Source organism: Boleophthalmus pectinirostris, unplaced genomic scaffold (genome assembly GCF_026225935.1).
Source record: "Boleophthalmus pectinirostris isolate CB_2022bp ecotype Guang Dong unplaced genomic scaffold, ASM2622593v1 HiC_scaffold_9, whole genome shotgun sequence".
NCBI lineage: Eukaryota > Metazoa > Chordata > Actinopteri > Gobiiformes > Gobiidae > Boleophthalmus > Boleophthalmus pectinirostris.
The window spans coordinates 20,059,123-20,347,480 of record NW_026571541.1 but is presented as its reverse complement, the minus strand read 5'-3'; the positions used below and the strand labels follow the sequence as shown (position 1 = coordinate 20,347,480).

The 288,358-nt window shown below is 37.8% G+C and overlaps 16 protein-coding genes and 1 pseudogene across 21 annotated transcripts in view; 3 read left to right on the top strand and 14 right to left on the bottom strand.

Moving 5' to 3' along the window:
• tenm4 (teneurin transmembrane protein 4) overlaps positions 1–3,056 on the bottom strand; it is a 113,531-nt gene extending 110,475 nt beyond the window's left edge. Inside the window, exon 1 of the mRNA XM_020928547.2 lies at positions 3,045–3,056. The gene's annotated coding sequence lies outside the window, so the exon portion shown is untranslated. The remainder of the gene's footprint in view (positions 1–3,044) is intronic.
• A 79,835-nt stretch (positions 3,057–82,891) lies between these two features.
• Positions 82,892–84,507, bottom strand: LOC110163759 (protein FAM181B). The gene is given in 4 exon segments (XM_020928770.2): positions 82,892–83,862; positions 83,865–83,959; positions 83,961–84,033; positions 84,036–84,507. Coding segments are annotated over 4 exon segments (1,188 nt in total). The 5' UTR covers positions 84,085–84,507.
• Positions 84,508–87,720: 3,213 nt separating this feature from the next.
• On the bottom strand, positions 87,721–98,305 carry prcp (prolylcarboxypeptidase (angiotensinase C)). The gene is made up of 9 exons (XM_020928596.2): positions 97,858–98,305; positions 95,027–95,167; positions 94,852–94,953; positions 93,937–94,118; positions 93,530–93,687; positions 92,677–92,849; positions 89,499–89,666; positions 88,788–88,975; positions 87,721–88,510 (listed from the first exon to the last, which is right to left on the bottom strand). The coding sequence occupies exons 1-9, from the start codon at positions 98,032–98,034 to the stop codon at positions 88,240–88,242; spliced, it is 1,560 nt and encodes a 519-aa protein (XP_020784255.1). The 5' UTR covers positions 98,035–98,305; the 3' UTR covers positions 87,721–88,239.
• A 346-nt stretch (positions 98,306–98,651) lies between these two features.
• rab30 (RAB30, member RAS oncogene family) lies at positions 98,652–102,304 on the bottom strand. The gene is made up of 6 exons (XM_020928464.2): positions 102,248–102,304; positions 101,346–101,471; positions 100,641–100,739; positions 100,483–100,566; positions 100,208–100,391; positions 98,652–100,124 (listed from the first exon to the last, which is right to left on the bottom strand). Exons 3-6 carry the CDS (start codon positions 100,731–100,733, stop codon positions 99,874–99,876), a joined length of 612 nt encoding a protein of 203 aa, XP_020784123.1. The 5' UTR covers positions 100,734–100,739; positions 101,346–101,471; positions 102,248–102,304; the 3' UTR covers positions 98,652–99,873.
• Positions 101,875–103,387, top strand: ndufc2 (NADH:ubiquinone oxidoreductase subunit C2). Its single transcript, XM_020928466.2, has 3 exons — positions 101,875–102,101; positions 102,299–102,442; positions 103,237–103,387. Exons 1-3 carry the CDS (start codon positions 101,960–101,962, stop codon positions 103,284–103,286), a joined length of 336 nt encoding a protein of 111 aa, XP_020784125.1. The 5' UTR covers positions 101,875–101,959; the 3' UTR covers positions 103,287–103,387.
• Positions 103,388–114,825: 11,438 nt separating this feature from the next.
• LOC129412609 (uncharacterized) lies at positions 114,826–124,709 on the bottom strand (annotated as a pseudogene).
• Positions 124,710–126,820: 2,111 nt separating this feature from the next.
• LOC110162027 (clathrin heavy chain 1) lies at positions 126,821–142,683 on the bottom strand. Of its 2 annotated transcripts, XM_020926890.2 has the most exons (33): positions 142,334–142,683; positions 141,412–141,619; positions 139,326–139,594; positions 139,095–139,256; positions 138,903–139,016; positions 138,647–138,820; positions 138,145–138,342; positions 137,849–138,049; positions 137,593–137,745; positions 137,382–137,504; positions 137,166–137,303; positions 136,637–136,801; positions 136,348–136,528; positions 136,104–136,267; positions 135,894–136,019; positions 135,669–135,811; positions 135,329–135,563; positions 135,131–135,253; positions 134,904–135,049; positions 134,611–134,794; positions 134,309–134,501; positions 134,046–134,203; positions 133,383–133,547; positions 133,196–133,303; positions 132,936–133,103; positions 132,377–132,526; positions 132,148–132,279; positions 131,942–132,052; positions 131,681–131,851; positions 131,376–131,597; positions 130,726–130,746; positions 128,656–128,731; positions 126,821–128,305 (listed from the first exon to the last, which is right to left on the bottom strand). In XM_020926890.2, exons 1-33 carry the CDS (start codon positions 142,373–142,375, stop codon positions 128,175–128,177), a joined length of 5,055 nt encoding a protein of 1,684 aa, XP_020782549.1. In that variant the 5' UTR covers positions 142,376–142,683; the 3' UTR covers positions 126,821–128,174. The 2 variants fall into 2 exon arrangements, with proteins under 2 accessions (XP_020782549.1, XP_020782551.1); XM_020926892.2 differs by lacking the exon at positions 130,726–130,746.
• A 543-nt stretch (positions 142,684–143,226) lies between these two features.
• vaspb (vasodilator stimulated phosphoprotein b) lies at positions 143,227–163,695 on the bottom strand. Its single transcript, XM_055147931.1, is given in 15 exon segments — positions 143,227–144,504; positions 144,574–144,631; positions 144,709–144,778; positions 145,480–145,527; positions 145,647–145,689; positions 145,774–145,801; positions 145,879–145,933; positions 146,022–146,143; positions 146,306–146,508; positions 146,511–146,588; positions 147,031–147,164; positions 148,670–148,736; positions 149,104–149,284; positions 151,221–151,392; positions 163,593–163,695. Coding segments are annotated over 14 exon segments (1,260 nt in total). The 5' UTR covers positions 151,359–151,392; positions 163,593–163,695; the 3' UTR covers positions 143,227–144,469.
• A 1,037-nt stretch (positions 163,696–164,732) lies between these two features.
• On the bottom strand, positions 164,733–166,334 carry snrpd2 (small nuclear ribonucleoprotein D2 polypeptide). The gene is made up of 3 exons (XM_020926879.2): positions 166,179–166,334; positions 165,285–165,464; positions 164,733–165,129 (listed from the first exon to the last, which is right to left on the bottom strand). Coding segments are annotated over exons 1-3 (357 nt in total). The 5' UTR covers positions 166,181–166,334; the 3' UTR covers positions 164,733–164,954.
• A 1,425-nt stretch (positions 166,335–167,759) lies between these two features.
• Positions 167,760–170,796, bottom strand: foxg1c (forkhead box G1c). The gene is made up of 2 exons (XM_055148062.1): positions 169,775–170,796; positions 167,760–169,655 (listed from the first exon to the last, which is right to left on the bottom strand). The coding sequence occupies exon 2, from the start codon at positions 169,542–169,544 to the stop codon at positions 168,360–168,362; it is 1,185 nt and encodes a 394-aa protein (XP_055004037.1). The 5' UTR covers positions 169,545–169,655; positions 169,775–170,796; the 3' UTR covers positions 167,760–168,359.
• Positions 170,797–170,858: 62 nt separating this feature from the next.
• Positions 170,859–172,132, bottom strand: pglyrp5 (peptidoglycan recognition protein 5). The gene is made up of 4 exons (XM_020926894.2): positions 171,923–172,132; positions 171,638–171,833; positions 171,416–171,534; positions 170,859–171,345 (listed from the first exon to the last, which is right to left on the bottom strand). The coding sequence occupies exons 1-4, from the start codon at positions 171,927–171,929 to the stop codon at positions 171,170–171,172; spliced, it is 498 nt and encodes a 165-aa protein (XP_020782553.1). The 5' UTR covers positions 171,930–172,132; the 3' UTR covers positions 170,859–171,169.
• Positions 172,133–172,240: 108 nt separating this feature from the next.
• Positions 172,241–173,799, bottom strand: polr2i (RNA polymerase II subunit I). Its single transcript, XM_020926896.2, has 6 exons — positions 173,629–173,799; positions 173,437–173,491; positions 173,286–173,359; positions 173,114–173,188; positions 172,985–173,036; positions 172,241–172,431 (listed from the first exon to the last, which is right to left on the bottom strand). Exons 1-6 carry the CDS (start codon positions 173,688–173,690, stop codon positions 172,369–172,371), a joined length of 381 nt encoding a protein of 126 aa, XP_020782555.1. The 5' UTR covers positions 173,691–173,799; the 3' UTR covers positions 172,241–172,368.
• Positions 173,800–175,852: 2,053 nt separating this feature from the next.
• Positions 175,853–176,513, bottom strand: LOC129412608 (complement C1q and tumor necrosis factor-related protein 9-like; the record flags this gene model as incomplete). The annotated part of the gene is made up of 2 exons (XM_055166687.1): positions 175,853–176,335; positions 176,417–176,513. Coding segments are annotated over 2 exons (495 nt in total), but the record flags the coding sequence as incomplete, so codon positions are not given.
• Positions 176,514–180,718: 4,205 nt separating this feature from the next.
• lbhl (LBH regulator of WNT signaling pathway, like) lies at positions 180,719–181,647 on the top strand. The gene is made up of 3 exons (XM_055148078.1): positions 180,719–180,956; positions 181,116–181,416; positions 181,544–181,647. The coding sequence occupies exons 1-3, from the start codon at positions 180,885–180,887 to the stop codon at positions 181,612–181,614; spliced, it is 444 nt and encodes a 147-aa protein (XP_055004053.1). The 5' UTR covers positions 180,719–180,884; the 3' UTR covers positions 181,615–181,647.
• Positions 181,648–182,636: 989 nt separating this feature from the next.
• On the top strand, positions 182,637–184,454 carry c5ar1 (complement C5a receptor 1). The gene is made up of 2 exons (XM_020926881.2): positions 182,637–182,711; positions 182,794–184,454. Exon 2 carries the CDS (start codon positions 182,799–182,801, stop codon positions 183,828–183,830), a length of 1,032 nt encoding a protein of 343 aa, XP_020782540.1. The 5' UTR covers positions 182,637–182,711; positions 182,794–182,798; the 3' UTR covers positions 183,831–184,454.
• Positions 184,455–185,548: 1,094 nt separating this feature from the next.
• On the bottom strand, positions 185,549–196,169 carry LOC110161966 (dapper homolog 1). Its single transcript, XM_020926807.2, has 4 exons — positions 195,930–196,169; positions 187,982–188,096; positions 187,187–187,294; positions 185,549–187,041 (listed from the first exon to the last, which is right to left on the bottom strand). The coding sequence occupies exons 1-4, from the start codon at positions 196,167–196,169 to the stop codon at positions 185,549–185,551; spliced, it is 1,956 nt and encodes a 651-aa protein (XP_020782466.2).
• Positions 196,170–197,171: 1,002 nt separating this feature from the next.
• On the bottom strand, positions 197,172–272,070 carry gramd1bb (GRAM domain containing 1Bb). Of its 5 annotated transcripts, XM_055147781.1 has the most exons (22): positions 271,983–272,070; positions 271,754–271,875; positions 244,534–245,510; positions 240,939–241,028; positions 238,210–238,236; positions 214,696–214,906; positions 212,179–212,199; positions 206,137–206,221; positions 205,302–205,405; positions 205,122–205,217; positions 204,582–204,662; positions 204,400–204,515; positions 203,918–204,080; positions 203,659–203,848; positions 202,858–203,001; positions 202,654–202,772; positions 202,387–202,529; positions 202,189–202,292; positions 201,620–201,920; positions 200,910–201,017; positions 200,708–200,828; positions 197,172–199,886 (listed from the first exon to the last, which is right to left on the bottom strand). In XM_055147781.1, exons 3-22 carry the CDS (start codon positions 245,019–245,021, stop codon positions 199,800–199,802), a joined length of 2,799 nt encoding a protein of 932 aa, XP_055003756.1. In that variant the 5' UTR covers positions 245,022–245,510; positions 271,754–271,875; positions 271,983–272,070; the 3' UTR covers positions 197,172–199,799. The 5 variants fall into 5 exon arrangements, with proteins under 5 accessions (XP_055003756.1, XP_055003757.1, XP_055003758.1 ...); XM_055147783.1 differs by lacking the exons at positions 244,534–245,510; positions 271,754–271,875; positions 271,983–272,070 and adding an exon at positions 251,291–251,459 and having other exon boundaries at positions 197,173–199,886; XM_055147785.1 differs by lacking the exons at positions 244,534–245,510; positions 271,754–271,875; positions 271,983–272,070 and adding an exon at positions 251,291–251,314 and having other exon boundaries at positions 197,173–199,886; positions 240,939–241,025.
• Positions 272,071–288,358: the final 16,288 nt, after the last annotated feature.

Genomic DNA, 288,358 nt, shown 5'->3' with positions numbered 1-288,358 from the left:
GTCATTAGCCTCTGCAGCATTAAGAGTCATCTTTAAAATTGCTACATGCAGCACACTCTGAAACATGGGACACAAAGAGCAGTCTGTCTGTGTGCTCGCCAGAAGAAACATTATCCCATGTCCAGCCATTCAAGTGCACACCACTAACCATGAACTCACTACGCTGCTTAGTCTGGGACATTTGGATGTTCAGTGGGCCAAATAGGTGTATAATTTCAAATTCTTTGGCAAATTAAACCTAACTACCTTAGTGAAAATGATGGTGAAGGCTTTAATGGGTAAATTGCATTATCCAATACTTCCTGTCTGATCAAATACAATACTTGAACATTTTCAGTCTTTTAAGACATATTTCATCTAATTTGATCTGAGTGATCTGAATGTTCAATAGCTTAATAAGAGTAGTGAACATTTTCTGAAAATTACAAAGCTTATGAATTTTCATTACCCAAATGAGTGATAGCTGATACTTTCTCCTCTTTCTTATAACCAATATTACTTACAAAAGCAGTCAATTTAGACATTTCTGTTCTTTTTGAAAAAGCTCAGAAGAATTTACCTTAATTTTTGTGTTTTCCGATTCAGTGTTTTTTTTCTGCTAATTGTATAAAACTGTTAAATTGCAATAGACCACCGCAGACTTCCAAAGTAAAAAGTTGGACTGTCAGTTTGAAATTAGCTCTAAATGTTTAATAATAACAACACTCTGGAACTCATTATACTTGCAGGAGCATCATTACTGTCTTTGCTGTAATGATGTGTGTGGTTGCAATTTCTGCAGTTTCAGCACCTATTTCAAGCACTATTTCAAATGTAGAGTAGTCCATCAATATCATCTACCTCATTTATATAAAATAATTGGGTATTACAAATAGTGCACTTTACTGAAGCAAAAAATATAAACTTCAGCTTGGTTCTAACTTGTAAGAGGAAACTGTTAAAATGATTTTTTTCTCAATGGTGAAACAGCTCCACAGTCACATGCATGCTGAATATTGCAGTGACATTACGTAACATTCCCAACTGCATATTTATTCATAAGCCCCATTCAAGTTTGATCAACATTGCATAAATAAGGTATGCTACATGTTCTAGCTCAGTCAGAATGCACAAATCCTGTATTATACACAATTTTCAACTAGTCTTCCTATTGATGACAGCACAGATCTCTAAACAATTACTTGAAAAACACACATCCCTGAGGATAGTCTTTGGGGAATGCATTCTTTTGATTGTTTGTCATTGTGCCCTCATACTCCAGCACTAGTTCAAATACAACAATCATTTACACACCAAAACAAGGTCCATGACAACTTTTAAGTCTTTCTCTCCTCACCGTCACATCAGTTCAGAATTAAGCTGCAACAAAGACATAAAAACGCTGGACAGATTTTTCATGTGTGACCACAAAGGGCGAGTTGTTTTGCCTCTTATCATGCGTTAGAATAGCGCTCAGGCGGATTCTCATCATCACGACAAAGACAACAGGGAGAATGCAGCCAGGCTCAACAAAGGTTAACCTCTGAGGAACCTAACAAGTCCAGACTTCTCATTTTGATGCCTTCCCCAAACCCTGGGTGTGTAGGCTGGAGGGCCCCTGGATTCTCTAGGATTTAACCCCTAATAAAAGAGGTCACCCACCCCACCATAGACAATAATGCCACTTGTGGCTCTGATGCACAAAAAGGCAAATCGGTTTACGGTCAGTAAATTGAAAGCTTGTCCATAACAGAATATAGTTTCAGTTTTAATTATAAGCCACAAGAAGTGTCATACATGACTTCTCAAGTGAACAACAAGAAATTCAGTTAAAGGTTATAGCTACAGGTTATATTTCATTCTACTTCTCATACATAACTTTTATATATGTAAAATCAAAATGAAACAAATCCTACAAGTGCTACGGTGCAGATAAAACTAGTGCTATAGTTATATAGCTTAACTGTTTATAAACATGGTTTATAGTAGGCTAACTGAGCCCTAATATTACTATATTACTATATTACTATCCTACTTAAAGTCCACTACTAACTAGTCGTTTGCTTTAGCACAGTATTCAGATCTGTTTTTCAGATCGCCCAATCAGAGGGCAGAGTCAGAATAAGCTGTGTGTTGGGCCCCAACAATGACTCCCAGGGGTCCTACTCATAGTCCTCGGGTCTTAACCGTTTTTTTCAACTGCAGCAAATTCAAATGAGGTTTGTCAATTGAAATAGCTTCATTCGACAGGTGTGATCTGCCCTTATTCACAGAAGAATATTAAAATGTGACATAACTAGTATGACTAGTATTGATACTATAGGTTTCAGCAATAATTTGTCATATTACTGTGACAGGTTAAGCTACTTTTCACTTCGCAAGTGCAATGTGCTGAAACTTTTATTTTCGTTTTTCAGGGTCTATCATTGGCACACGTAAGGCAGTAAATTCTCCAAACTTCTTGAAGTCCTCTCTATGCCAATCTACCATTCCTGTCGTTATCAAGAACAGGTTACATCTAATTTCATCCGAACTATCAACCAACAGCAGATTCTGTTCCACTGTATCCGCATCCACCCGTGTATGCCCAGGTCCACAGCCTCCTTCAGCAGAGCACTTTAACCTACCTACAAATTCAGCGTCGTGCGTGTGCGTTATTTATGAGATGTGATATTGGGACGCGTCGCAGCCCTTCCCATTTCTCATCCAGTCGCACACTACAGGCGGCTATGGACTTATGGTTATAAGCCCTAATAGAAATCGAATTTACCCAGAGCCGCGATAAGAGCTTTACGCTGTTAATAGCTATACCGAGGTGGGTAGGTTTGGCTTCCTCGGTGCACGGCTCTCAAAGCGGCGTTAATCTCTCCACCTATGTGACAATAATGCGCTGAGAGTAGGACGGTGTCGGTGAAGACATCACAAACAAGCGTCGCTAATGTTTAAAATCCCGTGCAAAGGCGCTGCTTCTGCTCGCGGATTCCCTGCGTTTAGCTCTCCCCGCTGCATCACGCTTGCCTTGTTTTTCTGCAACCCGAGCAAAATCACACTTAGATGAACCTTACCATGCTGGAGATACGTGCGATGTTGCAGGCCTGTCCCGTTGACAATTCATCAATACAGAGAGGGGTGCTCCAAAAAAGCCCTCGTGCCTCTACCTTGTCTTTCGCTCTTCACTGTTTGATAGTAGTAGGAGCGTATTTCCACTGTGCACGACACGGTACGGCAAAATCCTCCGCCTCCTACTTGTGCTCCTAGGTGCTGCTTCTTGCTGCTGCTGCCTCTGCCGCTCACAATCTCTAAAGCACACACACATGGATTAGGAGCCAGTCGTCCAAGATGCCCATTAACTCACAAACACCTAATTGAACGTCTCGGGAAGGATCCGGTGGGAGAAATTTGTGAAATAGTCCCTGGACACAGCGATAGTGGGAGACAGATAAGGTGACACGCCAGCCTCCGTATCTGCTGCTTCTGCTGCTGGGGAATGACAAGCCGAGCTGCGGACTCCCTCACCGTTTACTATTACGAGCTTGGAGCACAGATGACTATACGGCGCGGCTGCCTGTTCGTGGTCGCCCCCTTTGGTTTAGACGGCCTATGATGGCATTGTACTACGAGGCTTCTAAAAAGTCTGCATTTACGCTCATTAACATGTTAACGCGCCAATTGCGCACCACGTGAACGGAAATTTATTTTCAACCAAATTAACGGCTGGTTAAGTTATAAATAATTTGCCTAATTGTAAAAATGTTATAAACAATAAGTTGTCTATACATCTTTTTATTCTTTCAATCTATTGCGCTCAAGGACTAAGAAGTACAAACTAGTGGCAAATGTTTAATTTAGACCACTTCCTTCTAACTTATATTCATACTGACAGAAATAGGCTTTTAGAGAAAATGGTAGGCTAGTTGTCCCACATTCAGGACCTATAGTGCATTTGGACGACAAGACAACAAAACGGTTTATAATGTTAAAGACTATAAACACTCCTACTTGGTGCAACAATTGTGACTGACCTGTTGAGTTATCTTTGTACTACCTCTTATGTTTTTCTCTACAAACCCAAAAATAGCCTAACCTCAATTTCAGGTATGAAATGTGAAAATATGTAAATGATATAGACAAGCAGCCTGTAATTCTAAGGTAGGCACCATGTGTTGTAACACAGTATAGGTAGTTCCAAATAAATAAGTGACTTTAGCTTCAATGGCTTGGTACTCAATTGAACAATTCTGTTCCTATTTTATGGTAACACTGAGCTCAACCTTTGCCAAACCTCTGACACCAGAGTTTAATAGGTTAGAAAGAAATCACCATCTGCCTTGTTCCATGTGAGGGACTTTTGTTTGGCCTGGTTCTGATCCTGAGTCTATTGCCATACACTTATCTCAGAGACCTAGCTTCTCCTTTTGGGCTAAAAAGCCTGGTCAAGAGTTCCTGGCCCTGGAAGTGTGTTTGGTCACCAGGAGAACAAGCGAGGGGCCATGTGTGGCCTTTAATTCATGCCATTGTCTGCCAGAAGCTAATCTTGGCTGGGCTCGGCGTCTTACCGCTCGCAGGCAGTGAATGGATGAGTGAAAAGTTAAATATGCTTTCAAATGTAAAACCAAAGTCTGGCCCGGTATTGTGGCAGTGTCATTGTGGGAATGTGAGATTTGCTGTTGACCCGGGCAACAGGAGGAGAGGGGCCAGTCTGAGTTTAAGGTGCATTCAGGCTTATGTTTGCAGGTGGTAGTCTGTAATTCACTGGTTATGCACTGATTTCCATGTGGCCCCATGTGTGAAAAATAAATTACGCCAAGTTGCATCTCATCGCTCAGAGAGAAACTGGGAGAGAAAATACAAAGTAAATAAGAAGCTATTTGGCTTACATATTTATAACCTGAACTCCATAAAGTGATGGTGGAAAGTGATGAAATAATAAAAAAAAAAATACTCTTTACATTTTAGGCATCTTCATTCTACTGATATTTTAAACTGATTTAACATTTTACAGTAAGTATTCAACTCAATTACATTTTGAAATGGATTAAAGTAAAAAAGTATGTCAAGTTTTTTTTTGTCTTTTTTTTTTTTTTTAAGCATTTACATTTGGTGTGCCCTCACTACCTGGAGGGGTGGAATCTAAGATGCAGCTCAGTAGTTTTAATCAAAAACATCAGTATGATGGCAGAGTAAAGTTACATTTTAGTCTGTGCATTTGGTGGGAAATAAATGCTCTGTGAAATATGCTCAAAACGATGCAAAAAAGAAAACAGAGCTAAGTATAAATTATCCTACATAAACATAAGCCAGATGTTCTTGTGAAAACTCCAGATGGAGGCACAAAACCTGCATCAGCTCATACAGTATAGAGAAGGCTTGTTCATATGTTGAAAGAATATGTCTAAAATACATTTATGTCAAAGCTTCCCATTTTCATTGTTAGTATACTTATTAGCTGTTACAGTAACTGAAGACTTTGGCAAGAATCTGATAAACACTTCAGAAAATAATTTATCCATAGCAACTTTCCCTGTTGCTATGAACTTGCAGCATTACTGTCCGCACTGAGCTCCGTGTTCCTGTACTATTAAAAGAAAAAAAACATGTTTGCTTTTAATCAGGCCTTGGTGGCTGTGACTCAAATTATATGGTCCATAAAACTCCTAATTGGCCAACGCTCAGTGAAGCTATCCATACAAACTGTACTATTTGTTCATAAGCAACTTAAAGATTAAATTAAGTGGAAAATATCTTGCACACATTTAGTTTTTCATTGTATGAGTGAATATGAGATCATTATTGCTCATAGCCATTGGCAGGAAAAGTATATAGATAGCTATAACCAAAAGGTTGGTATAGCAACAAATTTTACAATAATGTTTTTCTTACAAACTTGGAAATACTGTTGATAAATCCTGCCAAGTCTAAAATGAACATTTCAAATTGCTTTTTCCCCTCAAGCTGAATGTACCATTTGTTGCAGTTCATCCTGTTGCCTCTAGGGAGAGAGTCAGCTTCTGCAGATGCTCAAAACTCTGTTACCAGAGGAAGTTTTAATATACAAACAATGGACGATTCTGAGAAAATAATGGAAATAAAGTTTGAACAAATTATGCCCCAGTTCCAACATATAGTTCTGCTCATAAATTACTCTGTTAGCAACATTGCAGCAAAATGCACAAGCTCTAGCTACTAGTGTTTAAAACATAACACTGGGAAAACAGATGGGAATATTATATGCTACTAAAATATTAATGTAGAGTTGAGGAACAACCTGTTTTTGTTTTGTTTATCCTTTTTTCCAAAATAATTTAAGGTGGTGCTGAATGAATGCCTGTGAAAGCAACATAGACATTATAAATAAGTGGACTAAGTGAATGTGACATCACTCATAGCATTTGGCTCCAGTCAAATTAAGCTCACGAAGCTAGATGGCAAAATAGTGAAATAAAAACACCAGGATCACGCAGAGCCGTTTAATACAAACATTTTAAGACCAAAATGATGAGACTCACTGCAGCTGTTACAGAGAGAGGGGTGACCATTCAATGTAAAATCAACTGGAGCCAGAAGCGCCCCCCTGCTCACTTCCTATTTGGTATGACTAGTGGTTTACCTATGCCAATGTCTATATAAAGTCTATGGCCAGCACCAAAAGTCAGTAATCAGCAATTATCCATAATGTACAGTATTACAAATTATTATTATTATCATTTTAAAAATACTTTAACAATACATTCACCTTCCTTAATCTCAGGTAAACTCATGTCTTTGGACAATGGAAAAAGTCAGATGACCCATAGAGAAAACATAGGAATGTGAATAGTCTACACAAAATTAAAAACACACTTCATAAAAGTATTAACATTTTTACAAATGTAATGAAAAATTACATTCTTCTATTTTAATAACAAATAAACTTCACTTGACTTTACTGAAACTTGACATTTAATGTATCATTTAATGTATCAAATTTCTATCAACTTTAAACTGTTGACATTTTGTTTAAGTTACCAACTGAAACCGCATATATTTGTTTGTTTCTCTACTTTGAAGATTTTTTTTCCTTTAAAATGTCTGAACCGCATATATATATATATAAACTTTCAACTCTTCTGCTCCAAACTTCAGTGCACATCTCACGGTTGTCAATTCAAAGCTATTCTCCTCAAACTGTAATAGGATCGGGACTAGGAGCTGCTTCTCCGTGATTGATGAGAGATTAAAAGGATTGTTGAGATTGAAGGCACATTTAACTCCCCGCTGAGGTCCAATTTCTTGTCCTCATGTTGGCAGTAGATCCACTCCCATGCAGATGAGAAGATCGCTGTGGTAAAAGATGGGACATGGATGGGAGAACATAGAGAAAACGAGGTTACAGACACGCACAAAGTCATTTTTATTGAGACTATTCTTTACTGTTATTGTCGGTAATAATTCGGGAGTGAGAGGAAAAAAATCAAATGACAAGGCAAGAGGACAATGAATCTTTCGTTCCAGCGTTGGTTGCCATAGTACATCATCTGAATCCTTGTGTGCAGAGATTTTTGTATTGATTGGGTGCTGTGTTGCTCTTTATACATATCCTTGCTCCTTTGAACTGGCCAAAAGAATGCACAGCCTAAAGGCACTCACACATAATAGCAACATTTTGATCAAAACATAAATATAGTTCAGAATATCTACCCACACACATAAGAATTCAAAGATAATGCTAGCAATTACTTTACACCCATCGAGTCCAGAAACCTTTTTTTTCCCCAGTCACTAGCATTATAGCACTAACCCTAACCATAATGCTTCATAACTCTTGATAGTGTTTCCAAAGGGTACTGTTTACCAAGGGCCCAGTGCTGAGAGGGCCCCTGTACAACATGTAGTGATATGTACCCAGTGCCCAAAATCTGGTGCTACACCCCTGCATACAAGTACTGTATCTATTTTGTTTAATATGTTGGCCAGAGGAAGAAAGTATACATGTTAGATGTTTAGATGAGTTTATTTACATGTTATTCTTTATGTTATTATGACTTACAGTTGTTAAGTAAGTGGTTTCAGTCCTAATTGTTTTGTATGCTGTACTGAGGAATCCCATATAATACAGTAACTATATGAAATAATCAATGCAATGAATAAAGCTGAACTGATTGTGTGCAATCACGAATCCAAAGTACTGGTGTTAAGGGAGGAAGAAAAAACATTTTGGCACACAAAAAGTGTTTTTGATTTCTGAAAATTTTAGTTTCTCTGGTTATTTTTTTCTTATTAGCATCAAATTCCAGGCTGAAAGTAATGGATTTCAGGCAAATTACATCAAAATTCCATGATTTTCTACATTTTCCAGTTGATTTTTAAAGTAATCTCCTTCAACTAATCCAGTTATGTGCTCTGCATATTGAACAGGTGATAAAAACCAAAAGTTTCTTTTTTATATTTACAAACAAAATAATTCCCTGTAGTAATACAAAGTGTTAGTGTATGAGATTATAGATAGGACACTGCTAATGGGTTTTATTATGCACATGATTTTACACCACAGGACCAAACAAGTAAATATAAGGAGGAAAAGGAGGCTTTTCACCACTTCATAATCACTTGCCAAATGTATTTCACTGCACTTTATAAATGGTTTTATTGACTTTATAAAGCCACCTCATATTGCACAGTCTGCCGACGCGCCCACACTGTGCTCTGTGTGAATTCACTGACTCCCCTATTCATCTCAAACTGAAAGGTTAGGACAGTTTTGCCCTTGAAAATGTGTCATTCCTGTGACCCAAGCCATTACTCTGTGCAAGTATATGATTAGTGGCAACCAGCAGAGATAACGACCGCATGCCCATCAAAATCAAGTCATGGCTTAGGGAGTCCGCAGCCTGTTGTCTTAATACAAGCTGAAAGGCTGTGTCAGGGTCCTGGGGTCAAGTCACCATTTCAGCAGTGCATTAAGTCAGCATCTCGGCTAGTTCACTGCTTTGACATTTAATAGTAAGTGAGTGAAGAAAAGGGTCCCAGCCTGCCAAATCCAGCACTCAAAACCCCCTTGGTGTTTATAGATCAACTGGGCGCAAGAGAAAGAGTGGCGCCATAAGCTAATAAGATCATGTGCATTGAGGAATTAGCATTGGTTACCATTTTGCACACATCAAAACATAAAAAATGGATTGCTGTTTAGTAAATTGCTTTTATTTTCTATTGTTTCTTTGGTTTTAAACAGGAAATGGGCAGTGTGAAATAGGACCTAAGAACATGTAGAGATATTCAGAAAATCATCGCCTGCTAGAACTACTAGTATTAAGTTGCACTCTCTGGACTATAGTGCATTTTTGTGCAATTTCTCCCAAAAGTATAACCAGGACACATGGCTAATTTTCAAGTCATTGTCAAGTGCGAGCCGCAAACCCCTTTTTTTCTCTTAATTCGAACGAATCGTGACAGTTCAAATAGACCATCAAATAAAGTGGGTCCTCACTCGGCTGGAGAGTAAAAGTCCAGTGCATGGTCTGAATTTGAATGTAATCAGGATTTTCTGCTTGTATCTCTCTCAGAGGACCACTCAAAGCCATCAGCTATTATCAGGCGTCGAGCAGCGCCTGTGGTCCATGTGACCCCATCCGTATGCCGCTGTCCCTCTTAAAATGGCAGAGTTTTGACTGGCAGAGAAAAGGAGAGAGAGGGAGAGGGAGCGAAGGCAGCGGTTTGAAAATGAGTTTGCTGCATAACAGACTCCCCATGCGTGTCACGAACCAACCATCATTACTTTTAAAGGGGTCGATTTTGAGTCACGGCCTAACATATGGGTCTGCAAGCCTTCTGACTGGGGACTATGTATGTGTATATGTAAGAGCAAAGGGACTCCCGACCGCACAACTGTTTACTGAGCAAGGGTTGGCACAGTTTCCTGGTTGAAAACAATGAACAACAATGATAGCAGATTTTGAAAATTGATGTTGCCAGATAATAGTTTGACAAAAAATGTCATAATTGTCAAAACTGAAATGGTTGACAACTTCAGATTTGTAACACTGAATTCAGTTCAGCTACAGGTAATAAGTGACTCAAGGTATTAGTGCAGTGCAGAATTTGTTCAATGGGTTTAGGTAAAACAGTTTCATTTTTTGTCACTGAAGGAATAGCAAATATCTAACCTTTGGCCCAGAATAAAAGATGTCTTTATCATGATTTTGCCTAAACCAGGCAAATCTCTTAAGTAATTAGTTTGTGGCTTGCCTGTGTTTTAACATCAATATTGATAAGGTGTCAGGAGGCCTTTGTTTGGCTTGAGTCATTGCTCCGGGTGAAGCCACAGATTTACAATAGGCTGTATAGGAGCAGGCTCTAACTGAATTTGGACTTGCCCTCTCTGGTCCCTGCAGCAGTCACTGTGTGAGTGATTACTCTGTTTTATAAATGGTCCGGCCAGGAGACTCCGCTACACTCAGGCAGTTAGATAGAGTGCTCGCTAAAGCGGGGTGATGTCTCTCATAAATGTAAATGTGATTAAATGAAATGTGGAAGTAATTTTTCAAATAAATTACTATTTTAAGATAAGAAACTGGAATGGAGCATGGCTAGATTATAGTAATGTCCATAAACTTTCACACACTACTGAGGAGATATTTTGGGGTTTGAAATGTTAGGGAAAATACTTGTATTGACAATTTCAAGAACACAAACATTTTTTCAATATAAGCACATTGGGGTAATAAACTTTTATGAGAAAAAAATTTATTTTCAAACATAACTACACCTTGAAAATAAACACTATTTTATCCTTGACTTTACACCCAAAAAAGGCCATGAGTTATAAAACAAACAAACAAACAAACAAACAAACAAACCCTTTTGGCTCCAGTTTAAAGTAAATATTGAAGTAAAGTAAGCTGTCCAAAGTTGTAGACAAGAGCTTGAACTACACAACCACTAACCTATTAACTGAAGCAGCAGCGATGCAGAAGAGCTCCATCCGTTGTATTCAGCTGTATTGACTATGGCCTGTAGTGAGCTCACACCCACTTACTTATTGCCTGCAGCCCCCGATCGTGTGAGCTGACCCGTCCTGCCGCGTGACCCCATCCAGGGCAGCACCTGTGAGCTTCCTCCGAGAGTCGTGTTGCTGATAAATGAGCCCACGGTGATGAGCAACTGATGGAGTGGCTGGCAAAGGTCAGGATGCTAGGGGAAGCTTCATTCTGCTCACTCATTTCAGTCCAAACCAGCGGCCCCTCTCTTGCAAATGCTTGATAACCCCGGCCAAAGGGCATCTGGCTAGAACCAAAATCCATCACCAGGTTCACAGTGTAACATTTCTATTAGTGAGGATTGCCCAGGTTCCGCATGTAGAAGCACCGTTGACTTAAAAAAAAAGGAAAGCTACAACAGAGAGCAACTTGTGCCAAATTAGACTGCATGCTGATTGTGTTTAGGTGTAGCTATCGGCTAACAAGGCCCACAGGGGGACGGGTGTCAATAGGATGGTAGAAGCACGCAGAGCAATTGTTTATTGTTTTTTTTATGTATATTGCTTTCCTGCTTTTATTCTCCCATCAAATTGTATAGCCAGTTGAGAAACAGGTGTTATGCAGGCATGCTTTTAGTAAGACAAAGCTTCACATGTTTGGAGACTGAAAGCTGTTTGTCATGGAACAAGGGCACTTTAAAAGCACTACATGAACAAAAGGCAATTACTACTTTGATCGCTCAAAAAGTAACAAGCATCACACCATGTTATTTGTAAAATGGAAGTTAATTTTCAGCTTTGGAGGTTTTGGTTGGTTGCTGCCTTAGAGAGATTTTGATGATTTCCCATCATTGCAGGCTACCCAAGTGGCTTGAGTCGACACAAGGACAAAACAGAGCTTAATTAGAACCATATTAAGAAGGTGACTAATATTTGACATTAATTTAGGCTGCATGGAAAACTGAAGATTTTTGCCAGGTAAATGACAGCCTTTTTGTAATCTAACTTGTGATATGGATATGTTTAATATTTGCAGTCTTGCAATAACAGTTTAGCACGGTTTTGTGCAGCCCTCCAAGTCTGAAATCTCTCACCTAACAGTGCTAAATACTTTCCCACTATGTTCTTGATACTGATTAAAAATATAATACAATATAAAATATGAAATGGTATTTTGAGTGAGAATATTCACGCTGATACAGCGAAAGGGATGCCCAGGATGTGACCGGGTGAAAGTAGTGAGGGTGTGCTGCCTCCATAGCAGAAACCTTGCAGCACATATGGACACAAGGGACAATCACCCTGAACACTGTCCGCACTCACCCATACTCACATCTGAAGATAATCCTGATAAAATGTCATCTTTCAAACGTTCTTGTGGTGAGCTATAGCCCTGTAGCCAGCCAGCGCCCCAGAACGGAGGAGGCAGGTGTGAACACTTTGAAAATAATGCCCTTTACCAGCTCCTGCCGTTCAAATTTGCATCACAGAGAACAAGTGCTAAATGTCAGTGGTCAATCAATTCAAAATAATCTAGTCTGCAGAATATAAAGCATAGCATATCCACAGTGTTGATAGAAATTGTAATGAAATGACCTCTTGTCCTATAGAAAAGGAGGCTAAATTCATTTGCTTCACTGAGTCAGTTTAGTAATAGAAAATGTGACGGCCAATTCATCTATGGAAATTAAACATATCCCTCGGGTAACATTATCTAAATATGCAAAATTTTTTGTTTTATTGTTTTCCAACATCGCAAGTGGAACAAGTGGAACAACATGTAGTTAAGGGACCCACTCTGTTTCAGTTGTTTGCATTTAAAAATAAAATCCGACTTGGGGCATTTGGACATTATTCACTTGATTTACAAAAGCACCAGAAGCTATACATGATAACAGCACAGAGCTGTTGAACAAAGGCGTTTGACAACAGCTTATTGAATTCTGCCCAAGTTCAGATCCTCAGGTCAATAGGGAGCCCCGTGTGTGGCTGGCCATGCATTCCAAAGCTTTCTGAATACAATTGTTTGGCTCTGTTCTTTACTTCATTAATGCACATGAACTGCTCCCAGGCACCCTTGTCAATGCTAATGAGCATATTAGTTTGCTCCGGCAGCAGCCACTGTCTTTTGATCAAGTTAATATTGGTCGAAGATGCAGGGAACCCAACACCAAAAGGACAGAGGGGAGAGAAGATGGTGCATCTGTGGCTTCTTGGAGTCAAAGGGTTAGATTCCTCCCTTCTCCTTTTTCATGGCGCCTTCCTAACTGGAACAGGTGATTAAAAACAGACCTCCTGTGGTTTCTTTTGCTCTCAGGCTTGATTTTGAGTAATTTCTCCTTCAAGTAGGTTTTGCAAAAATGCCTTTTCTATATGCCCTTTGGTAAAGAAGTAGTCACTCTGTTCCTGCTGCTTGCTGCCTAATGGTGCCTCTGTTCATTAGCAACACATTCAAAGTCAAAACTTTGTGCATAACATGATTTTAAATCAGCACTTTTTTGCTATATTATGATACAGTACTTTATGTACCGACCTCTACAGAAACGTATTTAGATACAGTTTTGTTTTTGTTTTTTGGAATGCCATGTCTTTACATGACCTAAAGCATATTACCAAACATGTCCCTATAATCTATCAAATGAAAAATAAGTTTGCACATAAAAAATGTGGTGCAACTAGTAATCATGTTGGAGCTTGTTCTTTTTTAGGATGAAAAATCTCCCAATTTCTCTGGTAAGGGTTCAATGAAAAACTTTATGAAGATGAAATGTGTGCTCTGGCCTTTAGTCAGACACAGCAAAGGATATAGAAAGTGAGACATTTGGTTCAATATATCTGAGTTACTTTGTTAAAAAGGGTAAATTAAGTCAGTTAGTCATAATAGCCAATAATTCATTAATGGACATAAAGACAAATACATAGAAAACTGCAGCACTAACCACAGATTCATACCATAGGGAGAAGCTTTACAGCCTGGAGGGACAGTGGCGAAGCATCCCAAATTGCAACTACAGACATGAGCAGCACCAGGACCAATAGGGCCTGCAGTCAATGGAGACCAGAAATAACCTATTTGCACACACACTATTAGATTAAACAGTCACTACACCACTTCCCTGGCAATAAGTAAATTTAACTCCTCTATCATGTTTTTAATTAATTAATTAATTAATTTTATTTTAATATTTTTCAAGTAGACCTTCAAGCAGGAGTCTTGTACTGACTTATTTTACAATGGATGGACAGAATCAGTGGAAATATGGACTTAAACTAATCAAGGACAGAAACTTTATCTTAACAAAAAACAGTGTGTAGTATAAGTGTTATGATGGATTTTTGAAAGTGTGAAAACTCAAGTCTTGCAAAGAATAAATCTCGCCAACAGCACAAGACAATATGTAATAAATAATTTAGGTTTATAGTTGTTCTATAAAACTTTTAGGCCACATGAGTTGGTATTCATGGAACAGATCCTGCCTTAAAGCAGGCCTATTATGCACAATCTTTTTAGAGCTCTTAACCGTGTTACAACTTGTTAACCATTGATTCTTTTCACCATTTTCTCAGCCAAAGTTGTATTTAGAGTGATTCAAGGATGTGAGCAATCCTTTAACCGCTTATTTTCAGGATGCCATATTGCCAATCAATCCCTGTTTTCACTGCCACGGGCATGTACCCACTGTTCTGTACTTACTTCATTCTACAATTTTATTTTCTTAATAGGTGATACACATAGGATTTGGCAGCATTGCATAGTCATTTGGTACAAAAAAATAATAATAATCTGCTGCCTGCTACCGTGATCTGTTACTATCCATCAGAGATGCCGTCTCTCAATATTGTTTATAATATAATAATCCACAGTTGTCATAGATTATAGCTGTATAGCAGATACAAGCACAATAGGTCTTCTTTAAACATTAATGACATTTTTTTCTTTTTTTTTTGCTCATCTTGACATCTTCACCAAACATTAAGGATTTTCCATCTAAAATCCAGGCCCATGACAGATGATGTAGTACCTTTCATTTGACTCATCATACACCTACTAACACTTTGTACTCCCACGAGTGAATACTCTGTAAGCTTTTAGTGATGACCACAAAGCCAGAGCATGGTATATGGTTTATACTGAGCCAGTTCTTAGAAAATCTGTCTCCCACTCAACATCAGCATAGAAAGCACTAGGTGTGAAGCATGTGCAATTATGTTCTGAGAAACTGCAGGGACAGACACTTTTAATAAAAGTTTTTGAGGCTATATTCTTAGTAAAATGTAAGCAGGTGTAAGAATAAAAGTACAGTGTCAACATAAAAAAAATGTATTAGTAGATATTCAATTTAAAGCTTTCTTATAATCTTTTTTTAAAATAATGGTTAGCTGATATTACCCCTGCTTCTGAGGACTGCTGACCAAAAACCAAAGTGTAATTGTGGTGGTGGTGTTTATTTGTAATTTTGTAGGAAAAAAATAAAATAAAATCTATGTCTGCAATTACAACCACTGCTGGCATTGACAAAATACTACTATATGTGCTTTAATACTCATGTATTTACCTCTGAGTAAAACAATGTAGATAATTATTCTTTAAAACACTTTTTAGGCCTGTAATTTTTATTGAACAGGACAGACTAAAGCGAAGAGCCTGGCAAGACATTCAGCAGTAGTGAGAATAGAGCCAGGTATAGAGTCTAAACCTCTGTTATTGTACACGCATTACTTTATAACGTATAACTACTGGTATTGATTGATGTGAAAGTAAACAGAAACATGTAAATGTAATTTTACCGAAGCTCCACAAAGCCAACGCAGTGACGACCTGCTGGCAGTGAAGAGTAAACAGCCTGTAACAAAGTGAGCCCCGAGGAGAGCTGGAGCTGTGGGTGATGATAGATGAGGGTGAAAAAGAGTATGAATCTGGCCAAGATCACACACATCCATCCCCACCTGTCAGACAGTGACTAATTTCCGAGTAGGAGCTGGGCACTGGCAGGCTGAGCGCCGCAGGTCAAAAGAGCCACTGGGGTGACTGCAAGGTCCTCTGTACTGGCTGCGAGATAATGGCCGCGAGCTTACATGACAGGCCTTAGCACAGAGCCCTGAACAACACGTCTGATCAATCACAAGCACAAGCGTCAGAGATGTGTACTGTGCGAAGATTATGAGAGAAGTGACAGGCATGAACACATGAAAGAAGCTTCTACTTATGAAGTTTACTCTAAGCAAGTTCAAAGTATTTTTCAGGTTGACCAGTACTTCAAAGCCCTCCTTATGATGTTTTTGGAAGTGATTCTCAGACTTAAAGTTCCAGTAGCCAGAAGATATAATATGAAGTTTATGCTTACAATTAAATTTTAGTGCACAGTAAAGCTAATGACTGAAGTAAGTAAATCCTTTATCTAAATAATTAAAATATACCAAAAATGCAAGTTCAGATGTGTATTGTGTTGAACTAATTAACCTTGATAGCGGTTTAATGCTTGGGGAAAACATATTCTTTGCAACAACTTTAGTGAAAGAAAAAAAATCTTCAAAGCTAATTAAATACTAAAACCTTCCTTTCCTTTTGCCACAGTTTGAGACAATTTTGGTAGAAATATTTTAAGAATTTGATAAGAAATAAAAGGCACAGCTAAATTTGTGCAAACTCTTTTGAAGAAACTGCATTAACACTTTCCAACTTTACACATGGGAACACAGCACTGTCTTTTTCAGTAGTGGATTTATGCTGCTGCTTTGTTGTCCCATTCATTACTACTGGGACAGCTGTGCCATTAGTTCCACAGAAAATAACACCTAAAAAAAAAAAAAAAAAACCTTCAAAAGACACGGTAACAATCTATTGCTGTGTCACACTGTTTACACCGGTATCAAATTAGTAACAGATGCCAACCACAAAATCAAAATGTGGAAAAGTTTGGTTTTGAACAACTAAAGTGGACAAAACTTCTAACACACTGTACTTAACCAGCGTGTAACTTTAGTCTTTTCTACTGGTATTATGAAAACTAATATGAGCCCCATCTGTTCTATTAGCAATTTCTGTGAATAAATATAGCCTTAAATGTAAAGTCTTATTCTAACTATAGGCTATTTGCTACAGGGACATTATGGAAATACTCCAATTACAATTTTATTCAGTCCAGATATTATAAAACGAGCAAAGGTCACATTTTACTGTTTAATAAAAATATTGTTGCCAGTCTAGAGTGCCCTGAAACAAAGCAGGTTTCACAGTGCTACCCAAATTACACCGACTAACGATCCCTAAATGCAAGGTACTGTGACCGCCATAGTAATAAACTTGAGCAGTTAATTGTAGGTTAGGTCTGGCACTACATCACAGCTTCCCTATTGGCCCTCTAATCTCTAATACCCTCCTCCATGTGTAACTTATATTTAAAACAAAAAACCAAATGCCTCTGACCTGTGATCCCATTTAGACTGGCTGCATGTCATAAGCCTAGTCAAGGGAATAAAATAGATTTTACCGTAATGTTAGAAAATAAATTTGATCCTCTGCGTATTGATTATAAAACACATTAGCGACTGTAAATCTTGATTATATTAGATGAAAGCATTTGTTGTATTTCTTTTCATTGAATGTTCCAGATATCTGTGAAGCCTACATTGATCTTACAGCAATGGATGAGGCTGCATCTATTGAAAAAGCAATATAAATGTCTGCATGAGAAAGGTGAATACTAAAGGTCGTGCCCCGTAGTCAGCAAGAAGAACACAAGGCACAAATATGACAAAAAATATAGCAGTCAATCTCACAAGATGGTTAGCATGGAAATTAACCTAGCGTAAAGGAATACTGGTATAAAACAGACATCCCAAATCAACTAGTGCCTGCATCTAACTGAAATATTATACCATACAGGCCAAACATTTGAGCAATTTGTTTTCCTTCAGTTTCTTACCTTTACTTTGTTCATTCTTTCAGTTCAATGCCAAACCACAAGAAATATAGCTTTCCAATTAAACCATGTCAGGGCCATGTGCTGTAATTGTTAGTTTGAGAAAGAAAGATCCAACCATCCCCAAGGAGCATGGAAACCATTAAAAAGAAAAACCTTTTTAAACCAACATAAACCCTCGGTTTACTGCAGCTCTGGTGACAAACTGACAATTTGGGAGTCCAAGCAATAAAGAGATGAAAACAGCTAAATATAATACAAAGTATAATTAAGATGCACCAACAGAAATAATAAATGCAGAAGACAGATGTAGTTGCTAGAAACCATTTTACTTTTTTGACGTATGCCTTCTGGAATTCTCACTTACAACTGAAACACCTTAAAAGTGTTAACAGAAGTTGAAGTTCAAAATTCAGAAGAAATCATATAACATGAGAATAGGGTATGAATTTCCTGTTTGGTTGGGAGCAAATAATGTACTTGCATTAATGCTCAATATTATAGTGATCATTTGCTGAACACATGCATGTTTAGAAAATGTCTCTTCTCGATCTTCTCAAGTCTGTTTCTGAATACTTGAGTGATTATATTATAGCTGTCCCCAAGGTGTCCCTTTGTCAACATTATTGGTCTCCAGGAAATTGTTTTCCTTCCGTTCCTGTATAAACTTTGTGTGATATTGCTAAAGGCATCAGAGCCATTAGAAAGGCGCTCACGTTTTTCTCAAAGGTGTAAATTACTCCTGCATAAAATGAGCTGGAATTATTGCTTTCAAAAATGTACGCAAGCTGTAACCAATTAAAGTGCCACAAAACCTTCATATGATAAGGACTCGTCGGTTTGAAAAGGCTGATAAGCTGGGAGAAGGAATGCGCATGCTGCTATAAATTACTTCACAACAGAAATAGCAAAAAGGATATTACCACACATATATAATATTTTCTCACACTAACCTAACTCTAAGATAAACTTTGATAATAAGAAATGCAGCTGACTATGGGCGCATGACTAATCGCACAAACAAAACAAAAAAACAACTCAACAGCGAAATGCAAAAGTAGCAGTTATCTAAGGAATTCAATGCCCTCTGCCGAGACTTCAGCAGGATCTTCTCTCAAATGTAAATAATCAGTGGTTAAAATGAATCTAGATTTGACTATTTAAATCATTAATCTAATTGCAACAAGTGTCAGACAAATCACAGTTAGATATTTCTTCCCAAACTGTTCAGCCCTGCATCTTAACAATAAACAACTAACATGTCAGCCCACTAAAGAGCAAATATCACTCCATTTTCTGATCTATGTTATAATGTTGTTTCCTCATCAAAAACTCATATTTGGGTGGAGTTCTTCTCTCTAATAGAAAATACTGTGTTCCACCTTGTGAGGTTATATGATAATACAGGAAGTGCTCCATTTAAAAAAAAAACTCCATACACCTAGATTATTCACTAGAATAATTTGGATAATTTCAGCCCTGGAATTGCCCATCTCTACTAAAGTAAAAGTAAAAGGTAGCTGTTAACTTGAAAACTACATCACAAGGTGGAGAGAGCATTTTGAGTTTTGGAGATGTAGACAGACTAATAATGGATTACTCACACATGTGAATCAAACAAAACACAACCCCAGGTAGGTTTCTGATGAAGTAACAACATTCTAACATGGCTTAAAGCTCACACGAGTCAATCGTGTATAATATAGGCCCTTTAAACATCATTACAATTGGTCTTGTTCTGGTTAGATGTATTCTAAGATACTCTTGGGGAAAATATAATGTTAACAAATCCTTATACCTATAAAACGTTCTTCCATGTTTTAACCTTCTCCTCTCTGTAGCCTCACAGCTGACCTCAGAGCAGTCCAAATGACAGAATCTGACACAGCAATGGAGTAACATGACTCCCTGAAGTGTATTTTAGCCTCAGACACAAAATACCACATTCTTAAGCCAGAGTTTAATAAGCTGTCTCCGTCTGACCAAGCGGCTCCCGGGGGTGTGAAGGTGGAGGGCTCGTCCTGACACCGGGGCCTGGGTCCTGCTTCTTGTCCAGTGCCTCCGGAGGTGATGGTAATACAGGGAGAGCAGCTGAGAAAACATTTTAGTCTCCACCGTGGCCCCATCAACAACAGCTGGAATAATAAGGGCTCTGATTTAAGGTGGTTTAAATCTAAGTTCGACGAAGACAAATAATCACAGGCTGCAGGGAAATCTACACCGCACTGTGCCTGTGAGTGCGAATCAGATATTTTATTCACGCTGGGTTACAGGTGCTCACAAATTTAAACTGCACTTGGAGTCCAACCAGGAAATGTAGCTGAGGTGACTAACATGGAGCTTTTGATGGAATTTATATTTTAGTACAGCAACTGCACATTTACAAGGGGAGATTTTTGGTATTAATTAATAATAATTAGACCCCAAAATGTCTTATATTTGATTTCATGCACGGTATTTGGGTCACATGTCCTGCTATAGGTGCAGCTATTCATGGGTTTCAGTTGCCTGTTATGTGAATATAATAATTTAAGGACTTTTTTACACATGATAAGTACTCCTCATTCTGAAACCCATGGATAGAATTTAGGTTGTAGGTACGTGATATTTTCTTTTTTAACTGACTAACTTACACAACATCTTAAAAAAATAGATCTACTTCTATACAATATTTAATTTGGAGTCTGTGCCAGTTGAGGTTTCTAAAAATAATAAGGTAATCTAATCATCCACTTTATGAAACAAAGTGCTAAATTTGAGTAGAACATTTGAGCCCCAAACGAAAGAATTAAACAGCAAGTAAAATGAGCAAAAGCTACATCAGTTTTAATTATTTTTCAAACAAACTTCATCTTTGGGATTATTTTCAAAGCCCTTGTGCTTGTAGGTCACAAAGAGTCCATGCTTAATTAAACTGACCAAACAGAAATTCACATGGCAAAGATGAAGATGGGAACCAAGTGCAAACTAAATTAAAGGGTCTGAAAATGTATTTTTAGAGGTGTCCTGGTAAGTAATGGTTTGCACACATTTAAGGCTTAGTTAAACCTATACTACATATGTTGCAATGCCAATTCATGTTTCAAATATTGAGAAAAGATTTGACGAATGCTCACAAATTTTTAATTGACTTTCGTTCAAATACCAAAATAAAAATAATTGCTATATCTTTGTAGGATGAGACTAAAGATATACACTTGCCTCTAGGCTGAAGGTGAGTGCTTTGTAGTGTTTTTTTGTTTTCAACTGACTGAGTGTAAGTTACACCTGAACTGTCTTGCGATTACTCACTGCATACTGTATTACTACTGTAGTTGCAGGTCTGTGCTCGGTTAGTGCTTTCAGGTAGATTTAAGGCTAAACAAAGCAGTATAGTCATCTTCATAATTTTGTTGCAAGAGTCAAATTGTTCCTGTTTTAGCCTTGGCCCATTAAAGACTAATGTTATGTAAAACCAAAAATCGTTGCAACATTTTCTGCTCACAGTGATTTGGGATTAGAAGCACCAGCGGCACCAGTTTGTTGTAAACACATTAATGACTTTCACTGCCTAAATAGACGAGATAGCGAGATGTGCGAAGCTATCTACAGGAGGCTAATCCAAAGAAATAGAGAAAACTGGCAGACAGGAAAGGCTACTGTGGCTATATTGACAGGGCCTGCCGAAAGCATGGCAGGTAAAACCCTCCAGCTTCCAGTAAAACCGCAGATGTTGAGTGGGGAAATTGCTTGAGAAAAGTTGGAGACAGACTCGACTAACAACAGAGCCACTTCGTCTCTTGAGTTTGGTTCAATCTCGATAAAGTCATTGTGTGCTCGCGGAGAGGAGAGCCAGGAGAAAGTGACAGCGAAAGTAAGTCAGGCAAGTCATATATTGCACTTGAGTCAGAAAAATGTCTGGACGTCCCTGTAAATAAGCTTCACGCCACATTTCCAATGCTATTCGCAATGATGCATCCCAATTATGTACGTATAAACAGACAGTTAAATCTCTCAGTGTCAACATTTGAGCGAAGGGTTTGGTTGCTTTTCCATTACAAACCTCCATAATAGAGAAGTCTTAGCTGTCGTCTTTAAAATTCAGAGAGTGAAGCCTTGAGTATATCTTGTTTTGCATGAATAGTCAAAGTTATTTAGTGTCTCTGGCTTGTAGCATATTTTGAATCAATAACTAAGTGCATTGTATTGAGCCTAAAGAAACCATCATAATACACTTCATTCTTGCTGCTACTCCCACAAGATTAATTTGCAAGTAATTGGATATTTAAAATATATGCACACATTACCTTCTGTTCATAAGAACTGGCCGTCTATCAAATGGGAAACCACTAGCTTCCTCCTGAAGCAGAAGGTTAAAACCTGTCATAGTTTCTGCCAAGCCAACTGTCCCCCTTCTGTATTATCTGGCAGTGATCTGTCCTTGTTTGACCTGTTTACGTGGACTTTTATGAGAACTATCTCGTCAGAAATCTTCAGTAAGATTTTACAACTCTACCAAAACAGGCATAAATCAGATCGCAAAGCAAGTTCTATTTTGATCATATGTTAATCAAAGAAACACATTACTTTTTCTTTTGTGTGAATCAGGAATGCTTAATAGGATATAAATGATGATATATGTGCATCTCAATAATAATCATAATGATCTGCAATTGGTGGTTTTCAGATTCTATAAAATAATGATGTCATACTGCCAGATGGGGGGCAAGAGCCAGGTGTCCCTGTTAACATGATAACATTGTTCTTTATCATGAAATATCCAAAAGGAAAGTGTGTTACAAGTGTTACAATACAAATAATAATTAACCGGCTAACATTATTTTTAGTTATATCTTTGACCAGCTCAATTTTATACATAGAGGCTAAACTAGACAACTTGAAATTTTGTTTTCTGCATAGAGCATTAAACAGTCTTTGTGATTTGCTAACTGTGACCAAAATGCAATTCTGATTTGATAGCAATATATAGTTGAAGATTAATTAAATGCTGTGGATTCCACAGAAAAAAAAACTGTGATCTTTAAACAGATCCCTCCACATCCCCAGTTTTCTTAGAAACCACTCCTCAAACATTCAGCATATTCAACTAAAATATTCCATCCTTAGCATGATTTGCCCCAAACAAAAAATAATAGACATGTTAATTAGTTTTCACCTCCAGCTGAACAAATTCAAATATAGATACAGTGCTGACAGTTGCAGCCTGGAGCTCTTGAGCCGTTTAAGAAGATGTGCCACTGGTTTGGCGCGAGTGTGAATGACAGATTGGTGTAGTGGTGTTAATGGAGCCCCTCTGTGCTGACCTTGGTCTTATCTCAGCGACCTCATGCATGATTGATAAATAAAAATGAAACTCAAGATGTCTTCCAAAGCTGGGGTATCTGATCTCATTATGAGTTAGTTTCTTAGCGGAAAAACGGTAATTGAGCTGGTTGGTTGAATGGGTGTTTAATTTTGCAGCACCTCTGTTGTTTACCTATTATAATAGAAGATGAAAATTTAACACATTTAAATGTGCAATATGTAACTTTTTTGATGGAATGTCTGTCACCTGCTTGTCTCCATGAAGATGTTACTGCAGTGTTTTGAAATTGAATCGAAATGTATTATATTTATTATATGCTATGATGACTATGCCTACTTTGTGGATGGACATGCTGTGTTTTATCTATATTTGTGGTAATGTCTGCAAATAAAGTTGCTAATGGTTACATAAAGTGATTTTGATTTGTATGGCATTAACTGCATCCGTCTCCATAGAGACAAACAGTTGATGCCAATAGGCCAATTTACAGGTCAGAACTGTGGACAGGTGACCCACAAAGATGCATGCTTGCCAAGTTTTTAGGGTTTTTTTCTACAAATAACTAGGGTTTAAGGCATGAATTATACAACTATTACAAAAGCATTTGATATAAAAGCCCATAAACTGCCTTAAAATAAGTGTAGCATTTACTCAGGCACTTATCTGTACATATAATGGTATTTTTGTTTTGTCGTCTACTTAATGTAATGTGACTCTTACATCTCAGCAGAACACGCAGCATTACAGTGTTGGTTTTAGAAAGGGCTATTCCCTTGAACGCTTCATCAATAACGCTCACAGCCAATGAGACTCTCTGGAAATGTTTATTCATATAGACTCATATTCATTTCAAAGCTAACTGGGATTGCTGATAACTTCTGGATGAATTACAGTGAAGCAGTGTGTGTGCCTATTAGCGGTGTGTTCATATGACCTAGTGGAGCCTTGTACCGGGCAGAGTGAAACATAAAACCAGAGGAATTGTTTTCATGTCTCTGCCCATGCTCTGCCTGTGAGTGATGATTACCCATGTAATTACTTCCATGAACATAGCCATGAACACAGAACCATGTGTTAGATATCATTTCAGCAGGATATGCCGAGGTATAGCAAATCTAGACATGTTCTTAGGAAGGTTGACCTACAAATAATGTTTGCTATATAATAAAGGCAGAGAGATAATTTGGAGGTAAATTGCTTTGGCCATACCACCTTGAGAATGCCCTATCTCACCTCATTTTGAAAGTTAAGGAGGGTTGGGTATTTGGAATTGTATTTGCATGCAATGTTGGGAAGTAACTAATTACATGCACTGAGAATACATATTCAGAAAAAAATGTTCAAAGTATTCACTGACTTACTTTTTCATTTAGTACTATTCAGAATACAGTTACTTTTCTAAAATCAAATAAATACATTAAGGTATTTGATTATGTAATTTAGGATTCAAACTGCACTTAATCAGTGAGAAAAATAGACAACTCTGCTCTTGTTGAGAATGTTGTGCATGTGTGATTTTACCATCTCTGACTAGTGATAGGAAATGCTTTAAAAACGGTGAAACATATATCAAGCTGTTTTTAATACTATGTTGGATAAACTATAATTTTAAAAGGAACTCAATGTAAAAATATTCTAAGTATTGAGAATACAGTACTCTGATAGGACCATGTATCGTAATTTCAAAGTATTCTTCCCATCACTGTTTGTATGATTTAAAAGAGAGTAAAAGAGCAAGAGAGCAATTTTTAATATTTACAAACAAAGTGTATTAAATCTAATGTGGAATCACATCTCCTCAATCAATCAGAGCCTAAAATGCAGTTTTACATTTACATTTGATGACATAAACCCGAGCTGTAAATCTATTGTATATTTCTGGTGAGTCTGGTATGGCAATAATCCCTGAAAGCCTACAGAAATAATACAAAAATACTGATAAAATACATAGTCTGAAAATCAATACATAAATAAAAATATAATTGAAATTATATGTACAACATTTTCTTCGGAGAATGATAATGGTGTACAAACTGGAAAGTTTCACTAGAGCGCCCTGAAGCTTTGATGGATGACATCATAGTCCCCTTCAGTTACAGTGACTGTGACCTTGCTGTTGCTAATGTTACATGTAGTCTACACAAAAAAGAGGCTAAAGTCATCACACTTGTCTTCTTTTCCAACAGCCTGTCAAATAGTATTTTAAGAGTGTTAAGAGTCATTAGAGTAATAAATGGTCAAATTTTTCTATAGCGCATTTCCACCTGCAAGGCACTCAAAGCGCTTTACAACAAGGAACCACTCACCCATTCCCACAACATTCATACACCAGTGTACACAGACAATGTGGGCAAGGTGGGTTAAGTGTCTTGCCCAAGGACACAACAACAGCATTCATCTGTGGGAGCTGGAATCACACCAGCCAACCTGTGGGTCAGTGGATCTGACCACTGATGTTTTTTTGTTTTTTTTATGTCAAGAGCTGGAATCAAACTGCCAACCTTCAGATCAGTGGGCAAATGCTCTACCAACTGAGCTACTGCTACAATAATGGGGATTATGGATGGACTGAAGACCCAGAGCCAGTGAACCATTTGTGTCCAGTATAGTTAATGAAATGCAAGATCTATTAGGAAAATTGAGGTGGGGGATATAGAAATGAATACCTCAATATTCAGTTTTGAAAATCCTAAGAACAGTTATATAAATACAAAAGAAATGCTCAACAATAACAATATAAATATTTTGATAATCTCTGGTATAATCATAAAAAAATCCTCCAACGCAGCCAAAAGAAATAAGTTTGTGCCAGTCCCATGCATATATAATTATGAGAGTATCAAAATCATCTAAGATATATTGTAAACCCAGAAGGGGAAAGTCAGTTATTACCAATCTTCAATTCCAGTTTAAGCAGATAAGGATATTTTACATCTGGAAATGTTTTCTAGGCAAAAACATATCAAAGTGAATATAGGAGTACACTGAGCGAGCACAAGGTTAAACATAAAGAGGAGTATGAAGCCCCATTATCAGGCTCAGACTTGTTGCAGGAAAGAGGAGATGTGTGGGAGGACTGGAGTCCCGCGGGGCTGCAGATGATGTAGCGACAGATTGAGCAACATTTCATTAGCAACATGTAACATTTAGAAACTGTAAATGGACATTTTTTACTTTCAAGCTGTATATAATGATTGTTCCTCTCATCATCTTAGCAGGTGAATCTCAAATCACAATCAGATTTTTAACAAATACAGATTTGTTAAAAAATTCATAAAATTGGTGTAGAAAATAACTGTGGTCTTAGTAACCAGTGCCACAGTGCATTTTTGCATTTTGGTGTAAATCACTATAGTATTGATAACACAGCACAGAGTTAAGATGATATTGAAAATATGCTGTGATTGATACAATCATGATGTTACAAACAATCTGTACTGTGTACTACGCAAACTTGACTTTTATGAGTTTTAAGTCGTTTTATCTATCTTATGTATAGAACAACTGAACAAAAATCACATCCACAATCTCAAGGTACAGATGATATTTTCAGTAACGCTTTGATTATTTGAGTGGAGCAAAGCTCATGTGATGAAGCTTGTCGTTCAGACTCGGAGCGGTGCATGTAGGTGTGACCTGAGGTTCAGTGAACACTCTGCAGGTCTCAGCCTGCAATAACCTGTAATCACTGAGACTGACTTCAGCTGCAGCTCTCCTGACATCTCAATCTTTCCTCCATCGACTCTCGGATCCAGAGCTCATCCTTTAGGTGTCTGCTTCAGTCTTCTATTTGTATACACACAATTATTTGAAACTGTTTTTTGTTTTTTTTTGTTTTTTTGGTCACATTTTTATTTAACGCTTTTCTACCTTCAAGGCCTTCACAGCGTTTTGTGCTTCTCTACTCCCATTTTTAAAAAAATATATCGGTTTAAAAGAGTTCTGGGGTTCAAAACTTAAAAATATTTTTGAACACTCTCACTTGAAAAATAAACATTAACATTGTTTTTACTTGCAAAAAGATTGTATATCTAGTACAAATGTGAGGACATTACAAACAGTGTGATCAATCAGTATGACTATATCATTAAAAATGCACAAATAAAAAGTGATGACTCAGGCACATTTCACAAGCTGGGGCCACTGTTGCCTATTAGGCACTTGCTTTCCAGTCCCCACAATGATGTAAGTATGTGCCATAGCCAATTAAAGTGTGGGCTCTGCACACATCACACCACAACTGTCACAACAAGGCACATATCCTTAGCTTGAAAAAAACATTCATAACTACAAAAAAAAAGAATTCATAAACTGGCTGAGGTGAACATTTTTGTGCCTTCCAACCAATCGTGTTTAGAATGTTAATGATGCTGTGATATTGCTTTATATACACATTTTTATTAGCCAACTATACAACAGTAGTGTTGAAATGTAAAAATGAACAAAATTAAATGTTATTTTTATAATAATTTATTTTAGTTATTCAGTTAAAGAACATACATGAAACATGAATGTAGCCATTCCATGTGTAGCTTAGGGCCAAGTTCCATCCATCGTGTTCACTTACACTCACAAACAGATGCACACAGCAGCGTACAGAGACACTAGAGGCAAAGGGGGTGAGGTGTCCTCCCCAAGGACACAAGATCACAATGCACTAGTGGGAACGAGACTGAACTGCCAACCACTAGTCATGTTACCATGCAAATGCTCTACCTCCTGAGCCACTCCTGCTCTGGATGTTTGTATGCTAGACTAAAACAACATGTCAATAACATGTGCATGGCAGGTCAGGATGGTTAAGATTCACACTGCCTTTGACCTTTGTTGCCATGTGTCTGAATATTGATCTTGGGTTCTCAACGACAACCAGAAGGCAGCTGAAATTGATCCAAATCAATCAGAGCCTAAAGTTTGCAGATAGCCACCATGAAAGTCCCCAGTAAAAGCCTATAGTGTGTGAGAATGCACTCATTTAGATCTGGCACATGTGTCACAGAGCCCGCACTGATAAATTATCCATTAAGTGGGATCACTGCTGTGCAGCAGGGGTAAACGCTGGGGCATGTCATTTTGTTTCTCTTGGATTTTCTGACACCACAAAAAGAAGCTAACAACAAGCATCAATTACTATAATATGCTAATGTGTTTCAAAACACCTTGACTATATGAGCCCCCGTTTCATTATTCTCAACAATATCAAAATATTTCTTGAAGACATACCACAAAAATGTGCCAAAAATCTTTTCTTTTTTTTTTTTTGTCTTTAATCTGGCAAGATTTGATTTTTTCAAGATTATAAACTATGTTGCTTTATTCTATTAAAGAGTTATTGTCAATTTACTTTGACAGTAGACTTTAAAAGTAGTCAAAACAATTATTAAAAGCACAAAAAAAAAACATTTTAAGCATCTGCTGCCAAAACAGACATACTGTGCTCATCATTGCCAAGGATAGGAACTGCTTTTTCACACAGGATCATTTTACCCATATGTTAAAGAGGTCTGCTTATAAAACATTCCTCACTTGTTTCCATACACCAGTTAAATAGCTTTGAAAATTAGGAAACAAATTACCACTACAACTTTTTTATATCATTAGACCATATAAGAACAAACAACCGCTCACCATAGCAGACATAAACTATTAGAATACCGCAAAGTGTTGGAGAGACAGACCACTACAGTCTGTCCATTATCATTGTTGTTCCCTGGTTTCACACGTCTTCAGGCGCAAAATATGTTTACAGGGTCAATCACCTGCCACCTACTCAAACTGAGTAATTGGAAATGACATCTGCTACATATTGCATTTCCAGCAGAGACTAAATTTGGTTAGTGTTTCTGTGCTTCACTGAATATGTATTGGATCAGCAGGGTCTTGTGTGCTTTACATAAACAACGAACTCATATGACCCTGCTATCCAGTTGCAATTATTTTATATACATATTTTACATTAAGTACATTAACATTATATACTGTATATAAGTGAAATGAATCACTGTGGTAAAAGTTTGCTTAAGTTGTGTTTGTTTTACTCTACAGAAGACATCTTAAAAAGTATACACAAGTCAATTACGGCTAAAATAAAAACATTAACTTACACAAGGTATCTGCAAAGCTAAAACTCAATAACAACAAGAGTTGGAGCAATTTTAAGTATTATAAGAAAGAGAAAACAAAGTGACTGACTGCTGGAGTTGTAAGTATTTCAGTATTTGTATAGCCATAATAGAATATATCCTTCCACAGCTACACAATGCTCTGTGCCTTTGAGCCAGCCAGGGTCCCCTCCGCGACTGGCATATATTTGTAGCAGCATCCCAGAGAGTTGCTTTTCAACCCAAAAACAGTGGTATGCTCTGTGCTGTCGAGATCTGCCACTCTGCCAAATCATACCTGGGTTACTCATCTACCTGCAGTATATCTAGGGATGGACAAACATAGGTCACACCACCCACTTTCTTCTTAAAGTATTCAGAGATAAAGAAAGACTTTCAATACAGTATATGAAAAGGGGTTTTGAATAAAGCTGTTGGTGCCAATTTACAGTGGCTGCATAGCACTAGTGTGAATATAGTTTTCCAACAGTGAGTGACTGCACCTACATGAAGTCTGTTCTCTCCAAACAGCATGTGCTTCTTTCTTATATAAGAAACCTCTGTACTTTGGTTTCTCATTCTTTTTCAATTTTTAAAGCCATTCTTGTGTATCTAATGTTATGTTGTTCATTGTTTCAAGAGCAAGAACAAAAACATTTCAATTTCTTTATTTGGTCAGGAAGAGGAGTGTTCAAAAATAGAAATAAAATAAATCAATACCCATTAACAAGTATCAGTACAATCACCTAAATAAGAAAAAAAACGATTATGTGATGAAAATATAACATTTGTTTTTAAAAATAATATTTTTATTATGATTGCAGTATCGAAATCAAGTTTGAAATTTTAATATTGTGAACACTGTTGGTAATGCATTTCCCCTTAGACATAAATAAAAGTGATTACATCCAGTGTACTAATGCAACAGAGTATTTTCTATTTGATCTTAATGAATTATTTATTATTTTTAGTTGGTGTAACCTCTAGGAATTTAGAAATGCCAGGATGCACAATTGATGTGCCTTTTGACCACATTTGCAAGATGACTTTGAAAGTCAACAAGGCTTGTGTGGTAGTGCTTTTAGAATAATGAATACTAATCACAAAGATTGTGTGTCCTTCACTTTAGTGCCCTGAAATAACATTACCATCCACCACCTAAGAAAATAACAATACAACTTATTTTAATTAGTGCTTCCATGCTATTAACAAACATAATAAAAAGCACTCTCTTCAATTGGGCTCCATATGTACTGTGTGGGTACTGTGAGCCTCGGTGGCTTTATTAATGACATTTAATTTGGTGGATAAATTATCTGTGGAAACTGAAACATAAAAACACAGTCAAGATGCATGTTCATGCTTATTGTAAACAGAAAGTGTCATGGTTAAACTCCTTACTGCATATGCATTTTCATTACTTAAAGGCATGTCGCACATTACTTAGAAGCTCCTGCCAGCACCAGTGGGCGGGTTAGGGAGGCAGCATGGATTATATTGTGTCAATCATTTGATGCACTTTATGTAGGCAAAAATAGTATTGAAAAGCACATGGTGACAGAAGTGCAGTAAATGCGCCATGATATGAAGCTACAGACTTCATGATCAGATTTAAATATTTTACATATTTAAAAGTAATTAATGTTGGGCTTTGCAGGTACAGTAATGGTATCTTGGGTGCTAAAAAAAAATTAAAATAAAAATGGAAAATTTAGATCAGTCAATAAAAAAGAAATGTAAACCATATTGCCTAGCCCTAATTAAGCTCATCCTCAAGAATAAATTGAATGTTTCTGAGCTTTAAAGTCAGACTTGAGCAAAATCAGCCATACTGAATAGAAAACTGTGCAAAGATGGTAATAGTAAAAAATATAATCAAACACAGAAAATTTCTAAACACAATGGAGAACTCAATCACATTATAGAGCATCTAAACATATAAACTCAAACACAAACAATAAATAATTTTCTTTAAAAAAAAAACAAAAAACAAAAAAAAAACACTGATTACTTATTTTAATTAACATCTTTCATCTGTACAACATATTGTGTAAGCCACAAGGGAAGTGAAATAAGACTTTGTTTACCAAGTGGGGACCAAAGCATGAAAAGAGTGGAGTTCGTGTTGCTAAAGCTGTAGAGCAATGGTCCAGAATATTTAATGTAAATAAAGCTGCCAACCACTTAATCCCAAAGGAAAATGAAGACTGACTTAGCCGCTGTGGGGGAGGCAGAGCAGCGCTGCAAGTTGTGACTATGCATGATTATCAAGTACTGAAATAATGTTGTAAACGCCTGGGGATAGCTGCTGATCATTTTGTGAATTGCATCCTCGTTTCCTAAAGCAAACATTGACCAGTTATTGAGGTTATGCACAAATATTAAAGAATAGGATGATTTTTAGATGCATATGAGTATGTAAATACTGAACATTTTATTGTGTTGATAGCGAAGTATACACATTTGTATGTGTTTGTCTTTTTAGCGCCATTGCAAATAACAAAAGAAATTATGTTTAAGATATCTGGTCGTAAGGTGCAACAATTGGGAGCAAATCAGGCATGCTATAGTGACCTTCATTCCAGCCCCCTAAGCTCCATGAGTAATTGAGGTCTATGTGCACTGACCATCTTAAACTGTTCAAAAATTATTTGCATGACAGCAGCAAGTATGGCCCTGCATACGACTGTTTAGCATAATGCATCAAGAACATCTGCGATTATTTCGACGTGTGGCCATCTTGTGAAGTGATCTAGCCAGAGATCATTCTTAGTCAAGAGTTACAGCCTTGTTGCATTGCATTGTTGGAAAGGTAAAATAATTATGGATTGGCATCTAATCATTTTAAGAAAATAGTTTTTCAAACAACTATTTTTACCATTTTATGTAAGAAATGTGTAAATTACAATATTTCATAAAATAATAACGCTTAATTTCGTCTTCAGGAGAGTTTGGGTTCTGTTCAGAGATGACCTTTTGCTATAAAAAGCCATTCATCTGAAGGACAGTTCACTGACACAGCAGAAGAATAATATAATCATTTGATGCTGTCAAGCAGAAATTCTTTATAAGAAATATGCTTTGTGATGAAATAACATAGATGGTATTTCAAATATATGTTTTCTAAGATGTATCAGCCTAAATTATAGTTATACAGAAATAAAACATATGTTTATATTTTAAAAAGACAAACGTTATGCTGTGGCGTATAACTTGATAAAGTGTGGCTCACAAAGTCAAATCTTGTGCCTTATGAAAACTGGCCTTAATAAGGACACAGAAGGTGCCATTATTGCTCAGTCTGATGGATGAGTTGTTGGCGGGAATGTGAGACTGCCCCAGCCTCCGCTCTGGTTCAAGAAAGTGCTATTCCTTGAGGGGTGACGTGGTGTGATTGAAGTATTTACGACAAGGCAGAAATGTGATGGCACTGAGAATGTGGATGACAGTGACGCATGACTGAACAGATTACTGTGTACAGACTGTCGAGCAGCCCTTTGAATTGTGAGGCCTCACTTTATTGTGTTAAGGTTAAAAGGCTCACCTCTGAGGGGCAGCAGACCCTACCTCCAGCTCTTTAAATACAGAGGGCCACAGGACATAGACAATGTCACAAAAGCCACCTCACCTGACAGTTGTGTAAAACTGAAAATCCTCCAACAGTAAGGCTGACACATAAATGGCTAGGTAAAATATGACTTACTGAAAGCATTTGTTATTTTGTAAAACCAGAGAAGTCATTTAATGAAGCCAATGGAGAGTAGACCCTTCTCTTTACAAGAACCTGCTCTAAAAGCATGAGATTCTGCTTAATGCAAGACCGTGCTTTTAGCTATGCAGATGACAATCTGAATAAGTGCAGGCTCTCAACATCCATGTTCAATATAAATCATTGATAATGAAGTGCCACAATCCTTGGTACGACAAACAATACAGTACGAAACAGTATATTTGTTCTAGCAACTGCATGATTATGTAATGTGTTTCAGCATTCATTTACTTAATTAAAAAAGGTAGAATATTGTTGAACATATTAGAATGATTTTTTTTAATTATTATACTTGAATATGTGGATGGCAAATAAATGTTTAGAAACTTTAATTATGAAATAAACATCTCCCTCTGGGTTTGAGAATGTGGTGCAAAGCTTTATGTCATGAGCGTGTTGCAGTTTGAAGCTGAAAAATGAGGGCCATCATAAAATGGTCCATGAGTTACATTTTGGCCTCAGAGCAGCAGTATTTGATGCTTTCTTGTAGATGGTCACAAAAAGAAAATGGTCTGCACTGACTTTTTACTTCTCTTTCCAGACTGTATTGGACTGTGCTGTTTTGCTTGATTTAATGTGTCATAAATATAGGCAAGAGCAATTAATAAAATTCAAATCAAGCTTGAGATTAAGTCATTTTTAAATCTTGGATATTTTAAAGATAGGTTTACTGCTAATCATTTATCTGTAAAAGCATGTAGTTTGGAATAGAGTTTGGACTTTGGTGGAAGAAATTTGATTATTTTTGAGTTAAATAGCAATGATTAAAAGTATGATTTTTTTATGTTCAGGAAATTAATATTGAAACTCATTTTTATATGTTGATTCATTGTTGTCTTATCGCCCACCCCTACATAAACTATGCTTCCTGAAACCTGCTCTTTCTAAGAATATAGACGAATGTGAATATAGACGAATGTCTATATTCACAGCTGCAATCACACTCATTGTTTGCCAGTATCTTTTGAAGGGTATGCTCATGCAGAATGATGTACGTATCAATGTCAGGCTATAAATCGCACTGTCAGTTCCAGCTGCCGCCATGGTGTCCCGTGAAAATGAAATGGTTACCTGAGCACATCATCTTCTTGCGTCGAGTGCACACACTGTTGAGCAGCAGCTGTGGAGCCATCTCGATTTCCTGTACTTCGGGGCACCTCTTAAACACATCGCCGGTAACAAAAGTACGCCTGTGGGAGTAGAAAGCATCCATGGTATTTAACAAGGCCTCACTGAAGTTACAAATGTCTTACAACTTGTACTGCACCTGTTACTGATATTGTTCTTGTTATGATATACATACATAATATATATTCCTCCACAAAATAAGCTTATGGAATAAGTAATTACTGACTTACAACATGCTCACTTACTATGAAATCCACCACTTGTTTCATGTTCTGTTAGTCTTTCTATGCAAAACTATGTTCAGTGTATCATGCCCATTCATCTTTAAAACCTAGCGTTTTGGGACAATATTTAAAACTACGCCACGTAACTTTCTGGAGGTGGCATGTCAAAAAAATTATGCATTGGGGCTTTAAGTCAAAATCTTATTATTTACTCTACTCAACTCTATGTTCCCACAGCTTTATCAGCTTGAGTCTGAGTCTGTACAATTCCCAGACTACTGATGACCTCCACTGAACTTGTAGCTCCCAGTGGACTGTGTGTAGGTGAAAGAAGTAGCAACAGCAGCAGTGCTAGAGCAAGAGATCAAAATTTCTTGTGTGGAGAAAGAGTCATATCCCTTACTCAAACTGCACCACGTCTGTATGTAGCATTAGGGTCCACCAAAGCCACTGTCAGCAAAGAAATTGGTATCACTGCCTCCTTTGCTATGGATTTTCTTTCCTCATGATAGTTTCACACTAGCAACAAATAGGTATTTCTGTTTGGCTTCACCTCATATAGCCTCTTTTCTTTACTTTTAAAAGTCATTTCATAATATCACACTTTCAAAGGCCACAGCAAGTCAAATGTAATACAAAGACTGAATCAATGCTAAGTTTTAAACTAGATCTAGTTTAAAAGTTATACATGAAGCAATACAGTTGTGGCTTTGTTGATTATAATAACAATTTCATATAAACAAACCAGATGTAATAAGCTAGTATTAACTGAGATATCCACCTTATTCAAGTTGAGTGATTTTTCATACACATAGGAGCACACATAGGACATAGGAGCAGCCAGAAGTAAAAGTGGGCAGGGCAAAATAGGTGAATAGGAGAGCTTAACATACAATCTGCAAAATGTTTCAACATGTTTTTGCAATTTTAAAATAGTTGGGGAGATTTGTAGCTTTTTTCTTCTAGTCCTGTGTATTACCTTGATCCAATTGCAGTGCCATTGAGTTGCAGTTATCTCCAAACAATATGACAGCCAAATATCTAGAGAACAAAAATAGCACTATATTCAACATTACTATTGTGATAAAAATATAATTGTGGAACTTATGTAGTCTTTAAACTTTGTAAACAAGTGAATAATCCATAAACATTGCCTATAGGCTGATTAATGATAGAAGTGTAAAAACAATGTTTATCCTGAGTTGTAGTGACAGTGCTGTGTGCATCCCTAACTGTCACATCTGATAGAAAAGGAAAGAAACTAAAGCATAACACAATCTGTCATGTTACCGTGAGATTTTTTTTTTTTTTCACATTTTTCGCATCGTGACAAGCTGACAATGACATTTTTGGCCCCAAGACATATCTCCAGGTAATTGGTTCCTCACCTCTCACGTAATGGAAGGTGTGAGCTGTTCTGCCACTGCTTGCTCACACATTTAGGCAAGGTGCTGCGTGTCAGGTGCACAAAATGACCTGAAATTTAAAGCAAAAACATCTGCAGGTTTTTAGGTAAACGTGATTTACAGCTACATAAGTATGTGTCAACCACGGTAGCGTCTGTCACACAATAGCAACCATTGCTGTCTCATAATCTCACATACAATAGTCAGCATCATATTGTTCTAAACTGGCAACTTCCCAATCTATATTTTACAGTTTATATATTTATATTTATATATTTATAGAACTTTTAGGGTATGGAGGGTCTTGCATTAATGTTACATGGATTTGCATTGCTAAATAGGCTACACCATGAAATACAGTGAGTGAAGTCATCTCTCCACAGAACAGAGCTCGTGGTGGCACCTGTAGAACTGTCTAAGCAATGCATCTCTATGGAGACAAGCAGGTGGTGAACCCCTTCAACAAGTAAAGCTGCATAGTGCACCTTTACAATCAAACAACTCAAAGATAACTCAATGTAATAAAGGTATTATTCAGTTTTAGTGGTGACTGCACTTCGTACAGTATACTGTTGTTGCAGTGTAAAGAAGACATTGTGCTCATGTCTTCTATATAATTCTAATCTATGACATCTGTGGATCATTATGTTATAACTTGGAATTTTAAAATTGCAATATTCATCTAAAATGACTAATAAAAGAAATGGGAACTGATTTCTGCCCCTCTGTGAATAGATTAAGTCCTTCTGTGTGAGTACTGAAGGTCAAAGGTCAGGTGACGTTGTAGGTTGCAGGAGAATACTTGGGCCTAGTCGGGGTACTCCTGTAGAACCTGTTTGCCACACTCAGAGTCTGGAGCTCACATCTCCCCACAGCCCTCAAAGCCACGCCAGACCTGACCGGCTCATCATCAGGGAGCTTAAGTCCCCATCAGGCTGCCTCGCTCTGAAACATACACGGAAACATTACAACATGTGTACTAAAAGCATTTCAAGTGATACTTAACAGTGACATTTCTGTTCTGCGTGTTTGTGTATGCATTTTAACTTTGTAACTGTGTAGCGCTTTCATAAAAAATACATTAAAATTATACATATCACCATAAAAAAGTCTATGGAGTAATGTTCAGCAGTTACCATGGTGACACAGTACACAGAAGCAAACACAACCCCTTTAACAAAAGAGGGAGAGTGACAAACTGAAACTGTAGGCTAATGCTAGACTACTTGTGACTGTAATGTTCTTTGAGAGGGACTTTAATTTTAATAGTACATAGCTCTCATGTTGCAGTTTCAGCCAAGTCAGCTCTTTATCAGGCCAATACTACACTATTCTCTGATCTCTGTTATAATGTTTTTTTCCTCATCACAAACACCCCTGCAGTTGTGTTTTGTTTCATTCACACGTTTAACACACAGACCCTGCATATTTAGGCTATGTTCTTCTCTCAAACAAAAAACACTCTGTTCACTATGAATTGCTCCACTGTGTTTTTAAATATACCTTCATTCCATACACTTTCACTAGTCATTTGGATAATATCAGCTCTGGAACTGCCAATTTCAGCTGAACTACAGGTAAAAGGTAGGTGCTGACTACCACTTCATAACATCTTGAGGTGGAACAGAACATTTCGAGCTTTGGAGATGTAGACAGTGCAATAATAAACTGCACTGTCTACATCTCCAAAGCTCAAAATGATCTGTTGTGATATGTTCAGATGTGAAACAAAACACCTCCAGGAATGTTTGGTTTGTGATGTAGTAACAACATTCTAACATGTCTTAAATCTGACAAGAGTCCATTTTGCATAGTATAGGACTTAAAGTCTAATTTGAGTAACAGAGCTTCAAACAAGACAGGGCTGCCACAGTTAGCTTCACCTCTCCAGAGAATGTTAATGATATCTGCTGCAAAGTATCAATAATGCACAAAGTGTTTGTGGTGGAAGGACAGACCGAGCAGTTTGAGCGGCTGGTTTCTTCCTCCCAGCACCTCCATGATCCCCGAGCAGAGCAGGTGGAAATCCCTCACAGACTCCCCACGCAGTACACGGCTCTCCCTGGACAGACAGGAGCCGGGCCTAAAGTGAAGGAACAGGCTCCGCAGGACATCACGGCTACAGCCGGCGAGCAGAGGCATCCCCAGGATTTACCGCAACAAGTGCGCATGGATGTCTGGAAGAGCTCAAGAACATTTAGAGATCATGGTAAACACATGGAGAGTACTCAGTTACATTTACTTAAACTTAGACACTCGAGCTACATTAGCAACCTGATGCATCAGACTGTCTGCTGATGTGTGCCTACTGGTCTGTCGTTTCCACTAGAGCCCAACCGATATATCGGTTGGCCGATATTATCGGCTGATATGGGCAACTTTAGGCATATCGGCTATTGGCCGATATGCTTGCTGATAGGGGCCGATATTTCACGTGGGCATGTTATACCTTGTTATAAAGCTTAGACTCTCTACATTCTGTTCATTTAATCCAATTTACAGACAGATAAATGTCCTAATATGTGGCTCCACATCAGTATTTATCTACGGAGTCATTTGTCTGTGTGTGTCTGTACTGTCCCTGAACACACCACAGAGTCGCGTCACTCACGTGTGTTTGTTTACACCTGCAGACACAGATCCAAACACTGAGATTATATTCTTTTTACGGACAATCGGTTTGAGTCTGGATTAAAAGGACATTTATTAGTGCAGAATTGTGATGTGAGGAGGAGCCTGTATGAGCGGTGAGTGTTGGAAATATGTCGACTCTGAAGCTAGTTTTTGTCATTTGTTATGGTTTAGCTGCTGTAGCTCCCGCACATAAACAGACTGTTTTCTATTGGTCTGTTCTAAAGTGACTATATTGGTCGTATATTTGCTACTGGACCTGCACTGATATGTAAATGAGCTGTGAACAGACGTGTGAATTATGACATTTGCGCATATAATTAATTACCGTGGCGCGCATGTATATTTACGGCTAAAGGCTAATAGCGCTACTTTCTTTACTAGTTATGGGTCCGTCGCGAACGAAATGACTCTTAGAACCGGCTCTTTGAAGGGAACGACGGGAGCCTGATCCTTATTGGGAGCCGTGTTTTCTCTTTCTCTCACTTTTTTTCTCTTCACGCCGCGTGATTCGTGGTTTGACAGCGGCAGCGGCTAAAAACGAAACTTTGAGAAATTTGCGTGTACTAGGATAAAAAAAATAAAAAAAACGAGCATATTTGACTGTAGTTTAGCATAAAATAAATAAGTCCCGGTTTAGTCCTTTTTCAGTCCTGGTTTAGACCTGGTTCAGTCCTGATTCAGTCCTGCTTGCAACAAAACAATCTGAAGAGCCACTTGGGAGCCAAAAGAACCAGCAGCTTTTAGTGAGCCGAGCCAAAAGAGCCGGTTCTCTAAAAAGAACTGGAATACCCATCACTAGTGTCTAGAATGTGATGCAAAAATGCCATTAAGCCAACCTACTGTCTGTAAATATGATGTAAAGAGGCAGAATAACAATAAATGTTGCCTAAATAAACCCAATTTAAAATCCACCAGAGCCAAACCTAAGTTTTTTAAACAATTCAACATTTACAGTGAATTTTTACATCACTAAATATATCGGTGATTATATCGGCAGCGCCAACTCCCATTATATCGGTTTCATATCGGCCACAGCAAAATCCATATCGGTCGGGCTCTAGTTTCCACACTGTCCTGCGGCCCTGGTCTCTGATGTTGCAGTGTGTCCCATGGTCGTGTGCTCACCCTGGCACCTAGGGCTCCTTCTTGGGCTGGGCCGGCTGGCTGCCCCCAGTACCTTGTACTGACTTTGGTTGGGCTCATGGGTTGTACTGTTTACAGTGTTTGTTATTTGACATTGTACGGTTTCGGCGTTCCGGCATGCCGTGTTTTTATATCTGAAATGAGCACATTTCATTTCGTGAGGGGGGAAGACCATAAGCCACATTCTGACAGGCTGTTTTTTATATAAATAAATGAAAATTGGTCTGTTTGTGTGGTCCTCTTATAGAGTTCGGTCAGGACACCATTTTGGCAATAAAATGACCAGCGCCACAGCTGAAGCTTTCAAGCCATCGAAGTACTTATCTTTAATTTGCATGACATTGAACTTCATATTGAAAAATTAAATAGGTCAACTATTACCAACCCGTATAATGCCCCTGGGGTGCTTTTCAAAAGTATCTCCACTGATGATGTCTGCAGATCTGCAGTATCCGCACATATATAACTACCTGATAAACTTCCCTTCATCCTACTTGGGGACTCTCTAAAAGCCTACAAAAGCCATGGGGTCAGCTCGATGTTCCCCGGTACCGCTGTTCCCCGTCAACACCGCAGGCCGTCCTCATCCCAAGTTATCATCATGACTTCATAAAACAGCAGCATGTAGAACTTTGTGCACAACTCACTGGAGCAACTGGAGCAGAAGCACATGGGAGCATTTACTGTAGCGGCAGCCCCTGTGGTCTGGGCGGGTTATAATCTAAACTGGTTTTCATGGCACTAGAACCGGCCCTAGACACAACATGGGCTTTGTTGCTGTGGCAAATGTAGTGGCCACCTTGTGAGTGGAACAAGAGAAATAGTCTCATAGAAAATAATGTAAAACAGGGCTAGAAAAATCACTGATTAAACGGTATAAATGGAAGTATAATGTATTTGTGTTACTAATAATGCAGAACTCACTTGTCTCTGACAGGACATTTTATTCTGAATTATGAAAATGCATATTCACCCTAAAAACATTGCAAACTATGTTAGGGTGACCAAACGTCCGGTTTTCCCGGACATGTCCGTGTTTTGCGTCCTGTCCTGAGCGTCCGGGTTTTTTTTTTGTGTTTTTTTAAGTGATGCAAATGTCCGGGTTTTCATTGCCGTTCACTGGGGGGATTAAACTGAGCATCTCTCGTAGCATCTGTGACTCAGAAGGAGCAAGCAGACACAAACAGTCGGTCAGTCTGCAACACTGCCAAAACGCAAATGCACATTTAACAATGACTTGTACAAGAAATTCTCTGTTTTCCATCCCGGTCGGGACAATTGGGGGGCCATGTGCACATGTTGCAAGTGAGAGTACAGTGGTCCCTCGTTGATCACGGGGTTACGTTCAAAAAATAACCCGCGATAGGCGAAATCCACGAAGTAGTCAACTTTATAACTATTATATCTGTTTTAAGTCTGTAAAACCCCTTGCCACAAACTTTATACACTTTTTTTCAGACAGGAGAGGTGCAACCCTTTTTGCATCTTTCTTAAAACTTATTGCTGCTGTCGTCCTTTTGTTATTTTCCTCCTTCTTTATATAACGAACAGAAGATTCATTTATTCCGTAATGAAGCCTACAGCGCAGAGTCCTGCACGGCTCCATTTTTGGAGACCCCCAGTACAGCACCGCACCCGCACAGTACAGCACCGCATCTGCCCGTTAACCGAAATTATATCAAATTTCTGCGCTGCCTACACCATGGACTGAACTAAGACTAAACCAAAACTAACCCAGGACTAACCTAGGACTGATTACAAGACTGAAAAGGAGGACTAATCCAGGACTGAACTAGGACTAAACCAGGACTAAACCAGCAATGAAACAGGACTCACTGTGGGGACGGGCTTGGAGGTGACCGCAGGAGAAAGGATCGGCTCAGAGCTCCGCACCTCTGTGAAACGCGGCAATTGCCCGATCGCGCTTTGCGGACAAACTGCTCAGCGTTCTCTCTCGTAAATCCAAGATTAGTCCCGGTTTAGACCTGGTTTAGTCCTGACCCACCCGTGTGTAAAAAAAAAAAAAAAAAGAATCCGCGAAACTGCGACACCGCGAAAGATGAACCGAGATATAGTGAGTGACGACTGTAGCTCAATGTCGAGGCCCCACTTCCCACCCCCGGTAAGGTGTCCGGGTTTTCACAAATGGAAATGTGGTCACCCTAAACTATGTGTGATAAAACACCATATGGGCACAATTTGTCATTATTATTCTATTTACGTCATGCCTGTTACTAACCTGGCTAGCTAACTGCTAGCTACCAAGCTAAAGATTTCCTTATTCTTCTGAATCAAGTTTAGTGCTTGAAGCTAACATTTCCACCTATTTTAAAATATCATAGCCCATTGAAGATGAAGAGCTTATGCAAATTAACATTTTACACATGCAAGTTGCACCTTCTAATTCAGTTACAAGTGCAACCTGGTCTGTACCAATATCTGAGATTGGTTTTGACACTGGATGGAATTTAGTATGCTCTCTTTTTCTTTTCATTGATCACTTTTCCACAGGCACACATGCAGCCAGCGAGACAAGGGAAGCATCACCTGCTCTACAAGAGTATCCAGTAGTCCTATGTTTCTACCAGGCATTCAGCAACCCAGCCTGAAGAATGTAAGGTTGGTGGTTGTGTACCATGTTTTTGTATAGTGTGTGTATTAACAAATAGACTTGCCATCAAAGAGCATTGCAGAATAATCAGTTCATTTTCTGCAGTAAACAAAGATGTGCATTGTGCAACATACTTGTTCTCCATCCATATGATAAATAGAACCAAAAGTGTTTAATACTGTACTGTAAACTGTAAAATGTTTAGTACTGTCTTTAAAGACTTCCATTGACCTGCACAGACTGGCTCGTTTTAAGGTTTACACTGACATTTTCACTCAGAATAGATTAAGTAATATTGTTATGACTACACCCCAGCAGTAGTCAATATCGATCATAAGTGCACAGTAGTTGTTTGAAATTGTACCTATTATTTATTTGGATTTTTAAAATACATTCTTTATGTGAATGTATTTCAAGTTCAACATGTTTCATTTGAGAATGAGAAAGCTTTCTTAGAAGAATGGCTGTCCAACATTAAGCATTAAACTCACAGCTGTTACGCAGTGGTATGGCATACTACTAAATACTAAAATATTGCATTACTACTATATGTGTGCACTTTTTGACTAATTATACCGAGCAGAATATACAATTATTACAAAAAATCAGGAATTTTAACTAGCTGTTGTCTAGCTGTGATAAGAGATAAAAAAAACTCTGGCTGAAGGCATTTTGTCTTCCCAGCATCCTGCCAGTTTTGTTCCACTGCCCATTTGTCAACAGTGATGTCCAATCGCTCAGTTCCAGGCGGGCAAATCAGCACCTTGTCACTTGTGAAATGACAATTTCAGTCTCAGTCAAGTCTGCAACCAGTTTTTGCCTTGCAGCCGCTTAGTAGCTTCAAAACAAGTGCTAAAAATAATGCTCCCCCAATCTCAAAAAGCAGGGCTGCATGCAATCTGCAAGACGCTCTATATATATTACAACTTAGAGGTGACTTTTAGATTTGTTTTTTCTCATTTACTAAAGAGAGTAGCGCAAACATGAAGATTGAAACCAAGTGGTTGCTTATTGGACTTGAGACACAATGCCAGCTTCGTCTGATACCAAATAATCTCAAAGCCAGAGCATCAGTTATGGTCCATCAGCCATGTAATATAAGCAATCTAAGATTAATGTAACGCCCCAGTCGTATTAAAGCTCAAATTGAAGATATACATTATGTTTTATTTGATGCAACCCCAGTCACACAGCCGATCTGATTGTAGCAATTAAGGCCAAAGCTTTCCACTGATTACTAAATCTGTTATTCAAGAAACTCATTACATTTCCTTTAGCCCACCATGCCTACTCCTTAAATTATCAGCAAAATTAAGTGTATTCAAGTACGGTCAGTAAAGTCCAAGGGAGAACAGGAGGGATATTGTTGATTTGTTGACAGCATGCCTTTCCCCAGTTGTTGATTATCTGACAGGGAGCTCATTAAAAGCATCTGGATGTGTTGTACACAAGAATTGCAATTTTATTTTATATCAACAAACAAATAATTAGGCATGTGCAATAAAACTATAAAATATTTACTAAATTCCATACTCATGTTTGGATTTCACATAATTAACAGGACTACAATTAATAGGATTACAAATAAATAGAAAATACAATATACATTGAATTAAGGTTTTGATAACTGTCAACAACTGGAATATCAACTTAAAACCCCACTGTGTAATTTTATTTTCAAAGAATTAAATTAGACTAAAATAAAAGCATATACAAAACTCGCCTTTATAAAAGAGGCATACTGGTAGGCTGAAGAATTTGAGGCACACTGATGATGCATTATAAGTCCTTTATAAGGGCAAAAGTGATAAAGCAGTGTTGTTGCTGAGGTAAATACAGATGATAAATGATAATATTGAAACTATGTTATTCCACTGACACACAAACCCTACAGGTTTAACCCACAAAAAATATTCTACAACTGCAATATTGTTAAAAAATCATAAGGTCCTCATTGAATCCAAAATGGTTCAATTTTTTGAGAGCATTCTGACCTGTCACCGCCTCTGATATTGTGGGAGACTTCTATAGCCATCACTTTTAATAGACCAGTTAGTGTGATCTGGGGATTGAAAATGTTGGTGGGCTAATTTGGATTTTTTGGTTTGATGGTGTATTTGTGAGGAACTCCACCTGTTTGCCTCCATGGAAATGTTGTTTCTTTGGCTATAATATTCTACAGTATGGCAAAAAACTCATCTATGTCCTTGGAGAATATACTGAAGTATGGCTTTAATTTTCTATTTTGTGGGATCATGCCACCTGTTACAGATATATAATGGTAATTTTTATACAGTCCTTAAATACAGCTTGCATTTTATTTTTCATATGTGACTAAATCTGTACTATATCCAGTTAGACTAATGCTTTATGTGCTCTTCCTTTGACTGCGTTTTTAAAATCTATAGAATCCCCCGCAGATGCAAAGTACTAAATGTAATTTTTCTGTAGCAGCTTGTATCCAATGCCTGTACAGCTCAAAATGAAGGCACATTACCTCCCACTACAGGCATGTACTCTCTTGCTAGAGTGGTCTAATTTTGAACCGCTTCTCGTGCAGGTCGGACTCACTCTTGACCGCTTTCCATTGTTAGCTTTTTACTTCCAGCTGAAAAAGTTACATTTATGAAATTACTGAGAACACTGCAGACTAAAAAAATTTACTCTTCACAGTAGTTTACAGATGTTAAACCACTAAACACCTTTCTTTGAATACATTTTTTAAAAAGTTGTCCTCAATTTGATTAAAAATAAGACTTACTGACTTACTGTTGTATTTGCATTATGCTATTATAAAATTACAGATTTGGTTGTCACTTACGGATTTATGGACTAAACCAGAATTAAAACATCCAAAATAGACCTAAACCCAGACTGTTCAGTCAAGGAACCACAATTTAACAATTAATGGACTGTTTTTGTCTCCTTCAGTAAAAATGCTTAGTCAGTATTTTAATTTTACAGTACACTAGTTTAGGAAAAAATACACTGAATAATAGAGACTGTTTAGTCACTTGGCACAACAACTAGAGAAAGTGGATGTAATAACAACATAAGCTCAGAGCTGTCTTTGGCTGAGAGAGAGATTCCACTATTTCACCTGAAATTCGATTTATGAAAATGCAAAGTGTCTGCCAAACCGTCTGCACGGAGGTTTGTTTATCAGGTGCAAATGAATGATAGCTCAGGCACCATGATTGATAACCTCTGTGGTATTTTATTGATTACTGTCGACACTGAGAGATATTTGACGTGAGAAAATCTTTCATTTAGATTTTTAAATGTTCAAATTATATAATTAAATTTCAGGCTTACATTGTACTCATTAATAATGAATTTGTTTTAGAGGTCCTATTTTTGGCTGAATTGGAGACTGTAAAGTAGCTTGGAGTATCTTAGTGTATCTACACAGCTAATTGCAGCTCAGGTGCGTAGTTGTCAATAACTCCCATCATCAACTTCAAAAAGAACAGCAAAAAGGTCACTAAAGCAAGGTAGTATAAGATATTGCAGAGTTGATCATGTGTTTCTCATTCTCATTCATTTCTCAGTCAAAATATAGCAACTTATATTGTAAAAGTAATAGTAGCAAAATCTACCGCAAGAGCTAGCGAAGTAAAATTGTCACAAGATTGTGTGGCAAATGATGACATTTTTGCTAAGTTAATTTCTTATAAATAGTATCTAAACCTTGTCTTACCTAATTTCTGTGATCCAATCTTGTGTCTCACTTTAAAATTAACATTTCTGCCTGTGCTTTTGCTGGTCCACTTGACGGTCATTGGTTTTCGTGCTGTGTACAGAACCAGTGGTGCTACTGATGTGTAGTACTTGAATCTGTTTACCCAGTTCAAGCATATGGTGTGTTAACAGCTGCCAATGGGAGACTTAAGTTTATCGACCCCTCGCTGGTGTTTACCATAAGGCACGGTGCATCATCCTCTGGCTCTCTCCTCCTCACTGTTTTTCATTACACTGATGCCAACTGGAATTTAGTTCAACATAGAGAAGAAAGGAGGAGAACAAAGGCGCACATTGTTAGGTCAGACAGGACCTCTGTTTTGTACTACATGGGACTACAGCCTATAGCCCCTCAGAAACACTTGAGGAGGAAATTAAAAGACTTTTAACTCAGACACTGATATGAGGAAGTTTGTATGGGACCTGATTATCATGGTCTTCTTTGGAATGCAGTAATAATCTTAAATCTCCACCCATGTTATGTTATGAATATTCACTGTCAAAATCTAAAAATTGTTTTGAAACACATTTTGATCTGGATAGTGAGAGCACCACACTTGAGCACTACTAGCATATTAAATATTCAATAACATATTATTGTTAATATGTACTTAGTGAAGATTTTAGATGACTAACTGATGACATTAGATATTCATGAGGTTAAGCTTTGTTTATATCCAGCAGTGAGGACTTTGAACCATTCAAAACATATAACATTTTGTTTTAAATTGATCATTGCTACAGCAGCACTACTAGTTTTGCATCTTTCTGAAATCCATGGATAAACTTTATAGACATGTATCGCTAAATGCTTTATTAATACAACTATATATTGGTTCTGTAATAATAATTATGATGCAGAAGAGGTTTCATGCATCAAATATAAAGAATGTTTATAAGCCAGAGAGAGATGTCTTAATCTGAAAACATCCTCCCTATGTAACCTTGATGTTTACTGTGTCTCTTAGCCCCAGCAAATGTGATTCACAGCATGTTTCACAGAGTCTTTGTGGCACAGATGAAGTCTTTAAACTCAAAGTTTCTGGTTTAATGAGGCCCGTCTCACTATGGACATCCTTGATCTGTGAGCACATGACACTTCAGAGGATGCAGCCACAGCGCCTGCTCGTCGGCCGGTTATGAGGGAGTGGAGAGTTCTCATGTACTTGCCCCCAAAAAAAACAAAAAAAATCAAAACACTTGTATGAAAAAGTAATAATAAATAGTACAATAAATGTCTAAGTAAACAAAAGGTGTTGCATCTGCGGGTGCATTATACAGTACCTAATGGGCAGATGTTTTACTCGTGCAACAGAAATGAAAAAGGAGAGAGAGTAAATAATTACTTATGAGGCTGAGGCAAATGGGTCATAAAACACTGAAGTGATTATCTAATTAATACCATGTTGATATTCTGTCTATGCTAGGGTGTTGTTCTGTAAACTTGTTTTGATTTAACTTTACATTTCATTTGAGGACAGAGGCGCTGTAAAACCATGTAAAAAACATGTAAAACCTGGACAACAGGTGACAACACTGAAATAAACATAGGAGACATTATTTTACCACCAACATTTTTTATTTATCACTTGAAATAGCTCATAAATATCTCATAAATAGCTCATAACTGTCCTAAATCATCATGTTACATACACTGAGTGTAGGGCAAGTCTGTCACTAACTGTAGCATCCAGTCGAACTGAGAAGGCCAGAACTGATGGTTAAATGACTTTTAATCTTTCCTTGCCGTGTCATAGAACCAACGTAAGAGCTAGACAAGAACAAAATAACAGCAATTACCATACGATTACAGCATCACTAGCCCATTACATTGCTTAACCGTTATCCATATTTAACATTAATTTGATACAAGTGACAAGAAGTTCAAATATACATTAACAAGTCAAACAAACCTTGTTCCCCTGTCGACTGTAGCTATCTTTACTTTGTTTTATAGAACTTTTCTCCGTTGTTTTGATTTTCACTATTAACGTTGCCGTGTTTTACTGTGCGTCGTTTCTTTATAACAAGCTAACGTTTTTTCCTTCACTTCCGTTCACACCGGAAGTCATCAAAATAAAAGCACAACCTTACAATTAAATGCCATAAACTGCGTGTTAATGTATATAAGAGCTAACTTGACCTTTACACTAACATTACAATGACCTAATATATTATGACTTAATACATTTATTTGAGTCACTATTTACAGATGTTGTACTTTCTTCCCACTCTGAAAATACCAGACATGAGTACTATTTCATGTTTCATCCTCGCAACTGCATTAACTTTAAATGACAAATCAGATGTTTCGTCCAGTTACTTTTAAGTTACTTGAGGAGTAGTTTCCCCGAATACTTTTACTCTTAGCTACTTAACACATTTCTTGGACTTCTACTTTTTTACCCACTTTTCGTGGACATCAGTGACAGCAACACTGACTGTGCAGAGGGAGAATGGCAGGCAATCCCATTGTTAGGGTTGATATATGCAACTGCTGGCAACAATGGAATGTCTGTGCATTGCCACAACAGGTAGACAGTAATTATTAGAGCCCGACCGATATATCGGTTGGCCGATATTATCGGCTGATATGGGCAACTTTAGGCATATCGGCTATCAGCCGATATGCTTGCTGATAGGGGCCGATATTTCACGTGGGCATGTTATACCTCGTTATAAAGCTTAGACTCTCTACATTCTGTTCATTTAATCCAATTTACAGAAAGATAAATGTCCTAATATGTGGCTCCACATCAGTATTTATCTACGGAGTCATTTGTCTGTGTCCGTACTGTCCCTGAACACACCACAGAGTCGCGTCACTCACGTGTGTTTGTTTACACCTGCAGACACAGATCCAAACACTGAGATTATATTCTTTTTACGGACAATCGGTTTGAGTCTGGATTAAAAGGACATTTATTAGTGCAGAATTGTGATGTGAGGAGGAGCCTGTATGAGCGGTGAGTGTTGGAAATATGTCAACTCTGAAGCTAGTTTTTGTCATTTGTTATGGGTTAGCTGCTGTAGCTCCCGCACATAAACAGACTGTTTTCTATTGGTCTGTTCTAAAGTGACTATATTGGTCGTATATTTGCTACTGGACCTGCACTGATATGTAAATGAGCTGTGAACAGACGTGTGAATTATGACATTTGCGCATATAATTAATTACCGTGGCGCGCGTGTATATTTACGGCTAAAGGCTAATAGCGCTACTTTCTTTACTAGTTATGGGTCCGTCGCGAACGAAATGACTCTTAGAACCGGCTCTTTGAAGGGAACGACGGGAGCCTGATCCTTATTGGGAGCCGTGTTTTCTCTTTCTCTCACTTTTTTTCTCTTCACGCCGCGTGATTCGTGGTTTGACAGCGGCAGCGGCTAAAAACGAAACTTTGAGAAATTTGCGTGTACGTAGGATAAAAAAAAAAAAAAAAAAACCGAACATATTTGACTGTAGTTTAGCATAAAATAAATAAGTCCCGGTTTAGTCCTTTTTCAGTCCTGGTTTAGACCTGGTTCAGTCCTGATTCAGTCCTGCTTTAGACGTGCTTTAGTCCTGCTTGCAACAAAACAATCTGAAGAGCCACTTGGGAGCCAAAAGAACCAGCAGCTTTTAGTGAGCCGAGCCAAAAGAGCCGGTTTTCTAAAAAGAACTGGAATACCCATCACTAGTGTCTAGAATGTGATGCAAAAATGCCATTAAGCCAACCTACTGTCTGTAAATATGATGTAAAGAGGCAGAATAACAATAAATGTTGCCTAAATAAACCCAATTTAAAATCCACCAGAGCCAAACCTAAGTTTTTTAAACAATTCAACATTTACAGTGAATTTTTACATCACTAAATATATCGGCGATTATATCGGCTATCGGCAGCGCCAACTCCCATTATATCGGTTTCATATCGGCCACAGCAAAATCCATATCGGTCGGGCTCTAGTAATTATTACGGTTTTATTCACAAGCAGGTGTAGATTATTTTTTAGATAAGTTGCTCGTTAAGACATAATTTTGTCAAACTGGACATTCTAATGTCCAAAACAATGGTGTTAGTTGTTTGTGAATGCCGATAGCTTTCAATAAATAACTGAATTGGAAATGTCTCAAAGTTCCATCTCCACCGCACAGAGCCTCCACCCACAGAGGACTGATAGGGCATTTACCTTTGAAGACTCTTCAAATTGCAGACAGTCTGGTAGCTCACTCACTTTTAATCCATTTATTACAGATATATAAATTAGCTGTGTATATTTCTTATTCTGATAACAAGCATTTATCACAAGGGCAAAAAGTGCTGGCATCAGTTTGAATGGCACCTTATATTTGTAGCACAATACAAGCACCTGGTGCTCATCAAACAAGACATATTGCCACAGGACATGATAATCATTTGTCTTCTTGTACGTTGTTAACCATGAGACACATTGTCTAACTGCTGCAATTAGTACATCCTATTAAAACATTACATTTTCTTTTGACAGGTGAATATTCCATCCTAATTGACCACAGTGAAGGCTCTGAATCCCTGAAGAAGAAGAATGGCTCAGAGTGAATGGTGAGTGGAACCCCAGTCTGCTGTCAGTCAGCCCGACAGCGCAACACTGCCATCTGTGGTGATGGACAAACGGCTGCTCACCCATGACTCAGTACAGCTTGATTGGACAGTTCCTTAATCATGACTTTGCCTGTGAAGAATGGTTTGTCCATATTAGTAAAATGTGTGTTTCTATGCTTGACGAAACCTAATGACTTACAGAGGTATATGTAATGTGCTGGAACTCTATAATGTCTTGGCAACACATCTTAATAATGATTGGGCATTGCCCCTGTCTTCACAGGAAGGACGTTCACCCTCAGCAGCCTTTATAAAGACGGCTATTAACCCCCAGATTACAGTGGGCATGACTTCTCTTTATATCTTATATAGGGGCAAATGAATGCTGGGAAAGACGCTTTTACAAGTACTAATGAAGCATACCGTTTAGCCATTTGCCGACTGTGTTAGGTACAGAGACAAGAGTGTCAATGCCTTTTACTCATTTTCAAGGTCATGGAGTGCTCCCCGAGACAGCCATTTGTGACATCTGAATAGTAAAGCGCACGCATGGCCATATCCTGCTTGAGCTCTCTTGCATGAGGACGTTATTCAAACTGTGGCCCCATTGGGAGAGGGTGTTTTAATTAAAACAAAGTTACACAGTTATGTAATTAAAGCCATAATCATAAAACATTCTTTAATTATGAAGTTCACTCACTGAGGTCTCACTGATTAGATGTCCAAATAAGGGTGAGATTAACAAGATGTGACATTGGGAAAATAGGCAGAGGAGGTGCAGGGCTTGATCAGGAAATATTCCTTCTACGGGTTTACAGGCTTACAAGGATTTGAGGGGTATTAGTCATTCAATTATAGAAGAGCATGAAATCCCTCTTCATGTAAATGAAATAATCAATATCAAATTAATAAACACTTTAATAGGCATAGTCTAATAATTTCCTAAAATTTAAGAGAAAGAACAGAATTTAAAATCCATTTAGATGTATTGCATTAAAGCCACTTTTCTCTCTTCAAATCAAACTTTTAAAATCCAATTTAATGTTTAATCAGAAATTGCCATGCTTCCATAACTTGCTAATCATCAGTGAAGAACAAAAGGCAGTTATCAGCCTTTCAAATGCATTGGCTTTTTATAATCATTTAACATTGATTGCATAAGAAAATGAATAAGGCAATTCTCCATTTGTTGATGGCTAAAAACTCCAGGTAACTTTATTGTTAGATTAGTTCTTACAGAAACAAGAGGGGAATGTGTATGCTCACACTGACCCACTATATGCGCTGATAATGAAGACCCCAATACAGTTATCCAGGCTTCAGTTCTATTTTTGTACTGATAGAAAAACACAGTTCTATGCCAAGAAATGGTTCACTTTTGTCATCCATGACTTCTTGCTTGAAAAAAGAAGTCCATTAGGCCGCAGTAGTCTGAAACTCTACCATCTTTATACAGCAGGCATTTTGCAGTGCATGCTTTCTGCTAAATGACCTTCCATTCACACAAGTTCATACTGAGTAACAGTTTTTACAATCATATTCATAAGGGTGGCTTTATGGGATTCATTAGGCCACCTTCATCCAGGAGCCTAATATGTTTGTGTGAGGGGTATGAAGCACATAATGTCTAATAAAATATGTCCTTTAATGCACTTTAGTGAGAGATTGAAGTGTCCACTGACAGAGCACAGGCCCCATAAAAGATGCCTAATGACAACTTCATGTACAGCTGCTATTAGGCAAAGTGATTCTTGTGGTTTTCACCTCTGCTCTGCTCCCTCCATCTGAAAGATTGGTTTTCACACACAAGTCATGTCAAGGATCACGGCATTTTCATTGGACTCTTTATTGTCAGCTTTTTGGCCTTCAGTGCTAGCCTGGTGTGCCTAGTAGATGCTTTTCCTAATCTTTTCAAAGACTTAGGGGCTGGTTCGTTATGTTCCTTCCATGCAATGTTATGTTTGGCCTCAGTAATAATTTTCCCTGTAAATTTTGTCACTGTGTAAGGCCTTACTTTTGAAGGGGAGTTATCATTTGAAAGCGTCTAAAATGTGCTCTCTGTTATGAATTGGGCTGCTAAATGATGGATGATGGCGAAGAAGACGCTGAGAGGAGCACTGGACAGGGCAGACCTTACACCTGAGCAGCCAGGGATGGCCCGGCCACATGCTGTTCGCATCATTACACTGCTCTGCCCAGACCTGTGCTGGCCTGATTGATGGGCTCCACCAGGCCAAGCGGGCCTATGGAGGCGGCCCATCCCCACACAGCCCAGCCCATCCATCTTCAGTCCCCAGCAGAGCGGCGCTACTGTACACTACGTCTGTGCACAGCATGCCCACCTGAAGCCTGCCCTCTTAATAAAACAACTGCATTTAATATTGTACGAAAAGATGTAAAGGATACCTCAAAATTAGCAACAATGTGAAAAATGAATGTGTGAATGTGTTATGGTTGATTTTGAGTAAGGCCAGTTGGTAGATTTGGCAGCTATTTTCACAATTTACAATAATTAATGTAATCATTTCTAATTATTAATTATTCATTTGCATAATGTGGGGTGGGACCAGTTAATTGAGAAAGCTAATGAAAATGGATGGGAATACAATGTCCTTTGGGAGAGAAAGGGATGGGAGTGGTAGTGTTTTCAACAATGTTTGAAAAATACATATTTTCAGCTGATTCTGGACAACCAAACAGTGTTTTAAAATGGTAATTTATTTAAATAAGGTAAAATCAAACAAGACAAGCAATGAGAGGATAGCTAATGCACCTGTCACTATAAAACTGCCATTTTCTTTTTATACTGTGTCTGTACCATGCTACTGTAAATAGCTGCCTGTTCCCTAGTAACAGATCCATGACTTCTACTATCTAAATATGGACACTGTTATAATGCCTAGTCTTAAATGCTCAGTTTCAAACCAGACACCTGTAGAATGTGTGATGGCCTGGTGAGCCCAATGGCAGCGACTTTATTTTGCCAACCTAAAATAAGACGCGCAGAATTGAGTGCCATTACAAATTGATATCATCTATCTTGAGCTCATCTCTTAACACACAGGAGGGATATAAATTGCCTTCTGAAAGCCGTCCCTTCGATTTACTCTTAACGGACAGCTCCAACATTTTTGTCAGTGCATTTAGGACGGCCACAGCAGTAAATTCATCACTATGCAGCCTGTGAAATCATCTGAGTACATGACAATTACTGACATCCCATTTCTCCATCCACAGGGAAGAAATGCTTATAACAAATGCTCCGTCTTTGCGCCTGCCCTCTTCGAATGCTTTGCCACTACAGCCAGATGCGCCAACCAGATGCACACAGCTTGTCTGCTTCGTCGCCGCTTCAATAACTCTCATTAAGGTAATTGTTGCTTAATGTTTTCATAATCTGTTGCTTACGCCAAACAGTTTTCCTTTTTCTAGTATCACACTGGACTCCCCATGGTACTGTTTGCTATGCCATTTTTAAATATTGTCAGTTTTTTTTCTTTATGTTTTCACGGTCCAATAATGAATCTGAAACAGCTGGCTGCTTTTCCCGAGTTAAATAATGGTGAGTTGAAGAGGTGCTAGTTTGAATGAGTGCTTGGGCCATCACAGAAAGGCCAATAGATTCCACTGGTCTGATTTAATGTCTCTGTCTCACAGGCGTGTTGGCACCAGCGCCCAGCATCTGGCTCTTGGGTGGTCATGCTCATTCACACAGTTTACTTACATTTCACCTTTGCCGTTACTCACAATGAGTGATCGCCCACTTAGCCTTACTCTGTGGGGCGTTTTCCATCCCAAACATACATATACTACATCCATAGGGCTCATTTGCCGCAGACCGAAGCCCTCCTTCTAATATGAAGGCTCTGAATTAAACTTTATAAATATAAATAATTATTGTATTATGCAGGATTGCCATTTCCATAAAAACAAGCATTTGACAGTTACAGGCTAGATCTGTGGAGAAATTACCCCACTCAAAGTAAGAATGCAGGTATTTCCTTTTTTTTTTAGCAATAAAAACAACTTTAAGTGAATGAATGCAACATGGATATGTTTAATGGTGTACTGTGGAGTATTCCACACAAAGCAATAATCATCAATAATCACAGAGGCTGGTGGCGGACTCTTCTGTGAAGTTACACAGTGCACCTTTAATTCACTTTCTATACTTAGTGGTGGAAAATGACTGCTATACACATTATTTTCACACGTATGTAAGGCGGGTGAAGTGTCTTGGCCAAGGATAAACAAAACTTACTAGTGAAAATTGAGATAAAGTTTTTGGGAAGTTTGAGTATTAATACAAAATTCACAAATTATTAATCAGATCTGTATTTATGCTACTAATCAGATCAAAATGAAACCAGTTACATTCTTTGTGGTCACTCATGTCTGCATCAAGTCTTAATGGGCCACTTGGAGGTCAGTGTTAATGTCATTTGTGATTCAAATAGTAGCCAAACTCCATTACAGTGTGCATTAAAGACCCAGGGATGGCTTTATTTTTATGCTGAAGACGTTTCACTCTGGAGGGCTAATTAGTTGAAAATCACTTTTAAAATCTTGGAGAAGTAACAATTACCTACTTATCACCTCTGTAATCTGTAATTTTGATCTGGAAAAATTAACATAAGTGCCTTGTGTTAAGTAACAGATGGTTCTACTTACCCCTTATACTGTATATTAAAAATGCACACTTTAAATACACATAATTATACTGATTTCTGGGTGCAGTTCATGTGGCTCATGTTTTTTCTAAAATCAATTGCACTTACACTTTTCAGTAAAAATAAAATTACTGTGATATTAAACATCTGCTCTAACTGATTTGTTTTTTAATGACTTACTCATGAAAACAATTTTAATAGAAAGTTATTGCCAAGTCAAGCTCTTTTATAACATTTTTTGTGAATCTTCCAAGTTAATTATGCATATTTTATTCCTGTGGTAAATATTAAAATTGAATTAACTATAATAGTGGTCAATTTTGGTTATTAAAAACATTTACTCTACAGGATAAATCACATAGCTTCTTTAAAATCATGCCGTATATTTAACTGAGTCATCTACTTTAAGAATATTTCCATCTATTCTACATTTGTTCGCTGGCTGCTTCCCCCTGCTCACTGAGTTGCATGTCTATTATTCATAACAGTATGGCATATGGAATAGTGCAAAGGCAGTCAAAAGGTTATTTCAACAAAATGTCAACAAACCATGATACTTTTCTGCCATCATACTAGCAGAAATATGAATTTACTTCCATGGCATTTACAGATACACAAGTAAATGCTAACAGAATAAACATAAAACTTTCTGCAAACTATTAGAATAACATTAAGATTATAGCAACAAAAACAACTTTGTACTTTAGACTCAAACATACTGGTGCTGGCTTTTATTTTGACTGTGAGACATGATACCAATAAAACAGAAATTAAACTGATCAAAGGTAAGCATATTGCTTAAAGCTATCTTACATAATGTTTACCTTGTAAATCAGTACATTTTATTTTCCTCCTCGTAAAGTGTATTGTAAGCTTTACAAAATCAAACAGCTGCTGTGAGCTGTCCGCAATTAGAAATTATTTTACCAATCGCAAACTCGTAGAAAAGAGCCATATGCGTTGATAGCTATTTGACACTTTTGGATGAGAGCAGATTGGCTGGCTGTGCACCCTGCTTCACTTTGCTATCTGAAAAAGCTGCCATAAATCAGCTTGTGATTTAAATACTTCCTCCTTTCACAGTTTTAAAATCAGGTATCTCAGCTTTAAAATATTTCCATAAGTCATTTAAGATTTAACATAAATCATTTGCACTTGCAGTTTAGTTCAGTCTACAGTCTCTTACCTTTTGCAAGTTCAGGCACCAACTTGTACTACATTTTCCACTTTGACTAATGGGGATTATATTAGAAGCCTGTTTTTCAGGATTTCATTATTGGCAAAGTGATGGCTCATGTGTGGTTTGTTGATTCGTCCCTAATTATCTCACATGTGCATTGTGGCGAAGTGTGACATTTAGCTGCAGCTTATTCACTAAGTCACAGGGCAGGTCCAGATGCCATTAGCCGATAACGCTCATTTATTGTGGGCTTCTCATCAGCACATTTTCCTGCCTTAAGCCATAAAATACAATCCTCAGTGATTAGCATCAGGAGAAACATAATAGGCCCACTCTGAAGGTGAACCTTAGGGACATCTTTAGTCAACGCAGACAATTTGCCGCCAATTCTTTTCAGTTGGGGGTAGCCTCTGAGGCCGCTGTCCCCACAATAGTGCCTGCCAGGTTGTTTTGTATTCACATAATGTCAATGCAAAATCCTATAATTAAATCATTAGGTAACGCCATGTCCTTCATACTTATAGTTCGTACCTTGATGTAATATTGCTGTCAAGGTTTATTAATTGATATAAAGACAAATTAGAATTGAGTTTTCTTTTCTGCAGACCCGGTAATTGAAATGACCCTGTCCAGTGTGTGCCCTTCTGGAAAATTGACTTAAAATTGTGGTGAGTTGGAATTTACTTGCCTGTACACTGATACTGAAGTGTATAAGGTATTTATTAAGTCATCCTTTTCTTTTACAGATGGATAAAACCTACAGCTGCTATGGGCCTTAGGTGGGGTGCACCCTGAGGATCATTTCTGACTAAAAGACAACAGATTATCGTTCACTCTTAACATTGTTCAATGGAAATTTATAGTATCAAAAATTCACCTCCAATGTTTCTTTGAACCAGTGGTTTTCAAACCATTCACACTGGGTATTGCTTAAGTAAATATTTAATTTTATCCAAGTACCACCTGATCTAAGCTAGGGCTAAAACAAGACTATACCAACTCTACATAAAGACAAGCCAGGTCTTGGATTGGATTAAACAATGAGTTTCTTCCATGGATAACTTAGTTCTAAACTAGTTATCCATGGAAATAAACAGTGGTACACATACCACAGACTAGGCTAACGTATCTTTCTTGCAAAGAACTGAAAACTAGCTCACTACTCTAGTGTAAATAATATTGTATATACAAATGAATCATTTGTATACCAAATATTGAAAAGGAAATAGTCTACTTAAATTCTAATTAAAATTACATATACCGGTATTCTAAAGGCTACCACACACTACAGGATCAGTCAAAGTCAAAACTGTGTCATTATTTGTGAAATGTGGTACAATACTTCAGATACATGATTTTTAAAACATAAAAGATTGATGATAAAATACACAGGAAGTAGAGTCACTATCACTAATCTGCAGCTTCACCTCGATCCGTGCACTGTGTGGATGTAAACAGACACATGTGGAGCTACTCTCTCCTTTTTACTTTTAAAGAATGCTTCAAACTGGATTAATAGCGCAGTTTTGTGGACTGGATGTCATTATTTGCGGGGGACAATTTCTATGAATAATGTGTATGAGATGCTGCACTTTAAATTTATGACTTTAGGAGAGGTGAGTAATAAAGTATTCTCATGACCACTATTTTTGCTATATCCCGAATTTGTATCTTGCGCCTCTGTGTCTGTCATTCCATGTGCCCCTGATGCTCTGTTTTATTGGCCATTGCTGATGTTTGGTGGTTACAGTATGATAGTGCAGCTCAGAGTGACACCACGCACATGAGGAGCACAGCGACTTCAAAATCGCACACGAAGACACAAAGTTGGCTCACGCCTCCCCGAACTTGGGGAGAGCAAATCGCAGCCTAAATTTGGCAAATTCTACTGTAGTATGTGGTGGCCTTAAAAAGATACAATAATAATATTTGAAGAAAACCAAAACAATGGCATTTTCCAAAACTCTAACCTGTGTGTTAAAATCAGATAAACTGAATTTTGGGTCTTCCTAAAAGTGCACAGAGCAACTGTCAAAGCCCAGGGCTCATGGGGCTGTTTAGACTGTCTGTCTGTTCTCTGTATTCTGAATCCCCCCAGAAGCCCCTGAGGGATCTTTGACCAAAACTTCTCCCTCCTCTGTCTCAGCCTCGAGGGGCACACCGTGTTCCTGGACACACCTGCTGCTACAGACAACAACACACTCTAATTATGGTCAGCAACAGGCTAAGAATAAAAAGTAGAGGAAATAAAAGATGCTGTTATCTTTGTTTAGTTTTACATATTTACATTATTGCAAAAGGAAAAATGCAACAAATGTAGGAAAGTGATTTTAACACAATCCAACAAACAATTACTACAGTACTCTTATGCGTTTAAACTTTATAATTTTTACTTCAGCTTGCATTTAATAGATAGGGTTGCATCAGAATGAACCCCTCTTAAGGTTGTGTCCAATCAAAATGCAAATCTTCAATGTGTCTTCCCAACAGGATCTGTGACGACGAATTGAAGCAGGTAATTTGCATCTCAAAAGAAGTGTGCCAGAAGGAAAGAAGATTGAAAAGTATGTATTGATTACAGTGAAACATTGTAATACTACTAGTAATTTTGCTTTAAGTAGGGGTTTCCTTTTTGTTTCAAGTACCCATCACGTGTGCTAGTGAAGCAGGAAATGAAAACATGGATTAATACATTTTCTTCTTAATTACAGTTTATGAATGTCATTTAAATGCTATTTAATTTCATATTTTTTTAATGTCAAACAATAATAGTTCACTACCCCTGGTTTGCAAAAAGTGGTGTAGAACACTGGAAATTATGAGAATTATCTTTTAAAATTCAAAATAATAGCCTAATAATACATTTACATCTCACACTAAGATGCAGATAAAATTGCTTTGGCTGGTCTGTGCGTCTAATCTTTAGTTACACTTTTAGAGACACTCTTTGATTGTAACACACACAGACCATTTCAAAGGCTGACACGTGATCTGACAGGTGCTAATTAGCCCAATATCTTATGGAGTTAATTGTACACATTATGGCAAGTTCACTTATCATTAGCATGTCTGATGAAACTGCATTTGTGCTCACTGCTCAGCCCTATCACCCATTAAACAAGTTGATTATGTAAGACATTGCACCTCCGGCAGTTGTTTGTGGAGGTAATGATGACGACAGCTAATTAGATAGGATGGTTGTCTTTGATTTATATATCCTTCCCTTATCACTCTTTAATCTGCTATAAGCATTGATCCAGACCATGCAACAAGGACCCTTCATTACAATGGCCGTCACAGAAATGCCAAGCCTGTGGCAGTGTATCATGCAGTTGAATTCATATCCCATTTTCTGCAGATTGATCATTGAAATTAGGCATTAGGCATTTATATTTTCAGCAAGGATCACCTCTAATCTAAGTGAATCCAAATACAGATGTGTTGGCTTCAAATTGTGTGAAATGAAATAAAATTGTGATAATTGCAGCTACAGTTTTAAATGTCTTGCATATGCATATAGAGTTTATAGAGATGCTAAAGGTTAATTGATTGATAAAAAGGAGACTTGAAGCATCAGAAAATATATTGTATTGTAGTGTTAGTTTAAAAAGTGTAAGCCTCCAAGAGGTGTGAACTTGTGATGTATAAATGCATGTAGTTCTGAATGTTCTTACATTTATTGACATTCAATTCAAATCAAAAAGTTTGTCAAATTTCCATATGAACATATGAAAAAATTAAATTTGTATTGAAAAAAATTTAAATGTTCTCACGGTTCTTCTTCTAAACTAAATAATAATAAAATAAAAGTCCAAAGTTCTTCTTTAGGGAGACGCCAGTTCCTAGCTTCCTGGCCGCCTGGTAGTTAGAGATCGGAGAAAGTTCAGCATCCTAATAGGTTGGTGGATGAAGCTGTTAGTGAGTCTGGTGGTCCAGGAGCGGAGGCTCCTGTACTTCCTCCCAGAGGGCAGGAGGCTGAACAGATTGTGCGCGGGGTGGCTTGCATCACTCACAATTGTGATGACTTTGCAGGTGAGGCAGTATATATGTCTTGCAGGGAGAGGAGTGGTGCACCAATGATCTTTGTGGCCGTGTTCACTTTGCACTGCAGGGCTCTCCTGTTGTAGTCAGTGCAGCTTCCGCCCCACACAGTGATACAGCTGGAAAGGATGCTCTCAGGGGTTCCTCTGTAGAACGTGGTCATGATGGGCAGTGAGGCACTTGCCAACTTGAGTTTCCACAGAAAGTAAAGGCGCTTCTGGGCTTCACCAGTGTTTGTGGTCTTCTCTGGAAGTCGACGACAATCTCCTTAGTCTTGCTGACATTCAGCTGGAGGTTGTCTCTGCACCACATGGTTAGAAGGTCTACTTCTTTCTGTGGTGAGTGAGTGTAGTCGCCCTTGGTGATGACACCCACCAGAGTTGTGTCGTCCGCGAACTTCACAAGGCGGTTGGTGCTGTAGGTTGTTGTGCAGTCATATGTCAGCGGGGTGAAGAGCAGAAGACTGAACGCAGCTTTAGGTACCCCCCATGCTCAGAGTGATGGTGTTTGAGGTATTGTTGCCAGCACATACTGCTTGTGATCTCTGGCTGAGAAAGTCCAGTTGCAGAGGGAGATGCTGAGACCCAGCTTGTTAAGATTGCTGATGAGTTTTTGTGGTACTATGGTGTTGAATGCTGAATTGAAGCATTCTCACATATGAGTCTTTATTGTCCAGATGGGTGAGGGCTGGGTGGAGGGCAGAGCAGATCGCATCCTCTGTGGAACGTTTGGCTCAGTATGCGAACTGGAAGGGGTCCAGGATGGGGGGGTGGTGGATTTAATGTGAGTCATAACTAGCCGTTCAAAGCACTTCATGATGATGGACATAGTGGATACTTAAAAAAAAAAAACTAAAAAAACATTGTAATTGGCTCAATGCAATGTGAGTTACCACATTGCTTTAATAGTAATAATGCTTTTGGTTGGCAGAGTTTTAGTATTAGTAACCCAATCTCAGTGTTCCCAAAGACACTGGCCTGTAGTTGTCTGGCAACTCCTCTATGGACTTCTTTTTCATATTTTTCCAAAACATATAGAATATAAAGGCACCATTGTAGTAGCTAGAGCAAATACGCAGAGCTGAACACCATCCTTTTTAGGTGAGGTGTATCTCACTTTTTTGAAGGAGAAAAATTTAATACACCATTATAATTTTAGACAAAGCCTATCACATCAAATAGCCCTGTGTTAATACTATACTGCTCATACATGTAATATTTTGCCTGACTACCAAGAAACTTCCAAACTGACAGAGTTGCATGGGAAGACTTCAAGGACACCTCCAGTAGAAGTCAGTAGTAACTTCAGCTCGATCACCGGCAGAGTGTAGACAAGAGCTGAACATGAAGCAGGCGAGATATGTGGAAGAAATCAATAAGCAAAATAGGTGCTATGAACAGGTTATGACAGCTAGCCCTGCACATGGACAGCCTCTTGTTTGAAGGGTTCTCACATTTAGTAGAACTAAATTTTAGTTTTAGAATAGAAGTAGACAAAAATGGCTTTTTAATGTCATTGCATTACAAATGAAAATCATTTAATTGCATGACTTTTCCAATATAATATAATCAATATCCATACATGTCTAATCTGATTTGAAATGGATTTGCTCCTCAGTGTCCAAAGGGTCATGACAAATCACAGATATGGTATTCTGGTCCTGACCTTCCCTGAGTACATGCTATCAGTGTGTCCCGGGGCAAGACACTTAACCCTTATGGCTCCTTTAATCACCGCATATATATGTGTAGTTAAAAGGAAGGGCATCCAGCTTTAAAACTTTACTGATAAGACAGTATTTTGATTAAAAACACAAATGAGTTGTTTTGTATAGCATGTTTTCATTTGACTGTCCTGATGGGAATGAATATCATTTTTAAACTGTCAGTTAGAGTGAACAAAATAATCATTGCCATCACTGCCTGGATACCTCTGGCAAGCAATTTAAAAAATGCCTCAGAAATCCATTATCTCTCCACGAGAGTGCTAAATGTTTATTCAAAAAATATTTTTTAAAGATGTTTCTACATACCTCACTGTGCCTCTTAGCCCAAGGACATCTAAATAACACTCAGAATCAAATATTGGTTTGAGGAAGTTGTAGCTGCTAAGTAAAATTTACCAAACGATGAAGTTACTGTATTGTTTTTGATGATATCACCTCAACAGTTATTGATGCTGCAAATATATATGATATATGATACTGCAAATCATCTGTTGTTATGAATTGATTTAAATAGATACATTCATATATTTAAACTCACCTATAAAAATTGTTATTTGTTATGGCATACTGTTAAAATACAACACAACTAAACTTTTTTTTTTTTTTTTAAAGACAATAAATTAGTGTGTGTAATAATCTTCTTGACATGTTTGGCTGCAAGCTGCAACAGACGTTTTGTTAGTTTTGGTGATGTGACACATATCAACTGTTCCTTCCTTTTTGAGACAGACCACACCTTCTGTTGCCCAGTGGTCTTTGTAGTAACCTGTCCCAGTTGTGTCTCCAGCATTTGAACTTGTTGTTTTCCGATGCAATAGCTCATGCCCCATTCCAATTCATCTTTATTTATTGTTTTTAAAAAGAACTAAAGTCTGTGGATAATAAGACTTTTAATTTATATTATTGGATTTAATTAGAGCAGAACTGAATGCACACTGGAAAAGCTTTGATTATAATTGTGATCTTACCATAGTATCTTGCCTTTTTATCATTGTTTGCCTGTTTGATGAGGCATTATGTGTACATGCTATTATTAGTTCACACATTGAGTCTCATCAGTGACTCCATGAGACCCTTTCTCTCCATAATCTCCGAGATGACATTGAGATGATATTGCACACAGTGAGCGGCGTAGCCTACAGAGAGGCAGTGCCAATGCATTACATGGAGCAACTAATGTACCCTGCACAGCGTGGGCCTTCCTGAGATCACATTCAGAAACATGAGGCTCATTAAGTTGTAATGTCATATGTATTTGCAGGGGTTTTCTCTATTGGAGCTGTCCACCTTTGATATTGTGTTCTACTCCTGGAGCGGAGCTTTGAGAGGACGCTAATGGTCCATTACTTTGATTTAAATCTGTGTGACAAAAGCACCTTTGCTATTATTACCTTTTCGGGGAAGATGCAGTGCGAATGTCCTCAGTCTACTATAACTGTATAATTTCTATCAATCATAATAGAGGAGGCGTCGAGAGGGAGAAGAGTATGGGAGGAATGGATGAGCGAAAGAGAAGAAATTACATGTTTCTCACTTTTCTTATTTGTAAATGTCATGTGTTAAAATTGGTCTCATTTTAGTATTTTTACAGTTTTAACATAACAGGAGCTTGAATGTTAAACGGAGTAGACCTAGGTAATTATGCAATTGATTATTTTAACATTTGAAAATTGTGGTGGCACTATAATGAAAGGACAGAAGACAAGGTGACTGAGCTAAAAATGGATAGGATACGGCAGTGGCATCTACTAGTACATACAAACTCATAGGTTAATAGATTTATTCCAGCTCAGACCACCGCATGCTGTTGTTGTGTCCTTGGGCAACACCCACCATGCCTATGTAAGAATGTATATGCATCAGTGATTAAGGCTAACGGGGCATATATGCAATCTTGCTTCTTCAAGTGTGGAATGAATAATATGCTTCAGTCCAAACTGGTTCTGTTTTATTAGTGATAACAAATGTGATGGAAGCATAGACTAAAGATATATGTATACAGTTGATGTTGGAAGTTAAAGCTACTTACTGGATTCATTAAAAAATGGTGAGATTATAGCAATTTGAGACCTGAAGAGATTTAAATATGAAGCAAAAGAGTGAATATTGTGCGTGTGTGGGTGCGCGTGTGTGTGTGTGTGTTTGTGTGGATGTCACAATAAGTAGTATGAAGTATCATGCTATCATGCTGTCATGCTGTCGTCAAAAGTTTATCGTGGGCTGTCACAATATATCGAATAAGCTTCTTTGCTTAAATGCTTTTTTTTTTCATTTTTACTGAAACAGTTATACAGTCCCTGACAAAAGTCTTGTCGCTTATCCATTTTGTAGAAACAAAAGCTTATAACCTGACTTTAAATTAATCGATTGGTTTTAGAAATGTCTCATATAAAAGCTAAAACCCTCCCAAATTATGCTCAATATACTAAAATAAATTTGCTTCACTGAAGAAAGATTGATAATTTAATGAACACAGAAAGGTCAGATTTTGGCAAGACAAAAGTTTTGTTGCCTACAGAAAATTGAACAAATAATTTACTTCAAATACAAAAATATGTTGCATAACGTCAGTGAATTAAGTCGTGGTGCTGTGAGATCCATATTTAATATCTTGTATGACTTCCATGAGCTTGAAGGACTGCATCCATGCGGTTTGACAATGATTCATACAATTTGTTGATGAAGTCATCAGGAATAGCAAAGAAAGCGTCTTACATGCCTCCCAGAGTTCAAGATTCTTTGGTTTTGCCTTCCATGCTTCCTCTTTCATTCTACCCCAGACATGCTCAATGATGTTCATGTCTGGTGACTGGGCTGGCCAGTCCTGGAGCACCTTGATCTTCTTCGCCTTGAGAAACTTTGATGTAGAGATAGAAGTATGCGATGGAGCACCATCCTGCTGCAAAATCTGACCCCTTTTATGGTTGGGAATGTAAGAGGTAGCTAATACTTCTTGATATTTTAGGCTATTGATATTGCCTTCCACCCTGCAAATGTCTCGCACACCCCCATACTAGATGGAACCCCAGACCAGGATTTTTCTGCCACCAAACTTAACTGTTTTCTGGGTGAATCTTGGATCCATGCGGGCTCCAGTAGGTCTCCTGCAATATTTGTGGTGGCTGTGATGTAATTCGATCGAGGATTCATCTGAGAAATCCACCTTCTGCCACTTTTCCAGTGTCCATCCTTTTAGCAGGCTGTGGGCCTTGGCAAATGCCACACGGTTTTTTAATTGCCTTTTGTTTAGTGCTGGTTTCTGTGCACTGATTCAACCATGGAGGCCATTTCGAGACAGAATTCTACAAACTGTTCTGGTTGACACAGGGACTTGAGGTGACCAGGCCTGGTGGAGCTCTGCTGCAGTGGAAAAGGGGCTGGCCTTGGATTTTTGAATCAACAAACGGTCCTCCCGAGCAGTTGTCTTGTGGGGTTTGCCGGATCTGGGCTTGTCAAAAACATCTCCAGTCATTTCAGATCTTTTTCTTATTCTTTGTACTTGACGCTGAGACACATTGAAGGTGTCACCACCTCAGCAGTGGATCTAGCCTCTTGATAACTAACGCTTTGGTCTCAGGGTGGATCTTAGGCATGTTGTCAGAGGTCAAGTTGCAGTTGATGTGAAGGTCTGGTGTGCTGGGGTTCTTTTTATACACACCCACTAATTGATTGATCAGTAACTGATCACAGGTGAGGCTGTAATCTAGGATTGGGTGCATCATATGACAAGGCGACAAGACTTTTGTCTTGCCAAAATCTGACCTTTCTGTGTTCATTAAATGATCAATCTTTCTTCAGTGAAGCAAATTTATTTTAGTATATTGAGCATAATTTGGGAGAGTTTTAGCTTTCATATGAGACATTTCTAAAACCAATCGATTAATTTAAAGTCAGGTTATAAGCTTTTGTTTCTACAAAATTGATAAGCGACAAGACTTTTGTCAGGGACTGTAAAAACAGAATGACGTGATCTTTTGCTCTATTTCAATGCAGACAATTTGATCAAAATTACTTGTAAAAATTTTTGTCTCTCTTAATTTGTTGGAATATGACAATAATATAGCATCAAAGGCTTGTCAGTTCTTTTTAAGAGGAAAAAGTTACATTTGTTCAACTCTATTAGTATCTCCATAATATCACAATAAATATCGTATCGTGAAATGAATATCGTGACAGTATTGTACCTTGAGATTTGCATAACATAACATCCCTAGTGAGGGAAGAAGATACAGAAAGCAGGTTTAGATCAAAGCTGATAATTTGCTTTGACTACAGATTTTTATTAAAGCACCAGGCCATGCCCTCGTCGTAATCAAACTCTGATATCATCATAACACAGTTTAATTAAGATCTACTTAAGATGCATGTATGTTAATTTCCAAATGAAGCAGGTAGTACTATGTGGTACAAAATGTTTCACGAGCTATTGTGTTGCCATTACCGTTTACTGTAAGCCCTAAATGTCACGATCACACCTACACAATGTGAGAACAGTCAATGTGCAAATACCACATTATCACATTTAGAAGCACAGGACAAGCCATAACAAAGAAGCCACTGCTGTTATCGTTAGGAAAATGCTCCCTTTATGACTTTGACATTTTGCCAATATTAACGCATTTATCTTCAACTTTCCTCTAGAATAACAATGCGGAGTTGAAACAGGAGCAATAAAAGTCTGATGTTTGGCCTCATAAACATCTGTAGTTGTTGAAAGTGCCAGAGTGCTTTATGGCCCAGTCTCAGCAAAGGATATGGTTCTAACCCAATTACATATCAGGGAGTCTGCATGTTCTTATTGCATTACTGTTTGTGTATTTTAGAAGTAATTTATATTATGTGTTTTTGTTTTGATCATTTCATTTTTACAAACAGTTTATCTAAGCTAAAACCTTTCTTCTTGAAAGTGCCCATATTACACAGTTTTCTAATCTAGGTTCAAATGTTGTTTTCTCATCAGAAACATACCTTATTTAGTCACCATATAACTCTACCAGTAGAGTTCTTATAGAGTTCTTATCTCAAACTAAAAGCACTTTGTTCCACCTTGCAATGACATGTAGTGATACAGGAAGTGTTTCACTGTGTTTTTAAACTCCATATTAACATGATTTTCCAATCTGAACTAAAGGTATTTAGTATTTTGAGTTTGAGCTGTGAATAAATAATTATCCAGGATTAGTCAAACATGTGTGAATGAAACAAAATGCATACTCCAGGTGTGTTTTTGAGGAGGTAACAACATTGCAATTCTGGTTTACTTCTGAATTGATTCTCATTTGGTTATCTTATTTTGTAATGAGTACTTCTTGAAGTGGTTTGACCATTTCTGTGTTAATAGATAACTGGTTGGTATAAATTGCCCATTGTGATATGCCCATACCATTTGCAGTTCAACTTAGACAAAGAGAATATGTCATTGAAATGTCTTCAACTTAAACAAAGACGCTGATAAACTGTATTGATCCGTAATTACTTTCACATAATGAAAAATTATGTTACTGGCTGTGTGAATGTCGCTATTGGACACATGTGTTCAAATCTACCATAGGGTTGAGCATTGTAAAAGCCAGCACCCAAGGTATAAGTAAACATTTAGGGTCATGTAAAGCTGGCCCCGAGACTGGTAAGCAGCTCCTATTGGACAAACAGATGGCATCTCACTGCAGACGTCGCCATAATCACAGTGATCTATGGCTGTATTTTAGTTTAATGTTAACTGTGTAATTGCTTTTCTTGGCTGACTAACAAAGGCCATTAAGCACAAATTTAAATATAATATCTTTCTATGAGAATATGAATCTAATTTCTCTATCCAATTACAGAGCACATATGATTTATTTCTAGATGTATTTAGATGCAGTAAGAAAGACGGTGGCTAAGAGTAAAGACAATAAAATGAACAGACATCTTAAAACAACATTGAACTTTCTGAATTTGTTCCTGTTTTCATCTAATCCTGGCCAAATGTCCCAATCTGTTCAGTTTTTGTTTTTTAAGTTATTTACATTCAGGCTACAGTAAGTTGAATAATTTCTGAAGCAAAAATGTGCATTTTAAATGTTTAGTTAATTAGTACTAATTAGTAGATACATATGATTACTTAAAAATACAACTTTTATCAATGTTTAGTCACTATTTCAATTTAATATGTGATATATTACATATTGTTTAAGTGTTTTGTAAGTATTTTTGTATTTACCTTAAAAGACATTTTAAGGTAAATATGCATCTCTCTAAGTTAATTATTACCTAAATACATAAGGGTATATTGCAATGTACTGTTTGTATGCTCAGAATCAGCCCACATCAAAAACCTTAACAAACAAAAAGGGACTATCATAATTATTATTTTCCTACAATTATCTTCAACAGTCTTTGACTATGGCATCTATATATACAGACAAAGACATGCCCTTCTTCTGATCTTAGCTATGTTTTGTTTTTCATATTTTGTTCTGTCACCCCCAGACAGAACTTATATTTTCAGTACGCCTACTTGGCACCTTATAATCAAACTCCTGGAGTCTGCATCACCTCCACACGAGCACATTGAAATTCTTTTCAAGACACCAGTCTTTTCTTCCCACATTTGAATTATATTTACTCATCATGCATGAGCAACTTATTCAGCCCCTGTTTAGTAATCAATAGAAAGTCCCGGCGAAATTAATTAATGAGGTCAAAGCAGGGGTTGTTTTCACATCAGCTTCACCTGACCAGAATAAAGCGGCTCTCTGTGTGACTGAAGGACTGCAGGCAGAGATAAGTGTTTATTCAAATGATACGGACGAGACTTCAAGCTTCTGCTCAGGGAAAAGCAGAAAATCTCTAATAACCCAGGGTGACTGAACTGCCACTGCATGTTTTATAAAACAGTCAAATGAATAGGAATGGCAGAACAGTGTAGTTGCCCTCAAAGCCACCAGGGACTGTCCACCCCACTGGAGAGAGGAATCTCAGAAGTCCTTTACTATAAAGGCTTTGAGAAAAAAGACACTAGTAAAATACACTGTATATAATGACGAACAGTAGGAGAGTTTTTCATAAAACTAGGTCGGACTATATACAGCTAAAAGGTACACTATGTAACTTTTCTGAAGGACAATACGCCACCTGTTTGTCTCCAAGAAGATGGCATTACTTTGCCTGGAATGGTTTACAATAAGGCATTAAACTTTTATTGCTCAAAAATACCTTGAAAAATGTCCATTCTCACTGTGAATGGGGTCACCTCTCCAATGATCTGGCCTGTAACTTGACGTTTAATGCTGTACCATGGAACATTCCAAGCAAAGAAAGAGCATCTTTACATGTAGGTGGTGTACCCTCCACTTGAAAAGTTACATAGTTCTTTAAACAATAGTGGCACGACATTTAGAAACCATGGCTGTTTAGATCTAGACACAGCTGCTTTATTTAGGTGACATTATTATTTTCATATATGCACCCTCTTGTATTTCTTGTAGTAAGAGAATCAGCCTCACTCACACTGTGCCACGGCTCATCTTTTTGTTAAGAGGACACTCAGCGACCTTTAAGTGTGCCTGCTATCATAATGTGATCTGAAAAGGTCATGGAGGACGAGCCCCATACTAATGATATTTGTTCTGATTGATAGAACCGGAGATGTAGTTACACATAGAGCTAAAACCTTACCAAGTTAATATTTAATGGGAAACTATTAGCCTAAGCTTTAAGAGGACTTCAGTTATGTGTGCCTGGAGCAAGGGTCATGCACAGTTAGCATAGCCGCATTTGTATGTTTGTGCATTTCATAGGATCATCTTAGATTTGTTTAGTTAAAGGAAATATACTTAGCTGTAGCTGAACTGAACTGTATTTCTCTCTCCATCCATAGCTCAAATTACACTGATTTTGAATGTTTTGTTCTGCATGACCTGTATACAACAAGAGCGTATTTGTGAATTTTCATTTGCTTTTCTGTATTGGCTATCTCACTCAAAATGTCCATGGATTTGTGAGGTTTACAAGTTCTATATCTAAGCAGCAAGATTTAATGGATTTTTTTTTTTAAAGTAACAGAGAAACAAAAATGTACCACTAGAGGTCAGCAAAGGTGTAAATTAAGTGGATTCTTGAACTTGGTCATACCACCACTTCAGTGTCCCATCTCATCTGATCTCAAAAGCAGGGTTGGGCTTGTATGTAGTTTGATAGGAGACTGCTGAGAATAACAGGTACCACAGTGAGGCAGCAGTGGCTCTAGTGCATACTGTTATTGTGTCTTTAGGCAATACACCTAGTATGAATGTGTGTGCGTGTGATTGAGTGAGTGATTGGTGGTCAGAGGGGCCCATGACACAGATTGGCAGCCTCACTTCCATCAGTATATCCTAGTTCAGCTGTGGCTACAATAGCAACTGACTACTCCCAAGTATGGAATTAATGAATAATGCACTAATTGTAAAATGCAATTTAAAATTATTTAAAATTATTACTAATCCAGAAGATCCCTAGGCCAAGTCAGGTCTTCTTAGCCATTGCAAGATAGAGCCATTATGATCCAGAGCCTCAAATACTAATTACAAACACATCTTTTCTGTTAACTTTGAATACTGAATGTTGAGTACAATAACTTTAACTTTTAAAATATATCTCAAGGCTAGACTCTATGTCAAACGTTTCTCTTAATTACGGCGAGCTTTAACTCAACAGTGACGGTCACTCGTGTGAACTTAGTGGTTGGCAGGTTCGAAGCAATTTGGGCTCAGCTGACAGATTAAAAAGGCCTATTGCAGTTTAAATCAGGCCACAGTGTCGACAACAGCAGTGAAGTGTGTCGGACAGAGGGGGCGACGTGAGCGCTAAATGTAAAGCAGCGCATGTGGACAGCTGCAAAACAGGCAAGTTAATGAAAGTGATTTTTGTGCCTTTTCGTAAAATAAAGTGGAAGTTTTGTTCCTTCATGTTTTTATATCAAGACTATAGAAGCGGGGAGTACTTGAAGTTGAGTATAAATAAATGAATACATAAATAAAATTAAGATGAATAAAAATCCTTCTTAACAAACACATTGTAGAGTAAAACTGATTAAAGCTGTACTTTCTGTCTGTGGAGGGTGGGTTCTCTATAATTGCTTTACATTAACATTCCACAGTATGGCATTTAACGTGTCTATCTTCATGGAGAAAAGCCAGATCTGTGAAGAAGTATACACAGCTCACAGTAAGAATGGATGTTTTTCAGTGTGTTTTCTTAGTAATAAAAACATAATGCAATAAATGCCATAAAGATTCTAGGCAAAGCAATAACATCTCCATGGAGAAAAACAGGTGGCAGAACCCCTCACCAGAAAACAAAAGATGATGTTACATTTCAGTGCCATTTAGGGACTTTTAATCTAATGTTACCCCAAGCTCCAATGCTTCTGTGATAAGCCATATGTTATCAGCCACTATTTCCCAACAGAGCAATATTTATACATCATGCTATTCTTGTGCTCTCTATATTCATTATATGGTTCTTGTTAAAGCCTGTTGTGTTATTAATGGTTCTCCTATTTGCATATATTAACATAGCACAAAAGGACAAGTGGATTTGTGAAGGAGGTGTCCTAATTATGGAAACTCAATACTGCATGGACCTGTAGCATACAAAGCAATGTCATAATATTATTTTTTGCTAAGGGTGCTCCAACAAGAAATCTACCTTTCCACCTAACAATATATAATTAACTGTATTTTGCATGTATTTTAAGCATTTTTTATAAAGCTATATTTGATCATTTATGTTGTCAAAAACTACCCACATCTCTTAAAGGTGCATTTTGTAACTTTTCCGGGGTCCACTTGTCTCCACGAAGATGTTACTGCTTTGCCTGTATTGTTCTACAGAATGGCATTAAATTAATTATCTTAGATTTATTCTATTTTCTGTTGGTAAAAAAATAAATAAATAAAAAAGTTAAATGCTCTTCTGTCGGACATCACAGACAAAGCAATAACATCTCCATGGAGACAAGAGGTGATTCTCTACTAGAATAATTACATTTAACTAATCAATTATAAAACAGTCAATCATCCATTTATTGTTTAAATTTGTAGCTTTTCATTGTCCGTTGGCTTCTGAAAAACAAAGCTATCAGGACAGCTGTATTTATCTTGCAGTAAATCTCATCCCTCCTCTGTATGTTTGCGTATATATGTGTGCGTGTTTACTTAGACTTACAGAATTCCTATAAATAACAGACAATCTCTTTTATCTCTGCTCACAGCAATTACATTTATATATGAGATGACTGCAAATGTCACAGGGAGGAGTTCCTATTTAGAGAGATTTTTTCAGCTAACATCAAAGGTTCCCATGCAGGCACCAGACAGAAGATAAACAGTTTGTTAGAAATTGGGGCATGCCATCATTCATAAAATCACTTTGTTCAACTTGCCACAAAACACAGAGGCCCAGCGCAAAGCATCTGTCTCCACCTGGACAGGAGAGTGTCTGGTAGCATTCATCAAATAATCTTAACTAACCTAGATCATACACTGTACAGAGTTTTTGGGAGAATTCATATGGCTAAATGATTCATGAGAAAACATGCATAAATTACAAGGAAATGTGTGCATAAACTGGTACAAAAATGTTATTGTTTTGTGATAAAAACTGCAGCATAACAGATGAAAACAAACATGTAATTTATGATGCTACAATTAGCTGTGTTGATGATGAAGGGACAATAATAGCTTATATAATGTCGCAGGCCTGGCCTATTCTCAAGGTCCTCAGTAGACTTGAGCAAAACTGTTCCCATTCACACTTACATACTGTTAACTTGGCATGCTTCTGTTAAAATGTGGCCAATTTTTGTGGTTGTATTTTCATGTAGAGGAGGCAAAAGTGGGCGACAGAAAACTCCAGGTATTATGAGAATGCAAGAGGAGAAGATTTAGAAGAACAAACAAGGCTTGAGGGAGTAGAAATAACACCTGTCACAGCTGTGTGATCTACAATGACACAAATACAGCATCAAGGCGGCCATATTGGTAAGGTTACATCGTCAATGCTAGATTAAACACAGTGGTTAATCAGTAGCTTCAGAGATCACACAAACTATCTGCTGTTATGTTTATGGGGGGAGTACTGATAATAGAAATGCAAACTAGTGCACTATAAAGACAGGAAATTAGCCATGCACTTACAAAATTCCTGAATAAAGTTTGAGGATTTAACAAATGGAATAATATGACTGGGATGTAGATTTCTGTTTTCTCTTACATAAATTGTTAACATATCTGATAATAACTGAAAGTTAAAGATGTGTGCTTGCTCCAATTAAAACAGTTTTTTAGTTTTTTAACATATTTTTCACATTTTGTAAATTTCACATCATTAATTAACAGTATCATTAGTCTTAAATGAAAAACAGCAAACTGGTGTGTGGATTTATTTAGCTTTATCGTACTGCACAGAAAATTGTTAAATTAATTATGAGCATAATTATCAGCCATAGGTCTTTTTTATGAACTTTTGTATTAATTAAAATTGTAATAACATTCAAAATACTTTAAAACTATTATAAATTATTAGCCCACTCGTGTACTTTTCACTTTTGGTGCTCATTTTCTTAAACATTTCAGTAAAAATGATTAGACTCTGCGTAAACAAATCAGTGCTGAGTCAACTTGTTTTAAAATGCATGTTTTGCCTTTGAGGTAATTTTCAACACAGAGGAGCTCCTGAAAAGTCAGTTTGTCCTTCTGCATTATTAAAGCAGCAAAAAATGAATAAAAACACTTCTTGTAAGACTTGCATATGCAAAATGAGCAGTGTAACATTCAATTTCAAGTGTGCAACACAGTTTATTTTTGTAGTCTTTTTTATACATAATATTGGATATTGTTAAAAAGAAAAATCCACATCAATTGGACAAAGGTTTTATAGTGAAAACGTTTTGCACTCATCAAAGCAGCTGGAACGTCTTCAGTCTAAAAACCTTTGTCCAGTTGACAGATTAAATTTTTTTCTTTTGCTATGGCTCATGTCTGGCTGACTGAGGGATTACACAGACATCTAGCATTTATATGACCATATCTTACATATTTTAACTGATGTCATTAATTCACAACGACACAATAGTCTATAATAATTTTTTTTTTACTATGCAAGAATAACAAAATAAATTAAAAAAAATGAAATTATTAACCTGCTCTGTCTTTGTCAGGTGTCTTCAATTGTAAGTTATTAAATTATAAGTTATTCATTTTTATGTCAGCTGCCCTTCCGGGAAAAATCGGCCACAGGAAAGTGACTTGAGTGGGGATTTGGAGGGTACTTTATTACCAAGGGATGCCACAGAACTAATTCTTGAGTTTTGTCATGCTTCTTATATTATACATTACTAGAAAATACTGTACACCACACACAATAAACACTCTGCATACATACAAAATATTTAGTGTCAGTTTGTACATGGTATAAGAAATTTATAGAATTAATTTTTACCAGTACAATTACCTTCTGTACAAAATGGGTTAGCATCATACTGGCTGTTGCTGCAGGACTGAGAAAGCCCGGGCTGGGAATAGTAATGCCGAGATGGAAATAGATGACCCCTAGATATTTCCTGGAGATAGTCTGATAGCAGCGTGTCCGCCGTCCTTCACCCCTCCCTCCCTATGGCCGTACCAGGATAATTACCAGGGAGGAAATCTGTGACAAGTAATGGGATTTTGTCTGTGTTTTAAGATGATTATGCTCCCCGAGGGACGTGCAGGTGCTGTAATAGGTATAATACAACTTCTATGTGGGTGATAGGCACATCAGTTATATCTTTAGACCTGTCTTCCTCTACACTTAATGCCCTTGAACATTTATACCACATAGCATCCTGGGAGGGATTTTGCATTACTTTCTGAAGACGTTTAATTCAGACATAATTGCAGCAAGCAACAGGCAGCATGCTAGGACTTCATAAGTGAGCAGCGCCGTAGACCGTTTTGACAGCCAATCTTGATGGCTTTCACAAAGTAACATCTATTTTGAGGTGAGAATGTTGCTCACGTTCCCACTTTGCAGAATACAAGCAGAATTCACAAAGAGTAAGTGTTATCATGCAGTGTGCAGTGGCAGACGGGGGACGCGTTCAATTACCACAAGGCAGTTACACACAGACATTGGCTGAGGTGTGAAGTAGTAGAAGTATGCCTCTGAAACTCTTAATGAAATTAGATACTCAAATATTTCTTCCTTGTGTCTGGATCTGGGCAGTAAACAAATGATTGATTGTCCTTGTCAACTAAGAAACTCTCATAGTGGAGTCTTCATTTGCATACGTACTTTCTAATCTGCCAATATGATAACATTTAATATGTATACATCTATCAGGCATAACATTATGACCATCTGGCACCCAATACATAGCAAACTGCATTGCACCATATAGAGATTATTTTCACCAATTTGAACTTCTCTGTTGATGTTTGGACATGTTTTTGCCCATTTGTAGTCCTGACATGATAGCGCATTTTGAAGCATGATATATACTGTGATTAATGATAATACTCAAACTACTTAATGCCACTGACACAATAACAATAAAGCAGGTTAATCTTGGTGAACCATTTTTTAAATATACTGTATCCATTAAAGGCATGAGCTGCAACAAATAAACAGCAGAATGAACTAATAATTAGCCATAGAAGTTATTTATTCAACAGTCTAAAACTCAGATCTTACCTTAATACACAAAAATGGCACAAATCTCCTCACTATTGCAAAGAAATTGTACACACGATGCATATTGAAAAAATAAATACATAAAAGACAATACTGTTGAAAATAGGTAGATAGTTGTTTTTGAATTTACCTGGTCATCGTGTAACATTATAAGCCTGCTAAAGCTTTAATCAGGTATAACTACACACACATCGACTATAGCGCCATCCACTGTCTGAAATATAGACTGAATCAAAGCTCCTCCAATAATTGTAATCATTAACATTCAGTGTGGTGGTCCTGTGTCAATGCTGCAAGGACCGCACTATCAGGTAATGCTCCTAATTATCAAAGCACTCTGCTGCAGGCCATTAAAAATTAATAACCAATAACCTTTTATGAACTACTTTTACTATTCAGAAATGACTGATGTTTTCGTGACTGTATCTCAGAAGACAGCACAGATTATAAATTACTAATGAAATGTTTCTTTAAGATGAATATTTTAACAGTGTTCTCTATGTAACAGGTAATGCTGTGTTTAAAAGGAAGCCTGTCACCAAAGTCAGAGTTTGGTTGAGTGAACATGAATTGCGTTGCCCACTTTCATTTCCATGCAGTGGCAGAAACTGGAGTGGAGCGGCCAATCCGAACAAACAGACAGTAAATAAATAAGCGCTTCTGATTTGTTTTATCTGTCAGCAGTCAGGCGAGGCGAGGGCTTGCATTTGAAACCACTGTATTACTGCAGTAGAGAGAGACTGGGCTAATTGTGTGTTGTGGAAGTCTCTGTGAGCTGGCTGGCACCTGACACAAGCTTCCCTCCTCTCCTAGTCGAAATCACTACTCTTTAAAAAACCAATACATATTTGTAACATGGCACATCACAGAGCTTGCAAACATGTCCGCCCTGGTTAATGTGAATCCTGCAGAAAGCCTCCTGCCACATTCATGTTGGTTTTACACGCATGAAGATAATCTGTGGTTATGGGAATATGCTAATCCTGTCTACATGTGTTTGGGGGATTTGGAAGAGGGTAATGACCATGCTCCCCTGTGGTTGTTGTGCCTACAGGGGGCAGAGTATGTTGGATCAGTAGTGACTAGAATGTTTTTGTCCCATCTTCTATTTGTTATATGTTAAAGACACACTGTGTAACTTTTCTGGTAGAGCATCTGCCACTTGATTGTCTCCATGAAAAACTTATTGCTTTGTCTGGACTGTTTAACAATATGGCATTAAATGTATAATATGCATAATATTGAGAATTCATGTGTTTGAAGGTATTTACTTACGGATAAAAATTCTGTGAAACATTATAGGAAAAGCCACAATATCTCCGTGGAGATAAGCAAGACCTCCCATCAAAAGTTATATAGTGCACCTTTAAGGAAAATGCACTAACTCTCCATTGTATGCAGCTACTCGGGTAGATTTAAGTATGTGGCTAGCTGTGACAGAAAGGGCATCTGGCATAAAAATCTGTCAAATCACTGTGCGACTAGTTCATTGTGGAAATTCTTGGCAAAAGAGAGCATCAAAATATGAGTCATGTGTTGAGGAAATTGAAAGAAATCTGGGATGATGACAGATTTGTGATGCAATGAACAAAGAAAACTTGCACAACAACAAAACGGACAATTTTAGGTATAAAAATCTACCAGTTTAAAGAATGACATTTCCCCATTAAACCTCAAAATTTGCATGATTTTAATAAATTTTAAAAATTCTAATTACAAACAATAATTTATTGTAATCATGACATTAGAAAAGACTTTAGTACTTGTATTGTATTTCAAATAATCTGTCTTGCATTTTTCACATCTATAGCATTCACAAAACTGTATAATCAAAGTAAGACATATGTTTTATGAGACACACGCTGACAAAATTAGTAAACCATTATTCTGATGATGTCACCCTTTTATGTAAATCATCAGGGCTAATGAGAGCTGAAGTGTTTGGGTTTCCAGTTAGGGACGCCAGCTTCGGTCTGAGCTGCAGCAAAAAACAAAGAGATAAAGCAATACTATGCAATACTGTGTCACCTTCAACTGGGAGTGCATGTTTTGATAGTAGGAGCAGCTAGTGTCTGGAAAATAAACTATGAAAATGTCCTTGTAACCTATGATATGAAGTCACTGTTAGGATAAAATGGAAATGTGTGTATATTTTCTATCCTGTATGGTTTTCAGATAAGATATAGTTGGTCATAAGTCCAGCTTATTTTCCCACTATCTTTCGGTTATGTATTTTATTCATAAGTGACTAGAAATGTACCAGTGTATGCTTTGCACTGAGAAAGTAGAAAATAGTATCTTGGAGGGAAAAAAAAACCTGTAAGGACCAAAATGAATTCAAATAAGTAAATTTGTTACTTGTTATTATCAGGTTGTCACCAGCCAGACAGCTCACACAGAGAAAAAGTTGATAGGCAAGTTTTCATTTTAGCTTTTCCTTCAAAAACATTACAAAAACAGTGATTTAGTTAAAAAAAAAATTATCCCCTTGGTATAATAGAGCAGCTAACATTATATCATCTGCCTACATTAATAACTTGAAATGACTGTGATGGATATATTACTCATTTACATAAATATTAAGATGTGATAAAATGGAAAGTTTTAAAATACGTCCAAACCAATACATCATTTCTAAATTTAAGAAAGGCATATTGGAGTTTTCACCAGAGCACTAGTCCCTTGTCCACTGGCTCATTTTGTGTGCAACTTTCTTGGTCATAAAGCCTCAAAGTTGTGGCTGCTGCTCTGATGGAGCATGACCAGAGATAAGAGGAGCAACCTGGGGAAGTTACATGTAAAAGCATTAGTGCACCGGGCGTGACTTCAGGGAGATAGGGCGCTTGAAAATAGCTGCATGGTCAGATAGGATGAGACTTCTCTGTAGTGAGGTTCATAAAGTGTAAATATTCTGGTACAAAAACATGATTATTCTTATGTTAAAGGTGCACTGTGCAACATAGTGGAGGGTTTTCCATCTTCTTGTCTCCATGGAAATATCATTGCTTTTTCTATAATGTTTCACAGAACAGACTAACCCTGTCTATCGGAAGGGGGGGTACCTCAGATCTGTGGAGATTTGCCCTTATTCACAGAAGAAATTATTGTATTTTTGAGCAATAAAAACACCCATAACGAATAAATGCTAGATGGAAATGTTTTAAATCATAGCATGGATCATTCCAGGCAAAGCATTAACATCTCCATGGAGACCATGGGTAGCGGACGCTCCACCAGAAAATGTCAGTGTACCTCAATATGTATTGTTTTGCCTTTACAAGCCAATGAAAGCAAACATACTGGTAAAGTTAAGACAACATGCCAAATTTTTAAACTCGGAACAAAGTATGAGTGCTGTACTCGAGCAAAGTATAAATGCTTACTGTTTAAATTTATGCAAGATAATATTTTTTCCAATACCATATTTTTTCTGATGAAAACAATACATTTCTGAAACCATATGCCACTACACTACACGCTGATTGTTTTTTTGATTGATCTCATAATCCCCATATTCACACATTCCCAAAATGTTGCCATAAACCTAAAGTAATATTTAAAATGGGTCCTCTTATCCGCCTTTGTGCATGATGTAATGTGAGTGCATGATCTAATGTTTATTAATCTGAAGGATCAGATTATGTGTGTCAATATTGTTAACATCTGCTTTGGTTTTCTATTCAGTTTTGCCTTTAATGTAGCTTGGACTTGTGTCACAGTGTGCTATTGTTATCACACTGTCAAAAACACACAGATGTAAGCAAGCGTCCCCACAACACCCTGAGGAGCAAAACAGAGTGTCTACTGAAAACGAATGCAGTCTTAAATGGAAAGCATTGAGACATGAAATACATGCAGGGAAATATTCAGCGCTTAAAGCAAATTGTCTTTTTGGGGGGAATCTCACTTTCCATAGACATGAAAGGAAGAGGCACAAATGCATTATTGATGTAACATTAATGCTGCCTGATACTTACTGCTTTCGCTGTGAAGGGGCTCGCAGCTCAGCACTGGGAAACAGCGAGGCTCATATCTCTTTGGTCGACCTTGTTTACAGTGAGCAAATCCCATTGTATGTGAGGCCTTGAAGATGGCAGAACATACAACATTTTTATGATGAGGAAAAGGTACCTATAGACGTATCGCTGACAAAGCAGCCAAACGCTTGTACTGAAAATCTTAAAGATAGATGTTACCAAGTCATCACTAAAGTTAATTATATTATAGTTCAGGTTACACATTTCTACTCACCTACACTAGACTGAAGAACAATTTTAGCAAGGAGATAATCTATTCTATTTAAGCAAGATGTTATTTTACAATATTATTCTATTTTTATTTTTTAGCATGGAAATAGGCTATATGATATTTTTCAGAGTTTCAGAATATGTCTAGATAATTATAAAATTAGGATTATGGGATCCAATACTGTACTTGCTTGCCATTCCCATACATCTCATAGTGATGTAGCCTGCCAATCAAAGTACATTTAATTAACTTTTACCATATATGAGCATGATTACATAAATGCAATGTTTCTTCTTTACCATGCTGTGTGACCTGTATCCATGGCTTTCCAAATGGCAAAAAATGGCAATCACTGTCATAGCAATTGACCATTTAAAACAAAATATTCTGATCCTCAAAATGGTGCATATAACAAGAAACTGAAACCAGTGAATAGTGATAACATTACGTTGATATAAATCCGCTAACTTGAACATACTTGATTGAATAACATTTAATAACTTATATTGTTTTGTCTGCAAAATAGGATCCAGAAAAGACACGCAGCTTGTGTCTACAGAGTTCACTGGTGTGCTGCTGAGGAGGCCTGGACAGAGCTGTGAATCTGCTGTGTGCCTGCTGGTGTTAACAAGACACAAAGATGAAGGCTGTGAAAGGTCAGTACTGGGCCAAGTATGGATAGATACTCCATTTCCAGCCCGCAACCAAGAAAACAACTCTAAAATGCATAGGTTTTTCTTGGTTCATTCCACACTGCAGCAATATCCCGGTGTGCCTTATGTTTATATATACACCACGTCCAATCTCTCACATACACGTATTTGCATTGGAGGGACCATATGCCGTACCACACATTATCTAAGTTTACCTAGATATCTGGCACTTGTTATTCAAGTCGGTGCCAGCTTGGATCTTGCTAATCGCTTTGACAAACATTACATCTCCTCTGTGCCTTAAATCAAAGCTGGATACTGTGGCTCCATGGAAGTTAATCTGGATATATCAACCACTAGCTACTCATGGACAGGAAATCCATATGGTCTCTGTGCGTGCTGATTGCGTATAGGGGTTGTGTGTCCCATGCTAACATTAACCTAGGAACAATGCCAAATATCCATGGGTTTCAGAAGCATGAAAAATCCAGACTGTTACCATAGGGATTAGTAATTTAAAACAACATATTATACCTTTTGAATGGAAAAAACGCCTCAAAATGTTGCACATACCAGAAACAAACCCATGGATAGGAAACGACAAGAGTCAGTGTTGGTATAAACAACTTTCAGTGCAGGGTGTTCACTGCAGTGTTATCATTTTAGCATTTTTATAAATATACAAACTTAATTCTCTTATTGCTTGTTTGTATAACTCTGTGGAATGTTTTTACCCCTACTATAGGTTTATTATATTGTATTATAAGTACCACTGAGGCTCAAAGCACTATACTCCTTTAGATATAATCTCTCTCATGACATGGGGATGACTTTCATTATGCATGGGAGTGGTAGCAGTGGCTGTCCTGTAGAGAGACACTGCCATCTAGTGGGGGCTTGGAGGACTGTGATGTTTTGTCTGCACTCTGAAAACTAAGTAATGTAGGTCAATTGGAGATAGTTGCCGCACACCCACACGATACATTGGACAGGACTGAAGAAAAAGTAGATTATAGAGAACAAAACTTAAAACCAAATTACTGATCCCAGTTGGGCTTTTTTGCTCTTCCCAATCTTTCCTAAATTGTGAACTAATAATTTATTATATTAATGAGTTGTAGCATGTTAATTAATTTGATTGTTTATTTATTTATTTATGTGTGAGGACACTTTCCGAAATTCCATTAGCCTAAATGGAGCAGGGATGAACAGACTGATGTGTATGTGGGCATGTAGGTGACTGACCTGAGGGGTGAGGCAGAGGGCTTGGAGGTCCACAGGTTGGGACTACAGCACAGAAGGGTCAGCTAAAGTCCAGTCATCATAGAGCTATCAGACCAGGCATTTGAAGCAGTAGCCTTAGGCTTGTACGATTTATACTGCTACTGAGGCTGCTAATAGCAGAACAGGTACAGGAGAATTTGGGTAGAAAGTATAATGATTATTGGATGAATGCTCTAATGCTGTACTTGTGGTCTTGCATTTTTATTTATACTGCCTATTTTCCTGATTCTGAGAGAAAGTTTACAATTTATAAAAACAAGTAAGAATTACTTACTGCTGTGTTTTAGAACAAATTAATAAATAAACAAATAGAAGCAAATTAACAAATAAACAGTCAACGACTTGAAGAGGACTATTACTGCTACTTCTGCTGTTAATGAATGGAAAATAGAAAGAAAACTAGAGCACATGCATGTGTGGGAAATGCTTTATGCTATATCTAAATCAAATAACTGATAAAAAACATTCAGTTTATTCTTCTTTTAATTTATTGGATTTTAAGTATTTCTTTAAGTCTTTTTATGTGTTGCTTGTCTATTACATGTATAGTCTATGAAATCATTGCTAATAAAGACCAGCTTTATTCATCTTGTATTTTACAGTACATTCAATTCTTTACAAAAAGATACATACATTTATCTGTCTAACATTGACAAACCTCTCTCTTCATTTTAAGACAAATCACAAAGCAGCAATATCATCAGTGAAAACAAAATGACACTACAAGGCTCTTTCATGTCAAGTACATTATAGGCTATAAGAGGAACATTTTATAGCAGTAACTAAAGAACGCCAACTGTCATGTCATTGTTTTTGTTTTTTTTCTGCTTAGGTAGGAAGTTAAGGCGATATGTAGAAATCCAGCTCCATTCAGCTCCATTATGCTGTCATACGACAGCATAATCTCCATTGTCTCATAGAGAAGAGTAATTGGGCCTGCTGAATGCACCACTTATATCATAAGTGACCTGAGGTATAGAGCAGTCAGTGAAGAAATTAGGGAAGGCCAAAGTGCACAGTGAACCATCCTCTGTGGGCCCAGAGGTGGCGTCCGAGTGACAGAATCCAGGTGCCTGTGTGTTTGTGAGTTTGGGCTCAGTAGAGTACAGCAGACCTCCAACTAAATGCTGAGAATCATAGGACGCATTCTCCAATCCTCCCATCTCTGGGTGCCCCCGAACTGGCAAAGTTTGATAAAGGTCCTGCTCACTCACCATGCTGCTATAATCCGGGCCTAACAGCTCAAAGAAGTCCACTGGCTCTGTGTTTCCTCTTTCTAACTCCTTTAGCATTGTCCCGGCTGTGGGGCTGACTCTGGAGCAGTTGGCAGGCTCTGTGAAGAAAGATGGGGGCAGGTTGCGGTGCCGGAGGGGTGGTTTTTTGGCTTTGTCGCCCCCTCTAACATCCTGCACAGGGCTGAACAGAGCTGCCAGGCTTTTGCTCTGTAAGTTGGCGTGGACCCCATCGCGTTTAGGCAGGTTTTTAGTGTGCAAGGCACTGCTGGTTTGGGCCATGGGGGGAGACCCGTGCCTTTTAACCGGCGGTGGTGGTTCTGCGGCGTTGCTCGGTGAAATGATCCCCGTACACCTTTTGATCTGTTTTTGGAGATACTTCCTGTGGTTGACTTTTCTCTTTGACTTGACTGGCTTGTCCAATGCCAGTTTGATGTTACTGGAGGCAGAGTCTATAAAGCTGAGCAGATCCCTGGTGGTTTCTTTGTAGTCTTCCTCGGTCTCTGCTTCACCCAAAATACTGCCATCATCCAGACTTTTCTCCACATCATACTCCATCACTGAACCAGGAAAGCAGAAATTCAAAAACTGCGGGTTCATGATTGCAGTCTGTACAGCCATAACTCTATCAGGCCCAGAAGTGACACTTGACGTACACCTTTGTTATCCACACACCAAAAAGTTTGCCCTTCAAAGCATATCTCTATCTCCACCTGGTCCTGATGTAGCTCATGTGTTTCCTGTAAACAGAGTAGAACTGGCCTGGCGTGAGGGAGATCTTTCAGGGGGAGGGGATAGTGATGTCAGAACATCAAAGGGGAGGGACTAATGGAGCCGCGGAACTTAACTCTTTGCTTGGGCCAGACCACCTGCATCCAAGAGGGATCTGTCAGGCTCCCTGCTGAGATGAGCACAATAACTTCTGTCAAAACGTCCCTGTATACTTAAGTGTACACATAGCACTACAAACCCTTGAATGTAATCAGAGAAAATTACTGTAACAACTATGAAGACTACACAGGATTTTAAACCAATAAATTTGAGTTCAAACTGAAAAATGTAATCTCTTTAAATTTGTATTATATGACAAATACAGATGTTTTGGTTTTTTTCAGCCCAAATTTTAACCATCTTTTTACTTTTTATGTAAGTACTCGTTACATAAGCTCTCAAGACTACAGTAATGTTGATAAATTGTCTTTCTGTGGGAAAATGACTGTGCCCAAACAGATGCCACTGTTTAGGAGGATCTCCCCAACAGTTTACTTGTGTCTTAATCTGCTCATGGCAAAAGTTGATTTCTAGTGCATTCCCAGGCCAGTGGGAATTTCTGCCCCGGCCTGACAACTATTATGGGCTGCCTTTGACATAAAGCCCTACAGGGTCTAAATAGCCCCTATTCTTCGGGCCGGCAGTGAAAGGGAGCTTTGTGCCAGAGATTCATTAAATTGCACCTCACAGCCCCTTCGTAAAATGGGTCTCAATAATGAACAGTCGATTTAACTAGAAAAGCTGCCGGAGCTGTTAAATTAAAGGGGAATAAAAAAGTGCAGTTTGGGCTTAGTGTGCCAGAAGAAATGTCGAACTTAAGAAATCCCGGCTATGAAGCTGCTGTCGTAAACAATAACTCGTACTCTGTCTAAGCTTGTTCATAATATATAACGTCTCCAGTAGTCTTATTGTGGTATTGTCAGTTCAAATGTTATGTGCTGTGAAACAGATCGGGTGAAATGTAACAGGTGTTATAAGAGGCATTTTTGAAGTTAACACGTATATTTTGCAATTTAATTTTCTCAATTATTTTGCTCACTGATGGCTTGTCATTAGGGTTTTTGTAGGTCTAACACTGGTTTGTGGTCAAGAACAAGAGCAAGACACGTCTTGAAAAAAGTTATAGGAAGTTACTCAACAGTTTGTAAGTCATTAAACTGTAATAACAGTAAACATGACATTTACCTGATTATGAAAAAACAGATTCCTGTTTATAAGTCACAAGTTGGAGCCAAAGTTATGTCTCTTTAAATCCTCCATACTGTTATAGTGTAAGAGAAGCGAGAAAATCTTTGTGTTAAGTGTTGTGTACATCTCAAAGCAACTTCTTAACGCCTGCTTAAAGTGATTTTGTCTGCTTCTCTTTTCTTGGCGTTTGGGCAAAGTGACATCACCACTGTCATGGCACCCATATCCCCTTCTTTTTGCAGTGGATGACGGGCTCTGGCTTTTGTGCTGGTGGGTCATTCACATCACAGAGGCTGACGCACAGAGCCCGGAAACAACTTTCTATTGTTGCTTAAAGGGCTGAGAGGGCACAAGGGGTTGGGGCTGCGACGGGCAAGTTTAAAAATTTTAAGAGAAGAAAAGTACTATTTTGAGGTTATTTGAGTTTATTTATTTAATTTTCTTGCCTTTAGCGGTGCCCTCAGCAAATCACCTGCCACGTGATGCTCTATGCATAATGATTTGGAATGATATGTCTGTCAGAGAACAATATGTATTTAGCTATTTATGTAGTTTCAGCTTTCTGTTAACCAGTGACATTATGAGGACTTTAGGACCATTCCAGATAGAATATAGTATATTGAATTTTTTGTGGTTAGGACAATTGATACTTTGCAGCTGATGTCATCAACATTCCCTGGGTATTTCATGCCAACTATAAGCACTTGTCTGTCTGAGGCTTGTTAGACTTTAATCTGAGCTTTGTTTTAACACAATCTGACCATTAAAGAACTGACTTGGTTGGAGCTACAAAATGTGAGCTGATTTGTGAACTGTTAAACAAATCTTTCAAACAAATTACAGTCACAGGCGCACTAGTATTAGTCAACAGTTTTTTCAGTTAGTAACTTTCACCTTTTTGATGAAAACCAAACACTTCAACAGAACGATGGACTCTTGTATTGATCTCAGGCTCCTGAAAATGAATTGTTTCAGAATGTATCAGGCTGTGTTTGCTAAAGTGTGCATTGTAGCATCATGGTAACTGCTGAACATTCCGCCATAGAAATATATGTAGAAAACCCCAGTATGACGTCACTTCAAAGTATCAGTTGTGCCATTTTTTTACTCTAAAATCTTTTACTCTAAAAATGGAAAGTGCAGTCTTGTTGATTTGTTTTTCTTTGCCCTGCTTAAATAACCCTATAATTTATTTTGGCTTGGGACTAGTACAAAACATATACTGGCATGTTAACCCTTTGACTAGTACTTTTTAAAAATGCTTTGTCTTCTCTTCTTCACCTACATTTTTAGCTCAGATGCCCTTTCAAAACTCAATCCTGTAAAAGAGACAATCATTACCAATGTTCTCACCCCTAATTAGTAAAGACCTTAGTCCCATATTGTTTACATATTGTTAAACATTACCACTCACCCCTCTGTCTCAGAGAATCCACTTATTCAGCAGCACCAACTGCAGCTGGGGGATGAGGGGCGGAGTTTGGGTAATCTCTTCCTTTACTAGTGTGTGGTCCCCTTCAGTGTCCCGGGACGTACTAGAGCTAGGGGTTGAGGGAATACCAATAACAGCATTGATTGATAGCTGGTGTCAAAGACTTAGAAAAGGCTGGTAAAATTAATTGCCTCTCAAAGTCCTGAGAAAAGTCAAAGCAGCGCCAACTTCAACAGCACGTCCTCCCCCATGTTTAGCTACATTTCCACTGGGTCATCAGGGAATCACTCAGGCCTGGAGCAATGTGTAGAGTCCGGTTTTGCGTCTTTATTAGGGAATCAACACATTCCAGTGTAAGACATGCAGTCTATTGTGCACCATTGTATCATGGTTACATAAAAGAAAGATGATTTGAGTAAACTAAAGGTTAAAGGTTTCATCTTTGAAAGTGTGTACCAGCCCCAACCAAGGATAAATTCAGAGAGTTGCAGGTATCGAGAATTCGTTGTGGTCACATGTGGTCAGAAGATGTTAACATAATTTTTTTATTTTATTTTTGTGGTTTCACATTATTTCCCTGGATGAAGCTTTAAAAGTACTTATAAGTTGAAAAAGATTTTCAGGTCTTGTAAAAGATGCCAACATTTGTAGCTGAAAAAACAGGACTCAATTTTAGGCTTCCATTTTCTTGTAAAAAAAAAAAAAAAAAAAGAAAAAAAAGTGACTTCTCTGTGAACTACAAAAGACTTTTTCTCACTTTTAACCTCCCATCCACCTTTGCTCTCCCCGGGAGCTGTATTAATAATATTACTGGCAGGGGGCAACAGACTGGGGTCTATGGACTGCCCTGCTGCTCTAATTCAGAGTGTTTTAATGGTGTCGAGTTAAATGAATACGAGCCAAGGGGAATCCCACAGGTTGGTCCACAGGGGTAAGGTCAGCCAGTGAAGATGCAATAACCTCCTACCACTTACTTTATTGGCCTCCTCCGATTGGCTTTTTATTAAATCTCAAACACGCAATTGTTCCTGCCAGACGTCTATGGCTGAACAAATCAGCTTTAGTCTGTGCAGAAGTGGCACAGACTGACCTGAGTCTATGATTAAAACAGAAAACTAAATGGATAATTTAATAAACTTTATTGGAAAAGGTAACAAATGACGTCACATTGTGAGAAAGACCAATTTTCCTCTGTAGTAGCAAAAACAAGTATGAGTTGAGAGCAGTAATTTGAGGTAGAGATGCATTTTGCATAATTTTGTCTGAACTAATCTATATTTCAAACACATAGGAACAATATTTTACACTCCTCTATTTTCTAACTACTTCCTCTTTGGTTCACAAAAAATGATTTGGTTTGGTGGATTTAGATGGTTTTAGATAACATAAAAAGCTAGAGTTGCAGTTGCCAATGTAGTCTTGCTGATTTTAAGCATTAATAATAAGTTGTAAACATCCAATATAAAACCAAGGCAGATTGAATGGCAAAGTAATACCTGATTCTGAAGTATTTGAATAATGGCAATGAGAGAATATATTTCTAAGCAAGGTATAAAAATTTCTAGAATTTTAAAAAAGAAATACATCTTTGGCTAAAGCAGAACACAGTGCACAGTGTCATTGTCAAAAGTATAAAAACTTAATTGGCATCATCAGTTATTTCCCATGATGCTTTGTATTGTTTGAGTCTAGAGTTTAAGTAGGATCGGTGAACCTTTTTCGCCTGCCTGATCCACTCTTTAAAGTACTTGATCTCTAAAGCCCGTGCCGCTCTCACTGTGGGGGGGTCGAGATCATTGCTATAGCGCAGGTCCAAGTGGTGCGCTCCATCAGGAATCAAAATGGACACCAGAGACTCTGAGATGTTGTGGGTCACTCCTCCAGCTGACCACGGATCCAGAACTCCATTACTGTGACACAAGAAAACACTTGCAAATTGGACTAATGGGGCCAAGAATTGAATCAGTAGATAAAGATTTGTGGTTTGAAATTGTATGGTATTCCAATGTAACATATCAATTTGCACTATTAGTGGTAATTACACTCAGGAACAGTCAAATATTGTAATTTCATTCACAAAGTAGTATGTGAGTTTTTTGTTTTTTTCCCCACACTTTTTAGATGATCGATTGACCAAATAATCTTAACATTTCTAGTGCAATTTTGATCTAGTGGTTGTTTGCTCACCTGAAAATGATGTTGCTATGGGCGCCGATGTCTTTGCCTCCATAGACTACTTCTGCCCAATCTGCTCGAGGCCTCACACCAAACATTGATTTACATTCATCCGAAAAGGCCTGGAAGTTCCATTCTTCTGGTTCAAACATGTCATTCACTCCATCAGTGCACATGGGCATTACCATCTCCGTACAGGCCTACAGAGGTGACAGGAGGTCAGTCATGAGGGAGTCTTAACATCTTCCAAACCTTAAAGGGTCAGTATTACACTTTTTTTCATAATATTGTTTCAAGAGTCAGTTATGCATTAACTAACTGAGAGTCCACTACCTGCTTGCATTCATGGAGATGATATTTGAACATGTGTTAAACATGTGTTCTTACTGTAAATGGGCTTGCATCTCTACAAACCTATATCATGGCCTGGTGGCAAGTAGGAAGATAGGTTTAATAATATTGTACTGTGGAACATTTTAGCCAATGCAATAGCATCTCCATGGAGAATAGAAATTGGCAGACCCTACTCCTAAAAAATTACACAGTGAAACTTTAACCAAACTTAATTTATTGCTTGACCACATCTCAAAAATACAGTAGAAGTCAATCTTACTCATCTACAATAATAAAAGGCAAATCAAATATTAATAAAACATAATAACATAATTAAAATATATCAAAACAGTAATAGAATAATACCAAATCTGGATTATCAGTACTTACCTGATAGAACCAGCCCAAAATACCGAGGTTGCCTGTTGCTGTCTGGGAGATGTTGAGACAGGAGGAACTCCCAGTGTAGTTATAGTAAACCTTTGCTGCTTGAGACACACCTCTCAGCAGAAGTTTGTCTGAAGCTGTGGAGTCCATAGTGAGGTACTTGCACACAACCTACGAGGTCAAATGGGACAAACAAACAAAAAGGAGATTTTAAATTATAGATTACAGTCATTAAATTAAATCTACCAGCCTGTATTGATGTTTAACATCTTGAGACTTATTTCTTTTTTATTACAATTTTGGCATTTAATAATTTTCTAAAAGCAACTGTTGCCACAATACAAAAATATCATACCTGATACAATATGATAACTTCTTTATGCTTCCATGTGATCTTATATTAGTATTGATAATGTTCAAAATCATTATAAAACTATTCAAATTAGTATCTAGATACTAGTTTAAGTATCAGGTAGTATCTGTTTTTTATACTAACAACCCTACATCACACTACTACTACAATAATGCTTAAATTGTGTGCCAATGTTATACAAGTCAATTCCTTACTCTTACTGTTGGCAACATGCTTCCTAGAGGCCCAGAAAGTGTTTTTCACATAAACTGTGCTGGCGCCTAATTTGCATACGCAATTGAATGAGCCTGAATTTATTGCTCTGATCTTGGCAATTCACACACCCACTCTGATGTATTTGCTTAGAATTCTTTTACTTTTTTTAGTTTAATGAATATTTTCCTTGGTACTACATTGATTAACCATAGATGATTTCTCCAGACATCAGCTAATATTTGAGTTTGAGCTTTGTGCGATTCTGGTGCATGTTGTTATGGTGGCAGTGGCAGAGTTGGCCGTTGTATGCTTTTTGTGAGGGTAGAAAAAGTGGGCCCTCTTGTTTGGAGGTTGAACCCTGGAGTCTGTTACCAGGGCTTTTGTGTGTCAGCCCGGGGAGGAGTTGGTGGTCGATGGATGAGGAGGGCCACAGACATGTCCGATCTAAGATTTGCAGTGCGGAAAAAAACAACAGCATCTCCAAAGCATCTTCTCTGTACTTTTCAGATAGGATTAGCCATATACATTCATCTCTGCCAACAGATTTCCCTGCTTTAAGCCTTCAATAGCCCGTTCTCACACTCACTCAGATAATCACATTAGCTTTGTCATTAAAAAAAAGCTTCTCTTTGCACCCATGGCCTAAACCGCTTAAACCACCCATAGGGGTCGCATACATTACAGACAGGTTGCCAAAAATCTTTAAATGGCCTTTTCTGTTTGTTTCAGCTAATACAAAGCACCTGGAGCTATTCAGAGGCTAAACAAAAATATATGAAGTTAGAAGGAGGTATGCTCAATGTGGGGACTAGTGATGTATTCAAAGAGTTGGGATCAAGGTCAATAGGACAATGTAGTTTGTGCACGTGATGCACTGAGGGCTATACACTAGTCAGCCCCCACAGAAATGGTTGCACTGAGACAAAATCAAAGTAAAAGATTTAATGAAAATATCTTACTTTAACAGTAATTATGTTGAACTTATGTATTCATATGCTTCCTTTAAAGTGTTGTACACTACAATGTAGTATGCAGCAGGTTGTTTTATTTGAGTGAAATGATTTTGCCTTTTGCCACTAGGAAGGGGGCAATGTACTAGTATATATTATATAGCACTTTTTTTTTAAGCTGTTCTATTCTGTATGTGCCATTCTGTGTCATTCTATTGTTATTATTATGGTGTACTACTACACAAATGAATTAGTGAACTTTACTATAACTTTGCAATAGATTAAAAATATCAGCAAATGTTAATTAGAACCGCAACAGCAAAATAAATCTTCAGTATCAACTTAAAAAACAAAACAAAATAAAAAAAACAGACCTATGTAACCCCTGGTTGGGCTTCACTTGTTTTGCCAGTTGTATAGCAATGAATTATTGTACGAAGTTACTATTTTAAACCTATGTGCAGTGAAGGTCTGTGGACTATTGCCTTGCCCATATATATCATATGTACCAGCAGTGTAGTAGTTCAGTATTTGTTACAGTGCTTTTGAAGAAGAAGCATTGACCCTTTGTATAATGGCCCAAGAGCCACCCTGGGCAAACGTCCCTTTACCACGTCCCATAGGAGAAGACCTCTGAGATGTACTGGAGTGTGCAAATGAAAGGGCTTTTGGTACAAGAAGAGAAAAGAAAGCAGGATTACTTGTAGCTGCTCATCTAAAGAATACTTCAAACCAAACTAATAGAACCAGATCCTTATGAATATTGATGAAGCTAATTGACAGCTGTGGAAAACTAAAGCTCCACAGACCACAACAAACACTTGTAACACAATTGGCTGGATCATTCATTCAGACCAATTAAGGAGAGACAGTCAGGCCAAATCGGATGCTTTTAAGCACTGAAAAACACTATTCAAAAATAAAAGTGCTCTGAATCTAGTTTAATGTCTAAATATGTTCAAAGTGCAACAGGCCCTCTACACCAGGACACAAAGATAAATGTCATATGGCTTTACACTTTGACCTGTCACGATAATTACTATATTGTTCAATACATGAAATCTGGAACAATATATTTTGAGGGTCAGTATTTATCGTGTGTACAATTTCTTTGTAAATGTGTTGAGAGTTTTGTTATTTCAGTGTAATACGTTAAGGTCTGAGCTGGAAAGGGATAAATAAATAACTTCCCTGGCTAATTATTACTTCATTCTCATTAATTTGTTGCAGCTCATGTCTTTTTAATGATACTGCCCATAAAAAAAAGATATCCTGCTTCACTGTTTTTGTGTCAGTGACATAAAGTAGTATCAGTATTATAGTTTATCACAGTATATGCCCTTTTCACCATTCAAAACATAGACAATTTTGTTTTTGAATTGTTAAGTTTGTATAATTTAAAACTCAGATGCATATACTGCTAGGACTAAACTACTTTGCCACATTTCTTTTTATGCATTTATGTGTGTCTGTGTATGTATATATATATATATATATATTATATATATATATATATATATATATATATATATATATATATATATATATATATATATATATATATATTATATATATATATATATATATATATTTAATAACAACATTCCACTGAAAAGAATTGTGTGTTGTAGTTTTGTCTCTTAAACCTTTTCTGGTGCAGTACCTGGATTGGCCACCGTGGGAGTGGCTGGAGGAAGTTGGCTTCATACGGATAGTCCACCATGGCCAGGTTCACCCATGTTTCCTGGAGCCAGTTTTTGAAATTCATCACATCATTCTTGTTTTTGAGAGAATCACAGAGACTAAACTCTGCTGACAGCCACTCAAGACCAGATGCTTAAAAACATGTACAAGAAATATATAAATTAAATCAGTTAGGGACTAGGTCTGGCTCACCATGTATCTAATAAGTTGGGACAAAAGCCACTAGAAAAAGACATTTAATAAACATTTACATACATTTAAATCATCTTTTGGAACAGTGACAAAATGCTGTCGCTTGCACAATTACAAATCCAATACAAGCTTCTAATAGTGAAATAGTTATTATTAATGTTATTACAGTAAATGTATCTCTGGATTTGCAGAGACTGCATAATTTCAAAAATTACACAATCAGGCATGCAAATCTGGGATAGAAAATTACATTTGTTTCATTAGTATTTTACTTTGCAATTGTGGTAAAAGCAGCCCCTTTTTCTATGCTTGGTAGTATAAGAAACAGGTAGAACATGATGTATGGGGCTCTCAGTAGAGAATTAAGTGTAGCGCCTCTCTTCGAACCTGAGCAGAATACCAAATCTCTGAAATGCTGTGAGTTATGCAGGTTGTAAATTTTAAGGATCCTACACATTCAGTTTCTCAAACTGTCCTCTCTAGCCCTCAGACTCAGTACTGCCTGTTCAGCAAACTGCTAAAACCTACAACTAGTAATCATTTTTATAAAGTCAATTGATCCTCTTTAACTCACTAAAAGACTGAAAATTAGGATAGTTTGATTATTGAAAAATACATACCAGTAGAGGAAATATTATTTATGGCCGACCACGATTTTCTGATGTTCACTTCACAGTTATAGCCACTTTTGGCAAAGTCCTGAGTTACTGTTTTGAGGAAGGCTCCACATGGCACCATACCAGGGAACTGCCATATTGGAGCTGAGGCTGCCAGAGCTCTGAAACACAAAGCCAGTTCACATTTATTTTTCAAACTCGGTGCATATGCATTACCTTGGGTACAGGCATAGCAATTATGAATCTGAAAAAACACCCTGCATTTTAATATGAATACTGGCAGACAATGCTTTTGAAAACTATCCAAAGACTTTCTACCTATTGGTAAAAATTAAACGATGAAGAAAAGAAAGCAGTGATTTCATTTCCTAAAAAGTACATACATCAGTATAACAGAAAACTTCACTTACCCGACAACTATATTTGGGTACTTCATTCTAAACCAGGCTGAGAGCATCCCTCCATAGGAACCTCCAATTGCAATAACAGGACTACGTTGGGCTCCTGGTATAGTGCTTTTTATCATTTTGATCAGAACTGCAAAATCTGCCAGTGCCTGCTCTGAAGTCAAGAAGTTCAGGTGTTTGCTGTCCTGTGAGCAAAAGAGTAATAATATATAAAAAATTTGACATATAGATTTTTAGCCATGTTATAATGGTTATAAAAACAAGTTATTGAAACAGCTGCATGCCACAGTGAAATGGCACTATGAATAGGTGGGGTTCTGTGATTTGATTTTGAACTGGAAATGAATGGACCGATTTCTACTATTAAGCCTTTTGAAGATCAGTCTGGTGGTTTACAAAGTTTACAGGTATATGTTATAGTTTAGTATTAGATACTTAAAAAAATCACTTCTTTAAGGGTCGTGAGTTTTTAGCCATGTTAGAATGTTGTTTTACCTTCTCAGAAACATACCATAGAGTGTATTTTGTTTCATTCACACATATTTCAGTAACCATTTGTTGTTAGTCTGTTTACATCTCAAAGACTAAAAATGCTCTCTTCCACCTTGTACTTTTTGCTCAATAGAGATTGGCAATTCTAGGGCTGAATTTATCCAAATGATTCTAGTGAAAGTGTATGTAGTTTAAACAGTAAACACAGTGGAGCACTTCCTCCATTACCACATGACTTCACAAGAACAAAGTGTTTTCTGTTTGAGAGAACAACTCTGCCTAAATATGCAGAATGTGTGAATGAAACTAAACACAACTCCAGGTATGTTTGTGATGAGGAAACATTATAACAAAGAAAAACACAAAACAGTGTAATATGGGCCCTTTACGTGCTTTATAGTCAGTATTATGTATGTTGTAGCTTACACTGTATGAAGCCTCTCCAAACGGCATAGATTCTCCATAGTAACGATGTTCCGCAAAAATCAGCATGGCGCCCAACTCCTTTGCAACCTCCCACATGAATCCCTGCAAAACTCAAATGTGTTAAAATATCACCATTTTTACTTGAAAATGACAGATACAGTTTCTTGAGATTTACAGTGTTGTTGCAGAACCAGGTGATGTCGCCTTCGTTCCCAGTGTAGAACAGAATAGGACCTCCAGGTTGGTGCCAGTACTTGTCAGAAAGAAGGTAGCGCTGTTTAAAAGTGCCATCTTCGAGGAATCCAAAATGATCAATCTGAGAAAAAGAAATGGTTTAGTGTCATTTACTTTCCCATCTTCTATGCTTTTAAAATTTTTCTCCTCAGTTAAAAAAATGGCCTGTCTCCTGGCTATTTTCTTTGATGGCTGGATTGCTTTTTTCATATTATAGTAGAATATGTAGAAATCAAATGAGGTCCAAGATCTTGTGCCACAACATTATCGTCCCTTTGGAGAATTATTTTGTAATATTTTCCACCAGTCTACATTACACAAGAGAAGAGTACAACAATCAAAATAGTAGTAGGATCGAGGTTATTACTGAAAATAAGGCATAAGAAAAATTTCCTAATATAAAATGTGCACTAAAGAGAATATATTTGTACATGTGTCTATTTATCAAAACATTGATAATATTGTGAATGCTGTTTTGGCAATATGCAAAAAATATGAAGTTAATTATTTATTATTATATTTTTGCACTTTCCACTTTTTAATTTGTACTTAAACCTCAACTAGTACATTTAAAGACATGTATTATTAACACATCTCTGTTAGATTGACATACAGTAATATCATCTGACTATTGCTATCGGGACAGCCTACTTCAGAAACATAATGTGAAATTAATTCTTGTCTCTTTCTCATGGCCCCAATATGTCTTTCATTGTATTGTGGGATTTATGTCTCGTCCTACCCTAGTATTCTATATAAACTAGTATAATTCACAAACAATAGAATATGTTAATAATGTCTGTTTTGCTATGTAGATACAGTGTAGTGGACTAGCTGTGATTAAAGGCTTGGCCCTGTTCCAGATATGAGGCTGTGAGATGACAACTCTTGAGGTCAGACTTTCTGTGTAATTAGCCCCAATTTGTATGAAAAATGTTGGTGCCAGTTTAAGGGAAGCCGCATTAGTTCCACTTTAGCTGAGTTCTCGGAATGATCAAACCTCTGGGATTCTGGGGTATCTTTGCCTTTCAACTCTGCTTCCTGTGTTCTCATGCAGACAAAAGTAAAACGAATCACAACAACTTCACAGCAAGGATGACCCCATGAGGCTGAGGCCATGCCAGAGTTATCCACTGACTCAAACCCCTTCAGTGCCTGATACAAAATGTTTTTAGTGATTTTTTTCCCACTCTTCTCACCCACTAGCTCCTCTCAGAGGAAACAAAAGAGGCAGCAATTTTATGAGCCAATGACAGCTAAAAGATTCTGGGCCTCAATGTGTTCATTCAGCCCGCGACTCCTTAGTGTTTGGCAGTGCTTTAAAGTGTGTGGGGGCCTTGAGACTGTTTAAATGGAGGCTGGCAGAACACTGGCTCACATGTAATACCCCCTGTCAACAAAAAATCTGGGGAAGAAGAATATTATATTGCATCTCATCCAGAGAAGTGTTAAGTAGCCAGATAGACTTACAGACTTCAGCTGACAAATATATTACTTCAGCATTAACAACATTACAATAATTTAACTTTGTAGCCAACACTAGTCTGATGAGTGTTTACTGCACCCACTTATTATGTTGCTCACAAATTTACTAGTTTTATAAGAAATGCAGACATTGATGGCTACTGCCCCCAAGTGGTGACTGGTGGTAGTGACAAATTTACAGTGCATGTTGATAATTTGATACTGGCATATACATTTACTGTAGCAAATTGCAGTGTATATTATATGATACAAATTGTGAGAAAAACAAAACGACAAATCATAGGAGGGGTCCTGTCTGAGAAGGATGCTATAAGACATTTCCATTCATTGTCTTGCGCAGAGAGTGTTCAAGCGGATTTCCTGTAGACATCAACTGATTAGTGGCTGTGCTCTTCCTGGCATCCTGTTTGATTGAGGATGGAGTAAAGTGTTAATGAGTTACAGACTTTAGTAGTTTAGTGGAAGAGACAACTTCCATTTAAGTTTAATTTGCTAGTCCACTGACTGAGAAATAGGCTAAGTTAGTAACTTCCAATAAAAGCAGACAGTACTTGATTGATAGGAGAACAAACTAGATGAAACAGGATGCCATGTCCTGAGTTGAACCAGGTGCAGTGGATTGTCTCCATCTGAAAAAATCATTACTGTGCATAATTGTAAATATGGTCAAATCAGTAAATATAGACACTTAGTAGGAAAATAAATGAATAATTGGATCTGAAACATTGTACTATATGCTGGCACACTATAAGCCCACTACCATACAGTCCTGTTTTTCCCCTTCATTGAAAGCAGACCCTGTATGACTTTATGAGCCAATGCTTGCAGCTGTGCTCAGATGCCCACACACACAACTTGAAATCTGACTCTGTGAGAAGTTTTGCTTCATCTGCAATGTATAGCTTAAAAGAATCCTGCAGACTTATGTTCTCTTTACATTCACTTGGCCCTTAAAGACCTTCAAGGCAGACAGCCAACAGGATATTACAGTAGTAGTAGGAGCAGGACTTTTCACTACAGGAAGTCATCTCAAATACCCATTGTCTAGCCACAGCACATAAACAATAACTACTTAATTAAGACATTATAGAACTAGTGCGGTTTTAAATAGCATAGAGGTGGCATATAAATCAAAGATAAACACACAGAGCACCACAACATAAGAAGCAAATCATTGCAATTGCACATATTAGTCCTACATCTCTGTTATATCACTATATCCATATTACAGTCATATAATACAATAACCTACAACGAAGCATAGTACTCCAGCATCTCTTTACTCACGTTTTGGTCAATGTACAGTGTTTTATAGCTTATTGGGCTTTCTTTGGCGTTTGTCTTCCCTCCAAACCTTGTAAAAAGTTTTGATTTGAGCGCGATCGCGTGTAGAGATCCTAGACAGAGCGTCAAGATGCAGGTAATCACAATCCCATTCAAATGCCCAAATCTCCCGGTCCTCATTGCTACTACCGTCTGTCAAATAAAGTGCAGAGCGTTATTTTATTTTCTAATCATGACAACAAAGTCCGTCTCGTGAGTACCCGGAGATGACACGAGTCTGTCCAGTCAAGAAGAGGAAATAGGAATTGGTTGCTGTCAGCAAATCCACGGAGGTGTTGACAGCACGTGATCCGAGAGGCTTCTCCAGACAGCCTTCCGCTTGACTCACAATAAGCTTAAAAACGTCTTATTAACAAACAAAGACTATTATTTTTAAGCCGAGCGAAGCCAGTGCGGAAAACAGCGCAGCAGACTGTCTCATGTAGTAAATACATTCGCAAGTGTCGATGGGAGTTGTAGTTATTTAGCATCAAATGCAACTGGTTCGTCGTCACAGTGATGTAAAATTATTGAAAATACTGGCTAACAAATAAATAAATGAATAAATTAAAATGACACCATCACAAAATCCAATCCATAACAAATAGAATACGCATTTAAAAATAGGTATTGTAACTATGTACAATGTACAAAATAAAAGGTTGTGGTTTATAAGACAGATATCCTGAATGTCTTAGGCCTGTTACATTATTGTATTACATTTTAAAAGGGGCAACACAAGAGAGTGCACACAAATGGGCATTGTATTTCTGTTTTATAGACATGAAGTTATTAGAGATTAACAATAAGTAACATGTTGGATCTAGGTTCAAATGCAAAAGATAATGTCAGCCAGTTTAACAAAGGTATAACTAAAATATTAAAGCAAAGTGCTGAGATGTACTACATTTTTGTACAATAAAAGACAAAATTTTACAAAATGTGCAGTGTATGGCATTGTGCAATATGGTACAAAACAGTTATGGCAAATAAATGTAACAGACACTACATATTATGGCAAAACATGCTGGACCGTTCAACACAATAAATGCACATTTAAAAAGAAACTACAAGAATGGTCTCTTACTGGCATATAGCAACAACAAAGGCAGGAATAGTCACATCAGTGCAGTTAGATCAAATTGAAGGTATATAAAACATTTGCAAAAGAAAAATGACAGTGCCAATTTCCTTTTCACTTAACATCCACCAGCTAAAGACAAGCAAGTAAAATCAACAAATTGTAATGGCATTATTTAATACTGATTCAGTGTTGTAGCGTATTAACTGTATGCTTGTTTCACTTAATTAATGTTAACATTAAAATATTTTAGCAGCAAGTACAAATCTTCTATAGGGTTTCACTCCAGTATTTCACAGTTTAAAAAAAGACATTGGTGCAAATACCTACTCATATGAAATTAAAAAGACTAACAACCTTGTTTTCAAAAGCATAAGAAAACTGTAGTGTCAAACACATGATTGTGCTGACCAATGAAAAGTTTGATTAGAGTTGGTGTTTCCAACAGGTACTGAATGTAAACATATTTTACACTACTCAATCCATCTCATTATTTTTACAATTAGTGTGGTAGGATTAGTAACAAAAACCTGGTATTTTAAATCACATAAACACTGCTGGTGAATACTGATGTTAAATGCAAATGCTAAATCTCTATAAAAGGTGAATAGGACAAAACAGAGCCCTACTCGGATTGCCAAGATGCATCAGGTGGTCAGGCTGTTGCATTGCGGACTATATAGTCCATGGCAGCATTTTGAAATGCTTCTTTCTGGCAGGCCAAACTAATGTTGACTAAAACTCTTTTTTTTTTTTTTTTTTTAAAAGGCATGGGTATTGGATATAAATGAGAGGACTTAAGTGGTGGCTTGATGTCACCAGAGCTGGACAGAGGCATAGAGGCTCAGCCATCTGCTGTCTGCTGTCAATTTATACTGAGTTACAACAGCCAGAAGGTTCTAATTGACATTGCAGCAGCTCAAGTAACTGATGGTTTTACCCTCACCAGGCATCGGGGCAGTATCATTGTTGTCCAGCTTGTTTTGTTTGGCCTCTCGGATAAGCTCACAGGCCAAGTCGAGGAAAAGTTTCTCTACATTGTCAGATTCTTTGGCGGAGGTCTCCAGATAGAGCATGCTCTGAGCCTCTGCAAAGTCTTCAGCTCTCTGTCGAAGCACCTCTCTCTTGTCTGCCAGGTCTATTTTATTTCCTGCCAAAACAAGAAATGTGATTACAAGACCAAACATACAGAGCACATGAAATAACTAGCAGAAACAAATTAGGTCTTCTCACCGACTAATATAGTCACAACTTGGTTGTTGGCATACTGTTCAATCTCCCTCAGCCACTCAGGAAGGCACCTGAAGGAGTCCTCACAGGTAATGTCATATGTAAGAATGAGAGCATTGGCACTGCGGTAATAACTCTGAGTAATAGAACGAAATCTCTCTTGCCCAGCTGTGTCCCATATTTGTAGCTGGGGGAAAAAAAGAGTTAATAAAGAGTAAATTTTCGACAGATGAGATCTTTACTATATACCACTGTGTTAGAATATATTTTGCCTTTACCTTGACCTTCTCCCCTTTGATTTCAACGGTTTTAATCATGAAATCTACTCCAATTGTAGCACCCTGTCCGGGTGGAAAAAGGCCCTGAAATAACACATCAGTGTTCAGATAGAGAATTCTGATGCATGAAAAACATAATGTCAAATTGTCTTTCAAACCTGAGTGAAGCGCCGCACAAGGCAGGTTTTCCCCACTCCTGCATTTCCAATGAGAACTATTTTGAACAGGTAGTCATAGTCTTCCATACTCATCCTCACCTGCAGCAAATTTGCATAAGCATGTTGAAACAGTAAAAACGCTGAATCATTATCATAATAAGATAATAAGACTACGGTGGGATAAGTGAATGCATCTGCTTAATAGCACTGTGAATGCAAGAAAAAAATATGCCTGTAGGTACATCCAACAACTAATTTGGGAAGGCTCTCTTGCAAGAAGTCCAGTGGACGGGCATTTAATGCCCAAGGCAAATGAGGGTTAATGAAAACTCAACTATGCAGGTCACCACGGTGTTTAGGGAGTAATTCTATTTTGCATGGGTTGGAATAAAAATCCCGTTTAGGCGAAGCCAAAATTGATTGCAGAAATGCATGCGCACATTTTCCTTTGCTTCATTGCATCAGCACCGTCATCATTTTGCATTGCATATGATTTAGCATTTATTCGAATCAATGTGTTTGGGAAATTGTTGCCATTTAATAAACACAAATAGTATTTATCAGTCTGAGCAGCGATGATAACGGGTTTGAAGCTAGCACCAATAGCAATAGCGGCTACCGGTGACCATGGCCATTTGGGCCCTACGTGCAGATACATTACAGCTCTGTAGATTTAACATTAGAAAGCAATCAGTGTACACTTACCAAATATACGGGGAAGTCCCCGATTTACACCCTCTTGGTATGCATAGGTCAGATTATCAGATGGGCAAAGCTGCTTCTGGGCAGGGCATATCCCTGTGGCTGCGTATCTTCCGCAGCTCAGCTCGCCTGGACCCAAGAAAAAGAGGGACTGCTTTTCTATGATGTCACCCGTAATAGACGTGCTCTGTGTGATGCGTGGGAGCTTTAACTCATATGCACTCTGGTTCAAGCTCGATCCTTTAATTGTTGTGCATGTTGTTGTTAAAAGCATTTTTGTGATACATATTTAACAATTCATAATATAGCGCTAAATCTAAAACTGTGGTTGTGTTTTAGGTACACCCCTAATTGATCCATGATACACCCACAGATATGCTTTTATATACCATCAAAAAACAAGGTATATCAACCCTCCTACATGCTGCCTGCACATAGATGTTAAACTTCACAAAAACATAAATGGGTGTATTGGGATTCATACACAGTGGAACTATACGTGCCATGTTTAAGTTTTACTCGGACGTTTTTACTGGTGCACTGTACGTCCTTGATAGCCGTGGAGCAGTCGCTGTGCAGGAGGTCAGAGGAGGTTTGTGACTCAAAAACTTCTGAAGATGGGCATTAGTTTACCCGAAGAGGCAAAAGCTCTCCCACCCCCGGGAATCTTGAACAGAAACTCTCTGTGGCTCGGCGGTATCGGCTGGTGTGTCGCGATGTTCCAAAACGGCATAAACCACAGGCCTCCTCTGAAATCAGGTTAGCATCGCCTCCGCTTTCAGGACACACAGTGAGGGTACAACAACAACAACAACTTTACACTTATGTCAGATAGTAAGTCTGTGCATATAAATAATGTGTGGGAATAGGCGACGTCGTGATTATAATCCCTTCTTCCTTATTACCTTTATTTTGCTCATGTTGTGTGCTAAATGGTGGTGTTTGTTGTTGTTTAGGTCTCCATCGACAGGCTCTCTTGGCTACTATCGGGTGGTTCATTGGCTATCATCTGACTAAGATTGAAAATTACACATATGCCAAACGTGACCACGAGATGTACGGTTATATTAAGCTTCATCCCGAAGAATTTGTACCAAAGGGTAAGCAAGTGATCATCAACGCATTTTTAGTCCAGTTTAACTGCAATATGTATCACGAGAGGATATGATCTGTTCAAGATAAAATTAATCATGTATTTGTTCTACAATGTAGAAATTACATGTTGCAATACAATATTCAATAACAGCAGGTGATTAAGAAGCATGCAACCAAAACTGAGATAAATAACTCGGTCTCACAGTGGACAAATTATTTTGCTATGGTTTTTTGCTCAAAGTCAAAGTTTCTAATGCTTGGTTCTAAGGCTGTTACTAACAATTATTTTAATAATCAACTAGTCAGTGAGTATCTTTTCAATTAATTGACTAGTCAAACAATTATTTTTATTGTATACAGGAATATATATATATATATATATATATATATATATAAACAAATAAAATATCAACTATAGTGACTAAAGGATCCTAGATTAAGAATATACTAATGCAATAATTATTTTGATTGATGTAAATCAATCAGGCATTTTAATATTGTTGTGATGAACCGTCTTTTTGCATGTATTTTAGAGTCTGTAAGTCTTGATAATGATTATCAAAATATGACTAGTAATATTTTAATAGACAGCTAATTGCAAGTTTTCCCAATTAAATGTTGTAGTCCTACACTGTGAATCTATAATGCATCTTTGTGTGTCTATTAAAAATCAACACTGAAGTTAAATATAGACAAATAATGCAGTTATGAAAATAAAACGCATTACATTTGATGGATAATATATATGTGTGGTATTAATGTTTGATTATGTTACTTTATGTGTCTTTTATATTACCAGAGAAGAGGACCATGGCTGAGATCCTTGAGCCCTTTCATCCTGTCCGCTAAATGCTGGTTTCGATTTGCCATGTGTTGGGAATAAGATTTTGTGAATTTGTAGTTCTAATTTATGTGCATCAACATGTAAATAAAGACAATATGTACATTTATTGGTTTATTGTCTTATTTGGGCTCAACTTTTTAGACAGTTTGCTTTAGAGCCCGACCGATATATCGGTTGGCCGATATTATCGGCGGATATGGGCAACTTTAGGCATATCGGCTATCAGCCGATATGCTTGCTGATAGGGGCCGATATTTCACGTGGGCAGGTTGTACCTCGTTATAAAGCTTAGACTCTCTACATTCTGTTCATTTAATCCAATTTACAGACAGATAAATGTCCTAATATGTGGCTCCACATCAGTATTTATCTACGGAGTCATTTGTCTGTGTCTGTACTGTCCCTGAACACACCACAAAGCCGCGTCACTCACGTGTGTTTGTTTACACCTGCAGACACAGATCCAAACACTGAGGTTATATTCTTTTTACGGACAATCGGTTTGAGTCTGGATTAAAAGGACATTTATTAGTGCAGATTTGTGATGTGAAGAGGAGCCTGTATGAGCGGTGAGTGTTGGAAATATGTCGACTCTGAAGCTAGTTTTTGTCATTTGTTATGGGTTAGCTCCCGCATATAAACAGACTGTTTTCTATTGGTCTGTTCTAAAGTGACTATATTGGCCGTATATTTGCTACTGGACCTGCACTGATATGTAAATGAGCTGTGAACAGACGTGTGAATTATGACATTTGCGCATATAATTAATTACCGTGGCGCGCATGTATATTTACGGCTAAAGGCTAATAGCGCTACTTTCTTTACTAGTTATGGGTCCGTCGCGAACGAAATGACTCTTAGAACCGGCTCTTTGAAGGGAACGACGGGAGCCTGATCCTTATTGGGAGCCGTGTTTTCTCTTTCTCTCACTTTTTTTCTCTTCACGCCGCGTGATTCGTGGTTTGACAGCGGCAGCGGCTAAAAACGAAACGTTGAGAAATTTGCGTGTACGTAGGATAAAAAAAAATAAAAAAAACGAACATATTTGACTGTAGTTTAACATAAAATAAATAAGTCCCAATTTAGTCCTTTTTCAGTCCTGGTTTAGACCTGGTTCAGTCCTGATTCAGTCCTGCTTTAGACGTGCTTTAGTCCTGCTTGCAACAAAACAATCTGAAGAGCCACTTGGGAGCCAAAAGAACCAGCAGCTTTTAGTGAGCCGAGCCAAAAGAGCCGGTTTTCTAAAAAGAACTGGAATACCCATCACTAGTGTCTAGAATGTGATGCAAAAATGCCATTAAGCCAACCTACTGTCTGTAAATATGATGTAAAGAGGCAGAATAACAATAAATGTTGCCTAAATAAACCCAATTTAAAATCCACCAGAGCCAAACCTAAGTTTTTTAAACAATTCAACATTTACAGTGAATTTTTACATCACTAAATATATCGGCGATTATATCGGCTATCGGCAGCGCCAACTCCCATTATATCGGTTTCATATCGGCCACAGCAAAATCCGTATCGGTCGGGCTCTAGTTTGCTTATAACAAAATGAAAAATATTCTAATGTTTTGCCTGGTAAAATAAACAGATATAAAATATGTCATATGTATGACTTATATAGCCTACGCTAGTGGTTAACTTTTCACACCAAGTACCATTTAAGGGAATATATGTGTTTCGAGTAGACTACTACCAAATCAAAATCTTAGTCTTAATCAAGGGCTGAATTAGGTCTCAATAAAATTAAATAATGGAAAGGGTCAATCTAAATAATGATTAACCCAAAAGAGAACATAATCATTCAGAGACAAACAGCAGACAAATATCATCAGATACAGCCTGCACACCAGTGGTACACGTACTATTTTGAGAAACACTGATCTGTGCGCACAATAATAAAATGTAAATTTTATTTACATTGGCCAAAAGAGTTATAAAAGGCGCTGCACACTGTGTCCCATCTCAGAGAGCAGTTCTCTCTTGCCTAATCTCGATTCCTCATCTGTAAATCCCACCCTTCATGGAGAGAGAGACGTAGGGAGAAGAGCCAAAGAAGAGCCGAGTTGTTTCCTATTGGCTCTCTCTCCAGTCAATCGAAGAGTTGAGGACTTGGGCCGGAGGGTTTGAGGACGCAAACCAGCAAAAATGAGACGCACCCTCCATCGCCATCTTGCTTTTGGCGTTACCGTGGCAACAGAAACATAACATATCAAACGTAGGAAACCAAACGTACTGTGCAATTCGAATGAAAAAAAAAGAGGAATCGATTATTTATTTATTGGTAGCCGAAGACACCCGTGGATCATCATGGTAAGACAACATTTGTTTTGTTTGTTTTTTTTTCTTTGCACATTTTGAGCACCTCACGAGGTGATAATAATGATAATAATTTAGTAAGAAAAAAAAAAAAAAAATATATATAATATATATATATAATATATATATATATATATATATATATATATATATATATATATATTCTTACAAAATTAAATGTATTTGTTTGCTTGTTTGTTTTTATTCTAACTCAGTCAAACACTATTTCCCCAACAAAATCAATAAGTTACTCACCTAGATCACAACCCAATAGTGGGATAAAATTTTTAAAAATACGAATAAGATTAAATATAGGCCTAATTAAATGTACTCACTTTCATATGGTCCCTACCTGGACGACTGTGGCATATAAGTGTAGCCCATGTGGTCTTACTGTTTTATCAATTTCACCAAAATCCAATTTTATTTCTTTATAGGGTTGTGTTTAAGTTTATTTTGACTGGTTATACCAGGTGCTTTTATTTTGGCGGTGCCACTACTTTCCGTGAAGACACGCGGTTCCCCTCAGTTGCTCTGAGGAGAGCAGAGGGAGGTAAGGAGAAGATTTGCTCTCCTGATTTATGTGTAATATTTTTGACACGGAATTCATGTTGACTTTATCTGGACGTTGATTGTGCTTTATAAGGCTTTTGCCATTGTTCTTGTTGATTAAACATGTATGAAATATTGTTTTTTTATTCAAATACAGCAGTTAGAAAATGTTCTGTTAGCATGTAAGTTTGAGCTAGCAAGCACGGTCTCATGTGTCTGTGCCACTTTATTTCTTTGCAGATGTGTGTGGAGCTGTGACATTTGGAGGCTGTATTTTGACCATTTTTGTGTTTCACACAGGTATGAGAGTATTGTATTGTACACCAGTACCAAATGTTATTTCTTTTTCATATATTGTAACTTCTATAACATGTACCATTTGTACATGATTTATTGTTCATTTAAAAATATAAAATAGCCATGATTGGGGGATTTACATGAAAAAAATGTAAAAACTATATGATCACAGTGTAAAAATTTGTTATTGTAATTAGTAAAAATTATTATTACACCTGAGTTGCTCTGAGGAGAGCAGAGGGAGATGTGTGTGGAGCTGTGACATTTGGAGGCTGTATTTTGACCATTTTTGTGTTTCACACAGTAAATCTTCTCTTGAATGGCAAACCCCTGTGTGCGGCTCACTTCATCTACACAACACAACGCAGACGATTGCTAATCGGTCGGTTCAAGCACGCCGGTTACATAAGTCTATGCATTACACAGACTATTGTATCTATCATAACCTCGTGACTTTTGTAGAGAGCAGGATCCATTAACACGAGCTCTAAGAACAGCTCTTATTCTCGTCGGTATCGCTCAAGGGCCTCCACCTCTGAGGTAGATGAGAGCCTGTTTGGGACTCCTAGAAATGTAAGTTTATCTGTCAATGTTTTATCCAAATTGACATGATGTTTTAGGACTCACCAATATTTGTGTGTGTGTATATATATAATATATATATAATATAAATATATATATATATACACACACACACTATATATATATATATATATATATACTATATATATTGTTTTTTTTATAGAAATCAGTCCCAGATAAAGACAAACGAGGTCGCTCAGCACCAAACCCAAGAGATCGTTTTCATGTGTGTGGAGCTGTGACATTTGGAGGCTGTATTTTGACCATTTTTGTGTTTCACACAGTAAATCTTCTCTTGAATGGCAAACCCCTGTGTGCGGCTCACTTCATCTACACAACACAAAGCAGACGATTGCTAATCGGTCGGTTCAAGCACGCCGGTTACAGTGGTGCCGTGACCCGGATCCACATCGCTCAGTTTGGTCCATCGTGGTTCCTGGAGCTGTGGATCAACGCCAGATTGGTCACCAGAGGTTGCTGCTGCCACATCAAGAGTCGACAAGGGGTTTAGCATTTAGGATAGGTCTCATGAAAAGTGAAAAAGACACTTATGTACATAGTTGAGACGTTTTATCACTCTTGTCAAAAGGAGTTCATTCAAGTTTTATTTTGATAATCTATCAGCCCTTGAAAACAAAATGACATTCATTATTGATGAGGGGGAAAAACAAAAGGTTCAAACTGATGTATTCCCTTTTGGTATGGGTAGGGGTAGACCCAGGGTTGAGTGGTCCGAAACTCCAGTGCGAGGTAAAGATAATGTCAGTTCACCTGCGTTTTGTTCTACCCGTTTAATGGAGAATGTAGCTGCTGATGCTAGTCTAGACGAGAATGTATTGGGTGCTTCTGCTGTATCAGACTCAAAGCTAAACACATTGATAACTCACATTGCACAACAAGTAGGACAGACTATAAAAGATCAGTTAAGAAGTGAAGTGGGACAAAGCTTAAATGACACGCCAGCTCAGGGCGGTGCGGGGCAGTTGTCCGGTGAACCCACTTGAACTTGTCAGGTGCAAGATTTGTCCTGCAGCCGGATGTGAGGGAGCCTCCAGTTTTCAGAGGAGATGGTTTGGACAAAAATACAGTGTGTGAGTGGCGAGAGACGATGCAAGTGTATTTCAAGAAGCGAGCTATACCCATTGATGAACAACATTCTGAGATAATGTCAAAGTTAATGGGCAAAGCCAAAGATGTTGTCAGAATAACATTGCGAAGCAGTCCCTCACTGAACCCTCAGGAAAATCCAAACATAATATATGACATTCTCAGGCAGCATTTTAGTGATGTAACGTACTCATGCATGCCAATGGCTGATTTTTACCGTACAGTCCCAATGCCAGGTGAGGCTCCTGTCGAGTACTGGCTACGGTTAAATAAAGCTGTAGATGCCGCTGAAGAGGGTTTGAAAAGGCTGGGGAGAACTATGACTGACCCGTGTCATGAAGCAGCCATGATGTTTGTAAAGTATTGCCCTGATTCCTCGCTTGCTGCTGTTTTCAGATTCAAAGCTCCAGACAAATGGACTGCTAGTGAAGTGCAGGAGCACATTGACCGTTACCAGACAGAGAGAAAAGAGCTCACCCTATGTAAGCCCAAACGCCCACAGCCTGTCACTGTTCATGCACAAACACCTGAGCCCAGCCCCGTCGAACCTGTAAGTCATGTACAGCCAGTCAAACAAAATGAGAGCTCAAAGTCATCTTGTAATGAGGAATGTCTAAAAATGCTAGTGAGCCTTTTCGACCGCACTCTGTCCCAAAATAACCATGCTGTGTCTGATACAATCAAACCTGACTACTTCCAGAGACGCTCATGCAGAGTTTGTCAGTCCCACGAGCACTCCACCCTTGCACATTGCCGACAAAAGCGCTTGTGTTTAGCATGCTTCCAGCCAAATCACATTAAGAAAGATTGCCCTAATGTTAAGCCCAAACAAAAAATGGGCACATCCTCTCAGCAGAACACCCAGCCATTAAACTAACTGGCCTGCATTGGGAGAGGGGATGTGTGGGCTGTGAAGATGATACCCTCAATGGTGGAATGCAACAACACTATGCCAAAGCATGTGCTGAAGCACCGGCTGGTGCTAAAGTCATAATACAAAATACTCAGAGAGTGGGTCCATATGACGAGCTGTTTTACACTTCTGTTAAAGTCAATAACACTCTGGAAATGAAGGGGATGCTAGATTCGGGATCGATGGCTTGTACTCTCAGTGAAAAAGCAGAGTCAGAGATATTGAGCAAAATGCCACTTTCAGACCCCATTCCGTTGAACCGTGAGATTGTGCTCGTAGGTTGTGGTGGGATATTGAGTAAGCCTAAGTGCATGTATGACATTGAGATGCAGTTGTACGGACAAAGCTGTATTGTGCCAGTTCTTGTAGTTCCTGGGCAGCGGGATGATTTGATAATAGGCACCAATGTCATCAGATATTTAATGCGTCAACTCAAAGTAACCAGTGACTATGTGCGCCTTGTTTCTAGTGGCAGCCTCTCCCCGGGGTGTGAGCAGTTTTTGGATCTTATGGCGAACTCTACCCTGTGGCAAGGAGATGAGCTTCCAGATAAGATTGGGACAGTTAAACTGCGGCAGTCCGTCACACTGATGGCCAGGCAAGAACATCTTGTCTGGGGTAAGCTGCCGAAAAATGTGCCCATATCCCCTGGCAGTACAGTTATTGTTGAGCCCACCACTTCCAAGGCAATGCCACGTAACATTGTGGTTGGTCGAATAGTTACACCACTATGGGGCGATCGTTGGGTACCTATGAAAGTAACCAACTTGTCTGACAAACCCATTACTCTAAAGAGCAATGCCAAACTTGCAGATGTATCCGCATGTGTCAATGTAGAGGAGTTCGAGCTTTCCCAAGGGTCGTGTCTGCCTGAAAAACACCCAAAACCAGAGAACTGTGATAGCTGTCCTCTAGATCTAAAAGAGAAACTGCGCCGTGTGGGGCTTTCTGATATAGATATTGACCAGTGCCATACAAGCCAGGGTGGAAGAGAAAAGCTTGTCTCTCTTCTCGAAAGGTATAATGACATCTTTTCTAAACATCCCCTAGATTGTGGTGAGGCCAAAGGTTTCGTGCATCGTATCAGACTTACCGATGAGAAGCCATTCCGTTTGCCCTATATCGCCGCGTCCCACCTGCGCACTATCAGAAACTGAGACAAGTTCTATCTGAAATGGAGGAGCAGGATCTCATTAGGAAGTCAGTCAGCGAGTATGCGTCCCCGCTTGTACTTGTCTGGAAAAAGGACGGGAGTCTAAAATTATATACTGATTTTCGGTGGTTAAATGCTAGAACATTCAAAGATGCACACCCGCTCCCACACCAGTCCGACTGCTTGGCTGCTCTAGGTGGAAATGCCTATTTTAGCACAATGGATCTGACCTCCGGGTTTTATAACATCTCGATGGCAGAGGAAGACAGAAAATACACAGCGTTCACAACTCCGATGGGACTATACGAGTATAACCGTATGCCACAGGGGCTCTGCAACAGCCCCGCATCTTTTATGAGAATGATGCTCAGTATTTTTGGTGATTTAAACTTTACCAACCTTCTATGTTACCTTGATGATGTTTTAGTATTTGCGCCAACAGAACAAGAGGCTTTAGACAGGTTGGAGGTAGTGTTTCAGCGACTGAGGCTACACAATCTCAAACTAAGTCCCAAAAAGTGTCACTTAATGAGGTCATCAGTTAAGTTCTTGGGCCACATAATAGACCGAAATGGTGTTGCGGTAGACCCAGACAAGGTAGAGGTCATATCAAAAATAACAAAAGCTGACCTCATGGAAGATGATGGGTGTACACCCTCGGTGAAAAGAATAAAGTCATTCCTGGGCATGGTACTATACTATCAGCACTTTATCCCAAGCTGTTCTAGTTTGGCCAAGTCGTTGTTTGCTCTTACATCTGGCCAAAAGAAACGTGGTAGGGCCAAACAGAACTCCAACCAAGGCTCGTTTCGTAAGTTAAAGCCCTCAGATTGGACGGAGGAGTGTGAGCTTTCGTTGTCCAGACTTAAAGACAGTCTTCTAAATTGTGTTGTGCTTTCACACCCAGATTTCACTCAGCCCCTGATCCTGTCCATTGACGCTTCATTAGATGGACTTGGTGCTGTATTGTCGCAGGTCTCTGCAGGCGAAAAGAAAGCCCGTCCCATTGCATTTGCAAGCAAAACACTAAGTGCTTCCCAAAAGAAGTATCCTGCTCACCGCCTAGAATTTTTAGCCCTGAAATGGAGCGTGTGTGAGAAATTCAGTCACTGGTTGAGAGGCAATTCATTCACCATATGGACTGATAACAACCCTTTAACCTACATTATGACAAAGCCCAAACTAGATGCCTGCGAACAGCGTTGGGTGTCCAAACTTGCTCCTTATTCCTTTGATCTAAAACACATCCCAGGGACTAAAAATATTGTGGCAGACGCGCTTAGCAGGGACCCGTTCGCTAAAACTGTCAGTCAGAGACTTATAACTGAGCCATATGACCAGCTTGTAGCAGAGGCCGATGGTGTTGCCCCAGACAGTATCCAAGACACATTCCGCCTTAAAGTTCAGTGCCACAGAGTGAAAAGAGCCACAGTCTCTCAGTTAAAACCCCTCTGCACGGCTGATATCGCTGCACTGTTGGACACACACAATGAATGGGAGACTGCAGCGGAAACAAGAGCAGTCCAGTTCATTCAGGCTGTTCAGGACCTGGTACCCCCAGGCCAAGACCCACTTCCTGTATTTACACTGGCAGAGCTACAACATAGTCAGGAAAATTATCCCACCATTTCAGCACTTGTCTCCTTTGTCAGCTGCAAGAAATGCCCATCTAGACGGGAAAGAGCATTATTTGACTCAAAAACCATGATCTTGTTAAAACAGTTTGAGAGACTTAAATTGTTAAATGGAGTTCTTTACAGAGTTACAAAAGATCCGGTCAGTAAACACAAAAGACATCAGTTTGTTCTCCCCGAAAGCCTGAAAGAGAATGTTTTGTATGCTGTTCATGATATAGCAGGACATCAGGGACAGGCAAGGACAATGCATCTCACTAGACAAAGATTTTTCTGGCCAAAAATGGACATTGACATAAGAGAATACATGAAGTGCTGTCAGAGGTGTATTCTGGCTAAGACCCCAGATCCGTCTGCTCGTGCTCCCCTAGAAAGTATTCGCACTTCTGCACCTATGGAGCTAGTGTGCATAGACATTTGGAGTGCTGAGGACAGTAAGCAACACTCGGTGGATGTTCTCGTAGTAACGGATCATTTTACTAAGCTTGCCCATGCCTTTCCTTGCTCAAACCAAACAGCTAACCACGTGGCCAAGAAGTTGTGGGATCATGTGTTTTGTGTGTACGGCTTCCCTGAGCGTATTCAGGGCGCAAACTTTGAAAGTGAACTGATTGCGGAGCTGCTCCGGTTGTCCGGTGTCTCCAAATCTCACACAACAGCATATCATCCCATGGGAAATGGTGGGACAGAGAGATTTAATCGCACCCTTGGGAACATGCTCCGCTCCTTGCCTCTGAAACAAAAGCAAAAATGGCCTCAGCAAATACAGACTCTGACATTTGCTTATAACTCGACAGTACATGAAACAACCGGGTATGCTCCCTTTCAGCTGATGTTTGGGAGAATTCCGAGGCTCCCTGTTGATGTTATGTTCAAACAAGTGTTGAATGATCCAGTAGTGGTAAACCACAAAAGCTATGTTAACACACTCATGTCACATTGGCATGAGGCAGCCAGGATTGCTCAAAGGCACAGTATCAGAGAACAAAGCAAGCAGGCGTTGGGCTATAACAAAAAGGTCAAGGGCACTCACTTGAATATTGGAAACCGTGTTCTTGTTGCAAACAAGGGTGAAAGAGGAAAGAAAAAGTTAGCTGATAAATGGAGTCCAACAGTGTATACAATAAAGGAGCGGAATACACAGAACCACACTTACAAACTGGAGGATCCAGAGGGCGCCACAAAGGTTGTGCACAGGAACTTGCTTTTAGACATCAGTTTTCTGCCTGTAGTACAAACAAGTGATGCAGAGTTGTGCACACCTGATTCTTTAGACGTGGAGAGCAGTATGGATCGGACTAGCTCATGGGTAGAGGGAAACTCAGTGGCAGATATGTCCCAAGAAGGGCGGTCAAGTCAGTGTTCCCTGGGAGCTGAATGCGAGGAGCAGTCCCAATACGAACTGATTCACTCTTCCAACCAGGGTGATTTTAATAGCCTGACTGTTGAAAAAGAGTCATACTTACCTCAGATTCTATCATCCTCTGTTGTTGATGTACCCGGGATTCTACCACAAACTTACCCATATTATGACCAAGGCACTCCTGACATGTTGACTCAGACTAATCCAGAAGTTAATGGGGAGCCGGTAGTCACAACTAGGGTGGGTAGAGTTAGTAAAAAGGTCAACCGTCTGATTGAATCTATGGTTCAGAAGCCTTTGAGTCTGAGAGGTGTTGCAAGTTCACTCAGTAAGAAGTCTCAGTCACTTTTGACTTTGTTCTAAGCAGACAAAGGGATCTTTTTTTCTTTTTTTTTTGTGTGTGTGTTTTCTTTCTAAGTGATATGGAGCCCTGTGTAACCCCCTTACATCCAGTCATTTCAAGTGTTTTAGTAGCAAGGTATTTGTATGGTGTACAAGGCATCATATTAATCCAGGAGAGACAAAGGCCTGATCACCCTTTTTGTTTGCTCTGAACCTATGCTGTGGGTAGCTTTCTAGCTGAACATAAAGCTTAGAGCTTTATTCGAGTCCTTGCTCAGTGTCTGTTGAGTGGATTTTGGCGAAATCTGGGAGGGGTGGATGTAGCCCATGTGGTCTTACTGTTTTATCAATTTCACCAAAATCCAATTTTATTTCTTTATAGGGTTGTGTTTAAGTTTATTTTGACTGGTTATACCAGGTGCTTTTATTTTGGCGGTGCCACTACTTTCCGTGAAGACACACGGTTCCCCTCAGTTGCTCTGAGGAGAGCAGAGGGAGGTAAGCAGCAGATTTGCTCTCCTGATTTATGTGTAATATTTTTGACACGGAATTCATGTTGACTTTATCTGGACGTTGATTGTGCTTTATAAGGCTTTTGCCATTGTTCTTGTTGATTAAACATGTGTGAAATATTGTTTTTTATTCAAATACAGCAGTTAGAAAATGTTCTGTTAGCATGTAAGTTTGAGCTAGCAAGCACGGTCTCATGTGTCTGTGCCACTTTATTTCTTTGCAGATGTGTGTGGAGCTGTGACATTTGGAGGCTGTATTTTGACCATTTTTGTGTTTCACACAGGTATGAGAGTATTGTATTGTACACCAGTACCAAATGTTATTTCTTTTTCATATATTGTAACTTCTATAACATGTACCATTTGTACATGATTTATTGTTCATTTAAAAATATAAAATAGCCATGATTGGGGGATTTACATGAAAAAAATGTAAAACTATATGATCACAGTGTAAAAATTTGTTATTGTAATTAGTAAAAATTATTATTACACCTGAGTTGCTCTGAGGAGAGCAGAGGGAGATGTGTGTGGAGCTGTGACATTTGGAGGCTGTATTTTGACCATTTTTGTGTTTCACACAGTAAATCTTCTCTTGAATGGCAAACCCCTGTGTGCGGCTCACTTCATCTACACAACACAACGCAGACGATTGCTAATCGGTCGGTTCAAGCACACCGGTTACATAAGTCTATGCATTACACAGACTATTGTATCTATCATAACCTCGTGACTTTTGTAGAGAGCAGGGTCCATTAACACGAGCTCTAGGAACAGCTCTTATTCTCGTCGGTATCGCTCAAGGGCCTCCACCTCTGAGGTAGATGAGAGCCTGTTTGGGACTCCTAGAAATGTAAGTTTATCTGTCAATGTTTTATCCAAATTGACATGATGTTTTAGGACTCACCAATATTTGTGTGTGTGTATATATATATGTATATATATATATATACACACACACACACACATATATATATATATATATATATATATATATATATATATATATATATATATACTATATATATTGTTTTTTTTATAGAAATCAGTCCCAGATAAAGACAAACGAGGTCGCTCAGCACCAAACCCAAGAGATCGTTTTCAGCCTAACAAAAATGGTGAAATTGTTCAAATCATCACCAAGGACCTTATTCGTGACCTTAGGTATGTGTCAAGGGACTCAAGTCCACTGTTCAAACAAAAAGTTAAATAACAATTAAAGCCGCGCGCGGCGATGGTGGCCCTCGCCCCGGCGCGCACCGCCCCCCCACGCGACCTCCGGGGACTCGCGACCGCCCCGGCACGCCACTCTCTCTTCCCGACAGCCGCCCAGACTGACAGTTTGTCCATCAGAAAAATTACATAGTGTACCTTTGTTTCTTGGTTCCTTGCTGTCAGATTTTGTCCTGAGAATTTTACACTCTGAATTCTGACAGTTGAATTTGAGAACTTGAAAATATATGTGCAGAATATTTTTAAGGTAAAAAATTTCATTTAGAACTTGAAACACTGAAAGAGTATACTTAAAATTTCAGCTAGTAAAATTTTCAATAAAAATAATTCAACCATCTAATTAAGTTTTGTTTAGAGTGGAAAAAATTTCAAGTTAGAAAAAAAAAAAATTCTAAATGTAATGGAAGAAATTATCTTGTTTTATTGTAAAAAAAAAAATTTAATTATTATTTAAAAAATGTATTGTAAATGGCAATTAAAAATGATGGGCCATTAAGATGTTAAATTTAAAAAATACATGAAGTTACTGTGAACTTAGTCTAAGAAATACAAACAAGTGGTATTATTTTTAAGGACAGATTTTTTATTAAAGTTTGGCACATCAGATACAAATGTAAAAGCAGAAAATTTACATACAATTCCAGTATACATTCTCTACAATTTGAATAAAATGTACATTATAAATAGAGCAGAATGCCTTTATTGTCACGATACACAAGTCCTATAAACAGATTTATATACAGAGTGATTTTACACATGAATTATACAAGTTATTGCACAGATTGTTTTTGTCAGTATATACATTACATTAAGAGTTTTTACAGGTTTGAGTGTCACAGAAATTCACAGTATTAACAAGCAATAATTGTACATACAACTACATATTAAAAGAGGAGAATACATGACATTATATTCACATTACAAGGAAAACATTACACTAGAACCATGATGCATGAGCAAAAAACAATTAGCTGCTACGATATCCAAACCAAAGCCAAACCAATAAAACACCAGGATAAATAGATTCAAAAACACAAGCCAATCCAAGCAAAAACCAACCAACTACACAAACACCGAGATTATCAAGCCTTTATCAATCGCTAATCAGAAAAAAGAAAGCGCACATCAAGGACAATGTTGTAAGGCAACACAACTGCTGAAAATTTAACAGACTAATTGTCTGTTATGTTTTTGTATCGGAAACAACATGCTACCCCTTCGTGGTCACTGAAATAAGTTGGTACAACACGTGTCAACTTCAAATTTTGAGGACTTTAAGTACATGTGATCAATTAAAGTGCCCTGTTCTGTAGTGGGAGAGGCAGCACATTGAACAAATCCTTTTTTTTGCATGAAATGTAAAATATTTGATGATTTCAATATGTTGTCATTAAAGTCTCCCACAATAGTGATGTTACTATAGTTCGAATCAAGCCAATTTATCAGTTTGTTTAAATGATGTTTAAAAAGTGTCATTGGGTATGAAGGTGGTCTGTAGATGACAGCAATGAGAATGTCATGTTCTGTAAAATGTTTAGCCAAACATTCCAGATTAGAAGACTGCAATGAGACAGTGTTGTAAGAATGACCGTCTTGACAGTACATTCCAACTCCACCATGTTGTTGTGTCTGCAATTTTACAAGTGCAGGGTTATGGCTACTTTGATAAGCTAAACTGCGTGGTTGACTGTGGAAACTGTAACCTGAAATGTTATGGGTTTGTTTGAGTGACTGTAGATTTAGCCATGTTTCTGTAACAGCAACACAATGGGGATGGAAGGGCTGCATACATAACTGCAAATCAGACACATGTTGTGGGAGTCCTTGCACATTCATGAAAAACAAGTTGAATACTTGAGTTTCTTGCATGTGTGCAATGACTGGTCAGTGACCACGAAAGGAAGCATTTTGTCTAATGCTGGCCTAATCTTGCCGTTACAGTAAATTTTCTTTAGTTCAAAGTTTTGAATTATGAGGCCTTCCAAACTCCTGACACGACTCAAGGCAACATAGGCTTGACCCGCTGTAAAAGTGTGGTTCAGACCCACCACAGCTTCATCAACGGTAAGACCTTGTACCTTGTGCACTGTGCAGGCCCACGCTAATTTAAGGGGAAACTGCCGCCGCTTCTCCCCCTTTTTATTAGCTTGATCTTCTACTGGTTCTATCCGTGAACCAGTCAGGCCTGGTGGAGTGAGAGTCCGGCTTCTCTTCTGTGCGCCAATTAAGTCCTCGTCAAACTTGACATAAATTGCCAGGGGAAGTCTTCTGTTTGGTGGATTGTCTATGTGGGTTACTGTGCCACATACACCATTCACCAGACCATCTGCTATGTCCACGTTTTTAATCAGCATTACACGTGCATTGACACCAACAGGCAATTCATCAAGTAGCGAGGTGTTTCTTGTTTTAACAACTCCCTCCGTGAATTCAATCAGTTTACCAGTTTTTTTACTGTAGCTGTAATCTTGTGCTGTGATAGTTATGTAATCCGGGCAGGTGATTCGGACCTGTTCGAGATTGTGTCTTTCCACCTGTGTGTTGGTGGGAAAGATATGCAAAGCAGTGGAGTTTTGTCCTGTTTCACGGCTTTTTAAAAGATCTTCATCTTCTGGGAGCATGGGTGTTGATGGATTCAACATTTATATTAATCTCACTGTGTATGTAATGGTAATGTAATCTTCACTTTTGTTATTCAATCATATTGTAATCAATATATCAATATGTGCACTTAAACGATTCTGTTTCTGAGTATTGCAGATTTCATGAGTTTGCAGAAGGTCACGAAGTCCTATCAAATTCAATAACAGGAAACATCTTGGGCGACCATTGCTTGAGGAGGATAAAACTAAGGAGGATGAAATGAGGAGGGCAGACTGACCTTAACTCTGGCCTGAATACTGTATTGAAGTGTTATTTTTGTTTTTCCTGTAAGCAAAGAGGAACTACTCCTAAATGTTTAATGTTTGCATGTTCCCCCTCCCGTTCTGAGAGGAGTAGTTCCCATTGTAACTAGGGGTCCTAATATTGAATAAAAGGCGTGGAGAAACGAGAGAAGGCTTTAGAGAGTATTGGAGTGAATAACAACTAGTTTCATGTAACTAGAGTTCTTCTCTCGGTACTCCCTCCACGCGTGTAAAAGATATTAATCTCTTGTCTTCTCTCTTGTTGAATATTGAGTATAGGTTAAGGTGAACCTTTCTTGACCGGGTCCTTAAGCGGTTCAGCAGATCTGCAAATGTGGTGTCTTGTTGCCATACAACCGTTGTCAACTCCGCAATGCAAAACAAGTCTTCCCACAGATTATAACCAACTCGTACATCATACAAAGGTTTACCTTTTACCGGAGGTAATTGGTAAAAGTCGCCAACTGCAATAATACTAATGTTACCAAATGGGGAATCGTAATCTACCGTGAATGTAAATCAATAAGTTGTATGAAACCATTGAAACTTCGTCTATGATGACAATATGAACATTGTTGAACTGAACTCTCAGAGTATTGAGTTTGTCTTCACTCAGTGGTACGTAGGGGAGACGGCAGTCCATACCAATGCTAAATGTGGAGTGAATGGTTGTAGCCTTTAGATTATATGCAGCTATTCCAATAGGTGCAGTTAGCAGAACGCTAACACCATCTGGAGTAGAACATAAAGGTGCCAAAAGTCTTGTTGCTTCGTATTGTATCGCTCTAATGAGATGACTTTTTCCAGTGCCTGCTCCGCTGGTTATAAATGTGTGCAGAGGCTCTGGGTTTTGATGTGTAATTTTCTGCAAGCACCACTGTCGAATTTGTGTGAAAATGGCCATCTGTTGGTCATTTAAGGATCGAATTAAACTTAAACCCTCTTGTCTAGTTAATGTTTTTGCTTTTTCAAACTGGAGGATGTCTTCTTTTCTAACAGCCAATTCAGGAATTTGTAGTAACTCGGCATGGACTTCCTCTTCATCTCTTTCCACACCTTCGTCCTTATCTTCCAGCCTTTCAAGTTGTTGGGCAGGGCAGAGGGCACACCATGCGTCTTCCAAATTCGCATTCATGCTGACTTCGTTTTCAATTGCTTCCAAGTCATCAGTGTGTTTGTCAAATCTCTTTTGATTTGCATCAACTACAGATTTAACAGAACACTCTGATCCATTGGAAAGAACAATCTGTCCGCTGTTGTAAAATTCTTCAAATGCAGTATATGGTGGAGGCATCAGGTCGTTCTCTGCACGATAAGGGAGAAACAGCTGTAAAATACTCTGAAAGAACTGTTCTGGATGTTGTGTTTGAGAGAACCGGGCATATCGAATAACAGCAGGTTGTGTATTAACTCTCTTAGTTATGGCACCCAGAGAGTTTTGGAGAAGAATTAGGTTCCGGCTGGTTTGACCTTTGCATAATACACGATATTCTAAAACAAAAACGGCAATACACATGTCGTTAAATGTACTGTCATCTGGTCTATTCTTATAACGGTCGGTGATGTTAGTCATCCAAATGTCTTCAGATGAACTGCTTTCCAGTTGCTTTATGGGTTTTGTAAGGCGGACTATGTTATCACCTGTGGGAATAAAAGACACTTTGCAGGAAAACTCTTTGAGATGCATTCCAGTCACTCGATAAGCAGCTTCCTGTGCAGACACCTCACGATTGTTTATGTAAACGCTTCCCAGTTTCTTCATAGCGTCTTTAGCACTCTCGTTGCCTTCCAGCGCTTCCTTTTGTGCATTTCCAAGCAACAAGCCCATTTCTTTCTCACCCTTTGAAATGTAGCTCACAATATAAGCAGCACAAGCATAGCCATCAACCACATACTGAACATCAATATTTGCCTCCCAAATGGACAACAAATCCCAGGTTAGCTTGGTTTATCCAGACTTCATCCACTTCTCTTTTTAAAACAATACATGTATGCCCGTCTAAAACTTGATATGCTTCTTCAAAAACATTCTGTGTAATCCCGACTCTTGCTTGCAGTTCTGCTGTAGTCTTTGCAATTTCATTGTGAAGACCATTTTGTAAATCAGACATGATGGTTTGTGCGTGTTCTTTGCCCATCCGAGTTGGATCATCTGGTGGACACACGCACTCTGCCTCTTCAATTTTTCAAATGGCATTTCGGACAAATGGGTGTTTGCCGTGCTCTTTTGATGAAAGTTCTCTGAGATGGTGGTCGTGGGAATTTAAATCTGCAGACGGTCTTGTTTTTCTGACAAGTTTTAGAGTGATGTTTCGAGTGGGTCTGTAGAGTTTTAACCATTTCCAATAATTTGGGATCATCTTCTGGAAGCTGGCAGGTAACATGTTTATCTACAAAGGAGATGACTTCTTCGTCTGTATTTTGATCAATTCTAGGTGCATCTTGTACCCAGAAAAGGGCGTGGATGTGGGCAGAGCCTCTTGCTTGGAACTCTACCCAGTAAAAATAATCGACAATTTTACCAAGGGGATGAGCAGATGACAGGAGAACAAGCCTCAAAAAACAATGCCATCTATAGTCAAACATTTGAGCTGCAACCACAGGGTTCTTCCTCAGAAGGTTACACCGTTCAGCCTAGTTCAAATCTTCAACCGTCTGTGTTCTTCCCTCTTGGATCAAAAGTGCTTTAAGTAAATTTTGCCAGCGAAGGTCAGCTGCACTGAACGAACAGAACCAGGTTGGAATTCCCAATTGACGAATCATTGCAAAAACGTCAGACCTGCATTGTCTCCAAAAAGCGGGACTACCCAGTATGGGTGACAAAAAACGAAAACCACCATTAAACTGAACAATGTGTTTTAAAGTATTACAGTCATTGTCCTGAGATTCAGCTGCGCTGATTCCATCAAAATGTCCTTTACGTGTGGCAATAGACACGCAAGAAATTACATTATACAAAATCAACGTGCCATCAGCATAAAAAAGGTATTCTAGATTGTTAGCAAATCTAGTGTCAGCATTCAAAAGTCTTAATTTGAAATATTTTGCTAATGTGAGTGGATATTTTCTGGGTGTATGATATGTATTTGTACCGGTCACAAAAATGGCAGGAAAACATTTGGCCTCATTGGTGTGATCATTTAGTGTGCTTACTGGGTTGTTTCCTTCAGCTGGAGCAACACTAATGACATTATCCAGATATTGGTCCAGCGTTTCTTGACCCAAGTCTAAAGGCATAGAGCATGTGTCATTGAAAACGCCGTGCTGTTGTTTATCGTACAGATGTTCATCTTGTGTGGCTTCTTGTGAAGGTGGATTTGTACCTTCGACTGTTGGTTCGACTGTTTCCTCTTCGTCTTGTTGTTCCCCTTCTTGTTCTTCGGGGTCTTCTCTACTAAAATCATTTATCCAGTCTTCATTAAACAAGATATATTCACAAACTGATGTTCGTAATGACCTTTGTAAGACAGTTTGCACTTAAGCTTCACTTGCACTAAGCCGGGGGAGCCAGTGCGCGGCAACAGCTTCTCGGAGCGTTGGGCTATTTCGCTTCTTACACACACGATAGGCCCTCTGATTCCTCGCTGTTTTGTCTTAGGCAAAGTCATGTATTTACAAAACATCATGTTTGGTGAAACAAGATGGGTTTCTATACTGTTTAGCCGTGCAAGTTCCTCTGGTACGGGTGGGAGTTCTAAATTGTTACCACCACATTCAGCTGGAATTTTACCTCTAATCATTTTGCTGTTACAGGTGTAGCATATGTTTAGCTTCCCCCTGTAGTCATGCATAACACAAGGCATAGGACAAGCTGTGTCACACACATGTACATATGTATCTGAAATACAAAAATCTAGATCAGACTGGGAAATGTTCACGTAATGTGACCTTTGGCAAGCCATAACACCAGATTGGAAGAAGCGTTTGTGGCACACACAATACACAAACTGTGGTCCAAATTTTATTCTGTCTAAGAAAGTTTCCTTAACATGATCTAAAAGTTTGGATTTTTTTTTTAGTTGTTGTTTTCTGCTTAGACTTCTGGATACAACACGTTGTCTATGTTCTGGGTTGCTATATTTCTGTTTACTTAAAGTTTTCAGGTAATTGCGGTGGTTTTCATCTGTTGCATATTTGTGGTGAATTTTAGCTTTTAGTAGTTCTCGATGGTCAGAATTGGTTAAATATTTCTGTCTGGTTCTAAACCTTACAATTTGTCTGTGGGTTTCATCTGTTTTATATTTATCAAGGCTATGAAATTTTACTTTTTGTCTATGGGCTGAATTTGTCTTATACTTATGAATGCTTCTATTTTTTGCATTTTGTCTATGGAGTGGATTTGTCTTATACTTATCAATGCTGTGAGATTTTACATTTTCTCTATGTGCAAGATTTGTCTTATACTTATTAATGCTCTGATTTTTTACATTTTCTCTATGGGCTGGGTTTGTCTTATACTTATTAATGCTTTGTTGCTGTAAATGTCTTCTATATGTTAAATTTTGAGAGTATCTTTCTATGCCTTTTTTCTGAAGCATTTGTTGGTATTCTGGGTTATTGTGATATTTATGTAACATTTTTGCCAATTTGTTTTTTTGTACACATTTGTCTGTTTGATATTTTTCTTTTTGGAGCATGACTTGTTTCTTTAAAACATGTTTAGAGCGCCTGGCTGAATTGACTAAACATGTATTAAGTTCTTGTAAGTCATTGGTGTTTTTTCTCTGTGATCGGGTTTTGTAGGGTGGTACATTATTTTGGTGACACAATGTATAGCAAAACTGTCCATGAGGCAAAGAAACACAGATGACAGTTTCATAGTGATTTTCATTACAATGTTGCAAATAAATTCCAGTATCTGATAACAATTTAGTCTTAGAACTATACTTAAGCCACCGATTACTTGTGTATAAGTATAGATATTAAACACCCAAATATAATCAGCCATTGCTTGAATTTCAACTTGAGTAGCCCAAGTGTGAATTTTGTCCATGTTAGTTTTTTTGAATGTATTCTTGAACAGAAGAATATAACCTTCACATAAATTTGTGTATAGATTAGGATATTTTTTCAGCTGTTTTACTGTTGCTAACCTAAATTTTCTGTGATATTTTTGTGTGCCACAAACTGCTTGGGAAATTGCACGGAAAAAACAGTTACCATCAGCAACAATACTTTCATTTTTGCACGGACAGCCCAACAAACCAACAATGTCAACTGGAGAAGAATCAGGTTTTTCATAATCCACATTCAAGGTATTACACAGCTCTCTACAGACTTGTTCATGTAAAGATTTAAAGAACATGGGTGTGATACTCTCTCCAATACATTGTACATCTGAATCAAACACAGGAGCATTTTGCATCTGACTGTCTATGCAAGGATGTGTAGTGGTCAAGTTAACAACAACACCTTGAATTTCAAACAGCCTGTTTTTAAAACCTGCAGCCAATGAGCAAATGTGTCGATATAAATCTTCAAAACAACCAAAATACGCTACAATGCCCTTAGGATCAAATAAACCAGCAGCACTACGACAATGAGAATCAACTACAGCATAGCAACCATTATTACCAATAATAGCACAGGTGTTACTATTTATTGTAAGAAGGCAAGAATCATACTGTGAAACAATCTTGGCTAAACCATCTCTTAAGCTAAAACATGCACCAGCCCGAATGAATTCACTGTCATTTACATCTACATTTCCAGTAACAACATCACCAAATGCAAATGTAAAGTGCTGCCCGTCAACGATGTCTTCCTTTGGCAAATCACCAACAGACATAAACATATGTTGATCAGGTTTATGATGCTTAGCATACATCTGATCACCCAAACGAACTACATTGTCCAAATCAAACTGTGTCCATGTTAACACATTTTTCCTTTTATTTTGGGCAATAGCAACTAAAGCTATGGGCATGCACTGAGTACCAGGGTGCAGTAATGACTGGACACCCTGGTGAAAAGAACCCCGTATGTTGTTTCGGACAGGAAAAGAAGGCCTATTCTGACTGTCTGTAGCAACACATGAAGGAGGATTTTCAACAGCAAGTATTTCCTCATCTGTGATCTCAATGTTAGGACTACCAGCAACAGCAAGTACTTTAGCATCAGAAACATTAAGTGTAATGTCACTCTGACTGCCAGCTACAGTTAGCATTTCAGCATCTGTTACATCTAATGAAACCTTGGCGCGGCGGCCAGCAGCAACATTCAAGGCACGGCGGCCAACAGCAGAAACACTCAATGCACAGGAGCTTGCAACAACATCTGTGGCACGGCGGCCATCAACAGCATAAACTGACTTAACTTTGCAGTCTTCATCAGAGCTTGACTGGTGATCTTGTAGGCTGCGTGGGGATGTAGTCTCTGGCAACTGTAAGGGCACAAAAGTAATAATGTTACTATAGAACTTGGCTGGTGTGATTCCAGCTCCCACAGATGAATGCTGTCGTTGTGTCCTTGGGCAAGACACTGGCGCTGTTGAGTGGTGGGGCTTTGGGCATTGTCGCGATGCCCATTTTATGAAATTTTTCGCCGGGCCGATCGATCTGATACCCGGTTTGGGGACTTTTCGTCGACGTTTAGGCCCTCAAAATTTAGATCCTTTGCAAGGAAAAAAAAATAAAATAAAATAATAATAATAAGAAGAAGAAGAAACCGACGAAGAACAATACCCCTCACCTCTAACGTTGTTAGGAGTACGTCAGTGAATGTTCTGGCAAACTTTTACAAATGAATGTAAAACTAATTTTATGTCACACAATAATAAATTGTGTGCATTCATATAGGTGGCGCTGTATCCCTGATAACTGTATTTGACATATCAATGGAATAAGGGTCATGCAGTGTATAACTGATAGAAATTTCATCACAATCGGACAAAACGTGCATATAATAATTTTTACAATATTTTTTGGGGGATTCTCTGTGCCCCTGCTGGCCAACCGTGAAAAATACACCATGACTGTAATAGACATTTTTGCTTATAATCATGCAAAGAATTTATTCCCCGACTTTGGTCCAAGTCCGATAATATTGACATTTCATGTCTAAGGTAGGGGGCGCTATACTGTTCACTTTTCATATGTTTTATAGTTTATTATATTCAGACCAATATCCCGCATTAGTGATTCAAATTTCAGCACAATCGAACTAAGCATGTCCCTGTAATAATTTAAAAAAATTTTTTTTAGGGGATTCTTTGCGCCCCTACTGGCAAACCGTGAAAAATGCATCATGTCGTAGTAGACTTTTGTGCTTGCATTCATACATAGAATTTAATCCCCAAATTTGGTACAAATCCGATAATGTTGAAATTTCATGTCTATGGTAGGGGGCGCTATAGAGTTCATTTTTCATATGTTTTAAAGTGTATTATATTCAAAGCCATGATCAGGCATTAGTGATTCAAATTTCAGCACGATCGACTAACCCTGTGGTGTGTAATTATTTTTTAACTATTTTTTGGGGGAGTCTTTGCGCCCCTGCTGGCCAATAGTGGAAAATGCCTCGAAAGACGGAAAATGCCAGGCACGTCAGCATGACTATTTTTTATCTTCTATTGTTTTTTATTGCTTTGAAAGGGTTACGGCGACGGGCTACAATCAAGGCCAAGAAACTGAATGAGCTCAGGTAAGACAAGGATACAGTGTTAGTCACTTATATAGAACTTTAAAGGTGCACTTGTCTACCGCTTTGTGGTGTCTCCTGCCTATTTCCATAAATGAAATTTTAATGCTATATTGTGAAATATTCCAGACAAAGAAAAGTTACATAGTACACCAGCAACATGTTAGCTGTGTAGTTTATTAACTATTGGCCCTTGCTTTTCTGCGTTTGTGTGCAGGGCGACTGGGCTCTGTGAGAAGTACTGCAATGAAGTGGAGAGGAAAGCAGGGTTTTGATCTATATGATTTGGAAACATGGTACTACTGTTTTACAAATGTGTTTAAATTAAGATTTAACAGAAATGTAAACTCTAAATCGCTACAAATAAAATTTATGAGTAATGCACCTTTCATGTTTTAGGATGTTTCATGGGCATTTGCCACACACACATCCACATCCACACACACACGCAGTGTGTACTTAAATGTCCTATATTACTCAAAATTTACTGAATATTAAGTCATATTAGAATGTTGTTACATCAACAAAAACATACCCAGAGTAGTGTTTTGTTTCACTCACACCTTTGTAATCCTGTTGTAATACTGGTTTATTACTGTATTCCCAAAATTCAAAATGCTCTGTTCCATCTTGTGATGTCATGAAGCAGTAGTTCCAAGTTTTACCTTTGTAGTTCACATTTTACCTTTAGTTCAATAGGGACTGGCAATTCCAGGTCTGAAATCATCCAAATGATTCTTGTGAAGATGTGAATTTAAAAAAACTCACTTTTTTTTTTTTTTTTAACATTATTACATTAAAAGAAATTAAATGGAAAAAGTAAGTAATTTATATTGTCATAACATACCCCTACTATCTCCATTTGCAAGTATTTTTATGCAGTTTTAAATGACCTCTGAAATGCTAATACTAATATTCTAAGGGGCATGCCTCTTGTTGACTAGACAATTAAAAATACACTATGCAAAAAATACATTAAGCAGTGTCCAATTTTTAGTTTTTATTTCGGCTAGTAGTTCCCTTTCAATAAGGTCATGTTCTTCCACTTATTAATGACAGATCCCCTTAATTCTTAATATGCATAACAGAAAAAAAATGAACTTAAGGTAGGGTTAGATGACACTTTACACGGCTTAAAGCATATCCGGGAGTTAAGTACATCTAGATAAGTACAGGCTGTTATTTCAACCATTCTGGACAAATAATTGGATGTACCATGAATGAGTTTCTTCATAATCATCTAACACACAACCTACAGGAGTGCTTATGGATCTAATCAAGATGTCACTAAGACACCAACCTGCCACCTCTTACCTCCCCAATTAACCAAGGGAGGATTTGGACAGGAAAGTGTGTGGAGGAAAGATGAAGGGGGATTGTTAAAATTTTAATTGGTCAAGTTCACACCTGTACACGCAGAAAAGTAATGGTGACCAATGGGGAAACGGCACAACACCTGGCATACAGGGACCTCAGCACAAGGAGGGTTAGAGTAAATACACACAGTACGTTTAAGGGAGCCGCGGTCCTGTCCTTGCACATACACAGAGTCTCACACAAGCACTGTACACGGCACGAGAGGTCACCTAATACATGGAGCGGATGGAGGAGAGCTAACATCTACAGGTGGGGCCCGGTGCAGGCTCATAGGGAGTTAAAATCTTTAGACATTCGCACACTTAGCACACGCACATACACTCATCATTCAAATTGTGACATACCTCTGTATGCTTTAAAACTCCATAAAGCTACACGCCTGTGCAGAATATACTATCATTACTTAGTGTTGCTAGCTATAGCCATCGGAATGGCAATATATTGTTCAAATATTATATGTTACCTTTTTTCCTCAGAATATACAATGATGAAATGCATTATACAGACAATGAGACAATGAAAGCTTCACATGTTCAGTACGTCAAAATTAAGAGCTTGTCTACATTAATTTCTTCATGAGTGCAAATCCAATGCTCCTCCACCTACTTCAAAAGGTTTTCATTGCTGAGCTGCAGCAAGTCCACCTCTGCACTTTAAACAATAAAAAATAAGCAAAAACAAACATACACAAATAACAATCTTCTAAACAGGAAATCATAAATATGGAATGTGAAAAATAAAAGACATGGTCCAATTTCTTTTCAAACAATACAAATAAAAGTCCTTACATGTTTTCAAATGTTTTCTTTTGTAAATCACACCACATAAAAAAATAGTGCTCCGGTGGAGAGTGGGCGGCTGCTTGTTGAGTCCCCTGTTGTGGTAGAGGACCATGGGAGGCTGGAACAGAGAGATCGATGGAGGTGGTGGAGGGTTTGTAGGGGGGGTTATTGGAGGTGACTTCACATGCCATAACCAAAGCCGGGCTGTGGGGGCTGGGCGTACCCAGGTGCTGCGGGGTACCCATATCCATAGGCCTGCTGAGGGGGCACCGCCACATTGGGCCCAGCAGTGAGCATGAGCTGAGGGGTGCCTGCAATGAAGACACAAAATGTTGTACAAGTTGATTTTGGCACTGTGTTGTTAATGCTGTGGTTGTGACATCTGTAACAAATTGTGAATTAAATTAAACAGAAAATGTAATAAAGTTAATAATTTCACCTTATTTAGCTTTAATAATAGGTTTATTAAGATAAGGGGTTAGATTAAAATAAAGTGTTAAGTATTTACTTGAATATTGAAACATTATCATCAAATTAAATCTTTGTAATATTCTATTATCAAGTGTTACCAAACTTTAACATATTCCTTTTTTTTTTTTTTTTTTTTTTTAAATAAAGCATTATGAACTCATTTAAAACACAGTTAATGGTGGTGTTTTACCGTAAACGATTGGTTGTGACTCTGTGGCCTGCTCCTCTTGTTTCCTCAAGGATTCAGAGGCTTCGAGCTTGTCCACCTGTGAACAGAGTCACATGTGCATTAGGACAGAGCGGAGGTCTGCTGCTGTAGTTAGGACGGGCTCATGAAGAGCAGGCTGAGGCAGGTTTGGATTAAACTGACCTCTGGGTTATTTCACTGGCTGACGGATGGGACCATTCCTGATAGGCGAAGACGAATACAGTCCAGATTTAAATGCACTGACTGCATGAAGCAGGCCTTCTTACTCAGAGGCCAACTAAAGTTTACAGGAACTACAGCAAAGCACTACCCGCTACTTTTAAAACTAAATCTATGCATGTTCTCACAGAGAGCATTAGGCTGTGTAATTAGGATTTAAAGAGGGGAAAACTCATCTAATGGGAAATAATGGTCCCACCATCCAGCCAATACTATCAGCTATTCTCGGTAAGTGTAGAGAACCAACCCTCACCAATATATTGATTTGTATCCTCTTTGGACAGACCACATACATACAAAATATTCTTGTATGCTTAGTTACAGCACATTAAACAAATGGAAGGCTACAAGATATTTACTATACTGACTACTAGTACAGAACTACATTCTTATGAGCAGCTCTTGATTAGCAGTTAGACAAAAACAAATTAATAGTTGTAGCTTGGAGAGGAAAGCAGGACCTATAACAGTGAGCAAAAGCATAATCTGGTTTTGGGTTGAGTTCTCTACAACACATTTTTACAGGTTACTACACGTAAATTATCGAACAACTGGGTTAGGCAGGCTGTTTAGAGAAGTTCAGGCTGTTTTCTTTAGTTTGAGAAAAGAGGGTTGAGAGACATGCTGAAGCAGCCATTTCTGTTATTATTGTCTTGAGGAGTGCATGAGAAAGATAAGACAGAAGCGGAGAGCCAACGTGGAGGGAGTGAGAGGTTGCGGGATGATTTGTAGCCAGTCCAAAGATTTCAGAAGCAAACACAGCCAACAACGATGCTTCAGAGCCAGGCCAGTGCTGCTCAGGCCATTTCATGCCTTCTGCCCAACATACAGGAATTTACATACGCGTTCCCTCAAACTCTAAAGTTATTTGTGCAACCAAGCTGTAGCAGATTAGATAGCTTGTTGAAATATAGATAAAGCTGCATAGGGCTTTAACATTGTCCTTATATCCTTTAATTCATCATTGACATGGTGTGTGACAGACATGAAAGCTGAGTATACATTAGCCCTGTGACAGAAACTGCAATAACAACTAATGCTACAAAATGATTTTAAAAACTGATTCGATATGTTGTGTTGTTACGTAAAGGCTCTTTACAGACTGCAGCTACTTTTTGCTACCAATGCTTATTTTAACACTTTGTCCAGATCTGTGAGAAACACTCTGGAAACAGCTGGGGACTTATCCAGAAAGATGCTTCTTAACCAGTGCATCAGGAGAGCTCATACATTGGCATACACAAAGAAATTATTCTAAAAGGCAAGTAGATCTTCCTTTTTTAGGTATACGGCTCTAAAACACATTTTTAAGGTGGTGTCACACTGCACGGATGATTGCTAGTAATTAGCAAGTGACATTGACAAGGCTAATCAAATGGAAAATAATGAAATATGGAATCCCGTATGTGGCTCTATGACTGTGAGTATCTGTACACTACATATTTGAGAATGTAGATGCAAAGAGAAGGATTCACTCTGCAACTTAAGTATCAGACACATGTGCTACCTGTTGCAGTTTGTTTTTGGTAAGTTCTATTATTAATTCATCTTTGCGATGGGCGAGTTGTACATTTTGAAGTGAGGCAGGGACACACAGTGTACATCTTAGCTTAGCTTAGCACAGACAGCGGCCTCCTGAGGCAGAGGTGTTGAGAGCATCTCTCTGGTGTGAGACAGAAAGTAAGGCTTGTGGAGACGTGGGTTTGAAGTCAGAAGCAGCAGTGTGGCACAGGGAGGATTGTCATGCAGTTTTCTACTTGTACCCCTCCAAACTACAGGCTACAGGACAGGGGAGGGGCCAAAGAGCGATTAGAAAATGGATTCGACTTTCACCTTTTCCTTTATTGCATCAACCTGTAAAGGAAATTCAGAGAGGCAACTTAAGGAGGAAAGAAAAACAAATGGAAGTCTCCCAAAGTATAAATTTATAGAGAGAAAAAAAGAGGAAAAAACAGCACTCACCACATAAAAGAGCGGGTAAAATTGCCACTTTTGATACAAATGCAAATTTTGGGGAAAAAAGTTTTTGTAAAGTAGGAAACAAAATTGTCCCATCTCTTCTTTTGTGAAACCTATTTCTACAAATTGAACAGTATTTTCTACAGCCTTCATCTTGAAAAAGCACAAATCCCATGTAAATGGCTCTGAGGAAATACAAAATGTAGCTGATATTGAAGCCACACAAAAGAAAAATGATCCGTTATGAATCCTTGAAAAACATTTGTATGAAAAAGCAGCATGGATGGAAAACAAAATGAAGGGGAAATTTGTATGACTGACAGAAGCACTGACAGACATGAAGGAAAGATATGAACCCTATCCCGGTGAGTCTAAACCTTCAGAAATCAAGTCTGTTGCATACATGTATGATGTATGCCTCTACAATATACAGCCAGCTTAAACACTAAATATCATCTTAACCTAAAACAATGTCTGTATATAATTCATATACTCATATAGCTTTAGATGCAGACAATACCCACCTTACTGAGGTACTCCCTCATGACTTGGATGAAGTAGGGCATGGAGAAGTCCATGATGTTGTGCCTCCAAGCAGTCTCCAGCACCACGTCGGGCCGCAGCAGGTCGTAGCAGGTAAACAGACATGCTGCAAAACACTCCTTTTTATCTTCACTCAGGAACCAGGCCAAAAGCTCCTCTGCCAGCTCAATGTCTTTGGACTCAGATGCATACTGCATGGCATCCTGGACAAAACATCAGTATAAATATAGTATAATCAATTGTGGCCAATTTGATTACTGACACAAATGTGGAAAACTGTCTGCACCTTGTAGAGCTTGTCCTTCTTGCACAGTTCCACACTCTGCTTCCAGCGATTGTTGCCTTTGAAAAGGTATGCAGCAATTCTCCTAAACTCAATCAGCTCATGCTTCTCCAGCCCCTGAGCCAGTGAGATGTTGTCAAAGTTGTCATAAGCGTCAATGGAGGTGCGCAGTGCCTGGAAACAACAAAAAACAAACCATAAGATATTTAACATCCTTTTAAAGGTTAATGGGGGGATCCTGAATATATGTACAATAAAACTTACTGCATAGTCTTCCTCAATGATGAAGAGATTGTTGAGAGCCTCATTAACAGCCTTGTTGTTGTGATTCTGGACTGACCGCAGGTATGGCTTAACTAGAGGCAGCTGTTTCACCTGTAAGTAATAATTCAATGTATTGTTGTTCAATAGTTATTCTCTAAGTTATGCAGGTAAGAAATTAGAAAAGCACCAGTTGTATTTTCACAAACCTTGCTGAAGAAGTTGACAGCACGTGTATGGTCCAGTCGCGGAGATAAAACGATCAGAAGGTCATTGAGTAATAATGGTTTGAACTCCAAGTAGAACTGAATAGCTTTGTAGTACAGCTCCACATTGGCCACCTGCAACAAAACACATTGTCAAAACATTTTTGTAAAGAGCCACTTGAATCTAACTGTACTTTATTTAAGACCATGCAGAATCCTTGCAATTATTTACCTTGGTCACAATGTCTTTGAACTGACCCTCCTTCCAGGCATCAGCTGGGTGATTCATCATGGTGATGATGGCATTGTCATACTCTTCGTACTTGTCATAAAGGAAAACCAGCTCTCCCCATAGATGAGCTTGCTCTGCCGCCCTGAGAACCTAACACACAGATGTTTTGTTAGAGGTGGACCTGTCACAATAACAGATTTTGAAGCGCAATACTTCGCTAACACAATAATACTGTAACAACATTATGCCACTGACACAATAGCCCTAAAAGCAGAATAATCACAAGGAACCCTTTTCAAAAGTGTGAAACAATTTGATAGTTTAGTATCCATGTGTCATATTTTTTAATTATTTGACAATCTACAACTCAAATGTTACTCAAATACTACATAAAAACAAACAAAAAATGGCAACAGTGACCAGTGCAAATAAAATATACACACAAAGAATATTGAGCCTTAAAAAATGCAGATCATTTATCATATATTGAATGGTAAATCATTATTGTAGCATGCCTCGAGTACTAATTTCAGAAAGCGGCATTTTATTTTTAACTAACCTTTGGAATGTTAACACGGGACCAGAAGAGCTCTAAGTGCTCCCTCATTTTCTGTGGTTTGAATTTGGAGTAAAGGATCGCCAGCTCTGTAAACATCCCCATGTGTGCACGTTCCAGACCCAGAGCGGCCTCCAGCATGGTGATCAATTCCTCAAAATATCCACGGTCCTAAATGCGCACAAAAAAGGGATTGTGCTTAATTTCATCTGACTTTAAACATCTGCTTAAGTGTCTTCTAACAACACACCCATCATGTGTACCTGGTAGTAGTTGATCAGTTCTTCTAGTTCGTCGGCATGAACAACTATATGCAGGCCACACATTTGAGCCAGACGGAACTCTTTTCCATCAACACATGCGAAACACACCTGTAGCAGAAGATATTATTTAAACACATAAGGGTATCACGAGTATAATGAAGTATTGCTAAATTTCATGTTGTTTGACCTCCTTCCAAGTGCGTGTGCTGTTGGCTTTTCGAGCTCCATCCACAGCAGCTTGGTACTCTCCCAGGTGCACCAGAGTAGAAGCCAAGCGGCCAAAATTGGACACATTATTGTAGAGCAACTTTGCGGCTTCATACATTTTATCATCATAACAACGGTCACCAACCTATTGGGGAAAAAAGGACTTTACAATTGCAGACCATGGCTTTTTTTCTACATTTTGCTTTCCCCCATAGACTTTGTCCATTTGTGACCAAATCAGAACAGTCTGGACTGCCTGCATCTAAAAGGTAAAACTTTGTAATGATTGCAAATAAGGCTGAAAAAGCCTGTTGTGTAGCTAAGAGATGAGAGCGGATTGGGTGTGCTGGGGCGGTCAATGATTCCACGTTGCTGTCCTAAAGCTGTGCACATGCTCCAAAATGGCATGAATGCTGTCAATGTGAAATGTTTTGTTAGAATTTGGAAAAAGTTAAGAGTTTAAATATCTACTAGGTCCTTTCATGGTTTGAACATCAGTTACCACAGTGCACTGTGTTATAGTGTTATCATTAAGCCACCAATTATTTTTCCCCAACTAACGTCACAGTTGAATATCACATGTAGAGTTTACATTTGTTTACAAAAACTACTAAAACCACTATGCACTGTTTCATTAACGTACTTGTTGAATGTGTGCATTATTGGGACCATTAATAAACTCCTCCAGCTCTGCCAGGCGGTTGGTCTTGGCCAGGGCAAATATCAGCTCAGTTTCAACATATGATTCACGTGCTTTCTTTCGGGCCATTTGCAGAAACTTCACCAAATCCTCCCAGTTTCCTGAGAATTAATCAAAAATTAATGTCATGAGTCATGGATCAGACATTTAATACATTTTCATGGCATAGAAACCCCAAAGTTACTTGATAGGGATTTTTTTCTTACCGCTCTGAGCAGCCGCCTGTCCCACCTCGATGTAGGCGGAGGGGTCATCAGCCTTTATGTAAGAGTCAATGGCTTCTTTGACCAGGCCCTTCTGGAGCTGGGCCTTTGCCAGCTGACTCCACACTGGAGGCTCATTGCAGCGCTCTGCAAACTCATAAGCTCTGTCCAGATTACCAATGTGCTCGATCAAAACCTTGAGGAGAAATAAAAAGCATATGTAAAATTTGAGTAAATTCAAAATACTAGTAGACAGAAACACATCAATTATAATACTTCAAATCAATGTTGAGCAGAAGACGCACCTGCACTGCAGAAGTGTTGACATCAAATTTTCTAAAAATAGCAAAGGCCTCCTCAAACAACTCATTGCTAATGGCAATGTTTGCAATATCTGGGGCATCATAATTGTCAAGACGGTTAATGTACTCCATGACACGTGTCCGGTCAGCCTTAATCGCCGTCAGGATAAGCAGATTCTGAAGGTTTCTAAAACAGGACATTTTCAATACATTACAAATGGTGCTACTTGTAATTTCCATTGGCTTGAGTAATGGAAAAGGAGATTAAGAGTCTGGGAACATCAAATCCCTCTCACCTGTGTTCACTAAAGACAGAATTATCCAGGACAATCTTCTCCAGAAGTTCAATAAGCTCATTGGGGAGGTCGGCAGTCATGAAGGCCTTAACTGTGACAGATACCTCTTCTGGATCCTGGGTTTCTGACAATGCTGTCTGGACAACCTGTGATTAACAGAGAGTTATAACATCTAAAGCATACAATATAAGTCAAAGCTATCTAAAGGTGGTCTTTAAGAGCCAGACCTGGTCAATGAGTGGTCTTCTGTAGTTGTTGGTCTCCAGAAGGACACTAGCCCACAACTCTGGGTTCTTACGACGCACAAGGTATCGGGATAAACTCTTGAACAAGGAATTCTCATTGCAAACCTGACAAGGAGATTCAGAAAAATAGTTAACAGACAGTAACACTACCAAATTATCAAATTATTATTCAAAACTTGCATTAATGAGCTCCTGATCGCACTGTCCCCTCTCATAGGCTACACACGCCAGGTGAGGGTCCCTCTTTTCGCAGTACTTGCCGACGACACGGCTATCATAGAAGGGATTCTCTCTCAGGAAGCGCTCAGGGTTGTTATTGCTGTCGATGTAGATCTTGGCTAATGCATTGTGGGTGGCAGGCTCTTCACAACCTTCATGTATACGTGCCTCCAGCCAAGGCAGAAGAAGCTTTAGTCTAAAAAGAATCAGAGGGTTTATTGTTAAAGCTTCCAATTATTTATAAAATTGACAAAAATTTTCAGTTAGTTCTGAGGAGTATGATTTGATTACAATAACATACCGATTCCTTTTCTCCACCTCTGCAACCAGTTCATCTGTGGAGAACTGCCCTCTTACCACCATGATCAGATTTTTGATAACATCTTCTGCACAGTCTACATCCAGCAAACCTCCAATGACAACAGGAAGTCGGCTTGGATTCACCTGCAATAACAATGTTACATAAAATTAGCATGAAGCTGTTACTAAACCTGTTATATCCATATCCATGAACATAGTAGATTACCTTTTGCACATAGATTTCAATGTATTTCTGCAGACTGTTGCGGTACAGATACAAGACCAAATCGTGGACAAAATCAAAGCGGTCACACACAATGATTAAAGGTAGCTGATCTGTTAACTTGGCTTCCTGTTGGAAGACAATCAACAGATAAATGTTAAAATTTGGATCGGCACTCATCATAACAATGATATAGTATTATTAAGATCTTACTTTAAGGAAGTTCTTCACTCTTTCTGGGTCATAGCAGTTGCTCTCTCGGCAGATCCTCTCAACCTCTTTGATTTGGCCTGTTTTGCAGGCAGCCTGAATGTATTTGAAGTGAACCTCTGGATCCTGGCTGAAGTTTACAATGGAACCCAAGAAATAGAAAAGGCCTACACAAAAAAACAACCAACAACATTAAATACAACCAACCACTTACTATAATTTAATCAAGATGGCATTTAATTCTCACCCTCAAAGCTCTTAAATGATTCAAATAGTTCAGTGAGGGCCTGAGTTGTGAGCTGTTCGTGGTATTTGGAGGCCACCTGGACGCAAATCTGAAGGTTTTGACGAATGTTGGCAGATAGCATTGCACGAAGACACTCCAGAGAATCCTCCACTGACAGAGAGCCAAAGAAATTCACCAACCACTGTAAAAATAAATAAATAAATAAAATAAACAGAGGAATAGAAACAATGGAGTAAATGCAAATGAATAAATGTAATTATAAAAGAGCATTGGTAACTCTTTGTTGTACCTCAGGGTTAAGGAGGTGAGTGTGCACGACAGCCCGCTTGATATCGTACAGGTCTGTGTAGTGCTCCAGTGCCCTCTGCAGAAGTCCAGCTTTCTCACACAGCTGGGCCACATGTGCACGATCATAGTGGGTGAACATCTGGTTACCCAGGATGGCGTCTGCAACCTGAAATAACATTGCAGAAATTTTAAAAAGGCAGATTTCCTGTCATGTTTTCTGCACCTGATCATGGAGCGCAGTGACCAATGACTGCTTGGGTCTTGAAGTAAATTTCCCATTTAAAAAAAAAGTTTAAACGGGGCTAGTCATCTATATGGTAACTAATGACCACACAAGCTGTAAAGTAGTTTTTGAAACTATATAAAAATGTATTTGAATATATTTTATAATGTGTTTTGGACTGAAAACAGCCTATTTAGTACATGGCAACTTCTCATCATTGCGTGCTGACAAGCCTTCTTTTGTTCTTAACAAAGAAAATTAATGATTTAATTACAAGAAATGTGCCCACTAAGCCTAGCATATCTACCTGTGGCGCATGGACTAAGTTCATTTCTAGAAGGCGCGTCTGCAAAGGTCCCTCCATGGGCCTGTTGTTCTTCAGGGCATCCAGCAAAAAGGAAGTACACTGCTGGATCAGGTTGTACTCCATGAACACATCAACAATCTGCAAGGACACACATAGAATTAACAGTTATAAATTGACTTTTCAACCTGTTATAAATAATAAATGCTTTATTTTTACCTGTGTAATGTCAGCAAGGGGCTCCTCATCTTGAACAAGCATTTGTGAGAACTGAAGACCCTGTTCAGGGCTAATACGCATTACATTTCTTAGTAGGAAAATCCAATCTGGAGTGTAGCCCACCTAAAAATAAAAATATCAATTATTTATTAATTTAAACATTTAATGTACTTCAAAATGATGTAAAAATATATAATTACTAAATACAAACCTTCTTGGCATAGAGGACAATCTTCTGAAATTGTCCGGTTTCTGCAAAACACTGAATCACCTTGTTTGGGACATTGGCTCTGAGGTAGACACTAAGGGCTAGAGTCGGATCAACTGACTTAACCAGGTCTCCAAGTTCCTCTGAGCACTCCAGCTATAGGCGCAAACATACAATAACCAAAATTAATAACCTACAGAGACACATTTTTTCAACAAATCATAGGAACATTAAATATTTTGAAATGTCAAATCTATACCTTGTCCTCTTTTAGCCATTTCTCCAGGAGCTGCTTGCGTCCCTGTTGCAGGACAGGTCTACAGAGCTCCAGAGACTCAAACTTGTTCAACTGGCCTTGGTCTAGCAAGATACCGAAGTACTGAAGCAGAGGGGAAGTTTGACCCGGCTGGGCTGGGACACTCTGGAAGCGACGGATCGTGTCTGGGGTCCGCAGAATACCCTAAAGGTGTTGGAAGAAGTCAAGTGATATTCAACCAAGAGGGCAAGTCTGAGCAATGGAGTAATGTTTAATGTATTACAACATATGTGCAGTACCTTAGGTGCATTGGCTGCCACCTTAGCCGCCTCAGAATAATTGCCAGCAGCAAAGAGTGTGTTAAACTTGCGGGCAAAAAGCTCCTCAGCACCAGCCAGGTTGTTGCGGACAGCCATGCGAAGAGCGAGATCAGGGTTTTGGAGCACATTGGTGATGTAAGGAATGATGTTTTCTTCTTCTACGCACACTGACAACACCTGGAAAAAACACATTTGTCCACTTTTCCATCTGGGATTATAAAATGTTCAGTATATAAAAAGACCACAAGGAACAGCAGATGAAAATCGATTTCATTTTTCGACAGCATTAGAACAGTTAATCAATTTCATATGAAATATGAATTTATTGATTATTAAAATGATTGTGGTTGCAGAAAAGCTTTTCATTTGGAGAGAAGCTTAAGCCATATGTCTGAAATGTGTCCATTCAGTCAAACAGACATACTTAAGCAAAACCATTAAATAAGATTGAAAATTTCCATTGTCACTAGGTTTACGGTACCTGTCCTTTTCTGTTGACTCCAATGATGCCAGCAGTGGGCTCATGTGGAGCAGTGACAAAAATGGTCTCCCCACTGATCCGGTTCATGTAGATACAGGTGCCAGTCTCAAGGTCGTAGAGGTGGATATAGCCATATTTGGTGATGAGGAAAACAACGTCTTGCTTGGAACTTATCTAAAGTTTAGAAAACAGATAAATTAGTTATATTATTGTTTAGTACATTTTTTGTTGAAGATAAAAAAGCAAGCAATCAAACCTGCATGGCAACAGGGAAGTCATTTTGTGCTTCTGGAGGAAAGAAAACATCCACGGCTTTCTTTGGGAATGGCTGGTTTCCAGTGGGAGGGGTGCCCACCTCAATGATATGCAGCTAAAATCCATATTGAGAGAGAATTACAAAAATGTAAACTGTACAAGGGAGTGTTAATCCTTTGACATGAAACCATACTTTTCCTCCTGCCTGTCCTCGCACGGCAAAGCAAAACAGGGTTGACTCCTCTGTGTTTCCTTCCATCTTGAACTGTGCAAATCCAGCAGCATGACCCTCAATGGGCTGAGACACCTTTCTATCAACTGAATAGAGCTGCATGGCTCCAACCACCCGGTTTTGCTATAAATATAAAAATATAAATTATCACACAGAACTAATGTAAAAAGCACAATCAATATTTGTATGTACCTGTGCTGAAATTCCGATAAGCAGCAGCCACTTCTGTTTGGCGTCCGTGCGGTAATTGATAATCTGGCAACCTGCAAGGCTGGAGTGACGATCAAAGACTTTGATTGGTTGTGAGTCACCCTCCATGCTCCAGTGGTATACTGCATTATCTGTGACTAGTGCCACTGTGTTGAGGGAAATCCACTTCCAGAAGGTCACATCATCTGTCATTGTGTGGGCCTTCATCTTGCTCTTCATCTCAATATTAAAGATCTGCAGGGTCTTTGCAGCTGAAAATGTAAAAATACAAATTGAATTTAAATGAAAATAAGTTATTTTATGTAGAAATGACCACCACCAGAAAAGTTTTAAATCTAAAAATACATGTGGACAACCCAATTTCAACAGTTGAAGGAATACTGATGTGTGGGGGTCTGATTAGATCACACAAAAGACTACACAACAAGCCAGTATAAGGGTCAAAACAAAGAGGCAAGACCAACAGAAGGGCAACCAGTGATGGATCTGCATTCAGTTACCGCTGATGCAATGGACTGACAGGGAAGACAGTTGAGGAAACAGGTGCTAAACTAATGTGAAAATGCAGATTACTGCCAGAAATACGCACTGCTTATGGTGACCAATTATATATTTTAATGAGGAAGCAGTCTTGCTGAGGCAACAGTAAGACCCAATAGTGTGACATTTTTGTGACTTTTGACTATGAAATGACCACAACAGTGCTGTTAATAACTCTTAATTAAAACAAGAACATAATTCTAATTCTCAATACCAAAATCAATTACACTTAACTATGAGTTTATAGATTGCAGATGCAGCTGCTGGCTGCATAACATTTACCCCTAAAAACATACTCATAGAAAGTAAATTTGAATGCAAATAAGGCAACAAAGCCCACCAGCGTGATCATGAGGAAGACTGTAGAGCTGAACTACCTTAGTTTATATTACAGCTGTGTTCATATATATTTAGTGCAATAGCTGCTCCAGCTATCTGAAGTGATCCTTAAACATGGTCTGTTTATATTTAATCATTATCTCCAGTATAGTATAGTCGTAATTACAAGTTTTTCTTTTTTTTCTGAATTTACTCACCAACATGCCTGTGTGCATTTCAGTATCCCATTAATTTACCCATAACAAGCTCAAAACTACAAGCAAAAGTTTGTGCAGTGGAGCAGTGTTACTTAATCCATTGCAAAGCACGGTCTCATTATGATTGGGAGTTTTCATGAGAAAGTTTACTGTGGCATTTACGTTTAAATGAGTAGCTGACATAATAAAGCCCAAAATGTTTGTGTTCCTCCGTTTCTGTAAACATACAGTATTTTATATTACTACCAACCATTTTCCCAAAGATCTATAGCCACTTTTCTTCTTTACAATGGTCTCTATAATCAGTAAAACTATACCTTAATTTATACCAGCTTTGCATGCTAATTGGCCTGGTAATATAAGAATTTAGCATTATTGTAAAAGGTGTACTACTGAAAACAAAATAGATTAAAATGATTAACAGTTAGAAAAATGGTCAATAGCAATGTAAAATATGTGTAATAAATGGAAGAAACACACATTTGGTTGAAAGGAAAAGGAAACAGCCATTGAAGCTGCTCTTACAATTGTACTGATTTTCCTTGTAATTGTGAATACAAGCATCAACTTATTTCAATCATCAGTACTGTGCAATAACTTGACAGTGCATACAAATTAGACTTGAATAACTCATGATATGTAAAATTCAACTCACCGTCTGCAAACGAAAGAAAGCAGTAAGAAATGAAAAAGAGCAAAAACAAGCAAAATAGACATAGGATTCATGGCTGAATGGCATTTCACTATTACTAACTACTACTAAGTGTGTTTCCTAAGTTCATGTATTTTACAGTTACAGCTACATCAACAAACAAATGAGATGACCTACATAAACATCAAATAAAAGCTGACACAAGTACATGATTGGCTGAAAATGCAAAGTGTAAGGGCTTAATATGTTGCCCAAAATATTACTATGACTATAATGCTTTACTCATACTCTTTTCTAGATGAATTTAAAATCCAACATGTTGTAATGAACTGCAACATACCTTTAAGTGCTATAACTTTGCTTGCTGGGTTCATGATGGCACTGTCTGCAGAGATGGGCCTCCGAATGGGATTGTTGGGGTCTGCCATGTCAATGATGACCACCTGGGCCTGCTCACCCACCTTTTCCCTTATACAGATGAACTTATCAGACTCCATGGTGAGTGTGCTGAAGCCAATGTTGGCTGGGTTGATTCCCAGATTCTGGAGCTGAGATGGACGAAAAACACAGACACAGAAGCTTTGTCAAAAGTACGTTCAGAATATAATCGTGACATAATTATGACGCTTTGAGTACATTCGATAAAAACTTGAATACAAACGTATGCTGTTTTGGTCAGAACTGAACTATCTTTGAAAATAAAGAAATAAAACCATCCTCAATAGGTTTAAGCATTAAAAATGGCCCGTCGTGACTTCGGTCTCTGACCATCAGTTCAACAGCAGGTCATTGCCAAAATGAGATCTTACATTAAAGTCGACGTGCATAACGACGTACATTTTCACAGAGATGCTTTCTAGTGCATTTAGTGACACATGTTGAAAAGAATGGATGTAGCCTTGGGTGATCGCTACGTCAATTACAGGATGCGGCTGATGCATCCTCACATCCTGAAGCTAGCACCTGTTATAATAGGCGGCTGCAACCAGCAGGTTTCTGTAACATCGTACTCTAATAATAAATGATATACATTCATCTTGGACTAACTGTATTAATGGCAACGGTGTGTTCATACGGATGTCATCATAATGAAGTGAAGAAGCGCTCGTAGTGGAGACTGTTAGCTCGGAGCTAAACGGGGGAGGGGAGGTCATTCATTTGCTGCGGGATTGACGTTAGCGTTAGCGATCTGTCAAATGACTAAAACATCAACTGAATAAAACTATATAATAATATATGTAAATAACCATTCGTTTACGCACCTGTAGATGCTCCTGGAAGCGGATAGGCAGTATTTGAGCCATATTTCCTTCTGCAGCCTCTGTGGAGTCTTGAAATACAGCTAGCAGTACAGCTAGCTAGCAAGGCAGTAGCGCCGCGCTAGCTACGACCTCCTCACTGATGTGTAGGTCGGAGCCAGTCAGTGAAAAGGCGGATCACGGGAAAACGATGTACTTGTGTTAAATGATACGATTTTGGAAAACTACGGTCAGTAAAATAAAAGTGGATGTTCCCGTTTTGTTCGTATTGTCGGCGCCGCATCAATGGATAGTAGCGGTGAGCGCTGATCTCCGTCCAAAATCCGCAATGGCGGCGGAAACTGCTCAGTGCCTCCAATCCGGAAGCATCTAGGGAGCTCTGGAAGGACACTGGTTCAAGATGGATGAGAGCAATCTGGTCTTTTATTATTCGAATTTATTTATTATTATTTATACTTCTACTATACGTTTTATGTAAAATGTATGTGTGTGTGTGTGTGTGTGTGTGTATATATATATATATATATATATATATATATATATATATATATATATATATATATATATATATATATATACACATTTGTCTTCTTTAGGCTTTTTAAAAACATTTTCTCATATGTCCAACTATTACAAACATTTTGAAGTGGACTCACCAGAGCTTACAGAATTACTGTTTTGCTTGTCACTGTGCTATATATCTGAAATAAATTGGAATATATTCTCATAGCATTCCTCATGATGCATCATAAATTAGATCAATTTGATAACTATAGGCAATCGTTTTTCTGTTTCTTCAGTGTTACTCCTCTCAGGAACTTCTCATCATGTGAACCTACATGTTAAAGTTAGAGGATTATCCTCTTCAAAGGAGAAAAAGACAAAAGACAAGCATATGCATTTTAAAAAGCAGCTGTATTCGACTATAAAGGCATTTCTAATCCAGTGTCTCTAAGCTGTTTTCTTTATTTTCAGTGTAAAAAGCCTAGACTATAGAAAAAAAAAGTAGTACACCCAAAATAACATCTCATAAGAAAACAATGAACCAAATACCCATTCACCAGGCAATTCAATTAAAATAAACACCATTTAATTTCCCTCAAAAGATAGATATTTCCATATACATATACATTTATATATTTATTCTGAAGGCAGTTGGTCTTGGCCAAACAAATTGACCTATTCTTGGCCATATCAATATCTGAATAACATTTGAAAACAACTAGAATGGAAATATGAAGCACAGTAAAATACCACTGGCCAGAAGAAATATCTCATTTTGTGTAAGGGAATAGTCTATCAAGGCAGTGTGACACACGCACACAAACGTCCTCCAAAACAAGTGCATAGACACATCATAAAACTACAAAAAAACACTCATTATCACCGTCAGTTTCCCTTTGCCTGTCTCCTCCATATACAGCACCTCTAATACAGCAGTTAGGGTCTAGGTTATTTTTTCACAAACTGGTATTTGCTGTCCAAAGTTGCTCTTTGATCAATGGCATCTCAGGTGCTGGTGCATCTTGTGTGCTTTCCTTTCTCCATTTCACCTGGTAACCTTTCTGTACATTTCCAAGTTTTGTAGCAGTTCTGTAGCAGTGGTTGATTTTAGAAAATGCAATAAAAATCAGTTGAAAATCACAGCATGCCAGCATATTGTTCTTACAGTAAATATGGTCATACATGATCCCTGAATAGAAAAACCTGATTAAAGTCGGCCTTATAACAAAAAAAATGAATTGCAAAAATTTTGAGCAAGACATTTTTATGCCGAATGTACATTTCAACAAATGGAAAAGGAAGCTGTGCCTATTGCTCTATGGCCTGAATTGTTGTTTTAATCATCAAAAGCACAAGAGGAACTTACAAAACAAGGACATGTGGCATTGCCGGTGCAGTATTGGTGAATGCTGAGGAAGTGCCCCGAGATACTGTTTACATGAAGTGATTTTGCATGATATAGTACACATAAGCATTGGTCTGCTCACATGTGTTTGTGGAACAGAGCATCATCAAGTTTGAGTGTCCAAGAGAAAATGAGACATTCCTGGGCTCCTCGGGAAGGCGCAATGAAGATGGATTTCAAAAGCCCGGAACTGCATTTTATCTCACTCTCCGTTACACCTGACGCCACAATTACGTGCCTCTCTTTTGTAGCTCCTGAATAAAAGCTAGGAAAAATTCAAGAAACTTTAGTAATCTTATTTTTTTCTGTTTTACATAATGGCTTAAAAACTCACCTCCAATGATCTCTTCTTTAACCTTCTGCAATTCTTTTCGCACCTCTTCTAGGATCTCCTAAAAATAGAAACAATAGAGGAACATTACACCATGTTATTATTGGTATATCAGATTTGAAGCTTCTGGACACATACCTGTTTCAGTTTTTCTAATTCAGAGTCATCAAAACCACCACCTGAGTCATTGTTGCCTAATGGCTTTGGTCTAAAATCAAACAAAAAAAGTTTTGAAGTTAGTTTGAGAAACTAAAAAGATGAATGGCTTCTGCTTAACTCTACCACAAGCAACCACCATCACAAGGAAGAAGACAACTTGATTATCCATTAGAAATGATGGGCAGCAATAAATAAATACTTTTTATATTTGAAATATTAAATATATATATATATATATATATATATATATATATATATATATATATATATATATATATATATATATATATATATATATATATATATATATATATATATATATATATACACATACACATATATATATATATATATAGATAGATATAGATAGGTAGATATAGATAGATATAGATATATATATGTATAGAGAGAGAGTATTATGTGGTATAAAAAACATTATTGCCCATCACTGCTAGAAACAGTAAATCCACATATTCATTTCTTTAGTTTTTTAAGATACTACATTAGTCACGAGTCAAGAGTTGGTCATTTGCACCAGAAACCATCTATACAGAAATGTTGAGTGTGAGGTGAGTCATGGTAGCAGTTCTTTTTCAGCCTAATCCCTACAGGCGCATGCCATTCCCTTCACCATTAGAGGGAGCTATCTGCTGCAGAATAGAATAGCCCAGCAGGTTACAGCCCTGTGCAAACCTGAGGAGGGAGAAAGCCAAAGGAACTGAGGTATGAGTGACGCAACAATGGGAATACCTGGAACTTTGGGAAACGGAGTCCATGTTCTTGCTGATGGAGTTATTCCTGTTAGTAAGACATAGACTGTGTGCTTAGAAAGGTGAAGGGAGTGGTGAGGCCCTGGCCCATTGGGTAACATCACACAAGACCAGATAAAAAAAAAGACAGCTGTTTTTGACACCCACCTGATCGTTGAAGATTTCTCCCAAGGTCTTCTGACCGTTGAGTCTGTATGTATGTAGATTTTATTAGACACATATCTGGAATAAACAAACCCATCCACATTTTTTGAAATGCATTATTGGTTCTCACCATTTAGACTGGGAGATTCTGAATCATCCTATAAAATCAAACACATGAAGTTAATGATGTTCTTTGCAAACATGTAAATCCAAAGCAGAAAAATGTAACTCCTACGTTATTTTCTTGTTTTTTCACAGGTGCCTTCTCTCCAGCATTTGCAGCTTTTCTCCTAAAAAAGATAACCAAAAAATGTGTAATAGAAGCCAGCTTGGTGTGTTGGCATTTGTATATTTCTTCTGTTTGGTAGTATAACTCACCTTCGTGCTAAGATGGCGCTCATCTCACCCATCAGATCTCCTCCTCCTCCTCCACCAATTGAAGAGTTGCTGCTGCGACTGGCATCACCTCGGCCTGTTGATACCGGTGATGAATCCTCCTGCTGAAAGAGAGAGAAGACACATGATTATAATTAAGATTTTAAAAAATCCTAAGAAAACACCAAGTTACAAGGTATGATCAGCATAAACTCAGTAAGAATATACATTGCTCATTACAAGTGAAAAAAATATATATATATTGCTCCCATTATTGATAAACTGACCTTTGAAACTCTCCGTAGCTTGGCTCCTGCTAAAGCTGCTGCCAAGCCTCCCCCTCCTCCCAGTCCACCCCCCCCTCCACCACCGCCAGAGGGCAGCGGTGGAGGAGGTGGGATTCCCCCTACAGGAGGGGGTCCTGGGGGCGGAGGAATGCCCCCAGAGGGTGCTGCAGGTGGGCCTGGTGGTGGAGGGGGGCTGGAGGGGCAGGAGGTGCAGGGGGGGCAGGTGGTGGGGCAGGAGCTGCTGGGGCCATGGGTGGAGGTGGAGGGGCTGGAGGAGCCATGACTAAAAAAAGAGAGAGGACAATATTTACTTTATGTACAAATAAGATATATTTTAGAGAGTAAATATTTATTTATTTATTTATTTATAACGATATCCCCTTGAGATGTAACATCTCGTTTGCAAGGGGTTACTCAACACAATAACAAAAAAATAGCAATTACAGAATAAATAGTAATTACATTTATGAGCTTTTAACCTGCTATGGTGACAGGGACAAGCATTTTTTTGCCACTTTTGGTGAGTTTTAGTACTAAAACAACAAAAACTGTTGGCTGCGTCTGTCACATGTACATACTGACCAATCTAAGTATGCATTATTAGCCATGTGCATGCTTACACAACTGATAATCATTACTAAGATTAAAAGCATTCTGTGAAAGGGTGTCATTACAAGATACAGACTGAATATTGACCGTAATGGGTCAGAACTATTTTTTCTGACCTGCAGCTGCTTGTCTCTCTCTTTCCAACATCTCTCTCTCCAGTCTCTCCCTTTCTTGACGTTCACGCTCTTGTCTCTCTCTCTCCTGTCTCTCTCTCTCCAGGCGCTCCTGCTCCAATCGTTGTTGCTCCAATCTGAAGATACAAAACACAATGTCACCAAGGTTCTCAACTAAACTATCATAAATAAAAATATCCAGACACACAAAAAATAACATATTAAGACAAAGTTAAGATTAACTTTACAGGCTTAAGTGACACATACATTTACTCAATTATAAACAACTTAATTCACATGATTTAGTGGAATTTATGCAATTTAATTAATGAACATCTGGTCAGCCCACAGCTGGATAAGGTGGCCTAATTCAAGCTGAATCACTTTGCCTCTGTCCAATCTCCCTTTTTAACACATCTCCCACAACTGGTCAATGTAAAACACTAAAACAGTATTATTAGCTGTCACAAGACTGAAGTAAAGTAATATTGTAAAGATTAAGTTCAAACAATTAACCCACTCAAAGGTTACACGTTAGGTTAAAATGAGGTTTTGAAATTGCGTGCAACTAAATTTAAACTGCAATTTAACTGCATGTCATTTAAACCATACACATGTAATTATATCAATACCGCTTTTCTATTAATAGTCACTAAAGAGGGTTTAAAGCACAAGTAAAGAAAGGGGGCAGAACGCACGTGCCATCTGCTTGACCAATCAAGTCTCATCCTGCAAATGATCTGCTAGTCTAAATAAGATTAAAAGGTTAATGCCAAGTATATGGCTGGTACCACCACACAGTCTCTGCAGAAAGATAGTGGGGACGTTACTTAAAGGACCTCTAAACACCAAAATCACATTTTTTTCTACGGAGTAGCTGTGTAAATAGGTCTTAAAATGGAAATGTATATCTATCCCTGGCCTTATTTTGGCATTTAGTGCATATTTGTTAAAAATCTGACTTGTGGGTCTGACTGTGTCTGTAACAGCCTCTTTAGGATCAACTACGGCCAGTACATTTGAATTTTCGGGTTGGACTAACAGCAGCCAATGAGTCAGATGCAGGGTTATTACGTGACAAGCACAGCCACTGTCGGTCTACGGGTGGTATTTGAGGAGACCCTCTCAACCCTGCCCCTACCAGCCACAGTTGCTCACTGCTATGTCCCGTCCGTGTCCGTGTCTGGAGAAAAGGGAAATGATGTGATTCAAGCACAAATGTCTGCTTTGTTTCACAGTCTGGAACAGACCGATCTAGGCCATGTTGGATTGTTGTGGCTGTCACTTGGCTGTCAATCATCGCCCCAGAGCCGGCCCACACAGCTCCCCCCAACCTGCCCGGCACCGCACACTCTGGATGATTTTTCTGATTTTGCTTAGGGGCGGAGTAAAGCTTCGGGAGAGTGTTTAATGACTCTTTAATATGCATGTAATCTAATATGAAAGTCTATTTTGACTGTCAGAAATGTTTAAGCCACTGGAGCTAAGTGCCGTCAGACAAATGGCATAATAAATCTACATGTGTGAGATGTAGAAAATGTTACAGACAAATTACAATTTTGTTGTTAAAATAATTGCAACCAATGGATACCTATACTATGATCCATCAAATTGGTGAAACAGGCTGTACAATCAATACTACCTTCGTTGTTGTTCAATCTCCTCTTGAGATGGCCCATTTGCCACTGCTCGAGGAAGTGTTGCATAACCTGACAAATACAAACAAAAAAATTTGTATCAGCCACCAGATCATTACAACCACTCAAATACATAAAGGCAGACAATCCCCTGAGTTGTCAAATACGATTACACGTCAACAATTTCTGACTGAGTCATATGAAAATGTCAGTTGTTGGACATAAATGAATAACTGAGTGCCAAACTTCTTAATAAACTATTAGTCTTTAAGTGATATCACCTAGTCATTTGAACTAAGTCAAAAACGTGAGAGGTGTGAAAAACCTTTAAAAAGTCACATCATAAAGAGACCACAGGGTTGTTTGCTCACTAACTCAATACAGATCTAGTTAAGCTTTATTCCACTGCGTTGTTATCCAAGTTTAAATATTACTATACCTGCATCTGCCATGGAGTTAAGCACGTCAAGAGCATGGGCCATGCCATTGGCAAATAAAGCCGCATCTTCCTTGCTACCGAAGTTGAGCCCCCAGACTTGTCGAGCATCCCGCCATTGGTGAAAGTTAGGTGTGGCTTGGTTATACTTTAAACCTTTTACTATTGGACAGTTTATTACCACCTGCAAGCATAAGAAAACAAAATGTAATGTAATGAAAAGCACAGAAGTATGTTGACTTTGTTGTGGTATACCTAAGAATACAAAATGCATTTAACAAGTACCGCCACCACCACAATAAATGAAGTGAAATAATGTAAACTTTTTATGTGGTTTTAAAAGAATGAGCAGTTGTAATATGTCAATAGTAAAATATTTTGCGGCACAACTAATATTATTAAAATAACAGCTTATAATTAAACATAAGGGTAAGCACAATTATTATTCCAGCCTGTAGGGTGAGCAAAGCCCACCAAACGGAAGGAAAAAAATAGTTTTGGTTTGTAGGGGGAGCCTGAAAGTGCTGAGACATCACTTGGTGTCTGGATTCCACAGAGTTGGGGCAGCAGAGCACAGGATAACACACACAAAGAGGACAAACAAGTTCTAACCCAGTTCTTTGATTAATTTTTTGAAAAAGAAAAATAGAACAGTCTCCAATTGGACATTTGAATGATGGTGGTTTTTAAATTACTTGTTTTGCATTTTTATAGTTGCGCATTTTCCATCCATGTCTCAAATAACACACAGTGAATGAACACTAGGTCACAGGAAATGGTTGACAAGGCAAACTATCGCACAGGAAAAGCAATCCACTCTAAAAAGGCATCCCAAGGGAGCTATTTCAGGCCTAAATGTTTAAACAATTATAAACTGAGGCTGCAGGGGGGATATCGTCATGGTCCCACCCAAAGTGAATACTTAAATCAGCCTTTTATCATCTACTGACTCAACTTGTTCAATTAGTTATAATCATCATGTTGACTTCTTAAGGTTCTCTCAGAGTAGAATAGAAGTGTCTGTGTTGATTTAAAACAGTTTTTAGTAATAGCCAAATCCAACAATACTTGACTTTCATATTATCTGCTATTTTGCCAAAATTTCCAAATTTCAAACTTCATTGAAGGCAATACCCATTTGAAGAACTAAATTTTACAATTTAAAGAATAAATGCTATCCATCAATTTCCATAACCATCAAAAGTAAAAAGCATCATTCTGTGACAAAATGAGGCTGCTGCACGCTGTCTTTTCTCACCAAAAAAGCAAAGCAGTGCTGTTCTAAAGCCTTGCATGTGTACAAAAATGTATGCATTAGGACATGATTTTGTTTAAAAGGTTTGTGAGAGCTACGGACATTAGACAGTTTATCATATCTACTTCCTCTTTCCCCAGTGTGAAAGTAATATACCCTAGCTTTAATTATTTACACCTAGGTCTGATAATTACTATATTGACTTATCAATAAATAAAAGCTTTAATAATATTTTTTTTATAGCTATGACTCATTACAGATGCAACCTAAATACCTGAGTGTCTCGTTCTGCTATTTATTTATTGCAGCTCATGACTTTTTAACAATATTGTACATTTAGAATAGTTTTTGTGGTTTAAATCTGCTCTTGGGTGTCTTGTGTCAGTGGTATAAATAAGTTGTAATATTATCATTTACTGATTATATTTATTTCAGCAATATATCACACTTCAAAATTTGTTATTGAGACAGGCCTACTTACACCTCAGAGGCTGCACCTGGTCCAGCTGCAACTGTAGCGTCAGAACGGTTTTATGGTGTGACATGGACTTATAGAATACTGTGGTGTTGAGGTCACCACCTTTGAAAGGTGCATGCATGAGACTGCCTATTCACAACTCCCTGTTGGCTGGCACCACCTTGGCCGGCACGACTCCACCTCCGCCACCACTGCACTGCACTGCACACCCTGGAGTCTGAGCTCCCTTCGTTACTTTTAATTATTTGAAATTCCTCTGGCTACTGAACTAGCACTGCACCGCATCAGTCTGAGTATGGGTCACTGATGTTGACCATATCCCCAAAATAATATAAAAGATGAATTACATCATATGTAGAAAAGAAATGTAGCCCAAAGCTGACATACCTGCTGGTCTGTCTGCATCTTTCGTCCCACTATCCTGAAGGCATTGTTGGTTGGGTTGTGATAGATCTGAACTCTGCTAAAAGCCTGTGGTCCAGTACCTGCAGGAAGCCACTTCTTATTGCCATCATCATAGATCATCACAGTGGCCCGAGCCTGGCAAATACTTGACTCACTAAAAAAAGAGAAATATACAAAATTACTACACATAATAAAGGCATAATGAGGCATTGTGAGTGCTTTATTTTTACTAAAACTATTAAAAGAATGCCATTATATTTCAAACAAGTTACTGGGCAGTAGACATAAAAGAATGAGGCAACAAAGGCAGGAAGCTGTGTCTTGGTCCAGTTGATACAATTTCTTCCCTTGCATACAACCCTGATGGCATTATTCATACTAGCTTCAAATTTGAACAACACCACTGGAGAGAGATAAGCTGTTTTATATATTACAATAAACAATTCAGAAAGATTAAGGGACAGTTTGTTTGTTGCTGTTTGCTTTGGGTTCTTTGTGGAGTGGGTAAGACTGTTTTTAGTAGCAGGGTAACTATGGCCGTTGACATGTGCTAGCCTAGCACCAGCGACCAAATACAAGGACTAGATGGAATATTTTTTAAAAAGTGTCTCCACACATCTCCAACACTGTAGCTAACTAGGAAATGAGGTCCTACATACAAAATTCTGGTTTGTCCCTCTAACATGAAGATCCTAAAATGACTGAATAAGGTGATGCAAAAAAGGAAAACATGAGAATACCAATTCCTGCTATTCTATGCTATGCTATTCAAAGGATGCAGCTGAGTTTATAAACTATATTTCCCCCCTTACCCCTCCTCTCCTCATCTAACCCCTTGCATTGCCTATAGTCCCATAATCCACCTCTCCCCCTCCCTCCATCTGTCCCACCCATGATACAATCTGCTTCCTGTGACACAGCTCCACAGGCACCACCCAATTCCTGTTGCCCAGGCTGCCTAATAAGGAATGTCTCTCCTAAAAAAGAAAAAAAATTCAATATGCACAGGTCTCAGATGCTCAAACTTAAGCTTTCAATTTTATGTATATTGTAGTTATTAAATGTTTCAGGCAACAAGACAATGGACAATGTGCAGCTTCTAGTCAGATTGACATTGTATGATATTTTAATATGATCTGAAGCAACATCATTTGCTTGAACACATAAGTCAATTGTAAAGCCAAATGACCATTCCACTAGAATACACACTATACTATAATTCATACTTTTTGTAGTAGTGTCAAAAAATTTTGTCACATGCTGCAACACATTATTTATAATTATAAATGACAACTTAGAACATACAGACATGAATTACAGGAGGTGAGGTTATACCTATAACCTGGGAAAACACGGCTGATGTGTAGACCAGGGGAAGCATATTGGATAAGGAGGAGGGGACAGACATAGGACTGGGAAACAGATGCATTTTTAATGATAGTGAAAGCGAGGACTCAAAGTGAGACTGAGAGTAAGCGGTTGCATTATTGATACAACTACGGACACCGAGACCTTAAAAGCATGTGTGCGGCACACAAGGACAGCACAGCCACGCACCTGTCAACCTGCCCGCATAGTTCACTGAGCTAGGTCCTCTGGGTAGAAGCTCCCTCCTAGGGTCCTACTAGGGAAGCTCAAAATTTTTGAATAAACCAAGACAGGCGCAGTTATAAACCATCTATTCTGGTCATTCTTTTGGACCACTAGCCAAGAGTAAGAGCTGATGGAACCAAGCTAAGACCGCAGTATTGCCCTAAGAGGGTTTTTCATGACCACAAATAGGTCAGAAGCTGATGCTCTGGGTGGATTTTATAAAACAACCTTTACAGGAAGAGAACTGCTGGCCAATATGATGTGAATATGAAGCTGAAAACTGAGAATGTAAATTAATAATACACTCTGAAGTATTGTTAAGGGCTTCTTCATCCCTGTGCAGTGCTGGTCAGTGAGGGGTTAACAGGAAACCGCACTGCAAGGCTGGAGCACTTAGACATGTCTGTATAAGGCTGTGCGCTAAGTGCTGGCAAGTACAGTCAGGCCCAGTGGCTGTGTGTCCTCCCTCTGCTGGTGTGTACCTGACCCTCCCACCACACTCTTCTCTCACTAAAATAAACCGTAAGAACAGACTCTCAAAATATCAAATACAAGATGCTCATCACTCAGTGATTCTTTGGATACAATCCATATGACCGTAAATATCACTTCACATTGTTACAGCAAACCAAGCATTTATCAGTGGATCTTTAGAAATTTTACATTTACATAGAAAGGGAGTTCAATATACAGCACATTCCATTGTAACTACTATGACGACTTTGCTATAAGACTTGTGCTGATGCTTTTTGTTTGATGCTGAATCCGATTGCCCACTAACTGCAGAGAAACAGTATTAGAAGATAAATAATGTTGATACCAAAGACATACAATACTGTATTATAATGAGGAAGTTACTATTATTCAAAATCAACTTTTAAGTGTGTTTAATCATGTTATAGTTATTTCCCCTTGCCATTTAAAGTGTCATTCTGTAATCGCTTATTTTCAAGACGCCATTTTGTTGATCATCTTTCACAGGATTTGGCAACATTTTTTGGTACAAAAAACTGTTGATTGCTAGCGTGATCCGCAGCTGTCCAAAGGAGATCTTTTTAAATGTTCAAATAACAATGATCCACAGGTGTCATAGATTATAACTATATCAGACAAAAGCAAATGATGTCTTCTTTAACAATATTTATGGGTTAGGTTTGGTTAACGTTTAACAGAAACTGTATCACTAAACCACAGGCTGGCTGGACAAATAATGTCACGTTTGTTAACCTTCAATTGAAGTGAAAAGAAGAAGCGATCCACAACAAAGAGACAATTGAAAAATCCAAGTCTAAACAAGAACAAGAGAGGTATCAAATGAATTGTGGGAAATAAAAACACTGTTGACTCAGACAAGTGTGGGAAAATTTAGAAGAGCATTCAAAATTATATTTGAATAAAGTCATTTCCCAACATATAAAATCCTTGCATTTTTACAGAGTACATCACCATGACTGTGAAATTAAGAGTATTGTTAAAGAAAGCAATATTGACTGTCCTTTCTCATCTGATGCATGTTGAAGCAGGCCAAGCCAAAGCAGTCACACATGTGCTTGCTGCGGGCTACTGCTTTCCGACAACATAAGTCAGCAACAATTACAGACATCTATCTCAACTCTTCTGCATGTATCTGTTTAAAACTTTAATTTGTAACTTCATAGCCAACTTCTGCACAAGAGTGTCTTCCCTGCTTAAAAAAAAAAAACTCCTTGCATTCTTTCTGTGCTTACTCATTCTTTGTCTGGCACTGTTAGTTGAGTTGTGGGAAACACATGTTCAAAACCCATTCATTCTCCAGCAGGCCGAACACTTCACAGGAATGCTTCCCTGGTGTCAGTCATGTGCATGTGGCAGGGGCAAATCAGGCACTTTCAGTACCCTTATTTGGAAGGAACTCACCTCTGCGTGCTTTTCTCTCTGCTCAATTCCTTTTACAGGTTGGAGCACATCCCCCAACAGACTATGAGCCTGCTTTGGTGAATGAAAAAAAAAATCTACTCAGCTGTTCTGACTTGCACACTCTTCTGCCTTGGAGCATGATGATGTAGAAAAATCAAGTGTGTCAAGACAAAGACACAGCTGGGGGAAGGGCAAAAAAAATTACTATTATTGACACTGATCATAATGCATTTATAAAACAAAATATATATATGAAAATGGCAGTGGACATACATAAAACAAACCAAAAAAAGTAATACAGGGGACTCCATTATACATAATAAATAGAAATAATGTATTCTGTTTGTTATATTATGGGCATAATGGCAGGAATGAGTGATCAGTATGACAAAAACAAACAACCTTTTTTTCCTGACTATAATTTTCAAGACAATGATGTTATTGTCTTATAAAAAAGTGCTGAAAATATAAACTTCATAATACATTTTATGAGGAGTTTAAATAATGGAAAATCAACACATTAAACATTTATCCATGACCCTCTCTGACCCTCAACATCTGGAATGAAGCCAATCCACGGAGGCTTTGAACAAGTCAATCAGAAAATTAATATTAATACAAAAATTTAATAACTCTATTATTACTCTACGTGGCTTAGCTTTTGAACATGCATGTAAAAATAATTGTTTAAAATAATCAGAATTTTAATAATGACCTGTTTTGTTTTTATTATAAATCATTACCATTATCAATCAGTACTAGAATAACTACTTTGATTTGTGTGCGCCAAATAGACACTGTAGACCAAAAAAAACAAAACAAAACAAAAAGAACATTAACAATCCCTTTGTTAAGTTTGTATAAAGACATGCATTTGACATCTGACATAACGGTTTTACAAAGTGGAATCCATTATGCACCATTAGACAGTGACCTCCTCTAATGCTGACCATACAATACATCACTACTGCTCTAAAACCCTCAGGGGTCTTTGGCCTGACCAATCCAGGTGACCAAGGCAACAGCAGGACTATAAACATCCCACACACAATTACAAATTTCAAGATTATTTGATTAATCATTAACAGTGCTATACAGGTCTCAGGTTGCAGTTTAATAATTTACGCTTCAGAAAGCAAAAATTAAAAATGTTAGCCTTTCTGTGCACTGAGCTTGCATCTTCTCCCCATGTCTGAGCAGTTTCATCCAGGTTTACCAAATACCCCATTACCCATACATTCAAATAAAGCAAAACTACATGTAAAGTGTGTGTGTGTGTTTTTTTATCTAGCATTTTAAGTCACATTAAATGCACTTTTTTGTTCATAAAGTTTTTTTGATTTTATAAAGCTGGTCACCTCAGTGGTAAACTATGATCTACAAAATTTTTGGTATGCCATAATCAGTGCGTATATTTGGTATACGACCGTAACAAAGCGCTCTCCAGGATTTATCAAAAGTGACGTGAGCGCACAGTGGACTGGGTCTGAGCGTTTCTGTCCTGCCCTCACGCGTGCCGGGTTCCAAGGTGCAAGCTTCAGAAGTACAGCATAGACCCAGTCCAGGAAGTCAGATCTTGTTCTGAGAGGCCTCTGTGCGATGGTTCTAGGTGGAGAAAGCGAAACCAGTGCACAGTGGACTAGGTTCGGGTGGGTTGGCTGTCCTGTCCTTTATGCTGTAAACCTGGGAGTGAGGCCATTTCAAACATGAATATTTTGGGGCATTCAAATGATGCGGGTTTTCATCTGCTACATTTATCACCAGCTGCTCGTGGACACAATAGGGTTGGAGCGCTACACACACATTCATAAATGCCTCGCGTCCCCTCTTGTATGCAAATATACAATCAAATATACACCCAAATTTATACTGAAATATTAATAAATGAGGGTCAAACTGAATTCCTGGTACCACTGACAGCATCGACAGCATTTGTTAAAGAACATTATTACCTGGTCCCCGAAGGGTTGACCAGGTTTTGTATTCACCCTGTGTGTCTGTCTGTGTGTGTGTCTGTCCACCCGCGATAATTCAGCCATTTATGGACCGATTGTCACCAAATTTGGTACATGGGTCAAGCCCCCATGCCCAATGCCACAAAAAAAAAAAAAGATTGGTAATGATCTGAGGTCATTTGAGGTCACACGGGTCAATTGAAAGGTCACACCATTGTAAAGGATAGGCAATTTTGGCAATTTCTAAACCATCTGCAGGCTAAAATATTCACATCAATCATCACACAAGTTGGAACACACATAACCGGGTATGGGATGGGCTCCTCATAAGCTGGCTTCCATGGCGATGAACTGCCCCCACCGATGCCTCATGGGGGACCAGGTTACTATTTCTGATTGCGCTTGTTTAAGCAGTGTAAGATCCAGACTTTTAAACAGGTTCAGCTATGATTAACATCAGCCACCAACAAAGGTAAAAAGAAACAGATAGATTTTTTAGAGAATGCACAATAGAAGGTCTTGTAAGGAAGGCTAATCCACAAAGCATAATGACCCATTTATGAGTATGAGAAGTGGGAGGACCAACTGGGCTAAATTGTTACAGCGGAGGGGGTCACCAAACAAACTTTACAATAAAAGAGTGTTTTAGTAATGAGTGTAGGGTGAGGCTGGCAGCCTGCAGTACACCAGTGTGCAGCAGCACTTGTTAGGATGCAGACTTCTGCCTGCAATGTTTCTTTAGAGTTATTTTTTAATGTGTTTTCAATGCCATGTTTGCAAATCAAGCTAAATCATATTTTTGCTTTTTTCAAAATACTGCAAAGTAGTTTGCAAATATAAACAGTCATCTAGGTTCGTACAAAACTGATACCCAGATACTGATTGAAATGAGTCTCGAGTATCAACAGGTACTAAAACTGAGAAAAGAAAAGTATTGGACCTTTTCCAAAGAATTAAAATCAAAATTAAAATTTAGAATCATTAGAATATAGTAACTGAATCATAAAAGAACAATTTTATGCATTATCTGGGGTATTAAATAAAATAGCTAGAAAAAAACTGTCTGTATAAAACTGTGTGCCATCCCTTTTTGATGAGTTTGTAAAAAAGCACCGCATCTTAATACATTACATCAACAATACATCCCTACTTCCTAGGGATACTTTTTCAGCTCTGAAACTAATACCAATACTATGGGTTTCAGTATCTGCCAACAGTTTTATTACAGTTCAAAGCCCAACCTGGATATTGGCTAAACCGATACCCAATTTAGCCAATTTTCCTGGATTGGCAGCAATATTCAAAACCAGGATTGGTACATCCCTAATTCCAAGTGACTTTAAATTGACGAGCACAGTTAAGTTGAAGAAAACAAATAATTCCTACAATTAATTTGCATCTTCTTCATACGGTGAAGCTCCAGACATAACAAATGCTCATGGAGCAAGTATGTGCAAGCACAGGAGGCCTCATATACTTACTGTTAAAAGACTTGCTCATTTAACAGTTGTTCTTAACAGTTTTATTCGAACTGCTTCAGCTAAAAAGTTTCATGGTTATCCCTCCCAAACACAATACAGTGTTTCGTTACTAAGCATGATAAATAACTACTACAGTGTTGCAGGACATAAGGCCAAAATACCAAACACTTAGTGGAGATAACAATGTTAACGTCACTGGTAAAGCCACAATTCCTTTCGGATGCCGGGACCCAACAAAGACTAAATAGAAGAAAGCCATTTCCTTGCTTTTAAGGCTGATCAATAAAGTGTGTTCCAAGTCTACAAAGTGCGTAGGATTGTACTGCGGCATCAGAGGGCCCTTTTCAGTATTGCTTGCAGGCATGTACAAAAAGAACAGGAAAGTCATTAGACTGTAGACAGTGTTACACAGCACATTACACCTGTCTGCCCAAGCACTCTCAACAGACTTAAGAGAGAAGCCGGGAGCAGCCACACTGCTTCAGTCTCACTAGTCGTTTAGTCAGAGCAACCTCGTCACTGAATCACACAAGAAGTCACAGCTCTAACAATAACACTGACTCATCATGCAGGTGCTGAACTTCCTGTGCCTCAAACAATGGTAAAGACAAGATTTATCAAACGATGAGCACCTTGGAATTCAAACTAATGTGAATTGAATTGTGTTGTTGCTGAACAATAACAGCACAGGGCAGAATCTCAAATTAATTAAATAACTGAAATGACACTATAAAGTGATAATGTTATGTGAGGAGAAAAAGTCTGTTTCCCTTATTTATTACATCGTACTTTTATGGAATTTTTATTTCATGACAATTCCCAAATATTTAACCCATATTTATAAGCAACTACTCCCTCCCTATTTTACAACTAAACAAGTCTTTTTCCACCCTAAAATTTCTAGATACAGAATTGTTGTCATCAGACTCCAAGATTTTTTTTTCACAGAACTATTATAATTGTTGAATTGTGAAAAACTAATTAAGTCTGGACCTATAGTCTTGGACAGTTCAAATGCTGATCCCTTTTCTGACTAAACCTTTCTATATCATATAAACTGTGATGCCAAAACATATAGTAAGTCTTACACTTTTGTAGTGAAGGCACTCCAAAGGAAATATTTGAAATGTGTGTATGTTTTTTTTTCCTGGTGAAAACTGAACTTTTAACCAATCGGCTGCACTTCTATGTCAACATTTACATTCCACAGAGACAATGAGCATTAACGTGGAGCAGCATTCCAGTGTCCACCTATTATCCACAAGGTGACATGAGCCTCAGTCAGTGGAGTGACCATAGAAATATCTAGACAGAGCTTGACCTACAATCATATAAAACACAGAAGAACAAGTAGGCTTAATAGACGAGAGTGGTAAAACGTCTTGTTAATTGTAGGTGTGTCCAAGTTATCAGGTTATCAAGCTGTACAGTATTGCCAAATTAAACTGAAAACATACGCAGGATAAAGGCCTACTATTATCAACTAATTCAAGTATTGTTCAAGACGGAGCATATTGTCACTGAAATTTCATGGTTCAATGAGATAAAGAAACTAGTTACACAGGTTATCACCACTGAAAACGGCACCTTGTTCATGACTCAAGTCTAGATCATACAATGTTATCTACAAGCGTAAGCGGAGAAAAGAAGCACAGAGAAATCCCAGCCCAAAGCACTGGTTTCAGACCATATAATTGCCAACTGCACAGGCTGTAACAGGATGTGGAATTCGTGGACATGCGCTTTCCACGGAGCTATTTAGTTCCTGGTGTAAACCCCAACAGTGCCAATGAGAGAACATGGTAAAAAAAAAAAAAAAAAAGTGCAGGTTTAGTGCGTGCGTGGTTGTGTGGGGTGGCAACTGTGCATGTGGGGCTGCTGGCCTGGCAGAACAGAGCAGGAATTTACCAGTGTTAGCCATACAACTGAACCATTGTCAAAAATAATCCAAACAAACCATCTTTTAAATGGATAATCAACTGTTAAAATGCAGTAATATGCAGTATTAACAATTAAACAGGTGATTTAGGTTACAAAAACAACTCCACTAAAGTTGGGAATGCACAACTAGTCTACATAATGAGCAATAACCTGCTGTGATCCAACCAACTTAACCAAAAAGTGTTTGAAAAAAACGAAACCAGGTTCAAAATCAGCCAAAACAAAGCAAGCACAATATAACACTTGTGCACAAAATGTTTAACTGAGTCCAATACAAAGGTCGCAAAAACCTGCTCCGCAAAATGTCACTAAAGTTGGAACGCCATGAATAACTTCTTCCTAAGTAAAAAGTGGGCAAGTTGTTTTCCGTTGTGTGTGTTTATTCACACCTATGAACTATTCAGTTGTCATCATGTCGTCTTCAGTGGGAAAAATAGTCGACGAAGCGCAAATGTAGCCTGGAAACACAATGAAGATGAAGGGATTTGAGCCGCATTACCCACCTCATTGTTCGGCCAGAGTGGAGGTCGAGTCCGCAAGTGGAACTTTACTGACTTCAGAGCGCAATCCCGTGTTTAAAAGTCAAAATAACGCCATAAAGAATCCTCAAAAACCTGAACACAAATGCATCTAAACCCGCATATGGGGTAGTCGGTAGCGGGATAAAAGAGCACACCTCGTCGATTTCCTGGTTGTATGGAGCTGGAGAGGAGGAGGGAGGGAAACAGGGGGAGTATACAGTAGTGGAGCGGGCTTGTCAACTCCGATCACTATCCCTGTGGTTTGTGCTTTCTACGCGCAAAAAAGGTGCAGTCAAAAAGATAAATGCCTCCACGAAAAATACAAACGTCTTCTCTTGTTGTTGTTGAGGGAAGACAGTTTATTGCGGCTTTTAAGAGAGTAAAGCTGTGCGCCCTCGCCAGACTTTTCGCCTCTCGGTCGCTCGGTAGGTCGATGTAATTCACGGGAGCCCTGTGGCCCAACCCGCCAGCTTCAAAGTAGCCTACAATCCCATGGTGCGTTTGAGTGCACCGCTACGCTACGACACACTACTTAAGTAATAGATCCACAATAAACCACCAATCCCAAATGTGGACTACTAGTACGAAATGATAAAATAAAGCTACATAAAGCCAAAGAAAACATCTGACAACATTTCGCATGAGACAGTACTGTTAGACGAGTAGAGTAAAGTGGTGGAATTTGTATTTTTCAGCTTGCACTTCAAAGCAGCATTTATCCAAACCAAAGTCCAGGCCAAGGCGCATGCCCAGTAAACTTTTGGTTTACTTAATTAGGTCTACTTTGGCCAGCCAACAAGAATCCCCTCAGTAATATGAAGAAAACTGTATAAAGAAAGTTATGTGTCAGAGCACATAACCTATAGCAGACATAACGATAAGAAATGCCAGGCTATGTTGACTTAAATCATCAATGTGGACCATAGTTCAATCCACATTTTAATCTTAAAAGCAAAAATAAATAAATAAAAATAAAATAAAATAAAATAAACAACACCAAGGGCACAACTAAAGTAAAATATTTCCAGTATTTTTTCGGTGATCACTTCAGTTAACATTTGTAGTCACATTATGTATCAGTTTTCTTGTCAGAAAATGTAAACTCAAGTGCTCAGCCTTCCTAATGGGAACAGCAGTGGTCGAGAGGATGAGAAAGGAATGCATTACGTCTATGGCATGTGTAAACATCCAGAAAGCTAATATGCCTTGGTCTCACCACTGCACAGACTGATAGACAAGCTGCTGACTGCTCTCGGCAACTGCAAGAGCCTGATATTATTGTACCCCCTCTTCTAAATTCACTGTATTACATTCTGTGGTTACTGGATAGCCTAATGGCTATAGAAACCTTGCTGGGAAATAGGTTTTTGAACATATTCTACAGAATATGTTTGTGTGCCCCTGCTGCCTTAGTCCTTTTTGCACTTTTTAATAGAAAGATGAACAGTAAAACACTAAGCTGTCAAAAGTCTTGATAATGCAACTTTATGCTTAATAGTTAAATAAATAGTTAAATGATATGGTCCAAATATGACTAGTTTACAGTTCTTTAGTCAAAGGTGCATTGTGTAACTTTTCCTGTGGAGGGTCTGTCAGTTGCTTTTCTCTGTGAAGATGTTATTGGTTTGTCTCAAATGTTTCACAGTATGGCATTAAACCTTTCTATCTTCATGGAGACCAAACCAGACCAAGTTACAGGTCAGATCTGTGGAGTGGTGAACCCACTCAGAGTCAGAATATCTGTTTTTCTAGGTATTTTTGAACTATAAAACCATCTGTAATTTAATAAATACAAAAGTAGAGCTGTTTGATGCCATACTGTTTAACATTCCCGGCAGAGCAGTAGCATGTCCATACAGTAGAAATGAGCAGGCCCCCAAACAAAAAGTTAAGTAGTGCACCTTTGTTTGGCAAAAGGGGGTATTCATAGCCAGGCCTTGTGAATTGTGAACCGCACAGAAGTTTAACCACACAGAGGTAACACATGCTAGAAAAATATGTATAGGCCTATGTAAATTTGAATTGCAAGTTCACTGCGAATTCTAAATTATGCATTTTTTTCTTTAATGTATTCTTATTTAACCAGTCCCAGGAGTGCTACTCTCCAGCCTACTTAGACTTATGACTTCTGTCCTGACTACTTTTTGTTGGACCCAGTTTTGTAGTGCATTCATTTTCCACAAGATGGCACTGGCAGCAAAGATTTTCGCGAAGTCAGCCATGGTCAGAACTTTCTATTCTACATGCAATATTTTGATTGATGGTTACGCATTCTCTTCACACGTTTTCTAAATTGTTTATGCTGTTACAACATTGTAACGAAAATAAGAAAAGTCTTGTTACCTTGTATGTTTGTCATCTTGAGTTTGAGTATTTTTCCTTTTACTGTTCTTTTAACTACGCTACTTACAAGTCTTTGTCCGTGTAAGGGTAAATAGACCTAATGGTTTTGTAATTTAAAAATAAAATCTAGAATGTTTGTGTTAAAGATACAATGTGTAACTTTTCTAGAAGAAGTCCGCAACCCTATTTGTTTCCACGGAGACATTTGCTTTGGTTTAAATAGTCCACAGTATGGTAATAAACCTGTCTTTCATTTATTCAACTACAGGTGTTGTTTATTGCTCAGAAATATCTTTAAAAACATCCAATTTAACTGTAAGTGGGATCGCCTCTCCACAAATCTAATCTGTAATTTGGCTTGCAAGCCTCCATGGAGATAGGTCGTAACATTACGAATCGTAACATTTATGGCCATACTGTGGAAAATTCTGGACACATGTCCACGGAGATAAGAAAGTGAAGGACCTTCTACCAGACAAGTTACACAGTACAGTTCTTTAAATAAATGTATCGGATGGTCGTACAGAGGTTGTTTGTAAATAGTCTTAGGCCCAAATCTGAACCCTGTGTGTTGTGACAGCTTCTCACTTCAAAGGTGACTGATGTGTATCCGTGCGCACGCACCTGCTGGCGGCGCGCACCCTCAGCCCTGCTCCGCTGAAGGTTCTGGTGAAAACAAACTGCGGCGAGGGTCCGATTTCCGAGGCCAATCGATGGACTGCCGCTGCGGTATCGCGTTGCCTAGGGGCTCGAGTGTCGATGCATAGCCGATTGCTATCATAATCACACTTCCCCCCACTTATCGTTTAGCTGCTGAATAAAACATCTGGCTTCCTGCTCCTGAATCTGGTCACAAACTCTTGAGGGATGGATGGCTTTCCTCGAGTCGAGTGTCTTTGAAATTAGAAAAGTAAAAGAACTAAAGTTTAGTTCTGCGTTAAAAATGAACTCAATATTTGCGCAGGACAAATCAGAGCCGCTGGGGTCACCGTCTCACAAACTTTCTTACGACCGTATTTTGTTCTTATATTCCAACCTTCTGGCCATGTCTTAATTATTCTTTTTACGTGTAACCTGAGCGTGACACACTAACAATTAAGTGGTAAATTATTCCAAATCAAAACACAGAGGGACGACAATTAAAGTAAAGCACACCAAAATCATGACAAAAAGACATTTCATACCACTCCATGACCCAGCAGAACTAGGCCTTCGAAGCGAGATGTGGCCACACACACACAGGTTCTAGTCTTCGGCACTGGGCAGGCTAAGGTTATCAGTAAAACAAAAACATATCACTGAAGAGGCATTAATAAAATCTTTAAGATTTGATCAACATGTTCATGTTGATATGATAAATAATCAAACACTAAATTTGATCACACCACGAGTCCTGTCCTATTAATTAAACTTCTATATTAGCAAGGTTAGATGCCAACCATAACGGGAGTAAGGTGAGCCCTGCTGTTAGCTATTAGGACAATTAACAAAGTGGTCAGGAGGGGCCTCCCAAATGAGGGGAATAGCCTCAAATGGAGCGATGTGAGGGTGTGAAGTAACAGTCAGCACATCTGGTCTCATCTATAATGCAGCAGGCCTTTAAACGGCAGTTTGTCACCTATTGAGCGCTGCTGGCTGAAATCAAGCCTGACACCCAAGATGCCACTTGGAAAGGGTGACGGGGGTACGAAGGAGGGCAATAAGGATAGTGAGAATAAGGAGAACTTGCTATAATTAAAATCAAAACGACAAAAATAGTCAGTATAAACTAAAGAATTATACTTTCAATATTTTTTATTATCTAAAATGAAAGAGAAGACATCAATTTCCAAATCAAGACCAGGTTTTGTCTGAGACATCAAAATAACAAAACTAACAACAACTTTCTACAATGCATTTAACATTTTATAACTGCTGGAAATTAAACTTTGGATTCACCAACAAAAGGAAAAGGCAATTGGACTGGTTCAGTTGGAAGTAAATAGTTCATTTTCCAGTGATGAGAGGATTTCTCAGGACAACAATGACTGAGTCTCCTCTGAGGAACATTTTAGAGATGTAACGATCCTTATTCACAGGCTTTGACTTCTTTTTTCCCTTCCCACTCTTTGGAACTTCAGTCCACATTTCCTTTACATTTTCCAGGACCATGTTGCAATGTCTGCAAGAATATTACATAAAAGGACATCAGGATCATCAACAACTAGAACAACTTGAAACTAAAAACTGTGGTTATAATGTGGAAATAAAAGAAAAAAGGCAAGGTTGAAGATTTAAATGGTACATAAATGGGTATTTTGGCTGTGTAAGTGTTACCTATCAAATGCCTTGACTCTTCCAAGTAGCTTTTTGTTGTTGCGACAGTTAATCAGGACCTGTGTGTTGTTTTTGACTGACTGTGTGAGCACGGACAGTGGACCGGTGTTAAACTCCTCTTCCTCACGTTTCTGCAACTCCTCTGGCGTCATCTCTGATTTAGGCTTGGTTAAAAGACTCCTATAAGTGACACAAAGCACATTTTATTTAGTGTTTTATGCAATGTTTGATAGCTAAGAAAATAAGTAATATACTTAAAGATGTACTGCACTTTTAAAAGATGTATTTGAATAGAATATATGTTCTGGCGTGCTAACATTTATTTTGGTAAAAACAAACTGAATATGTTTAATTATTATTTCAAATCTATACTGTGTTGTTTTGACACTTGTAACTTCAATAATGATAAACTTGTATATTTGTGCTTATAATGATTAACGATTATATCACTCCTGACATGTCAAAATAAATTTCATCTTGTGGATTGTATTGTATGTAAATGCCAGTACAGTAACACGTGATCATAGAGTCCATAGATTAAAATGTTAATATTAACACCGGGGTAAAAGCCCTATACAGCTAGGCTAATCGTAGCATTGAGCTAAGTTTTGCTATGATGGTGATCTATTATCTGAAACCGTCCCGCTTTGTTTTATACGACAACATACTAGTAGTAGTAATATTGATGGGTGTACAGTGCATATTTTAATAGATCCATGGTACAGGGAAAAACAAAAAACTGTCCTGAAACCAAACAGAGAACGGCGTGGAGTCGGTAATTTTCTATTCATTTCATTGAGCAAAGGGAAAAAGCCTTATAACGCCGCACGGTCCCATTTTAGAGTGGAAATTGTATTCCCGACGGTATGATGTGTAAAGACTAAATGCACTTACATTGTTGATGTCTTGGGTAATCTATATAAGCGTAAAAACTTTAAACAAGCTCTGACGCTTTCTTCGTTCCAACAACGATGCCGCTCGTGTGAAACAACTACTTCCGGTTATAGAAAGAGTTTGTATTTCCGGGTTAATTTTTCCCACTTTTCTTCTTTGTGGTGTTTTTAATTTAATTTTATAGCAACGTAAACGTACGCATATAAACGTAAGATTTTTTTGTTTATATTTGATTAAATATTTCTTAGAAAATAATGAGCATAAAACAATGTGTGTTATGTTCAGCTGACTGTCATCGCAAACACAGATCAGTGGAGAAAAGTGGATACTGCAGGAGTAGTAAGTGGTAGACACTACACACTAACAGCAATGAGACATGGTGAGATTGGCTTTCTGTCCAGAGACAGACAGACGCCTTGGGCTGTACAAGCCATTCCACCTCATTTCAAAGGGTGGCACATGTAGCCTACCTGTGGAAGCCACTAGCTGCAAATAATAGATGCCTGTGTGCAGCTTAGAAAGGCAAGTGTGAGGGTTTGATTTCCAAAGCTTTAGATACCTTATATCTTAACTACAAAGTGGATCTGTTTAACAAGATTTGTGTTGCCCAATGTGTGAAGAAATTCAGCCTACATAAGACCCTAACAATGCTCATAAATAATAGCCTAAACCAATATTGTTAGTGATATTTTATTCTGTAGATGCCGATCATAACTCAATTGAAGAGTAAAATGTATCAATTCAATTGTTTGCAATCCAAAATAATATAACCCCCCCAAAAACAGACAGTGTGATTCAAAGTCATTTCAACAGATGATCTAATGTGCTTTATTTATAACAGCCAACAGTATTTTCTTACCAATGTATCCTCAGGGTAAAACATCAGTTTTCAGTAGACTTGTTGATTCACCGTCTTGCTCCTTTGCAGTGCTTATGCCAGCACTGAAAATATGATTATCCTCTTATCTAGACAGTGAGTTTGCCAACAGCCGTGGAAGTTACCTGATCCAGCCCCCTGATTTAACCACAGGCGACTGCATGTTCAGCTGAGACCAGAAAGGTGACAGTTTGTACTTTGTTACAATGAGTCTTTTGTTTTAAAAGAGGCAGGTGTCCAGGAAACTGTTCAATATATATCTTAACAGGTACAGCATTATTATGGTTATTTTGCTTGCAGGGGCCAAAAGGTGAAGAAAGTTTACCCTGTGGTTCAACAGTTTTGAGACAAGTTTGTAAGTATAAGTAACTTTACGTAAGTTTATCTTTCATTACTCCTGTTCACAAACAGGCCTTTTATTATTTAAACAAAAATATTGATGGTGACCTTATTTTATTTATTATTAATTCAGAAATAATGCACATTTAATTATTAGGTGTACAGCCTGCTCACCTCAATAGGTAAATTTTTGTCATTTCAAGTAAAAATGTTCCTTAAACTTTAATGTATTACCCCCAAGTTCGCCATCACATATAATTGATAATGGTTACATAGATCTTTTTGTGTGCTTCACAAAGAAGTAAACACTAGAGTACATGCAAACAAATGAAATCAATTAACTAAAGAGGGACGTAATAAAAACACAATTAAAAATGCAACAGTTACTTTGCTGTTTTAATTACATAAATAGCAATAATTCAGGTATATGGCATTTGTAATATGAATCACAAGCAACACTTAATAGCCTACGTCTTTTACTTATGTTATTAGTTTCATTTTTTATTATTATTATTTTTTGCCTAAACATTCATGTTAACAGTACATAACAGACAAATATCTTAGTGTGTTGTTGGTGCCTATTCACTCTATTTACACAACACTATCATTATTTTACAACACTGAGACTTTTTCATGCAGGAAAACATTAAACTATAAACTATTAAATTACTGGGTCAAAATATTTAATCCAGTTTATTTGGTTCAGTAGATTTATATTGGGCTTTTATTTTCTGCTTTTGAAATGATAGACTATTGGCTCATTTTTTGTGCTAAATTATTCCCAACATGTTGTTTTTTAGGCAGCATTTTAGGAAATTGTTGCAAACCTTAAGAATGTAAAAAAAAAAAGCCCAAGTGTGTAAGTCCAAGTCTTTCCACCCAAAATGAAATAAACTAACTCATAAATCCGCAGGCCTCAAACTACACTGCTGAGAGTTTGTTGTCTGCTGATGTTTAAAGGCCAATTATTTTTCCAGATTCCAAGATGATGGGCTAACTTGAGGATAATAATTTGGAACTTCATTATAGCATCCTCCGAGCTCTGAGAAACGTTTTGTGATAAAGTGTCCTGGAGAGGTTTTGGATAAGGCGCTTGTCTCCTGAGCCGTACTCGGACCGAAGGGTATTTGATGTGAGTAAAAGTAACTGGCCTGCCCAGTGATCATATTAAAAGAGCATGGATCGGACAAGGGTAGAGGACACGCGGGCATGGACGTGGAGAAAGTTGTGCATGAGCTGCCAATTTGATGGCGGCGTGCTTGTGCGCAACTCACACCAATATAGGACATCTCCTGGTGCGTCTGCACAAAACGTTCCGTGTCCGGAGCATTGGTTGCACTGAGCCTTGACCGTTGTGAAACAACCGAGGTGGCGTGGTTGGAAAAACTTGGGTGCGCTCCTAGGTAGGTCCCTGTGCCAAAGTGGGTGCGCATCGGTGACTGAAGCTGCAAAATCGGCGGCACAGGCCAGTAGAAAGGTCCCGCAGTGGCTAACGCCACGGTTGCTGTGTTGGTGTTCTGCAGACGACCCCCTTTTTTTAAAGATAATTTTGCCCTCGACCCCGCGCCGGTCCTGCGTCTCAGTTTCCCAGATGTGCCCCCAATGAAGACGTCCTCGCTGCAGGGATCCAACATCCAATAGTTCCCCTTGCCAGGGTCGTCGTAGTGCCTCGGCACCTTCACAAAGCACTTGTTTAGGCTGAGGTTGTGCCTGATGGAGTTTTGCCAGCCTTGCCTGTTTTGTCGGTAGTAAGGGAAGTTTTCCATAATGAACTCGTAGATGCCGTTCAAAGTGAGTCTCCTCCCTGGGCTTTGTCGGATTGCCATCATTATCAGTGCGTTATAACTAAAGGGTGGTTTCTCGGGTTTAGAGCTTTCGTTGGATTCAGCAATGCCTTTCTTTGATTCTTCTGTACTCACTGATAGTTTGGCGCTTCCGGGCATTGCTTTGTGTCGTGTTGTTGACAGTTTCAAAGACGCGCTTTCAAAGTTTTTAACCAAGCTCGGCTTCTCCGTGCGCAACGAGAGTGCGTTTGGAGATGACTGAGAAGCTTCCCGGTCAGTCACGAGGTCTTCACGACTCCATAGCAAATTGCTGATGCTAAAAGATGACTTGTGGATATATCCGTCTGTAATTTTACAACCTTCCATTGTTGTATGAGCAACATCCAAAACCGGAGGAGTCCGTTTTTGAGTACATCACTTGTGGCCACTACGCACTGGTCCACAGCGGTGCGTAAAGACGCACAGTGAAGTCAGGACCTGTGGAAAGTAATGGGACACATCTCTACTAAACTGCAGTAGTCTACAAGTTGTCTTTGTTGAAACCAAATAATAGTTTGTGCTTTATACACTTATTGGATTTCAAAGAACTAACTTACCATTTGCGCCCACCGAAGAGCTGAAGGGAAGAGGATGTCAGTGTGGCTGATAGGTGTACTCCGTAGCGCAATGATAACACATGAAATTTAACCTCCAAACACACGCCTTGTCCTCTGATTGGACTGACTGTCTATTTAACTCTCTCCCCACCTTTTGGAGAAAGTATTATGGCATTAAATCACAATAGTACAACTAGGAAAAGAAGTGTTTGTGTTTAAATTAAAACTATGTTTTATTATTTACAACAGTTTGATGCAAGCCCACTGTCAAAAACACAAGATTTCTTACTGAAGACATTTTTTTCCAAGAACAAATTGTACTAGACAAGCATGTTGTTGGATACCAACTACACAGTAATTGGGCTGCTTTAAAGTAGCGCAATAATGTGTTCTTTGTGCTGTTGAGCAAGTAGTGCATGCGAAAAGACCAATTTATTTCTGTTTACTGAGACAAAGATGCTGTTACTTCAAAGTAAAATAGTACAATACATTGATTTAAACAACATCTAGCCACTTAGTCATTCTTCTAACGTTAAAAAACCCTTTGTGATGCATACCTTCATCACAATTAATCATCACAGAATCCATAAAAGGCAAATAAAGCTCAAATAGACATTTCTTTGCATACATTTTTGTGATTTTATTCAAAATCAAAAAGCAATATACCAATACACCTGAAAATTAAGTAGCATATTGTAGTGACTGATTGTTTACAATTTAGTGGAAAAAGTTTTATGTGTTACATATCACATCACTCATTGTGCTTTGAGCTATTACAACCATGTCCATTCTGTCACTGTATTATGTTACTTTGCAGTCTCTAATTAATTTTGATATGTCCCCAGATATTCTCTTTGCTGCACAAGAGAGCACTTGTGAATGTTTCTGGTTGCGTTCCCCTTCTCTCTTATTTTAATGATAGATTCACCTACAGATAAATAAATGTTATGAAAACCATCTTAGTGATACACATACTAAGTATGACAGATTTAAATATATATATATATATATATATATATATATATATATATATATATATATATATATATATATATATATATATAGTATATATATATATATATACTGTTTTTGATCCTATATGTGCTACAAGGCAACACATTGGAGGAAACTTACAAGTCGCAAATACATTTTCTAGTATAATAAATGAATGCGCCAACTAATATTTTGTATGTAAATATTAAAACATACCATGCAGTATATCTTGTACAAATGCTTAATTTCAATTTATATTACATTTTCAAGTTACAATCTTGTCATAACAAAAGGCCCCGAAATCCTACCACTTAGTGCAATGTTGTAGCACCCCCTGGTGCATCATGAAGGTAGTTTGTGTAACCAAATATGTGTTTATCTTATAAACGAGATATTCACAGATTATCTGGTTGAGCTCAGTAGTGGCAAAGCAGAGTAGAGTTTGGCTCCTGGACATTCTGTATTCCCCAGATCTCTGTGCCCGAACAGCAGAAATTCAGGGAGAAGAAAACCTTGGGCAACTCCAGCCTCAAGGAGTTGTTTGACTGATGTTAGTGCCTTTAAACTTGGGCTTTCATCTGAGAAAGTTTTAATATAATTGAAATGTTTATCCATTTCATTATCACACCAGTAATTATAAGTACTTACCAGTAAAATTCCCCATGAAGGCAATCCCTAATGAGTCTTTATTGTGGCCCTTGGTATGAGCTCCCATGACACCCCATCCTCTACCTTCATACACAGTGCCATCCTCTCCAACAAGAAAACTAAATATATATATATGTCAGTTAAACTCTTAAAATTAGTAAATGCCCCTTGTGGCATAGCATCCTTTAACGTTTATAAAACACTTGCAAAAAACCAACTCACTTGTATCCTATGTCATCATAATGTTTGTTTTGCATATGACCTTTCTGGATGATTTGGAGCTCACTGATGCTCTCAGCTAGAGTTTTGGTATTTCTCATGGCTGTGTGGTGAATAATAGCTCTCTTTGCTGGATATTGCAAGTTGTCTTTATGATTTGGAGTAAGAGCTCCCCATTGGGCACGGGAAACAATATTCACTGAAATGTGATACATCAGTATAATAAGAAACTATAAGCATTTACAGATATAAATGGAGTATAATTATTAAGAAGTTTCATTTCCTTACCTGCCATAACTGAAAATGCGTCTGACAACTGACTAAAGCACCCTCAGTATCCTTTATTGCCTGTATAGGAGGTGTGGCCTGGGAAAACACGTTTTCTATTGCTGCGTGTGGGAATGCCCTTCAAAAACACACCAGTCATTAATCAGCATTCCTATACACCAAACTGTGACAACAGTCATGTGGGTGTTGTATATCAAGGAAGTTTGACAAGGAACTTATAGCCTATTGTTGCGTAATTGAGTAAACATAATTGTAGCATACAAGGAAGTGGCATAGGGAAATTTAAAGTCCTAAGTAAAAAAAAAAAAAAGATGAAAATTATGTTTTAATCCAAATGATGTTTTAATCCAAAACAACAGCCAGCAAATTTCAACTGCAATAAAAAACTTAATACAAATCATGCAATTTTTATACAAATAACTATTTTGTAACAAATAAAAACACCTTCATTCTGTCCATCTGTGCCCACAGTGGGGGGCTGTGCAGACATAATAAAGACGCATGGCATCCTGTAATAAAATAAAAAACAATTAATACTACATTTAGGGTTACTCTAAAAAAACAAATATTCATTTGATTATTTTAACAACTGAGATTGTCAATGATTCTTTGATACATGGAGATGGAGGAATAACACACTTGCATTGTGCATTGTGTAACTTTTCTGATAGAGGGTCTGTCAAATGCTTTTCTCCTTGGAGATGTTATTGATTTGTCTGGAATTTTTCACAGTAAACATTTCTATCTTCATGGAGACCAAACCATACCAAGTTACAGGTCAGATCTGTGGAAAGGCAATGCTGCTCATAGTCAGAATTTCTGTTTTTCCAGGTATTTTTGATCTATAATCAACATGTAATTGAATAACTGGAAAAGAGTTGTTTATTGTCATATTGTGCAATATTCCAGGCAGAGAAATGACATATCCATAGAAACAAGCAGGTAACAGATGCCCAATGAAAACTTACATAGTGCACCTTTAATATTTCCAGCATTAAAAATAATACAATAAGTAAACGTATAAAACTAGTTTACAGTGCTATGTGTGTTCGATTTACGTACCTCAGCCTTCATACTGTGAGACTGAAAGAACACTGCCTCCTTGTGACCGCATCTGAAAAGATTTTTTGAGCGTTGAATAACTAAACATTCAACTAAATGTATACACTCTTTTGAGCTCCTGAAACTTACTTTGGACAGGGGTGATCTTCTGTTCTTGGTAATGTGGGGTCTTGAGAAACATCAGCAATAATTTGAGTCAACTCACTGAAAAACAGAAAGCAACCTTCAGACAAAGAGAGACCAGGGGACAGTACGGTTCAGTGAGTGGTGAATATAGCTTATTGCTGATGACGTTACTTACTCGACTTCATGCGTGATTTTGTTGACATATATACAGCTATTGTCAGCCTCTTGTTGGTAGTCACAGTTTCTACACTGTGGGGTTAACAGATTTTGCATGAATGGATTTTCTACTACGAAAATAGGTGTTCTGCTTTAAAATGAAAACCTACCGCATAAAGCAGGATACGGTTTTCTTTGTCTTCTTTAGGATACAACATGTTGTTACTGAAATACATCATTGTTGCATTAGAATTCACTGTTAGACACTGTGATCATTCAATGATTATAACGTAATGTCTGTGTTGCTTTGGCTAACACAGGCTAACATTACAAAAACAGACTTATAAAAATACTCAGCTCACCATTCTTGGCAAAATCGTATGCCGACAAAGCCCGGCTCGTAGTTGCCCGTCTCCAAATCCATGGGAAATATACTAGTATGCTTAAACCATGTAAATTAACTTTAAAGACAAATGTGGGCTATCCGTGTGGTCCGAAAATAAAACCACTGCGCATGCGTACGGTCCAGAGATTTGTAGTGATGGCGCCCCCTTTCGGTTAGGCGATGTCATTACAATAGGTCCGAAACACGACCTAACTACGGACACTTTTTGAAAACTTGATTAAGTATGAAATCTGTCAAGTGTGTGTTAAATATGCCAAATGTGTAATCATAAAATGTGCCTACAATGTTTACCATTTTTGAGAGTACAGAGTAGTACACACGGAAAATAGTAGTGATAATTACGTTTATTAATTTTTTTATTGATAGGCCTATATTGGGTTAAAAAGGCACTAAATGTTACAAAATAGAAGATGCATGAAAAACAAGCAATTAACTGCTGGGTTATAAGAGTTGAAAGCCACTTAAGGCCTACCCTAAAAGAAAGCCAGTAAAGACAGTGTCATTGTCTTCAGTTGCCAGGATGTCATATCTGCTTCCAAACACCTGGATCCACACTTCGTCTTTTTTAACCAGCTTCAGCACACTGCTCATAGACGCCACCTGCGTACACCTGTCGTCCCCGGAGTTGGCATGATAAAGGGAAGCAACTTTCTCGCCGTTCTTGCAAATAGCACAGTGACCGCGTCCGTAGATTGACGCGTTCACGGCAAAGTAGTAGACGCCATCTCGTGGACAGGTAAAGACACCACTTTCTCCGTTGAAGCTGTTTCCCTCGTTCAGTTGCACCATGCTGAATTTCATTGGCCCTTGGTTTTTTGGACGGCTGTGATCAGTGCACAGTTTGGCCGTGAACGCAACTCTCTCTGTTAGTGCAAGAATAATTTGTCATTTGTTTAAAAAAAAATATATATATAATAATGAATAGACTAAAATATTGTCCTACCTGAAGAGAAGTAGTCTTCAAGATCCATGGCAGTGGGAGTGTCTGGTCTAATTCACCTAAATAAAGGAAAATTACAAAATTGTAAAGAACCTTGTTTAAAACTATACATGATACTGCCAACATGCCTTATTATGAGTATGCATGTTGCAGCATCTGCAGTATGCCTACACCCCCTCCCCAGCCATACACCTCCAAACCAGCCCCAACTGCCTATAGCCTATAACCTAAAAAAACAAATCTTATTTACATTTTAACCTATCTGCTGTTTTGTTGGATATGACTCTTATCAATCCCATTCTTAATTGAACAGAGGTACAGAGAATGGAGCTCCTTACCTGTGGACGTCCAGTAGAAGAATGCTGAGCAGGTAAGGGATACTTGCAGACACAGGAACAAGTTGCTTTTCTGGTTTCATGGTCTCTCAGTTTTTAACACGTTCTTTAGTGACAGGTTGGATAAAAGCATTTTATAGACTCTTTGTACTTGGCTTATATTACATTTTTCTTCTAATAAATCAGATGATGTAGACCTAGCATCATAAATATCAGTGTGCCTTGGATTTTACACATAAGCTATATTAACAACACAGATGTTATATCACTGATAAATGAAGATTTTGACTTAATAATCCATGGTAATGCATTTTTGTTAACTTATTTTTTAAATTGCTATTTACTGTTATTTTGAGGTGGTATTTTTTGAGCACTCATAACAAGGTCTTGCCAGTTCTTTTAACTTGTAATTTTCATAGCCAATTGTTGCACCAAACAGGTTTGGAGTAATGCCATTCTTGCATCTTCCCTAATCATAGGCTAGCAGGCATTTCAGGTCAAAAGAATGGTAGAATGTTGTCATAGTTGTCATTTTTGTAAACAATATTTTTTGTTTTTGTTTTTGGTTTTTTTATTGTTTTTTTTAACACAAAATTTGAAGTATCTGCCAACATTTATCATTAACTGTAAGTAAAATACAGTTCATATACATATTTCATGCAGTTTCTTCTGCTATAGGGGCTTACCTTTTGTATTATAGGGTACCTCTCATACTGTTAAAAATGACAAACTTTTTATATTGTTTAAAAAATTATATAAACCGAGACTGACATCCAAGATAGGTGATTTTATTTTTACTTAAACTTTTACAAAACCAAAAATTCCCTGCATACCAAATTCCATTATGCTAATTTTCTGTGGATGCTTCAGCATAATTGCAGTAGCAGAACAATACCACACTAAATAAAATGCATTCCCAAAATAGTGTTTTATTGGTACAAAACACATGTTTCTTGTCAGTGGCACACAATTGTAATCATCATCTCATCATTATCCTAAATAGAAGCCAACGAAGACTGTATCATTGTCCTCAGTGGCAATGATCTCATGTCTTCCGTGGCCCCACAAATTGACCCACACTGTATCTTTCTCCTTTAATTCCACAACAGTGCTGATGGTGGCCACTTGGGGGCAGTCGTGGGGATGGCTCGTATCATACAGTGTAGTCACGCTCTCTCCGTTCTTGTATATTTCACAATGGGCCCGTCCTGCCACCGACATGTGGACAGTAAAGAAATACAAGCCTTTCAGTGGACATACAAAATGCCCTGTCTCTGGGCTGTAGCCGTTCCCTTCATTGGTCACTACGTCAACCAGTTTTAGGACACCTCTGTGGTATGGGGTGCTGTGTGCAATGTTCAGTTTTGCAGTGAAAGCAATAACTTCTTCTGTAGATAGTGAACAGATTGATTGCGGTTAAGATATGCAGAAGTTGTATCTAGAACTACAACTGTAATTTAGACACTTACTTTTTGGATAAGCTGGATCAACAGTTTTGCCATCAGTAGGTTCAGGAAGTGGTCCTAATAACAAACAATGGTCAATATGTTTAACTGACTCATTAAGTTAAACAGTGAAATTACTAGAGAACATACTTATCTTTGGATTTTTATCTCCACCAGTTGGATCTTTCCCGTCTGACAAAATACAAAATTCACCACATCAATAAGTGTAATGAATGGGTCTTATTTAAACTTATGTTGCAAGGGTAAACAAAAGACCTTATGTGCAATGGATTCAAATACATTGAGAAAGGTTTACCTACCTTGTTTGTTGGGTCCATAACTGCAGATACATCCCATGATGAAAAGGGAGTTCTTCAGTTAGCTAGAGAAAACACAAAAAGCAGCAATTACATGGATCTAAACAAGTATCAGAAATCTTGACTTGCTGCTAATGCTATAAATCCTATAATCAAAATGAAGTATTACTGAGCCCACAGAGGTCCTTACCTGATTTCAGACCAGCGGCAGAGTGGAGCCGCACACTTTGACAGTTCCTCTCAGACCTTTGGGAGAATGCTGTTTTTCAGGTCTGCTACGACATGTCCGTTGTAGCCCCAGTTCTCCAAAACCTCTGTCTTTTTAGTTTTTTCTTTTCTTTTTCTTTCTGAATGTAGTAATGGATTCTTTTATATTCCTATAAATTAACATTTAATCAATAACCAAATATACCTAATGTTTTATGATACAGAATCATAAGTCACTTATATCTTCTATATATTGTCATGTGTGGACTCATGTGGAGTCAGTTTCTTAAACCTCAATAAAAGCAAAACATAGATAGTTGTATTTGGTGACCAAAGCACTTAAAATCGACCGTAAGCATTATGGTCCCTAAATAATTTTGTTTGCACAATCTAAAAAATATTGTTTTTTTTTTTATATCAACATTTTAAATGGGAAAAATAGATCATGGGCGTTGTTAAGGCCAGCTGCTTAGACTGCCTGTTATAATACCCTTCATCATGGTCTGGACCAGACCTCTCTATCACCTCCTGACAGGGACCAAAAGTTTAACCCTGTTACTAAATACACCCAGTACACCCTTTATTACCTGTCAATTTTAGAATTCATTTAGAAATTCTCTTTTTGTTTTTTAAGGGTTTGCATGGCCTAGCTCCACCTTAGTTGACAGAGCTCCTACAGCCCTATATCAGTATACCTTTCAAAAGTTTGCTGGCCTTCAGGGCAAAGTGGCAAAGAAAAAGCCATATCTGAGAGTGGCCAATAAAAGAAAAAGATTAATATGGGGAAAAGAACACAGACATTGGACAGAGGAAGATTGGAAAAAGTGTTATGGACAGACAAATCAAAGTTTGAGGTGTTTGGATCACACAGAAGAACATTTGTGAGACGCAGAACAACTGAAAAGATGCTGGAAGAGTGCCTGACGTCATCTGTCAAGCATGGTGGGGGTAACGTGATGGTGTGGGGTTGCTTTGGTGCTGGTAAGGTGGGAGATTTGTTGAGGGCAAAAGGGGATTTTGAATAAGGAAGGGTATTACTCCATTTTGCAACACCATGCCATACCCTGTGGACAGTGCTTGACTGGAGCCAATTTCATCCTACAACAGGACAATGACCCAAAGCCCACTTCCAAAATGTGCAAGAACTATTTAGAGAAGAAGCAGGCAGCTGGTATTCTATCTGTAATGGAGTGGCCAGCACAGTCTCCGGGTCTAAACCCCTTTGAGCTGTTGTGGGAGCAGCTTGATTGTACGGTACGCAAGAAGTGCCCATCCAGCCAATCCAATTTGTGGGATGGGCTTCTAGAAACGTGGGGTGAAATTTCTGCAGATTACCTCAACAAATTAACAGCTAGAATGCCAAAGGTCTGCAATGCTGAAAATGCTGCAAATGGAGGATTCTTTGATGAAAGCAAAGTTTGAAGTTTGGAAAAAAAATATTATTTCAAATACAAGTCATTATTTCTAACCTTGTCAATGTCTTGATGATATTTTCTATTCATTTTACAACTCGTGGTGGTAAATAAGTGTGACTTTTCATGGAAAACACAAAATTGTCTGGGTGACCCCAAACTTTTGAATGGTAGTGTATGCACAGCAGGGTTCCCTCTCAGACCAGGAATATATATATATATATATATATATATATATATATATATATATATATATATATATATATATATATATATATATATATATATATATATATATATATATATATATAATAAAAATAAAAACATAAAACATAACATATACAGCTGCAACATTAAAACTCCCATCAGTATTGTGAGTTCCAATTAATGGTCTTCACCCCCTCTTTCAAAGTTTGAATTGTAAAAAGATTAGGAATGTGCTTTACATATTTTATGTTTAAACATTTTACTTGAATGTTTTGCAAAAAATAAGAACAAAACAAAACAAAACAAAAATTAAATCATATAACAGTAAATTTTTTTGTTGTTTAAAAAGAAATCTGGTCATATGAGATTCCCCCATCCCTACAGTAGTTGTCCATATTTAGCCTGGTGACTTATCCCACAGAGCAGATTAGATGCTCCTGTTAGCAGTTGCCTGTCTGTTTAGCAATAGCAGTTATATTCTATATATATCTGTCCCCTCCCCAGCACTCAGCCCTTGATCCCTGGGCTAATTCCATAAACTGTCCCAATCTAAATCCACTGATGGAGCTGCAGAGGAGTTGGAGAAAAGTCTTGACTGCATTATGGATTCACAAACATAAAACACATCTCAATGCATTTCCAAATGTGGTGTGGTCAGTGTAGCCCTTATCCCTCACATGCAGCTACACAGCGTGCCAGCTCACAGGAGGAGATGGTCAAGCCTCAGTGACGTCATCCAACCCGCCACAGTAATCGAAAGAGACAGTAATCCTACTCCTCTCCAAAGCCTGCCAGTGGGATGGACCAGGGAGGAGAGGTACAGACTGGAGAAAGGAAGTGAAGTACATGGCTGTGCATTCAGACTTTGGAATTTAAATAAACAAACCAACAAAGTTCCACCTGTGTGACAGGAGTACCTGAAAAGGGGCAAACCCTCCCACAGCAGCGTCACCCTGGAGGCCAGAAGCCTCCCCGATGGCCCTGCGGAGGAGCAGTGCTATAGGAGTGACCCGTCTGCTCCTGCACTCCCTCCTAACGCTCTGGGGCCCATCCCACAGGAGTCCAGGTTCACTGTGGAGCTTTGTCGAGACAAAGATGTAGGCTGCCTGACTTCAGCTGACAGGTAAGATGCCTTTAACTGCTGAGTCCTGTACATCCTGTAATTAAAGGGGAAACTGATGTACATATGTACATACAGTGACGTATACTGTTTATATGGGCTCATCTTGTTAAGAGCATATGGTTAGAATGTCTGGTATAAAGGATTATGGAGTATGCAAGTGTGCATTTTAACAAATGTTACTGGTGTAGTTGAGGTAAGAAAGATACTGATCAAACATACTGTGAGTGCAGTAGAATAGATACAAGATCTTCACCAGGTAGTTTCTGTAAAAACTTCCCTGTTCATTATGGTCAACACTGTGAATTTTATGTTCCATTCATCATTTTATTTCTGTTTTGCTTTAAATAATTTTCAATTTCTTTTTGATTTTGAGGCCTGCCATTGACTGTTGACTGAGTAGACCATGCAGGTGTTCAGAGACAGCCTATGACAGGGATTACATAAAGTTAATCTTCTTCTTTGTAATAGCTACACAAAGTTTCCATTTATGCTGTGCACAACCAGTTTTATGCGGATTGGAAACACAGTTGTGGTCAGAGTAATATCAAAAAGTGAACAAAAATAGTGCACACTCCATGGGCCAAAAATGACAAATACCCCTTAAATTTAAATCTAATCCTGTTTAGTCGCGGACATGCTGTCCTCATTCAGCAGCAAACTGGCTCAGCGCGTCATCATTTGTCATATAGACTTTTAAACACTCCGAAAGAACATCCTATAGATCTGCGTCATTTTATGGTCTTTGATTCTGCCTTAACAACAAACAAAAGTGAGATTTAATGGAACTATACATTGCAATTTAGCTTTGTGACATTTTGAGATTTCTTAATTTCTGACAAACAAAGATAAAACACACATCATCCTGTTGCCATTTGACTAGATCCAAACAAAGGATTTGTCCTTATAGGCTCCCTTTCACTAAATCAAATGGTGGCCTGAGAACATAATCCATTTTGATATCAAATGTGGTTTGAATGCTCTTTAATCCATGTGGTGTGTTTGGAGGCACATTATGCCACACATATCTCCACAAAATCTCACCAGGTTTAACCAATGAAATTGGAGAAATCTATGGCCAATCAAAAGACAGATTAAAATAGATGCTGTACTGACAGATTTCATGGATTACCATTTGGCTTTTTGTGAGAGTAAAATCTCATCCTAAAACGTATTTATAATTTTATAAAGAAGCACCATAACTCCACACTGACTGTGTGTGCAGGCAGATGGAGGGCATGACTGGGCATGGCCTAAATGCTGACGACATCCATGGCAAAGACCAAAGAATACCATTTCAGGTAATATTGTTATTGCTTTACTTACAATGTGTAGAGCTCATCCTCATCATGTGAAAAAACACTACTGACATTACTTTATAAAGATGTTTATATTTGATGTTTATATTTTCTACTTAAAATATGGTTTGTTACTTAATAATGCTTCCCTGTCCCCTGCAGATCTTCCCTGAGCCAGTGGAGGTGGTCTTGACCCCTCAGCACTCTGTGAATCATGCGGAGCAGAGCCTGGAGCAAGAGAAGGAGCGGCTGCCCTCCATTGTGGTGGAGCCCACTGAAGTGAGTGAGGTGGAGAGTGGGGAGCTGCGATGGCCTCCCGAAAACATTGACATGGATGATGATGAGGAGGACCTTTTCCTGGAGCAGTGCATTCCTCCGGCAAATATTGCAGACTGGGGAGAGGATGAAGAGGAGGAAGAGACCTCTGTCATATTCAACCCACAACCTGGACTTACTCTTATTGGTATGTTGGTTTTTCGAGTTCAGTCAGGCTGAGGCAATGAATACTTGAATAATAGCGAACTAGATAAAATGTACATGAAATCAACCCTTTTACATATAAATATTCTGTACATTTTCGTCTTTTACAGATCTTCAGTCAGATGCATTTCGAGATGACACACCCACACTCCCACCGAGTAACGCATCAGTACTCAAATGAGTGACTCTTTCACAAAACACCACAGCCCTCAAGATGCTCTGACGCTTTTCTATGGTAGATGTTAGCTATTTCAGAAGTGCACATTTTCAATGCCAATATCATGATTAAACTTCATTCAGTGTGGCAGACCAGTTTGCAGACGTATACATGAGCGTCACTTGTTTTTTATGTATTTATTGTGGTCATTTTATGTATAAAAAATAATTACAATTATATTATAATTATATATTATAATTATATAATTATAATAATTATATAATTATTGTAATAAATCCATATTATTTCTCAGGATAGCTTTTAGAACTTACACTACACATCATTCTTGATATTTTTTTTGACTTGTTTCCAGTGAACTTCATACAAAAGGCAGCTTGAATACTGTTACTCAACATGCTCTGAGTACTAAGATAGTTCATTTCAAATGATCACAACTGTAAATATGTATAATTTGATTGTGGTTTTACTTAAATGTGGTGTATTTTTGCCCTCAAACTATGAATTAATTGACTATTCGCTCTGAACTTTAAGTAACCAGTTTCATGCTATGTCATTAAAGCATTAATATTATGGAAAAATCATCAAAATCATTCACATTCTTTACACTCCACTCTTTAGAAACTAAAATGCATTTTTAAATGGATGATCAGGTGGGGAAAACCAGACAAAAAAGTTAATCCTTTTTTAAAACATGTGAGTACTTTGATGTATTTGCATTAATCTGATAGAAGCTTTTTAAACGAAAGGAAGACAGGCAATCTGAGATCAGAATCTGAGTAAATGGTTTATTAAAATGACATGTAAACTAAAAAAATCATAAAATGTCTTCCCTTTGAATTGTGGTTTACAAGTCACTTAAATATTATTAAAGGTCCAGAAATAATATTATAATCAGATTTTGGTGGCCATGTCAACATAGCCACTGCTGTTTTGCATTTCATGAAAACACCTTTGATGTAAATCTCTTGTTTGTATCCTGTTCTTGGTCTAATCTTGAGCAAGTGTATTTAGTCATTTGGGGCGGTGTAAAAAAGCAGAACATTATCAACTTCCTTCCTACTCCACGTAGTAGTCCTAAATGTGAAGCATCTACAGATTATGTAAGTATAATTAATTAATTACATTACTTAACTGTCCTTTAAAATTAACAACTCTACTGTCTTTCATTTGGTTGATTTTCAGTAACGATGGAAGACTACAACTATGATTACAACACCACGGATTATATAATCCCTGATATTCTGGATGGGTCGACTGTAAAAATGACACCTGCCCAGATTATCTCCTTGGTGTGCTATAGTATTGTGATCCTACTGGGGGTGCCTGGCAATGCTCTGGTGGTGTGGGTGACGGGTTTCTGCATGCCCCACTCGGTCACATCTTTGTGGTTCCTCAATTTGGCACTGGCTGATCTTCTGTGTTGCCTGTCTTTACCGCTTCTTATGGTGCCACTCGCGCACGACGACCACTGGCCGTTTGGTCCCTTGGCGTGCACCATGATTAAAGGCCTGTTCTACCTGGTGATGTACTGCAGCATACTCCAGCTCGTCTTGATCAGTGTTGACCGCTACTTATTGGTGACCAAGCCCGTGTGGTGTCAAAACATGAGAAGACCTAGGAAAGCTGCATGGGTGTGCGTGCTTGTCTGGGGTGTGGCGCTCATAGGCAGCATCCCGCAGTTTATCTTTTATAAAGAGGTTGCAGCGGGACTGAAAAAGAAAGAGTGCTCAACTGCGTTTCCAAAGTCAGAGGGCATACAGTATATCGTTTATTCTTTCCGTTTTCTAATGGGGTTCGCTATCCCATTCTTGGTCATTGCAGTGTGCCATTGGAGGGTGTACAAGCGCGCAGAGAGCGGATTGACTCGTACCACCCGCTCTAAACGCACCCTAAAGATCATAGTTGCAGTGATAGTCAGCTTCTTTATCTGCTGGATCCCTCTTCACATCGTGGACTTCATTCTCTTGGATACCCCGCGTCACTCCCCTCAGAGGCCCAAGGTGTTCTTTGCGCACACACTGGCACTGTGTTTGGCGTATGTCAACAGCTGTTTGAATCCATTGCTTTATGTGTGCCTGGGACGCGGCTTTAAAAACAGAATGAGTCAGTCTCTTCGTGGTGTCTTGAATTTTGCAACAGAGGAGCCGCAGAAGAGGGCAAGCGTCACCAATACAACAGAGAGCAGGAGTCTGAGCACCAAAGAGATGACTCAAATTTGACGGGTTATGTGGAAAATCCCTCAGTCGTTCAGGTAGAATCCATGGCAAAAGGAGAAATTTATGCTGTCAACTGGACAAAATAAATAAATTGGCCAAAAAAAAAAAAAAAAAAAAATAATAATAATAATAATAAATAATAATAAAATAATAATAAAAAATAGACCCCAAACTGAACAAAAATAAAACTTTCCAATTTCTCCTTTTGCCTGACGGGTTATATTTAATCATGTTATTACTAACAGTCCCATATCAGCTAAAAAAAAAAAACTAAATAAAAAGTGGATGTTAAATATAAGAGTTGCGTAAGAGCTCCTAAATATCCAAATCAGCACAGCACTGTTCAACATGTTTAACATGTCAGCATTTTTTTTCGTACTTCTGTTTTTTTTTTTTTTTTTTTTTCTCTCACAAATAGCATTTCTGTGGCAACAACGGCCTAGTAAACTACACCCTAATTTCTAGTAAACTAGTACTGAACTGAACAAGAACTTGTCATTTTAGATGCAACCATTAGAGTGCTAATGTTTAAGATGTTTAAGTAGCCCTGTATTTTAAATGTGCCATGCTTCTGAATTTGCAACCACTGTGTTAAAATAAAGTCTAAGTTTAAATGAAATGCAACAACTGTATTTTTATTTACAAACTACATTCGTTGAAACAAGGCCACGTGATAGTATGTACATCATAATTACAACATTTATTTTGTTTGTTTTCCGATCTCTTTGCTTGTACACTAGTCCATGACAGTAGCCTGACCTTTAAATCGTATTTATTTCACACAAAAAGGTAGAGGTAGTGAAAATGTAATTTAGTCCTGAATAAAAGGAAAGCACATGGAGGTCAGCAGTTATAAAGTACAAGGACAAAATAATAACATAGGTATACTTAAAAATAAGCGTCTTGTGCTTAAACATTAGCGTATAACGTAAACACTGTACAGCTGTTAGGTCCAAAGAGGTTTATAGTTACATTAGATACAGACTTTAAGCTGTCAAAGCAGTTGTGGTATGCAAAATCAAACTAGGTATGAAATACAGACTCAACAGTAGAACTCACTTATGACATAAATGTTTGTGTCAGTTAAAAATATTTGTAATTTTATGAAAATAGGAGGCAAATCTGATAAAAAGCTTTTAGCCTGAATTGAATGATAAGTGAGGAAGTGGTGAGGCAGTTGATACACAGTGTGATTGTGTAGAAAGGGCTGGAGTTGGAGGTAGAACATTTGAAAATAAAAGGTTATTTTTGGAGTGATAAGGATTGATATTTAATTAAATCTCAGCAGAATACTGACTTACTTAATAATGTAAAAATGAGCCTCATGCCAAATCTAGCTGGTCAAAACAAGTTGGTGTGTGCCTCAGGTTTGTATCTTGCCATTTTTACATTACTATTAACATCAAGTAAAGGCCACATTCTCCTAAGATTTGAACTCGACTGTCACAAAGTAGCAGTACGGTTATTATAAAGAAGACAGAGCAAAGTGGTCTACCGCTCCTCTCAGCATAATCAGTTAAATGTTTGAAAAAGAAAGTTAACATGTTTATACAATTTAGACCGATTCTGGGGTGTGTAGTGGACAATAGTGGCGTGGAAAACGAGCTTGATGAATCACTGGTCAAGATCCAAAGAACAAACACATTACAAACAACATTTGAGTTATAGGTCCCTTGAAAATGGCTTCGTTGTTATCTCATGTCAGTGAAACAACTACTTTCTCACACAGTGGTCATGACTTTTAGCGACCCTGAGCGGAATCGCAGGATTTTCTTTTTGAGTGCGTGAGACGCTTTGATCTTCACAAAGGCTTTGGGCTGTGACGCGATGCCATTCGCTGCTGCAGTGGCCTGGGGAGAGGGCGAGGAAGAGGAGGAAGACCCCATGGCTAAACGAGGGGGCAACTGCTGTGGCCACACCAACCCACCACTCTCATCCGAATCACTGGACAATGAACTAGACCCTGGAGAGTACACCTCACTCATACTAGACTCAGATTCAGCAGGGACAGCTCTTGGGTAGGCCACTTCTTCTTCCTGACACAGTGGTGCCCTCTGGTGGTAGTCACTGTGCAGCCATTGTTGTCTCTGCTGCTGGTAATGGGGGTGGTTTTGTTGTGGCTGGTATGAATGACCATTGCGTTTCCTAGGTGGCCGTCTGTTGGCTTGAGGTGTATGGGATTCACCCTCGTCCTGGCTTAACTCTAGATTTGAGCACCAGCGTCTATTGCCATTATTACGACCCATTTGGACAGCCTGGTTATAAGTAGCGTCCACTCTACCCTGTGGGCGCTCTGATGTGCTGTATCGCCGTTCAGGCAGCATGCGTTGACCAAGTAGGCTATTTTCAGACTGTGACCTGTTCTTGCCATTTGATTTCTTTGATTTCTGGCGCTCGTTATGGTTTTTCTTGGATGCTTTATCTTTATTTTGGTGAACAGGGGAAGTGATCATTTGAATTCGTTGAGTAGACTGACCAGGGATATAATGTCTTGGTGATTGTATAGCAGTGTGACCACCTTGTCCGGGAACAAACTGTGCATTTACAAGGTTCTGGTGAATAGGAGGTTGTGGGTTTCTATAATGCTGGGGGGATGTGAGTTCACCACAAAGGTCAAGAGCCCCTGAACCACAGTTGGGGTCTTGGAAGGGCAGAGGTGAGGGTAGCCTTCCAGTCAGAGAGTGTGGCCTAGACTGGGGGTAGGGCAGAGCCAAAAAACAGTCTTCCTCCAATGATGGGGCCTCTCCGCCACAAGCCTCCCCTTCATATAGGTCACAACCCCTGATTTGACTACTCGGATGCCCCAAAAGGTCAACGTAAGGCTGAAGGTATGGGTCAAGGGGGAGGGTCTCGGAGGTAAGCGATGGTGTTCGGCGATGTAAAGATGTATTGGAATATGTGGGATCAGGGCTAATGGTTGTGCGAGGCTGGCAAGGCCGTGGGGAGAGAGTATGTCTTTGGATGACACTCAGAATGTACCCCTCTACCCTCAGAGCCTGCTGGTAGTCCTCCTCTTTTGTGACCTCCGTCTCCTCCTGCTGCTGGTGTTGTGGCCAAGTTTGGGTGGTTTTAGGAGGGTCCCAAAACCAAGGATCAGGTCCAGAGCCCTCCTCAGCGATGCCCTCTAGAGGTGGGTACGGAGCGGAGAAAGACCGAGGAAGAGAGGTGCGAAGAATGGGGATTTCTATGTTACTATTTGGGGAAAGTGAGTCACCTGTAAGTAGAAAACAAAATAATAAGTACTGAAAATATTTTGGAAGAGAACTTTAGGAAGATGACCTTGACTTCTGCAAAGTCTATTTATTATAGTTGCCCTTTTAACAAGTATAAATCTATATATATATTTACAGTTTTCTTACCTACAGACTTTGGCCTGTCATTGCTGTATGCCCATGTCGACTCTGTGTCTGTAGGCTCTGCAGAGCATCTCCCTTTTGGTGAATGGCCCTCACTAGATTCATAGAAACCTGTGAAAAATATTACAATATATTTAAATTTTAGCAATCTACTTAATTTTTAAAGGACCAATATTGCGCAATTTTCTGATCTATGTTCTAATATTTTTTCCTCATCAAAAACATACCCGGAGTTGTGTTTTGTTTCATTCACACATATTTAACACACAAATCCTGTATATTTATTCCACCTTGTGATGTAATACAGAAAGTGCTCCACTGTGTTTTTAAACTCCATACACCTTCACTAGAATAATTTGGATGATTACAGCCCTGGAACTGGCAATCTCTATTGAACAAAAGGTAAAAGGTAACTGTTAACTTGAAAACCACTTCATAAGGTGGAACAGAGCATTATGAGCTTTGGAGATGAAGACAGGCTAAAAGATTACTGAAACATGTATGAAACAAAATACAACTCCAGGTATGTTTTTGACGAGGTAACACTTTAACTTAAAACTTAAAGAATCAATTTAGCATAATATAGGATGTTTAATGCTAAAAATCACACTAAGCCACCAAAACAATAGCATGTAAAGTATAATTATAAACAGACTATGGGGTCAAATTCTATGTCAATTTCATAATCCATTGCACGCTGACAGAACACACATCTTAAGGATTAGGAGATTCATACAATTATCTTCTACAAAGCAAAACAAACACTGCATTATGAGGATCGTGTAAAGAGCAGTGTACCAGAACTGGGTCGACTGTTGCTGGCGTCTCCCGCAGTTTCAGTGTCTATCCTGAGCTCTCCCACCTGCTGCTCCAAGGACTGCAGCAGGGCCCATGGGTGGCTCTGAAGGGCGCTCTGCAACAAAAAACATAACACATGCTTATTTATTGTACTGTACAGGGAAGGCACAAACAACTAGTATTGACTAAGTGTTCAGACAGTACTTGGATAAAATGACAGATTTGGAGATGTCATCTTAAATGTTTTCATTTAAGCTGACATCTCCAAATCTGTCACAGTCCAGCTGTGTGAACTTTACTGCCTTTGCATGCACCTGCTAACCAACATGCTTATAAATAAGACATGAGAGAGAGAGAGCAGTAAAAGTAGGAAGTATATAATTTATATGATTAAATTATATTGATTTATATAACTTGATGGTACACCCAAGAAGATGGCCATGTTTCAATGTTCTTTTCTTCTTAATATTTGAATTTGTTACATCTCAGTCGCTTCTTTGATTTGTTGCACTCTTCATTTCAGTATAAAAATAGCCATAATCCATTAGTTCTTAAGTGTTCTTCCTATTTCTTTGTAGCCATGAGCAGACTGTACCTTTTATAATTGCCTGTTGAAATAAATACAAGTTATTTTTATTTCAGCAGACATGATAGAACCCACAGAGCAGCGTTTCTTCTTCAGTACAGAAACACAAAGGTTATCTGAAGGCCATCTCTAAAGTGCATCTATGCACAGATCTGTGGGTCTTATGTAAGTAGCCTCACACAGGGAGCAGCCGACTGGAACATGAATAATTCACAACAAGAGGAAACAGGGAGGTGGTCTTGAGCTGCTGAAATAAATCAATTTTCATTAAACCCAATCGTTATGTCAGTGGTTCATTTAAGTTCATTTTCCTTTTATTTACTATTTTATTAATATATTTTGAAGGAAAACTAAATCGTATACAATACTGATGTGCAGTTTTATGGATAGCAGTGTTGTTAGTGTTAGATTAAGTTTTTAAACATTACTGTTTACCCCATTGCTGTATAATAGTAAATAGATTATAACAGCTGTAAATAGTTAGTAGTTTGCAGTTAATAATAGTTAACACTTTTCTTATAAATTTTTGGTTTGAATGCTTTCTTTTGTTTAACTAAGATGTACAGTTCATGTTTTGCACAGTTAATCTGCACCTAGATATACAATGTGTGAAATTTTTTTTGTTTTTGTTTGAATTCAGGCACAGCAATTGGACATGCAAATCTGACAATTACCCATGGTCTGAAATCAACATCATCTGACACAGCTCTTTACAAGAGTCAGTACAGAGACTACAGCTGACAGTCTGGGTTCATCAGAGGTTTCATTAACAGAAGCTGAAGCATATCCTCATGACAAGGGTGACCACTTTCATATCACAGAGCTCATATGACGAGAGGCTGAGTGACACTGTGGAAATCTGCACTTCACTGTCTGTACACATTACTGTCCATACAGTGTTGTCCCTACAATAACAACATGTGAAGTCTATGGAAACAGGTCTACTTACTAGTAATTAAAATATTGATTTTGTGATACCCTACATGCCCTCCTTGATGTAATCCTCTTTAACACAGTTGGGACCAACACCAAAAGTAATTGCCTAATATTATATAGATCATAATGGCAATCATATTTTAACTAAATGTAGACAAATTTAAGGTGCACTATGTTAGCCTTAGCAGTGAATGGTTTGCCACATGCTTATCTCCATGGAGATGTTATTGCTTTGTCTGGATTGTTCAACAGTATTGCATTAAACATATCTCTCTTGCATTTATTCACTTGCGTGCACATTTTACTAGTCAAAAATACAGTACTTTGAAACAATGAGTTTGTACAATGAGTCTAACCTCCTTGTTCCATGGAGACAGACCAGTAGCATCTACATGGAGACAAGCAGGTGGCAGACTCACCAGAAAAGGTTACACAGTGCCCCTTTAAATGAGCAATTTAGTCAAAAATACGACTCATGTTTATTTATTGCTCCGCTAAATTTGTGCTTCTTTGTCCTTTAAACTACAGTCATCCATAATGTGAATGCTACAATGCTGAAAGAACAATTGACCTGATCTAACCCAAGCTGACCTCTGTTGTCTATGTCACCTCTCCACCCAAGACCAGGGCAGACCTTTAAGTGTTCACAAATAGTTCTATTGTTTTACACTAAGTACTTGCATTTACATCATTAACATCAATATTATTTTGTATTGTGACTCAGAGATGAAAAGTGTACTCCCTTGTTAAATACCGACTGGAAGTGAAAGCTGTGAGAGGATATGGGGGAGGCAATTTGAAATCAATAAATCAATAAGGCTGTTGGACATAATTGATTGGTTTCCGCCCTTATTGGACTTGAAATGCAGAGTGCTCTACACATAGATTAAAACATAAATGTGAAAATGTTTGGTTTGAAGCAAAAGTACATATACCATGCCTAAAATAATAAATTAAAGATGTGATCACACTAGTCCTAGTTTGGTTCTGTTTTGAGCCCATTGTAGCCCTGATGTAGACTTGTTTGTTTTGGTCCTGGTTTAATCCTGGTCTAGTCAAAGTTCAGCCCTAATTTAGTCCCAGTTTGGTGAGAGAGAGAGAGAGAGAGAGAGACTTGATGGTACATCCAAAAAGATAGACATGCTTCACTGTTCTTTTTTTCTTTTCTTTTTAATATTTTAATTTGTTACATCTCAATGGTAGTCCACAGTTACTTTAAAAAATATTTTTGCACTCAATATAAAAATAGCAATAATAGTGTTTTTCCAGTTTGTGGCCATGGGCAAAATGTTCCTTTTATAATTGCCTGATGAAATAGTAATGAAATAGTCCCTAATTTAGTCTGACTTAACCTCCTAAATCTGGAATAAACATGATAAAAAATAGATCCAAGAAAATAACTAAACAGGGTCCAATGAGATTTGTATGTGCGTCTAAAGCTACGTTACAATTGTTTAGTGAACATCTTAAACCTTATCTCTGGTCTTTCATTGAAGCAGGTCTAGCCACTATCTTTCAGCCTCTTTGATTGCATTCTATTATTAATGGTCACACGCTGGTTCCCTGACACTCAGTGCACTGTATCATTACTGTTTTACTGCATCCTCTGCGGCGCTCCTGGACGCTGTGGGGGATGGGGGCAGGGACAGAGGACCTGGTTTGGTAGACTGCTTTACCTTACCATTAAGTTGTTAGGTTTATAATGGGACACCTGCTTTCTGCATGGAAAATACTGACCACCAGGTGAACCAGGGTCAACTCTTGGACATAAAGTCTATATCGACCAGAGAGTGGAGACACAAAAGAATTTTAAGGGATTTAATCAAAGCAATATCTGGAACACAATAGACCAAAAGTGTTCTCAACAATAGGGCAGGTTCTGGTGCTATCAAAGTACAATTGTCCATTGGTTATTTGCTCTGGGATTTTCAGTCTTCGTTTTCTTACAGTCTTCCTTAATCTTGCTCAACATCTTATGTTTAAATCACTGCTTAATCCTTGAGTGGATCTAAGCCTGTCCTAGTTGTTTTTTTCCCTGTTAAAATATTTTAGTTTGTTTACTTTGGTTTTATTAATTACATGTACACAAAACTCTCACCATGATTTCTGGAGTTATGTTATTGAAATGTAGTCAGTTACATTTGATCAGATTAATCTTTTTTCTTAGTCAAGTAGTACAGATTTAAAATTCATTGTACTATCTTTCTAAAAAAAAATACAAATAAAAATAAAAAATAAAAAAATCTAACTGACACATGTAACCAGGTGTTTTTGATGATCAGATTTTTTGTGTGAATGCGCTTATCTAAATATTGGGTTGTCTGATTATTCTAGTTTTCAGATTTTTATCTTCCATGCAAATGTACCCTTTGTCTGTTTCATGATCTAAACAGGCCTGGCTTACTACACCAATACTCCACCCTCTTCTCTCCTGGTCTTGCTCCTGGCCCCTTGAGTATTTAACCAATTTAGAATGAAATAGAGTAGTTGGGTCTTGTAACAAAACATTTCACTGGTGAAATGTCACTAGAAACACTCCATTTCCCAGTATAGTGAAACCTACTGCAGAGAGCACAGACCGTTCAATCCTCTATAATTACTGCACTGTTGTGACTGGTATCACACAGTTAAGGCAGTGGGGCGCCTAAAACACAACAGAACCCACACTACTGCTATGTTTGGCCTTATTGCCTGTGTCTAACACACACACACACAATTACAATATGCCATATTAATTGTTTTTAATTAAAATGTGTTCTGCCATGCTTATTTAACCGAGCAGTAAAATTATGAGCGTATATAGCATGCAGTAAGTAGGATAAATGAGACATTGGTAGGATTGCAATAATGGGATTTTCTTAGTAATTATACAAATTATGAAGAGAGGTTCAGAAATGTCGTGGCCCATATTGAGTGCTTACATTGAATTAAAACAGGGCATGTGCTAATCTAATACTGGAACAACAAATAAGACAAAGGCAAATCCAAACCAGATTAAAGGTCCTATATTATATAAAATTGATTCATGTGAGATTAAAGACATGTTACGATGTTGTTACCTCATTAAACACATATCTGGCTGGAGTTGTGTTTCATTCACACATGTTTGAGTAATCCTTTATTATTAGTCTGGCTACATCTCCAAAGCTCAAAAATGCTCTGTTCCACATTGTGATGTCATGAAGCGGCAGTCTTCATATTAATAGCTACCGTTTACCTTCAAGTTCAGAAGAGATTGGCAAATCCAGTGTTAAAATTGTCCAAATGATTCTAGTGTCTAGGTGTATAGACTTTAAAAACACTATGGAGCACTTCCTGTATTACCAGATCACACCACAAGGAACAGAGAAACAAAACACAACTCCAGGTATCTTTGTGATGAAGAAACATTATAACATAGACCAGTAAATACCACAGTGCCCTTTAAAATGTGATGAATATGAATGAACTAACTGAGATTCAATCAGAATCAGAACTCATTAGTTAGTAAAGAAAGACCATAATATAACTGAAACATTTAGTTATGGCAGAATTGTGTAAAATTTCATTTTCAATAGTCCAAGTGCAACAGTGTTTATAAGGTTGAGTAGAGAGCGTTAACTTGGCGCCTTTGTCTGAGCACACTGTGTAGTTTGCACAAAGGAAGTGAAGAAGACAAACTCATTACAGCTCTGTCTTTAAAGTGTGGTGTGAACAAACAGGAGCTGAGCGCTGCATTGATTTGGCTGAGTGATTCGTCAGTGCTGAGTGGACGGAGATCTCCACACGCGGACTAATGATACACTACAGTCACAGGGCACAGGATGATCGATGGCAGCCCCCAAACAAAGGCAAAGCCAACCGAAGAAACCATGCACCAATGAGACAAAAGTCCGCACGTCACATAAATAAGGGTGTAATGGTGGATCGTTTTTTCTTTTTATAAAATAGAGTATGTCAGCAGTGTCACAGAACGGAGCATGTTAGCTGGGACAAAGGGACAAGGATATTTCTAATGGTTTTGCTTTACTTTCTCACCTTTGATTTTCTATGTTGCAGAAACCATTACCTCTATATTTGAAATGTATAATTTTTTGAGTAGTAAGATTGCAAAAAATCTGATAACGAGACACTGGAAAGGATTAGGGTTAATTAGGCTACATGTCCTCACCCTTTTTCTATGTTTTCAAAACAATATTTCTAATGGAAGTATTATTTTCTTACATACTCAAATTGTATTATTATTATATTATTATATTTATTATTATTGTTATTATATTAACAAATACAAAAACTAATATGAAAACTAAATACTCATTTGAGCATTAATACTGAAAATCATGTCAATAGGACCTTTCTTCTGAGTGTCTTGATCTACTTCAGAAAAGACAGAGATCATTATAGTGTTGAAATAGGCACTGAGTGTCAATCATTTTCCTTAGTATTGAAATTGAGTATGAAATGTTAATATAGTTTGTAAAAACACTATTCTATAAGTACAATTTTTAACAAAATTCTATGCACCTATGTGGATGGTGTACCTGTCACCACAATATATAATACCTTACAATATACATGTTAAAGTATATGACCGCCTATCAGGGAGGAGTAAAAACATGAGCAGATATTTGTGGCTCAAGGTTAGTTAAGCCAAAGGTCCAGTCAACCGCATGTACTGTATGTGTGTCATGCATTCATACACAATTCATACATGCTCTCTCTGAGGCTCCTCTGACACAGTGGGGTACAGGGGTCAGCTGCTGTCTGGACGTCCTACATCTGTCAACACCATCTATCTACAACACCACCACGTATTATTATCCAGGCCCCTCTAGCCCAATAAGGGGGTCCTACATTCATGTTCAAGGCTGCTTACTGACACTTAACATGGTCTCTACTTACAAAGGCATATAGGAGAATATTAGTTTGCGGATTTGCCTTGGACACAGATGGTGACCTGCAAGCACACAAAATCTTCTCAGAGGAATACCCCTGTAATTACTCACACGCTTGGATGGGCAAAACTGTTAATAAACATTGATCCTGACATGCCCTGTGTAGAAAGCAACATTAAATTTGCTACCCCTACATCATTTTTGTCATCAATTTGTTGTCGTTGTCTTTTGGGGTTTAAAAGGCTCTGTTTTTGAAAAATTTTTTTTGAGTCACAGCACACTTTTTGAAAATATTTTGCTGTACACCATACTAAAATATTACCAGTTCACATCTTAAAGAAAAGGAAAGTGGTATATAATATAGCAAATATGGTCCCTGCCATTAAGTATGGTTATTTATATTTGCGATTTGATTTGCATTTTTGGATCAATTTACTCAAATGTTAAATTATTTTGTTAAATCCATATGTGACTCAAAAATATTTTTGACACACTATTTCCTGGAACTCTGGTTGAAAATCAAGACATTTCTGATTCCTTTATTCCTTATACACGTTTAATCAAATATAATATGGCACCAGCAAATCGTCATCTTATTGCCCATATGATGCCAGTGTACCATGATAGCGCCAATGCTGGGGCCTCCTCTTCGTCATTAGTATTCAGCCCCATATGCGCCTATTGTTAGGGCCCCAGTGGAGGAGAGGGAGGGAGGTGTGAAGAGGAGGCGGCTGATTCAATTTCTTTTGCACCCAGTTCAATAATAGCTTCTTATTGTGCCAATGTTACGACATGCGGGGTGCAACAACAAAGCTTCACGATCTTACAAGGTGAATCAAATTAGTAGAAGAAAAAGCAGTTACATTTTACTTTAATAGACTTCACTTTCGTTTTATGAATACTGATTTTGCACAGTTAAGCTTGTCATAACCCCTGTATGACATTATTTCTATAGTAAAACACAATCCATAGGCCTAAAGCGCCATAATTCAAATTACTTTAGTGGCAAGTTATTTGAACACTGTAAAACATGCCATAAATTTTGTCAGTTGGTGCGTAATTAAACATGAACTAAAGACCAGAGGGACAGATAAAATGTTGCATTTATAACTCATGCTTTTAATAATGTGCATGGAGTTGCAACGGGAGCTTGTAAACTCATAAAAGCCACAAAAGTCCGTGATGTGGGGGAACAATGGGCCATTAAGAGTCGGTGTGTTCCCCAAACGTATCCCAGCTCCACCCCCTAATTTCTTTGCCCTGGCGCATACATTTCATTGCGAACCCCAAGAAATGCAAAGCGTCTTTTGAATGTGAAAAGCCATCAATCAAGTTTAATAACTTTTTTAAGCACATAAAGGTGACATTCATACAAAAGAGGCAGCCTTAACTAGGGGCGTGCAACGGTCAAGTGGATAACAATAAGGATGGTCAGCTGTGGTCTCTAGGACAATCTTAGATTTTGGGGCGAAAGTGGGGTACGCAATTGGGGTGTGGTGTGTGACTAAACGTGTGAGTCAACGTGGGCGTAAAACATCAGTAAAAGTCTTACCAGTTGGCGCCGGAGTGTGAGGTTCTCCTGTCCCCAGATGCTGAAACATGCTTCGGCTCCTCCTGCGCCCTGGTCCCGATGAAGGAGAATAGGGTCACCGAGAGCCAGCGCCCCGAGCACCAGGGACTCCTGCTTTTGCTTGCGGAGCTCAAGCTCACATAGACCGGCCAGACTCGCCTCCAGACACTCTTTGGTCCGACTGCGCTCCACGGTCATTGGGAAAGTGAAGGCACGGTGCATGGATGCCAGCAACTTGCCGCTACTCTTAAAACCCTTTATTGATAATATCCTAGTTTTACATCCACAACGGACCTGAGTGTCGTCTTGCAAACTGCATCTTTATGAGCTCCCACAGCAGCAGCGTGGTTACCCCTTACCAGCCTCTCTATAAGCATCGCCTATTCGCCTTCTCTTTCTCGTGGCTGTCAAACACAGACATCAAGCCACGCCCCCTCAGAGGCTAGAGAAAGTAGGAATCATCCTCCCCAAACGGTATTTCAAATCTTCATTGGACATAGGATGCTGCGTGCGTAGCGTCCCATCCCCCTTGATTCATTACAGTGACGCAGTGACCTCACCCTGCCTCACATCTCCTGCCACTGGAACTAATGCATTCTTTCATTTCACTCATATAATGCTGTGATTTTTATGGACTCTACAGGGCTGTACGTAAAAAAGCGTTCATATTTCTAATAGGATCTGTTGAAGTACCTCTATATTGGCTTAACAATTGCAATCAGTGCTAGTTTCATGTTACAACAGGCCATTGACAGTTTAAAATAACTGCTCCTTCATTGTTTATTATTCCTAAAAAAACAAACAAACAAACAGTGAAAGTGTTGTTTTGATGAAGGGGGCATTAGTTCCTGTGTGTGTGTATTTATATATATATATATATATATATATATATATATATATATATATATATATATATATATATATATATATATATATATATATATATATATATATCACACACACACACACACACACATACATATATATATACATATATATATATATATATATATATATATATATATACACATACACACACATACATATATATGTATATGCAGCTTGCAGTTTAAATTTTGACCTTTTATTTTGATCTATTTTACTGCAAAAAACCTTATATATCCTACTTGTATTTCCCCAAACATTTTTGCACCTGCCAGCTGTCATAACATTTCTGCAGTACAAAAAACCTCTATCACTGGACTTAAATAACTGACTCACCAGTTACACAAACTTTTACTTTTGTTGTTTTATTCATATTTCAACCTCTACTTCACATGAACCAGGAAGCCAGTTGAAGTGTCTCTATGAGGCAGAGCAAACCCAAACCTACGCGCAGCGCAGGCTGTCAGTGTGATGCCACTGCAGATAATGTGACATATATTCATTGTATACTGTCTCATGTATAAATCTCACTAAAAGTGTCCCTAGAAATCAACACATTTCCTAAAAAAACATACAGTAGAACAGAATTACACAAGTACACATTTATCAAGACACAGTGGAAAAGAACCTTTGCTATAAGTTTGATCAGTGGTTGTTTTGTGAGGTTTTGTGTGTTAACCCAGTCTGCTGGTTAGATCTGCATTGGTAGGGCCATTGCCTTTATAACAACAAGGCTAATGCCAATTAATACAGTCAATGACAAAAACACATTATTCATAACATGTCAAAAATGGTTCATTACTTGCCCGGAGTCCACTGCTGTGCACCAACAGCAATCATACAATCATTCATTTAACAAAGATTACAGCATGAGGGCACACTAAAACTGAAAGTAAAAGAAGACAAAATCACTGTATGCAGTAAGTTGAGTGCTGTGATTGGAGATGTTGTATCATTAGGAATTACAATAAATGATAAATCCAGTCTGAAGATAGTGTGCGTTATACAGCAGTTTACACAACAACCCTGTAAAAACAGTTGGGATTAAAACACTTGTATTAAAGAAATATTAATGCCCAATCATTAAACAACTGAATATTTCTGTACCATCAAACAACTACATAAGTTGCCAACATTAGAAGAGAATTTCTAACTGCTCACAATCACTCTGTTTCTTCAGTAAATATGGACTTATAGAACCTATACACAGCAGCATTAAAATCTGCAGTCAGTCATTCAGTCTGAAACATACCATAGGCATGATGTACCATTCCCTTAAGTCACCCTTTTATTCACTCAAGTAGTTCAAAATATGTGGGCCTGAATAAACAGTATAAGAAAATACAGTGAAATCGACCATTTAGAATAGCCCTGAATCAGAACCCAAGCCTTCAATCTGCCTCAGTCCCAGCTGAAACCACTGACCTTTGACATTCTTCATAAAAGTCCTAAAGTGCATTCTATACTAGGAAGATACAGGAAGTGCTTATCTCACCTAAACCTGCTGCTGTAAGGTAATTACTAATATATACTTTGGGTTTGGAGAATTTGATGCATTCCCAACAATAGCCTTGAGATCAACTCATGCTGATGGGTAAAACTGAAACAAAATTGATGTTGCGGCAGATGCTACATATTTCCTTAATATGTAAAGATCATGAGGATGACAACCACTGATTTTCCATGTTATCAACAGTACAATTAACTCTGTAACTAGGCATGTTTAGAACAAGTTCAAATCTCCAGTGAAACAAAAGTCTGAGTGTAAACCGTTACCCTGGCAGGGCTAATGCAAGGCGGCATACAAATGCATTAGCATCAAAAAGGCAGCGCTGGCGTTTGAGCCAGAAATAATATAGATAATATAATAAAATCAAAACAAGAGAGGAATGATATCACACTCACAAACACCCCTCACATGCTCTCCCTCACTCACACACAGAACATCATTCACTCTGTACGAACAGAGGAGCGCGAATGTAAGCGCGCAATGCGGTTTGCTGCACACTGGATATGTCACAGACATATCTGGCATGCATTTCAGTTTCTGAAGAAAACTTTTAGAAATTCAGCTCTAAAGCTCTAATAATTGTTTTATGTACATAAATTAGGAATAAATATATGTTATGTTTATATATATTTTTAAATCTGTATATCATAAATAATGTAATATCCTCATATATTTCAAATATATTCATAGAATTCTTCATCTTTAGGAGCATAATCACAGTTTAGTAAGATAAATACAAGACATCTCCCTAAAGACAGGCTGCAGCATCCCTTTTTTCAGACATCTGATGATCAGTGTTGACTTTTAGAGCAGTACATTCTCAAAACACAGAAAAACATCATAATATGGAAAAGAACAGCACAGCTCCTTTCCACTGAAGTCATGATTGTAATGCCAGGTTGCTGGAAATAATAAAAAAATAAATATAGTCTACAAGGAACCAGCCCTGAAAGACCAAGAAAGCTGAAGCAATCAGCATAGCTACAACACCTTATTTGGTTGTGAGTCAATACTGCGGTCTGATCAAGTGTATGCAATGGCGCCCTCCAGGGGGCAAAACAGTTGGAACAGTCAAGAGGACGAAGACACACCCCCTGTAGGACCCATCTCTTTTTTGACACAAAATAGGACCTGGACCACATGTACACTAACTGAGGGGAGCAAGGGGGTCTAAAAGCATGCAGTAGTTTCCCATCATTCCTGCCTCCCCTCTCCCCTCGTTAACATGGCTTACAGTAGGATGCACTTGAAAGTCACAAGATTTCAGTTTTCCAGTTTTAGGTAGTTCCTTCTGTAAATATTTTGATCCATTTAAAGGGTCCGTCTTGTCTTGTCAGGCAGAGGTCGCTGTTTCCCCACCTGTTCTGTTGGACCAGCCCATTTGTTAAGCACCCATTGGATGGTAGTGGTACTTCATAGTGTAATATTGCACAGCATGCCCATGTGCCCTTGTGTTGTCATTGATATTGACTTCTGTCTTCAGTCTCTGAGCTGTAGTCCCTCAAACCAATCCCTCTTTGAAGATTCAATAAAGAGTCTTTCATCTGAGAAAAAAAAAAGTGTTAAACATTAAATTTAAAGTTCAAAAATTAAATTTTAAGTTAAAAAAGTGCCCACTAACTTTGCAAAACTAACATAGAGTGCGTTTTTCTGAACAAGATATAACAATAAGGCACACAGCAAGATCAAATATTACCTCTTATGCTTTCAATGATTGCCAGACGTTATTCATAGTTTAGCCAAAAGCAGAGATGCAGTACCAGTATCAAGCTGCTATAACCCATTTGATAGGGTTGTGCAACAACAAAAACTCTAACATCATAAGGCAGCGTAGTATTTGACATATTTTTGCACTATGTAGTAGATTAGCTGGAATTAACAGAATAGAAAAAAATTGACAATAACTAGAGGGACAAAATGTCTCACATTATTCAGCTCGGAAATTCTACTATGTAGTAAATTGTTTCTTACAGTGTTAAAATTTTTGAGTGATTTTGACAACAGTAATATCCTTAATGAACTTTTATTCATATATATAGATGATCATTGTTAGCTTTTTCAAATCAAACCTTCTGAATGAAAAGTGAATGTGACATAAACAGCCAGATAAAAAACTATTTACATTTAGGATTATTTCTTATATTGAATTAAAATTATTTTTGCTTTTAAAATTACTTAAAATTAAAGTAAGGGGTTATGAGTTAGGATTAGGGTATTAAATAAGTAATTACAAGGCCATAATCTTTCTTAATAAACTATTTGCTCATTATGAATTATGTCTTGTTCATGCTCTATCAAATCTAATTAATGTGTAATTATTATAAAGTGGAACATCTTCTTTACATTTTAGTTTTTGTCTGATTACCTGGTCTAACAATGCCACAGATGACTTGATGATCTCCCTCCACTTCTGCAGCTCGGTGTCATGGTAACGCTGTTGTGCCTCTAAAAGCTGTGCCCACTCCATCTGCGTCTGCGGCAGTTTACTACAAACACAAGCACACCATCTTTATAGTGATTACTGTCAAGAGAAACGCAAAGTAAAAGTGAAGTATTTCTCTGTGTACCTTTCGTGAAGACGCAAGCTCTGCCATGTTGTTAAGGACTGGGCTGAGTACTCCAGCATCCACAGCTTGTAGAAGAGCAGCATGTTGAGGAAGACCAATAGCACCAGACTAGAATAATAAAAAAATATAACTAAGTTTGACCTGAAAATCTATATAAATACGGTATTAAACATTAGAATTAGGGTGCGTTCACACTTGTCCTTGTTGGGTCCTGGTTTGAGCTCAGTTTAGTCCGGAATATTAGACCTGATTTGTTCCTGTTCTAGTTCTGGTTTAGTTCTCCTCTACTCCAGAATGAGTTCCAAATTTAGTCTAAATTTTAATTTTTAAGTTTGAACGCACCCTCAAACACTTTTTATATAATCTGCCTGGTTAAATATTATGTGTACCTTAGACAGATCCTATAGATGGCAATAAAAAGAAAGAAAAGAGGAGTAATATTAGCTTATTTTATTTAATTTTCTATGAAGTGTTACTACAATACACTACAGCCCATAAACTTGGAATAAATTATCTCCACCCCTAATAGATTAAATATGCAAGAGGTATTCACAAATAGCTATATGTATCTCTTATTTTAATGTAAATAAAAAAAAAAATTAAAATCAAATGATAAATCAAATTAGTGGAGAGTATCCACATCCAAAATGGTTCCAACTTTATGGGCTAAACTGTTCTGTAGCTTGTCTGCCTGTCCCTGTTCTACTTACACAAAGCTGATGATAAGCAGTAGTCTGGAGACACTGTACAGAGCAAAGCCCCCTGGCAGGTGTTGGTGGTCCGGAGCCTGGAATCTGGTCTGGGTGGATCCTGCTACGTGTTTGATCCTCTGAATGACTTCCTCGTCCGTCGGCGTGGTAACGGGGCTCAGAGCTTCCTCCAGGTGTTGGCTGCGCATGTGAGGAAGGGCCCTTTTCTTACGGCGAATGGTGGAGTTCTTCACCACTTTGACTTTAGGAGACATTTGATGTGTCTCACTCATTATCTCCTCCAGCTTTGACAGCTCCAGCTCTGAAGAATGAAAAATATTAAAAGACACAAAAGTGTTAGGCACGGTAAATAAGAATGAGTTCTTATGGTTTTGCCTGGTATTGCCTGGTAAGGTAATTCATATAAGCCTACTAAAAGCAAAATGCAAACCATATTGATGACAATTAAATACAGTAGTCCTACTGAATGAAATGCTATACAGCTTCTCTTCAAAAAAAAAAAAAAAAATTATTTACCCAAAAAAACAACAACAACAAAACAAAACAAAAACAAGGAAATGAAAATGTACCAAGCTGGCGGAAGTTCTCTTCAAGTCCACTCCAGAAGTTTTTCTCAATGAAACCTTTGACAAGTCCCCACGGCTGTTTCCTGTAGCGCAGCTCTGTTGATACTCTGACCAAAACAATACAGAATAGGGAGATCAGAATACAAGTACCAAATTAAACAATGGTGCTAGTGTTTCGTAATTCCAAAACCACTATCCTACCGTAATCGACACTTGTTCTTGGCAACCCTGGTTAGCATGTAGCGGTTGAGAGTGTAGAAGTAATCATGGTACGGCACATCGTGTGTGATGACCTCAGCATCAATAATGTAGCACTCGCTCTCCACACTAGCTTTGTATAGAGTCTGAAATATGAGTATAGCATTAACCATTTAAACAAGATTTATAGGAGCTAGATGAATATTATACTGTACAAAAAGGAGTGTTTTTTTAAACAGAGGACTTGAAACAGGTTAACAGTTTGTTTACCTGGGTTTCTGTGACAGTAGCGGTTTTTGGAGCCAGTGGGTTAGACAAAGATATTGTGTACAGGATCTCACGGGTCTGGTCTCCATTCTCCTCCTTCCTCCATGGATGAAATACTATTTCTGAATAATGCAATGATACGAAAGTTACTAATAGAAATACACTACCAATACACTACCTTCTACTAAATAAAGTTATATTACTGACCAGAGAATCGCCGCTGCTCCATGAAGTCGCTCATGAACTGTGATTCTGTGAAAAGGAGGTCGTAGAGTTTGTCCACACTGAACTTATACACCTCGTTTATGTGCTGTCGGCCATTTAGGTCTTCATGGAAGGCTTGTACTTCACCTGCACAAAAATAAAACAAATTTGAATTTTATAAAGATGCAAAATATTTCTTAAAATACAGGCATATGCAACATTCAATTACAACTACAAAATAAGGACGACTGGTATATTACACAAAAAACTATGGAAAAAAGGATAACAATTTTGATCTTTCCATCTGCACTTTGTTTATAGCATACATTACTTGGTTACTTAAAGTGATAAAAAATATATATTAAAAGTGGAGACAAAAAAAAAAAAAAAGATTTAAGAAGGGATTATAGTAGTCGTAAATGGTTGCATTTATAAAGCGCTTTAATATTTCTGGGTGCTCAAAGCACTAAATATCAAAGAACCACTCACATTCATACACCAGTGTTCACAGATGCTAGGGCCAAGGCGGATTAAGTGTCTTGACTAAAGACACAAAGAAAGTATGTATGTTGGAGCTGGGATCAAACTGCCAATCTGTGACCCAACGAAACTCAACCCTCTACCAAGTGAGCAACTGCGGCTCATTTATTTATATAATTTTTAAAGTACATCGCTAATTCCAATAACATGACATACACATACCGTAAATACATTTGAGATATCTGATTATTTCCATCTATAATGGACAGTACACTTAAACTTAGATAAATGTATTGATCCATAAGGGAAATTATTTGAACTTGCCCTCATCATGTGTTTCGGAGGAGTCACTCAGTTCAGTGGGGATGTCCTCATTGTCGTTGAAGTCCAGAGATGGTGATGGGACAGGAGCACCCGGCTCACTGGGCTGGTTATTCTCCTCCACTACCAGAGGCACAGCTAAAAGGTCCCCATCTGTGAGACAGTCTGCAAACTCCTCTGTTGGGAGCTCAAACTGATGAAAAAAAAGGACTCTTAATAATGATGTACGTGTGTGAGATTAGAAATATAGAAACTATCTTACAGAGATTGGAGTGTCGTGGTTGCCCGGACTGGGAATGGCATTGTTAGGCACAACCTTTTTATGAAGAAGAGGAGGGCTCCCGTCAGGCTTCGATTCAACATTGTTTTTGGTCAAGTTGTCATTGTTTATCTCATTCTCCTCATTTGGGATCTCCTCACTGAACCTTTAGACACAGATATTCAATTCATTGTTGAAATAAAGTTAGAAGATTGACAGAAAAAATATTTTTAATATATGTAAATTAATAAAAAGAAAATAGGCAAAATTGACCTCTTGACCCTAAGAGCTTTTAACTATGTTGTTATGTCATTTCAGATCACTTTTGCAATGGTTAAAATATAATGATGTAAATGTGTCATAGGTTATAACAGTACATATAATAAATGTATAATATGTCATCATTAATGTTTTATATAAACATATATTTATTTATAAACAATATATTGTTTCCTAAAATTTTTATGAAAACTAACTAAACTAACCCCATTGTGTTGAAGTCATCATCCGGTGGTACATAATCCTCATCGTCACTTGTTAGACCGAGCTCATTGCCATAGCACTGGTGGACAAAATGCCACAGTTCCTTTGGGCACAGGGGCTAAAAAAAGAGTTTAAATTATTTGTAAGAAAAACATTGCACTGTCAACACAATATGTAAACTCACCTTTTCTAACAAAGCATTCTGCCACAATCTAAACATCATCATGTACGTCCGATCCCTGGCTCCAAATGATGTAAAAAAGTGCTAAAAAATATGACAGATACTTTATAAAACTTTATTTTAAGATTATAATAACACAAGTAATACAGAAATATATTTGTACCATACTCCCTACAACTGTAGAAAAGGTCATCATTCTATCATGTCAATCACTAGTTAATCTTCACACTGTTAAGATGAAATATATTTGTATTTGTACATTTCTATATTTTAAATTTACTTATACAAATACATTTATATAATTACACCTTATTTGACACAAGTCTCTTGATGTGTTTGCTTCTTATTTTGAATTTATTATAACAATTTATATTTTTGCTCATTGTTATTATAATATATTGTAATGTGTAAGTTAGATTGTTTGTCTAAGTCTAAGTATACATATATAGTAAAAATTAAAATATGCAATTTTATATTTACCAGCATCCAACACCCACTTATATACTTATTCAAAATTGGAAAGAAAAATCTTAAAACCCTTACCTTTTCAGAGTCTGTGGAGACCTGAATGGCGTTAGGAATGAGGCGAGCAGTTTTTTCCTTCGTCATTGAGCAGATGTCTTTTAGTCGCACTGTTAACTACACACAAAAATTAGACAGAAAACAGAGAAATTACAAAATAATTCATTAACATTACATATTTGTTTTAACTTTGGACTATACCAGTGTCTCCCAACGAAAAATGTTACTGTAGAAGCAAATCCAGTTTTCTGAGAGGTAGAGTCGACCCTGTAGTAAGATGTCCCGCTGCAGCGCACAGGAGTAGTCTAAAATACATGGACCAAAAAACAGAAGACTGAAGTATTGCAAACAAATTTATGACCCAACACACAAACAACCTGGCTACTTCCTGGTTAAGAAGATAAGACATGCTGGTGTACCAGAAAAGTTACATAGTGCACATTTAAGTAAGACTGGGCAAAAAATGGATGACATTTTTTTTCAAAAACAAAATAAAAATATCCTTCAGTATTGATTCATGAACATAAACAATAAAAACATGTTAACAAATAATTTAACACACAAAAAAAGCCTTCAAAAATCTGAACTATGCTTCAAACTACATTCTTGTACTGACAGTGGAGTGGCTGTGAAACTCCCGATTAAAACCAATAACCATATCATTGATGATTGGACATAGCTGCATTTCGATCTTAAGTTTAGGTTTTCATTTATTTTGTCTTCTCGTAGAGAAATTTGGCTTGGACCAGAGGTTGGTAGGTCCGTAGCATTAATATAACATACAAACATGACAGACAACAGAAAAACATGTAGAACTGGACGTATGGGGACTTATATACTTGTCATTTCTGAATAAAGGAGTAACATTGATTGAAATTCTATTCATTGCCCAGTCCTACTTAGTATAATCTATTTTCAAATCTTTTACCTCGTATAATACATTTTAAATTTTTTTACATACCCTAAAATTGGTTACAAGCTGATATGATGCACCCTTTACCCCCCCTCTCTGTGCCTTTGAGGATTCACTACTCACCAACAATGAGCCTCTCTGTGTCGGGGAGCTGCTTAAAGAGTTTCCTAAAATCTTCATTGCGCTGTTTGTATGTTGGGCTCAGCACCTGCAGTCACACATAGACACACATGTAGTTTCTCACCATCACCACAATGTCTAACTTAATAAAACTGCATAGTTCACAACCCAGGAAAAAGAACAGCAAGCAAGGACTATGCAAGCATCTGCGAATATTGTACAGTTGCATAACATTCAAAACATGCTGCTTATCTTGTATTAAATATAGTAAGAGATCTGGTGGTTGTGACAATGAATACCTTGTTATGGCATGACAGAAGCAACTGGAAAAAGCAATGCAAAAGTAAACAGTGCAAGCCTTTGTATTGTATTCTTGTTTTAAATATTCAAATTTGTATATACTCTTAATCTATGACTGAACTGTTTATCCCAAATGCTTGGAGTAAGAGCTCTCAATGTCCAGGCCAGGTGGTTTCTATCAGACAATATATAGTAGAATCAAGTTAACTACAAAACAAGACACTCTAACAGGAAAGTGCAAAAGTTTGCAATATATGCTATAAAAAGTTTAGATAAACTGGTGATAGTGTTTTTCCTAATGCTAATACAAACATCACAACAACAGTTTTTTTTCTAGTGTAGGAGAATATAAATAGCTGAAAAATGTATTTAGAATTATATAAAAAAAAGACTGTTACAACAATTTCCAATTATATGCAAAAGGCTACAAAAACAAAAACATTCAATTTAAAAAATACTACCCTGTAATTAAACAGCACTATGGCCTTATAAACAAAATAATCTATATAGTGACCAAACTTACAGCAGGTATTTCTTCATTGTCCCACTTGGGGTCCTGGATATCAGATGCTGCCCATCCCCACTCCCATCCCCACTCTCCTCGCGCAGGACCCTGTAGAAACCACCCCGCCAACGCCTCATCCAACTGCAGCACTGCTTCCCAATCGGACAAACCACTATCCTCGTCAGAGCCCATTTTCGGAGCACACGGAGCGCACCTGTTGCATTGGACTAGCCAACTAAGACACTGTGAGCTGGGGAGAAGTGTCTGTTGGTATGAGCACTGCTGAATCCGCCCCCTTCACTCTACCCACACGATCCTCCGTCTCTCCCTCACAGCAGAAGAGCTACACAGCTTTTGCCCTATAGTAACCCTGCCTCAACAAGCCCTTAATTATTACGGCGTTAGTATATTTTAATTTTCTTTTTTTTTTTTTTTTCAAAATCTAATTCTTGCATATGTTTAGTAAGCTTGAAAATGACCCTATATGTTAATAAAAATATAGTTTAAAACAGACAGTAAAGAAGCATTTTTTTTAAATCTACTGCTTGTGTACGTACACTAAACCTGAAAATAACCCTATAACAAGAATATATTGTTTAAAAGAGACAATAAAGAAGCACTGAAATTTGAAAGTGGTTTGTAGATACATGACTTGCTGTGTCAAGTATGTGCCTCAGCTGCCACTCAAAACTAAAGTTAGAAAGAGCAGCATAACCTTTAATAACCCCTCGCCACAAAAACAAAATCAGTCTTGGTCTGGAAGCGTGAAGACATGACAACAATCAGCTCATTGTTACATTTTCGACCCAATTTGACACAATCAATGCATTATTCAACTATCAAACACACTAACTATTTTACAACAACTTTTTTTTCATTTATTGGAATATAGCTGCAATCATGGTAGATAAACAAAGTGATTGGCACACAAATTTGGCACCCATAAAAGTACAATAGGTGTGATTGTTGTTTTTGAAGGTATTACAGTGCAAGGCATCCAGTGAAGCCAGTGCATGCTTTAAGATCATGTGGAAGAAATTTAAGTTTCTCAGAAGTTCTCATTTATTAGCAGCATGTTCTGGCCATTTAGTCTACTTCACTAATCAATGAGGAAAAAAGAGACCATTGTGTGGCTCTGAATGGCTGCTGTTCAGGTGACATATGATTAATTTGAGAAGAGGTGCGGCTGCGTTGGTGTACACGATCAATGATTAACTCTATGTGCAAACAGTAGGAGATAGCACAGACTGGCACTGTGAACTAGTCAAACAGGGTGGGGCGTCCCTGTTGGCTGGTCTAAAAGATGATTTCAGTCTCTTCATGTAGACCTACTGCTTTTAGTCAAGGTTCAGTCCTTAAGATTAAACCCTGGTTTAGCTTGCATTTAGTCCTTGGTTTTGTAGTTCAAATGCTATTACAAGTTTGGACCAGTGCAGTGCTGGTGGATATAAATTTCTTTTGTTTTAGTCTTAATTTAGCCCTCATATAGTCTGGGTTTAGATCTGTTGGTAGTCAGATAGTCCTATATATTAAAAAAACAACAAATACATATAAGTAATAATAAAATATTATCTTAACCACTGATTTAGGGGTAGCTTAATCTTTGCTTGTATAATATCTTGTATAATATTTTAAACCAGATTCTGTAATGTCTTTTGTCTAATTCTTTTGTCCTGGTTAGTCTGTATGATGTAATTTCATACATATGCTTTTATTGTGCATATTGGGATGCTTATATGAATAGATGTGTGTCTCTAACAAGCTCAGAATATTTTGGACGGTTTAAGTTGAAATCATGTAGTTTCAGGGCCATGGAGGATCATCATTGCCATGTAGAGAAACACACACATGCATCTCAGTTTATCTTGTACACTACTTCATATGAGAATGTGACGCACAAGTTTATGATATCTGGTGATCGTTGACTGATTATTTGCAGATTATGGTCTTGTGTGCTAAATGAAATTAATCTGTAAATGATATTAACATTATATTATGCAATAATACTCTATAATAAATCATTCTGAATTTAACAACTTATTAATCCCAGTTACCACCTAGGAAATCTTTTTATTCATTTATTCAGTACTCAACAACATTTTTTTTTTGCCATCTTGTGGTTAATTGTGCTTGTGCTTCTTTCTTCTGCTCTCCTTAAATGCTTCCAAGTGTTTTAATGAAGTGTCTGGTGTGTCCTAATGTTTCTTACCTGCATGTTTTAATGTCTCTTAAACTTTACTTTTGCTGCTGCTCGATCTGGACTTTTAACATGTGTATGTCTTTCTGGATGACCTGCTTTGCTGCTGCTGCGTAAACTTACCTGCATTTTAATCTATGAAGTGTTTGTTTTATCTTATTGTGATACCACTTTCTAGGGTGCCTTCTACTGGCAAAGGACTACAGATGGAATCTAACCTCTTGGCTAATTCTGACATTTTTTACAGTTGTACTGTTGGTCAATATGCACTGTCCTTGCTATAAATAAATACATCAGGTCTATCACTAAATCTGTTTTTTATCATCTAAAAAATATCGCCAGAGTCAGATTATTTCTCTCTCAAGCCAGGGCAGAGACTTTAATACATGCTTTTATAACAAACCGTGTTGATTACTGTAATGCTCTCCTTTCTGGTTTTCCAAAGAAAACTACAGCTCCACTGCAGCTCCTCCAAAACTCTGCAGCACAACTGTTGACAAGGACCAGGACCAGGAAGGAAGAGCGTATCACACCAATACTGAAGTCTCTGTACTGGCTTTCTGTGAGCTTCAGGATAGATTTTAAACTTCTTTTATTGGTTTATAAAGCACTTAATGGTCTTAGTCCTATTTATTTATCTGATCTGATTTTATCATATGAGCCCTCTCGGACATAGGTAGCCATTTTTGAACTGTCCCAAGAGTTCAAACTAAAATTCACGGTGAGGTGTCATTCAGTTTTTACGGCCCCCGTCTGTGGAACAGTCTCACTGAGGATCTGAGGTCTGCTGCGAGTGTTCATATTTTTTAAAGTTTAAACTCAAAACGTACATTTTCAATTTAGCTTTTAATTGGAACGTTTACTTGTTTTAAATTAAATTATTATTATATTTGTTTTAAATTAAATAAAATATATTTTACCTACTCTCCATCTGATTTTAGCTCTTCATTTTTCATTTTTACTATAACCTTAAGAAGCTTTATGCCTTACGTTTCTCTTTAAATTGCTGTATATATGGACGAAACCATGGGATGGGGCTGGGGTTGCTGTTTTTTTAATTATTGTCATTTTTCTGTTGCACGTGAAGCACTTTGTGCTACATTTCAAATGTATGAAGAATGCTATACAAATAAAGATTGATTGATTGATTGATTAAAATGAATAATAATAAAGTCAATTGTAAAAGATTCTGTTCTATTCTACTGATTGTTCGATGAGCTGTTAGCATTATGTATAATTTTAAATCATTACTTGCAGCATTTTTGATTTGAAGACATAATTTTTATCAGCTTGACAATAATTCACAGTTTAGAAGCAAAAGAACCGGAAGCACACAAAGCAGCATGCTCCATTCAACTATTTAAAGGCACTACAGCCAAGGCTCTTGTTGATTTGTTTATTACAGTTTGTAACTCAAAGCACATGCTACCACCTGTTCAAAGACCCATTTAGCAATCTGGATACGGCACACATTAAACCGACAAGGCTACAGATGCTACATCCCTTTATTATTAAGCCTGTCACCATTATTACTATATTGACTTATCGTTCTATATATGAAAGCTGGAACAGTATATTTTAGATTTTTATTCATTGTGTGCACATTTTCTTTACATTTGGGGTATATTTTGTATTTTTTTCTGCATTGCGATAAGATTTGAGCTATAGAGGGCTGAATAAAAAACTTTTATCACTCATTCTAAATACAAACTAATAATTCAATGTTAGTCTACTCTTTATCTATTGGAACTCATGTTCTCTTAACAATATTGTATATTTAGGTATATGTTTTTTGGAGAGTAATCAATTAGTTTCAATATTATCATTCATCATTTGTATTTTATTTAGCAATATATCGTACTTTGGGTATCGTGACAGGCCTATCCTTTATCTTTTGGAATATCACGGATACGACTGCTCGATTATGCCTTAAGTCATTATTATATTTTTAGTCTTATTTGGCTCATAATCAAAATGACTGTTATTAATAGCTATACTTTAAACATGCAGAGAAAAAATATATCTAATACAATTTACTAGCATTGTTTTTGAGACACTTTTTTTCTCAAAGCCACTTTTTATAACATTTTGTTTCCTCATCAGAAACATATTGAAGAGTTTTGTTTTGTTTCATTCACACATACAAACCCTGCATATTTAGGCTGAGTTCTTCTCTCAAACAGAAAACACTGTGTTCCACAACGTGGGACAGAGCATTTTGAGCTTTGGAGATTTAGGTAGACAAATAATGCACTCAGAATTACTCAAACATGCGTGAATGAAACAAAACACAACTCCAGCATGTTTTTGATGAGGTAATAACATTCTAACATGGGTTAAAGCTCACAAGAGTGAATTTAATGTAATATAGGACCTTTAATCGCACAGCCCTAATCAGAGGTTGCAGTAACATAAAAGTGAGAATAGGCAAACAACTTTCCCAAGGTGGTAACAGCACTCAGAGGAGTCAATGGAATGAGCAGGCTGCATGGATAGTTAATTTTAACCTATTGTTTTGAAAAAAGACAAATTGTTTAATCATCAGGGTTGCACAGAAGAGGGATCATGCTTACTCTCAGGATGTGCTGCCTCTCATGCTGGGGAGAGATGGGAAGAGGATACACACAACAACAAAAAATCAAAATAAAGACCAGAACACCATGGCATATACTTGTAATCTCCCTTTACATCAACACTGCAGGCAGAAAATGGGGTTAGCACTCCATCTTGTGGTACAAAAAAAAACTGCATGGTTAATAAATAAAAGACTGGTGATCTTTTAGACAGCTTGCACCTTCACTAATTAAGAAGTCTCAGTCTCCCTGTTTTAAGATGGTGTTAAGTCACTGACTGAAGCACCAGTAACTTTTAGTGCAGGTGTAAACAGGTTAAGACTCAGGTTAATGCTCAGGTTCACTCATCCTGTAAGCAGAATTTATATAGTTAATTCACTCATTCATTCATTCTCGCTCAATCACACACAGCAACAAGCACTAGTAATGGCACAATTGTAATAATGTATACAAAGGAATAGGATACTTACATTATACCAGCTTTGGCTCTTCTGCAGAAGGGGAGACACAGAAAAAGAGGTTGGTTAAACAACAAGAAGTATAGGCTACCCAAATGTTTTAATTAGAACACTCTCTACCACAATACTTAATTTAATTTTAATGGTCAAACTACTTAACACATCAGATCATCACTGTATACCTTCCCTTAATGATGTTGTTAAATCTCATTTGAAGGTGCTGCTAAACTACTGCTAATGGATCAATAAAAGGAGAGAAAAAGGACAAAAACTACTGTAAGTAGTTCTACAGTTTTTCTGTAGGGGAGAGTTTTACACTGTTGAGGGTCTGGCAAGGATTGTCACCGGGTCAAAACAAAGAAGTGCTTACTTTGATTAAGTTTAGTCTGTCATACTGAAAAAGTACAGAAAAACACAACATAAGACTTATCTGGGACAGGGGTAAAAAAAAATCTGATCCAAATTACTGAGAGGTTTATTATTGCCATGTCATTATACGCTGTCCTGGTTTTTGCTGCAGAGATGTGGGGCACCCCTTTTACTCAATGCTCTATTATTTGGATTGCATTAGCAGCAGCCTGATCAGGCTCACATTGTAGGTCGATCTCACGCCATTCACTGTCATGTGACCTCATCACTCACGTGGGAGATTCAAATAAGGGTGTTATGCTTCTAATGTAACTAAAACAATGACGTAAGTTTTATTGAAAAAACAGACAATGCCCAAACAGCTTGATAGTAACATATGTGGAGTTTAAAGTGCCCATATTAAGCTTTTTCTGATCTATGTTATGATATTGTTCTCATCACAAACATAACTGGAGTTGTGTTTAATTTAATTCACACATGTTTAATAGACAGACCATGCATATTTAGACAGTGTTCTTCTCTCTTCTCTTAAACTACATACATCTTCACTGGAATCATTTGAGTTATTTCAGCCCTGGAATTGTCTATCTTTACTGAACAAAAGGTTAAAAGTTGCTGTTAACATGGAAAATACAGCTTTATGACATCGCAAGGTGGAACAGAACATTTTGAGCTTTGGAGATGTAGACAGACTAATTATAAAGGATTACTCAAACATGTGTGAATGAAATGAACACAATTCCGGGTATGTTTTTGAGGAGGTCACAACATTATAACATGGCTCAAAGCTTGCAAGAGTAAATTTTGTGTAATATAGGACCTTTAACACACATTTGGCCCATAAGTATCAACAACATTCGAACAGTATTTAAAACAATGTGGGATTTATTTGAAGACCTCATGCATTATACATTTTGAACTTATTTACTTATTGAAAAATATTTGGAATTGCTGCACTACCACTTGAGGACATCTGGTAATGACTTTGGCCACAAGACAGTGAAATAAAAGATGAGTACAATAACACCTCTCCAGTACCACAAAAGGACAAAGTCAGTTTTCAAGGGGTGCAAATTGGTCAAGGCTATAAGCTGTGTGATACCATGATTAGGTTTTCACAGGACCATCTATGTTTAGTGGCTCTATCCCTAATAAATGTGTTCATAGGGATGCCATTGAGTGGTGAGTACCATGGCCTGGGTCTACAAACACATTGCACCGGTACTTACTGGCCATCCTTTATTTTTATTTATTTATTTATTTCCCAAATTTGATTAGTTTCAACCAAAAGTAAAGACAGTCTAGTTTTTCCAAAACATTGTAGACTTTCATAGTGAATTTTAATATATTTTCAGTAGCAGCAGCAGTAGTAGTAGTAGTAGTAGTAGTAGTAGTAGTAGTAGTAGTAGTAGTAGTAATAGTAGTAGTAGTAGTAGAATTGTTAGTATGTAAAGTTGGTATTTTATTGTGGGGTTTTAAAATATTGTTGCAGTGGAAACAAGAATAAACAAGCAAAAGGAGAAATTAAAAGGGTCCGGTGTGTTGGGCTAGTTGTTGAGAATTGCAGCATAAGCAAATACAGGCAGACAGAGGGTAAGTGGTAGTAACATGTGAAAAACAGAAAAAGTGATGCTTACTTTGGAAAGTCGCTTGTGAGACTAGCATGCGATGAAGAGAAGAACAGAGAAAAATCAGAAGACAACAGAACAAAAAGCAAGAATCAACAGACACAAGAAACACATTGTGATAAAGCAATGTGTTTTACAATGCACATGTAGTGTGTAGCAGAAAAAAAACAAACTCAAGAACAAAACTGTACATGATTTTTAAAAGCAACAAGAAAAGGGTTAGCTAAAATCATCTGAAAACAACAAATGAGTGCTAAGCAGATGCACAAATTCCACAGTCAGAAAAAAACACAAGTTATTTACTATGAACCAAATGAAGGTTTAAGTGGTGTGAGGAACTTGACAACGAAAAACCATACAAGATCATAAAGCTATATAAAAATATCAATGATTTGTGTAAATGATGTATACATTTTGCGCAAAAACATATATAATGCATAGTGCTTGATATTGGTAAAAGAAAACTTTTTTCAGCATATGGTACTTTTTGGTAACACTGTGATCAAATGTAACCCATTTTGATAATACTCACCTTGGAGTTCTTGCCCCCACTGCGCGAGGACTGCAGCGAGTATGTTCTCTGGACCACCTGCTCTGGTGTGGAGGGCGACTTGTCCGAGGAGTGGTCTGAACCCTTCTCCACCATGTTGTCCCCCTCCGGGCTCTGTGGGGTCGGGGAGTGCGAGCGCTTTCGTAGGACCGGCGAGCAGGCGGGGGTGCTCTTGTTGGAGTTACTGGCAGTGCTGAAAAACAAACAAGAAATAAAAAAGAGATGAACAGTCTTTTCACATTTTCTATGATGGCAATGGTGGACAAAAGTTTTTTCAGAGCACTTTCAACCTATGACTGAAGGATTACCATATTTAAAGTCAATGGGAATTTTATTATGCAGAAATCTTCTATAATGGGTTACACTAGTTAGAACAGGGTACGTGTGAATGGCTAATTTGATTTATTGTTAAAAGCAGATATACATTTCTTAAAAGATTAAGAAGAAGTAGTGTAAAATAACAGCTATTTATTCGTTAGGCAATAGCTGAATTCTTTTATGCGAGATAAAAACCTCTGACTGGCTCTTACTAGACCAATTTTGTTGAATAAAGACATTTTTTATACAATTCTGTATCAACATAACATCATAATCCAATCTTTACTACATACAAGAGGTGGGTGATATTGATTTGAATTTAAATAATATAATAATATATGTTTTAGGATTATCCATGGCCATTCATTACAAAGGTGCAAAAATGTGCATGTAAATGATGTTGTTTACTTTCAAGAATTGCAAGAAAAATTTAATAAACTGCAAAAACCACAATCCCAATTTTCTGTTTTAGCAGCCTTTTTAAATATTTGACAATATATCTGATATTCTAATGCACACCTCCAAAATAACAACCTCTGTATCACAACGCACACAAGAATAGTTCATGGCCTATTCAAAAGACACTTGGATGGCTCATTCCATTAAGGCATCATTCCCTATGGGCAATTTTCAGTATATTCATCCAAGTAATTAGGCCGTCTATATGTCTGAGGTAAGGAGATATAGTACAGAGAAGACATCAACTCCACTTGCTCTTTAGAAGCATTCACTATCACAATGCTTTTTATAGAGACTTTTATATTATACAAATGTAAAAAAAAAAAAAAAAAAAAAAAAAAAAATATATATATATATATATATATATATATATATATATATATATATATATATATATATATATATATATATATATGAGCCAGAAGTTCATAATGAAAGCAAAAGTATAACATGTTCCCAAACAAATAAGCCTTACATCAGCTGAGGCTTAGCAGGGTTCAGCTCCATGTGCTGCCCTGAATAACAACAATTAAGCTAATGCTAGAAACTTCAATGGACCACAACAACAACAACAACAAGCAGGAAGCAATGGTCAACCTATTTTTGTGACTGTATCATTTTACAATAACAAGGGATTACTTATGCATTAGTTAAAAGCTTAAAACATATTTTATCCTTTTACAGTCTGTTACTTTACATCATTAGGCGATCTGACATGTACATCAGGGTTTCTGTATATTACTGTATTAAAACGATTTATTTATTTCAATTTGAAGGACTTGGAGAGCTTTTAGCCATGCTATACTGTTGATACTTCATCAAAAACATACATGGAGTAGGATTTTTTTTCTTTTACACATGTCTGAGCAACTCTTTATTATTCGCCTGTCTACATCTCTAAATCTCAAAATGGTGAATGTCAAATGTCCGAACAGCCAGTGGAGTGTTTTAAGTCTCGTCTTAAGGCCCACTTTTACTCTCTGGCTTTTAACACTGCGTGAGTTGTGTGGTCCTGTGTCTTTTATTTAATAGCATTTTTTTTATTTTTTATTCTTTTTTTTTACTTATGATGTTTTTATTTATGATTTACTGTGTTTTATTGTATTAATTTGTATGTGCAGCACTTAATTATCATGTATATAAAATGTGCTATATAAATAAAGTGGATTGGATTGAAATCATCTGAATGATTCTAGTGAAGTAGTTTATGGAGTTTATGGAGTTTATAAACACTGTGGATCACTTCCTGTATTGCCACATCACATCACACCACAAGGTGGAACAAAGTTTCTTCTGTTTTAGAGAAGTATGGTTTGTGTGTTAAACATGTGTGAATAAAACAAAACACAACTCCAGGTATGTTTGTGATAGGGACACAACATTATAATATAGATCAGAAAATAGTGTAATATGGGCCCTTTAGTAGTATAGTATAGTAGTAGTCCTATGTTGAAAAAGTACAACCTTTAATACCTGAATGAAGACATCAGCAAACCAAAAAGCAGTCCTGTGGTGAGGTAGGCAGACAGACAGGTGGTGAGGTGGCCCCTGCTCCTCAGGGTACACACAGTTCCTATCAAGTATCCTCTGCACCACGACTACACATTTTCCCCTTCAGACAAAGACACACAACCGTGGCTCAGCTAGCGGTCTTTCCTTAATGTCGGAGGCTAACAACAAAAGCCAGTGTTAAGTGATCTGTGCGGCCACGCGCCTGTCGGGCCTGGTTACTTGACAGGGCGTTATGCAAGGCCCTTACATCACTGCCAGCCAATGTCTGCTGTTAATGTACCTGAAGCATTTGGGCTTGAGCAGAAAGATTTATAATAACTAAGTTAAAATCGCAATTAGAAGAGTTGTAAATAGCAAAGTGTTAAGTTTGCAGTCGTTTGGGTAATACAGTGGTGTCGATCATGCACCCTCCTGTCCCTTTGAGCTCTTCTTATGTTACATGATTGCAATTCTTTTATCTTGTATTAAAGGTGCATTGCAACCTGGTGGAGAATTTGTCAAATGTTTTTCTTCATGTCTTGTCTGGAATGTTTCACAGTATGTCATTAAAATTATCTATCTTGTGGAGCCCAAACCAGACCAAGTTACAAATCAGATCTGTGGAGCGGCAACCTTGTTCAGTCTGTTTTTCTAGGTACTTTTGAATTATAAAACCACTTGTAATTGCATAATTTAAGGTAAGAGCTGTTTAATGTCATACTGTGGAACATTCCAGGCAGAACAGTTACTGTACATATAAATAGAAACAAACAAGTAATGGACCAACTGCCAAAACGTTACATAGTACACCTTTAATTTTATTTTGTAATGTTAATGCTCCAGTATGTGTTTAAATGTTCACTTTGAGTTTAGTCCTATGGCAGTATGGGAGACAAAAATGAAGGGAGAATGGATTATAATATAAACATTATAACATTATTTACATGTTTGACGGATCACTATAGACTACCAACATTGATATTCTTCTCCAGTAATTGTCTGAATCACCACTCATAAACGGAATTTAGGTGTACATGCAGACCCAGTTCATCTGCACTATCCATTTTAGCAATATATCCTAGTATATCCTCATTTATGATATCTTAAAGTGTCTGTAAATTGTGGTTTACCATCACTGTTTGTTTTTCAAATGCAGTTTGACCAATCTGACCCAATGAAAAGAATAAAACCAAGGCGATGTGAATATACTTTCAGCATATAAATGACTCATATATTATATTTTGAAAAAGTGTTAACTTTCTGTTTGACCTCAGCCCACACTGAGGCAAATAACACAATTAATACAGCATTCACCTCCTCATAAGGACAATTTAACATTTTACAAAAACAAGTCCCCGGTTCCATGCAGGACTAGTATACTTTTGTTTGTCATGAAGCATAGATTAATATTACAAAGCAGCACATGTATCCACTGTTACTCTACAGAATAAGTAACTATAATACTGTAAAAGTAGTAGAAAGTTGTAGATTTGACTTGTTGTTGTAACTAACTATAAATACAACATGAGATGAGTGAATGATGCTATAGTGAAATGTGTTTTAAATGAGGTGAGACTAATTATTTTTTAAGAATAAACCACTCAATCAGTACACACATAATTGACATCAAATTGTCCAGGGACAACAGGTGTCAGTCTGGCACATGGCATTTCATTTTTCAATAACGACATTTTTTTCTGCAAATTCTGCTCCAGTCACTATATCACAAAGCAAAATCTTCAAATTGTACAAAGTAAACAAAAAAGTAGCCTCTATAATCTCTAAACAAGCACACACTACAGATGCAATAAACACTGGAGTGAATGCTGCAGAGAGGAAAGGGAACCACCAGACTACTGAAAAGCTCCAACAAAGCTCTGTTAAGAATGAATATCTCTATAGCAACAGAGAAGAGAGAGAGTTTAAATATTCAATGTGTAGCTAAATATACCCGCCCAGCCTTTTCCTGTTAGAGATGCTGTTAGAGTGGGAAATACAGCAGAGGCCAAGTGACAGACAATGCATCAGAGGAACTGTGAGCCAGCCAATAGGAATGCACGAGCAGACACAACCAATCAAGACACATAATCACATTAGCCATTCGTTTCTTATTGATTATTTCACCAGCTATAAGCAGACATCATAAATCAGGGCACTAAGCTGCACATTGTGAGAATTAAATTAGGCATAAACATATATGTTAAACTGCTTTTAATAACTAGAAAGGAGAATGGCTGACAGTAGTGCAGGTGTTTTCCCATCAACAAGAGGATCAGCAGTTCAAGTCCTTGTCCTTGGAAAATACACTTACATTATTTACTGTTGAAGTATGTAACTATGTCAAGAAGGACATTTGGCCATAAACCCAGTCAAATCACTCTGTGACTGGAAGTCAGCTGGTATTGTTGTTGACATCAATATAACTCTTACCCCTAGGCCCAATTAAAAGGAAAATATGAACATGAATGGAAATGTAATAGGTATATGCTTCACCTCAAAAGGAACAAAAGCAAATCACAAACAAAAACTAAACACAACCCAAAGTAGATAATACCATAAGTTGTTATGTAAGGAAAATATAGGACATAACGGTGATGATTGCATGAGGGTCAAGTTCCTCTGTAGAACGATAAACAGAAAGGAAACGGGCTTGCTACTTGCACCACTTTGTAACAGTTCTTTCTTTGAATAAGCTCTAAAGCCCTAAATCCAACTGGCCCAAGCCGTCCAAACGTCCCGGCACAATGGACACAGTTCCGGATCTTTCTGAGGGCCTCATGGTTTTCACAGTTCTGCTGACCCTGGAAAATACCCATCTGGCACTGGGCCTTCAGCTGCACTCTTCTTTCAACAGGCCACAAGGAGCTAAATAACCACTGTGCACATGTGTGCACATGTTTGTCTTTAGTTTGGAATACAATTCATGTGTCTTATGTGTTTGATACTTGACTGTATCAAGACATTTTGATTTACCTATATAGTTTGTATGGAGGAAGGACATCTAGCATAAATTAGCAACCAAATAATAAATGGTTAACAAACACTGGTATAAAAGCATTCATAGCACTAACTAAATTAAAATTTAAGCAAATTTCTTGCATCAAACAATGATCATCCGTAAACCAAAACACAGCAAAGGATTTGCATGGGACCAGTATAGCTCACTTATGCGCATGTCCTCATTCAATGCGCATGCAGTAGAGATCTAAAGGTAAACATGACACGGTACATCACCATTAAGACAAAAGGCTTCATCGTATTTAACAATAGCTCTTCTGCTATTAATAAACTGACACGCTACAACACAACTATTTAGTATCATTGTGTTTCACATGTAAACCTATATTCATGTACATTATGTAACCAAACATATCCACCGCACCCATCCAGCCTTTTCTACCACTATCACATCCACACACCTACACATCTACTGTTATAACAGCCTGTCGTACCCCTCATGAAAGTCTCTGAGTAGCTCTCCGTAGCAGCCCTGAAGACAGCGGCATGCCTGGTCAGCCACTGTCACACACTCCAGAACCACCATGTCCTCCTATGGGCAGACTGTCTGTAATGACCTGTTAGCCACACATGATCATCCCTGAACGCACCACCCCAACACAACGTTAGTGCTATTATTGTATGAGAAAGGTAGCTGGACAAATAGATGGGGGATGGAGAGATTTTCTTTAGCAGGCTTAGAGCTACTGATCTTCCCTTGGCCAGCACTGATCTCCTAATAACAAGCTTACCAGCACCTGCTAGAAAGAAAGCATACCAGCAACAGTGGTACGAGTTGCAGTCTTTTTGTCCATTACACATGCACGGAGGAGCTAGGAGTTCATATGGATGACTTTATGTAATTCTGCAGTCTGCACTAACCTGGTTGTCGCCATGTAGAGAGGCGCTCCACAGCGATCAGACCTTTTTCAAATGGCTTCATTCACACAGCGGGAGCCATGGATGAGGCATCACAGCTGAGGGAGAGGGGAGGGAGGGGGTGTGGTGCGAAGACAAGCGAGCGATGGAGAGAAAAAAGGGGGTGGACATGTTTGCGAGCATGCTAGAACCACGGCAGGGTAGCAAAATGGAAAAAAAGACAGTATTGTTCAAGATCTGTATGCTATGGTTGCAACGTCTGATTTGCAGTTGCTCCTTCGTCTGTCTGAGGCTGTAGCGCTCCTAGCACGTTTCCATTTTCTTTCCATCTTCCGACTCGCTCAAGCTAATGCATCACCTGCCTCCTATACCAGCGGCCGCGCGTTTTCCAAACACAAGCCAGTCCTGCTGGGATTTTCGGAGCTCCTGACTGACAATAGATTGGAAGAAGATTGAGCGAGCTATAGGAGAGGGACAGAGAGAGAGAGAGAGAAAGAGAGAGAGAGAGAGAGAGAGAGAGAGAGAGAGAGAGAGAGAGAGAGAGAGAGAGAGGGGAAGGGAGGATAAGCAGCAGAGCAAATGAAGAAGAAGAGATGGCTTTCACTTTGTATTCCTGCTGGTCTTGGTGCTGGTGCAATGAGCCTGCTTGAGTTTTAATTATTCACATGTTTCATGAATGGAGGGGGTGACATCACTGGCATTCAGGTCGTTTTACTTCGGTATCAGTACAGTACCAAGTAAACACACTTCAAACAGTATTATTCAGCCCCCCTAAGAGCCTGAAGCAATTAGTCCCTTATACATGGGACAATAAATGTATCTAAATATGTTTTATAGATTGTAACTGCTATGCAATGTTTTAAGAGAATCCAGCACTAAAAAGCATAGCAAAAACACACAAAGACAAATTTCTTTTTGCATTGCCTGACATTGTATAACACCATTCAACAAGATTCTAATGTGACTAAACAATGCATAGTCAGTACAATGTTTAGGCAGTAAATACAACAGGAAGATGCACATGCACTACTAACAAAGTATTCACAAATTAAACCTTTGAAAGTGAGGGGTGCAGCGGTCTAATTGACAGATGACCACATGACCACTATTGGTCTCCATTTCTCCAGCAGACTCAGTGAAGTGGCGGGTCGGTGTCGGAAATACTTGACCCCAGGGCTCTGGCAGTGCTGGCCCAGTCTGAGGCAGTACACAGCTCAGGCAAACTGCTGCAAAACAAAGAGCTGCTCTGCTCCACTCTGTTCTACCACAGTGTGCAGTCAGCTAAGCCTTCACCAACTCAGTACAACAGCTGACCTACTTAGCAATGGCAACTCTCTTACTCTAGTCACTATTATTCAAAGTAGAGCTGAGCATGTGACAAAAATAAAGATTTACCCCATCATATACTGATCAATCTGAATTTTTATCTATATTTAAAAAATAGTAATTAATGTTTTTCAATTGTAATTTCTTGAACATAATACAGACTTGCCATTTGACCCAAAAATAGTCAAATTTATTTTTCCAAAATCTGAATTCTGCTCCAAACCACATGCTTTTATTGAAAGGGATGGGCTGTAGATTAAAAAGAGCTAAGATGATCATTTCCAATTAGAAAATACCTGAATTAACTGAATTAACATTTGATTAGTTGCACAGCCCTAATTGAAAGGGTCAAGTAATCAAAGCGCCATAATGGTATAGTGTACAATGGTAAAGCTGGTGAGCTATAGCTGCACCACAATATATGGCAAATTACTTCAACACAATTTACTGTGCTTATGTCTGAGCTATAGTTTTAAACTGTGACACCTGTGGAGCATTATCTTATCATTTGGACATTTTAAACCATAATATTCGTCTAAAGCAACTTAATAAAACTGCCTAAGGGGAGGTGATGTCATTGTAAACACATTATAAAAAGCAGTGAAGCTGTCAGCATCTCTGATGGACATCATGCAAGCTGCAAACTTTTAAAAATTTGTACCAAAATGACTAAGCAATGCTGCCAAATCCTACACGTATCACAGATTAAGAAAATAAAACTTGAGAATAAAGTTGGGATACAGCAGTGGGTGTATGCTAGAGGCGGTGAAAACAGGTGTCAGCAAAATGGGATAAGCAATTAAAAAAAGTATCTAAATATCAGTCATATCAATCACATATTATACTGCAATACTGTGACAAATGCAACACTGATGAACAAAAGAGCATATTATCTTTTTTTCTAAAAGACCTACTGTTTACAGAGTTGTCACGGCAACCAGAGTTCAGCCACACCTGACTGGTCTGGAAACGTCTGTCAGGATCCCAGTGTCTCTATCGTACAGTTACCAAGGCCACGCTGTATTAGCCTGGTAAGGACATACTCCTGTATATCAGAGTGGGCTATGTACTTTAATGAAACACACATGAGTACACAAATAAGACAGCAATAAACATTACAATAAAAAGGTGAGGCAAACACACTAGATTTGGTAACTGTTCTCTGATACAACAAACCTGATATTTAGACTTAACCAAATCTATGGGAAACACTGCTATCATTACTATATTTAAGTGTACAATTCCCAGTATTTAGCAAGTCTCCAAAAAGGAACCACTGGACTAAAGGGAATTTAAATATCTTAGTGGAATAATTAAAAAGCAATAGAGCTTCTCCTTTGATATAAAGAGAAAAAGTCTCAGACCACAAAGGTGATGTGAGGTTGTGGGAGGTGGTAGAACTAAGATGGGAGAGGAAACTGGCAGCCAGATTAATCCCCCATGGGACAAACTGTTCTTCTAAGACAGGACACTACCATCTGTGGGGATACAGGAGGAAGGGAGCAGGCTATGCAAAGAGGTAAGAAGCACATGGAGAATTAGTGTGGACTAGTAGAAATTATCTTACAGAATAACATGTTCAGACAAAGTGAATTAAACAAAGTAAACCTGACCCTGGTGCATTTTGAGTGTTCACCAACTGGAAGTTTACTAATTCAGATTGTGTTTCTGAGTGAGAAAGAAACCTTGCACAAAAAAGAAAACATAATCACATATACATTTTAGAAAAAGAACAAAAAACAAAAAACAAAACAAAAAACAGACAAATGTAATTTCTCCCTGTCTGTCAACAGAAGTTCAAAATTCACTCCATCTATTGTACAAATGCAGCCCTTTCAAAATCGAATGAATAGATCACAGTAAAATGTGGCATTGTGGTTACATGTGTTCAGGCTTTTACATTATGAGAAAAGCGTCTAAAGCTTTTGTCAAACACAAACTGAGATGATATAATGATGTAAATGTGAGATTAGCTATTCCACTGAGAAAGTAGAAAACAGGATATGACTTAATAGAAAATTACTTTATTGTTAGGAAGATGAATAGAAAAAGAATAATGTAAAGCATGCATATTTGGTCCATTAGCAGATGGACAGGAAAAGTTTTATTTAGCAGGCCTGTCACAATAATTACAATATCCACTTATCATTCAATATATAGAAGCTGGAACAATAGATTTTGGGGCTCAATATTTATTGAGTACATATTTTTGTTTCCATAGTGGGAAAATTTTTGATATTTTTTATGTAATGTAATAAGGTTTGAGCTGTAAAGGGGTGATGATGTGACAGTGGCAGAAAAAAGTTTCAGTATTGTTTATAGGAGTCACTAATAATGCTTCTCACCACTAATAAATATCTGCTTATGAGCCTTATGTCTTTCTGCAAACTATATGGTTTTATGTAATGACCCAGGCAGTCTTTCCTTGCTGTCTGAGAATGAGTTCTTACAATAACATAACATATTGGTTATGCTTGGTGCAAACAGTAGAACAATATTCAGTAACAATGTACAGTGTACTCAGGGATGACAAATGGCTTCTGGGAATGAGGTAGTGCTGAAAAAGAGCCAGAGTCAGATGAGAGAGAAAGAGAGAGGAGAGAGAAAAGAGGGAGAACAGAGAGCGAGAGGAGAGGCGGAGATACTTAATAACTGTAGCCAAAGGGAAACGATTCTGCAGTTTGTGCAGAGCCCTGCTGAGAAACTGGAAGTCCACTGTGGTCCGGTGATGGCGCAGTGCCCCATCCTGGAGCATGCAGCAGATTTTGTCTCACAAACTTTGGGTCTGCTTCATCTTGTAACTCTGGCATCATTATTACATGACCAGCTGGTCCCAGTGACTAGTGACAGAAGCTCCTAGTCCTCACTTTATTTAGAATTTCAACTCTCGTGCTGTGTGAATCTACAAATAAAGAATGTGATGATATGAAGATGGATGTTGAATAATTAGGTGACACTTTAGTTTAGGGACTACATAGTAATCACTAACTAAGTGGTAATTGGTATGCTAATTAACTGTTACTTAGCTATTAGTTGGTATTGTATTTATCAAATACAATACTTATTACGATTTTAGTGTGTACAGAAACTATTGTAATCCCCACTACTTTAATGGAAACAAGAAAAAAAAAAGTAAAAATGTAATGTAATCAAGCACTTTGCATTTTACTGGTAGTCAGCTATTAATATGGGGTCCCTAAACTAATAAGAAACACAATAATTTTATGAATACAACAACCTTTTAATTGCATTATACATTACATTATATAGTGTGTTATAAACTCTTCAATCTGTGAGACATAAATTCTTCAGTATAATGACAGATTGGACACACACATACGCACACACACATACACAATTTCAGATGTGGATAATGGACGCACACACACACACACACACACACAAACACACACACAGAGTATAGGATGAGGATAGTGGACAGGGCCACGTGTCTGTGCTGCTGCTGCCGGCTGTGTGTGCACATCTGGACCATGTGCTGTGAGCACAGATTGAAGGCACACCAAATGTCACGTCAAGAGCAAACATGCCACAAGCCTATTCTTCCACAGTGTTAATAATTCTGCACCAGGTTCTGTCATTTACGGTGTTATAAAATCAGATACTACATCACTACATCTGCTGACACCCTATTTGTGAAGCCATATTTTCACATAAAATGCTGCATACACCACTGGTGACAGCTTAGCATGTATTTTGTAACACAAGAGACAACCAATGCACTGTCTGAGCAACTATCTGATGGATGGGATAAAGATATGAAGAGTATAGTGAGATTTATTACACTACATACAGAACAATAGCATAAACGGGCTTTACATACTACATATAATCAACATGTGACAGAATCACATGAGAGATAAGTTATGCCAAGCAAGAGTACTATGGAGAACCAGTAGCTTTGACATTTGCTCTTAAAATAAATACAATAAATAAAAATTAACAAACGTATGAACACAAATATAGAATGAAGATGAATAGTATAAATACACAAACACATAAGCATTACCTCTAGTTTCAAACCCTTGCGCTGTCACTAAAACTAAAGGGACAAGTAGTAATAGAAAGTAGAAAGTCTGATTACCAGTTTACCAGTCGACCCACTGTATAAACACACCATACCTACATGTGTTTATATGTGTGGGAACAAACAGAAAAACAAGAGAAAGACAGAGCTGGGGAGAGATGAGGGAGCGTGTTCCTGCTCTTTTCCCATCAGCCACGTGAGCGCTCTCCTCAGCTGCTCTGCCCTCATCAAAGAGCAGGAAAGACACAGCCCCATACAGCCTGACACTGCACTTTAAGGAAATGTAGTAACTACACAAGCATCAACATCACAAAATCACAATGCAATGGTATACATGCACCTCTTTAGGGTAGGGTTTACACATGCTAGGCTCCACATATTCAATCATACACATCCAGTGTTATTCTTACCAAGCAAGCTTGAAGCCTTTCATTAGTACAGTGGAGAGTGTCTGACGTCCATTGCATGTTGAGGGCACTGGGCGGCCCAATCACTCCACTGCATGCTGACTGCCAGCCAGCCCAAACCTCAGCTTCCATGCATGAAGCCGACGGAAGCCCAGAGTAGAGCCCACAGATGGAGAGTGAGGAGAGGGTGCTGCACTGCTCTACTCCTTAAAGTTACATTTCTGTGCTCGTGTTTTGATGCCGCAGTGTTAGACACTTGTGCCAAAAATTCTCACGTCTCCAGGACTCTTCAGTTTTCCCAAAAGGAAAAGAGGTGACCTGTATAACATGCACAGCCTCAGCAGCCGTGTGCACCGGAACAGCAGAAGTACAAAGTGCACACAGAGTATCGGCCTGTTAGCATTCCCTCCAGCACTTAGCGGCACTGTCCCTGAGCTTGTGTTGCTCGCTCAAACTCTGCCTCAGCCTCTGCTGCAGATGAAAGCTGCACTCTCTGAGCTCACAGTGAGCAGGCGCAGGACAGCTCCCTCCTCCTCCTCCTCCGCCCCTCCCCCTCCCTCCGCCTGTGCTCTATCTGCTTCCATAGATGGCTCTCTTTCACTATCTCTCCACATTACAGAGTGCTGGGGCACCCTGCAGGACTGGGACACGACAGCACAGGACTGTATTAGATGATGTGAACACTACACAGCACTGACCCACATGCACTTGGGCAGTGTCCTTTGTGATAAGAGACAGTACAAGATTTACATGGGGAGGGGGAATCTTTGCTGCCGTATTGGACTCCAGCCCTGATCAGTGTCAGCAGATAACAGTTAATCTCCTAATGCACTGGCTGTAATGGGGTATTCATGTGTTTATAGAATTCACTCAGGTCAATACTGCACAAGACAAATGGTGGCTGCTTTAGGCCATACATAACTACAACACCACCCGTTAAATTGGTTTCTTGAGCCTTGCTGAACTAAAATCGACAGGCCTGTAGGGATGCACACTTTAATTAGAGCTGTCACTGGTCCATTTGCCAAACACAGAGAAAATATGATGTGTGTATAACACATGATATTTTCTCTATGTTTGGCAAAAGGATCACTGAGAGGCATAGACATGTGAGAATATTGTGTTTTACATGTCTAGATATATGGCACAAACTGGTGCTTAGAGCTTTACCATTAACATATCACCTCTAGTGAAAACATGTAAATAAACAAAAAAAGAATGTAATCCCACAGGGCAAAGCAACAAGTGATACAAGCTCTACACAGCCCCCACATGGAGGCCATCTGCTGTATGCTCAGGTAGATCAGATCAGAAAGTAACCCAAACAAAATTCTATACACCATAGTATGGTTTATATGTAATGGGTCATTACATGTGATCCAAGGATTTTTAGCCAATGTAGGCACTAAACAGAAAGAGTATATAGTATATTTCTACCTTCATAGAGTGGTGCTGAATGGATAGCTCCTTAAGTTAAGGCTTGCTAGATTTTCCTTCCCCCTGATGCCCTCTGCTGACTGCAAAATTATATACAGATTTTACACTGAGGAACACACACACTATTGGCTTCAGTAAGGCATAAGGAAAACACAGTGTATTCGTTTATCATTAATAATAACAATAATAGGCTGCCATGTGATATTTGCTTTCCTTTTCAGCTCTTCACACACATACCATAACATCTATTACAGAGTTTTTTCTTTCTTTTTTTTTTTTTCTTAATGAGATCTAAAATAGAGTCAAACAAGGCTTCTTGAATGATGGTCATTTGGTAACACAATGGAATATTATGCTTGTATCAATAACCCACAATCACTGAACTATTATTATTATTGCTAATTTGACTACTTAGTGCTTATTGTATTTGTATTCACATATTAAATGACCCATTCCACCAAAATATTGTTGTTTGTGTATGTTACATGTCTGTACCTACATAATAACCAGACCAGGAAGCAGGGGAGTGCAAAGTGTCAAGCCTTGCGCATAGAAAAGTAGTTCCACATAACAAATAAGTCTAGACTGAAACCATCACTTAAGCCACTTAATATAATAGTGGGTCAGAGTGTACTTCTTGATATTTAATCTGCCCTGCCCTAGCCTTTCAGCACTCACATTGACAGACTTGATCTCATTCATTTGGATGTGAGTCGCCCCTATCTCTCTCTGTGTGTCTTTTCATGCAGTGGCTGCTCCGTTAGCAGAACAGGGCACACACACACATACACGCACACACACACATGCATGCATACTACTACTCAGACTGCTCTGTGTTCAACATGTGTGAGCGAAGGAGAAAATGAGAAGCAAGGAAATGAGACGCAAACACAAAAGCACAATTAAAAAGTTTAGCACAGCTTCAAACAGTTTAACAGTAAACAGTTTTTGTGTATAGTGATATGCAGTGATACACATATTCTATCTCAGAGCTACTTCAAAATCTACATTCTTTATTAAGTGCAAATTGTCTGCATCAAATTTGTCCCGGTTTTACCATCTGTCTGTTGAAAAGAGAGAAAAAAGCCTGACCCTAAAACAATTCTGTAAAGTGCCTGTTCTAATTATGTGTCTTACTTATATTTTAGTTATAAAATTGCCCTGGAGCTCTAAGAAATTCTAAATTACATTGGTATATGTACATAAATAAATCCTGTTATACTGTGATAATCTTATTCAGAGCAAACACCATTGTATTACCCATAGTGTCTTCCAATCCCACACCAAAGTCAGAGATGATAAAGCAGGGCTGACTCATATTTTTGACCCTGAGCTCCAAAAACACTGCCCTGGCTTCACAAAAATAATGTCACCACTCAAACATCAGGTTCTGCTTGTGTCCCTGTATCCAGTGGGAGTTTGTTGCTTTTTACAACACCTACATACTGTCTTACTCTTTTGGCTTCGTGGGCTCCAGGGTTAGGATTATCCACAGCTGAAGATATGAGAAAAATATGTCAAACTAGCTCAGATAAAGGTGTACTGTGGAACTTTACTGGCGATCCATGTCCATCACCTGCTTGTTTCCATGGAGACAAGCAGGGGTTTAAGGGTGGTCAGGTCTATGCAGAGGTGACCCCTATTCACAGTAAGAATTTTATTAATTTATTAATTAATTTATCAAGATATTTCTGAGCAATAAAAACACCTAAATGCAACATAAATGCAAGATAGATAGGTTTAATGTCATACTGTGGAATATTCCAGCTAAAGCACTAACATGTTATATAACTGTGACTAGAAAAGTGCACCTTTAAATACTGATATAGTTCCAAATGTAGCAAATAAATAAAAATATGACTAATATTGACTGTTCTGAGCTGTGAAATGAAATGAAACAATACACAACTATGGAGACATTTTTGATCAGGAAACATTATAACATAAATAAGAAAATTGTGTATTATGGGCCCTTTAATGATTGAATGTATAAAACTAAATTTAATGCATCACCTACTTTTCTCCAAACAAAAAGTGGGACTGCACTGGAAGGGAAATGAACCCAAGATTTCATACATGCAACAAGCACTCAACCACTCACATTATGTCATCCTCTTTAACCAAGTAAAGCCCCTTTTGTAATGAAAAGCAGTAATGAAACCTGTCTGAAATGAGAACTTTTACCCATGTACTCCACACTACCTTCATTGCAGCTCAGTATTGATGACTAATGACCTACATGCCAATGCAGCTAATTATATAAGCTTTGTCGTCACACAATTATGAAATCACTCCAAATGACATCATCACCAGTGGCCATGAGATTACACATTTGGCATGCAGAAGTGAGATCCGGTTGCTCAGGGGCAATTTCGTTTAGTCACATACGCATAAACCTGCAGCCCTCCTGGCCTCAGAATGACCTTCACTTAACCATTTTTAACCATATTTAAGCAATGAAGTCTAATGTGAAAATGATAAGGTTAATACAGCTGAATAGATTACAAAGCTTACATTGCATTGGACTCATATAAGATTTATTATTTAAGCCTGTATTTAGTAATTACAGTGTTCTCTAAAACATACAGTTTCTCAAGAAACTCCATACAATTATGCTTGGTGCTAAATATCTGCACTGTATTTTTAAAACAGAACTGTTGTATGCATTTTGAAAATACTTGCTAAGTATGTGGCTTGTAGTACTTGTCAATGCAAGTGCTGTAACCTTATAGTTTTCTTATAGTATACTGGCCTGTATATAGCATTTTATTTGTCCTTTTTCCACATGTTTGTAATGCATATTCTCATATCATCAAATCTACAAATATTCTAAGCATTTGTACAAGAAACAAGCCTACTACAAATGTAATCGAATCATATAAGGACCACAATAATGATGACATCCCACTCCAAACCCTCTCCAGTGCTGCTGCAGGGGACAATGCTGACAGTGTTTCAGTAAATGATGCTACTGTTACTGTATGGCTTCATTTCCAGGATCTTAGCTCTGTGAAATCTGAGTCAGGACAGAGCATGGCGTATTTTATAGCACAAAATTTTATCGAGTTCCGTCTATTGGAATGATTTTGAACTGCACCTTGAAATGCTACATGCATGCATATATGATTTTGTGTACTATAGGGTTCTGCAATAAATGTTTTTTCATGAAAAGAATTTTGGAATTTGTTAATCATCAGTAATCTGGTTGGTTCTTTTGAATCAAAATAGTAAATAGTAAATGTATGTGGTTTGGAGAAGAGCTCAGACTTCAGAGGGAGAAATTTGATAGATGTTTGTGTTAAATTGTCCTGATTAAAAGTCTCAGTTATCAAGATCATTAAATTATATCATATTATAAATTTTCATGTAATCATCAATTGCGATCAATCAATGGAGGAAATAAAACTTGATAAATTTTTTGGTCACATTGCCCTTGTGGTATCTTTTTGCTAGGTAAATGAAAGAAAAATATTGCTTTTCAATTGCTTTTCTATGGCACAACACATGAACCTTTTCATTAAGAGCAATTTCCTCCTGCCTCTTATACCTATAGACACCCATAGCACCTAACAACAGGGTTGGCATAAAGTGCACTTTGTCTGTGCTGGCCTGAGTAATGTCTCAAAGCATTAATAAATCTAATATTGCTGTTTATGGTTTGAAATAGTTTCAAATGCAACAATTTAGTGAAGAAAAAGACCCATAAAATACACAAAACCTAATATGTATTCAATGAATGGTGACCAGAATTAGATATCTTGATCTGAATCTCAGGCTAGTAATTTATATTTCAATTAACTGACCATTTTATACCAGATACAATGCAACACACACAAGAGAAAGTAAACTGGCTCTTAAATCTAAAATTGTGGGATGTACTAGGTTATATAAGTAACCTATACTGTATTTAGTGTTTCTTAATGTACAGTTTTATATAATGGTTGAGTAGGGTAAAATGCCCAGGCATCAGCAGCACACAGGCCTCACTTAGACTTACAAGACATGGCCAAAACTGAGCAGACTAATGACTAATGGGCTGCTATCAACTACAACTGCAGACAGACAGACAGATAGAGAGGGTGAGGGAGAGAGGGCTCTATATTTAGTGTTGATACCATTAAAAAGGCATATGTGCATGGCATATCATGTGCAGCCAGGCTCTTGTGAGCATATGTCCACCAGACATGAAAACAGGAGAGCAAACTAAGACTTCTGCAGCAGACAGGAATTTGTAATGAATCACACTGACAATGTCTACAGTGACATCCACAGCTGGTCACAGACAGTGCAGTTCTGATAATGATGACTAGGCAAAATGTTGCTTGTATAAAAGGGAGGTAATTGTGAGCCTTAAATTTGAAGTTTTCAATGTATTTGTCATTTGCAATTTTGTCCTTAAGATTGAAATTGTTAAGAAAATTGTTTAGGCTTTCAATACTGTACAAAGAAAGAAAATGATGTACCAGATGGCAAAGGTTCAATTGTAAACCAGACAACAATGGATTTGTTGCAAGTTTGTTCCAACACAGAAATATACATATTTAAAGTCCCCCAAGAGTAAACGTGTGAACACATAACTGGATTAATGTTTGGGATTAAACTAAGTGCTATCAAGGCACGCACATCCAAAAACTGTTACGCCTGCATGTTGGGTTCAAAAACTCAGACTGACAGCTCTTTAGAGCAACCACTTTTAAAAAAAAATTCAATAACACCACATTATGGGTCAAAGCTCTTCCTCAGGTCCTTCTGCTGTGTGGATCTACTTTCTTTTTACATTTAAAAAGATGTATACAGGAGGAGTGTGTGGACACAATTCCAGTTTAAGTAGGTGTAAGGTGTAAGTAAGAATTTAAATTCAAATTGCTCTAAATGGCTAAATTATTTTAAAATATTCTGAATTACTATTACTTTGGACTCTTTCGACAATGACTATTATAGCTTTGTATATTAAATTTGATATAGGATCACAAATATTTAATATTTTGCTAATTGATTATTCTGATAATATTTCATCATCTTATAAAAGGGGACTATTAGAATAGCTACTAAATTTGAACCACATAAAGCTATTGGTATGAACTAACCTGGACAATCAATGCAGCTTGTCAAATATGTATTTAGTGGTCTGTAAAACAGTCAACAGTGACTTTTGTTTTGTTTTATTTTTGAAGGTAAGGGCAGTGTGTTTGGAGGTGCTTTATTGTTTCTAGTGCCAGGACCATGTTGACTTTCTTCAGCCTGTGTCCTGTGCTCTTCCAGAGCTTTCTTTCTCTTCTGTAGGATCAGGTTGAGCACTTGCCCTTTAGTGGACTGCAGTTGAGTACTGAGCTCCTTGACTTTCTCCGACAGCTCTGTTTTCTCTTTCACCACTGGATCCAGAGCTGCTTGGGTGGTTATAATCTGTAGATCCAGAGTTGAGGTTGTCGGTTGGGGCTACTTCTCTCTCCTGTTCCTTCTCCATCCTCCTGGTAGACGTACCTTCACATTCAGATGCACTGACCACACACACACAGACCAGAGGCAAGTGACTGTGCTGTCTTTTATAGGTCTTTGTTCTCACCCTGGTCATTCAGTTTTCGGGTAAGAGCTGAAATTTCACTGCAGGTACTAGCAAGTTCCTAGTTCAAGTTTACAGTATCCCTCAGAGATGTATTGTAGAGATAATGGATATCCTTGTATGCAGTGACATGATGTTGAAGCTTCCTTCCTCTATCTTGGGGAGACCTTGTAACCTCTTTGAGCTTGGCCTGGTCATTCAGAGGTTTTTTTCAGCTCTGAATGTTCATGCTTGATGCTTGCTAGTTCCTGCTTCAGGTTAAGTTTCTCCTTGACATATGTGTTGAAGAGATAATGGATCTCCTTGTAAGCACTAAGCAGTGGTCTGATGTTGCAACTTGCCTTCTGTATTTTGAAAAGTCCTTTGAACCTCTTTGAGCTCAGTCTTTTTGGTTGGTTAGTCACTTCTGTGTTTTCAGTCTCAGTTCTTGGGCCTTATTTACCTAGACCTTCTCATCCAGTTGAGCTTTCATGGTTGCCAACTGTTTTCAGAGCTCCTGAAACTCTAGGATCTCCTCACGGAGGGAAAAGGGGTGTGATGACGAGAGCTGAAGACTTGTCCTGCATGCTCTCCTCAGGAGTTAGCTCTGGGGTGACCCCTGTTGGTATTGGGCCTCTGACCACAGCCTCCAGGTTGAAGGGCTCCTCATAGAGGAAAACATCATTCTCCAATGTGTATTCAAACCAGGGCTTCATTCTACTGAGTAAATGTGCCTGTCTCTATCAGTGTCTGGGTCAGTAGGAGCTTCAGGTTTGTCAATTTTTCTCAAGTTAAGACTGAATTCTCCATTACATAAACAATTTCCTTGTAGTGATTATGCAAATGGTGTCACAACATTTGGAATTTTAGCATGGTGAAACAGTTGTAAGCTAAATATATATTGGTTGTTAGAAGGGTTTTATCAAGACCACAACATATATTCTCCTTGTACTGTTTACCACTCCTTGCTAAAAATAAATCAGCTTAATAAATTTATTCAGTAAATTAAACAATCACTTTATTACTATTAATGTAAACAGTATTATCAAACCTAACGTGCAACTACTGGAACAAGATAGATAAGAACGCTCTAGAAGTGATGACAAAGTAAGAGAAATAGGATCTGACCTTGTGTTAGTGCACGGAGAACAGGCAGACACCATCCTCCCCTCTTTCCTGGCTCTCATGACCTCTTCACAATCACTGCACCCATCCACACTAAATTAGCTTTCCCTCATAAGGACAGCCAACCATTTATGGCCAATCCAGTCTTAGTTATAAGTGGCAAAAAAAGTTAAAGTAAAAAATGAAACTAATAATCCTACATGTTCTTCAAATGACAATAAATCCATACTGAAAAAATACTAAAAAATGTCTATTACATTGTACTATAATTTGGCAGTACAGGTTGACAGCTTCATCTCCAATGATATTACCGCACATCTCTTTTGCTGTACAGAGCAGTTGTAGAGGGGAGGATGGGTCAAGGATGGGAGCGCTCTGATTGGCTGGGGGGCCGTGGTGTGTGGGTTGGCCTCTGTAGCTGGTGCCCTAAGAGTGGCTGTGTTTGATAAGGGTGGTCCTTCACCTCCTCATACACCTCATTATCAGCCTCACTCCCTCTCCTCCTGTCGCACTATCTGCTTGAGAAACCAGATGGGAGCCCTGGCCATTTGTCAAAGTAAAACTGAAATCAAACTCAGTGCTATACGGTGAAATCAAGGAAATAAGCAAACATTTTGTTCTAATGACTTAGACCAAGTTTATTGATCCAAAAAGGGAAATTACTAGGACACAGTAGCACACCTATCACAATATTTTATAATGACAGCAAAAATATAAATGGTGATAATAAATTCAAAATAAGCAACAATAATAAGCAGCATTGAAATATAGTAATACAAATATTATCTCTCAGCTATAAGAGGTCGTAAGGAGAAAACAGTGCAAAGATGAAACTATGGGGTTCGGTCTAGCGGTAATGGAGGGAAACAGAGGCAGATTTTTTACATTCAAATGTCTCTTATTCAGAAACTAGAGGTACTATTGAAATAAGTAAGATATCAGAATGTAGGAAAGAGTTAGCACTCTAACAGGGTAAAGTTAACCCTGCGATATTCTTTCAAGTTGTTGACAAAAAATTAAAAAACTCATGTCAGTAACAGAGGGAATGAAATATGCAGCACTTTTTGGGCAATAAATATAAACAGCGATAACTACCGGTTCTCACTTACATATCCTTAACAAACTGGTTTGAATATTTGCTTCATATAGTTTTCTACCATATGGTACACGATTAGGTTGAAAAACCTCTACTTTTTGAGTAATGAGATTTTTTATTAAGAAAGGTCGGGAACGGTTAACAGAGGGAAAAGTAACGGAGGGAAAATTGTGCAAGCAAGTAGGAGGTACATGATTTTGCATAATTTGTCAGCTTTTTTCTTCCAACTACTTTAATAATAATAAATAATTAATACATTTTTATCATTTTAACTATATTTATTTTTGAAAAACCATGTACCTTCATCAACAGTTCAAAGATCGAATAACACAAGATATGATGAAATACATCAATTTATTTACATGATTTGCAGGTCTTTGAAATTTGGGAAATAATTTTTGTTCCATGTTGCATACATGGTCTGTTTAAAACGTATGGAACTTTAGAACCAAAAATGGTACAGAAAAAAAGTAAACAATTTCATAAACTAGAGTAAATATGCTATCTGTTGAATACATTTTTATATCAGATGCATTAACTTGAATTTTTGGCCTTGCTGTATAATTTTGCTTGACCGGGCCCTATGATTCAATGATTCTAATGACAGGAATTTGATTTTGGTTAAATGTACTGCTGAATTACTTAAATTACTAGCAGCTTCAATTGCTGTTATAAATAAGTTACTATGGACTGTAGTATTAGTAATAGAAGCAATATCAGCATTATTTGTCCTATAAGTATAAATTATACATTTGTAAAGCTACCGTGACCTATGTTGGTATTGTTCTTTCTGTAGAAAAAAGTTATCTGCACAATATTTCTCTAGTATATTTTTGGATCTACAAAGATCAGGTTATGCCACTGTCAGCACACTGGGGAATACTGAACTTGGATCAGATTGTATGACCTTCAAAAGCACCTCTAACCACAGGAACAAATCAATGTTTCATGTGACCAAATTGTATAGTGGACGAATCAGAATATATTACATTGATATGGCCATTAAAGGTGCACTATGCAACTTTTCTGGTGGAGGGTCCACTACCTGCTTGCCTCCATGGAGGTGTCATTGCTGGTCCTGGAATGTTCCATGGTATGACATTAAACATTTCCATCTAGCATTTATTCAGTACAGGTGCTTTTATTGCTCAAAAATACAATTACTCCTTCTGTGAATAGGAGAGACTCTCCGCGGATCTGAACTGTAATGCACCGTAGTGCTTAACCTGCTTGATAGGTAGGTGGCGGACCCTGCACTAGCAACGTTACACAGTGCACCTTTAAAACAAAATACTTTAAAAATAGGGCTGCTCAAATATAACATTTTTCTGACATGTTATGCAACTGATGTTTTCAAATTAGTTCAGAGCATATTTTAAACACATCTGGGAACATTAAAATTTGAGAAAAGACTGAAATCTTGACTATTAAAATAATACAAGAATCCTACGCATACCGGGTGTTGACGTCTAATCTATGACATAACCAGTTCTGTCCATAAAAAAGGGAATTTCGTTATTTAAAGAGGATACGAAGTCTATGCAATTTTATATTTATACCACTTCAAATTGTGGCTTCAATATGATTGCAATCTATTGTACAACAATGCTAACAGTCGTGTAACCACAATACTTTTACTTCTATTATTTCTTTATCAAACATTTCTTACAGCCATGCAAACTGAGACATCAGTCTTGCTTACTGCAGCCAGCCAAAGAGCTTTTCTCATCCTTTATTTACACTTTCCCCTATACAAAACATGCATCAATCTCCTCTGATTCATCACGATACTTGGACATTTAGAGTACTATTCAGAAACGGTCCACAATACACTTTTACAGCAAACAGTCATTAAGTATCAACAACGATTCACTTCAGGTATATATAATGTTAACGCTACAATTTTTTTTTAGATTTATTGATTTAAATATCAAAACACAAACCTCTGTAATGATGTTCAGCAAGGCTTTGGGAACAATAATATAAATGATGTACTATATGTAGCACACTTAAAAAAAAACTATATGGGGTGATGGTAGTGTACATAACTTAATATCAGGTCAATAAAATAATATAACAAACCACAAGTCTGTTAAAAAACTAGTTTGTTATCACAAAATGAGCTGCTTACCTGCCTCTCGTGCCCACACTCACACAGCTGACTGACCCTTGAAAAGCAGCACAAGCTTTCTTTGTGCCACATGTTATTTGCCCAATAAAGCCTAACAAAGGCATTCCACAGCTTGCAACTGTATTCATCTCTTTAGCATTCACACATTCACAACACACTCACACAACAAGCTCAGAAAATGACCAGAGCATTGCCTGGTCAGGACAACCACCCACAATGACAGTTATGACAGAAATGTAGGCCTACCTCAATTTCTCCACTGCACTGTCCGACCTGAAAAAAGAGACAGTGAGAAAAAACAGTTCAGTATCTACAAAAGAGATTAAGCAAAATGTCTTTTATAGTAACAATTTCTAAAGGTCTAATACTGTGTAACATTGACTCTTATAATCTTAAAGTCATATTACATATCTTGTTACATAGATCAGAAAATAACATAATATGGGCCTTTTATAGCCATAAATTGTTCCATGGGCAATGCATCTTGAAGGGCATTCCATTCTGCCATGGGTTTGCTCTCCTGTATGTGACTGTCAAATTTTCCCACCCAATACAAATAGGACAAATAGTCTTGCGGTTTGGCCAGTTAACAAGTTTGTAGCCTGAATAAATAACAAAATAATAAAATCACCATTAAGCATCTACATCTGAACTGGTAATATTTCATAATTCTTTTTCTTAAAACAACATAAATATATAAATATTGGGCAATTTAGGAAAATACATTTTTTTATTGTACTATTAATATTAAATAAACAAAAAGATGAAAGTTGTGAATACAAATACATATTACAGTCTGTATTGTTAACTGTATTATTAATACATTTATTATTATTATTATTATTATTTATCACTGACTTATGGCGTGACCTGGGGATTTCAGGTTTTACAGTTCAAATCTGACATGCTATATAGCAGGGGTCCCCAACCACTGGGCCTCTGGCCAACTGGTACAGGGCTCCCAAGAAAAAAAATATTATATATCTTTATGAAAAAAATAAACACATTTTGTCTACCATAATATTTATTCTGAAAGTATAGTGCAAATGAGCCTAAACAGCAAACATGATTATTGAGGCCCCCCCCCAAAGTATGGTTAAAAGCATTTTGTCCTGTTTTTACTGGCCCTGCCCCCTTCCACCAGTCCCTGAAAAAATCTAACATTTATTACCAGTCCTTACAAGAAAAAGGACCGCTGGTATATAGTGTCAGTGTCTTCACCATGAATGAAAATTAACCTATATCATCCTGCATAATGATGAAGGATATTACATTGTCAATCATGCGTACAAGCTGACTCATTTACGTTTGAAATTACATAACCCAAGTCTGCATAGTATATAGATATTCCAACTCCCCCAACACAAATCAATGTTGTATCAAAAAGCATTGTTCTTTCAGTATTATATGCATAGATCTGCAAATCTGACACAGTTTGACATGCAGTGTTCATCATATTGCTATGTCAGCAAGCTAATAGTTGATGTGCAAATGATGAGAGCGAACTTAGCCATGCCGACAGTAACAGTAAGGGAGCTGAAATACATTTGGAGACAGCATAAGGCAGTATGCAGCAGATTTTACCTGCAGAGGAGACATGACATGCCCTCTAAAGCCAGCTACACAACGCTCCTCTCCCCACAGCCTCTGCACATGCCCGAGTCTACAGCGCTATCGGGAGCACAGCGCACACAAGCACACACTAAAGTCCCATAGATGTAACAGCTCCAGATCCTTTGGCGAGAAAGCGGACGACACAACAGGAGGAAGTGCGCATTAGCCAGAGCCAAAAGACTGGGGCTGGAGGTGTAGCAGATAGAGGGGGGTGACTATAGTGATGTAAAAGAATATTAAAGGGTTAAGTCATGCACTTTTGGAGACCTGGTGGTGAAAGTCGAAAACTGAAAATGCCTATAATTAATTTATGGGTATAAAATATGTTTTTGATTTGAAGGGGGATCATTGTAACACAACCTAACGTTTCTTTTAGGATGTTATGTTCCACTATTTGTAATTAAACTTATCTCCATGAAGACACAACTAGGACAAGTTAGAAACCAGATCTGTGGGAAGGCAAGCCCGTTATAAGAATGTATGTTTATCAAGGAAATCATTAAGCAATAATAACAAAGCAAGCATGTTTATACTGTTTGATAAATTTGACACACAAAGCATTTAAGGGTGCATTCACAACACCACATTAAAACTGGGATAAAACTGGGACAAAACCTGGAATTAAATCTGGACTAGACCAGGGCTAAAACAGCTCTACATGTGGACTCAAACTGGGCTAAAACTAGGACAAAAAAGACAAGTATGAATGCACCTCCAGTTACACAATTAAATAATTCAAAATTTCCTTGTCAAACTTAGTAAATTCTAAACATACATGTTCCTAAAGCAAATCCAAACTCACAAGAAAATCTCCAAAAGTTATCCTTATGCCACTGTACTAACATCACATGTTGGGGACACATACAGTATGTCCAGATTTCCAGAATGGCTTATATATACAGGCCTGCCGCTGCTGCTCATGGTCACAGCAGCAAATAGACATGTTATAGACAAGGCTTATAAAAATAACCTAAATAAACTAAATGCCTGCAGAAAAGTGAAAAAATAAAATCACAATGTATTTTTATACACTGAATAGTTGGGCCAGATTATTATTATATCTTATAATAAAAAAAACATTTCACAATTGTGGTTTCAGATAAAAGGTGTTGAAACAATATAGACTAAAGTAGTTCATGACCTGCATTGCATAAATGATGTCTAGCAAGAGGAAAACACAGAAAAAAATAAACATGAACTGCCCTCTAGTGGACATTTAAAATAAGGGGTTTTCATATCTTCTGTTCTATTAAAAACGAAGGTAAACATTTCTTTGCAGTAAAATCTAAAGAGCTAAGCCATATAATAAGATCTGAGACAAAATTGAATCCTCAAATATTGCAACCACATAAAAAGCTCACCTTTCCTCCCTTATCAGTGGAGTGAGGAAGCGGCTGCTCTCATCCTCATGGCTGCTCTGTTGGCTGCTCTGCTGACTGCTCTGTTGACTGCTGGAAAAAACAAAAAAAAACAAAAAAAAAACAAAAAAAACACACACAACAGAAATAAATACAAACACAGTTACTGTCACAATTCAATTACATCTAATAAAGTTGTTATATTAATACCCTGTGTACACAATGTACATTGGAATACTTTCCAAGTACTGTGGTTATTTAGTCTATGAGCTTATAGCACTGAACTTGACTTAAAAGTACACATGCTTTTTATTCCTAGTTTACAGTTTCACATTATTAGATATAAAATAGTACTTATGCTGTAAAGCAATGCTTTGTACACTAGAGGGAGTAATATTGATAGCTGTGAACCATAGGATTGTTTCAGGTTACCAAACTGCACTAGCGAACATCATTAAAAGGTATTTGAACAAAACATGATGTCCAAAAACGAAAGAAGAAAAAAAAAAAGTTAAAATTCAAAAAGACAATTTGTATGTCTCTTTGTAAATGAAAACAGGCATAAATTGAAGTGATCACACTCAGTGTCTTTATATTTAATATTTACTGAGCTCCCCTTATCCTCTTCTGCATTTATCATTACTTCAGTCTTGAACTCAGCAGGGGTCCCTAATCTGATGAACACATGACTGTGAGGCCTTATGGGACATGGGGGTGTACTGTATACATACTGTATATTTGATGCATGTGGAATACAGACAGCCATGTCTCATTGATCTTATATTCAGTATATATACAGCTAATATAATTTTTCAATATGAAAATGTATTTTGAAACACACACATGCTCCATATATTCCGTGCTCATTCCTCTTGTATTAGCAAGTCCTCTGATCTAATAAATAATGTACTACTCATAGACAATTGAGGCAAAACACTCACTGAAAATGATACGTGCACGTAACAAAACACGCATATACAACACACAGCACAAACATGCAGCAGCAGCATACTGCTCTATTACAAAGTTGATGTGTGATATTTTAACTATGCAATAAAAGAGGCTGATGTCCTTGTTTGAAAGTGTTTACTGGTGTGAGGTGGTCATGTGAAATATTTAATGTTTGGATGAAATGAAAGCACTGAAGCCTGATGGAGGGTGGCATCACTCCCTTAACATAGCACACATGCTATTAGGCTCATAACAGGACATTTTCTATAATAGGAAACCAACAAAACATAAGACTAGCACCGACGAAAGAACAGGCTGGAGAGAAATAACATATGGAAATATACACTGACACAATGAAAATAAAATCACATCATCACCGCTAACACAAAATGAACACTCACATTTCAATCATCAAAGAAAAATATGTTAGAAGAATCTAAAATGTCCCATACTAAAAAAGCATAATGACTTACAACATTGTTTCCTTATAAGAATGCAGATAGCTTACTAGCCTTTCATGAACTGTACTTTTGCTCTCAGAGTTTTTCTGTTAATTATAAAATGGTAGTTTGTCATGCTTGTTCATCATTAACCTGGTATTTAGGAACTCTTTAAAGCAACAATAACACTATTAAGACATACAAATAAATATATATAAAAATGACATTTACATATTTCAGTACAGTTCACTCGTACATACTTAATCATAACAGTAAGTAGTTTGGTAAATTAGAGTAAAAGCACTAGCTATGCAACCATCTATTTTATGGGGTCTGACAGAAAACTTTGAGGTTGAAGTATAACTTGACTCTAGATTATTGTTTACATTTTCTGCTTACATTTACTCCTTTTCGTTCAGTTTATCAATCACTGAAGTGCAATCCCAAATCAAAGGAGTTTCTTTTAACAGTTATACATTAAGTTGTGTTGAGAAAGTTGGCTAATATTATTTCAAAGTGAGATTCCTTTTAGAATCCTAGTGGAGTTGTTCTCAGTAAATAACTTGAGCAAGAGCTTGTATCAATATAAAAGTCATTTCTGAGTTGAAAATGTAATTCATGTTTTCAATCTTGCATATTTCAGAAAATTACAAGTAAGAAGAACTTCCTCAAGGCATACAGATTCTTGCAGAAGCAGGTAGCAGGATGTAGAAGTGAAAATGCGAGAAGACCTGACAGCCAAATAACTAAATAAAAAATATAGATATTAGAATATCAATGATGCATAAGGTGTGTGTGTAGAGAACTGTCTCTATCATCTTGTAAAGAAACACATTATTTAAAAAAACTGCTCTTTTAGTTATAAAATATACAAACTAAATACTATGATGACTTGGCAGGTGACATTATTTCACCCATGAGCCAGGTCAACAATAGTCAATATTAATCTATAAAATAACCTCTGCTGTATTAAAGGTCCTATTAACATACCTGGAGTTGTGTTTTGTTTCATTCACACATCTTTAAGTAACCATTAATTATTATCCTGTTAACATCTTCAAAGCTCAAAATGCTTAATTCCACCTTGTGATGTCATGTAGAGTTGCTCAGTAGGGATTGGTAATTCCAGGTCTAAAAACCCAAATAATTTTAGTGAAGGTATATGGCGAAAACACAGTGGAACATTGTATTACAACATAACATCACAAGGTGAAGCAAAGTGTTTTCTGTTTAAGAAAAGAACTCAGCGTAAATATGCAGGGTTTGTGTGTTAAATATGTGTGTGAATGAAACCTTGGACCCTTTAAGTAAACAACATATATATTTTCTTCACAAGTTTGTAGAAATCTTCTATATGAACCACAATACTACACTTATTTGAGCAGCCTATGTGCCTTATCTCTATGAGTGACACTACTGGCTTTGAGCACCTACAGCAGTATTGACCCTGTGACCTTTCAGCAGCACACATTGGATCTCTCATATCACTATCTCGCTCCTGTGTGCACTAAAGGAAACGTATTGATTCTGAGCACCAAATGACCTTTCCTTTGCCAATATACGATCAGATGACCTACACAGCATTCTCCTGACCTACATACTAAGAAAGTACCAGTAGCTCCTAGAATAATAAAATCCTACCACTTATGTCAAACGTATTATGCAAGAGATTTTATGCAAGGTATTGTAAAAGGTTGTTTATTTTACCACTACAAGGTTCAAGGTATCTACATGATGTATCAAAGCATGTCACTGACAATGATATGTTGTGAAGTAAGGTTGAAGCAGGGCAGTGCAATTAACTTGTTTAATAGGGATTTAAAAAGCTTGTGGTCTCTCTCTTTAGACTAAATAAATACAAAGGAATGATAGGTGATTTTTGTTTGGTTATACTTTCAATGAATAGGAGACCTGTATAGGGCCACACAGTACCATATTTAGTTCTCTTTATGTTAATGCTAGTCCCTAACCAGTGCTGTGTCAGGAGGTAATTTGTTGACAATCTATAGCCATGTATTTGGTAACATTCTCAGCTTCTCAACAAAGGCTTAAGATATTTGCTCAGTAGGTGAAATACACTGTCTACAAAATAATAGCCAGATGGAGCTGACCTTAAGAAAAAGGTTAGTTCAGCTGACTAGAAGCAGCATGGAGGTAATAGGAAAAACAAAGGGGACTGAAATGAAAGGGACAGTGCTTATACCAACCTGCTTTCACTTCCTTGCTCCTTCCTCTCTCTGACCTTCAGCCACTTTCTCAACAGGAACCTCTTCCGTCTTGGAGAGGCGCTGGGTGTGGAGCAGCTCGACCAGGACGAAGGAGCATCCTCATCACTGGACGGGGTAATCTCTATGGAAGGTAACTGCAGGTACTCTTTGGACCCCGAATGGGACCGGGCTGTAAGGTGATTTTTGGCCAAGCGCGCCCTCTCTGCGTCCCTTTCGCTGGGCACGTTCCGCATCCGCCGCATTTTGAAACGTTTACGGCGAAGAGTCGGCGTGGAAGAAGTGGAGCGGACGCAGCCATCGGACACAGCGGTGCTAGCTCCGTCAGAATAGACCGGGGCATCAGACGGTACGCTCACCTGCAGCAGAGGAGGCTTCGGAGTGTCATTCATGGTTACCCCTGGGTTCAACCTCCAACCGCCCTCTGTAACAACACCTGGACTGAGGCAGTTTGAGGCAGGGTTGCTCATAAACACTCAAAAGAAGCACAGGTATTGGGTTAGCTCCAACTGAAAGAAAGGTCCAAGCAAAAAATAGTAAACCTGGTAGTCCTAGATGAGTATTTCTCCTAGTAGAAGTTATGTCCATTAGCGTTGCCAGCGGACAGACTGTTAAAAATGTTCGTAGAAAACCACTGGTTGTGATAACAAGGGGTCTTCTGTTCTGAGAGAGGAGTAGATGAAACATGCATAAGGGCTTGAAATCCAACTCCTGGCTGGTCCTCCCCAATGACTGCCCAGACAAAGTTACACCCGCTCACACACTGGCCTTCCTAACTGTCCAAGCTGTTACCTTAGCCGCTAATGCTAACACCACAAAGAAACGACTCCAACCACGAAGATGTTAAATATTGATACGGATGTTGCGTTGACAGTCGGACGGTTGTAGTTGTCGCTTTTGGAGGAGGAGAAGTTGGTTGGTAGGTCGATGTGGTGATCCGGTCCAGCTGAAGTTACTGCCTAAAGGTTAAAAGGGAGGCAACAGATTTTGCAAGGTTCAGGAAAGGTTGATGAAGTTATTACACAGACAACAAATACATAAAATGAAGTAAAGGAAAGAAGGAGGAAGCATGCACACAGACACGCACGCATACCACTGACAGCTGATAAAACTAATCAAAGGAAACAAGCGATACTGATGAGACACAGAAACAGAAGCAGAATCTCACTCTCACATGTTCTGTCTATTTCACCACCGCTCATCAGCTGCTCTTTGCTCATTAATACAAATACTTTGGTCTCAAGGTCAGTGTCCATATTGAAACTTTGTTATCACAACAGACTACGGCAAGCAAGATTAATCACAATCACACTTGCAATTTGAATGGACACAAGAACAATCATAAAACTGCTAACCGCAAGGTGCTCAAATAATGTCCAGAGAGATCGCAATATTACTCAAACATAAATGGTTGACATATAAAACAATCAGCCATGTTCTGCTGAGGGAACAAAATTATAACATGGTAGAAAGCTTGACAAAGCTGACTTTGCAAATCCTTGCAAACAACAACATATTCTGCATTAAAGACTGCTAACCCTGTAGTAATCTGTAAAACATGCTCTCAGACATGATTTTTGAATTGTTTTGTCAGTTCATATTTCAAAATGTGAACTCTGAACACAATACTATTATTAAAACTTAACTCACAAATGTAATTGCAATCATGATGCTTGTCTGAAAAATTACAATTAGACATTTTTAAATCATTCAGCCCTACAACTGACTCTGACTTCTGAAAGTTGTGAAAAGCATTCATAAACTCTTTGTGGTAAATAATAAACACTGGCAATGTGTTGGGAAAGTGAGGAGTACAATCAAATGACCTTTATAACAGTACAAATCAGGTAGGCCTTCAGTGTTTTGAAGTCACAAAAGTTACAAAAACATGATGTTCTAAACTAAACTGGAAATGAGCAAACTTCAAAGTCTACAAAACAAGTTTTGAAATAGTTGTGATTTTTGTAGTAGATTCTTGTATTGCATTAGACTATTTGCATACTCTCCCAGACGTGTTTAAAATGTGAATTTTGAACAGAGTCACTATAATATAAAATGCTTGGCAAAAAAAATCACAATTAGATTTTTTTTTTTTTTTGCGTGTAGTTCAGTTATAGTCGAGATGTCAGCATTTATTTGCAAATAAGGCAATTACGAGGCAAAAACAATAGCAATTGCCACTGAAAAGAACACATGGCTACATGAGTTTTGTATTGAAACAGAGCTAATCTACTGGACAGCAGCCATATACAAGAGAAGAGCTGTTTTAACGAGACACTATGAAAAGGGGTCTGATCTTGAAGATGATCCAGGTACTTAATAAAATGGGATTGGGCACTCAAGTGCAACATAGAGGGCAAATAATCCTGGCAGGAGGTTAACAAGCCATAACAACTCATCTTAAATAAAAAAAGGCCTTCATCTTAGGTAAACTAAACAGCAGAAATAGTGTTTGAAGGAATTTGCTTTCACTTTTGGAACAATACTGAAACAACATCTTGAATGTTTGACTCCTGTACTCTACCTATGGCTATTGGCTACTGTAATCTAAAGAGATCTATTCAAACATTCAGCCCATTCAGTACTTTGTTCAATTATGAGTAGAAGTACAAGTATGCCAAGCTTTAAATTAAATTCAAATTAAGTAACTCCCAATACAAATTGACATTAAGCCTTTAGTAACATTATTTCTTTTTTTAATTTTAAATTCAGTCTATTTTACCCCTAGAGAAGTCAACAAGTCAATTTTACAAAGTTTAATTTAACAATGCAGAGAAATGTCACCTTTTTAATGGAAAAACACTCCCACTGGTACCATAAATGCAATCATTAACTACACACAAAAACGTGTCATTAATGTCATTTCACTTAGCCTTTTTCATAATAAGATAACATGGGCAATGCTTTAAGCAATAAGTATAGATCAGGGTATGTTATTCATCTAAACATTAATAATGTACACTGCAGCAAACATGCAGGGTCACTGTACACGAGTGAACACAGGCTCACACTTGGACCTGCAGGCTGCGTGTTAAAGCAGAGAAAAATCATGCATTAATTAAGTCCAGACACTGTTTCTGGTTATAGTTTACACGTTTGTCTTGCCTTCGGTCACAACTAGGCACAAATCAGGTAAATGGGGGAAGCATGGCTGAGCATACATACTGACATAATAAAACATTGTAATTGTCTCATGCTCATGAATAATACAATAGGTGAAATACTCAACAGTGCAGCTGAGGGGTGTGATGATGCACCTGTGCTGTGTAGGGGCAGAATGCAAAATATAAAAGTCAGCAGGAGGGGCCCAATGGTCAGGCCATCTTGTGCCTTTTGCTCTTTGCCATAGTATAAGTGAAGTCAACAGATGGACCAACCACAGTGGAGCTTTGCTGATACAGCTGACACAGAGAGTGGGAGAGAAAGCAGTTTTGCTATCATAAAACGGCATAGCTAAAATATGTCTCATTCCTTTAAATTAAGGACATTATCAGCATAGAAAGTGCATTATATTCATAACCAGTGATGGGACAAATACTTTGAAAATGTATTTTATTACAGAATATTGAATACCTGCATTAAAATGTATTTTGTATTCTGTTACATGGTCCAATCAGAGTTTTGTATTCTCCACCACCTGCTTGTTAGTACTGTTCCATAGTATGGCATTAAACATACTTTTCTGCATGAAGACTAGGGGGAGCCAACAAATCAACAATTTGTTTTTTGTAACTTCTACCTCTACCAAAAGAGACAGGCAGCGGCACATAACTCCCACGTGATTACACAGTGTCATTAGTGACCATCAAAGTTCAACCCAATTGTTTAGTGCCTCTCTATTCTTAGCACTGTGTCCCTGCCGGTGCAATGGCAGAGACTGGTGGAGATTACAGAGGCATGCAAATGGTGATTAAACAAACACTCATGAAAAAACATGTGGCATCAAGTGCTCTGATTAGGCAAATGGATTCTTCACAAGAGCACGAAATATACAGCAGATTAACTTGTCCTCAATATTTTGAGTTAGTCAATATGTTTTTATATTAGCAAGATTTGGGTTTGTTTTTAATCAATATAGATTCTATGTAAGTCATGTATACTATTTTCCCCTGCACATTTTGTTATGTAAAATTAGGCTTGTTTTGATAACATATTTTGAAGTACAATATATTGCTTAAGAAAGTATAGATGATAAATTATGTAGTCAAACTACAATATGCCACGGACACAGTACTTCATAAAGCAGAATTATTCTCAAAAACAATTCCAAATGCACAATATGGTTGAAAAACAACAACAACAACAACAACAACACAGAAACTACACTAAATAAATGTCAGAATGAAACACTTTAATAGTTAGTTTGTGTCTATAATGAGTCATAGAAGTTATTTATTCAACCCTCTGCAGGTCAAATCTAATCATAGAACAGAAACATGTTCCTAACTGTACAATTTAAATTTTATTACAACATAGAATACAGAGTATAGACTCAATAGCATGCCATTACAGAGACAGGTTTAATTACAGCATTCTGCAAGCTGTGCTACTGATTACCTTCTCCAACAAGGGCAGGTTTACCAGGTGTTATTTTAAGCATACATCCACTACAGTTCAACCAACAGACACTTCACTCCTCAATAAAGATTTAACTAAGTCTTTACATAACACTGATGCACTCTGAAGTGTCCTTACTGAAGCCAATATCAAGTCCTCATCATTGAACAATTACTCAGTCAGGCAGAACAGGGGGTAAAGTCATTGGGCCAGCCCTGTGTGCAACAAAACAAACTGTGAAGCTACAGATGAGGCTTTAAACTGCACATGTGACAACGTGGTTTACCTTTGCCCTCCTGTATCGACCGTATAAAACCATCACTGTGGAGATGTATATATATATATATATATATATATATATATATATATATATATATATATATATATATATATATATATATATATATATATATATATATATATATATATATCCACAGTCATGGTTTGCTCAATCTCCAATTATACCAATACCAATTAGTTTTTTCTTCTACATTTTTCTTTGCTGTAACCGAAGTGGAGAACAGCTTTTCACTTCCCAATATTCATTGTGCAGATACCATTTTAAAAAAGTAGGAACACTCTGCACCCCTAATGTCTCTAAAATACTCATCTCTTTTCTTTGACAGTCATTCAATAGCCATGAATGTAATTATACATTTTCAAATGCCCTTGTAATGAATGTAATGAGGGGCAAAATATTACTAAGCTTCCAGCTACAGAATTGTCCTCAAGGCTGTCCCCAGGGTTCCTATAGACTTCAATGTAGCTTCTTACACTGTCATAACGTTATTCTTGTTATCCCCCCTCACAGCTTAAACTACATCCCGGAGCATTGTGTCTCTTTCTCTTAGGTCCATGTCTGCAGAGATTTGCTGTGGTGATCAAAACCCTGCTTTCATCTCTTATTTAGATACCCTGTCTGCTAAAAATAGGCTCATTACGACACTATGGAAACTAGGAACATCGGAGAAAAGACACATTGTACTAATATTTGAAGCAGTTGCATTTACAGATGTTACCTCAAACTGAGAAAAGGCATTTAAACATTACTAATTCATCTACTATCTATGAATAAATGAAATGTGGTCTGATACAGTGATTCATGAGATGTCAGAATTTCAAAAATATGACATTAGACATGCAAAAACAATTTCCAATACATGTCAAAGCTGTGACAATTTGTAGTACTAAAAAACTATTTGCAGTCTATAATTTATAAGAGTAAGATAATAAGGCTTCTGAAATTTGATTATAAAAAGTTTAATCTCTCAAACTTTTTTTTATCTTCCCTTTTCTTTTCAGTCATCAAGAATGTCTGAAACTATATAATTTCTACTTAACACATATCACAACTTTAAAATTTTAAACTGGAAACTTCACCTTGTTTATTGCAGAGAGATGTATAGATGTAAGCTATGTGCTTGGCCTGTTCATGACCTGTCATTTCCTGTGGCTTAAGAGTCATTTTCCCAGGCTAGCAGAGGCAAAGTGGAAACTCAGAGAGAGGGAGAGTGTGAGGTGCATTCAAAGTGGGCTCATTCAGGAAGTCTCACCAGATCAGCACCAGCAGCCACCACAGCTGCAGACAGTCAGCTGTTATGCAACTTCTGTTGAATTTATGCAGAGTTTATTTAGATTTTTTTGTGTTTTTTTTTTTTTTTTTTTGTGTGTGTGTGACATATACACAGACTAAAGTTGCTTAATGAGTATTACTCAGAATGTGATAGAGGTAAAGTCAGTGTGGGTTAGTGGTTAGGCCAATCATTTCCTATTAAGACTCTGAACATCCAGTGTTTGTAGATTAGTTACAGCTCTAATGCTTTCTCGAGTGATTGGAGCAAATAGATAATTTGGTGTGTCAGCTTTGTCAGAACTCCCTGGATTTCGGTTTAATTTCGGTTTCATTCATGGTTCGCGCGAAAAAGCTTATCTAGCCTATAAACTAATAACAAAAAGGCTTACGAAAAAAACAAACATTACTGCGCCAACACAACACAGATTCTTAGTGGAGAGAAAAGCCCGCAGAACAAACACTCCACTTTCAACTTTTGTAGTCCTACTCCAGTATGACCCTCCATGTGCAGTTTATGGCAGCTCAGCCTCTCAACAAAGCAACTTGTGTCAAGTGTAGAAGAGCGCAGCACCGCTACAGCGAGCCGCGATCACGTCTCTCATCTCTTACCTCAACAACTCTCCGGATCGTCCCCTGGCTCGCTCACTCCAAAGTCGGTAGGAAAAAGTTTACGCACGTTAGCCATCCATGCTGACAGACAGACAGATGAGAGAAAAGCGGTAAAAATCCCGTAGCGATGCTGCTGTACAATCCGTGCGTGCCGCTGTGTGGTGGGCGGGACGTGAGCGCGTTCTTCACGGATGAGAGGAGCTCAGAGCAGACCACTGGCTAAATGACCTATCACTGTCCGGACAACTCCAAAGACCTCCTTCTCAGAAAGTGCGTACCATTACAGTAGGCTACGATTAGCCCAAATGAAGTGCAGATTTTCACAAACTTCTTCAATTAGGTGACTTCCAGAAATCACTTTAATCACTTCATAGATAATTTATTGCTTTATCTGGAATATTAAACAGTATGGCATTAAGTTTACATATCGTCATTAAGACAATAACGCAGCAAAAAGTTTTTTAAAGGCAGACTATGTTATTTCTGACCAGTAACACTCATAAGGGAATAAATACACGAATAAAACATGAATAATACATTTAATAATAAGATAAGATAAGATAAGATAAGATAAGATAATCCTTTATTGTCTCCCATGGGAGAAATTTGTCTTGGGACAGGGGGTAACATGTTTTATCAAAAAACAGGACAACACAACACAAAGCAGCACATAAACAAACACCATAAAACAAAGTAAATATGAGACCAGTATGACCACGAGTGATGCACCAACAGGACCCTTAAATTATCCTTAACAGGCAAACCCTTGCATTCTTCTGTTCTATTAATTATTGCACATTCCCTAAGCCTATGTGCAGTTTTAGTTATAATTATTGCACATTCCCTTAGCCTATCACACATAAGCCTATGTGCAGTTTTGATTGCACAATCCCTAAGCCTTTTATAATTATTTTTTAACTGCACTATCTGAGTTTAGCAGTTTAACAGCTAGTGGCACAAAAGAATGTTTGAATCTGTTCAGTTTACAGTTTGGGACCCTGAACCTTCTGCCTGACGGCATCAACTCAAACTGACTGTGAAGAACATGGGTTGGGTCATTGATCACCTTCCTGCTGATCTTCCTAACAGTCTCCTCAAAAATTTGCTGAAGTGAGCTTGGGGCCACACCCATTATTTTACCTGCTCTTTTAGTCAAGGTAAAAATCTGTGCTTTAAGTTTGACTGAGAGGTTACCAAACCATGTTGACATGCCATAGCGTAAGATAGATTCTATGCATGCTTTATAAAACAACAGCATTACATTGGTGTCAACTCCATGTAACCTAAGCCGTCTTAAAAAATAGAGACGCTGGCTGATTCTTGAGCAGACAGACTGTACCTGCTGGCTCCATTGGAGCTGAGAATCAAATAACACACCCAAGTACTTATAACATGTCACCTGCTCTATGTCCCTCCCCCTGATATTAACGGGGCTGTGGTCCCCGACAGATTTGGGATCAAAAATGATCTCCTTTGTCTTTTCCACATTTAAGACAAGGTTATACATAAAAATGTAAGCAAAATGTTTTTAAAGGAAGGGGGATGTAGGCCTATAGTAAAAAGATATGAATGAGAATGGTAAAAAAAAAAATGATGCAATGGAAACAAGCTGATTAGATAAGAAGCTGATACACTTTGTGGGCAGCTAGAGAAGCAAACATTAATATTACCACCCACGTTTTAGCCTAAAGCATTTTATATGGAAAAGCAAAACAGGTGTACATAAGAGCACATCATTTTACCAGGTTTATATATTCTCAAACAGTCTGCAACATCATACATCTGTCTGATAAAATACAAATAAGACTATGCTTGTTATGTCTATAGATCATTTTATAGATACATTACATTATCACAGTGTGTTTGTTATTTGCACAATCAAGGGCAAACACAGCGATAGCCCATTGTAAAATTAATGAAAAAGTGGAAATTGAAAAGATGATGCAAATGCTGTATAGTAGCCTATACATTTTGAAATAAGACTTGTGATGATCAAACTTGGAGATAACTCAAATTATCCAAGCCGAAATATGCTATTTTCTGATCTATCTTGGGATGTTTCCTCATCACAAACATACCTGAATTGTGTTCATTTTCATTCACACATGTTTAACACACAAACCCTGCATATATAGGTTGAGTTCTTCTCTCAACCAGAAAACACATTTAGGTAACACAGGAAGGGCTCTTCTGTATTTTTAAACTCAGTACACCTTCAATGTGAATAATTTAAGTTTCAGAATTGCCAATCTCGACTACGCCAAAGGTAAAATGTTGATGTTAACTTGAGAACTACCTCTATGTGACATCACAAGGTGGAACAGAACATTTTGAGCTTTGGAGATGTAATCAGACTAATAATAATAAACTGTTACTCAAACACGTGCAACTGAAACAAACAACACAACTCCAGGTATGTTATTGATGAGTTAACAATATAACACGACTTAAAGCTTACACAAGTAAATTTTGCATAATGTAGGACTTTAAAGTATAAGGGGCCAGCCATGAGTTTTAATAAATACAGAGAAGCCAGTCACTCGTAACATGTTATGTCATAGATCTTGATGATGGTCTATCCGCCTCTTGGGAACAAAGAGTTAAAGGTCACAGACTAACAGGGTGGACTGTGTGTCTTGTGTCACAGAGAGCTGGGGTATTTTGGTATGTGCACGCTTCTGTCTGACCACTGCCCGTGATCTGTGCCAATGGTGCCATCAAAAGACACTCAGTTTCAAGGAAAATCTACTTAAAATACATCTATTGCTGTGTAAAAGGGAAGGCTATTAAAAAAAATCAGTATTTTTCATTCCAAATAATGGTTTAAATAGGCATTTGCTGTAAATAACTTTTAGTGGACATTTTACACTTTTTTGCACATTTTAAATCACCAAAAAGGCACATCAAAGTGATAAGATACTCTAGGTTTCACTTTGTTGTGTCAGTACAAAGTATTGAGGCTATGGGGTTTGCTTTAGACTTTTTCAAAGAACTATAGCATAGCAGTAATGTCAGAGTTGAGAGTTTGTTTTAATAAAAAATGCCACGATAGCGCTAACATAATTTCTTGTCTGTTTCCCATTTAGATTAATGGGTCTTTGAGTGCCAGAGGTGCATGGCATCAATTGGAAGTACTGTTCCTTTTTTCCAAGTTTCGGACTAGGACTGAAATAGCTGCCGTGTGATAAGACTCCAATTACACCGAGAATGGCTTCAATGACAACGACTGAGTGCAGTAAGTAAAGCAAATCACTGCAGGTTTTTTCTTTAGTTTGGTTGACACTGTTAACCATAAAAATGTGTACAAATTAGATATGCACCAACTTGAAATTTGGATTTAAAGGCCCTATATTATGCAAAATTTACTCTTGTAAATTCAGTCACGTTTGACTAACCCTTTGCTATTAGTCTATCTATATCTCCAGAGCTCAAAAAGCTCTTTTGATGATGTGATGTCATGTAGTGGTAGTGTGTGGAAATAAGTAGGTGGGAGACTCAGAAAAAAATAAAAATAATTCAATAGTTCAACTTAAGCAAACATAAAGAGACATTAACAAAGCTAAGGAAAACCCACCAAACTCCTCAACAGGGAAAGCTAAACTGCTTTTATGGTAAATACCAACTTTCTTTACAGGTCAGATGTAGGTAACTTGACTATTAACTCTAAAGCCACCTTTGAATGTTTGTCTGATGTAACTGAAATGTATAACTAAAATGAATAGGCTACAACAACTCTTGTATGTGTGGTGTTTAACTTAAAGGTAGACTATAACTAAACTAAGACTAAATAAAACAAACCCAGGATAGTTGTATTTACCTGTTTAGTTGGCTATGGAGAAATGAGAAACTAACAAATATATGAACTGAAATTAAAGTGCGTATAAGGGACAAAGCTCCACTTTGTCACAGATATTTTTACTGTAAAGTTATCCACTACCTTTTACCTTTAGTTCAGGAGATATTTGCACTTCCAGGGCTGAAATTATCCAACGGATTTCAATGAAGGTGTATGGAGCTTAAAACACAGTGGAGCACTTCCTGTATAACCAAGTGACATCACAAAGTGAAACAGTGTTTTTTGTTTGCGAGAAGAACTCAGCCTAAATATTTTGTGTGTAAAGGTTTGTGTAGATGAAACAAAACACATCTCAAGGTATGTTTCTGATGAGGAAACATCACTTAGATCAGATAATCACGTAATATAGGCCCTATAATGTACTATCCGTGGGTTTACCTGACACTCTGCCCCAAGACAATGAATCTAAATGTACATTTATTGTAATAAATGTTGGATCATCAGTCAGTCAGGCAACATGGTTTTTAAAGGACTAGATGAGCAGGGCAGGGTGTACAGGAGAGACACACAAAGGTGGACATTGCAGATTATAGGCACATTACACTTGCACATGCAGTAATTGCTGTAACATGGCATTATGGCATTCATCCTTAGCTACTGGCAGATGAAACAGATGACTTGTACTTGCTTCTCTCCACTCCCCCACAGCCCTGCTATAATTCATGAAAAGACTCTTTCACAGTGTGGTGGTGTATGCCGTATATATGAGCCTCATCAGTTATATAGTGCATCTGAGTTGTTTTTATTGTGTTTTCTTGGCTGTCTATTGTCTAATGCCACTGACAATGTAGACGAAAATGTTTATTGTTTCTGAAGTATGTTATGTTGAGTCCTCATCAGAAACACACCTGGAGTTGTGTTTTGTTTCATTCATGTATGTTTAACACGCAAAGGTTGAGTTCTTCTCACTTACAGAAAACACTGTTCTACCTTGTGATGTTTTGGGAGTACAGGAAGTGCTCCACTGTGTTTTTAAACTCCACACACCTTCACTAGAATTATTTGGATACTTCAGCCTTGGAATTGTCACTTTCTGCTAAACAGAAAGTAAAAAGGTATCTATTCACTACTACTAGTACTAATGCTGCTACTACTTCTCTCTGTGTGAATGAATCAAAATATAACTCTGGGTATGTTTTCGAGGAGGTTTGATATTGACTTAATGACTTAAAATGTAATGATCCACAAGGGAAATTACTTGGACACAGTTACTCACACGTCACATATTACAATAACACAGAGTAAAAAAAAAAAATATATATATATATATATATATATAATATATATGGGCATTGAACTAAATAAACAAGTACCTATAAAAAAATAGCGAGAAACTGGTATCAATAAGACATAAATTATATAAACGTATGTACAGTAAGAAAAGATAAATATCATAATATACAGTTATATACAAGAGGTCTTAAGGAAACATTGCAAAGATGCTATGATGATTGACGGAAACACAGGCTTATCTGTTACATAAAGGTGAGTTGTTGTACAGTTGTATGGAGTATGGTATGAATATAGTCCTGTAATTATTATTCAGTTATTCAGTTAATGCTCTTTTGTTTGGCCTGAAATAAGTACCATATCTCAATCTAAAAGATAATTATATTTCTGTATAATTTGCTATCTTTCACTGATGTGCTTTATTTTATTCCTAGTTAAACTTTAAGTGGTATCCATGTCAGGGGGCAGTGGAGTATGTTCCTGTTGCATTACAAATTGAGTCCATTTTTATTTGGCTTTTTATAAGAACATTTTAATTTCAGTTGATTTGTGAAGCTACAAGCTATTAATATTACTGACATCTCATCTACACACACTGTTGACTATGCTAATTGTTGGGGTGCCAGTGCATTGTACTACAAAATGATAGTCTATCAAATACATGCTGCATTTGTAGAAAATGTTCAGAAAACCCATAACTTCTTTTTAGATGACAAGCAAAAAACCCAGCTATATTCTGTTGGCAGAATATGAACCAGCTGGGACTCACAATGTAATATCCCAGCAAGACAAAACGTGTCCTGGAAATCCTCCCATTGCTCTGAACATATAGGGGCTTTGTATGTTGTTGTGCCTATTTCTGCTATGGGCGGCATTTCAGGATGCTGTTTCTATAATCTGAGAACCGAGGAAAACAGAGGTTGAGCCAGTATGTTTGAGAATACTTTGTGATAAAAGTGTGAAGGATGGGAAAGTCAGTCACACTCACAAAAACATAGTGGGAAACTTTTCCAAAACGCCTTTTACAATACGTTCTGGCCAGAAAATAGCAAATACATTATTAATCTTTATAGGTTGGAGAAAGATGATGTATTTCTCTGTATTTCATCATGTTATGTCAGACGAAGCAATCAATCTTATAAAAATAGTTTTCACAAAAATACAATTTGCTTTTGTTTTACTAATGACAAAACACACAATGTACTACAATTAAACAAATATTTAAAATTAACCGTGATGCACCAATACGAGTCTGGTATCGAAATATTTGCAGGATTGGGTGTTGGTTCTATATTGGTTAAGTCCCTATCCTGGTTGGACCTTTAATTGAATGGAATAAAACTATTATTATTACAGGCTGATTTTAACATAGAACTTCTAATAAAGTTTGAACTGTTATTCATGTTCAGTACTGATGTGATGGATATAAAAGTTACATAACACAACTGGATATCTTGTGTAATAAGTTCTATCTTTTAAGAAAATGAGTGCCATTTTTCTTCCCTACACTGGTACTGGTCAACACTGGAGATCAGCAAATACATAAATATCACTATCAGAACTAATAAAGCTGGACTGGTAGCCCCTAAATAATAAATATAATAAATACTGGATAATATTTGTGCTTTTTCAGATGGAAGGGCATTGTTTTGTATTATAGCAGCTATGTACCTCTCTTAATATAAACTGACTGTATTACTCATGTAAAATAAATCTAGTTACATCCAATATTTAATAATATACACACAGTACATGCAGAGTTCACTGAAAAGCACTTGTGGTCCTGCTTTCAAAAAGTAAAGGACTATGGCTGGAGAATTGTTGACAGGTTGTCAGTCAGAAAGGGACAATGAAGCGCTTCTTATTCTGAAATCCTGGGCCTGCATTATAAACAAGAGAACATTAACAAAATCAATCTTTTTTTTAATTTTTATTTTGTTTGTATATACACATATATATGCATTATTCTCAACTGAAAATTATGATTTGGTGAAACTTATTTTATTCATTCCAATGATCTATTCCCTTCTAGTAAAAGTAAACAATATGGAATGAGCAATTGCTGCAACGTCCGCTGCCTACGCACATAAATGTCAATCTTATTGGCACGAATAAATATATTTGTTCTTGTTTTGTGCACAGCCAGCTTGGATCCTGTGCCATGGGCCTGTGAGTGAAGACCTCCTTGTACACCTGCCAGCTCCACGCCTGTCTTCTCCTCACATCATGCTGCTCATTACTACAGCCGCTTCATCATTTTTTTGTCTTCCATTTTTCAACCAAAGGAAGGAAAATAATAAAGCTGCAATTTGTCACATAGGTCCTAACTCCCACATAAAGGACTGTAGATGCCAACATGGTGTTTGCTCACTTGCCAGACATTTCCCTGGGGCATTTTTCATTACCCAAGCTTGTTTTTCAAATAGAGCTTTTACTACAGCTTTACCAGGCATTCGAGGCTCAAGCCGGCCCACGTACAGACCCGACCCTGTCTGATGAGGCACACTAATGAGTTCAATGCTCATTAAAGTTGCTTTGCAGACAGATGCCAGGGCTATTTCTGTTACGGGAGGGATTGATTTTTAATTGCTGGGGACTCAAGGCTGTTGTACAGTCAATATAGGGCATGTATGAAAGCCCAGAGCTGCTATTTCTGCTTATATAATGGAGTGGAAATGATTGTAGAGCCCAAAGCCCTTCGGAAATAGCACAATAGAAAATAAAGTGTCAATATACCAATGGAAGCATGTCAGCATATGATTTTTTTTATCTTATTCAGAGGCAATTCCATCCACTCAGGTCTACAGTGCAAACAAGCTGTTAAACAGGGCAGTGGTTGGAGGACTACAAGGTAGAGAGAGGGGAACGAGGAGTGGAGTCTGGACCAAGGAGAAACCTCCACAAACTCCGCCGTTACAGGTATGTGTCTCTCACAGCGTCATGTGATATATCATGTGATATTTGCTTGGAAAAGTCAGACTCAAATACAAAGAGATTCTGGATATCCAAACAAATGTCATATCACACGCATCTTGAAATACAGTGAAAGAATTAGAATGGAATGGCAGCACACATCCGTGTTTTAATTTAGACAACAAAGAAAAAAGAAAAGTTGATTTAATAGTCCATGCCTGGAATAAAGAACACACTTCTCCTCTGTATGTGGGTGACTGACAGGACAGTCACGGACATGCATGGCCTGTTCACAGGAGGACTGAAAAACAGCAGATTTCTGCAGAATCGATGAGTGAAGCGCTAAACTCTGTTAATCTGAACATTTTTGACTTTGTTATAAATGGATTCTAAATAGATTCTGAACTTGCCAGGCAAATTCTCCTGTGCAATAGTAATAGTGGCTGCAGTATTAACAGGGTGTAGTTCTGCAGCAGTACTAAAAGATTAGCACAGATAAAAAAATGATTCAAAAGGGTAAGTATAAACCTATGACAAGTTTGAGCATACACTAACCAGCTCACTATATAAAGACTTTAATCAATTCACATTTTTGTCAAATACTATCCAGCCATTCAGTGTGACCATTTCAATTTCACATCACATCAAAACATATGGAACCTCCACAAATCCAGTATAATGTCAAGGGGCTGTCAGAAAGAGGCTATTTATGGGCACACATTTCCACCTCAAAATGCCTGGGTAGAGAGGTGGCAGAGACACGAGATTACACATACAGTCAGGAGTGAACAGCCATCTGGAAACTGCTACAAGTGGCTAATTAATGCTGCAAAAATATACACACCTCACCAGCCATGTCAAAACTGCACCATCCACAAACCTCTCCAGAGGCTGTGATAAACAAAAGAATCCTACTATTTAACATATTTTTTATTTCAGTCATTTTCTATATTGTCAATACACAAGAGTCTAATTGATTTAAAGATGCACTGTGTAACTTTTCTGGTTGAGTGTCCATCATCTGCTTGTCTCCATGGAGATGCTGTTGATTTGTTTGGCATTAAAAGTATTAAGGTTTTTATTGACTTAAAAACTTGTATTACTGTGAGTGAGTAAGCCCCTCCACAGAACTGACATAACTTGGCCCTATGGCTTCACCTGCTGTCTCCGCAGAGATAAATAATTATAATGCCACACTGTGGAACATTCTGGTGAAGCCGGTGACTAATCCTCCACCAGAAAAGTTACACAGTGCACCTTTAAGTCATAATATTAATAATACATTTTATTTAAAGTTGCCTTTCTGGGCATTCAAGGACACCATACAAGCAACAATTAAGACACACACAGACTTTAATTAAAAACAATCAAACAATACAGGGCAGATTGTAAAACATCAGTGCACTAATGGGGGGAGGCTAATTTAAATAAATGAGTTTTGGGTCTGGATTTGAATGCTGGGAGTGAAAGATTACGAAGGTTGGGTGGGAATAAATTCCAGAGCTGAGGAGCAGAGTGATGAGGTCAAGCAGAGGGGACAAAGAGACAAGGAGGACTGGAGAGAGCTGGAGTCTGTGGTGATATGGATGAGATCACAGAGAGATCGGTGGGGCCCAGATTATGAATAGATTTAAATATGTGTAATAGAATCTCAAACTGAATTCGGGCCTGAACCAGAAGCCAGTGGAGCAGATGAAGAGTGTTTTGGTTATAATTTGAGTGGCTGAGTTCTGTAGGAGCAGTAATTTGTGGGGTAATTTGTGAGGGAGTTCATGGAGAAAGGAGTTGAGATAATCAAGTTTATAGAGGTGACCAGGCTACTGATGAGGATGGCTGCAGGGGAGTGGAGGAGACTTTATCATATTTTTATATGAGATTGATATAAAAGTGTACTGCCCAAAATGATGCCAAGGCTCAAGCAATTGATGCAGGAATATATTTTCAACATATACTATAGTTCTCTTATTTTATTTTTTCTTATATACAATAATTATGCCTTATTCAGTCCTTTGCTTTGAATTACATTTATTATTACCATGTACTCTTTGTCATTATATTTATTGTGATGTGTGAGCTACTGTGTCCAAATTTTCCCTTGTGGATCAATAAAGTTTGAGAAAGTTAAAGAAACTGTCTGTGGAAATGGAGATCTTGGGAATTTTGTTGACGACTTGGCACCTTTTAACAGGACTTCAGTCTTATTGCTATTGGGGTCACTGATTCAGTCTACTATTAAATACATATGGTATAGTGGGATAATGAATTAAAACACATACCTGCCCTGAAATTCAGTAGTAGTTGTTCTCTGATGGCAATGGACAATAGTTCCCAAGAACACAGTTTAAAAATATAGCTCTGAGTCAGCATATGGCACAGTCCAAGGTACCAAATTGTGCACTTTGTTTTGTAAAGAGATGGTTCAGCATATTGTGTTTAATCATAGCAAGGAAACCACATTTGGCCTATGCATTCACTGACAAGTACTGCGATCATTAGAGTAATAGCTTTTAGCCATAGAAGTGAAATAGTTCTCATCAAACAAACTGTGTAAGCAGTTTGGTGACAAGGGTAGCATTTTTCCCAGTCATTTTTCTGTGTCACAGCAGCAGTACATTTTACACGAAAATAAATAAAGGGGAGTTGATTATATTTCTGCAAATCTATTCCTCATGCATTATTTATAGTACTATCTTTTCAAGATAGTAACATGTCTTACTTAACAGTGGCTCTATGTAATTTGACTAAGACAAAAGCAGTGGGCTTGATGAAAACTGTCAGAAACACATGGTCCATAGCAACAGGGGAATCACATCAGTGACTACAGGTAGTTCATTCATTTACACTCTGCATATCTTATATGAAAGTGCTTCATATAATGCATTATTTATGGGAAAAAAAAAAAAAATAATTAAATGAAACTCAAATATTCAGTCTTCAATCAAATTGCTTGAAAATGTGCTACTAAAATATTCAGTCTTTTCCAATTACAACCCAAGCTCAATTCTCAATATCAAAAACATTACCAGTGGGAATTTCATCCACTCAATTAAAATGTGTGCTTGTACAATGGCTTACTCTCTTGAGTAAGTTATATAAGCTCTTATTAGCTGCCTGTTCAGGGGGCTTCATTTAGCCACACATGACACTTGGTTTAACGCTGCCCTCGAGACATAATAGCAGGAAATGGATACTTCTATTTGATCTCAAAGGGCGGTCTCATTATGAAGCTCCTGCAATGAGGACCCATGATGATTTAATTGCACATTTTACAAAGTGCATTTATTTTTATCTATTTGTTTGAATGTTTTTTATTGAATTTTAACATTTTACTTCTTGTTAAAGTAGCAGTAGGCCCAGCTGATTTTTCTACAAGTAGGCCTAGTTGAGCATTTTTTGGCCTAGTACAGTACATATGTTGTAAAAACAGCTCTTTGGTTAGAAATGAGACTGTTGTATGATGTTTGAAATTCATAATTTTATCTCCTAGAACCAGGAAGTGCACTATTACAGTGTGTATATTAGCATTACCATGATGGCAAAATACTGCTCTGGTCTGTCAGTGCAAACTGTTGTACTATGTACTAGCTCTGCTTTTCACATTTTTAAGAAAATCAGATACAGCACTTTTAAAAGAAGAGTACATGCATTAAAATGTGTCTTGCCTCATTAAAAAGTTTCATGAGGACACATCTTGTATAGGCTGGAAAGTTGAGTTTTGGATGGTTTAAATTGGCCCATGTTAGTATGGCAATGGCAAGTATTTTTTAATGATCATAACTCTGTCCATCCACCAATATCTTGCTGGGAAGTATTTCATTAAAAGTCTAGATTGTGACAAGCATCAGTCTTACTTCAGCGGTCTGTGTGTCTGATTCCTCTAAATCAGCTTGTGGACAGACCAGTGTTCCCGTCACTGCTCCTCATGAGCCCTGAGAGCCACACCTGACATATCCGCCCTGTTTTTGTTAGCGCTCTGCAGTTTTCACACATCCAAAGTGCTAATATCACAGCCAAACACTGCACTTTTTTCAGCCGGGGTTATTCTGGGCAATGGAAAATGACAAGTGGCATTTCCTTGTACCATCAGGGGTTATGAGTAAGAGGACCTCCAAAATGTGTCACTACAGACATTTAAAGTCATAACCCAAAAATAAGTTTTACTAATAACATTAGTAAAACAGTAGTAGTTTTAGTTTATTACACTACCCTCTTTTACCCTTGGACTTGAGACTGAATCATAGAAAACAATGAGTTATGAACACAAAACACATATTTGGCTTTTATAGTATCAAAGTTTTCAAAGACAGGATTTTAATAAAGTGACATTGAGTTATTTCTAATTGTCAGTGATATATCTTTGGTCTTTCCAATCAAGAATAACACAGCCAATCTTCAATAAAGGCATGAGGATTGGAGCTGAGTTCAGAATGGAAGACTGTAGTTTTATGATAAATGCAATTATTTGCTGTCATAGCTGTTATTTTGTTTTAGAAGATTTCTTTAATTAAGGTTATGGTAGTACCTTCTTAGTACCTTTATATTAAGCTTATGGGTGTCACATTTCTCCAAATCACTGCTATTTTTACACCTGAGCTTTGCCAGTACATTAGGCATTACTTGCTGTTGCATGACAAGACTGTCATGAAACTCAAATATTCAGTCTTCAATCAAATTGCTTGACTGTTCTTTTTCTATGTCAACAGGAAAAAGAACAGATCACACAAGTAAGTCAGAAAAAAACGCAAAACAGTTTCACTTATCATAGGAAACTTCCTGCCAGTGGGGATTTTGTGGGTTTTTCTTTGTCATTGAAAAGCTGATAGCGGTGGACCACACAGGATGCTCTACAGAAAAAAATACTTTCCTTATCGCTATGCCAAAAATGTGTTAAATTAATAAAAGGACTAGAGTGACCTTTTTGTTAAATGGTTGCCCTGATGATAAGGACACACTCAAAAGCACTGAAATGCATTATGTAGGAGGAGCTGGTGCGAGTTTAGTACATGGAAAGAAGCTGAAAATAGCTTTTGTACAATGCAGGTGTGTGGGGTTCACTGCCTGCCTCTGCTCCTGTCTCTGTGCAGGTGATTGTTAGTCACACATTAGGGTCACTGTGATTAATGGATGCTTTTTTAAGGTACCTTGTTTGTCTTTTACTACACTTAGTTTGGTACACGTGGGTGCTGATGTCATAGGTTTTAAATATCAGTGTCTTCATTCTTGAATTGGGGAAAGTTTTACATTTACACGGAGGCAGATATTCTTAGTGAAGTGTGAAAAGTCTGTTAAACCAAAGGGCTTTAAGCGATGCCGTATTAGCAAGGGCAGTAACTGGCCAAGGACAAAATGTTAAATGCTTAATGGGTTTATCTCTGCTTTTTTAATACCATCAAAATTACAAGGGTTCTACTAAATAATCATGTTGGACTATTCTCAAATATTTAGCCTTCATATATGGAGTTCATGATTAAATGTACTGTTTCTACTTGCGATGTTGATTTGTTGATTTGCAAGTACACAAAAAAGTACGAGCTTTAAAAGTTGTTGTATGTTTACATTTGGTGTATTAGTTCTCAAGCGTCTCTCTCTGAGTTGCCAGATCTTACAGCTGTGACCAGTTAGTGCTACATTTTGATGGCCATTTAAACCATTTATATAGTTTCTTCAACACAACTTGAAACCTTAAGCTGTAATGCCTTTACCACTGCAGAAGCACACTGTTAGAAAGGCTCCGGGCAGCCGGTAGATTCAAGCAGCAGCAGCAGCAGCAGAAAGAACAGCTCTGCTTTTCCACACAAGGACAATGATGACAACCTCTAATTATCCCGCATAGAACTGTACAGTACAACACTGTGGGTTGTGATTCGTCTCAGCTACACTTACGTGTGCTTGTTTAATTTCCCTGAGGTAACAGACACTTCAAAAGCGAAATGATCATTGGATATTATGATTCAACTTATAAGCATTTGACAAACCAATATATTTAATGTCCTGGAGCATGGCACACCAATATATTTAATGACCGGGAGGCTGACACCCACAGCAAACTAACTTACATTTTATTTTGGCTGTATGTTAAATTACAGAGATGGGTAACACATAACTAAACTTTTAATAGCCTTATCCAAACATGAACAATGACTTAATTCAGAATGAACACACTGTTTATTAAAGACGGGTATTATGCAAAATCTGTCATGTTCCCTCATCAAAAACATGCCTAAAGAGGTTTTAGATGCCATCCATGTATTTTTGAGACATATTGCTATCTCTTCTGGACCCAAACACCAATTCTCCATAGATATACAAAGGCAGGATTCAGGTACTGTACACAATAACTTGACAAATCTGATGTGTAGTAGCTTCATTAGCATTAGGATGTAATGTGTTGTGATAGATCTATGAAAGGGGAGTGAGTCAGAAGGGCAAAAACTAAAGTAAAGCATGTTTGTTTTCAACTAATATAGCATTTTCAAAACAGTAACAGGTAACATGGTGATCTAAATAATAGAAGTTATTACCCTACAGAAGTAAAACAATACCCATAATTAATACCCACACCCACTCTTAACCCCTTCATGTTCATTAAGAATTAGGTCTTTCTTCACACTCTATTTTGGCTAATTATGGTACAGTTATTATGAAGGGTTACACAAATATGCAACTTCAACATGCCGGTATTCATAATGACACATGTGGCAGTGATTTGTACAAAACTAAATAATAATGATTTTACACACTAGGCATTGCACTCTCTAATCCAAAGTTTATTACATGGAAAGAACTGGATGTAATTAAGTATAGGCATTTTCCTAACTCTGGCTTATAGTAACACCCGCTAATACCTTTAAAATATGCTAACCATGCTACCATACAAGAATTTATAAACAGGTGCTTATCCAAAGAATTTTAACAAACAGTGTGTTGGGTTGAGTTTTAGAGTTTTAGCCACATATGTACATTTTAAGGCACCACAGAGTGAAGTGAGATTTAGAGCCAAGCTTTCAGCAGTAATGAGCAGTTCACTGGTCCACCAGCAACAAAAGAACAAGACTCATGAATCCAGTGCAGATGGCAGGCGGGATAATGATACTGTCCAGCATGAAGGAGGCCAGAGAATAACAAACATCCAAATAACTAACTACTGTCATTTAGGACCAAGAACAAAAATGGTGTGAGGGAGAGAAACAAACAGGGTCCTCATAGGCTTAAAGTGGGTTCATTAATCAACATCGTCACCATTCATGTATTATTAGTAGTCTCAATGTAACTATGGAGGACTGGGAATCAAAAAAGGGAAAAACATGAGCTCTATTATTCTATTTTACATTAATAATTATTATTAATTATTGTTAACAATGTCCAAATAAACTGTAGTCTTATTTATGCCTTTTTGATTCTCAGCTATTTAATTTATTTTTTCATTTATTTATTTACTTATTGGCTTCCACTGCCTGTGATCCAAAAACAATAGCTCTAAGGCTCTGATCCAGTCATCTGACTCTCAAAAATTTTCTCGTCAAAATTCATTCAAATCTATGTTCTCATTTTTTTATTTTTTATTTTTTTTAACCGTTAATACAACCACATTGATAGCGACTGTAACTATAATGTTCAAATGTCCACTTCAGCACTGTGAAACACACCATGACCAATCCAGGGTCAAAGGTCAAACTCTGGGTTACCTCATCCACTACATTTATTTACCTTTTTGTCACATTGTCGTTCAGCTCTCACTTAAGTTGAGTGAGCAGTGAGGTTCTACTACTACCACAAATCACCATGAGTCAAGACAGAAAATGATGACTTCCCCTAATATGGCTCTCTCCACTGCCACCAAATAGCCACAGAGGACTGGAAATAGATTTGGAAGCAGCTCCACATCAATCATCATTCACACTGGAGTCAATAAGTGCTAAAAATACAACCTGTTACAGTTAGGAAATGTCAGCAGGTAAATGACTTCACTCCAAGAACCCTAGTTGCCTTCTGGCTTGGGCCTTATTTAAAGGTGCTCTCCCAGATTTTTACTGTCTTCAAAATGTGAAAAACAGAACTAGTTAGTTTATTTATTTAAATTTTAAATGGATTGCAGTGATGTAAAATTATTCCTCTTACCATAAAATTCAGAGCATGCTAGTTATTAACCTAAAAAATGACTTTCCGATACCAGAGCAGAGTTTTGCCGTTATAGTAAAGCTAACAGCAACTATCATGCTAACCGCATACTTCCAGATTCTTGGACATTAAAACACTTTATAGTGCAGTCATGCAGCATTACACTGTTGGCTTATTTGGATCTTAACAGCTGCTTATACAATATATCTGTACCGGGGCTAGAAAAATCTGATCAAGTACATGAAAAAGGCAGGAACAGTCCCTTTAATGTTGTAAATTGTATGCATCCATGGGAAGGACGTTTTTTATAGTTGTTTTGCAGTCCAAAAAACTGTAAATTCTGTCTGTCAGTTCCATCAGCTGGGCCAGGAAAATTTATTTTTTATTTTGTGGTATTGTCATCTCATTATTGTATAGAGTGAAACAATGCTTAAACCAGTTATAGAAAATATGTGTACTTTATCCAGTACTGTATGGGAAATAATTTGTCATTTCAAAACAATATATAGCAGAGGTGTTCAAATACTTTTCACTGAGGACCACATAGAGAGACACATTTGTATTGGAGTGGACTTTCAGATAGATGCATTGTACAAAAGTTTGACAGCCACAACACCTCTAAAAAATTGTTATAAGTCTACATTACAATGAAATAAGAAGTTATTGAGTTTGCAGTGATAGAGATACTTGAATTTGAAGTAAAAAGTACTAGCGACGATCTGGCCCTCATTGGACTTACAAAAATGTAATGGCTTTGCCTGGAATATTCCACGGTATGATATCTATGTAGATTTATGTTTCAATTATTATATAAAAATACTTGGTTTGAAGGTGTCACCTACTCTTTTATTTTCACATTCCAGGACAGAAAGATTTGACCCTCCATCTAAAAAAAATATTAGTGCCCCTTTAAACAAAAATTACTTTTATGCCTGAAAGTTAATAATTTACTGTATTCTTATAATAACATCTGAGGCAAATTCCACAGCTTGTGTCTGCAGTCAGTGACTCATGTACTCTCCCTCTTCCTTTTACGGTGTATAGCCTGTATTTTATGTATTTGATGTGACTGGATAGGGTCTGGCATCTGGCTGCCAGGTCTGTTAAATATTTAATCAGCTCAAAGTATAGTATTTCTTTCACATGCATTTGTGTGTTCTCTGGAGCTCCATGACTCACAGCCATCTATTATTACATCACCAATGGCAAAAATAACCAATATTGAAACACCATTGGGGTAAAGCCCAATTAGGAAACGTTCAACAACAACGCTAAAGATTAGAAAAAAAAAAAAAGAATGGAGTCAACAAAAATACCTGATCACAGTGTTTTATTTAGGATCATTTCTTTTAGTGCAGATGGTGCTCTGTTCCTGTGCTGTTACTGCTCCATGTCTCTTATTACAAAAGGTGCATGTTTTTTTTTTTATCCTATTAAGCAAAGTGGCATTCTCTTTTAAGTCATTATGGTGAGTGAAATATTGATTACAAGTGTTGAATCAATCATAAAAACCTTAGCTTATTCTTTCTTATTCTGCTTTCCATAATAAAGGTGATTATAGTTAGTAGCTACAGTTTTTTCATTCACAACATAACAATGTTGCATAGTCAGATTAGGTAACATTGTCAATACTAATTATTGATTTCTCTAAAAGAATGTTAGGATAATTGTGTTCTTTTTGTCCAGATGCTAGCTCATTATCTTGACATGCAGGTTCATATAAAACAACAAGCAACATAACTATCACTACCATACAACAGTTATAATTCTCTAAATAACACTATTATCTTTGTTGCTGTGTTTTTGTTAAAGGTGCTCTATGTAATATTTTCATAGGGGTCTGTCACCATGGAGATGTCACTTTGCCTGATATGTTCACACATCTATCTTACATTTATTCAAATACAAATGTTATCAGTTTGTGCAATTAGCCATTAATCTGCTAAACTCAAAGATAAAAAAATAAAAATAAATTATAGTCAAGTGACAATGCAATCAAAACTGCACACAGGTTTAGAGAATATGCAATTACTAATAGAACAGAAGACGTCTGCTTGCCTGCACAGAATGACTTAAAGGTCTCTGTTGGTGTATTACTCATGGCTATACTTGGTCTCTTATTTATTTATGTTCAATAGTGGATGTTGTTTGTTTGAACTTATGTTTCTGTGTTGTCTTTTCTTTGTGTTAAAGCATGTGACCCCCTGTCTCAAGACAAATTTCTCCCATGGGAGACGGTAAAGGATTATCATATCTTTATTGCTCAAAATACATCAATAAACATGCATCCTTATTGTGAGCGGGGCCACTTCTCCACAGATTTGACCTGTAACTTTGCCTGGCATCAACAACTTTTCATAGAGATATATGTTTAAAGGTTCTATATTACACAAAAATTACTCTTGTGAACTTTAAGTCATGTTCAATTGCAAGTTGCAATGTTGTTACCTCTTTAAAACCAAACCATGCCACATATTTTCATTAACACATGTTTGAGTAATCCTTTATGTTGACGTCTCTGTTCCACCGTGTGATGTCATGTAGTGATAGTTTTAAGGTTAAAAGCTACCTTCTACATTTAACTCAGTGGAGATTGGCAATTCCAGAGCTGAAATTATGATTCGAGTGAAGGTGTATGAAGTTACAAAAGGTGGAACAGAGTGTTTTTTTTTTTCTGTTTGAGAGAAGCACTCAGCCTAAATTGCAGGGTTTGAGTGATAAGCATGTGGGAATGAAACAAACCAGAACTCCATGTATGTTTCTGATGACAAAGCAACATATAACATAGATCAGAAAGTAGCTTAATATGAGCCCTTTAATACCCTGCTGTGAAGTATTTCAGACAAAGTAATAAGCAGGTGACAGACCCCCCACTAGAGAAGTTACATACCTGTGATTCAGTTCAAACTTATGAAGGCATTTTGACACCAACTGACCGTGTTGAGGTTCATTGCTTGTGAACTAATTATAAGTTGACTCAGTAATTGCTTTTTCGTCACTCATTCAGCTGGTCCCCACTTTGATGATTGCACCTCATCATGGCTCAGGCTCACGCTGAGACAAGAGGAGGGACTGAATTAGACAAGCTCTGTGTTTTTGTATATGTATCCATCTATGTGTATGAAAATCACCTGAGTCAGACTGTCCAGGGGAAAGAATAAAGGAAGAATAGGGACAAAACAGAATTTCATATAGGTGCACTGTGTTACTTTTCTTGTAGCAGGTACATCCCATGCTTGTCTCTATGAAGATGGTATTGCTTAGCCTGGAATGTTCCACAATATGGTGTTAAACATGTCTATCAAGCATGTATTCCACTGCAGGTGTTTTCATTGCTTACATAAGTTGAAAAACGTATATCCTTTTTGTGGGGGGGAGTCGACTCATATGCCCTGCAACTTGGCCTATTAGTCTCTTCTGCTCGTCTTCACAGAAATAGATACAGTGTGTTTAATGCTATACTGAAGTGTGTAGATTATAGTCAAAGACAAGCAAGTGACATCCCCTGCACTAGAAAAGTTACACAGTGCACTCTTAAGGTTATACTTAGATGAAATAAGTAATTCTTGGACTGATCAATAAATCACTAAACGTCAATGAAAAGTGCTATCTTAACAAGTTAAAATAACAGCAATAAATTCTACACAAGTACTCAGCTATTTTCTGATCCCAATGTCCATTCTCTGAACAATCTCATCCATCATGTACATATTTATCAAAGGAAATTGAACAATGTGAGTCCTGCTGAGTTGGTCTTTGTTAAAACCTTTGGTTGAGGGCTTTAAAAGTACGACTGGCAGTTCTCCAAGAAGTCATGTGATGTTAATCCCAAGTAACAAACACTTTCATATATAGGGCAAGAAGTGTGTCAGATTCTATGATAGTATAAAGTGGAGTTTTACTGAGCCCCATATGTATAGTATTGGGTACCTAAAATAGTTTTTGGGAAATCTACACATTGAAAACATGTCCTTAAAGTTTTTTTTTTTTTTTTTTTTCCCCAATTCAAAATGCTACAAATTGCAGGAAAAATGCCAACCACACAGTGCTGTCATGACCACCTGCTAATTTGTACTTTCTGACATGTAATTTTAAAAGGTCATTCATGCTTAAATAATAAGTGTAAATCGTCAGTGCTTACAACTCCAGTTTGCTAAGGTGCTGATGAGGTGGTGATTGAGCTATACTGTACTTTCCCAGCATCCCTCCCTCTCACCGTTACAAACAGGAAACACCTCAACACACTTGCATGCAACTTCCACATTCATTCATACAAGAGCAGTCAATGTGAGCGGTAGAGCAGAATGTGATATAAGCAATTGTGCCCAATGGGAGAGCAGCCATACCTTCAGGGAGAGATTGCTTGAAGAAAGTCAAAGATCATAGTGCTGGTGCCATCTGGTAATTTTCTGGATATAAAGTGCGGTTTGGCTGGTTTGTCCTCTTCTCTTCTCCCAACTACAAAGTCCTATTTTACACACAAGGAGAGAGAGAGAGTCAGGGGAATTCTGTCAGCTGGTCTAAGCAATCCAACGCTAGTTGTCAAATCCCTCAAGAGAAGATGTAAGAAGGAACCTTCCGTTTGCTCAGGAGTCTCTTCTTGCACTGGTACTATCTCTGACAGCAGAAAGCTCCACACACTCTCTCTTCTCTGCCTCCTTCCCTCTCCGTTGCCTCTGCTCTCTCCTTCTCTCTCTCACTCTCCTCTGATCCCCCGCTCACTCACTCTGGCATGCTTCCTTCCTTACATCCATCGTAGCGCTAAATCCAAACACATGCAAATAAGAAACAGCCACAGCACATGTACAAGCTCCTGATGGATTAAACCACTTTGTTTGTTGGAATTTGGGAAGCGCTGATTGGTCCAAAGGGAAATCTGTTACTATACTTCCACAAATACAACAGAAAATGCAGGACACAGACTATGAATAATGCAAATGGTGTTATTACACGTATGATGAGACTGGGTTGGAGGTCTATACACCATGAAAGGAAGGGCATCTCACCGACGACAAATCTATGTCTCCCTCAATCATCATAGCTGGGTCCATCACAAAAGAAAAGTCATCTAGACAAAAGTCACTCTCAAATGGTTTTCTTTTGTGCTTCAATACTGCACTGAAAGATGCATCCCAGATGAAGCAAACATAGATTTAGTGAAAAATGTCTGAGAATGTTTATTTAGAGGTGCGCTATGAAATGTTTGTGATGGGAAATCTGCCATCTGCTTGTTTCCATGGAGATGTCATTGGTTTGCCTTGAACATTCCACAGCATGGAATTAAACATATTATGGAATAGCATGGAATTAAACATAGCATTGCATTTGTGATGTTTTACTACTCAGAAATACAGTGAAAAATATACATTCTTACTGTCTGCAGACCCTCCTGTCCACAAATCTCACTTGTAATTTGGTGGTGTCACTTGCTTCTCTCCAAGGAAAAGTTACACTGCGAACCTTTAAAATCCTTGCAAATCTTTCATTTTGTAAAAGACAGGAACATATGCTACTCAGCTGAAGCTATCAATATTTTCTTTAATGGCACTTTGGATTTCCCTTGAGACATTGTAGAGATGGCAAAGCATTTCTGATATATTATGCCAAAAATGAAATCCTTCACAGCACCATTGTATTGTAAAACCTCTTTTTTCAATTTCAGAGTTCCACAGATCACATGACCGAGGATATACTGAGTGTGAATAAGCCACAGTAAAACACTAAAGACACAATTGGGCTCCGCTCTCGAGGGGTGTGCTATTTTAAGCTACAGTCACAGTCACACAAAACCAAGTCACTATTATGAGAATCCCTTCCATAGTTACATTTGCTCTCTTTTCAAACACACACTGCCCAACTCCATGTGTTTCTTTTTTTTCCCCCCCATGCTGAGAATATCAATGTTTCAAATGGATAACAACAGAAATAGTTACAGACAGAGACTGAACAATAGCTCTTAGCAGCTATAATAATTTTATGACATGTAGTACAGTCCTTATTGGAACTAAAATGGATCAAAACCAGGAACTAAACCTGAACTAGAGTAAGAATAAACCAAGAATATAACAGGGCCAAAGCAAATCTACATCAGGACTAAACTGGGCTCAAACCAAGACCAAACTAGGAACTGTGAATGCACCTCAAGAACTTATTTGGTTTCTGCATTAAGTCCAAAATTTTTTGGCAGGATTATTGTAGGATTTATTCTGTATTCTGTATTCAAAGACAATTGCTTTTAGCAGCATTATCATTTGAGACATTTTAAATCCCAAAGCTGGATGCTAATACTCATAGATGTAAAATGTGTGATTGCTTCAAAGAAGTTGAAAAAGCACTATATTCAAATGTGACCATTCCCCCCCCCATTTTCCATTAGTCACAAAAATGGTTATAAAACAGATTTTATTTATTTATTTATTTATTTTCAAATTCACCAAATTAGTTGCGTGCTTGTGTTTTGTTTGATGCCCATGGCCCAAGTCTTTTGCCAGGATCACATAAAAAAATTATGTTTATTTTTCAAAGAACTACAAAATATGCTGGGTTTATTTTTACTTGTATAAAGGTGAACTGCATAACTATTCAGGTGGCATCTGTGCTTGTTTTCATAGAAATGTAATTGCTTTACTTTTTATGTTCCACAGTATGGCATTAAACAGTTGATTTATTTCAGGTCTTTGAAAAAAAAATCTTTTTAGTGAGGTTGCCTCTTCACAAACCTGACGGATCAGATCAGGGAGACCTAGTGACCTGGTGATACCACCTGATTGTCTCTATAAGGAGACTTTAAATGCAACAGTGGAACATTCCGTGCAAAGAAACAAACATCCTCATGGAGACAAGCAGGTGACGTACCCTCCACCATAAGCTATTACGCTCTGCACCTTTAATAACACCGACCTAAAACCCCCCTTTCCAAATGGCACCTAATGTATGTCTGGGACTTCACAGGGGCCAATAACGATCTATTACAACCATTTAATTTATCACATGAAAAGCTACATTAACACTGCAGCGGAGATCGGAGCAGCAGCCGGGCCAAAATGAAATGATGGAATCCTGCTGAGCTGTGACACCGCAGAGGCTGGAAAGCAGCTGAACAATGATGATGAAAGCCATATACATGAGAGAGAAGAAGAGATGTCATTTTAAACAGCCACAAAAAACTCATTGTCTGTTTTCTGTGATGCCTGCAGTGGACAGGTTTAACGGTTTTCAGTTTGAGTCAATTTCTCCATACTAATCCATTCGAGTTTATGCAAACAAAAAACACCAACACTGCTAAATCACTATTCCAGCTAATGTTGTGTAGGCCTTTTTGGAAAAATTGGGAAAAAAAAGTAAATAAATAAATAAAACAACAACAACAACTGCAAAGATATGCGGTGTAAAGTAAGCCTTAACATGATCTCTTAATACAGTATATCTTCATGTTTTAACATTGCTTTCTCAGGTCACGGTGACAGATGGAAGCCTTTATCTGGTGAAGAGTAACATCTGTAGATCTGAAATAACACGCCACCACATCGACCTGCCCATTACACGAATGTCACTTTGCCCCAGCTATGCCCTGCGCCAAGTCCAACACGAGCTCCAGCCGCATCATTATAGGAGTTTAAAGTTTTCACTGAACAATTATGAAGTTTTGTCTTTCTGCCCACACAGTATACTTTGAAAATAGTTACTGGTTTAAAATGCTTTGAGTTTATTTGTCACACATACAGACATGCACACACACAGTTTTGTATGTCATGAAATCCATCCAGCAAATATAATCAAACAAATTGCCTGTCCACAGATCTGACCTGTAACTTTTCCTGGCTTGAAGATAGAAACGTTTGAAACATTCCAGACAAAGCAATAATATGTCCATGGAGATGTGACCCTTTACCAGAAAAGTTACACAATCCACCTTTTTGTCCACTAGTCCTCATTAAGACTAGAGTTACAAGTTGTTTTACAGCTCAAAAATACTTATTAAAGGTTTGCCTCTCCACTTATCTGACCTGTAACTTTACCTGGTTTGAAGATAGAAAGGTTTGAAACATTCCAGACAAAGTTATGTTATTGCCGACCCTCTACCAGAAACGTTACAATCCACCTTTTTCTCCACTAGTCCTCATTAAGACAATAAAACTACTCAAATCAAATAAGAAGAAAAATACCAATAAAACCATAAAAATAAATAAAGGACACAGAGGACCACAAAACTAAATGTGGTGTTAAAAGCCAAAGACTAAAAGCGCACTCAAACACGCTGCTATGTAACTTTGTGCCACCTTGTTGTTTTTATGGATATGTCATTGCTTTACAGACAATGGTTTAATTGAAAGTGTTTTTATTGCTATTATAAAACCTGACATTCTCACTGTTACAGAGGTCATCTCTCCACAGACCTGCCCTGACCTTCTATAACCATGATTGGGATAAATATGATTAATGACATACAACTGAACATTTCAGTCAAAGCAATAACATGTTCATGAAGACCAGCAGGTGGCACCTTTAACCTCAGTAAATAAATAAAGAAGGAGACATAAAAAGGATTAGATTAAAGCACATACACACATTAACATTTATTAATTTAGTGTGTTGTAGCAGATCAACAGATACTGAAAACTGAATATCAATGTAGAATGACCGTGAATACTCTTTTGTACTTTTTTGCAATATAACAGTGAGTGGTGTTTTGTAAAAATCCAATTCCAAACTCAAGTAAGTGACATTTTGGGTGTGCAGTCGATCAATTTAGAATGCACTAAAACTAAGGTTGACCACAGAAAATACTGAATACATACTAGACGATGGGACAAAATGTTAAATTACCATACTCATTTACTGGAGAGTGGCCTCCTGACCGCACTGTCTCCTCAAATATTCAGCTTAAGGTGTGAGTTCAGATTTAAATAAAGCTCAGGTTTTATTATTGTTACCAGTTAATAGTTTGGACACACCTTATCATTCAGTGTCTTTTTTTCTTTCTACATTTTATTTACATACCAACAACATCAAATATCTGAAGCAAGAAATGTAACGTTATGTAGTAAAGAGTTCAGAAATAGTTAGAAAACTCAACTAAATATTTTAGATTCAAATTTCTCAATGTATCCCCCCTTTGATTTGCTATGACAGACAAACTCTTGTCTCGTCAGGGTCAAGAAATGTCTGGAGTGCAAATCAGTGATCAAAGCAAAGAGTGGCTATTTTTAAAATGTAAAATTTGAAACAAGTTTATTTTGAGTTTATATTGTTTACTACATTCTGTATGTAAAATAAAGAATAAACATACAAGAAAAAGTGTGCCCAAACTTTTGACTGGTAATATGTTGTTTGTTTGTTAATCCAGTTTCAAGTTAGGAGAAATATATGAGATCAAACACTCAAAATAAACCAATAGTAAGTAATAAGTATAAGCCATACATTATGCTGGTACTGAGGAGTAAGGGCCACTCTTTCCCTTTCTTCCCTTAAGGGCTTTTCTAAGAGGGCTCTTGTGCTGTTATGTGCTGTTATAATGTACATGGTAGTTCCTGATGACTCAGGGTGCTGGAGGTTGTGTTTCCCACAAACAGTTATTTATTGATTGCGAAGCGTAAAAAGAGGCTGAATCACGTGAAGTGACATGAATAGAGTTTGATTAGACAGAACTCATTTCATCCTGTGTACGCGAGGTAAATGATAGGTGTTCAGGGACAACACTGGAGCGAGTGTGTGGGAGAGTTCTGAGCAAAGAACAATAATGAATAATTCAAATCTGTGGCTCTACACATGAACTAATAACAAGTAAAGAAAAAAAAAAACAAGCCAGTAAATAAAGACCTGGTCCAACAATTGTGATGCCTTGGATTTATCCATGGGTTTTGGAATGATGAAAATAGTTTGCGTCTTTACATGCACATGAGTATCCCGGTTATTAGCCATATCCCGGTTATGACAGTATTCTCGATATGGTTTTTACATGTGCTCAGACAAATCGGGATACTTATATACCTGCATGCATGCACCATTAGAGTATCCTGGATATTTAAACCATTTGCTATGGTAACTATGGCAGACATATGACAAGGAACTAAACATGTAGCAACATTTCTAACTTTAGGCTTTTAAAGAAATTTCTAACAACAAAAAAGAAGACATACATTCAAGTAAGAACATGAGACTGGAGCTCTGTCACAACTTCAGTAAAAGTTGTTTTAACAGTTGAAAAATACAAATATGAGACAGTGTCACAGCATCAGTTTTGTTCAAGAGCAACACAAACAACCACAAAAGTGAGCCTGGTTTTAAAAGGTGGCTGTATCAAACAGTAGACTGCTTTTTTGTGAAAAAGTATAAAATATTATTATTATTTATTATTATTATTATTATTATTATTATTATTATTATTATTATTAGTTCTGGTTGGAGTTTGGGTCATTTTGGTAAAGTAACTGCTCCTACCACATCTGTTACTTGAGTTTGCACATGCTTAGTACAGCACCAGTTTTGGGAAATCAGGATACGTGTCTACATGCCACTGGATACTAGCAGAAAAACCCAGTAAGAGTATTTTGGTTTCTTATAACCAAGATACTGGCATATCCAGGATACTGAAATCAAGATACTGCATCTACATGGACACTCACATAACCAGAATACTCAAAAACCCCATCATAACCAGGATACTCGGGCGCATGTATCCACACTCAGTGATTTACAGTCAAAAACTAAATTATAGATCTTTGAGTGGGGAAAGAGTCCTTAAAATGTTGCATATAAAAGGAAGCTGAAACTCATGAATGTAGTGCCTTTCACAATTACTAACCCGTTTTACATTGCATTTTATTCTGGCCATGTAAAAAAAAAAACTTTTCTTTATGGGAGCAGTCCACATAGTTTGGTGTGGCACGGACCATGCATCATTGTTTTGCATTGTCACAGTGAGACTGCACATTGCAGCATCTAAATAACTGCTGCACTAAACTATGACAGCTCAGCTGCCTAATGAATCCAAAACTGGCCTCAGGCATTTCAGATTTTCTACTTCAGAAACAATTTATCTCCTGATAAAGTTATGATCGAGTTATGGCTTTGACTTTACTCTGCAAAACTAGATCATTTTGAAAGGTCAGGTCTGTCGAATGTGATTTGGATCAACTTCCTCTGTGGTCTTGTTACTTGAGATCAAGGTGAAAAAATACATAGCACACTCGGTTGGCCGATGTCCAAATACTATTTTATTAACAAAATAACGTTTCGGCAAAAAAAGCCTTCATCAGATATTTTTCTTGTCTTGGACCACAGCACACGATGGTGTGCTGTGGTTATTTTGTTAATATTTTGTTAATATAATTGATCTGGCTACTCCTTGCATTTGCACCTCTGCAGGAATCTTGGTGTGCGTTTTCTGTTTCTTGTTACTTGAGATAACACAATGAGGCTGAGATCTGATGACTTCATTCTAAAGTTGCATGTGCGAGCTCTTTAGATTGTTCCATATTATTTATAATTAAATTAGTTACTGTGAGATATCAGTGGAGTTAATTAGATCACGTGAGAAACCAGAGGTTGGACAAAAAGTAATTTACTAAAAAAAATTTAATAAATGTAGATGTAATAACATTTTTTTTTTTATTGATTTGATAGATCTGGAACAAACAAGCCTTACAGCTCTGACCACAGTCGACATATTACAAAACAGAGTGTAGCCGTAGACATCAGAGCTCAGTCACTTCTTGATGCACATAAACAGTTGTGAAGGATCAAAGCTGCATGTCTCACAGCTGCCCCTGAGGCCTGCTTCTGCTTTGACTTGTGCTCTCTGTCTAACCTCAAAAACTGTATCTGTCTCACTCTTTTATTCATACACAGACAGAGAGGGAGGTGTCTGTTCTTGAATTTAGTTTTCTTTTCATTTTAAAATATGAATCTTTTTCTCAATGGTAAAACAAATCAAACACAAAAACTTTAATTTCAGTTTTATTGTATGCTGTCTTTTTCTGTATTTTTCCAGTCGCTATCCATTTTCAGTTGTCATTACCTTTTATGATCATATGTTCATGTGTACGTTTCCTTGAAAATATTGTTAAATTCTCCATCATTCTCAACTCTCTTCGCCACAAAGCAACATTATTATTATACAGCCCTCTGGTGGACAGTAGCATACATCGCACACGTGTTTCATAACAAAACATCCGTGAAATCACTGCACATTGAAAAAAAAAAAAAAAAAAAAAAAAAAAGGATCTGCAGTCTAGTTTTTGAACATTTGTCAACAGTAGTTATTAAAATTCAACAATGCAGAGATTTTTGCTTCTGACCGGAGCCTATCGTAACATAATATGACATCAGATGGAACAAAGGCAGGGAATTAAAAGATAACCACACTGTTACATTAATACACAAGGACTTCGGGAAGTACAGATTTACATTTTCATGCATAAATCTGAAAGACAGGACTCCCTAATGAGGAACCCACAACCCACATGTGATGAGGCACCTATTATTATATAACATCATATCATATAAGATTAATCCTCCAGCTGCACACTATTTGAAGCCAAAAATAGCCATAAATGTAGAATTATGTTCCTTGTCATGCATTGAGAATAATCAGCATAGCCTGTGGAGAAGTACATGGCTTAGCTTTGCATTTTTACAGTCATTAAGGTGCCTGCTAACAGTTCAGGATTACATCTATTCAATAAGCTCACTAATTAGATCTGAACCAGCATTTTATTGGTCTATAATTAATCTGACTGTTGGGGCAGAGGAGTAGGGAATGACTTTAGAAGAACTGCGATACTGTGCTGGCCCCCGGGACACACCTGGTTTATCTGGCCTCTATGGCAAGCAGAGGGAGAGGTGGAGACTAAATCAATTTTTCTGCATTAGCTCATTAGCAGGGGCCCTTGGGTCAGCAGGCTCCACAGCACTGCCCTTGAAGAACACAATGCCCAGACACAAGCAAATAAGCAAGGTAGCTTGTAGAACCATACTACTGCAGATACGGAAGACATATGTGTGAACTAGAGAGAGAGAGAGAGAAAGAGAGAGAGAGAAGAGAGGAGGGGAATCTAACTGTACACAATCACACCACATAGACTCAATAGATTTATGATTTTTATTACATTTTCAATTGTAAGATGCAAAATATATACACACCATTACGATAACAGCAACAATACAATAACAGTGAGAGTGACTGCCTCATATCCACCCACACTTCTGCTGGTGTCATATGGTATAACAGTATGTGGGTAAAAGTGTGATACAGTGAACAGTTTATAATCTGTGTCCACAGGTCTGAGCACTGGCAGCAGTGCATTTTAACAGGATTAGGCCTATTGTTGTGGGGATTGTCTCAATCTAATTACCACACAGAAAAAGCTTCACCGGCCACAGCCTATCAATATGATTGCTTTATTTTGGTGTTTGCAGAGAAACAATACAAAGCTGATGACTGTGTACATTTGTGATTACAGAGTCTGTCAGTCCGACTTCACCCATTTAAAGCAGCGGAGATGAATCCTTTAGCCTAGATTTCAAAGGCAATTTTCCATAGTAGTATTCAGTAGTTATAGTAGTTACATGACAGAATTTTAATATTAATAAAATTCTGTATAATTACCCATTCAGTGTCCACAAACTGTTCCAATTTAAACACATTCATCGTATTTACTGTCAACTGTCAACTTCTGCTTGTTTATTGAAATAAGTTTCATAAAAATAATTATATAAATGACTTAAGTCTGAGCTCTAATCATGTTATAACTGTGTTCCTGTGTAACTGTGTAGCTTACAGTGAGTTCTCTTACCGCAATTACACTAATATTGTCCTGCATATGAGGCTTGAATTTCACTGACCTCACATCTTCACCCAGTGCTCTAAACATGCATTATTAAGAAGTCAGAATCCAAGTCATACATGTGGGTTCAGAAATGTCACAGCCATTTGAATGAAAATCCACTGCAGGAAGTTAATGAACCCCATATTATATAAATACCAAAAAAAGGCATACTGGAGTATACACCTGTGAACATTTACATAGCAACTATATACACTGGATCAGTAGTAACATGTCTGAAAATATAGCAATTTTCTCTGAACCATGAAATGTTCCTATTCTCTTGCATCACTCATCAGTCAACAATCACTATCTCTGACACCAAAATAGAAGGATCCCAGAATAGTACGCGCTCTGGAGCAGCCATGTTGAAAAGACTCTCCCTGCATGTTCTGATCTGTGCCTTGTTCGTGGATTATCAGGGAGCGCTGGTGCAGATTTTCAGGGATAAAAGCAGAGATGTAACCCTCTGCTGGAGCTCGGGAGCTGCCTCATATCTCTGTCTGGGCTTTGCTAAGGCCTCATTAGAGTCTTTCTCACACTGCATTTGTGGAGCATTGTGGTAGACAGAAATACAGTAGAAAGTAATACAACCATTTATAACCTCAGATATTTTGGATAAGCACAAAACACGTACAGAAACTTAGTTTTTGCTCCTTGAAAGTTATATTATTACACTATTTTCTAATCTATGCTATAATGTTGTTTCCTCATCACAAACATACTTAGAATTGTGTTTTGTTTGATTCACACATGTTCAGCACACACACCTTGGATATTTAGACTGATTTCTTCTCTCAAATAAATGGCCCACTTGTGATGTCATACAGGAAGTGCTCCACTGTGTTTTTTAAAACCATACACCTTCACTAGAATTATTTGGTTAATTTCAGTCCTGAAATTGCCAATCTCTACTACACAAAATGTAAACAAACTACTGAAAGGTTTTTCATTGTCATTCCCCACTCTCCTCTCTAAGTTAATCTCTCTCTCTCTTTTTTAATTTTATGATGTATGTTTTATGTGTTGATTTGTTTTTATTGTGATTTTAATGTATTTCTTATTCTGTAAGGCACTTTGAATTACTTTGTGTATGAATTGTGCTATACAAATAAAGGTGCCTTGCCTACTGCTTGATGACATCAAAAGGTGGAACAGAACATTTTGAGCTTTGAAGATGTAGACAGACTAATAACAAATTACTCAAACATGTGTGAATGAAACAAAACACAACTCCAGGTATGTTTTTGAGGAGGTAACAACATTATAACATGGCTTAAAGCTCAGTCTAGTGTCTAGTGTCTCAGTCTAGAGCCTAGTATACAGTCCCTGACAAAAGTCTTGTCTCTTATCCATTTTGTAGAAACAAAAGCTTATAACCTGACTTTAAATTAATCGATTGGTTTTAGAAATGTCTCATATGAAAGCTAAAACCCTCCCAAATTATGCTCAATATACTAAAATAAATTTGCTTCACTGAAGAAAGATTGATCATTTAATGAACACAGAAAGGTCAGATTTTGGCAAGACAAAAGTCTTGTCACCTTGTCATATGATGCACCCAATCCTAGATTACAGCCTCACCTGTGATCAGTTACTGATCAATCAATTAGTGGGTGTGTATAAAAAGAACCCCAGCACACCAGACCTTCACATCAACTGCAACTTGACCTCTGACAACATGCCTAAGATCCACCCTGAGACCAAAGCGTTAATTATCAAGAGGCTGATGACCAGATCCACTGCTGAGGTGGTGACACCTTCAATGTGTCTCAGCGTCAAGTACAAAGAATAAGAAAAAGATCTGAAATGACTAGAGATGTTTTTGACAAGCCCAGGTCCGGCAGACCCCACAAGACAACTGCTCGGGAGGACCGTTTGTTGATTCAAAAATCCAAGGCCCCTTTTCCACTGCAGCAGACTCCACCAGGCCTGGTCACCTCAAGTCCCTGTGTCAACCACAACAGTTTGTAGAATTCTGTCTCGAAATGGCCTCTATGGTCGAATCAGTGCACAGAAACCAGCACTAAACAAAAGGCAATTAAAAAACCGTGTGGCATTTGCCAAGGCCCACAGCCTGCTAAAAGGATGGACACTGGAAAAGTGGCAGAAGGTGGATTTCTCAGATCAATCCTCAGTTAAATTACCTCACAGCCGCCGCAAATATTGCAGGAGACCTACTGGAGCCCGCATGGATCCAAGATTCACCCAGAAAACAGTTAAGTTTGGTGGCGGAAAAATCATGGTCTGGGGTTCCATCTAGTATGGGGGTGTGCGAGACATTTGTAGGGTGGAAGGCAATATCAATAGCCTAAAATATCAAGAAGTATTAGCTACCTCTTACATTCCCAACCATAAAAGGGGTCAAATTTTGCAGCAGGATGGTGCTCCATCGCAAACCTTCTATCTCTACATCAAAGTTTCTCAAGGTGAAGAAGATCAAGGTGCTCCAGGACTGGCCAGCCCAGTCACCAGACATGAACACCATTGAGCATGTCTGGGGTAGAATGAAAGAGGAAGCATGGAAGGCAAAACCAAAGAATCTTGATGAACTCTGGGAGGCATGTAAGACACTTTCTTTGCTATTCCTGAATGACTTCATCAACAAATTGTATGAATCATTGTTGAACCACATGGATGCGTCCTTCAAGCTCATGGAAGTCATACAAGATATGAAATATGGATCTCACATATTTTTGTATTTGAAGTAAATTATTTGTTCAATTTTCTGTAGGCGACAAAACTTTTGTCTTGCCAAAATCTGACCTTTCTGTGTTCATTAAATGATCAATCTTTCTTCAGTGAAGCAAATTTATTTTAGTATATTGAGCATAATTTGGGAGGGTTTTAGCTTTCATATGAGACATTTCTAAAGCCAATCGATTAATTTAAAGTCAGGTTATAAGCTTTTGTTTCTACAAAATGGATAAGAGACAAGACCTTTGTCAGGGACTGTATTCCACAGTATGGCATTAAACTCCATGGAGACAAGCAGGAAATGGAACTATCACCAGAAAGAGTTAAATAGTACACGTTACAAAACTTTCATATTTAACTGCTGCTATATTTTCATGTAATCAAAAAAGCATTGAACTAAATTATGTATTTATAATCAGTTCCAATGCACATTTTATCATCTGATGAAGAGATAAATAAAACTGAAATTAGCTGAGTCATGATTTCACATTTGAGGGACACTTGGACATGTCATCAGTTTTGGACAGTTTGTGGATGGCTCTAAACCCCTCACGCGTCACCTCCTGTCTGTCTGTCCACTGGTGAATCAGCAGTGAAGGTCCCTTTATGATTCTTCCCCCTTGAGGCCAATGCCAATCCTCCGTCCTCACAAGACAAATAAGACGAGTTTGACACTTTTGCAAGTTTTATAAAATGTCACTGAAAGACTTGAGGGTGCGAGTTTCCCGTTTCAGCCTGGGCAAAAGTGAATAATGCACTACTATACTTAACCACAGTAAAAGAGTTGGCCAAAGTTGCTTGAGACTGTGTCAGGTTGTACTGACATTTCACACCTGTAATGGTTATACTATTACGGGAAGGCCTAGATTTATTTTACCTTCTCCAATCTGCAGTGAATGACATCCTGGGTTAAGTTTGGTCATTGTTTCTAGCGCATGCATTCACTGTCCATCTGTGTGGGTAATAGGGCATTATTAAAGGGCCCATTACGCTATTTTCTGATCTATGTTATAATGTTGTTTCCTCATAAAATGCTGGGAGTTGTGTTTTGCTTCATTTACACATGTTTAACTCACAAACTCTTGAAAACTACTGCTTCATAACATCTCAAGGTGGAACAGAGCACTTTCAGCTTGGGAGATGTAAACAGACTAATATAAAGAGTTAGTCAAACAAAACACAACTACAGGTATGTTTCTGATGAGGAAAGAACATTCTAACATGACATAAAGCTCACAATAGCCAAGATCACATAGAACCTTTAAAGGTGCACCATGTATCTTTTCTGGTGAAGAGTACTGAATGTTAGCCAGGCTGGTGCCACCTAGCGCCTCTGCTCAAATTAATTTCTCTCCAGCGACTAGGTCAGGAATCAGTACACACTACATGGTTTGCAAGAACCCTGGAAGTTACAGACCATTCACCAAGACCAACAGACCAATCACAAAGAACTGTGAAGTCATGAGGTCAAACTCAAGCGCCTGTCTAGGTCCCTTTTGTGGTACAGCACAACAGTAAACAAAGCTGTCGAGATGAATGTAGACGAAGCCATACATTCTGTGTAACAACGATTCCCGAGATCGAAGATTTTCACTCTCTGCTCTGTTTGCTGTTGTGCCGGCAATTACTTGGACACCACTGATCGTAGACCGAGCGCATTACATATGTCACGACCAAATAGCAAATAAAAGTACCCACCTACTGTTGAGCGAATGAACCCTAATGCTGCAGGGTAAGACTGTTCCCATGAAGTGAAACTGGCGGATGAATCAGGCTAACTGAATGTTCCAAATTATAAGATACCTTCCATTTAAACCCCTTGTAATTTTTTTCATCCTTTTTTTAAGTTACACTGTGCACTTTTAATCAGGGTATTACTTCCCACACCTTACCTTTAATCTTTCATGATAATGTAATAAAGTATTCCAGTCAAAACACTGAGAAAAATTGGTTAGAAATGTGAATCCAGATCATTGCTTATGGGTTCATATATAGATACATTTTCTTTGATCCTATTTCCTCGTACAGTTTTACGGAACAATGGAATCAACAAAATGAATATTAAGCAGATATGATAGCCCTGGGTTGAAGAGATGCCATGAGAATTTTGACATATTTCAAGCCTCTATCATAAACTGACTTTTTATTTGTGCCCTGAAGCCTCTGTTTGAATGTACATTATTAGACATAATGCCTACAGCCTTCACTGAGCTGCGTAATGTGATGCTGACAGTCGCATGCATCACTAACTCCTATACAACCAGGACATCTACAACATCTCATCTCCTTGGGCCTCATAAGAGAACAAGAAGAAGCACTGAAGTTTACCCACAATGCACTGTGATCTGAATTAGCTATTGCCAGATCAGCAGTAAGAGGTGCTACTAATTAAAATGTTGTCCCATTGATTGTACTAGGCAGCTTTTGGTCAGTTGACTTGGTTATCTATTATATAAAATTGACTCTTGTGAGCTTTTAACCATGTTAGAATGTTGTTACTTCATCAGAAACATACCTGGAGTTTTGTGTTGAGTTTCATTCACAGTTGTTTGAGTAACCCTGCATTATTAGTCTATCTACATCTCCAACTCTCAAAACGCTCTAGACCTATAAAACTGGAAACAAATATTAATTAAGCTCTGGATACATAAAGTGCTATTATTTTGTATGCTGTTTTTAATACATGTTTCTGAACAATTGTTAAAAATAACTGCTGGTCCAGTGGTCCAGTGTGTGTGTGGGAATAAACACAAAAATAATTCTTATAAAAGAGAGCTCGCTGTGATATTTGGGTGACAGGAATGGCAGGAAGAGGTCTGCCAGAATTAAAAATATAGAATGATTGACAATCTAAAATAAAATATTATATCTTTTGAATGGTGAACAGTGCTCTAAATGCCACATACTCCCAGATAGGCCTAAAGTAGATATACCAATACTTTTCCACCAGGGGGAGCTTTAACCATACTTCTGTATTATGGCAACTACTGTAGAGTCAGAAAGAGTCAGAGTGTAAGATGTGCCTTTTTTGGTCCACAAACAACAATTATCTGTTGTGTCTCTGCAATGTAATACAATGTTAGAGACTGAAGGTATGTTACTTAGTGAGGACAGATTATGTGAATGTATATTGGTTGTATATGCTCCCTTGAAATTTTTGCTTTGCTTTTGCTAAATAAAACATCCAGTAAGGACTAAAACTTACCTAAAATTACATGGATTTCTTACTATTATTAAAGTAGATATATTTGCCTAATAAATAATAAATACAAGCAAGAACTGAGTCGAGACTGTGAAGTACATTGACTCACTGATTTGCCAACAAAATGACTGTTGAAAAATGATAGGTGAAACTATTTTATTTAAACCTTTGATTGTTCATTGTTGGTGATGTATCTGTAGGCTTAAAGAAAAGGAAATACACAAGCCTAAAGCCACAACTATCCTTGTATTTTTCTCACATTTTTTTTCTCACAGTTTTTCATTCACTCACCTCATCATTTCCCCTAGAAGAGTAAGTAGTTCTCAAGGTTCCTCTTTAAGTGATGTTGGCGCAAACACTTGATCTGTGCAGTTCAATAGCTGACCAACATGACAGGGACTTTTCAGAGAAAGAGAAGCGTCAGTCAATAGGGGCTGGGCGGGTCAATAAATATCTCTGACCTTGTTGCCTCAGGCTGTGGTGTCACATTGAGGTGCTGTTGAAACGTTGACAAAGGGAAAAAAAAAAAAGTGTGTTTTTGATATATGACTTTTCTCTTATGTATGATTTGCTTCTTTTAGTTTTTATTTTATTTTGAAATGTGAGCCAATCCATTGCTAATCAGTGCATTGTCATTCATTCAAGCCTTATTCCATCTTCTGCTGATTCCCTGTGGGCCTTAAATGGGTGTAGCTGGGACAATTCACTCTCACAACTTAAAGGTAATTGCTTCATCTGTGAGGGTTTCTTTCTGCCCCTCCTACCCCTCCTTTCCCTGCTCCCTCTTCCCTTCTCTCACCTTATTTGGCTTTTCCTGGGCGGGTCCCCAATTCATCTCACCTGCTGAGCTCCACTCCTGCAATAAAAGACCTGCTGACCTGCTCTCCAGTGCCAGATCATTCTGTCAACCAAGTGGTGAACAACTCAGGCTTTTTGTGTTTTTGAGCATTTTTGAAGATTTTTGACTCTTACCTGTTTTCTTTTATCCGTTCCCCAGTTCTTCTGTTTTGGAGCCAGCCTCATCCTGTTAACACCAGTTTCTGTAAGCCTCCGGTCAGCCTCCGGTCAGCCTCCATCTCCACAGACCTCCCATCTGCAGCCAACCAAGACCCGTCCTGCCTCCCCTGGAATGTATCCTCCTGCCAAGACTATTTTGTGAATAAAATACTTTTTTTCCCTCTGCATATTTGGGTCCGACCAGTGATTCTTTAACATCATCAATGATT

Coding starts and splice junctions, on each gene's coding strand:
- LOC110162027 (XM_020926890.2), bottom strand. CDS start 142,375: ATGGCTCAAATACTGCCTATCCGCTTCCAGGAGCATCTACAG. Junction 136,802..137,165: donor ACTTAGTCCATGCGCCACAG/GTAGATATGCTA, acceptor ATGTTATTTCAG/GTTGCAGACGCCATCCTGGG. Junction 133,304..133,382: donor GCACACGCACTTGGAAGGAG/GTCAAACAACAT, acceptor CTTCTGCTACAG/GTGTGTTTCGCATGTGTTGA.
- snrpd2 (XM_020926879.2), bottom strand. Junction 165,130..165,284: donor AGAGTCAAGGCATTTGATAG/GTAACACTTACA, acceptor ATATTCTTGCAG/ACATTGCAACATGGTCCTGG.
- LOC110161966 (XM_020926807.2), bottom strand. CDS start 196,169: ATGCACCGTGCCTTCACTTTCCCAATGACCGTGGAGCGCAGTCGGACC. Junction 187,295..187,981: donor CAACAGTCGACCCAGTTCTG/GTACACTGCTCT, acceptor TATTTTTCACAG/GTTTCTATGAATCTAGTGAG. Junction 187,042..187,186: donor TGACAGGCCAAAGTCTGTAG/GTAAGAAAACTG, acceptor TTCTACTTACAG/GTGACTCACTTTCCCCAAAT.
- gramd1bb (XM_055147781.1), bottom strand. CDS start 245,021: ATGAGCAACCCTGCCTCAAACTGCCTCAGTCCAGGTGTTGTTACAGAG. Junction 238,237..240,938: donor CCACTGATAAGGGAGGAAAG/GTGAGCTTTTTA, acceptor CTCTTTTTTCAG/GTCGGACAGTGCAGTGGAGA. Junction 200,829..200,909: donor AGCTTGCGTCTTCACGAAAG/GTACACAGAGAA, acceptor TTGTGTTTGTAG/TAAACTGCCGCAGACGCAGA.
- ndufc2 (XM_020928466.2), top strand. CDS start 101,960: ATGGGCATTAGTTTACCCGAAGAGGCAAAAGCTCTCCCACCCCCGGGA. Junction 102,102..102,298: donor CAGGCCTCCTCTGAAATCAG/GTTAGCATCGCC, acceptor GTTGTTGTTTAG/GTCTCCATCGACAGGCTCTC. Junction 102,443..103,236: donor CGAAGAATTTGTACCAAAGG/GTAAGCAAGTGA, acceptor TTATATTACCAG/AGAAGAGGACCATGGCTGAG.
- rab30 (XM_020928464.2), bottom strand. CDS start 100,733: ATGAGTATGGAAGACTATGACTACCTGTTCAAAATAGTTCTCATTGGA. Junction 100,567..100,640: donor TTGTGCGGCGCTTCACTCAG/GTTTGAAAGACA, acceptor GTGTTATTTCAG/GGCCTTTTTCCACCCGGACA. Junction 100,125..100,207: donor AGTTGTGACTATATTAGTCG/GTGAGAAGACCT, acceptor TTGTTTTGGCAG/GAAATAAAATAGACCTGGCA.
- polr2i (XM_020926896.2), bottom strand. CDS start 173,690: ATGGATTTGGAGACGGGCAACTACGAGCCGGGCTTTGTCGGCATACGA. Junction 173,492..173,628: donor ATACGATTTTGCCAAGAATG/GTGAGCTGAGTA, acceptor GATGTATTTCAG/TAACAACATGTTGTATCCTA. Junction 172,432..172,984: donor CTCACAGTATGAAGGCTGAG/GTACGTAAATCG, acceptor ATTTTATTACAG/GATGCCATGCGTCTTTATTA.
- pglyrp5 (XM_020926894.2), bottom strand. Junction 171,535..171,637: donor TATGATGACATAGGATACAA/GTGAGTTGGTTT, acceptor ATATATATTTAG/TTTTCTTGTTGGAGAGGATG. Junction 171,346..171,415: donor CTTCATGGGGAATTTTACTG/GTAAGTACTTAT, acceptor AAACTTTCTCAG/ATGAAAGCCCAAGTTTAAAG.
- c5ar1 (XM_020926881.2), top strand. CDS start 182,799: ATGGAAGACTACAACTATGATTACAACACCACGGATTATATAATCCCT.
- foxg1c (XM_055148062.1), bottom strand. CDS start 169,544: ATGGAAGGTTGTAAAATTACAGACGGATATATCCACAAGTCATCTTTT.
- lbhl (XM_055148078.1), top strand. CDS start 180,885: ATGGAGGGCATGACTGGGCATGGCCTAAATGCTGACGACATCCATGGC. Junction 180,957..181,115: donor ACCAAAGAATACCATTTCAG/GTAATATTGTTA, acceptor TGTCCCCTGCAG/ATCTTCCCTGAGCCAGTGGA. Junction 181,417..181,543: donor ACCTGGACTTACTCTTATTG/GTATGTTGGTTT, acceptor CGTCTTTTACAG/ATCTTCAGTCAGATGCATTT.
- prcp (XM_020928596.2), bottom strand. CDS start 98,034: ATGAGGACCGGGAGATTTGGGCATTTGAATGGGATTGTGATTACCTGC. Junction 94,119..94,851: donor TTGGAGAGGCTTCATACAGT/GTAAGCTACAAC, acceptor TTTTGCTCACAG/GACAGCAAACACCTGAACTT. Junction 92,850..93,529: donor AAATAATATTTCCTCTACTG/GTATGTATTTTT, acceptor CATGTTTTTAAG/CATCTGGTCTTGAGTGGCTG.